Below are 243,793 nucleotides of genomic sequence, written 5' to 3' on the forward strand. Positions count from 1 at the left end.
GTATGTTATCTTGTTTTTAAACCAGTTTTAAAGCATCTGCACTGAAAATTAGAACTATAGAATAGTTTAACATTTTATTAACAAACCAAGAAAACAGCAATGCAAATTAAATAATATAAACATAGAAAAATATAAGAACAATGTCCCTTAACAGTGCAGTAAATGGGGGGAAAAAAAATCTAGCACCAAGATAATACAATCTTGCAATGCACCGTTTTTTTCAGTAAAAGAGAAGAACTGAACGATCGTTAGTTAAAGTGTGACAGTTTACAGCCCTGAGGATTTTTGTTGCTATAAATGATTAAAAAACTAAAGAAACCACCTGGGGATAATGAAGGTGCTTTAGAATGTAAACATAATTTTCAGCTTATGATGCTAAATATGCTGCTGCCATCATTAATGCTTGCATCAAATGTACAAAATTTAAATAATCTAGATTGGACAGATTAGACTTAAAATGTAACAGTACAAAAAATCCAATAATACAAAAAAAAAATAGACAAAAGTAATCGTTTTGCTCCTCTTAGAATGTTGCTCGTATGGTGCAGTGGCCTGAAAAGACGACACTGGCTGCGTTTACGTGCAGTCAATATTCGTGTTAAGATCAATACTCTGGTTTCTGAAACATTTGGAATAACCCCAGGGAGATCCCCATTCAGACCTCGGCCACAGGCGACGCCATGACTGCAGTTGCACTGCATGCCACTAGGGGTGCTGTTTGCATGTTCAACCTTATTTTACACAGACACCGCAGAGGAAGAACGGCGCCACAGCGCTGCAGGCTCTCTCTGTGTGTTATTAGAAGAGTGTTGGCAGCAAGACGTGGTGATATGTTCAATGATGCGATGCACCGTTTTTTCAGTGAAAGAGAAGAACTGAACTATCGTTAGTTAAACTGCATCACAAGTAGTTCCTGGATTCAAAAGACCAGATTCCTTGCGGATCGGTGTGCTAGCAGCGGTGCAGCGTGGAGCAGCCTTTCCTGTCAACAGCAGCCTCATCTTAAGAGGATAACGGAGGCATGGCTGACTTCATCTGCTTCACTGCCCTCGGCTCCACCTTCAGCTCCATCTCTGTTTACTTCTCGGACAACTTACAGGCGGAAGTTGAGCAGGAAAAAGTTGACTGTGATTGGCTGTGGTCACGCATATTTCTGCCATGTCTGATCGAGTAAATGTGCTCACAGCTGATCACCGTGATCGACTGGAAATTAATCGCGATCACCAATCACGATCATATAATCGCCCAGGCCTATGCTGACCCATCTCTGCGTCTTCTTGCAGGTCCCATTGCTCTTCTGTCTCACGGCATCGGCTACGGCAGCACCGTCACCACGCACCCCGGCGCCAAGGAGAAGATGATGGCAGGAGGTAGATAGATACTTCCTCCGTGGCTTTAATGCTCCCGCTGTGTTGTTTTAAAAGATTACCTGCTGCACTGTGTGAAGTGCATTTTCAGAAACTTTGACTGCTCCAGATTGCACAGAGGTGAGATCTGGTTCAGTGTACCTCTACAAATGCGTCACATGCCTCCAGGAAATACAAGAAGAAAACAAAGTACAATTTATGTATCGAAAAACAGACAAAACATTCACCATTCTGGGAATCAATTGATTCGGATTGTTTTGATGCAGCTGTAGTCACACTGTGCAGTGTAATGAGACTGCAGAGGCCACAGATTAGAGCAGTAGTGGCCTTCTGTGGCAGCAGGTGGCGCTGTTCTGGCTCTGTACAGAAGCGTGTTGGAATAAGAGCACTCAGAGGTGAACCTGGATGAAGGAATGTGACAGAAAACATTCAGAGCGGGTCATCAGAGGATGGATTATCTGTTTCATTTTCAGCAGTGAAGCTGATTAAAGGGAGTGTTGAGGGAATAAGTCCGGAGAGGACGGAAGCCATCATGTCCAATGTCAGACGTCGGACGCCTACTGCACACACACACACACACACTGAGTTACCACCTCCTGCCTTCAGTTTGTTCCACAGGTTTAATTAGAAAAAGACTCTGAATCACTATGCTTATATTGGATGTTAAATTGCAGCTGATACCTGGTTCACATCGGCTTAAAATACCTGTGAAAACCAGTAATTAACTGCTGAAAATTGGCTCACGGGCTTCAAAGTGTGTGTGTGTGTGTGTGTGTGTGTGATCCACGGACCGCAGTTTCCCATATCTGATCCGAAGTATTGTTCTCTTTGTTAGGGAAGCACGACTGCATTTAACTTCCCCTTTCTCATGAACAATGCTGATAATGAGGGTGAATTAAATTTTACAGCTCAGTCTCTGATTTCATCCAGTAGCGTACCTGACAGCACTGCTGTGTTTTGAACAAAAGGAACGTGTTTGGTTTAATTTATGACTCCAGTTCTCCAGTTCTGTTGGAGATAGAAGCTGAAGGGTTTCCACTTCCCTCAGAGGGAACTACAACAGTGTTTTTATTACAGTGTTCACTTTTACACATTTGTGGTTTTCCATCTTTAGACTGGTCAAGTTTAGATCCAGCAGCAATTCCACCCAGGTTAAAGAACATGTTGATGCTCGTACAATTTCAACCATTCTACCGCCATTATTTCAAACTTGAGCTCATTGCACTGTCATGTAAATCAGACCACTTTAACCACACGCGGTGCCTCAGTTGCCACGTCCCAGCATGCATTTTGTTTAAAACCAGTTGTCCTCGTGGGAAATCCTTGTGATAATCCGTGAAGTACAGTCGTCCACGTTCATGGCTCCTTTAGGTTCCTGCTCGAGGATCTCTTATGCACTCGTGCTTTTTTTTTTTTTTTTTTTACCAGGGACTTCTCTCAAACCAAACTGTGTGAAAACGTGTTGTAGATTTAGAGTCGTGATTGTTTTAGGACTGGTTCACACTGCGTTCCAGAAAATGTTCACAATGTTTTGAAAACGGTGTTCGTTGACATGAAAATCAGCTAAATGAAATCCATGTGGGCTCATAGTTTCCCGTCGTGCATCAAGTCTACGATGTCTGTGGCTCCAAGTGCTCTCATTGTTATTATCCTTATAGTGTTGCTCTTTGTCTTTTTTTAGACCACTATAAATATTCAGAGGCTCGAGTACAGAAGGATGGACATTACATCACCAGCCGTGGGCCAGGAACCAGCTTCGAGTTCGCCCTGACGATCGTAGAGGAACTGATGGGGGCTGAGGTTGCAGCTCAAGTCAAGGCTCCTCTGATTATGAAAGACTGACTGTAGTCATGTTCGCTTAAAATCCTGCAAGCAACGCTGCGCCCTGCACCGCTCTGGCATCACCGAGACGGCTAATCCAACCACGCTGGCACCGAGAGGCCGAGTCACTGGTGACAAATCCTTCTCCCCAGAGGACACAAGTCTGTTTCTGTCCTCACAGGTTATTGTCTTTCCTCAGTGGCCGGCAAAAGGCTCGCCGTGTGGTTTAACGCTGAAACAAAATAGGGATCGCCACTGAAGAAACTGGTTTCTGTTTGTAGTAATTTCAAACTTTCCGCCGTCCCGCTTCTCATTAAACCGTCAGTGTGATCAACCTCTTGTTTCTGTTTTAATGTGAAAAGGTTTAGTCCAGGGGTGTTAAACATGAGGCCTGTGGGCTCAAACTGGCCTGCAAGACGCTCCAGTCCGGCCTGCCAAGCCATCAAGGGCATAGAAATTTCAAAGTGGACACAACACTGAGACTCTTGGATCATTGTGAGTGAAACTACTTTGAGCCCCAAAGCCATTCCGTTCAGGCTGAGTTTATAAAAACACTCAAAATGCTGCAGCTTTTCAATTTTTTTTTTTTAACATTTCAATATATTTTACAGTATAAATCATTTTCAGTACTAATGTGCCACAAAGTTAAAATTTAAAGATCATTATCCTGATATGACATATGATATCCTGAATTAAAATTTCATTATTTACTGTGGAGTTAATGTTTCTAGATAAAATAATACATTTGCTTTTAATTGAGCATTTTCAGTCATTCATATTATCCACAAACAGAAGTCTTTGTATTTTCTTGTTTGATAGCTATTTCTGTCACTTTAGTCCAAAGCAAGTTTCACATTAGCTTGATGCTTTTTATTCCTCTGTTGTTTAAATATTAGATTTGGTACATTTGCATTTAATATCACTCATTTGAAATGTAGAATCAGCACAAACATGCTGCAGCTGCAATTGCTCAAGTAAAATCACATTTATGCACATTTAAGATGGCAGCGCAGCGGTCTGCAGGAAATCAACAGAGCAAAACTAAACCCTGCACATGTCTTCACATGCATGTGTGTTTGTGCACATCCACACACACTCCCGATAAAGTACACACAGAAATACAATTAAAAGTGGAGATTAAAACATGCCTGAAAAAGCTTGGATGAAGTAATTAAAAACTGGGTAAAAATAGCAAATGATTAATGGTAATTTAAAAGTAGCAGCATAATGAAACTCGGTGAGATGGAAGGTAAAGTTTTAGATGAATGTATTTAAATCGTACATACATAGAGGAAATGAGTAAAATATCACAGGTTAAATGGATTCAAATGTCTGATTTAATTGTAATAAAGCAGAAGTAAACCTATGTTTATCATCGTGAATGAATGGAAAAGTTAAAGTACAAAAATCACAATTGATCAGAAAATATTTCAGAAAAAAAAGGGATTGCAAAGATGTAGAAACCTAATAGTTTTATTATGTGTCATTGAGCTTATATTGCCCAGTGTGAAAGTGAGCCTACCTTTGGGTTTACTTCAGTGGTGTTCAGTGATTCGTCTTATGACAATTATTACTCAGCTTTTGTGATGGTATGGTAATATCATTTTTAGATAACCTTTAGTCGTGTCAGTATTCATAAAAGCAAAAAGTGTTGGAGGCGATTATTGAAGATGTTTGCAGTGATAATGTGTAAACTTAATAAATTATTTAATTATGTGTATTTTGAGGTGTTTGTGCATTATGTTCAGGTTACAGAGGGTCACCGCTCAAACACGTTTTGGACCTACCAGGAACATTTTTCCTCTTGAAAATGCAGGAAATCTGATCATTTCTTGGTTGTAAGTTCGCCTGGGGAAAGCTGAATCCGCCATCCTCCCAGCAAATCACAACCTGACTGTCTGTAGAAACACTTCTGATTGTTTGAAGCAACATAAACGGCGCTGAGTCACCCTGGGTCTCCATTTCCAGGTCTGAGACACTTGTTCCTCCGGAGGTGTCAGTAAACTGATCCGGTCTGGACGTATTTCACTGTGATCTCATGACACAGATGCTTTTTAATCCAAGCGACGGTTTATTCTGTGAAAATGTAAAATGTCTGCTGGAGCCTCTGTAAACAAAGCCAATTAAACAAACGGAGCCTGGAGTGTCGGCGGTGGGATTACGGGGGTTAAAAGTGGAGGTCAGTGTGACGCGTCTTCACATGCCTGCAGTGGCGGTTGACACCTAAATATATCCTGCATCATGTAATGGTGTCAAACTCGTTTTAGTTCACAGGACACATTCGGCACAGTTTGATGTGGAGCGAGTCTGAACAGTGAAACGACAGCAGGTTCACCTTCAGAAAGACGTCAAATCGACTCTCTGAGCTCATCTTGGCGCTTCTCCAGTCACATGATTTTCTCTTCCTTTTTACATGATCTCTTACAGTGAATCATTGCAGGCCATTCAGTGGTGCAGTGGTTAGCTCTCTTGCCTGACAGCAAAAAAGTTGTGGGTTTGATTTCCGCCCCACACAAGAACAGTTGGCCCACAGTTACCTATAAAGGTTATTTAAAGATGCTTTGTGACTATATGATATTGAAAGTGTGCAACCAGTGTACAGATAGAAAATAAATAAGGCGTACATCTCAACAATATTATTCAATTAAATGTTTTCTCTATAGTACCAAATGAAACACAGTGATTTCAAAACAATATAATATGTAATGTTTGTAATATGTAATGTTTTGGTACTTATTCTGTTTTTCCAAATAATAGTGCTTATTTTTCTCCACCCTCTAATGTGCACTAAATGTATCTGAGTTGTGTTTTTATTTATCTGTTTTTCCATCGAAGTGTGCCTGGGTCTATCATGGCATGGAAACTCTCTACAACGCCTTCTCGGTAAGGCAAATGTTTTTCTGTGGCTCCATTCAGACTCAAGGCGCTTCACAGTGCCATGCAGAGAACGAAAAAGGAAATACATTAAAAGAAGGTGATTAATCAAGGCATTGTAAAGAATATGACAAAAGTAAAAGTTTAAATCTGAGGTGGGTTTGACCCACTACATAAACCCGACGTAAAACTGTTGTTACCACTAATAAAAATTTGTTTTGTCATTTTAGCAGTCTGCAAGGTCATCCTGAAGCCCAGACTGCTCCCGCTGCCTGGCCGGGTTTGGCCCGCGGGCCTCATGTTTGACAGCCCTGATGTAATGTATTGTGAGCGCAGGACGCGGGAAGCAGAATCCAAAAGGATTGGCAGGGATTCCGACCAATCAGCGGCCCGGATCCATCTGCAGTCGGGCTGAGATCGACCAATCAGACCCCGCCTGGAGCCAGAGGGGCGGGGCTTAGCCGCGGCGCGTGGTGGCTGTGTCAGAATCCGGAGGGTCTTCTCTCAGTGAGGAAGGAAGAGGAGCAGTTCGCCCAAGGTAGGAGCATTTCAGGTCGTTTTAGCTGACAAAGAGTGGTCACTGGAGGGGGGCCGGTCTCGTGAGGACTGCTCCGTTGGTTTTAGCTGCGCTCGTGCCCGCCGTGGCGTGTTGACAGACGAGTTTTAAGCAGCCTTGATAAAGACGGTTGACCAGCTCTGTGCCAAAATGAAACAATTAGCGTCTGAAATTGGCCCGGTCGTATCAGAGAATATTAGTAAAGCTGATATTAGAAGCCCGCGGTGACGCTGATGCCCGGAGTTCAGTGATGCGCTCGGACTGCGGAGCGCGGAGGAGCGTCGTATCTTCACGGTGAAGCGATGTCTCTGCAGATGTGAGCCGACATGGAGCCGTCAGCCGCAGAAGCTCTCCGTCCCCGGCGCTGCAGAGGCCGGCTCCAGTCCTCCGTCAATCCAGCAGCAGTGCAGTCACATTAAATAAACATCTCATGCATGCGTTATAGCCAAAATGTGCACAGTTACATCATCCGGGGTCCGTATCGCTGCTTGATGCACATCTCGGCTCGCGTGCGAGCACAGCTGCTCTCTTCAAGTCAGGGTTTTTACTGAAACATGCCAATAAAAACTACATTGATCAGAACTCGTTGGTTTAGCAGGTGCAACCACGCCTCCAAAGGATGAGGTGGTAGAGACTGCTGCAGAGTCCAGCCAGTCATCCAGAACATTAAGACCAGCATGCACCGCACTGCACTGCACTGCACTGCAAAGCAAGGCACTCTGCTGCTCTTTACCTTTCTGTCTTAACCTGCTTTAACTTTCTGCAGCAGTTTGAGCTATCAGGCCAGCCTTTGTGCATCTGTCACACCTGCACAGCTCTTGGTTGAACATAAAGCTCAGGGCCTTGGCAAAGGGTGTGGGATCACCCCACGTTGTTGAAAAGAAACAAAGAGCTCTTTAACTCTCACTGCTGTTTCTGATTTATGTACTCCGGATCACACAGTTTCTTAAGACTAGTGGATGTTTGACGGTGCTGAGGTCCGTGACACAGCAGTGTCCTCATCGCCACTGAAGCCATACATGCAGTCAACCCATGCATGCTGAAGGAAGAAGGATGAAAACTGAGAAGACAGGTTTTCCCTAATATCAGCCAGAAGAAAAACCTGGCTGATAGAGTTTTTTATGCATGCTGCAAATAGAAAAAGAAGAAGAAGAAGAAGAAGAAGAAGCTGACAAGGGAGGACTTGCTTCGTGGAAATCAAACTGTAATTTTCATATGAAGGCCTGTGTAGAAATAATTGTGTTCATTTGTCTTAAGAGTGGCAACATTGTTGAAATGTTTGGGAAAATACATTTCACCTTTCTATAGTTGTCTCACGATTTCCACTAAAACAATGGAAAAAAAGTGGAACTCTTGTTAATTAATAACAATATTATGCATTTTTTCACTGCACTGTAATCCCTATTGTAGTAAATCATTTATTGGATTATGTACTATTTACTCAAAATGTGTTAGACAGTTTTGCTCTTCTCCGCTGTGAGATCAATATTTGCTCTAGTATGGAGCCTCCTGAAATAAAATGAGCATAATAGTCCCAAATAATGTTTTAGCTTTGTAGTTCAGAGCTGTGATTGGTTGTGGATGCTAGGGTTGCTCAATATTCTGCAAATTCATGTGTAATATGGATACTGCAATGTGAGCTGATTGGAGTAAATCCTGTTTTCCTGCACTGGGCATTGCTGCTCTGCATCTTCATGCATTTGGCCACTCAGATAATGAACCAGGTTTTGATAATGCATCATTTTACCTCGTTATTTCAATAGTATGTCATGTCTGTTGCCAAGAAGAGGCAGAAAAAGCAGTGAAAAGTGGCTACATGACTGAATCAGTGCGATCAACAAATGCAGCACAGTTGCATTTGGTGAAAAGAGAAAGAGCACTGCATGCTGGCGTCGCCTTCAGTGGTCATTGTTTCAAAGTCACAGACGTCGACTAAAATATCAATGAGTGTTTACACGTAAATAAACCAGCCGTGGCTGTTTCCATTTCTTATTCTGTTTCTGTTGATGTAATACAAATGGCTCGTCGTTTTTCTCGTTCTAATTTAAGGGTACTTACAGCAGTATTTTGTAACACTTCAAACTTTAAACTTAATCCGCGCTCATTGACAGGAGGCCCATCAGGATCGTGCTCTCATGTGCACTGGTGCACTTAAATCAGGAGGAAGCAGAGGTGTTATCGTCACCTCTTTCACTTCACAGAGACAGGAAACGCAGCACAAGGTCTCTTCTGGTAGACTGCATGTTCAATTGCGAGGAAACGGGCTCTTATGCCGTTTTCAGGCAGCAGCAGCCTTCCTCGGCCGAACCACAGCGCTGCAGTTTGAGGTCACCAAATTTAAGAGCGGCTAAAGAGCCCTTTTCATCCGCCATTGTGCGGCCAAACAAAAGTGAGCCAGAAAAGACTGAGGCTGTGTTCCCATTACAGGGCATCATGGGAGATTTGTTCACTGTTAAAGTCACATCGCATCAAAATCCAAATCATCCAAATCATGACTGTGCACCTGTGTGTGTGTGTGTGTGAGACAGTGACTTCTGGCTAAACTTTAAAAAGCTTCAGACTGTTAGTTTGCGTCCTGTCAGTGTGTGGGACTGGAGCCACGGCTGTACCTGTTAAGCCCGGGAGCATTAACGCATCGTGTGGCCGAGTTGATGCGGTTTATTCCACTTTTGGCCAAAAAATGAAAAAAAAAAAAAAAAAAGTATCTTCTTCTGTCCCTAGAAGACAAACATCGCTGCCTAAATATTGTCTTGGTGACGGCTCTAAAGCGGCCTCATTAATGCAGTGTTTTTCAGGCGGATATTTCTGGAACGTTAACATTTTGCACTGTTGCACATAACATGTTAGAATTATTCTGCTTGAGCAGCTGTACAGTAAAGAGCTGCAGGCCTGACTCCCTATTTCTGGATGGGGCAGAGGAGGGTGGGGTGGAGGGGGGGCTGATGCCGCTGTGACTGAGTCATTGGTTTAGCTAATGATGCAATTAGAGCGCTGCACTTTGCCTCTCCTGATTAGATCCCTGACTCGCTTTGGCCTGAAGACAATAAAGACTGGATTTACTCGCCTGAATGGTTTTTACTGATTTCACAACGTAATAACATGATTTTATCAAATCACCGTTCCCCCCCCCCCCCCCCCCCCCCCCCCCCCGTCATCAGCGATAAATGGATGGGTTTGACCCCGGTGCTTCACCTAACGGGGAAACTAAAGATCGTTAATGGGGTCTGAACGATACATCAGTGAGTCGATGATTTATGTTGATAAAGCCTGTTTGGTTTCTTATTTGTTTTGGTTTCACGTGTTCACGAGCGGGTGAGAAGCGTTACGGATATACAGTGGGTTTTTTTTTTAATATCAGAAATCACAGTTTTGCTCTGTGCCTTTCCAATTTGTTCCACATAACACAAGAAATAAACCTTTGTTAGCAAATCACATTTAAATCAAATGCTTCAGTGGCAAATACAGGAAGTAGTGTCACGATCGTCTTTAACCTTGAAGAGTTGTCTTCTACCAACGTGCGGCAGCGAAGCCCTGGTGGCAAAAGTAAAAATACAACCAGACTTCAGACCGAGACGTCGCCGTAACCAAAACAACCCCTGCAGTGCTGCTTTCTGCCATGTTTCCACTGACCCAAAACAAACACAGGCTGGATGCTGCGCTCCAGACATTATTTCCTACTGGGCTTCATGCTGGGGCAGCATATAGTGTGAGTTTTTTCAGAGCTTGGTATACACACACACACACACGCACACACACACACACACACACACACACACACACACACACACACACACACGCACGCAGCGTTTATGATTATACTCCGATAACCACACCAGCTAATAAATATGAAGTAGTTCATGTGAACATGTTAATAATAATGTTTTTGACTTTTTTTTTTGTAGAAATGTTGATAAATTAAACACTATAATGATTTTTGACCCAATTAAAGGACTCCGGGGAGTTTTGTTTTCCACTGACACGGTTTGAAATCTTACCCCGCTGCTATCTGGAAATGTAAAGCACGGATTGAACTTGTGTTCATTTATTTTTAGAAGAGAAAATGACAAGGTCACTGCGCAGACAGCCCAGACTTTTTATCTGGAACATTTTCAGAAGCAGAGGTTAATGAGAAATGCTGAACTTAGCAGGTCTGGAGTTGCACTTTTTCCTTTTTTTATAATTAGAGCTTTCTGAACAAATAAGGTTTCAAGGCCATGTGAGGACAAGTGTGCAAAACTCCAAATAACAGACGTTTTCAGATCTAATTCCTTTTATGTAAAATTCATTTGAGGCAGGAGAAGGTTGCTGTGGATGCTTCTTTCTGCAGGTCGTTCGCTGTTTAATAATGAAGATTATTACTTTACTAGCTTTGGAATGTTGTATTTTTTCTTCTGTTGGTTACTCAAGGTGATCAAATACACCAGAGTGATTTACCTCCACCTGTTGCTTCCAGCTGTTTCTCATCTAATAATCTATTAGATTATAGTGATATAATATAGTTATTAATCTAATCCCATCAGTCACTGTGTTGTTTGTCTGAAACACTAAATCACTGAGTCGCAACAGCAACCTAAAAAGAATCCAATCCACTGCAGAGTCTGGTGATATTTTTCTTAAAAGGGGATAACTGATACTTTTCCTGTTATGCTTCACGTTGAATGCAATCAGCCGTGCGCTTGTTCTCCTTCCTCGCCATCCACACGCCGTTGCTGGGGTGTTGTCGGGTTCAGACATCTGCACCGTATCTGCAGAAACTCGTCTCATGAACTGCTCGGCTTCTTTGTGTAACACAAAGCGATTGAAGCAGAATCCGTTCCTCCCCTTCACCGTGAGTCAGATATCAAGAGAGCTTCCGGACCTTTTCTCCAGGTTTGTTTCATCCCGAGGCTTATCGGTGGTGTAGCGGTTAAGAAGCATGTGTGGTGCTCTGATTTCCTCCCACAGTCTCAAAACGTGTGTTTCAGGCTGATTAGTGTTTCTGAAATTTGAAGGCACGTGTGTGTGTGTGTGTGTGTGTGTGTATCTGTGTTTCCGGGGTGTATCTTGTCCGTGTACATAGTAAGCTGAGATGGACTCAACCCGCCTCTCAGTTGCATAAATTGATTGACTGTCGATGCCATGCTTCCTGGAGATATCAGACAATAACTACAGCAAAAAGAAAGAAATTAGGGAAACCGCATGAAGAGTTGTTGATGAAAGTTAAAAGTTAATTTGTGAGACGTGAAAGCTGAACAATGCTGTGAACCCCTCAGTGGAAACTGTCTATAATCTGACTCGTTTTTTTACTTTTCATACCAGAGTATTAATTTTTTTACAGACTCATTTAAAGGCCCGGTTTGGAAGGTCCATTAACCGAGCCTGATTCCTCAGAGATGGTAATTTTGTTTACTAAAAGCTCGTCACTTGCTGTGTTTGTGTGTGGTAATCCCAGTGAGGCCGGGCAGAGACGGCTGCAGGACTGAAAGCCTAATGGCCTCCTCCTCGGCAATACCCGGCGGATCCTGGACTCAACTCAGTGAAGGGCTGAAAAAATAACCAAGTGCACTTCAACCGTTCTACTAAACGTTTTATATGTATTTATAGAAATAATAACTGGAATGGCTGTTCTGGCCTGGAGGGTGAAACTTTTTTGTGTAAGATTTTAACAGTAATTCAAATTTCATTCGACACAATGAAATTTGAATTACTGTTAAAATCTTCTTAAAAGTCTAATGAAGCACACCAAAAAATGTTAGAAGTAATCAAATATTGTGTTAGTTGACGAGCCATTGACCATGAAACTGAAGTTAAAACAGACAATAAGTTATTAAAAATGAAAACCCTCGATCGCCTCAGACAACAACTATATCATTACTCAAGAAAGATATAAAATCTGCATTTTCTGCAAGTCAAAGACAAGAACATCAGAAACAGTATGATAAAGTACTGTAAAAATGTTTTTTTTTTCACTCCAACTTTTGAAAGAGGTTCCTGTTTTGGAAAGTGCTCTGGAGAACATCTCTGCCTGTATACACCATGAAATTCTTTATCATTAGTCACAAGGGGAAAACTACACTTTCAAAGCCATATATGTGCATTTAAAAACAAAAATCTTTCAGCAAACTAATGCAAAGCATCATGGGGCGATTGATTTATTGATTCAGCCGCGCTGACTCATGCATGCTCAGACGTTGTATAATGTTTTTGGATTATGTAGAATTGCGTGACCTTGCATGCAGTCAGGAGTGTACCGGTCACAGAAAACACAGGATTATTTCATGGTAGGAATGTTGCCTTCTAAAACAGCTGGTGACCTGTCCAAGGTGTATGGGGATTGGCTTGATTGCTCCACGACCCTGAACAGGATAAAGCCGTATAACATATGGACAGCTGGTTGAAAAAAAAAGGGGCATTTTTTGAAAATAATGAAAATCCTTTTAAATTCACTTTCTCAGGCCTTTATATAGAAAGATAAAATCCTGTAAAGAGAGACGAGTTCCCATTCAGCCTGTCCTTGACAGTATTAGTGCTCATTTAGCCTCCTAGTACTTGCCTTTGTTTATGCAGAAGCTTTGAAAATCCACAGTATTTTACACTGTACAGTAAAAAATACCTGAGTTAATATCTGAGGAATTAGTTGCTGTACTTGCTTTGAATAATTGAAGTAGACTGGGATTTATCCTGAAGTGGATTTGGCCAAATTGGCCAATCATTCCATGCACCTAATCTACTAAACAGTTAAAACATGGAATGTTTGGTATCGTTTTGGCAGATTCACAGTTTAACGTGGGGGATGAAGCCTCCTCTCTCTCTCTCCTGCTGCCCAGAGGTGTACGTTAACGTGAACGGCCTGATGGTTCCTTAAACTGCCCAGCTGGTTGTAAGGAGGGCAAACGCTGAAGCACCTGGCAGGATGACAGAAGCTTCACCCCTCCCTCAGGCAGCTGTCTGGCGAAGATTTAGAGCATCGCATGTAGACCACATGCCGACTGCGCCAGACGAGCGCAGCGCAGACCCGGCTCTCCCGCCGCTCACCGCCGAGCTCACCGCTCAACCAGGACTTATGGGTGCATTGTGGAAATCCACGTTTGCAGCGGCTGGTGTGAGTCCTGTCGTCGAGTTCAAGGTCATCCTCACTTGCTTTGTGCCGCCTCGTTGCTCGCAGCAGGTTGTAATGGTCTGAGAGTTCTCGTAAGTTCTTGGTGCGAGCTGCAGCGCCTTGTATCTCCAGTGGAGAGCAGCTCGCCGACGTCTGGCTGGAAGCAGAAGCTGGAGATGCCGTGACTGGGCCTGGGCTCAGAGAAAAGGCCAAGGACATTGGTGCGCAACAGTGAAGCTGAAGCTGTCCCCTCAGGCTCACGGCAACACAAACACACACACATACACACATACACAAAAGACAGATCCATTAACACAAACATAAAAGAAGTTGGTCGAAGCTTCACACTGGAAAAGAATGTGGACAAATATGGAGCAAGGAGGGACTGAAAAGAACATCGTCCCTCCGTCTGTCCACTTTGTCCATCCCGCCTTCCTTTCTGCACTCTTGCATAATCCGTTCCCTGTTTTGAGTAAGAGTAGTATACCAATCTGTCAACCCCCCCTCCCTGCCTTGGTTTTATAGCACATTGATTTGCATGAGCAGTACTTGTATCAGCAAGGCGGGGTCCGTCCTCGGGAACTGCAGCTGTGCACACTGACTTTCACAAGTCACGCTGCGTTGAAGAGTGAAACAGCAAGCTTAATGCATGCTATGGTCAACTGGATGTGATGTGCAGGAGTACATATTATCACAGGTTATTGATCGTTGCAGCAGAGTAATCCTCTCACTTAACCCTTCCCTGTATGAGGGTGAGAGTTCACAGCGATGAGCGGCCGCTGGGTTCAAATCGGATTTGATGAGCGTTACAAGGTGACGCTTGATGTCTGGCTGCAGGGTTCTCTGCTTTGCATGTGTGTTGCCTTCTGGGTGAGGAAGATAGTGGGTTTTACGGGGGTTTATCTTCGGCTTGTAACCTCTTCCTCTCTGGGCTGAGTCAGCTCTCTGAGCAGCATGTTCTTAAGGTTCACCGGTTTAGATCCAAACAGCCTCTGCTGTGCTGCACATCTTGATGGTTTAGGCCGTTATTTACCTGAGATATGATTTTTTTCATTGAATGAGTGGTTTGTTCACAGTTTACAGCACAAGATGTGATATCATGCACAGCATGCCATGTTCGCAGATGGAAATGTGGATGCTACACATGTCAGTGTGTGTCTGCCAGGTTTGTTGTTTGATCGAAACCGTCAAAGACCAAATGCTGAAGACTTGAAGATGATTCCACATCAAGGAGAACACGCATTTCATCTAATGACTTAGGTGAAGCAACCACTGATTGTCTGCTGTTGCAATGTGATCACAAGACAGCCGGTCACTTCAGTTACATAAAAATCTGATGAAAAGTGAGAAGACTGTTCAGGTCGCGTTGATGATAAGATATCGGTAGCTGAAGATCAGATGTGTATTATCTCGTGAAATGAGAAAAAAAATCTCATTTGGACTGTTCAGAATGTCATAGGAAATCACTTATGGGCGAAAAAGTTGGGCTTGATCCATTTTTACCTGCTGATTGTAGCTTTATCAGGAGAAACATGTTCTGTTTTTGCTCAGTTTTTCTATAAAACCCACCTTCTTCTTCTTCTGCTTTACCATTTCCAGCCTTGTTTCACTGAATGCATGCTTACTCAATTGCTGACTGTGCAAAGGGAAGGTTTATGCTTGAGTGTGTGAGTGTGTGCATGTGCGCGCGCGTGTGTGTGTGGAGGATAGAGGGAGGGGCATTTCCTTTAACTCATCTGCTGTGCTCAGTGACTCCACGCTCACACATTTATTCAGCCTCCTCGTCTCTTTCCTTCTTTCCCTCAGTCTCTGTCTGCTGTCCTTGTTCCGTCTGTTTTCTGTCACTTTCCTTTTTTTTGTGTGTGTCTCATGTTCTCGTGTCAGACGTTCATGCTCATCTCACTCAGGCACATAATCTCGGTCACACAGGATCTCACATCCAGCACTCATTCCTCCTCCCTCTCCTCCGCTTCCCTGCTCAATCTCCTGGATTTTGGCTTCTTCTTCTACTCCACCGCAGCTTCTGCGTTTCGCTCTCCGGTTCTGCTCACTGCGTCAGGAGTCGGCAGCAGATCGAGGTGGGTGTTTTAAGAGCATCATCGCTCGGTTTGAGGCAGGCTACATGTCTTTGGCACCGCTCTCTCTCTCTCTCTTTCTCACTCCTCTGCTCTGCTCTCCTCGCCTTTCACTTTGTTCTGTCACTGAGAGTCAGGGCGATCACGCTCGCCTGTTCCTACGGGGGAACAAGTGCCGTACCATCTGCATGCAGCGGCGCTGAACGTTGTCTCTCACCACGCTAGCGAGGTAGCTTATCTTACCTTCGAGATGTGTGTCATAGCGGCTGATAGTGCAGCTGCTGCTGCATTGAAAACAGTCTTTGCATACCTTATTATCCTGTCATGTTTTTTCCTCCTCTTCTGTCTGTGCTCCATTACTCCCCTTTGTCTGAATGCCTGTCATGTTTTATGCATTGCCCTTTCCTTTAGAATTCATGCCAAAGACTTGGCCGTGCTCTAAGATTTATAAAGAACGACCCCGAAATAGTCGGGGTGGAAGACTTTGGCGCAGGCTTGCGCTAAAACACATAAACACACATGCGCATTCACGCAGGAGGTTCGATTCCTCTTCACCTCACCTGCCCTGCCTCTGCCGCCGCAGTTCCATCTGTTGCAGTCGCTACAGCGAGCGACACCCCGAAGCAGCGCCGTGGCTGTTCCTCGCGGGGTTGTGATGTGTGTTGCAGGGAGGGTGAGACAGTCATGTGTGCCCGGACGGACGCGTTACCGTGTGCTTCTGTCCGTACTGAGGCTGATTGTTGTGATCTGGTATCTCTGTGTGTGTGTGTGTGTGTGTGTATGTGCTCGTACGTGTCGGTGTGTTTGTGTGCACAGCGTGTGTGCTCGCCTGCCTGTGGGCTCCGGTCCAAGAAGAAAGCACAGGCAGGCTGCAGGGGTTCGGTTTGGTGCAGTAAGCTGTTGAATGCTCTGTAACGAGCAGAAAAAGACAGATTCATGCGCCGGTGTGTCCTTTCAGCCGGCTCAAATGTCTCTATTGCAGAAAAAGCATGTTTTCTTTTTACCTGCAGTCAGTTTGACCATGGCTGGAACAAGTGACCGAGCTGTTCATCCTGACAAATAACCTGTATAGTTTTAGTTTAGTCACCATTGTGTGACTGCAAAGCAGAAAAAAAGGTTTAACAATATACTGTGAATCACAACTTGGAGTAATTCAGACATGATCCCCCAATCTATCATATCCACTGATAGATTTCAATGAGATTGGTGTCGATTGGACACTTTAGGAACAGATCTCTGCTCCTCTGATGATGTTGTTATTCTGGATCTACAGCATGCTGACTTTCAGAGTGAAATAATGAGAACAGTGACTGCATAAAGAAGGACGTTGCACCACAGATCAGTCACTTTGTGTGAGTTCAGAATGTTTTAGTCATGTTTGTCCTCAGTCGGTACGTTCACATGTCCCTAAAAAACAAATATTAAAAACTTTCCCTTTCGGTCGAGTCACCCAGTGAAACTAGCATGCCCAGATGATGAGACTGAAGGCTGATCTACCCCTGAATGTATACAGAGAAATGGACAGGAACAGTCCAAGGTCTTCTGTCTAAATGTTGGAGCTCTGCAGCCCATCCTGACCTGGAGTCTGATCGAAAAGGCAAAGAGGATCTTAAACCAAAAGGAGACTGACTGACCGTAATGAACAGGGTGATAACTGGTGTAGTTTTTTTTTTTTTTTGTTGATGTAGACACCCTTGCTTATGTTTTATTGACCATCGACTTCTGTGCCATTGTACATTAACCAGAAATGACCCAACAGCAGAAAGAGTGTGTATTAACACTTATCGTTGGGGAGGCGGCTTGATCAGATAAGCTGATGAGCATGTAAACACACTGACTGAAGCAACCAAACCATAAATTCATGAGTCAGCACATTTCCAGCTAAAACACTCCCAACACTGTGTGTGGGGGAAAAGAGACTTTATTAGTTCGGCCGCCTGTCCGAACCGTCTGTACTCGACTCCTCTTCATCCACCACCCGACTGTATTCCGTTACCACTGTTCCCAGGGCAGCGTTATCTCGAACAGACTTTAACAAGAGACTTTAACAAAGCCACAATTTACACTGAACATTAGAAATCTCCTATCTGATGAGAGGCATCCCTCTTCCTCTGGTCTGACAACCACGCTGCTTTTTCTGCCCAGATGGATAGATTATAGCGCCCAGTGTTTTAGACGATGAGGAAAACGAGAAAATGAGAAAGGGAGTTGACATTATTTAGTGCTCTTTACTTGTAAATGGAGATGGACATTATTCACATTTTGATACTATTAAACCTTTCCCACTTTTTAGTATTTTACCACACATTGACGTGACTGTTGTGTTAGCCTATTCAAATGTCGCAGTTTCTTATTTACATAACGACGCATGAATGCAACACAGACGCAGCCTTAAGTGTGTGTACTGTGCTGCTGTGCATAACAACATCCTTTTGATGGTTATTAACACACTGTCCATGAAAATAACTGTGTCCTCAGTTTCCTCAATCAAACAAATGTCTCATATAAGTCTTCATGCTATGTGAAACGTTTCACTGTTTGACAATAAATATATTATAAAGCGTCTGTCGTGCAAAATAATGCAACTGCAGTTTATGAAGTGATAAGAAAGAGCCGTCTCCTCACCGCAGCCTTCACTCACAGGTGTGTGACTTGACCTGGATATGAAGCGACCGCAGAGCCAAGTAACACAACAGTGTAGTTCGGTGAACATGTAGGAGAATCGCTGCTCCATTCATGAGAATCGATGTGGGCTTACTGTTATGAGATATGCTCTGGAAATCAGAATTCAGCTTCCTTTTTGTGTGTTTCACTCTTCCAGTGCCAGATTGAACAGATCGAAGTCAATCAGAAAAAATAAAAAGAACTTGGAAAAACTGAAATTGACTAAAAATTCAACTGATTTCCCTCCCTTCCATGTACTTTATCAGAAGGAGACTAATGAGGACCATGTGTGAGATTGTAGAAGTTTTAACAGAGTTGGAAATGTGACTTTTCATTAAGCGTTTTCACTAATGCAGCTCTGTCACACACTCTGCCTGCTGAAGGCTCCTGGGTGTGTTTTCATAAACGGAGCACAGCAATCATTCAGCGGTTGAGATTTACCGGCCTGGTTGGCATCATTAGCCCTGTTTTGGCTCTCCCAAGGGTTGTCCTACTCGCACGGACACACACACACACACGCCCAAATGCACACACGCACAAAACACAGTACATTACTAAATTTATCACACAATTTGTGCAGCAGGCATTTCCTTTTTTGTGCTGTAGTTTATCTGAGGACAGGAGATCACTGAGGTTCCTGGTTGTATTAGTGCCTCTGTGGACTAAAGACCTTCAGATTCAAAAGAGCGTTTAGTAATTGGCTTCTTTTGTCCAAAAGTGTCTGATAAGGTTTTTGTGCGGTGCTGAAACAGCTGTGGTCATTTCAAAGACTCAGATCTGGGCTGTTTGGGCTGAATCTTCGTGACAGTGTGTGTGGCAGTGTTGACTCAGGGCTGGGGGAAAAAAAAAAAGGTTGTGAATCAAAAATGTGCTCATCTTACAACATTGGTGTGAAGCATCTGATGGAGCACATTCGATTTTAGTCACGTAGCGCGGGGGCGCTCGCTCTGTCGGGTTGCAGGCTGACTTCTTTTAAATTAAATAACACCACAACCTCGAATCAGGATGCTTTAGTACCTTTAAGAAATAGTTTCTTTTGTTTTTAAATTTCGCTGGAAGTCAAAATGATCAACCGTCATGATCAACAACCTGCGATGCTGAATGCTCCAAAACGCATCGGCTAATGCAGGAATCACGCAATGCAACAAATCCATTGATGAATTCGTACTGGCTGTTTTGTGCAAAAATGAGAGAATAGACACATTTTCCGAAAGGCACGCAATCTGCCTACAACTGCTTTGTGGTCTATTCTTAGACAGCGATCAATATGTTGAGCATCCCTGATGTGGTGAACATACTGGCAGCAGTATGGGTTTAAGATCAGAAAACTGATTCTTTCTCGTCAGTCTTTCATGAACAGACCATCCACTGCATTGCTGAAAGAGGAAAGTTTCAACTCACGGGTTTTCCACACAACGCTGGCTCGCGTGTGTTGATCGGCAAACAAAATTGCTGAATTTGGATCTTTAAGTGTGATTAGAGTAGTTGGACTGAAAACACTCACCAGCAGCACTTTCACACAAAGGTTCTGCTGTGTTTCACCACAACGCAGCAGAATGAGTTTCAGAGCTTGTCATCTGTCTTATTAACCATAAAAGAAACCTAATTCGATTATTCATCTTTGTGTCGTCGTACTCATGGAGCAGGGTGCACCGCTTCTTTAAAAACGTCTCCATTTGAACAACTTGTCACAGTCTGACATTTCAGTGTTTCTGAGGTTTATAACATTGTGTGACACTTGTACGAATGCTGGATTTCATTTGCATTTTGCTTTAAGAATCCAAGTATTTTTAGTATTTCAGAGCAGAAACGATAGAAGACCTGCGGTACTACACTCCACTGATGTGAAAGCCCAGAATGTTTTTTTTTTCTTCCCAGAATGCTGCCCGCTGTCTGACTTCTTCACTTAAAACTGCGGTTGAGCGGCGGTTTCACAATGGGTAGATCATTGACTGATTTAATGACTCAGCTAGAGATTTAAACTCTGTTTATATGACAGATTTTCAAGTGAAACACATCGTTTTGGCGTTTTCGGTTTCACGTTTGGCTGGCAACTTTTTGAAAAAAAAAAAAAAAAAGCATTCTGTTTTTCACAGAAATGCTGGAAACAATGTCGTTTTCATGTTGGGCCACTGTCTGGTGCTGGTTTTGCATATTCACCCAGAGAAAAGTTCCCTTTAAACAGTGAAGCTCCTTCAGCCTGTCTTTGTTGCTTTAGTCCACTCAGCGTTGTTCGTGACCCGGATGATGGTGCAGGAAATGCACACTTTATCGGAGCAGTCCTGTTCAATTCAAGGGTATAGCGCGGCATTACGGCTAGAAATGTTCCTGTTGACTCCTCCGTCTTGTGGAAATGAGTTAGTATGGTCAAACAGCACTGGAAGGATCACAGTGTCTCTGGTTAAGTTCACATTAGTGTAAGTGTGGCTTGGACTGATAACAGCAGCTGTTCCGTTCAGTTTAATATCCAAATGCATGTGTTCAATGTGTTCCTATGTTGCTCCATTTAAATAATTATTGTCCTTTGTCCACAGCCTACACATGACCTTGTTTTCATTTTTCTAGATTAAAGTATTGAGCAGAAGACGTTGAGTTATTCAGTTCATGCATCCCAAAACACTACAACTATTCTACACAATCAATGAAATGACTCTGTTATTGGAAATAAAATAGTGTAATTTTTTTAAAAAATGTATTCTCAAAAATAGTTTGAACAAGAACCACTTTCCTGATTTCTTACGTGTAATGTGACAAACCAGATGCTTATTTCTAAGTTAGATGCTTTTCAAGAATATTTTATTTGACGTTTTTTTGTTTTTTTGTTTTGACTGAATCACTTCCTTATGCTGGATAAAAACATGTTTTTGTTTGAGAGCATTGCAGAGGCTGAAATACTTTGGTTACACAATGCAAAACAAACATAGCATGTGTAGCAGTTACCATCAGCCTCTCCGTTGCTTTTGACTGATGGTGGGCTAAAAATAGCTCCACTCATCAAATGCATGCGATGTAAAATAGCACCTCTGCTCTTCTCGCCACATTTCTCTGCTTGGTCTGATTTTGGAGGAGGCTTGGAGGCTTGCCTTTGGTTTTTGAGTGGGAAAATCTTTTATGAGGCAGTAAAGACGTGACCTAGTATCTGCATGTCGCCGCTCTCTGTGCACAAACATGGCAGGCTAACTGTCCTGAATAGCTGGGTTCACAATTTCACACATCCAGGCTACTTTTAGATCTTTGTGGTCAGTGTTGGCGGAGAGTTTCTCCTCCTAGATGTTCCTCCTCTGATCCATGATGGCGTTATCTTTCCGTTTGCAGGAGTTTGGGTAATCTTTGTGTGCGGAAACCACCTGAACTCAATGCAGTGCAGTGCTGTGTACAGTCTCTCACTGCAGGCGTGAATGATGTCTTGGTGCTCACTGCCGTGTGTTTGCGTGAGCCGATGTGTGTGTGACTTATGCGACTCTGTTGTTTGTGATGACTGAGTTATTGGGGTCACGTCTGTATCCACAGCAAATACTTGAGATTGATTGGAGAGCCTGAGTCTAAAGCGAGTGGGATTTTTTTTGCGATGATCTTTGCCTGCTGCTGCCTTGGTAAACCTCATGCCCAGTGCTGCCTGCTCTGCATACTGATCACTGTTTCCTCTCATATTTGGCTGTCAGTTTATTCAAGGGCAACATGACTCTACATTCTTGTCATTTATGGTGAATTCAGGGTGATGCTTTTCACGAGAGTCAGCCTGAGGCCTGCAGTTGGACCGGCTCCTGACTGGAATCGGCAGCGGTCGGTCTCCATCGCCGAGCCTCCGGACAGATTAGCTGAACGTCCGGGGAAATGAGTTGGGAGGAATCTAAGGCGTTTTAATTTGGCTCATACATGACAAGAATGACAAGGCTGAGTGGGCACAAATCTTAACTAATACACTCAGGAACAAATTCGCTCCACGCAAGTTCACACAAGCACGAGATTTTCATCAATAACTAAAAATACTAAAATTAACGGACAGAGTTGCATCAGTCTGCTGTTGGTTTTTTTGGGGGCCTGTTGTGTGTCTGTTAGAGAGCACAGTGCTCAGATCTCACTCTAAAAGGTAAAAGTGACAACAGCATGATGAAAAGTGAATCCAGAGAAAAATAACATGGTGGTGAGAAAGGCCTGCTAGTCAGGGTTTTAGTGAGAAGAAAACCCCTCGAGTCCCAAAAGGGTGCCCAGTTGATGAGCATCTCTGATTTGAGCTAAGATAAATTTGAAAGTGATGTGAAACAGACAACAAAAATTATGTTTCTTTGTACCTTTCTGAATGAAAACTGGCAGAGAGAGAAGCATGCAGAAGCTTTTGGATCATCACTGAGCTGGTCTTGTTTTAAGATGAAATGCTGGAATCTAAAATCTGCGCACATTTTTGTTTTTGTCTCGTTTGAACAGCTTCAGTGACTGATCATTTTGAAACGTTCATTTTGCCATTTAAACTGTCTTTTTGCACCAGATTGGCCCGATCCAATTAAAATTCCGGTCGGAGCAGAGGAGGTGGTGTAACCCCAGTAATGAGCCGATCAGAAGCCATGCTCATGGCACGTTGTTGGAGTTCCTGCACCTTTTTCTGAATATCTGTAACATGATTCAACATGTGGCGCTTTGTGTTCTCTGCTCGTCTCTTTCGGATCAGACTTTGTGCTTGAGCGTCTGAAGAAATGTAACAAATTGAGATATGGACAGACTGAAAATTTCTCATCCAAACACAAATAAAATCTGCACAACTTGATTAAAAAACTCGGCTCTAATGAAATCCTCTCTGGACACCTGCACAGCTCAAACATTTTCCACAAAATGTGCAAATGTGCACCAAAAAATAGTTCTAAACTGACCGCTTGCTTATCAATCCTGAATCAGTTAATTAATGAATGAACTTCGTATTTCTTTGGGAAACACCAGTATTGTCAAGCAATGCTCCAGGTGTAAATTAGACTAAACTGTACATTTTTCACAGTGTCTTGTAGAAAGTGAATAAAAACATTTTTTCATCTCTTCAGTCACAGGTGTTCGACTCAAGCCTACTTCTGCCTTTTTGTCTCTTCTTCTGTGTTCTACTGTGTTCACCTGTCAAGACCACTCCCCTCTTATCCCGCTCGATGATAAAATACGGTCCGATGACCTTGGAGCACAGGATCCTCCTCTCTTTATGTTGGGTTTTGTAACGTTACATCAGTCATCATCAATAGATGCCAGGAAGCAGCCATAAAAGAGGCATTACTGTGTCTGACAGATGAGAGTTTAAGCTTTGGGTCTGCCGTCTTTCTCTGCACCTTTGTCTTTCCATCATTTTGATGGATTTGGCAGATTTTATTTATTTATTTTTTTGCCGCTCTTTGTATGTTTTTGTGAACTGAAACCAAATTCTTCCAGATTCTGACTGAGGAGTTTTTGACATGACATATTATGCAGTTGTAAGAATATTCAGAAACGCAGGAATTAACTGAAAAAGAAATGAAAAGGATGCTGAAGTTGTTCAGATGCCAAAATTCTCATTCCACCCTGATCGGTTTAAAGCTGGACCAGAAGTACTGCAGGAGTTGTCTTTGCTGGGGAGAAGTAGAGGAAGTCCGAGCTGCACACTTTCCCTTGAGGGTTTTTGCAGAAGTGGAGCCGCTTTCTAACAGGAATTCACTCAAAACTTGTGACAGTCAGCTCTCACAGTGACGACTCTTGTCCTCGCACTCATCTGCTGTGTGATAGTTTCGTAATGATGCCAACTCTAAGGTCAGGAAAATCTGAATCGAAGACTTTCCCTCCCACTTCCTTTTAACCTTAAACAGCCGCGGCGGCGGGCGTTCTTTCTGGTATACAGAGCAGCTTCATGTTGACCTTCGCAATAGTTTTAGGCTCTGAGTCATGAAGTTGTTGTCTGACTTGAACGTTGCTGCACATTTTACGGCTGGCACAATAATCGGCCTCATCCCGCCGCCGCCTGCTACTGCGGGAATGTGGGGAAGTTTGATATGAACTGGAACGATGATTTGTTTGGGAAAAACATTGTCCTGAGGTAAGAAGCCGAAGAGAGATGCACTCATTTAGCAATAATGTGCATGTAGGCAAAAGCATTCAGACGATGTTCGTTCAGTTTAAGTGGCCTGATGTAAGAATATTTTTCCGCTCTTTGTAGCAGCCTGAGCAGAAAGCTGCCGCTGTCAGATCATTAATATGTTTTATTACAACCTGGAAACTTCTAGAAAGGTTCAGGATTTTCTAACCTGAGCGTTGTCCTTAATAACTCCTACAGCCTGAATTTTAGTAATTTCATTTTATTTTTAACTTCATCTCCACACTTGATCTGATTAAAACAACCGTTAAAGTGAATGCAAACACTGAAGTGTAATAAAAGAATGTATTTATCCTTTAGGTTTTGCAGAAATGGTGCTCTTTCTGTTTTTCTTTTTTAAAGCAATTTATTCTCACCTACTGCACCTTCTATTAAAGATATATTAATATTGATCAGAACTGATTTGACCTCATGGCTCCACCTTCACTGTGGTCAGAATTTTTCAATAAGGCCACCTCAGAGAAATGAATTGGTCACCCCTGCTCGAGACCAGCGCTGCCCCTCGAGACCCAAACCGCCCAAAATCACAAAATCAAAAGTGTTTGACGAGCTTTACCTGCTTAATTGTTTTGAGACGGATGTCTTCGTCTTAGCAGCACTACATGTTTTCTTGGATCCTTCAGACTTGCCAGTAGCTTGAATGCATTTTGTTTTTTCTTTCATGTGGCATCAACAGAAGGTTCCCTTGCTAAGCATCCTCTTTGTGCCGGAGCATTATGTTGTGCCCATTGTTGTACAAATAGAAACACTGAAGTGCATTTGGCATGCTCATTCTGCGCCGTGCCTTTAGGAAACAACTCCTCAGCAGGAGAAAAGGTACACAGCGGAAGGTTTGTGTCAGCTGGAACGCAGATGTTTCTACACTTGCACAGATAGTCTTCATCCTGGCAGCAAGTTGTCCCCTTGCCATTTCCTTCTTTAAATAAATGTGTAAATCATCTTGGCCTGGCCTGTTTTAAATCGTGACAGAGCTTCCTCTGTTATTCTCACTCTTGATGTCACCGTCTTCACAGACCTAAGTTCAGCAGAGCTCAACACATAATCCAAGCTAAAATATGCTACTGTTCTCTCTGTGTTAACAAGTGCAAACCGTTACTCAGAACGTTTATTTGGGAGGTTTAAGGGCAGCTGGTATTGACAGATTTCTTTCAGCTCGACAATGAATCTCGTAAAGATGTTTAACAACATATCTTTATTTTAACTTGAATTATATATATATATATATATATATATATATATATATATATATATATATATATATATATATATATATATGTATATATATATATATATACATATATACATATATATATATATATATATATATATATATATATATATGTATGTATGTATAATTCAAGTTAAAATGTATGTGTATATATATATACATATATATACATATATTGACTTTAAACATGCTGTAAACAGTCATGTAACAACATCAACGGTGAAACAAAGTGAAAACTATTCAACTTCTACTTGCAGTATCTGCAGTACCAGAATTTCAAGAGCCTTTCGGTTTATCGACAAGTAAATATCCAACACAGAAGAAGGTTGATACACTCAAACAACACAATCAAGGAAATCTTCTTGTCCATTTTTTTGTCTATAGATTCCGATGTTGGGATTTAGGCGAGAATCAAAGGTGCTTGTGCAGAAAATGCTTTGTCGGTTCCCAGCGACGTGGCGGAGGTACAAGAAACGGGTCCTAAAAGCAGGTTGAGAGACAGATGGACAGCACTGTTGGAAGCAGAGCGGCAGTACTGTAAACACAGAAACAGAGATTCCGACGGGAAATGAAAGAAACACGAAACACAACATGTTCTCCTTTCCAACTCTTCCAGGATTACCGTCAAACTGAAGTAAACGAAAGCCAGGGGAGCTGAAGAATGACACGGCGCCGGCTCTCATTGTGTCCTTCAGGACTGTGTCAGATGGAGGGCCATGAATCCTCGCAAGAAAATATCTGTATTTTTAAGTTAAATGCATTGAATTAATACTTTGAGAAGTTAAATCATTGGATCAGTTGAGAAATGTTATTTTTCTCCAGCTTTACTGTATGTTTTAAATAGTTTCGTGCTATGTTTGTGTTCATGGTAAGTGAAGCAAGTGATGTTTCCTGCGCAGAAAAGACACTGAGCCGACGTCTTTCTAACCTCGTGGACTTGAGCAGCAGGGGACCGTTTAAGTAATTTAGTAGTGAATGGCCCATATCGACAGATTTCTAACTACATAAATGTTATAATTAAAGCGGCCATGCTCTGGACTCCCGGGCAGAAGGAACAATAGAAAAATAGTAACAGCTGACCCGAGGCAGATGCACACTCTCGCTGCCGCGAGGCTGCTGTTAGCATATTTCACATCTTCGTAGTAGCTGTTAGCCTCGCAGTTTACCAAGGTTAATGTAACAGTACAGATGGCACGTTGATTCACCGTCACACCTGGACACGGCGCTCTGACACATCGGATCAAAATAAGCCGAGTTATGCTAATGCGCCGAGAAGGAGGGCCTCTCCCGTTGGAGCGCGGCTGCCGCCGCCTCGGGGACGCCGCTCGCAAGCAAACAGTTGAACTCGTACAGTTATTGTCTGTGACACAGAGTGCGGGCAGGCCGACGGCATGTGCGCGGACCTGAATAAGCAGCGTGACGTTAACCCTTTATGCTTCAGGAGACCTGGTGATCATCCTCACGCTTGACCACACAAGCACTGAGGGTTTGTGTAGGTAGTCTGAGGCAGAGCCGCTGTGTTTGTGTATCTACAGAAAAAAAGGAAGCGGGAGATGGACGGTCGGTGTGGGTCTTCGTCTCTCATCCTATAGAAACCGTAGGTTTTATCATGCTCAGATGGATCCATACACTACCATACAGTCATTGTGTGGGCACTTGCATGCAGCCATTAAGTTTGTCCTACTTTCAGTGGAAGCCTCTGAGTATTTTATGTGCTTTCTGCACTGCGGCTCTTGTGTTGGTCACTCAGTTTGAAAGGAATTCTCTGCTTCTGAATCGCACAGGAGAAATATACCAGTAACCAGCTGTTTCAGCCATTTTGTGTCTAAAATAGGCCTATTTATTTATCCACGTTAATTAACTTTGTTTATCGGTCAGTCGCAGTCCTCTCTGGAGGAACAAAGCTACGTTCAGTGACCGATGTTTGTCTGGAGTCACTGTGAAGCAGCAGAGTGTTGTTTTTAAAGAAGAGCTTCTCAAACATCCTTAGGTGATGTGTGTGTCGGTGGGAAGAGCGACCCTGCCAAGTCATGCATGAGCGTGTCCGGTCTGCACGCGTGGACGTGATCAGAGAGCTGGAAGCCCGGGCTCTCAATGCTGCAATAGGTGAGCGCGCTATCTGAGGTCTGCATCTCATTCTGGGCTTTTTAGAGGGAACGGAGGGAGGACGTGACGCTGCAGACCGTCACTGTCTCACAGCTGATAACCACAGCACAGGCTGCAACCTTCCTCAGCTGGCATTTACAGTGAAGCCTGTTTGAATCACACACATTATGTCAGGCAGGCAGATTGTCTGTGTTCCACAAATCTTCTGGGTTTCATTCTATTTCAAAGACCCAGCATGGAGCCCAGCTGGACATGAATAGTATTAATCGTATGCGTCTGCCAACAGTGTTTTTTTTTTAATCCTCTGTGTTTCCTCTTTGTTGATATAACCATTCAAATATATCTCAGAATGGCAGAAATCCCACCCACCTTTAAAAGGGAGAACACTCTGACACAGGCTGTGTGTTGGCAGGTCATCGCAACACTAACACCACATACCCCGGGTCCTGTTGAATAACTATATTTGAAGGTCAGGTAGAGGTCATCAATTTCATTAATCTAAATTAGGAATTTTTACTCATTTATTTTTTGTCACTTGCTATTTTTTTGTTTACCTGTAAATCTAAATTATACATTGCATTGTGTCATTTTCCACTGACCAGTAAGTTGTTTGCTGCTAAGATCCGCTTAGTGCTTCCACAGTAATTCCTCATTCAAAAAGAGACCTGAAAGTCCTGCATTGCTTCAGAGACAAACAATATTCAGAGTAAATATCAGTGCAAAATTGACAATCCTAATTAGATAAAAGGCACTTAGTTGGTCTGGTGTCCAAAGGTTGGTTTTTTTTTATGCTGCTGACATTTTGCTGTTTCTTTGTGTTGTAGTGAAAACTCCATGGCAGGTCTCTCAGAGCATGTTAAGCTTTTTTTTTGTGAATGTTGACTCAAATTCAGAATAGTTACAATTTGATAGAGTATTTTGGTGCCTTATTTCTTTCTTGTATTTTTTGGTAAGACAGTCTAAATGAACACTGTCACATGTACAATGAACACATCTAAAAAATCCGACCTATGTCGTATACATTTCAGAATTTGTGGCTTCAGAAGTTCTTTAAATTGGATCAATTTGTCACTGGATTTCAGTAAAACACGTTGCCTCGTGTCACATCGTATATGCCGTTGAGTGTAGAGTCATTCCTCATTTCCATCCAGCTCAGCATCATAGAGGTCCCATGCTGTGTCCACCAGCCCCACATCTCCATTTGTCACTGTCATCCAGCGGTTTGGTCCAGATAACTCGCTCTCCAGTCGTTGATCTTGTCCATCCATAGTGTGACTGGCTCCTTCCTCGCTTGTCTTTGACTTTTTGTCGAAATATGTTGTTTTTTTTTCCAGGTCTTTGTGGAAGCTGAAATATCCAGACCAGATAAATTTTACCACGTCTCACTGTTGCTGATTGTGGCTCCTGCTTGAACATTTTGACTGTTGCAGGTTGTGCAACAAATGAATTGTCTTGCTGATGTTGAGGAGCTTCCAGCAGTTTAAATGTCTGGATGTGTCCTTCACTTCCAGTGTTGTGTCCAGCTCTTACGACCATACGAGAGGAAGCAACAGCGTTTTCTAAAGCTTGATCAGCAGGAAACTGATGCAACTTGCCAAATATGGTCACTTGACCAATAAAGATTATGAGCGTCGAAGTACAAATCTCAGTGCACAAAGACATTAACATATTATACGTTTTCATTATTTTGTGCAGCCTGTATTGAAACTTAAACTCTCCACTGTGCTGAATAGTCCCTACAATGACGGGAATGATCATTTTATCACTCCCAGTTGGGTTGTAATGTTAAATGTGCTTGAATGTGAATTGCTTGGAGCTTTGGATTCGATAAAGAATGAGATGTTCTGCCCTGCCGTCCCTTCACACAGCCGCTTTGCAAACTTTAAAGCACGACTTCCACCAGACATTATGACAGTGCCGCAGTGGTGCATTACCACCAGCACGCTGAATCGAGGTGGTGAATGAAGCATAGATGTTTCTTCTTAATGCGTTTCACATGAAAACTGAGCTCAAGCTACATGTCTGCTCTGCTCACTTTATTTTGTGCTCGTCATTGGCAAGCAGAACCACTGCTTGCCAACCACTGCCTAAAGTTGTTTTAAAGCTTTAATCACACTACGTATGGTAACATGTACTTGTCATTGTCATTTTTTTATGCTTCAGGAATTTTAAGTTGATTTCCTAGGTATTTAAGAGCATTAGCAATATGAGCCATTTTCAAAAATGCTGAGAAAATTATGATTCTATGCATCCTGTTTTTTTCTCTGCTGTTCTAAAAATAAATAAAAATCCATTACCTAATACACTGAGGCACGCGCCAAACGGTGACTTTTCTGCACCGTTACACCTTTAAATCCAAGGAGAGAGAAAAAAAACCCAACATGCATTTGCATTTAAATCCAGTCCAGCTCTGCTCGTTATGAATGGCCTCACTTGGTTGCATGTGCAGCATGGTGTGTGTGTGTGTGTGTGTGTGTGTGTGTGTGTGTGTGTGTGTGTGTGTGTGCGGGTTTTCGTATGGTCGTGGGGACAAAATGTCCCCACAACATCGGAAAACCAGGCAAAATGTCATTTGTGGGGACATTTCTTGGGTCCCCATGAGGGGAAACAGTGTTTTCTTGGCCATGTTGTTGTTACTGAAAAAAGTAAAGGTGCAAAAACATTTCTTTAGGGTTAGGCATTGTTTTGGTGTGGGTTAGGGTTAGGCATTAATTTTTGATGGTGAGGGTTAGGGTAAGGGGCTAGGAAATGCATTATGTCAATGAGTGTCCTCACAACATATAGCTGTACAAACGTGTGTGTGTGTGTGTGTGTGTGTGTGTGTGTGTGTGTGTGTGTGTGTGTGTGTGTGTGACTGATTGGACTGGTCATTCTTGTCAATATTACCACACTGAGTGGGCAAAGTAACATGGACTGTGTGAGTGTGGAGTGTGAGTGTGTGGGTGGCTGTGCTGTATGTGTAATTTGCCAGTTTGTCACAGAGCCTGTGTGCAGGACTGTGACACACTAACTACCAATGCTGAGGACACGCTGCTACAGATGAAGTTATGGGATCATGTAAGACAAACTTATACCTTTTCTCATCATGTTCGAGCTGTCGTCGTATCATGTCATATTGAAGTTGAGTATTCAAATTTGTTTTGCTGAGTTTGACCCTTTCAGTTTTCTATTGCTTTCATCCTGGCATAGAATCCGTCCACTGGACCAGTCCACAACCACAACAGCTCAGCTGTGTGGACATTAACCTGCGTGCTGCTGCTCGCAGTGCCAACGAGCCGTACTCAAGCCAACTTACAGTTTACGATCAGATGTTCCGGTCCTGGTCCAGTCCCGGTCGGCAGTGGCCAAATCAACCCTGGTTCCACTTAACTTTGTTGAAGTTACGCGTTTAAGACCAGTTAAAGGTGCATTAAGGAGTTTTACAACCTTAAAAATACTTATTTTCCACCATAAATATGTTACACATTTTTAATGATGTGTACAATGTGCCCTGACATATTCATTACAAGTACCTCTAACAGCGCTAAATTGTCACTTGAAAGTTGCAGTGCCGGTCCGGCACCAGCATTTTTTTGGGGGAGAATTCCGGCTCCGGCTGGTTAGGTTTCGTTTTGTCCGCCATTACTCCGCCAGATGCTTAGTGAGCAACAACTGAGCAGGATCTTCCAGAAAGTAAGAAAAGACTGGCTTCTAGCACTGCCACAGCTCCAGCACAGACTCCACCAGGTAAAAGAAACTTAAATTTTACTTGAGTGCTACTAAACGAGCGAGGAAGGAGTTCCTCTCTTCCGTGCACGCGAGCCACAGGCACGAGATTTTCACTAAGCTGCATTACGCCCAAGGCCTGCAGGGGGCGCTGTTTCACATAGAACGTGCAAACTCTCTTAATGCACCTTTAAGGGTTCTCATTGAGTGTTTCCTTAGTGTCTCCCTGTTTCAGGCTCGGTGGCTAATCTTTTTTTCCCGAACTTAAACTTAAAACTTAAACTTTTTCTCCAACCTAAAAGCTAAGAACGTAAAGAACCAATGGCTTTTGGGATATGTCTTTATGATATACAAGCCTTTTAGACTTTGCTCATTTGTTTATATTCCAGTGATGTCCTTTCCAGTTTTGCATGCTGCCCATTTCCTCCATTTTTCCCTCAGTTGTGCTTCTGAGTGTGACAGTGAGTGTTAGTTTTTCCATTAAGATGTTTTACATAATCGTTAGCCAACGATCGTTTGTTGGTGGTGCTTCCCCTTACAAAATGAAAGTATATTGCAGCATATTGGAAAATATCATGCAATGTATTCAGCAATATATTCCCATGTATGATATTTAAAATTTATATTTTGCAATGTATTGCAAAATATAGCATTTTAAATTGGTGAATATATTTTCCTTTTATAAGGATACTTATCCAACTTTCTTATGATCTTTCTTCCTTTACACGAACAGTATTTTCACCAGATTTTTTGTCATTCTCTGGGACAGTTTCTTCTGCTATCAGTTGCCTAATCTTAATGCAAATTTAGTTTTTTCAACAGAGAAAAATAGTTTCCAGAAACTTCCCAAAAATAATCATGTGTTACTGATTTCCGCTTCATTTCAGTGTAATGTTATTTGTATTGGGCCAAACACAACAGTCATTTCAAGGCACTTTTACAGAGAAAACCCAACGATTCCTCATGAGTAAGCATATGGATCGGTGGTTGCAGTTGTGTTGAGGTTTGGGGACTGCCCGATGCTGAGGACCTCTACGGTACCTTGAACAGATTTGCTCAACAGAACACGCCATAACACTGTTTTGCCTGGAACCTGTCGGCTCAGACATGCTCTGAATGTGCTCCGCTGAAAGAATAATGACCAGAAGCTGTTCTGCATCACAGTGAGGGGTCGTTCTTCCATCTATCATGTGCATCCAGCTCCTGAAGGTTGAAATGTTGCAGCTGGTGCAGAGTAATGCCGCAGAAGCGTTGCTTCACTCTTACCTCGCACTGGTTTGAAGGACTTACGGCGTAGTTGGAAAATGATGCCTCAATCCGCTGAAGCTGCAGCAGGACGCTGTGAGAGTCCATCGCGTTCAAGGGATGGACTGAGTGAACCCAGCAGAGTGATCTTTGCTCCAGTTTCTTCCATTACAACTTTTAAAACATCCCTGTTCAGTAGAACACTGATAGTTGCTTCTAATAACAGCAAATTAGAGCAAGATAGTCGCTCTTCTCCATGTTTTTTCATGTGTAAACACATTTTTGCTGCTTTGTTCTCTTTGTAGCACAACTCGAATGTAATTTGTAAATACGGCACTGAGAAGAAGGAGTGGGAATCTTGTGCAGTGTCACAGTATTCTGACTCTTGTCACAATTGAATTCAAAAATCAATACTCCATTCTGCACAGTGTATTGTGTCCTTGGTAGCACACAATGCAGGCAGCTCCTGCCTTTGCTCTGCTTTGTTTGAGGGAAGGAGACGCAGCTCTGTTTGTCTGCATAAAATCAAGTGTGACGGATGGAGCTGCCCAGTTTTTCGCCCCTGTGTTGCCGCCTCTGGGTCCGTTCGGCTCTTACTCACTGATGGGGGAAGTTACTTAAGAAATTTGTGAGGTAAAGTAGAGGATAATGTCAGGATGGCTGTGGAGCTGGGCGGTTCAGTCAGACACTAAACAATGGAGAAAAAGTGCCAAAGAGAGACGGAGAAGTTGGTTTGTGTAGTGGCCCAGTGAGAGTCGAGCCAGCAGAAATGCTGTGGCGTGACTTTCAGAGAGGCGCTCAGACAAATCTGGCCGAGCTGAAACAGTTGCAGAAAGAACTGTGGTCTGAAGCGGTGCTGGTGGAGTGTTCACTGTTCAGCAGCACCGGAAGTGCTAAAGGTCCAATAGTACAAATAGATATTCACACCGTTTGTTAACTAACATATAAGTCATCCAAACAGTCTCAAAATATCCACTTAGCCTTACATTGTGTATAAATGTTAAATGTTAATTCATCTGATTTCTGATCTCATTTGTTTTAATGACATGAGAGAGCCATAAAAAAAGGAGATGAAATCAGGCTAAATAATTTGCATGCAGACCAGATTGTGTTTATTTACACCTTGGACTTTGAGAAACTATAAATGTTTTATGGAGCTTTCAATGAATTTTATTTGCTACCAAGTTGGTGATCGGTTGAAGTATTTTTCTTTTATGTCGCGGGAATAAGCCATCAATATAAAAGACTGGCTGTCCTGCTATAAATTATGTTTCCATTCACTGGCAGTTCGTGCTCTGCGTGTTAACACATTTTACTGGTCAGAGTGAGATTGTCTTGAATTTAGAGAAAGCAGACCTGAGCAAAGGTGAAGCATCGTCTCCTAAATGGTTAAGTGTAGTTACCATTATGTAGTAGTTGCAGTACTCGGCAACATGATCACATATCACATGTTGACCTGATACTGTGCAGCTCTCACCAGCAGGACTTTGTGTTTTGGGAGTTTTTGCTGATGAACCTGAAGACGTGGAGCAGCCACAGGGAGAACGCGCTCACAATTGTTTCACATCACGTCGTGTCATGTAAGGTTTTTGTCATTTTCTGAAGATGGGTATAAACTTTTGTTGTTGTTCTGTTGATGATGAAGCCACCTCAGCAGGGCGGAGGGAGCAGTGAGGCGAAGGTCTGAAGTGAGTGGCGTGATCCATACTGCTGCTGATCTGCAGTTCTGGGCCAGCGCTGACTCAGCGTTTCCCCTCAACGTCTGCTCAGCTGCAGTTTCCTTCACTCCCCTCCTTCTTTTCTCACGTAGTTTTATATGAGGCCTTGTTTCCTTCTTTTCCTTGCTCCAGAAGGTGTGTGTCGTCGTGTGTGTGCTTGCATGGGACTGCAGGCTTCCTTCTCTTGGGGCCATTCAGAGTGTGTCCAGAGAGCCGCCAGCCGCTCGCTGCACTGGAGCCAGGTTTCACTTGGAGCTCTGGATCGTCCTGACTTCTGTTTTCCCTGTCAGTTAGAAAAAGCATCCGCCAGAGTGGCACGCTCGCACCCCGGGGGAGGAGGTTCACTCCTATGTGGCTGAAAAACGGGAAGCTAGAGGTATCAAGTGCTTGTGTTTGCGAAAATTTGTGGCGATGCATAAACATCTCACTGAATTTTTTAACGACCCATTTTAATGACTATTGGAATTGTATTAATGGAAAACCAACAAGTCGAAGTTTATCCGTCCCATCAGTCTTATCTGCTGCAGTGGCTCGTCTCCATCTGTACAGACTCCAAAGAAACTTCAGCCACCAGCTTAAATCCAGCTGATCGGTCAGTACTGCCTCGCTGGCTGCTGTCATGTCTGTTTGTGGCCATTGTTGCATTCAGCGAGTAATTTTTCCAAACAAACATGCTCCCCTTTTAGTTTAATCTGACTGTGACAAGGCTGTGATAGTTCAGGAAGTTCCATAAAAGCACTGGATATTTTTTTTCCCCTCTAGTTTCCATGCTCGCTTTGCCAGAACCCACAACTCAGTCCATTAGCTGTACAAACATTTAAACCTCTGCACTGCTCGAACAAGGCTGATGCAGTTTTTAGTAAAAATAATACAGATGCAGACCTCGGCTGCATCAGCGAAAAGCCCGGCCGGTACCGGAGCTGCATGCTGCTTGAAATCACTATTGTTTGGAATTAATCATCCAGTACTAATGTAGTTTTTTGTCATGGGCTGCTGACCACTTAGTCATCCCTAAAAACATTATGAAAGTGCAACTTTTGAGGCTTTGTGCTCGTTGTTCTAGATGTGTTTTTGTATCAACTTAATGCTCGCCGCTTCATGTTGAAAGTCCTCAGTGTGGCGTGCTCATGCTCATGTCCATGTGCGGCGGTGCAGAGATATGTCGCACTTGAACAAAGATTAAAGAAAAGAGCAGCCTTTATAGATGTGAGGATGTTAATGGAGTCTGTGGTTTAAAACGTTGAAAAGGCAGATTGTTTACTTGAGGAATTAGGCGAGTGGGCTTTGTGGTGACGGCTGCATTTCAGAGGACTGAGAACTCAGTTTGTTTTCTTATAACAGCAGTTTAAAGTGAATATTAGGTGTGATCTATGCAGACATCGCACACCGTAGTTCATTAGAAATGTAAACAAGGAAATTCTTTTTGAGTTACTTTGTGCCTCCCCACACAAAGAATTTAATTAACACTTGGCGAAGAGTCATTCTACGTTTATTTTATCTGATCATTAACTTTTTACGGCACAGCGTTCATGCCATCTTGTTTTAATCTACCAAATGAAAGTCGTGGAAAACCATGTTTCTTTTGTAAGAAAACATTTCCCAGGCTTTGCTGTGTGACGACTCTGTAGCGCCGACTAAAGGCAGGTGGCTGAATAACAGTTAAGCTGCGCTTTGCATAAAGGAAACACTAATTAAGTTGATCGACCGATATTTCGTGTGCCAATTAGTGAGTTTCGTTGTTCTGCTGACTAATCTTGGTGTCTCTAAAATGCAGAATATTTAAAACTGGAAACTAAAAGTGCCTCTGATTGGCGAATGATATTCCAGAAAGTTCCGAAACATTAGGCACATCTTGCTGGTGCCATTCTGGACCCGTTTTTACTCTCATGAACCACCTTGATTATTGGAGATGTAGATTCGCCGAGAGGCTGGAAGCATTACCCAGTGATTCGACTTGTTTCTGATCTGATAGGATTCTACGGTTCAGCTCATTTGTCCTCTGCTCATTCACGATGCGATCCTTCCTTTCCACTGTTAGAATTGCTGTTTTTGATTGAGATCAGGTGAGTTTGGAGGTTTTTGAAGCACAGTCACCTCACTGTCATGTAGGACGGCAGTTTGAGCTGATTTGACTATAATGTCATGTTGCCCCACTGGAGGAATCCATCAGGCTGCATTTCAGCCATGGAAATTAAAAATTAACTAAGTTTTTTATGTGATCAATCACACACACACACATACACCACAGAGAAATCCCTGTTCCTCTTTATTCTAAAGCAAAGATTGAACAGCAGCAAGTTGTCTATATACAGAAAGGCATTAGTTTAAGATCAGATATGTTCAATCAATATCTCCTGGCTCATAATTGCTCAGGTAGACTGTTGTCTCCTCCAGCACTCACATCTCCAGGTCGCTGAGGCGAGAACTGATGTGGGATTTTATCAAACCTTTCAATCCGGCGAATTATTAGTCCATCAAGCCGCCATGTAATAAGTGCAACTGTTATCGTGTGTTTGTGTGTGTGTGTAAGACAAAGTGCTGTAGTTTTGAGTTGCGGTCAGCAAATACTATCAAGTGTAAATCGAAGCGAAACGTATTGCAGTCAGATCCTGCAGACATTCTGTTTTCTGAATGTTTTCTCTGTTTAATGCAAAATGCAGGGAATCCAGGTCACCTGGAGGGTGGCTGTGGAATCTGACACACAGAAAACAAAAGTGCACACATTTTCTCACCAAAAGCCGTGAAGACTGATTTTGGAACAATCTGAAAACACTCATCACATGGCCTTGATGACCTCTTTTATTTTATTTTTCTTATCGGACTGTATGTCTTATAAATGTTGATGTTGTTGTGAAAACAACCAGACATAATGTCTGTGTGAAATACCATTAATATTCAGTTAGTAAATTTGAAACTTTTTTAGCCAAATTATGTAAATTCATTGTCCGTCTGAAAAAAGCTCTCGTTGGAAAGGACATTCTTGAAATCCCAGCAGAATGACGGTGTGTGTGCTGTACATCCTTGATTTGACCTTGTTATTTTTCAAGTCTGATGAATTGCTGATGACTCAAAACCGTGACGTTAACCCTCCCTGATTTAAAACCGTGATTCAGTCTGAATCGTGTGTTAAACTGCGATCAGAGTGTACAGAGCGTGTCGTACCATCAAACTCTGGTCGTTTAATTCTCTGAGCGGCGTCCTTGAGCGTGCACTTTATCACAATCGCTCCATCTGATTTAAGTTGTTTAGTATGTATTTTCAGAAGTGTGTCGCCTTGAATAAAAGCATTGGTTAAACGAAACACTAGAAACTGGGTTAACTCATTAAAGCTGGAGGCAACGCTTGCCTGTTTCCCTTTAATGATGGCTTGTAGTATTTGTGTTTCTCCCTTTAATGCGACGTGATTTCATCCAATCCAACATGCGTCTCCGCAGGTCAATCTGCCTTTTATCTCTCAATGAGCCTTCGCTTCGTCTAAGATGCCCTTGTGTCAGATCTGACTCCAGTCGGGGGATTGGATACGTACTGCGCTTGGCCGTAAAAGGGTTCACGGGGTGGAAAGGTCAGCCGGCGACGGTGAAGCATCGTATCGCTCGTCTGTGTCGGTGACTTTGCCGCGGACACTCGAACACGTGCGGGGAACAGCGATACAAAGGCGGCACGAGACAGAGGCGCTTCCCAAACCGGCACGTTTCTCTCCAGGCCCGCTTCTGTTTGTCTTCTCTGGTCTGTGGTTTGCGGAGGGAGGGAGAGGGAGTGAGCGGAGATGGACCCAGAACAAAGGAAAGATGGTTTCATATTTCTACTGCAGTGTGCCGCTCTCCGTGCTCCCGGTTCGCTGCAGCGTGTTCTTCCTCTCCCCGCAGTGCGAACAACACATGCTTCGCCTCAGCCTCACGAGTTGCACGTGCAGGCCCATCGCCGGCCACCTCCGTGGAATTCCGCTCCCGTCTTTTTATTGCAGACGATCCGCGTGAACCTCATTGTGCCGCCGGTGAATAGCTTTTCTGTGGGCGCCCGTGTAGCGCTGCGCGCCGATATTAGGGATTGCCTGTAAGTCAGCACAAGCGCATAAAGGAAATGTTGAGCCAGGACATACAGAGTGCTGATTCATCTTCATGCTGTCAGTGATACAGGCGACCTGGGACCATACATCTCCTTCTGTAATAATCAGGTTGTGGGAGATGCTCGCCGCTCAGTGGATTGTTAATGCACAGAGGCTGCATAATGCTCTGTCATGTTTCGTCCTGGGTTTAACATAATGGTGTGTGCGTTGCTAATTTATGTGCCTGCATGTAATTTATGTTGAACAGGGACTTCAAGGATGTAGATAAGGACTCAGAAATGCATGTAAATGAATGTATTTCCCTGAAAAAATGAGCCTGGATCTTACAGCGTGAGGCGTTCTGCGTCTGAACCATAATCTGTGTCGTCCGTGATGGACATGGCTTAAAGTTTGACCATTTTCTGTGTCAGGCCTCAGTGTGAACCACAGCCGCAGCTGTCCGAGGATTTAATGACTCCTGACAGCGGAGCTCTCAGTTGCGCTTTTAACTTCTTTTAACTTGGGGGAGGAGGATTTGTATCACAAGTTTGCTGTATAAAGTATAAATAGGCTGTTTATGCAAATCGCAGTCAGCTTTTTTTTTTTTTTTTTTTTTCTTTCTGTGAAGTTGGCAGCCAGTGACCTGCACTCCTTCTGGAATCAAGGGCCCTCCGCAGCTCGGCGGAGAGAGGAGAGGAGGCCATTTTTTAATTCACGCAGCGTCAGATGATGAGAGCAAACACGATCCTGCAACACGGGTTTTTAACGCAGCTTTGATTTTTGGTTGCTTTGACAAATTCCCGAAGACGGAGAAGGGGAGAATCCGTCTGATTTTTCCTCTGAAGGCCGACCAGAAACGAGGCTAGCTTCGCGTTCCTCTGTCTCCCTGCCTGACTGAGCTCCCATGCAGGATATCCCCGGCAGTTCTCGTCTGTTAGCCTGTCTCCCTCTTCCGCAGCCATCTGCTCGGGTCCGTGTGTGTTTTCTGCAGCTGCCAACATACTACACAACACGGCGTGTGCTTTCCAGGCCAGCCCGCCTGCCTCGCTCACGTAAGCCTCGTCTCAAGAGGGAATTCACTCAGGCTGGGTGTAGGTGGCTTCATGGAGGGAAGCAGCCTTTTGTGATTCACTTTTGCATTTTTCGAGCCTGAGATGAGTGAAAGAGAAGCTGTGAGGATGGATTCCTGTCATGAAGGGAAACGTCTCTTTCCTTTGTGTCGTGTAGCAATTCTGAAATATCTATGAACCGTATTTGGAAACTTCACAATTTCACCCAAACTAACAACATACAATGACATAATAACAAACTAAGATTAAATATTGTTATAAAACCAAGAAAAATATTCAGTCCTACTGCAAAATAGTTGACTGAGTGCACTGAGATAATGTAGTTGGTAGATTATGTAAATATGTTAGATAAATATGTGTAAATGTTATGTAGTGAAAGTGTCCTTTTCTATTAATGAACTCTGCCAAAAATCCCCCAAAAAACATTCCTCTCTGTTGAACATACCTGAGATTAAAAAAAAAAAATCTTCCAGATTCTGGAAAAAGAAAAACTCTTCAGAGTCATAGAAATCATATCTTGCTGTTGCAAATTAGACATTAAATTATTGGTCTCTGCTCCCAATTCAGAATTAATCGCACTTCTGGACAAATTAGTGGCTAATTTTAGAAGCACCCATCAGGTATATATTGTTGAAAATTTGGAACAAAGCATGTCTTACTATTAGCATTGCTGTAACCTGATAAGAAAGTAAGTCTTTTTTTTTTCTACTTTTAAAGAAGTGAATCGCAGCAGAAGTGTCTGAACTCTTTCTGTGGTCTGTTTGCTTCTCGCTTTGGGAATCTGTTCTGTTTTCGGTGTTGCGGAGTGGAAGTAATAAAAGATCCTTTAGGTCAGTGTTCTGATGTGGGCCGGCTTTCAGGACCCTGTGGTGCATTTTATTCTTCTTTCTTAACCTGAATGAAAAACTAATTTCTACTCTTTTGAGCGTAAAACAGCTAAAATAACAGCAGCAAGTGTTCCTACTGTTTTGTAGCTGAAACACTATAACAGTATTTCAAGTGAAATGATCTAATCTGAATCTGAATTCTTCTTCTTTCTATTGTTATTAGCAATAGTTTAGCCTCCAACTGTCAACCCCAAGATGCTGTTATTGAAATATTAGATTTTTATTTTATTATCACTGAAAAACATATTTCTGTTTCAGATTGTGAAGCCTGTTGTTATGTAGGGAAGCAAAGGTTTGGGAATTCTGTGGGCTGCATCGATCAGCCGTCACATTTTAACCCTCTGTCTAAAACTGTGCTGCAGAAGCAGCGCTGACCTTTCGAGGTGTGGACTTTACACCTTTCTGTCAAATCCAGCATGAACTTCTGCAGCACTTTGAGCTACAAGCCTTCCTGGACAGATCCAGGACGAATATCTAACTGCTGGCTTAAACCTAAAAGATTCAAAGGTAGATCTATTTTAGTGCCAGTGAAATAAATCCAAAATGCTTCCAACCTCGCCTGCACCTGAAAGTCTCCATCACAGGTCCATCTTCATGTGACTCATTTCCACGTGCACCACTGCTTTTGGATATTTCAGGGATCATGGTCCTTCTCTTTCAGTGTTTTGGTGAATAAGCGGAGCAGCTCATGCGCCTGTGTGCAGGCGATTTGAAATGACGTGCGTGCACAGCTCTGGGAAACATAACTCTGAGGCTTCGGGCCGTGTCGGGTTCAACAACAGCGGCGCCGCATCGAAACGCAGGAGGCTGCGTCGGTGTGGGTGTGTTGCTACTTGCTACAGGGTACCTGTGAAGAGAGAAAATGCAAACGAGGAAATCTAGTTTGAGCGTTCAGTGTGCACCGTGATGTTTCCTCCAGCCTATAAAGAAAGATGTGTGTAGAGGACACTGCGTGGTGGAATACATGTTACACCCCAAATCTACAAACTTCATCTTGTATGTTTTCTGTCAGCAGCTGGGATGGCTGTTCTCCAGCATCAACTACTTTTTCTCCTTGTTGGTGCTCTCTGCCTCTCTTTCTCTCTCTGTCTGCAGTTTTAATCTGCAAAGTGCACCTTGGCCCATTAGTGCAGTAAATCTGAGCCCTCTAACTTGAGCCAGGATGAGTCTGTAGTGTACCGCATTGCTGCAGTCAGCAGCAGCAGCAGCAGCAGCATCGTCTCCAACTGCAGCTCACTACAGGCGTCTCCGTCAGACTGCTGCAGTGAGCTCCAGTCAGATCAGATACCGCAGCAGCTTTTTATCCAACATCTGTCTGAAAAAACCAGCTACATCCTCCTGAATTAAACTGCAAGGAAGAAGAAAGATGTGTCTGCAGAGGGACGGCTCAGTCTGAAGTTTAGTCTTGGTGTCACGCTTTTCTTTTTTTTTTTGGATTATGTGGCGTCATGCTGCTGAGCACACGGTAAACTCTGAACACACACTGAATTTAACACTTTCAGCTCATATGTGAGGGTGAATTTGTAGGGTTGTCGTAGCCTTTATGTAGTTATTTTAAAAAAAACTTCCTGTTCGGTTCAAATATCTGATCATAGTGCTTTCATGGATGGAGGGAAGACGAATTCTAGGGGAAAAAAAAGCACATTTGCACAGGAAGAACATGCAAACTCTTCACAGAATCCCCCCAAAGCTCAGCCCTAATTCAAACTGTGAAGCTTCTTGCGACGAGGCGAGACTGCCAGCCACTCCATCGCTGGACCCAGTTAGTATCACGAGTGTTAATTATGTGCGGTGGAGATCAGATCTTACTGATGATAAACATCCGCCATGTTTCAGGACCCGTTTACTCAACAGCGCTATCAAGTGAACACCCGACAACTTTCATTTTATTTTGGGGTTTCGGTGCTCGGAGCCACTGAAATTCCCCGGGTGGAACTTGTCAAAAATGCTCAGTCTCCATCGAAACTCCTCCAACTCCTCCTTGAATACACCGTTTTTCGGGAGCGCTGGATGCAGACCGCAGTCGTAGTAAACGGTTCTTCTGCACGTGTCCATAGAGTGTGTACTTGTCATATGCATGTGTGTGTGTGTGGTTTCGTTACAGCACCAATATCCTAACTACTTCGTTGTCAGTGTTTCTACCGTTGTCGTGTAAATGGACGTCGTTTTGAAAATGGCGTAAAGGTGAAAGTTTTCTGAAACGAAAATGTAAAAAACGATCTCCATGTCCACCGACTGGATCCCGCTGGAGAAGGACGGATGTTTCCAGCTGTTGCTCGTCCCTCATGACTATCATACTGCTGCAGAGTCTGGATCCATCTGAATTTCCAGAGTCCCATAAAGAGCCGATGATGTGAAGAACATTTCCTTTTATTGCCTCCTGCCAGCCCAGTGTCCTCTGATCCAGCAGTGACAGACGATCCAGGAGGACTTTGCTGCGCTCTGTAGTAAATCGCCTGCCGTTCCTCCTGCCCATCAGGGTCACGCCACCGTCATCACCCATCGCCATCGCCATCATCATCATCCGATAGCAGGAGTGACCTGTGATCCATCGCGGCACGTATGAAACGAGCGGGCGGGGAGCGTTTAATGCGTCCTTGGGAACGCGGGACACATATCCGCTGCCTGGGAAAATTGATGGGAGGAGAAAGTCACCTTCAGCGTTATCATTAGGACGTCGGTTGCGAGCCGTGACTCACGTGAGCGCAGCGGCGTGGAGTTCTCCGCCAGGGTGACTCTGTGCGGAGTTCCTCCTTTTATCTCAGCCACAGAAGAAAACTGGGCTACAAGACGAGCAGCGCCGCTCCCCTCCCTCACCGTGTCTCCTCACATGTTCTCACGTGCTTGTTTTGTTTCTTCCTCTCCAGTTTAGTTAACGACATTTGTTCACTTCAGACCGTCCAACCCTCCAACATCTGCGGCTGCAGACCTCTGCACAGCGCCGGCCTGCTTCTAAGGCAGACACTTTTAATTATTCAGTGAGTGAAGTCTCTGTGAGCTTTGGATCTGCTCCGGTTTGCTGTAGTGAATGTTCAGACATACTGTACCCAGCAACCACCATGGCTGAAGAGAGAAGGAACAGTTCTTCTACCTTTGGAAACATGAGCGACTTCCATATTGATAGAGTCCTTGGTAATTCTCACGTCATAAAAATCCTTCACTTTTCTTTCATCCAGTTTCTCTTCACAGTCACAACACATGGTGACTGTAAACGATCTGTAGGAGTGTGTTTCTGAACCGACGGCCCGTCCAGCCGTCAGCTGGGACTGGGACTGCAGCTGCCATGAGTTGGATGAGGCGGTCCTGAAGATGGATGAATGGATGAATGAATGGATGGATAATGCATTCAGCTAAAGTCCACAGAATGAGGGCGTGGCTCCATCTAGTGGTGCAGTGAGGGAACTGTGTCAAGGGGGACAAAAAGTCCTCATGCAACCTTCACTCCCAAAGCAGAGATGGCAAAAGGACAAACGCCTCAGTTACGTAACTCAATGCTCTCTGAAGACAGAGTTGCTGCTCATTTTTTTCTTTTCTCAAGTCAAACTAAAAGGTTTTGAGATGTCAAAAGATGAAAAGTAGAGTGGTTCTCTGAAGGACATTTCTTGCAGCTGCTTCTGCTCTTTCAGTTGAATTTTTATTTTTTTTACATTTTCTTTAAAAAGGCCACGACTGAGGATTCCTTCCTGCCCTGAACCTGCTCCGTGGTCAAGGTTTCATTCAGGATTCAAACTCAGAGAGATGTGGAAGTTTTTCTTGTGGAGGCAAAGACAAAGTTAACTGTGACCAGAAGACTTCATAATGCCGAGTATGTACTGTATATCGTAGTATTAAACCAAGATGTGTCCCTATGGCTGCAGGGGAGCGTGTTAATGTTTCCTCAGAGGGGTCGTCTTGACATCTTTCAATCCAAAGCTGGGAATCTTCCTCCCCTTCTCCTGTCTCCTCATGTTTCGCTGCAAGTTGCACTTAAACCTTGATAGCCAGTTTAAATACAGATATTTATTTGTTTGGTTGCTTTTTTATGTAAAATGTTGAAGGTATTCTGACGGATCTTCTCTCTCTCTCTGCAGAGGCCCTGATCAGTGACGCTCGGTACCCTGAGGTCCCGGTGAAAGAGCACCACCCCCGGCAGGCTGGCCACACCCCCTCCCTCCTGCCTCCATGTATCCTGAATCTACCACAGACTCCCCCGCCCGCCTCTCCCTCCGACAGACTGGCTCCCCCGGCATGATCTACAAGTGAGACACTACACACACTCCTGTGTATTCACACACACTGTTGAAGAACACGACTTCCTGTTAAAGGCACTTTCATTGATGATCAATTAGGATGTTAGTGTGCAGAAATATTGTAGTGTTTCAAATCTTGATCATTTAGTAGGTAACTCTCATGTCAGATGTTAAGTTGATCCTGCAGGGTCACACCTTGCCAGTAGGTGGCGCCAAAGCTTCATCCCACTGATTCAGAAACAATCCTCACAAGTACAGAAAGAACAAAAGAAAGCGAGACACTGCTCCACCGCGCCACGAAATGATTCACCCAAGTCAATCCGTAGTAACTGAACCGAACTGAACTGAGGAAGACGAGGGTCATTACTCCTCACTTCATTGTTTGGACATGTCTTCTCATTTAAACGGTTTTATTTAATCTCGTCCTGATCGACAACAACAACACACCTCTGGAAACACACATTACGTAGAAAACACAACCATGTGAAACAAACCATAAAATACTTAAGAGTTTATATTTGTTTAAAGTATCTATCTTATGTTTTGATTACGGTTTTGTACACTTTCTAAATTTACAGCATGAGGTTTAAATAATTTGAAATGAAGAGGTGAGCCTTGTGAAGATTTACATCGAGAAACTTTCTTACCTTTCTGACGTGTTTGAGCGCCTCAGTCGTGGTGAACAAAGATGGGTTGGTGCAGTGAAAATATGTTTTGATTACTGTTAAAATACATTTTACTGTAGGAACAATTCAACTATTTCAAAGGGAAATAGGACCAAGTTTCCTCAAGTGAAAGTTGTGAAATGGAGCTTTCTCTTAAACCCGAATCTTTAAATGAGGAGTTATGTCCAAAATTAGACGCAACTGTGAGTTTTAAGCTCCTCTTACTGCCTTATTTTGATGAATTGTATCATGAAGTATTTGAATCACAATTTACATTTCATTAACTTAAAAAATTTTCATTTATCTCTACTCTTGTAACACAAGCAAAAATCAGAAGCAGTCAATCATTTTTTCAGTATTTATGCTTAAAATTAATTCATTATTTATGGGGTGCAACATTATTACAAAACTACATCTTTAGATTTAAACTTTTAATCTGAATTCAAGGGCTACTTTTCATTCATTGACTTGTATACGTCCCAGAGGCGGCATTAGACTTCACTGCTGTCATCTATAATCTGTCAGTCAAGACATTATGTGGAGCACAGTGGAGATATTTCATTATTGTCACACCTTCTCAAAGTCTTTTAGGATTAGCCTCGCTGTACGATAACTCCAAATTTGTATTTCACTTTATTGAAAAAGTGTTTTAAGGTGGCTTTCTCGAAAACGATGTGTTTTTGCCGTAGACGTTACTGTGTCAACGTGACCCCTGACTAATAGGTATAACCTCTCACTATCCTGTGAGGCAGACATTTCAATGCTCTGTGTGTCAGCGGCAGTCTCTCCTCTCACTTCTTCTCTTCCAGCTGTTTTTCTGACGTTGAGCACCCTGCGTCCTCTCTGTGCCTCTGCTCACTCCCTTCCTCTCTGTCCTGTGTTAACTGAAGCTTTTCTCTTTCCTCCTTTCCCTCGACGCCCTCAGCGCTCGTTATGGGAGCCCCAAACGGCAGCTGCAGTTCTACAGGTACCCGACTGTACGACACTCACTGTGTGCTTGCTGCTTCATCCAGCGGAAGCTGTGCATCAACGAGTCTGTTGTGTCTGTGTTGTGTTTTTCTCCATCCTAACCTTGGCATAAAGACTCTCTGTTCTGTCATCGGAAACCTTGCGTCCATCCTCGCGGTATAGATGACACTTGTCATCTACAGTTCAGCTGGCGGTGCACTATCCAGCCTCAACCTGATAGGGGGGAGGCTGGATTTTGTTGCAAGGTTGCTCACAAAACCCTTGAATCAACAATAACTGTGTGAGTTTGAATGTTCGGTCTTGGTTTGTGTATCTTTTGAGGCGTCGGCGTCACCGGAGACGCTCTCCGTTGCACGTGTCCCACTCGAACGTCTGATTAAGACGCTTTTTTTTCTTCCCAAATCTGCTTTTGAGACATTTTGCGGCACAGCTCAGCAGATAATCATTTCCTTTTGTCATCATTTCTCTCTCGAAGTGCACCTTTTAGACCTCTTGGGAGACGAGCCTGATGAGTGTTGTTGTCTCTGAGAGACTTTATGATCCGTCTTGGGAAGCAGTGGACGCTCGTGTGAAGCAGGGCGGCTGCCGCTCGCTCCTCCTGCGGTGAGCTTTCAGATGGTCAGTGTTTGGGCTGCTTTGGAGCGGGATCATATTTTATGGTCATATATCAGGCCTTCTTTTGCTGATCCGGTTATAAAAACCCCTGACTGTGGGGATGTGCTGGTAATGAGCTCACTATCGGATTTTTATCCCGGCGCCTCGCACATTTCTGTCCTTTTAAAGTGCAAAGCGTCCCGCGAGCCGCTCCCCTGGACTGCATGAGAGGGATCGATTAAAGCCCTTATCTCCGTATGTCTACCGCACTGACCAACAGGCCGCTGCTGGGAAGCCACGCTTCATTATTTTCATACGTCCCGACGTTTTGTAACCTTTAGAGCTGCAGCACTGGGGTGAAAACACATGGACGATACATTTTATCTCATTGGACTGAACCTGGATTAGAATAAGAAACTTACAACAAAACCCTTTTTTTTTTAAATAAAATCATTCAACTGCTTGAACTCTGATCCACACTGAACACATGTTGTATGCTGTCGGTTTTGTCCGCGGCAGAACGAGGAGCTGCTGACTGTCTTAACTGAACGACCCTCCCTGGAAGTGGTTGATCAGGCCACGTTCACTTGGGAATTTAGCACATTTCCACACGCACAGCCTGCGTTAGAGGTCTGAGTGTCCTCATCCGTAGACAGCAAGGTGCGGTGAGTTGCCCTCTGACCCCTGCCTCTCGGAAAAGCACTCGGCTGATGAGTCTTTCAGTTGCATCGCATCAGGAGCTGCTAAACTAAATCTCCTGTATGTGAGATTTAAATGATGTTGCTTGTGGGCTTCAGGTGGCAGTGCTGAGCCTCTGCAGCAGTCAGTTTGTCTTCGCTCCAGCTTTTATAAAGTTACTTTCTTTGGCTGGTGAAGAGCTCCAGCCTGTAATGGGTTTACAGCTCAATCTTATTTTTTTCTGTTCTACTTAGATGTTGCAGTCAGACGACTCCATTAATCCATCACTACACTCAGAGAGCAGAGCATTATCATGTGGGTCTCTTTTATTTGTGGATTTATTTGGGTTTTCGATTAAAAAAAGAACACACTTTGCATTGAAAGTGTCTTTTTATGGATTTATCAGTTAAAACTCTGATAATTGAAATGCTGTATTACTCTATTAATGATCAAATTTATACTCACCATGATTGAATTCTATTTTAATGACATTACAAAAAGATTTTTTGTATATTAATGTGACAAAAGCCTTTTTTTGAAAGTTATGGATTTGCCTTTGTTAAAAAAAAGAAGCATTTTTATCCTCATGTAATTGATTTTTTTTTTTTGCATTACATTTTTCAGCGTACGCTGAAAGCATGAAACGTTTGTCGTCTGTGGCATCACAACTCATGAACCTGTCGGAAACAGAGAGTCCATCAACAGTGGGACTCATTGTAACTGGTTCAAAGACACAATGCTTAAAAACATGAAGAATCAGAACCGATCGGTTCGGCCGGCTTGCTGCTGATGTCTGGATGTGTGTATTTACTATGACTGCTGCTTTTGATTGTGTTACTGTTTAGATCAGGGGTGTCCAGCTTATTGTCACCTTCTGACAATATTCATGTTTAATGCACTTTTTATTGAATCTGTTATGAATGATGAAGTGTTTCTGGTGGGGAAAAAACAACGAAAAAAAAAAAACCTTACTGGCTCTCAGGGAAAATGATTTGAGTGTTGGATAAATAGGAAGACAAGTGACTTTTATTAAAAGATTGATGTGAACGTTCTGGTGTCATCTCGGTCCAGTGTCAGTTCATGGTCCTAAATAGATCTTGTGCAGACCGGTTTCACACAGGACGATATGAATGGCACTTTAAATTCTGATATTCTGCAACAGACCATTGTTTTCCGCCAGAGTATCACAACCGATCACGACCAGATGAGTGCTACTTTACAATTTTAAACTAAAGAACATGATCATGTACGTCAGCATGAAATAAATTACAATCGAAACGGTGAAAATCATGTCAAATTATGTGGTTTATTAAATGTTTCTTTTTGTTTTCCATGAGATTTTTCCCCCTGTATGAATATGGAAAAGCAGCTGCACTGGTTTCAATCTCTTTACTGGATCTCTTTAGGCGTCTTTACAATGCGGCAGCATTTGATTTGTAGTCTAACCTCGTGTGTGTGTGTGTGTGTGTGTGTGTGTGTGTGTGTGTGTGTGTGTGTGTGTGTGTGTGTGTCAGGAGTGGTTTTCATAATGTCTCGGGTTGACAGGACTCAAGCATGTTTGTCGGTTGTTGTGTTTTCCTGTGACTTCACCGTACACATGGTGTGAGTTTTTGTGTGAGTGTGTGTGTGTGTGTGTGTGTGTGTGTGTGTGTGTGTGTGTGTGTCCGTGCACGTGCGTGCGTTCTCACGTGCACACAACACTCAGCTGCTCATTATTGTCCAGCTCTTAGGATTCTTTCCTGTGGAACAACAATCAGAGGCTTTTAGCACAAAAGCTTTGGTGAATAATTCAGGCCTGATATTATTTGCTGTGGTTAGCAGAAACAAGACGGGCCGCTAAACGACATAAATGGATTTCCTCCATGAGATCTCACAGGGAGGAGGAGGAGGAGGAGGCGGAGGAGGCGGAGAGGTGTTGGTTATAGTGATAGAGTATGGTTGAAGTGGTGAGGGGAGGGATGTGCTCTCTCATTCACTAATTGGTTTAGACGTTTTCTAGTAAGACACTCCCAGATTGGGTGGACCTGCTCCGTCCCGGTCTGCACTGTGTGTTTATAAAAGCAGTCTGGCACCCTGCGACCTCGCTCATGAGCCGACCTCCAAGAAACCGGGTGAGTTTGAGGGAACATTTCCTTCGGAACTGTCTGTTCAGTGCGTGCGAGGTCGGGATGGTGTGTGAACGAAGTGTGTGTGTGTGTGTTAGTGTGTGTGTGCATGCTGCCGAGCCTGAAGTCTCCTTCTGTCTTCATATCTTCTGCCTGCATGTCAGGAAACAATTGGAGGAACTTTGATCGGATTTATAGGTAATAGAGTTGGAGACTTGTGTCGAGGCATTTTATCCGCTGTCAGTTGGAAACTATAAATCCTAAGTTTGTATGATTTTATTTGGTGAAGAAATATTAATATAATATAATTAGGTATTTCACTTTTACTTGAAATTCTAGCTTAGACTCGGAAACATGCTGTTCTTTGTAGCTTCTGTGGTATGATTTGTGTAGATGTCAAGAAAAGTGCTGTGCCAGCATCGTATTTGTCAATAGTCTTTTAAAAGATCGATAAAGTCTGGAGCTTAAGTGAAATTTCACCTGCAGTGCAGCCGAACTTTCCCTCTGTAATTACCAGGAGACCACAACACTCCGACAAAGACCAAACCCACAATAATTCCTGTATGAGATAATAACAGAAATCACAATGTTATGTTGATAATTGTTATTTCAGTAAAATTAATTCAGACTGTGTTCAATGATTGGCGAATTGAAATACTTTAAAGTGTTTTTGACGGAGGGAAATTTGATTTATAAAGCTCATTTATAAAGAACTTGCAGAATTTGTTAAACTGCACTTCTTCTGACTCCGTCATTTTATTTTAATTGGTAGATAAATCTGCATCTTTCTCTGTTTTCAGGTTTTTGCATGAAGAGAATTTTAGTTTCCTCGTTAGGAAATCTGTTGAGATGTGTCTTGATGTGTACCGGTGCATCGCTTTTGAATGATTTTTAATGTTAGTGTAATATTGGGAGATTGCTGTCCTGTTGCGTTGCCTTTGGGCTGGATCCTTGGTGAAGATCCAGCAGCGGCGCCGGACCTGACGCAGTGCTGCCCTCTGTTGATCCACCTCAGCATGACGCTTATCTTAATCATGGAGGAATCAATTAACCCGAGAATGTATTTAAGGAGAAGATGATCCGGTTGTCAAATATGAATAAATAATAATGCAGTACTTTGTGGAGAAGGGAAACAAAGTTTTCTGAAGCTGAATTGAAGCCCAGTCTTACATTAAGGAGCTGAAATGCACACTGTGCACTTTCTTTTTTTTTTTTTTTTTTTAATTCTCATGGGTTTGTTGCGCCCGCCTGTGGGCCAAACTGGGATCCTGGGTCCTGAGGTTCACCTCTGCCCCCTGGTCGGCTGTGGAATCAGGAGTGAGGGCGGGAATGGGACCCCTCCTGCTGCCTGCTGCATGTTTGAATGCGTCCCCCGGTTTGCAGACAGCATGAGCCTCTCTGGTCCTGCTCCTTAATCACCTGAATGCTCCCTCTCAGTGTTACCCTGCCTTTGTGCACCTGTCAGGGGAGGGTGCTGCGACTCTGATTACAGGATGCATGGCTGTGTGCTGCCCCGACCAGGAGCGCTGTGTTTCTTTTTGTTTTTTTTGTTTTTTTTTACTAGAGCAGGTGCTATTTAAGGAGGCGACCGCGTCCTGCCGCCTCCTTGCTCACTTTGCTCCTCGTCACTGCACGGGCCGCCTCAGCATCTCCAGGAGGCTGAAGGCGGGCGGGGGGGGGGACATGTTTGCAGGGGGCTATGCCGGGGGGCCCCCGGTGGCTCCCGGCAGGCGCAAGTCCAGTTACTGTGTCCCTGAAAACCTGCAGATCCCCAAACCGACAGCGCCAGGCAGCGGCGTTCGGAAGAGCAGCAGCAGCGGCAGCGGCAAGATGCTGTCCATGACGTACAGCGAGAGCATCCGCAGCGGCATCAACCGCTACCACTCGGACCAGGGGCTGAATCAGCCGCCCGCCCGGCCCCCCGACCAGGCCGAGCTGCAGAGGCTCCGCGAGCAGAGGGTGGCCGCTCAGATTAAGAACATGGAGGACTTCCTGAAGATGAATGGCCTGGCTCTGGAGGAGTGTGTGTCCTATCAGACAGGCATGAAGTACAGGTAAGAGAGCGAGGCAGGGACTGAGAGGCGGCAGGTGAGAGCAGCTGGCAGAGGTCACACACTCCCGGGTCTTCTCAACCGGTCTGCATCTTCTTGGTTTTTCTGCCTCTCATGCTATGTTAGTTTGGCTCGGGTTTTATTTTCATCATCTAGGTCGGGGGCGTATTTGCCCAACTACCTGTGAAGGACAGATCGCTCCGTAAGGAGTTACCTGGCCTGACTTCTCATTATGTGGACGGATTCCTTCCTGTCCTAAAAAGGTTAATGGACTCCTCAGATGTCCTCACTGTAGCTGAGAGCTCCACGTGTGATCAGATATGATCCATATTTCTTTATTTTACTCTGGAGTTTGGGCTGCTTTTATATGCAAATGCAAGTTTATCCTGTCTGTGTCACTCTGTTTTGTGAGTTTTCATCTTAGTGGGCTGGTGATTGTTACTTCTGGAAAACTTCCCCTCGGACTTTAATTCTGTTTAAAAGGACGAAGGGTTTTCATACTGTTGCATGATGTTTTAACACCAAAGAAAAGTCCAGTGCAAAAATAACTGATGAACATCAAGGAAACTGAGGCAGTGGAGACATCATGTTGAATCTTCTGATATTTGTCTGTCGTTGTAGAGCTTGAATTAAAAGGAGTTTACTTTGTCCCCCTGGTATTTACCATGTATTCTAAAAAAAAATCGACCTGTATTCCTGTTTGTCCTTTGAATTCCCATGACTTAATGCAACAAACTGAACTAGAGAAAACCATCTGAGCCTCTTGTCCATTCACTCGGTGCTGAACCTGGCAGGAACCTTGCGGGTTGTTTTCTGTGGCGGCAGCAGGCCGAGCGGCCGGCGTGAGGCTGGTGCCGTTATCGTCACGGACATGGACGCCGTCGCCTCTCGCAGGCCTGGCTGCTGTTGTTTTTGACTCAGACCAGTGACTGCAGCGCGGGTATGGCTATCTGCTGTCGCCGCGGCCGGGGTGACCGACTTTCACGGCCGTCTGCGCGCAGTGTTGTGTGTCAGCCGCGCCTGTAGTTACCTCCGTCTTGTGTAAAGCTCAGCCACTGGCCCGTGACGGGCTCGGCTCGCCCAGCGTGTTTAGCAGGAGTTTAGGATTGCAGCGAGCATATGAGGTTCTTTATTTATTAAGAGAGTCGCCTACTGTCAGCTCAGAACATAAAGCTCATCATTGTTCCTTCAGTTGGCCTCATCACCTGACCCTTTGAAGTTTAACCTTTGACCCTGGGTAATTGTTTGTGCTGATCAGACCTAAGTTCAGTTTAGGTCATATTTGATTCAAGTCTTTGTTTTTAATATCTTAATTTTCTTGACCAAATGGACACTGTGGAAAATAAAATAAATATATGAGAGTTTTATTGCTTGGGAACCAATAAATATGCCTTCTTTACACTAAATGTTCTGATGATGAGGAGTAAAACTACACGACTTGTGTGAAACATATGACCCCAGGTAAAAACATACATATTACCAAACATATTAACTCTAAATCTTTAATAACAAAGTAACTGATGTTCCTAATTTATCCACTGCTGTTGGGTGATCTGTTCTGTGGCTTATTGTTTAGTACTTTCAGCTCACAATGAGAATACCTGCGATCGAAACAGCTAAAATCTTAAAATGCACAATTAGACATGTGGAGATGTATAAACACACACTCACTCACTACCGATGGCAAAGCGATCAGTATATTCCTTCATTGCAGTTGGATTGTGAGCTAGTTGCTAAATGAATAAACTAGTCTGAACCACCTGGGAGCCTACATGACATTAATTTCAGTTAATGTATATTATCAAACACATCCATGATGTTACTGTTCAGAATTATTGAGATTTATATTATTCAAATTAATCAGATTTTATTGCAATTTTAACTTTACCTTTACATAAACTACCTGTTTTGTTGCAGTAAAATAAAGTAAAACTTCTGAGTTGTTGTTATTTATCAGTTATTTTGTGATCTTTGACTCATCCCGGCCAGATTGAGCTGTGGGCCTGGATGATGTTGGGTTTCTTGCTGTTGTTGATTTATTATGCTGAGACATGTAAATGCATTATTATTTATATTCTGTTGGTATTTTCATCTTGTCTTTCAGTACACAATCTTTCAAAATGAGTAATTTATTGCATTTACAGACCTCTGAAATCATTTATCCTGCATCTGAAAGTTTTTTTGGTAACACTTTACTTGAAGCACCCGGTATAGCACATTATAAGTAGTTATAAACACTCATAAATGATCACAATGCTTGATAACTCACTTTACAGCAGAGGGTTAGGGTTAGGGTTAGGGTTAGGTCCTGGCATTGTGATCATCTATGAATGTTTATAACTATAGCTACACGCGTTATAGTGGCATTATAATGCTTTTTAAATGTACTTATAATGTGTTATACAGGGGGGCTTCAAATAAAGTGTTACCATTTTTTTTTTCCTTCCTGCTCCCAGTTTGTGAATCTAATCCTAAATCTAAAGTGTGATTAATGGCGTGTCGCTGCGGTGTTGTGTTTAGCCGTCGGTATTGGTTACAACAGGATCATTGGCTCGTCCACTGACAGAAATCCTGCCGGGACTGTTCTGCTGCTGCGATTGCCTGCATTTCTGTAATTAGGGCTGCAATTTGGGTCAGGAAGTAAACGCAACCTCTGACTCAGACTCATCATTATTTCACGTGTGTTCAGGAAGGCGGGCCCTCACGGCCGCTGAGTCGCCTCCGACTATTCTTAGTCCAGCATGGCCTTTTAAAACAAACGTCTTCAACACTGTTTTGGTGCTTATACAAAATATCTGCTGTATTGAAATATGTTGCAGTCGAAATGAAGGAGGAGGCCTTCGCTATATTCATCACGCTGACCTTGAAACCCAATCCGAGCACTCAGCAGGTCCATTTGGACACCGGAAGACTTCCCCCCAGTGTCTTCGCAGTGGCACTCAGAGAGGCCGGCGGTGGGCAGAGGAGCCTGGCAGAGCTCAGTGAGGCGAGACAGAAAGCCTCGTGGCTCCTCGGCTGTATGAAGGATGAGTGAGCGAGTATAGATTTCTGGAGTGACTCAACGCTAATGGACATGATAATGAGCTCCACTTGCGCGGCCGTGCATGGAAAGCTATATTTGACTGCAGCGACTCGTCCGCCCTCAGAAAACAGTTTCTGCTGATTGTGAAAAGCTCTTTTCTTTCATAGATCTGCAGCGAAATATCCTGAAATTGTCATGAAACAACGTTTTTGGTCGACTAAGGGACAGAAATAAACAGAACCAGCAGTCCAGTATGAATGTTTTATATCTGTAATCTTCTCCTCATCCACATGGGGGCGCAGTGGCTGCATAAAGAGCAAAGGAGTCCAGTCCTTGATTCCTTCTGAGGGGGGCACGAAAGCCCCCCCAGACCTCTGCAGATCCTGATCGGACGCCTGAGCCGCCTCACCTGGCTCCTCTTGGTGAGGAGGACTTCATGTTTCACTTTGGGAGGAATCTGGATTGATGAGCTGCTCACGTGAGCCTCTTCGATCCACAATCTCATTTTTTTATTACCTTCATCTAAAGTTCACGACCGCATCAAACTATTTTCTATTTAAAGATTCAGCATTCAGATCCATTTGTGCTTCGTCCCACCTGCTCCACACCGCTTCAATCCTCCTCGGTAGTTCTTGCTTGGATTGTTATACGACTAATTTAATATTTGACAGAAACTGTAAGTCAGACATAAAGAACTGTTGAATTGTTTGCAATAAACTGCCTGTTGAGTGTGAATGACAGGGAATATTAGAGAAAGTTGTTTTTATTATTTGAATTGTAAATTACCTGATTAAATTATTCCATTAAATAAGAAAAATACACTAAAGATTTCTTTAAAGAAGGCCTCAGCCTCAAAGCTGTGCCAACACAGCAGCTAAAGGAAAATGTTTCACTGTATTTTTCACCTGAAGGTGTCATTGAAGCTGGATTTACGTTAAGTTATAGTCTTTCTCTGTAATAATAGTTTAGTTTTTGTGAAAATCTCCACCTTTTGATCATGTATACTCTGTGCCGCGGCAAAGAAAAACTTTCTAGTTTATATTTAAAGGTAATTATAGCACGATTTTTACCAGTCCAGCCCACTGAGGCTGAAACCGGGCCATAGCCACTATAAATCAGTACACTTTTATTCAACATGTTCACTTCATATCCAGTAGTTGCACATTGTTTCACACCAACCAGCAACTTTTTCATGACTTCTAGATGACTTTGAAAGTTAAAATCATAGTGAGTTCCTGCAACCAGTGCGCCTGAAATGACTTTTCATTTCACTTTATTGCAATAATGACAATAATGTTTTCTCAAACTTGAAATCTGACAAGCTTGGTGTCTTATTAAACATATATTTATGTGTTTATAGTCTTGCAGCTTTTCCCACATAAGGATTTTACTTCATTGAAAGTGATGGACGACCCCCATCTTTCACTATTCCCTACACTCCAGGATAAATGGGCTTATTAAAGAAGCTAAATGGGTGATTAATCTTGGTCTGCTGGAGCTGCGGCCTCCACTCGGTGGCGCCGGCGCTCCACTCAGCCTTGCTGCCTCCCACTGCACTTCACGCCATAATGCAGTCAGTGAGCAGAGCGCGAGCTTCGCTCTCTGCACTCCTACACTGCTGAACAGTCTGTGCAGCGAGCGTGGATCACTTTCCTTTGAGGAGCGCTGCTCCCGAAACCTGAACAACAGATGACTAAAGTGATTTAAAATAGCATGTGGCCGTGTGGAGGAACGCTGCTTGTTTCCAGTTCTCTCGCTTCTGCTTCCAAACATCACTCCAACATGTATTCCAATCCTCGACCGTCCGGCCCTCTCTTTGCTAATTCCTCATTTTCTCTGCGACTGTGCCTCTCTGAACTCATTAATTTAGTCTGAGCTGCACTGCAGCGTGTGTGTCAGCCTGGGCAACTGTGACGTTTTTCTTCAGGCGATCCCCAACTCCAGAGCTAATTTTAGCAGCAGACTCGTATCCACAGCTGCAGCTGGATGCAGCTGAGAGAAGCTGCAGATTAACCTGTTCTTCCATGCTCTTTATCTCCTGCCCTCTGCCTTTCCTCCCTCCCCCCGCCCCCCCCCTGCTGCATTGCTGAGAGCTGCAGAAGTGGCCGTGTTTCATGTGTGTCACGGGACTCGGAGGTGATGTTTTGGTATTTGGAGTGATACAGATTTGGTTTCCAGTGGTGACCTCTCCAGCTCCTCCTTGAGCTATCCCTGGCTCGCCCAGTCTGACAGCCTGTCAAAATCTTCTAGTCAGAAATGGAGCGTGGGCACAAGAGGTGGGAATGCCAAGGATTACACAATTTGTTTTGGTTGTTGATGTTGTTGTTTTCCTACTTAACACTCATGTATTCCAGCTCAGCTGTGATTTTTTTTCATGTGCGATTTTACTGTGTGTATTCAAACCTCCTGTTTGGATGCCTTCGTGTTATGGATTTACAATTCCGCAGCTTTTCCAATATGGAAATCCTTTGTGTTCGGATGTATTCCTCCAGTTTCTTATTCTTTTTTCATCGTTAATACAGATTCTTCATATACAGGGGTCACTGTCACTATAGATGCAGCTGAATTTTATGCCCAGGATTCAAACCTCAGTTCCCCACAGTCTCAGTCATTGCTAAACTGTATTCGCCACCAAGCAGGAACCACATATAAGTGGAAAATTAAACATTTAAATGAATGTTCCTCCAGGAGAAGTAGTGGCACTAGCTTCCCATCAGTGTATTTGTCACATTTCAGGGATATAACACTGCGTATCTCTCATCCTTTATGAAACGTTTCCAAAGCAGCTTGATATTTTAAAACTCTGAAAACCCCCACCAAACATTAGATGTACGTTCTCTCACAATCACTTTCTGGTTTATGACCGAAGGTTATTCTAAAGTGTCGTGTGATTAAACCACAGCGCTCGCTGTCTGCTGGTGTGAACGGCATTATGAAGCAGATTTCATCCTTTTTGGACTGAAGCTCTGTGTATCACAATCTCTGCCATGCTGTTGACATTCCCCTCATCTCTGCGGTATTAACACCTAAATATCAAGTCTTCCTCATTATGCTGCGGAATTTTTAGCATTGTGAACGTGTTGTGGAAACCGATCACACTTCACACTTCAGTCTTCACATCAGTCCTCCTCCTACTCTGTGCAGAAAGTCTCCTCTCTCCCTGTGTGGAAGTGTGTGTGTGTGTGTTTAACACTGGAGGCTGCTGGGGATTACTTTTTGTATCGGCGAATGCTCGGCGGTGACAGGAGTAGGAGGCCGTCTCCTCCGTCCTCAGCCTTTTAGATGCTCCAGAACGGTGCCGCTGTCACTTCGCGTCTCGTAAAGGTCGGAACTCGGCGGCATTCAGCACATATTTCTCAAACTGTCTGGATAAAATGTGAAGTCGGGCTGGTTGAAAAGTTCTCCACGAGGTCACGACTTTTTCTTTCCTCTTTTGTTGGAGTGCCTCTCTTGGTGTTTTCATAATTGATTATCACAGCTCCTAATGTAAATGGGAACTGAATATTAAGCTCCAAATGTAAGATGAACCCACTGTTTCAGACTTATTTCCAGGAAAATTAGGCTGCCGGTATTTTCATTTGCACTAATGTTGAACAAAAAACACAATTCAAAGTGTCCCATAGGGGTATTTAAATTCAACACAGCATCACTCGTCTTTCTTAGAATTTGTCTTGTGACACTGGTGGTGTGTTCTTCTCAGATTTGAGGCCGTCTCGGTCGAGGCAGAAAGTTCACGGATGCTTTTAGTACATTTCACTGGGTTTTGTCGCTCCTGCAAATTTAATGCCGAGGGAAACTTTCTGTTTTACGGCTGACTGACTTTTCAGTCAGGCTGCGATATCGGGTTCTCGTTGCGACGTCAGCTCACTTCCTCTTTAATGAAATCTTAAAAAGCGCATTGCGTCTCATTGTCTCTCCGATCGCTTGCTCCTCGTCGGCCTTTCCTCACATTTTCTCCTCGGTTGAACGTCACCTGTTTTTGTTGTTGTGATGCTTTCAGGATTCATCCTTTGTATTCTCGTCTGACTGAATCCTCTTCTGAAAGTCTCATATCTCAATATGCCAATGAAATAACTGATTCGTCTGTCTTTCTGCTGGTGATGTGTCACACATGTTAGAATCTAATGAAATCACCTCGGATTACTCCTTGATATTGAAGAATTGTGTCCTTGGACTTGTTCTAACAGCTGTGGAATGAGCGCGGCTTTGTGCCTCGTACAGGATAAAGCTCAGCGTATTTGTGAGGATTTTTAGGACTCGAACAGACAGACGACAAAGATTCAGCCTTTCATAAAGTGAGGGATTTGCTTACAGCTGGCCGGTCAGTCTGTGCTCTGCAGGTAGAGATTGTTTAGGATAAGAGAATCAGCTGTTGAGAGCCAGACTTGGTTCATCCCTCTTCCGTACAGCACGTCTTTAGCAGGATAATAAAAAGCTTATGTTCAAATGGCTTTTGTAATCCGGTGATCGATCACTGTAAACACCTCAGCTGACCCTTGGAGCCACATGGAGCTGCTGCACATCCAGTCTGTGCTGAATGATTAGTTTGAGTCAAATTTCGAAAGCTTCTTCTCAGGAGGCCGAGAGCGAGCAGCCTCTGCAGTGAGAAACATTTCTGCCTAGCAACACGAATCCTTAGGTATGACAAATGCACACAGGCAGGCGGGAGCTTCTTCTATTGAACAGGACAGATTATTCTGCTGCTTCTACTCCCTCTCTCTCCCACTCTCTCTCTCTCTCTCTTTTGTCAGATTAGGTGGGCTGTGTAAATCAGTCGTGTTCGGTTTAAACACACCTTCTGACTCCAGGCATGATGCTGAAATCCCTACATGACTCTGCCTGCCACACTGTACCACTCACACACACACACACACACACACACACACACACACACACACACACACACACACACACACACATATTTAGAACATGATACGCGCTGTTCATGTACTGTCTGTACTGTAATTATCCGCACTGCGCCGCCTTAAAAAAAAAAAAAAAAAAAAAAGCAAATATCCGGTGCAATCCAGAAGTCAACGCTGAGATTTCAGATTACGTAAGCGAAGGGGTTTCCTGTCCCCTACTTTCCGATTGTCTCAGCTCTCCCTCTCAGTCAGATGTGTCAGCGGGGACAGCTGAAATGACAACTCCTCCTGAGCCCTGCTGTCTGCAGGGAATCGGTCGCGCTCGCTGGAGAATTAAGAATCGCAGCACTGGCTGCACACAGATGTGTCCTGCGTCCCTCTCACCTCCTCTCTCCTCCGGAATTCCCTGGATCACTGGCATTTCTCCGCTTCAGAGATCAGTAATTGGTGGAGTTGTTCGATCAAAGTAACTGAAGATGTTGTTGCTAAGACAACTCAAAACTAACAGCGTCGCAGCACCGGTTCCCCGATTCTTGAAACGCTCATTACGGTGATTAAACGGCGAGTCTTTGGAGATGTTTAGAGAGATGTGGCCCGGGGACGTTTTAAGCTGCTAGAAAAGCATTACCACATCTGTCGATCAACACCGTCAATCTGTCTGACCCCACATCTCTTTCCATTAACGCTGTTAAGCCTCTACACACACTCACACACACACTCACACTCCCATTTCAGAGGAAGCCTTATCTGTCGCAGTCCCTCAGAGGGCTGCAGGAAGCCGGTGCAGGCAGGCGCAGCTACCTGCGATGCCAGTCGATGTGCCAGTCCCGTCTCGACGGCGGTGACCGGTCCGACCCGAGAGAAAATGAATGGACTGACGATGAGACGCTCGCTCTCCGTCCTCGAATGTCCGTTTTCTGAGTCTTTGCAGCGCTTTGCAGCTGAGGGTCTGGGTGTTTATTTTAGAGTTTGCACCAAACTAAACCCAACTCAGCCGGAAAACTTTCTGACACTCGGCTGTTTGAAGCGGTCGTCTTCCTGCAGTGTGTGGGCTGCAGTCTGGGAGAGGTCAGATTTAAGGACACACTCCTGGGGCTTCATTATGGGATGGCATCATCGATGGCCTGAGCCTCTTTCTGACTGTGGACACACTGAACATAACCAATAACTCTGATTGTGTGCATGTGTGCGTGTGTGTGTGTGTGTGTGTGTGTGTGTGTGTGTGTGTGTGTGTGTGTGTGTGTGTGTGTTTCCTTTCTGCTGTTGACTCTACAGGATGTCAGTAAGTGTAAGTTTCGCAGTGTGCTCGGCTGTACGGTGAATTTAAATTTCGCCCTCTGGTTTTCCTTCATCTGCAGTCTCCTGCAAAAGAATGCTGTTGTTGGTTTTAGTCCATTCTACTCTACTGCAGTCGTGATCATTGAAACACACACACACGCACACACGTTCTGCTGTGAATCCTCAGCTTTTCTCTCCTCTTCCTCCCCCGCACATCCAGTGAAGTACAGGGCCGTATCAGTCCGCTGCATTCACTTGCAGTCATGGTGAAGATTTTCACAAGCCGGGTAGAATTTTGGATAACCACAAAGCAAACGGCTAATCAAGGCAGGCAGGTGAAGGCCGCGGCACCGGCGAGGACGTTGGGATAATGTGTAGAGTGGGAGGTGATTGTTCAGCCGTGCTATCTGACAACCAGCACGAACAATGGAAACTAATAGGATTTGCTTCTTGGGTATTGTTCACTTGTTTCCGCCTGCGTTAATACAATAATGACTTTTTTTTAATCGTAAGCGAACAGTTGTGTATCAGCTTTAGCCCATCGTGAGTCACGCTCACACTCCGAAACCTAAACACAATGTGGATAATTAACAATCTGACTGCAGCGTTCAGCGGCATCGCCTGAAGATCAGAGTTTCTCAGCTCAGTATCATTTACTGCTGATTTATCTCCTGACAAACAATGAATAGAAGTTCATTTTAAATGTCCTTCGCCACGCTGTGATGGATGAGCACAAAGCGGCTGGCGCTCCGGCCGGTATTCACTCGATAATAGCTCGGAAAAAAGAAACCGTGATTAAAAAGGTGTGCGTGGAACATGGATGAAAGAACAGAAGTGTAGAGGCATTCGTCCAGGCTGACAGACCAGGAGACTGGTCCAATTTAATCACAATGGATTAAACACAGTGGCGTTTCAGAATCTATTTACTTTTTAGCTGACTATTTCTGAGTACATAAAAAAAAAAAAACAAAAAAAAAACATGCACAGCGAAAACAACATATCAGGCCGGTGAGTCAGAGCAGTCCTTCTTTTAAACAAGACGTAAAAGATGAATGGAATGGATTTATACAGCACACATCTTCACACTCACACACCAATCATGACAGCTGGATCAGTGTCTTTCCCAATGACTCTTGACACATGAACAGGGTGAGCCGGGCAATCAAGCCGCCATCTTGGATTAGAGGACGCCTTATTCTACCAACTGGGCTGCAGTGGCTCCTGATGTGGTCATTCCAGGCCTTTTATGATGTATGTTTGTGTTAAACCGTGTCATTGTGGGTTTCTGAATAGTTGCTTTAGCTGTGTTTTACTGTGAGCTTCGTAGAAGCAGCTTATTATCCAGATTAAAGTTCACATATTGACGTTTGCAGTGCAGGCTATGGAACAAGGGAGAGCGTTCCACTGGGTACATCTACATCCACCAACACAGATAGGTATATTTGCATCAATATCCTTTTCTTTACCATATACTCAGTGTTACACTGAGGATCAGCAGTGTTTCCACTTCCTTTTTTTTAAATAGAATCAGTCGACTTATGTTTACAACAGAACAATCCAGACCGACGGAACTGAAAAGCACTGCCCAGTCGTAACATTCCTATCCATTCCTATTCCTATCATTGAATAAGTAAACAAAAAGTATACAGTTAGCTTTCAAAGCTAACACTTTAACATTAACTGTTTGTTTCAGATGATTGGAAAAGTCATCCTCGAGTCTGAATTTGTAAAAATGATTCATTCACCTGCCATTGTTTTCATCCAGTTTTTTTGGTTGAGTCTTTGAAGGTAGTTACTTGAAGAGCTGGACAATTCTACTAAATCAAATCCCGTCGTGTTTTTAACTAAACTTTGAGGCAAATTATTCGCAATTGGAACAATTTGTACTCTCACCAGGATTTCATTGACTTCCTGTCCTCTCGAGGCCTCTGTTAGAGTTAGAATGATGACAGCCTGATTTCAGCAGCTCTGAATATCAGAGTTTTGTAACACGCTGATTTTACCCATCACTCCAAAACCAAGTGCTTCAGTGTCAAATTCTGTATGATCAGACATTTGCATGTGGCGAATGTACGTACAAGTAGTGCACCAATAAACCCCATCCAAGAGTTTCACTGAATGGAACAGGATCCCACATTCACACAAGCTTTCACTCGATGGTTTCTTCACTACCTGTGATCACCCGTCCGCCATCTTTACTGATCTGCTCCCCTGGTTATCTTATTTTCAGGTCAGCCTAATTGTTATTACCATCAAGCACGTTTCTCTGTTCTGTTTTATTTCCAACACTCTTAAAGTAAAATGTTTCCCTGCAGTCTGCGTCTGGCTGTTATCTGGACAAAATGCGAGCAACGCATTTAAGACGGCTGCTCTATTGATCCCTTTCGCTGACGGATCACGCGCTTGTCAGATGATGCAAGCTTGTATTGACTAATATACCGTGCATCACACGCAAGTCGATAGATGTGTATATTGTCAGATGTGGATACATCAGCGGTCAACGGAGAACTTTTTCATTCCAGTAATGACAAGACATCACTGGTCCGTGGGTTTGGTGTTCATTAAAAGTCAAGCTAAACCTAAATTATATGCTTCAGGTCAAAGGTTATTTATGGGCTTGGTCTGCTCAAAGATTCATGAGGGGTCACCAAACTGTGCAGGGTGTGGTGGGGGTGGGGTTACCTATAGCTTTACAATGGGAAACATTGGGTTCCACTGCTTTAGCGCATCTGTAAAATGCCCCATCTTTTTCCAGTCCGACTACGTCATAAGCATCCTCCACTTCCATGACCTGAGCGCGTTAATGTGACAGTTTGTAGCTCCTGTCTCTGGCCTCGTCCACGTCTCGGTGCCTCGGGACAGGCTGCGTCTGCCGGTGGGGCCCCCGAAGCGCCGGCAGCATGAATTACGGCATCACGTTTCCCCAGCAGAGGTGGCGAGCCCGTGGATCTGTGCTAAGGACGCCAGGTCAGGCTTTCATACTCAGCTGCTTTGTCAAAACGGGCAGAGATGAAGGACGACCTCAAATGCGTCCCCCGTCACCCTGACCCCTGTGGAAGGGACGTGACCCAGTGAAGAAGCCATCGATCGTACTCTTATGTTGCCGCGGAGGCTGGAATCCAGACATACGTTGGGTATAATTGGTGCTTTGACACCGGGGCCTGGCTTTGTTCCTGGGAGGAGCATTCAGAAAGTCCTTTTGAGCCGCGGCTCGTCTGCTCTTTGCACACAGTGTGAAGCCCAAATCAAATTTCAGTTCAATTAAAGCACCTTTCCCCTCAGGGCTCTATTTAAGTCCAGGAGACCAAAAGGTCAGAGCTCCGAGAATAGGGCTGTCGGTTTAGCTGCAGCCTGTTTGCTGGATTCCTTTGATGGAGGTCTCTTCTTCGACGGCTTCACTATACATGCCCGGTCCTGATGGCATCTCTTTTAATTATCTCTCTGGCACGCTCGCCGGTCCATTTAGATAAGCTTCAGTATCATATTACTGGGAGTGTGTGTGTCATCCACTGTCTCTTCGGTCGACAGCCACCGCCGCACCGAGGTGTTTACTTTCATGCCACAACCATTATCATGTTTTTACCGTTCACTCTTGAGCCGAGCCAACTCACTTAGGAGGCACGATTATTGGTAATTAGATCAGCTTCTAATAAACCGTAATGATAGATGAAACCGGCAGGGAGCATCGCAGTGTGTTACTGGTCTCTGTCTCCCCATTTTTATCCATGATTTAGACACTACAGCCATGGAATATAGCCGTACAAACAACAACACTGAGTCTGTAATGTCTGTCACCGCCTGCCTGTGACTTTTATTGTCACTGATAAAGTTACATAATGAATATTTCATGGGCAGTTGACCAGACCCACGTGAGAGCCCCTTCTTCTGGGGCCATTGGCGAGTCCCGTCCGCTGAGCATCCATCCAGCACCCCCCCTCCTCCTCCTTCCTTTTTATCCAGACAGAATAAAGTGGAGTGGACCACACTGCAGGGCAACAGACGGACAAAGATGAGTGCAGGAAATGCACTTCCCTTTCTTCAGAGAAGCGGCGGCAGGCACGGCAAATTTCAATGCCTCGCACTCTCACGCTGCCGCGGCTCCCTGAATATTCCTCCTCATATCCCTCCCACCACATATCCTCCTCCCTCCCTCTCTCTCCCTCTCTCTCTCTCCCTCGCTCTCTCTCTCTCTCTCTCTCTCTCTCTCTCTCTCTCTCTCTCTCTCTCCTCCCATCCCCTGCCTGTGAGCGCCGCGCCGCTTCGTGCTGAGCACAAGACATACAGATGTAAGTTTAATCCGGCCGGCAGTCAGAGCCGCGGAGTGAGGGTTGCCCTTTTGCTCACACGCAGCAGTAGTTCCCAGAACGAGCAGCAGCCGGCACAACTGTGAGGAGGGCGGACCTGGAGGGGAAGATGAAAACCTCGCTGAAGAGTGCGCCGTGTCTTCTTCTCCTCTCCATCTCTTGGTGCGGAGCTATGCGCTTCCACTCTTAAAGCTTGGACTCTGGACTACTGGAAGCAATTTGAAGAGGAAATTGCAGGACGCTGCCCGTCAGCGTCTGCTGAGCCTCTGATTCTCAGATAAAAAGGCGAGGATACCTGAATGAATCAAAGACACAACTTACAGAGGGAGATCCTCTCAGCCTCTGGTTTTTAGATTATTCTGTTGGGTTCGCTGGATTGGACTAGATTGGCTTTTATTTTTTTATTTTTTTTTGTTCTTAATCTGCAGTGATTGCATGTTGTGTTCTTTCCTTTGTCGGCCAGAGGGGCTATAATGTCGTGCTTAGATTTGGACTCCCTTTGACAGGATTTTGTTTTCACCTCATCAGCCATCTCCTGTTTTGTTCCCCTTGCTGAACATTTTGAGGCTCGATTCGAACTGACCGCATCCTTCAGACTGACCCGATCTCCAGCTTCTGGAAGGATCCTCACACTTTTCCACCTCTGGGAGTTTTTTCCCCCTCCGTCCGGAGGTCGGTTCAATTCCAGTCTCTCGCCGGGACGGTCACCCTAAGCCAGGATGCAGGTTTCGTTAGTGTGCACCGACCACCGCGGCGGGGTGAGCCGCAACACGGAGGACCGGCTGAACCGACAGAACGCCAACAGCCCCAACACAGGCACCCGCAGCAAGTTCAGGGCCGTGGCCATGGTGGCTCGCAGCCTGGGCCAGCTCTCCGTCCAGAGCGTGCCCTCCTCCAGCGAGCAGAGTATGAAGACTGGCATGAAGTATAGGTACGGCACATGCTACTCTGTCTAACCTCGTCCCAGCAGAACCCTTCTTCTAATGCAAATGATGACTGATGGACACGGAACTGTCTGTCCGCTCGTCTCTGCTCTCAATCCTTGATCATTTTGACAGCACAGCTTATTAAGCATAGTTTTCACCAGTCTTTTAGATATAGACTTACATCTAGAGGTAGAAGAGGTGAATCCCACCCCTGCTCCAGCAGTCATGAATGACCAGCTTTGCTTTACGTATAAGCTATAGACGTCCTGTATTATGACTGTAAATGGTCACTCGGACTTCCACACACCTCTGTTTACCTACTGAGTGATAAGAAAAGAGGTCAGACCTCTAACTGTTTCTAATTTTATTCAAACTGAAATTCTGGGTCTGAGTGTTTGGTGTGTAATTTTAATTTGGGGGTCTTTGATGTCTAATCTGCTCCGTGCAGCAGTGACACAAACAGCCCTGCAAACAAACCGCAGAAAGCCCCATTTGTTCAGATTAGAAAGGAGAATTAAGTATGGTATTTTTCCCACCAGATTAATCCCTCCAGAGTACAAATATTCCACTATTTTTGTGTTTGTTTGTTTCACACTGATAGTATCTTATAATACTATTAAGCCAGAGTTTATTTTGAACCTAAAATACTCACATCAGCAGTTTTGATCAGTAAATCAAAAGCTATATAAAGACTGTGTTCTCCGTGTTTTTTCTCTGACAGGCTAATGACGGCAGACACTGACACTTAACATAATGATAGCTTTTGTCTGCGACTGTGTCTCTTGATATGATGCAACGTTGAATTTTCACAGCAACCCTCCAGTCAGCTGATCGCTGCTCTCTCGTCGTGTTCACCATCCTGTTGCTTTGCTTTTATTCTAATGTGATGGATAAAAAGGTTTTGTATTTCATTTAGGGGAACTTATTAAGTCTGGCCGTCTGCGGGAACCTCAAGGGAGCCGAAGTCTCATGACTGTTTTATCAAACCTCGCCCTTGCTTAGCCTTTATTCAGAGTTTGCTTGCAGAAATGTGTTTATATCTAAATGCAAATGCTTTCTATTTGTCTGGTGAATTATTCAAATGAGTCCAGCTTTTACACACTGAGGGAAAAAACGGAGTAGAGGAAGATGATTATGAAGTGGGGGATCTTTAAATGCATATTGAAGTGCTGGGGCTGGAGGAGGAGCGCCGAACAAAAAAAATCTGCATGAGCGAGTATCGGTGAGAAAATGAGCTCTCACTTTTCAGCATGATGAGGAAGAGTTCATTACGATCTGAAGCACGCTCCGCATGAGTGCAGAGTATCTGCTTTTTCAGATCACGCTCAGCTTCGCCAGGAGTGACCAAACACTAACAAGTGACGTTTCTCCTGCACTGTGGCCAAACTAATATTAAATTTAAACCGAATGAAAAGAAACAGTGCTCAAATCGTCTCGAGTAACGTTTCATCTGAGCAGAAACACTTCTCTGTGACAATATTGAGCAAAGCTGTGATCTTCTTCTTCCTCGTGTCTCATCTTGTTCGTGTGAGCAAGGTGTTACCAAAGTGTGTTTTCTGCTAATTATTGCGATGTGAAAATATAGTCCTTTTGAGTCCTTGTTTTGCACCGGAGTGCGACGTGAGCCATGATGCGCAGAGCTTTGTCTCAGCATTCGTCTCAGATCTGCTTGACAAGCCAATACAAAAAGGCTCTGCATTTTCCCTCATGAGTATGTGTGTATTTTTGTAATCATATTTAGAAAGTACAAAGTGTGGGATGTTTTCAGATCATAGAGTCATAAATACGGAGTCATACGCGTCACGCTCAAGTAAAAATGAATAAATGTGAAATTAGTATGTTGATGTGGTTGCATACATAGCAAATTGGATTAAATTAATGTTTTTTGCTATCAGCTGCATAGACTTACCGTTTCCTCTTTCAAAATAAAAGCATCTCACCAGAGCGTACCAGTAAATGTCACTTATCAGCAGTGGCAATGGTTTTTTTTTGAAAATACATGACATTTGTAATGTGTCATTCATCTTGAGTGTGAGTTTAAGTGATTTCACCTGGGCTACTTTTAGTGTTTCAAGTGAAAATGTATCCTATTTTCCACATTCACAGAAGTGTTGCTCTTACACGGCAACGTTTTGAAAATGTCGTAGTCAGCATGCTGAGCCACGAGGAGGCGCTAATGAAACCACACACACGTGAACAGAGATCAATACGTCATAAAAAACATCAATAGCAAGTATATAGACGTTGGTATGGAGGGACGATTAGTTGGAATTCTGTTATTTTTTATTTTTATTATAAATGTTTGTCTACTCACGCAAGGAGACGAAGTCAGAGCATTTTCGTGAAGTTCCACGGTGGGAGCAGATTTCAAAAAGTTGTGTTTTCAGTGGCTCCGTCATCGTTGTCCTGTAAACAGACACCAGAAAACCCAACGGAACTTTTCTCATCCTGACTTGAAAATGGAAACGGGGCTGTTTGGTTTATAGAGGACATTAAATGGATGCATTATGTTTAATCTGTTGGTGAAGAAGCTTTATTCGCTGATTATATGGTGCATTTATGCAAAAGGGTTTACTACAACATTGAAAATGCACTTTTCAAAACATTTCTTTTTCGTCTTCATCTTTTTACTTTTCAAATGTTTACCAAGAAATTAGCACTGAGGGTCAGAAACGGAGGAAACGCATGACCCGTCCCCCGCTCCCTTGTCTCAAGGCAAATCGCAGTCTTATGCATCCGACTCCTTTGCTAGCAGCGGCCTCGCCGCCTTGGCACACTGTCATTATTGAGGCTAATGATATTGAATGAGTAAAATGATTTTCAGCTCGGGGGGCCAGCGGCTGTTTGTGTTCTCTGCTTCCGCAGTCCGAAGTGCAGGATGGGCTCTGTGTTTGTGAAGCCGGCTTGTATCTGATGTAAACCGAAGGTAATGCGGCCCTAAATGCAGCATGAGGCTCAGCGATTCATGCACTGAGGCTACGGCGACGGAGTGTTTGCGGTTTTGTTCTGGAGAGAGAAAAGTGAAAGAGGGAGTGAAAGAAGCGAGGAGAGAGGATGGTTAAGGTTAATGCTGGTGCAGGCTCTATGCCCAAGAGGAAGTACAGTAGGCTGGAGTGATCTGCGCTCATGTCACTGTGGATCTTTCAAACACGCCTGTGGGAGTCGACGCTCGCGAGCCCTTTAACATGGCCACTTCTCTTTTCATCCTTCAGCTTTTCTTTCTCTCTTTCACTTTCTTTCTTTCTTCTTTTTTTTTTTTTTAATAAAAGAGACTTTGAATTTTTCATTTTGACATTTTGACAGCTGAAGAGGTTAGTGGTTTTATAACCGCAGCCCAAAAGAATACAGTCAAAGCTGTCTTATCCACCCAACAAAACTTTCCCCGATTATCCGCCCCGCAGAAAAGCCGTGTGAAATTCAGATCCGCCTCATTTGCATACAGTCCTCTCCGTTTCCCTGAGTGACGGCCTTGAATCAAAACAGTTTCCATCGCCGTGCAGAGGTGGACGGCTGGAAGTGACCTTTCCTCACAGGATCAAGGAAGCCATCAAACACCTTCCGCAGGTTGGGGGGGGGGGGGGTCGCGGCGGCTTTGTTGGGCCGCTCCCGCTTCTGTAAAGTGACTCTGCGTCGGCCTGATAGGAGGTTAACATCATCAAGCTCGACTGCGAGAGCCGCACCTCTTCCGTGATTAAATGCCTTCAGTCAGGACTGAATTAATGATGCACACAAAATGGCTCGTGATTATGTAAAGTACTTCTTCGCTGGGAGAGAATCTGTGAGGTTGAGAAGGAAGTGCAGGTGAGGAGTCGATCCAGTAAGACCCTCGCTGTAGAGAGGGCTGAAATCTGTTTAAATTCACTGAAAAGTTAACATCACATATATTACAGTGACAAAAAAGCTTTTAAGTGGTTGAATTCATAAATTCTTTCCCTCGTGATTCAACAGCTGTTCACAGAAGTAAATTGTGTCTTAAACTAAGCATCCATGGTCTCATAACTTAGACATTACCCTCACTACGCCTCTGACGGTGATATAATTCACCTTTATCTACGGCAAACCAGCACTTCTAACTCATACAGTACTGGAGGGAGTTGCTGTGGTTATATTCTCCTAACATGTTAGAGTATTTTTATATTACCAGTGAGATAAATCAAGATGTTCCTTCATTGGGAAAGTGACCAGCATCATCTATATTTCTCCCTGTTGGTTATACTGTACGAATGTAAATCAGTGCCAGAAATATATGACAAATTTAAAATTTAATTTCGAGTAATATGTGCCATGATGTTTCTAATAGTGAAATTGCTTGCTAAACCATAAAGTTTCTGTATGATTCTTCTCATCGTAACATTATAAACGCTGTTTTGTTTTGATTTGGAAAAGGGGGTTATCCTGTTGATATTTTCAACTTGAAGTGTGGCGAGAAAACGTGGCTCAATACATGAAGCAGTAGAGCTCATGCAAAAGACATAAAGTCTGTTTCAGTTGTATTTCTTTGCATGTTCAGAAAAATTTTCACATCTCCACTGCAGAAATGCTGAAAACTATTTGTACAATGAAACCAAAACACACATTTGCACAGAGAACGACACTTTATAAACATTAACAATGGCGAGTTCTCTGACATTCTTTGGATTGCTGTTCCTGTGACTTACTATAAAACTACAGTCTCAACAGAAAAAGCACTGGGAGTCATGATGCTCTGGAGGCCAGCGTTGTTGTTCTTGTCCATCAGCTTGCCCTTGTGCAGAGGAGTTTCCTTCGGCTGTGGTACATGTGTGCAGCGACAGTATAGACAGCCGTCTGTACGGAGAAGGAGCGATTTCAGAAAACTTAGACTACGGATTTCGAGCATTCTCGAAAAGTTAAACCTTGGGAACACCTTTCAAAAGGTTGCATTTTCAGTGGCTCTGAGCTTTGCTTGTCAATGTAAACAATGAAGATTTTGTGATTTCACTAGAAAATATGTAAACGGGGCTTCATGGTGTTGAGGCTCAGCAGTGACTCGCAGATAACTATAGCTTCCTACAAACACCACGGAAGCACATCATCAGTAGGGTAAAACTAACCTGTCTCACGACGGTCTAAACCCAGCTCACGTTCCCTATTAGTGGGTGAACAATCCAACGCTTGGTGAATTCTGCTTCACAATGATAGGAAGAGCCGACATCGAAGGATCAAAAAGCGACGTCGCTATGAACGCTTGGCCGCCACAAGCCAGTTATCCCTACACTGAAACATTTCAGAGTAGAAATATACATTTCCAAGTATTTCACTGAGTGCAGTGAAATAGTTTTATTGCACCAAGAAAATGGCCCAATCCAGTCAATGCATCAATCCCTTAATGCTTTGCTCTGATGTTGGCTGTCGGTGGCATGCGCCCATAATCCCACATCTAACATCACCCGCTAGTCAGGTAGATGGATTTGCAGCTGTGCTTTACTGCGTGCGAGACGTCACGAGTTGATGATGAAAAACACACAAACACACAAACTCCGACAATGGAAACGAGTCCTAAACTGTGATCTGACCCCCCCACCCCTACCCCCCACAGTCCAGCTTCAGTTCTTTTCCTCAGTCAGCCCAGCAGATCCAAAAAGTCAGAGTTTTATTTTCAGTAGAGAAGCAAATAAACGGCTGTGAAGTAATGCTGAGGTGAAGAACTTTGGGAATGTATCACTTTTCAGCTGGACTGCAACTTTTCATTTGATTTTCTCCTTTTTTTTCTGCTTTGTGCACAGAAACTGGAGGAATTCACCTCAAAGTGCTGTGGCTAACAATTGCGCTTCGGGGAGTTATATTTATAAATTCTCAAAGCGCAGTATTGTTCTTTGCCGCGGTCGGCATCAGCTACAAAACCCTGGGTGTGTGTTGCAGTCGGTGTCGTTTACTGCAGAGGCCATGTAAATCGGAGCTGACTCACCTCGTCCCCTGGTGTAAATCTACAAGTAACTGGCCCCGGCCCAGACTGTCAGTAGGATTCCTCACGTCTCCTGGGGTCCACTTTTGGTGGTGAGGTTGACAGTGAATCACCGCCACAGTAAATAGCTGCTGGCTGTGTTGTGTAAGCGGATGGCATTTAAATCCCACCATTGTGCTGTGTGAAGTTGTAACGTATCATAACCGCTGACACCGTGTACGAAGGAGCCCGTCCCCCCAGAGTCGCCTTTGCTTGGCGTACCTTGAAGTTAACTTTAAGTAACAGATGGCAGGAGAAAACAAAGAGAGGAGATGTGTGTGGAGAGTGTCAGAGATTTGAAAATGAGTTTTAAATATTGCTCCACATTAGGCTTTTACTGACTGTGGTCACTGCTCGGGGAATTTCTGAGAGTTACGAAGAAGCCAAGCCTCTCGCTTTTCCAATATTTTCTTACACGAAGCCGTGCATCGCTCTCACTCGGGTGACAAAAGCTGTGGGTGCGAGATTTAGGGCGTCGTGAGTGTGGGTGCATGCTGGGACGTTTTCCTGCCTTGTGAGGGCTCCGTTCGTCAGGGAGCCAGCTCCCCGCTGCCTGCACTCCCCCTTCCAGCATGAATCAGAAATAGACGCTGGTACTTCGAGCAGAACACGCATACGGCCGCACACTTTTGGCCACTGTAACGTAAATACTGAGGCTCATCCTGAGTGCAGATTCCAGGTCACAGCAGCCACTCCGGGTCCCTGTTCAGTGAGAGCCAGAACGGCGGCCTTCTGGTTGCTCTGAGTGTTCGAGGAGAAACCAAACGGTGGGACGGAGGTTTTGTCTGTGTTCATGTATAAGAGAGGAGGCTGGTGGTGGGGGTGTATGGGGGGTGGATGTTGTGGAATATTTTGCTTATGTGTCTATAAGTGTGTCTTCATGTGAGAGACACACTAGTGCTATGTTGAAGGAGAAAATGAAGACAGCTGTTCCTTCTTTGCCTCACTGATAGAGTTTAATTAGAGCCTCCGTGTGTGTGTGTGTGTGTGTGCGTGCGTGTGTGTGTGTGTGTGTCAGCACACTGCGTGTCATTTTCTTAAATGCTCTGGAAATAGCTCGGATTTATTAATTCCGACGCGCACCGCCAAGAAGAGGCAAGTGTTCAATATCTGCATTATAGTGGAGCAGCTTGTGTTTCATACTGTATGTGTGTGTTTTTGCAGGGATTTCATCCAACAGTTTGCACTGGATTGTATCTTCCTTCCTGAATGATCACGTTCGACTGTGAGGGTGGATGTAGCGCGGCGCGGAGGTATTGTGTTTGTACAGTGTGTTCACATGTTCCTTGCAAGGTTGCCGAGCGCTGCCACTCCGAGGTGAGGTGATGGGTCTGGATTTCTAAAAGAACCCTGAATCAACGCTGCGATTTGTGTTTGGCCTTGCGTTCTGCATGAGAGGCATTTGAACTGCGCGTTACATAATGCGGAAGGCAGTGATTGAAGGAGAAGCGCAGCACAAATGCGAGGCTATTCTGCAGCCTCAGGAGGCTCGGGCTTTAGCTTACACGGCATCATGCTTAGTCGTGTGTATTATGAATATTTAACCTCACCATTTTTTTTTTTTTTAATCGGGCAGATGGCACCAGTTTGCTCTGAAGTGACACGGCGCCACCCAGTCGATTCTCCTTCTTTCTTTGCTTCTTCCGAGCTTGTTAGTACACTGATGGTGGACCGACTGCAGGCAGTTCAGGGTTTCCCCCCGTGACTTACGGGCCCGTTCAGACTGCCAGGATTGTGTCGGCCTTGAGGGCAGCAGAGTGTACTGTAAATCTATCATGATCATGATATCATGGTTTGCAGTGGATGTACTGTATGTCTCAGCCGCAAAGCATTGATGCTCTGTATGTGATGGAGCGAAACTGCAGTCGACTGTGTTGACAACTGTTCTTATTTTACCTGGTGGCACAAGGTGGTGAGAATGACTGAAAACAACAAAATTCACAACTACTACGCCTCTGAAGCACTGTTGGTGGGAAGCGCAAACATTCAAGTGATATTAAACAAAAAAAAAAAAACTGTTGCATCTGTTTCAAATCAGGTCCAATGGGAGAAAAAAGGTAGTGTTCATGGAAAATATTAACAAGTCATCCTGAAGTGTTCATTTATCACAAATCGCATTGAGTTTATCTGTATCCCCATGAGCTGCAGCAGATACTGCTGCTAATCTTCTTGCAGTCCAACAAGTGAAATTGCAACATTATTGCACATTTAATGTTTATGTCGGGTTTTGCACAATGTTTATAAGTGAAAATGGAAAACTTTTGTTGTTTTTTGGCGTCTGTTTACTCCACTGCAGAGCTCCAAGTCACCGAAAATGCAACTTTATGGAAAAGGTTTTGAAAACTCCTCGACTCCATTTCCATGGCAACGGGGAAAACAGATTTTGTGTTCTATTCTATTCTAGAACAAACAGCACCCGCCAGTGGCCAAACATGAAAACTACACCGTTCTCTGCTATTTCTGCAGCTTCCGTACAAACAGTTTGAGTTAACGCTAAACTTTGCTGAAGTGAAAATGTAAAATCCATCCCGAAGCACAGCTTTCATATTGTGCACTTCAAATGGTGACTTTAGTGTTTGAAAAGGGTGTTAAAAAAAAAAAAAAAATGTACGCATAAATATTGAGAACATTTTTTTAGTAGATAATAGTTTGATTGATCTCCATCGGGAAAATATTCTTTTAAAGTTTAGTTACTGAGCTAATATTGTGAGTGCGGTCTGGCTTTCTCTGTTGCTGACTTCTTCTGGGAAAGTAACACCTGAAGAGCGCATTAGAAACACTGCCACCTATCGCCCAGACAAGGTATTTCTCTTTGATAGCAGCAGCAGATTTTTCAGAGCTTGTGCAGCCTGTGGTGCTGTTCAGTGGTAAATAATGTGGGTGTTGAGGGAGGGTGAAGCATAATCCCATGGTTTTTCATGACAGAGATTTTGGGGTAATATAATCCTCAGTTTGTGGTGAAAAAAGTCTCATTTCGGTTTCAGGGTCTTTCTCGCCAAAAGTTTCTATCGCCAAATAAACGGAGAAATTCAGTGCAGCAGTGTGAATCCTCGCTACTTTATTGCTTCCTAAATAACTTTAGTATCAAAACCCAACATCAGTAGTGCGTTCGTGAAAACAGCCACGAGAAAGGCAGCAGAAATTGTGTATTATGTGAAACGAGTGAGGAGAAACACTACCACACTCTGAGATCACGCTTCTTAAGGAAATCCAAAGTTGTTTGACTGAAAGGAAATAGAGTCTGATCCTTAAAATGCACCTTAAATGCATTGTCTAGTGAAATTTAAACACTGAAAGTGTCTGTATTTTTAAGTTGTATGTGGCATCTGAAGTAAATTGTGTTTGACAAACAGGATCTAGAAAGTTTTAAAATGATCAGAAAGTAGAGAGAAATAGCTTTGTGACCACATATTTATAATATGAGGTTCTCGGTCGCAAAAAGACAGAATGTTAAATTGCATCCGCAAATTGAAGGTTATCTTGAATAAATGAGCGGAATTACTTAGTCATTCCTACGTTTTCAACAATTCCACAGACAGTAAGTCAAAGTAAACCCATTCAGTCTAGACATAAAGGAGTCTCCATCACAATGTTTGCTCCTTTTAAATGCATCTACCTCCCTTTTCCTTTCAAGTAAAGATCCTGTCTGCAGGAGCTGTTAACTCTCGTAGCCGCTGCTTCCTTTGGCTATGATTTAAAGAACGGCGCAGTATTAGAGCACCGCTCTGTATGACATTAAAGATACTGTATGAGAATCCCCCACAGGTTTCGTGTAAGTTTATCACTCGTTCCTCTTCGCCGTATAGCGGAAGATTTTCCATCCCTGCAGGCGCTGACAGATTTATCCCCAGACAAGAGCCGCTGAAAATGCCCGAGTTTGAAGAAAAACAAATTCAGCCTAAGGAAAACCCTCTGAGCTGACAATCTGTTTATGCCCAAGTTGAAAAAAAAATAAATAAATAAAAAAAAATAAACTGCCATTGACAGCTGTCTTGAAGTGCTTCAGAGCCAGCGGCCCTGTGGATCTGGCTGTTGTATGTGTACAGTTATCTAAATGAAATAACATTTGACGTCTTCTCAGGCAGCTGCCAAATATGACACTGCGAGCGAAAAGCGGGATGCGGTGTGTGAGAGCGCGCACGCTGCTTAATGGTCGTGAAAGAAAGGCACAGCCAGAGAAGAAATGTCCAGAAGCTTCCTCGGGATGCAAAGTTAATTTCCTCAGCACTCAACAAAAGCTTGTGTAACTGCAGAACTTTAATGAAATATGTAGCTGCAAACGATTCACGCGGCGCTCGTCATCGGAACCAGCAGCTCGGCGTGAAAGCCGCGCCGCAGCCGCAGCCTCGCCTGCTGCCGCTGCAGCACTTCGCCTTCCTGAACACGTCGCAGCGCTTCTCAGTTTAGAGTGAAGCTGAACTGAGAACACACTGCTCTCTGGCTCGCTTTGTCTCGTCTAGTCTAGTACTGAATTTGACCAACTCTAGCGAGTCAGCAGTTGTGGATTTGAGTGTCAGCGGATCCTGATACTCTTCCAATCAGATACGTACATACATTTTACTGCTATATTGACGTGTGAAGCTGTTTTATATTATAGTCATGCTCTATGTGTATCCCCACATGGTTCATCATCTCATCGATGTTTCTCTTTCACGTCCTCTGTTTTATGAAACACAGCTGGATTTAACCAAAAGGCATCAGAATCAGTCCAGCATGAAGCTCAGCAGTGACCCGAGGCAAACATCAGAGCTGCAGATATCTGGAGTGAAACTACCAGGGACCTCTTCTTCTTCTAAATCATCTCAGATGTTCTCACATATGTTGTCGTACGGCTCCGGTGAGGCTGTGTCTGCAGGTCATACCGCAGATCCTAAAGCTTTAAAATCTTCACTTAAAATCTTCACCGGGCTACGAGATTCTTCTCAGCTCAAGCTTTGTGTGTGATTGCTCTGGCTTAGCTGCATTGCTCTGGGATAAATATTTCCATACTGCCGGTGATATATTATCCACTGTGTTGCTAATGCTGCTGTGTTGGAAACAGTTGTCAGCTTATAGCAGCTGTCATAGGAAATAACAATAATAATGATGATGCTGACGACTCACTAAATCCTCCCTGATCTCAAACGAGAGATCCGTTCAGGACAGTATTGGTAGAGGAACGGCTCACGGTTTGATGAAAAAGTAGAGCTGAAGACGGGAAGGTTTGGTTTGATGGAGGAGAGATGATAGAAACAGGAAGCTGAAGATGGAAGCTGCCAGACGAGATGAGCCGCTGAAGTCCAGTGAGAAAGGAAGATAAGGGGATGGAGAGAAGCTGAAGATTCTGAGAGATGAAGACGATAACGTGGAATAAGCAGTCAATGGAACGACTGGTCACTCATTTCCTGAAAGACGCAGATAGCAGCAATACCTGTCAGGCTGAAGCTGCAGGATTAGAAACACCTTTTAAGTCCATCGCGCCCAGCAATGTTGACTGAAGTTCATGATCCAGCAGCTGAGCAAACAGAGCAAACTCTTCATCAGCGGGCTGTGAGCAGGAGACCTTGATTAAACAGTGGAGCTCGCTGTTGGATGAAGGTTAATTCCAATGTGTTTTTTAAACCCCGCCGTTCATTAAATAGTTTCTCCCTACTTGTTTTTATCTTTATCAGGGTTTCTTTTCAAAAATGAAAATTAAAAAGTCATACCATTAACAGGCATCCTGGCCAAATTTCGTTTTTTTTCCAGCTAACAAGCTGATCGGTACATGTTGAGCGGACACAAAAGATATAAAATAGCTTGAACTTTGAATTCAGTTTCACCCGTTGACTTTTTTTCTCCTGTTTTTAATGCTCAGCACACATCAACACAAACACGTCTCTGAGTCTCTGCCTTTTCTCTGTAAAAAGAAGAGCTTGAAGGACAGAGCTCAGTGAAAAGAATTTAGAAAAGTTTGTCTTTGGGATGACTCATTCCTTTTAACCACACTTGATCACGGTGAAATGCGTTAGCAGCTTTCTAATTCCTGCTCTCCACCTGCGTATCGTCGGCCGGCTCGCCGTTCCCTCTGCGCCGAGCAGGTGCTGCATTAACCTGAGTGTCGTCTGAGGCCACCTGCAGCCAACACGAGCTCGCAGCCCTCACTCGCCCGGTGTGTTTCTGTGAAGTTAAAGCCCCAGCTGAGGCTGTATTAATAGTTCTGCTCAGTGAACATATCTCTCAACACATTCCCGTCTGCAGCCCGGTGACCTTGTTTCTTCATTCATCGCCCTGTCCCGTCCGCTGACTTCTCCCCTCTTCCCAGCACGTCCGACTCGCCGGGTCTATTCAGCACGCTCCGGCTTCGCTTAAAGCTTCAGTCAGGGAATAATGGATGGAGAGCTGCTCTAATTAGATTCCCTCTTAACTACACATTTGCAGTAGATTTGACATCATAAATGTTTGATGCTTTGTATGAATCATGACTTAACGGGCGCAGAAGCCGACTGAGATTATCTCTCGTGGAGGTTTCTGCTTCAGATTTGAACTGTAGAGTGAAAATGTTAATCGTCAGCCTTTGAGTCTGTAGTTTTTGTCATTTCATTCAACTAATTTATATTCATGCCTCCTTGGATATTCAACTTAGGAAAAATATTATCTGTGCAGTTTAATTTCAGGAATATGAAGATGACTGTTGGGTGAGATTATGTTTAAATGGTGACATTAGAAGCTGGAGAATCCTTCGTAAAAAGCTAGATGGTCTTTCAAACAGCATCAGACAACTGTTCATGTAATTACACTGTATGTTCTTGCAAAAATCTCAAGATGAATCATGTAGTTGAGTGTGTGGACCTGTGTAAATATTAGTTGTATGCTGATGATGGTGGGTGATTCATTTACCCATCATCTGTACTACATTTTGTAAATTACAGAAATGGACAAAAAATGCACTCAGACTCACACCTATGTACAATTTGGAGTCAACAATTTCCCTTAATTATGTTTTCCACAGAGGGGAAAAAAACCCTCAAACGCACAGGGAAGACACACAAACTCCCCCAAGCCTCGACTTCAGGTTATTATTGTTCTCAATAAGATTCAAGATTCTCCTCAGGCGGCGTTGATAATGTACCGATCAGATTAATCTGGATGATATGAAGCTGAATAATTAAGAACATTAACATGGTGGATGTGTTAGATACTGATATTTAATGACTCTGTTGTGGACTGAGATGAATTTCCTGTTCGCTCCCAGGTGGTCCGGACTAGTTCAGGCATTTGACAACCAGCTCAGGATTCGTGAAATTGCTGTCTGGGATGTCATTTGGTGAGCCTGTTGTGGTAAATCCGTTATAGTGCCATTTCTACTTGTGTGTAATTGGATTGTGATTGTTTTTGGACAAGGGAATTGTGTGGAAGCTGTGTGTGAACAATGATACATTTCAAGGACCGGTTTATCTCCGACAGGAAGTCAGTGTTTGCTTTTGTGGTCAAGGCGCTGAGTGTGGGACAAATGAGCAGGTGTAAACACCTGAGACACTCTGACAAAAGCCTCATTATTGCTGGGCAGACAGCCGGGTCGTGCTTTCTGTCAGCAGCGGTCAGAGGAAGGAAGGCAGGAAGCACAAACCAAGCCAGCGGGGCGTCAGAGGATGTTCCTGCGCCGAACCTGATCTGTGGGGGCTTTGGCTCTCAGCTTACAGGACTTATTGGTCTCACTGCTCACGGCTTGTTTGGTTGGCAGATAACACAGGGAAGGTTGAGAGGCTTCGGAGCTGCAGTCTGATGAGACGCTGTCAGAAATGACCGGGCAGCCTGAGGATTGTGTGTCCTGCTCAGTGTCTCCAGGCGCTCTGTCAGCTGATCCACGTTCCTGTACAACATGGAAACCTGTCCCGTGTGTCAGTCATGGATGCTGATATGTTAATGTCTTGATTGATGGGGAATGTTTAGTTATCTTCAGTTAATACAGTGGAAAGATGTTAGCTCCAATAATAAGTAAAGTAAGCGCAGTTTCCCTACTGTCAGTCAGATACTGGATTGTCCAGACACAGAGGCACCAGAAGCTCAATACCAGTCTTTGGCATTGCCACAACCTTTTTTGGAAATTTTTAAAAACACACTCAGCTCTGCTGCTCATCCCACAAACGCACGTGACGCCGTTTCACAAGAATATAAACACACTTTCCGCTTTTTTGTATTTATTGCCAAGAAACTTTGTTACAACAAAGAAAACAATCTGCCAAAGAACAATTTTTTGTCGTAGTTTATCTAGAAGACAAACACTGGCGGTCAGAGTGCTTTCATGGAGCGGCCGTGTGTCGCTCTGGTTTTACCTTTAGGACAGCTGTCATGCTGCCGATCAGGTAATTAAATCATCAATAATAAATGACTGGAAGAGACTCTTGAGTGCTCAGAACACCAGGGGGACTCCCGAACGGCTCTTGGCTTAAAGTTCATCTTGATGGAAAGAAACCCTGTAAACTGATTGTGGTGGGAACGATTCAAAGCGTTAAACTGCCTGTGAGTAAACAAACCTCAAACAGGCTCCTCTCCAGCAAACAAAACCCTTCGGAACTGAGCGCTCATGTGAGGGAGATCTGGACGGTGGTCACTGTGTCCTCCTGGCTTTGTCCTCCTGCCTGCGGTGATGTTACTGTCCTGTACTGTATCCGTCTCCTTCATTATTCAGGGGGGGGGTTGAGTCCCAGTTCATGTGTGCTGAGACTCAGCGGGAACCTGACCTCAGGTCTGCTTACGGGCCCCGGCGGAGGGTCGTGGCAACAACGCACAGAGCTGCATTCAAGGCCGGTCCGGTAAAATATTGACAAGAACAATGTGCTGACAAAGGGACAGCTTTGCTATGAGAACAATGGCAAGGGCATAACGGCCCGCTCTGATCTCCTGCCGCTTATTTTTAGGTGTGTGGAAGTGTTTGAATGCTCAGGTACCACATGTGCAGTTTCCATGTTTATGCAGCAGTTGCACCTTCCACCTACCTTTTTGACAAGCTTTAACGCAAGCCGATGAAAGTGGTGCAGCTGCGGAAGCGTGCAGCTTTAATATGCATTTAATTTTTTAATTCTTCTGACACGCTGTGAACTGTATCTCCTCCTCTCTCCTCCAAATGATGTTGGGGCTTTTGACAGGCTGTTGCTGTGAGTAAGAGACTTCTTTGAATGTTTTGCCTGGTTAAAAGAAGAAAAAAACTGTAAACATTAAATAACACAGATTTGTTTAAGCACATAAGGTGTTTAACCAACTGTAGATAGTGCAATCCTTGAGAGAGACTCTGATGAATAAACACTCAGTGTTTTTGAAACAAGCTGCAGCGTTTACAGCCTATTTAAAGAAAACTGCAGCCGGGCAAAATCTGCACAGAGCAAGATTTTTCTTTCACTGGACAAAAAAAGAAATCTCGGTACATCATTAAACATACTCCAGCAAACATGCTCCACTGATAAATTCGGTCAGTAAGCCGCTTTTGGGCGTGGTGATCACTGCCATGCAGTGCTGCAGCACCCTCAGGGAGGTATTGCACTCATGCAATTAAGATGCAGTTAATCGCCGATCGGCTCCAGTGGGCCGCCAGAGGGGACTGAACAGTATCAGGACATGCTGTCCCTCCACTCTTACTCTGTCTCCACACACACAGGGCGTCACGTGACCCTCAGACTCAAAGTGTGACATGTTTACGGACCTCACCGACTGAGGAACGAAAATCTTTTTAATGAGGGAATCTGTTCAACACAAGATGATGTACTGGAAAATAAACACTGAATATGTTTTTCAGTGTCAAACCTTTCATGAGTCACATAGTGCTTTTTCATACAGTGATGAAAAAAATGTTGGCTTTTCAGACGAGTGAACGTTTGACCTTCTGTTAAACTGTGCCTGTAAAGACGATGTCCTTCAACGCTTCTATGGGAAAAACTGATTTTCTGCAAAAAAGAAAGAAAAAATCAGCCTAGAATATCCGTAGATGACTCTCCGCACATCAACAGCTAATGTTTCTGCCCCTTTTAGCAGAGATACTTTGATGCAGAAGCTTCTGGGTGATTATCTATCAGTCTGCTGCTTTTCATGCAGAAATCCTTCACCTTCGGAATGTGTAAAGGTTTTTGTTCCTGTTCTGCCTGCTCTAAATCTGCTGGTAGCTTTTCAACAGCAGTAGATTGGATTCTCAATCTTATTTTCTCCTTAGTTCTTCAGTACCTCTCTGTGGTGGTTCGGTCGATGATCTTAAGACTCTCGCAGTTTCTGTGACAGTTTCTGTCACTTGCATAAGATTTTGGTGTGCCATTTTTTTTTTTTTTTTTTGTGGTGAATTTACATACGTACATGTGCTGGGTAGAAGGTTAGTGTGGAAGCATGTGGATGTACCGCCATTTTCTCCCTCATTGGGAATGCACAAACTATTGTTTGGACCTTTAAGTTCATCTGCATTTCCACTGATTGTTCGTATCAGCAGTACTGCGAGCCTGTCCGTCTGTCAGTCCTTCTTATTGTACGACTTAAGACCACACATTTTAAAGGCAGGGTAAAGTGTGGTAGTTTCCAGAAAACATCCGAGGAAACAAAGAGAGAAAACCAATCACAAGACTCTGAAGTTAGTTTTGAACCGTGAGAGGAACACTTTCCACAGGGAGAACATGGAAACTCCCCCAGGCCCAGATTCCAGTCCTGCATGTTCTCTCTCCTCTTGCTTTCATCATGCAGCTCCATCCAGGTCAGCTTTGTGTGCTCTCTGTCTGTCTGTCCTCACAACTATTTGCAGAATCTTGGATAAAACTTTGTTTTCTGGAGACTGTTGTGTGAATCTGCTCGTCTGTTCTTTGGCTAAATTTTCTGAGACAGTCGGTCGAGGGAGAAGACAGTCGGTGTCTGTCGCATCTCCACATAATTTTCCTCACATAAAATATTCCAAATTATTTAGGGATCTTTTTAAATCCCCTGCCAGACTCCAAGATACCTACAAACTTTATTTAGAAGGCCTGAAGGGGCTCAGTGGATCAGAACACGACGAGCGCAGACACTTCAGCAGCAAACAGAACCCAGATCTGAGCTTTAAGGAAGACATGCTCCACCTGCCACTTTGGAAACACTCACTCTAATTTTGATGCGTGATCGATGCATTCATGTTAATTGACCTTTATGAAGCGAGTGGCTGTGTGTAGTAACTTCCTGCTGAGTAGATAGTTTTGTTAAATAACAGGATGGATGCTGCTTGTGTCGAGGGATGGTCATTTGGATGACTTGTTCAGCTGCTCCATGGTGGCATGAGTGTGTGTGTGTGTGTGTGTGTGTGTGTGTGTGTGTGTGTGTGTGTGTGTGTGTGTGTGTGTGTGTGTTTTCTCCAGGTACCCTGCTTTAACTCTGAGTTGGTTAAGGTATCATAGTCGACTGGCTGATATAAATTTAAAGCATGTGCGTCAGTCATTCTGTCTTTATTCAATGTAAATTTTTAATTTAATGAGCAATTTGAAAGCATTGCATGGTTTTTGGAGCAGTTTACTGGATTAACTCCTCCAAAATAGGAAGTGCCACACTTGAAGTCTTTGATAGGTTGGTGTATTTTAGTGTTTTGTCGACTTCAGAGGGTTTTTACAGTGTGGCCGTTTGAAAGGCTTCAGCCTGTGTTTTTGGACTTTCTGTTCAGGCCACATTGAAGGAAGTGTTTTGTTAGTCACTGCGGCAATTCAACAATCTTATCATAGCTTCACAAAACACCCACACACACACACACACACACACTACACTCACTCACTCACTCACTCACACATGCAGTCATATAACACACACATCTGCAGGCATGCACACACCTCTGTCTCCCCCTCACTCCCATCCTGTTCTATACAGCTGGTCTTATAAAATATATTAGATATCCTCCCACATGCTCACTTTGACTCCTGCACATGTTACATCATCTCCGGCGCCGCGCTCCTTTTATGTTTTTTACACTGCCGGCTTATCTCGTGAAGGAGCTTGACCACAAGTAGCGTGCTTCGTATGGCTCGCTTAATCACTCCTCAGATCTGAAGGAGTGAAACTAATAACATCTCGAGGTTTCCCGCAGATCAGAGCCCCTCCTGAGACAATTTCAAACAGATTAGGCATTTCGGCGCTCCCGACAAATCCGCCACAATGTGGCGTTCCAGCGAGGAACCACAGGCACCCCGAAACTTTTTTGAAAGCTTACGCAGAAATCAAAGAGCCGACCGAAGCTGCGATTGTCAGCGGAGGGTCTGTCTGGACCGTGATAGGCTCAGAAACGCCAGCTTTAGGAGCGAGTAGTCAAGCTTCCACGTCGCTGTGGGGGGGATTTCCGTCAGATAGCAGCTGAAGGATCCTGGTGTGCTGCGAGAACATTTCCCTGGATGTCATGGCGGGCCTGCTTAAGACCCACTTCCTGTCTGGGATTTTCCCTGCGGCATTTTGCCGCAGACACACGTATCCGTATTGTCGGCTCACGTGTCGAAGTCCTTCCTCGCGCATTTCAATCCACACAAAGTGCCGTTACTCGTAGCTGGAAAACACAAGATTTATCAGACTTCCTAATCAGTCATTGTCGAATATGATGGATAACGTTGCAGATCACAGCAGAAACAAACCAGTGCCACCTCAGTGCTGCAGTCACGTTAATGCATTTCATTTCTGTTTTGACAGAAACCTCGGGAAGTCGGGCCTGCGGGTGTCCTGCCTCGGATTAGGTAAGATCAGCAGAGAAAGTGAGAAGTTTGCCACACTCAGAAGTCTTTGTATGACAGATTTGTGAGGGGGAACATGTCACCTTCCTTCTCTAAGAACAGGGAGAAAGTGTGTTATTACAGAGTGTGGAGACATGATTTCAAGCAGGCAGGGGTGGAGAATGTTGCTCTAGAATTCTACCACAATGTTTCACTGTCGCTTTCTTAACTTTAGTATTGACAGCATGACTAAAATATTAAAATATTAGCACGAGGGCAGATTTTAGGATTCAGTTTTTCAAATTTAAACACATTGTTTGTAACCCTTTAAGCTTGGTCCCATTAAAACAAACCCTGGTACATTTCTGGTATTAGTGGTGATAAATTATTAAGTGCAGTTTGAACAAGCAGACTGAACTTCTCTGAAACAGCATAATGCCGTTCAGTTGACACGTGAACCTTCCAAAGAGCTTGGAATCAGCAAAACATCTGAAACAACAAGCTTCAGGAGGCCTGTATTCCTGCACAATGGAGGAAACTGGACCATCTGATACCATCATGCAGTTTGAGACTGTTCTAAGCGACTATAAGCCGACGCACTAATCCAGCATGCATTGTGTTGCATTTAGCTCAACTGAAGATATGTTGCCACATATGCATCACATCTTTTGTCCACTGTGTAATGTTTACATCTTCCTCTCATGTTTCAATTGTTAGGATGAGGATGAAGAAATCTGGACTTGACTGTAAACTTTTCTCTCGTCTTGCTTTGTTTGCACCACGTGAGAACTGCAGGCAGTGTCTTATAATGTATTCAAGTCTATCAAAACTTACAGAATATATTAGCTTCACTTCACTCGCAGCAGTGTTTTGGCTGAGGCTTTGCTCTACACTTCTGTTTTCTTAAAAGACTCAAACCTAAAACTGATTAAAGTTTTCATACAGTTCTTCCATCATAACTTTCATCATTGTGCGCAGGAGTCAAAGCGACGACCCGGTACCTGAACGCCTCCGGCGTGTGAATGAAACCAACATGAAGCAGAGAGTTTTAGCAAAAGGAGATTTCCTGTAATAATATTTCAGATAATTTTTTTATTTTCAAATGAATGGTAGAATTATGGCAAATTTTATGGCAACTTTCATAGAGACTGAAAACTTTGAATAGAACTTTGAGGTCTGAAGCGGTTTAAATTTTGCTGTCTATAACCTGGAAACCGAAAACAGCAGTTACTAAATTTGAATTGAGCTTGTGTTTTAGTTGTAGCCGCAAACAGTCGTAGAGTTGCAGAGCTGCTGTCTCAATCCTGTTGTTAACATTTCAGCATTTCACTAAACTCTGATTGCAGAACTCACTTTTGAATTAGTGTTTGTGGACTGTAACTCTGACGCCGCCTTCCTGTCGTCCTCCGCAGGCACGTGGGTGACGTTCGGCGGACAGATAACGGATGAGGTGAGGGCAGATGGATTTTGTCATCTTCCATCACTCAGAGCGGAGGAATGGAAACCCTCCACATGATCTCTCAGATCCTGAGTTGCTCAACAAGCCTATTTTTACCTGTAGTCAGACCAAGCTGGCAGAGAGAGTCAGCAGCCAGGGAATAAAGGTTAAAGCCACCGCAGCCTTCTTCCTCCGTCCTTTTGAAGGCGGTTTTAATAATTGAAAAGTGCTAACACCCCACGTCAGTGGTCTCACCCTTTGCCGATCCCTCTCTGTTCCTCCCCCCCCCTGCTTTCTCAACAGATGGCGGAGCAGCTGATGACTCTGGCCTATGAAAATGGCATCAATCTGTTTGACACAGCGGAGGTCTACGCTGCTGGGAAGTGAGTTTATCCAGAGCCGCAGGTCACTTATCCGTGAACAACAACAGCAAACATCACCGGGCCGCCGATCAGGGATCCGCTACGAGCAGAGATTACGTCCTGACTGTTGACGCCAGGTGTTAGTCTGAGCCGCAGAGATGCAAAGTCACGTCTTTTAGGCATCAGACAGAGAATAAGTGCTCCGTCACTGCGTCCACACTTAATCCCCGGTAAAGAGAAACTGTTATTGTGCTGAGTTGATCTACGATACTGATCCATGATACGTCAACTATCCTCTAGAAAATGTATTGAGCTGCTTTAGGTTTGGAGTACACAGTTTCATTGATAGAGTTCCCATTAATAACAACATCATGGCAGTTTTTAGGTGAAATATGGTCGAAAAACCCACAAATTTCATGCGTTGAAGCTTTGGCGACAGGTTAAATGTTTAACTTCCAGACATCATGGTTCAAGCTTTCTGCTGCACTGGTGAGAAGAAAACATCAGAGAAAAGGATGAAGCAGAAACTCCACAGTCAGAATCCCAGAGAGCACAGAGGAAACGTTAAATCCAATGAAACTTCACGTGTTGATTATGAAGAATCCTTTTTTTGACACATCTACATCCTTGTATTTGTTCTCTGCATTTAAACTGTGCAGCATCTTGTGAGTGATTCTGGGTTCAGGGCCTTTTTGCCTGCGTTATTAAATCCATTAAATCCTCAGTATTAATTGCTCAAAATATTGCCTTAACCTGCTTTAATCAAGCACTGATTGAGTCTATAATTGTTCATATAGTAAGCCTGCTTCACCTCATCCATCACTCTCCCAATCAGCTTTAATGGACACCAGCAGAGTTCAGCAAGTAATAAGCTCGTTTCATATTCCTCTAATAGTTTAGGAAATAGATCCAGACGTCTGCTGTTGTAAGTTTCATTTGCAGCGTTTCCCATCGCTGTAAACCTGATTATTGCTTGCAGAGGTCTGTATCTCTCTGACAGGTTTCAGATAGTTTCATTTAAATACAGGAAAAGCTTTGGGGACTTGTGAAGTTGTGTGTAATTACTCCAGCAGTTCTAACCAGTCATCAGCCGTATTGGTTTGTGCTTTGATACACTAATCAATGTTCAAACTCTCACTAACTCTGCTGGATTTTGCTTTTCACAGATTTTTGCTGAGCGCAGCTCTTTAAATGCACATTTTCCGAACGTTTTCAAAAGCAAAAGCATGATTAGACAAGTTGCTGTTTGAAAAAAGGAGTCGCAGTGTAAATGAAACATGGCCTCAATATCCTGTGAAGCTTCACTGAATAGATGAAAAATTCACGACGACAATAGCAGCAGGTATGTTCTGAGCGACGACGAGCAGTTTTTATCAAATTAATACATGAAACAAACATAAATTAAACAGTCGAGATTTGACTGGCACTTGTAATTATCCGCTCTCGCTCCCTCATCCTCTTCAACAATGATTTGAAAGCATCCATCCGGAGAATTGGCTCCAGTCAGCGCTTATCTCGGCGAAGCCACTCGTCACGTTCACAGGTTTCCTGTGAATTTGTTTCTAGGAAGACACGAGGAAGAACCGGGAACAGGCGCGGGAGATTAATGACTTTCTCCTCGTGAATGCGGACCTGAACTCCCTGCCATCCCTTTCATCAGCATCATCATGCCACGGTCACATTTCTGAAGCCGGGGATGTTTCAGGGTCTAAATTTACACGGGTGAGGCAGCGTGGGTATTTTAACCCCACAGCAGCCCTGTGTGGCTTTATTACTGCATGTAGTGATGGTTTACATTCCAGTCTGGATTAATCTGGCTTTGTAGTAACTTGGATGGTTTGTAATAATCTACAGGATTATCCTCTGCAGACAGTATCTCTGATTAACAGCAATGAGTCTATTTTTTTTTTTTTTTTTTTGTTTAAATCCTTCCAAGAACAGTGGAGTTTTTACATTATGTTTAGGAGACGCTTCAAGATCCCTGCATCTCGTAGGGGACAATCAAATGAGAACAGAAACGAGGAGAAGGAAGCAGTAGGTCACAGCAGTTGTCCTAATTTCTCTGAAGCCGGAGCAGCTGTTGTCTGATGCACATGGCCGGCGTGTGTTTTATTCTTCCGGGGGAGTTTTCAACTTTGCGTTTGTCTCGGTTCACGTCGGACGGAGAGAAATAACGATCGACGCACACAGGCGTCAGCCTGCCCTGTGTTTGATCGGCGTTTAGCAGGAAGGAGGCTCCTCCACGTGCGTCACATGGCGCCGCATGCGCCGCTCAGGTGTTAATCCCGACAGCTTCCACTGCGGAGCAGCCGCCAGGAGCTTATGTGACACACGCACCAACAAATTGCACAGTTTGCACACAAAAGCTTTCATGTGGGGTCGCGCGCCGGAGCTCCCGGCTCTTTAATCAGTCCTGCTCGGAGGAAGAGGAGGAGGAGGAGGAGGCCGCTGGTGGCGGCCGTGAGCCTCACTGTCTGTCGCGAGCGCCGGCGAATAAACAAGGTTTGCAAACAGTTTGCTGTGGCTCGGGCCCATGAAAACAGCCTCAGAACAAAACATCCAAACACATGTGAGTATTTAAACACTGATCGGTCCGCTCGACTGGCGCCTGCATCCCAGCGAGCAGCCGGCTGTTCCTGCGAAATAAAAATAAATATTTCTAATTGTGTAAACATGTTCTGATTATCCTGTTATCAGCAAACACACATGGTGTTGGAGTGTATGACAGGGCTCTTGGTAAACTCATGAGAATATGGAAAACTAGTTGAAACGATCTGTTTCATAATTACTAAGAAATCCCAAAGTAGTCAAACATTATAAAGCCATGAATAATGCAGCAACATAAAGTGGCTTCCTCTTTAAGGCGGCGTCGATTCGCCGCTGGAATGAAGACTTAATTAATGAAAGGATGAAGGAAAGTCAACCTGCTCCAGGCGCACCGCACCTTATGTTTGCTCAATGTAATTATTCACCCTTCAGACGGGCTGCAGCCGCAGAGAGCGCTATATGCTGGCGCTAATGCACACAAACATGCATGTTATCACTCCCAGAGGAGCGCGCTCAGTCGGCACGCGTTAAAAAAAGATGTGGGTCCACTCGGCGGGGTCTGAAACCACCGACTGTCGCCAGAGCTGCTGCTTGAATCAACAGGACAGAAGACAAGGGCCATAAATATTTAATCATGTTTGTTTTAGATAAGCAGCAAACAAAACGAACACAGCGAATTAAGAAAGGGAAGAAAACAAACTGAGTACCTGAATTTAAACTGTTATTTATTTTAAACTCCATTGATCCAGTCCGGAAGACATGAAAGCATGAATGACCTTTTCTAAGACGGATCAGAAAATTGATCCGATTCTGTTTGTGTAAAGTACAGGATTGTTCATCCGGAGTGATCGAAGAAAAAAACTCCTTTTTAAACAGAAATAAATGTGCAGAATCAGGTTGAGAGGTAGATACTCTTCTGTTCTCGTTGAGGTTGAAAAGAAAGAAAAGTAGATTTACTGCTGAACGTCATGCAGGAAGAGAGAGAGAGATCACAAACAGGAGAGAGACTAAATATAACACTGCAAACTCACTGTAGCCCAGAATGTAGCCCAAAACTCACCAGAATGCCTCAAAAATGTGTTATGCTACGTTCACACCGAAAGCGTCGCGGGCGTCGTCGACGCTTGCGACGCCTCGAAGCTGACGCTTGTGACGCTTTAAACACGACGCTTGACACCGGGTGGTCACAAAGCTCGCGACGCTCGCGACGCTCTTGATGCACGTCAGTTAATTGGCGCGCTGGAGGCTGATTTCTGTTTCCAGCTATGGCGGATCGCATCAGGAGAGCGGCTCGGCTTTATTTGTTAAATAAAGCTAGGCCGCGTCGTTGTCGGAAAAGTCGCTATTGGCTGCTCTGCTCCTCTCTGCTCTGACTGCAGCGGGGAGCGCTGCTGACCGCAGACTGACCGCTTGTGAGCGCTTTGGGACGGGGGAGGGGCTCACGCAGCACCCGCTGCTCATGGACGACAGCAACGAGACGTCCTGTCACGTCTCCAGAGCACCGGAGAAAGTTGCTAGATTTGTCGCTAGTTGCTTTTGACAAAAAAACGTCGCCAAGAGGCTTTGGAAAGTCGCCAGATTTAGCGAGAAAGTCATCAAGTTAGCAACACTGGCCGGCCCGCATCGGTGCTCGGACCACTCGTAGTGACGTAGTACCGGAGGGATCGTCTCTGATTGGTTGACGCTCAGCGGCAGCGCGTCGAAAGTTCAGTTTTCCCAACTCTCAAAAAGCGACGCTCACGACGCTCCTGACGCCGGGGATGAGCGTCGTGGGCGTCGACGCTCGAAACGCTGGAAAAGCGACGCTCATGACGGTCCTGATGCGCCGCCCCGCCGCCCGCCGCTCCACGGCGCTCGTCCACCATAGACTTTGCATAGAAAAGCGCCGCTCACGACGCTTGCGACGCGTCCGGTGTGAATGCAGCATAAGAGGTCGTACTAAAACTTTTATCTCCTCATCATGTTACTGTGTCTCCAGTACACCTACAGTGTTCCCAGTTCCTAAAATGCTTGTTTTAATGAAGTAATGAACAGTAATGCCCCCTCGTCACTGTGAGAAGCAGAGCTAGAGGTCGACCGGTGAGTCTGTGCGTTCAGGCCTCCTCCCTCCGGAGGGAGCCTTCAGGCCTGGAAGACATTTCTTCACAGCTTTAACCGGCTGCAGAGAGAATCTGGCAGCAGCCCGACGCCTCCGTCCCGCTGTCGGTTAGTAGTTCAAGCACCTAATAATTTGCCCGGCGCTGCACCTCGGTGTGATTACCACATGTCAGACGACCGCTGTGCTCGGTGTGTGAAGCACACACACACACACACGGTCGGAAGCTGTAATGGGTTCTGTTACAGGTGAGGTGAATCACGGTCAGTGCAGTTTCTCAGCGTCCTTTTCAGGCTTAACTACAAAATGTTATTTATTTTGACAAATGGTTTCAATTACAGCAGCTGGCTGCATTTCTGGAGGATCCCAGGCTGCAGCCAAAACTCTCCACAGTTGCTTTTTATTTTGTGCCTGAATGCATCTTGTGGGAAACTGCCAGAAGGACGTGTCTCATTATTTGTCAGGGTGAGAGGACCGGAGAGACGTCCTACTGACAGGTCGGTGCTCGGCCCTAATGAGCCCCGTGTTGGACGTAATGTCAGTCATTAGCGCCCCCGCGGCTGCCAATGACAGGCAGACCGAGCCCTGCCGGCTCGGACCCGGCAGCCACTTCACACCCGCCAGTCCCAAACAGGTGCGCGTCCCCGTAAAAGCTTCCTTATGCATTATACAGTCCGCATGCAGCCAGAGACGGACGGCCCTTCTCATTCCAAATCCGATCCTCCAGCTGTAAACACTCTTATCGCTCCGGGACCGCCTTCATTTAATCATGCGTTTCTCTCCGTCTGCTTCGCAGGGCAGAGGTGGTGCTCGGAAACATCATAAAGAAGAAAGGATGGAGGTATGAGACACACTTTGATTGAGTTGGGTGTCTTTTAATTTCCGTCCCAGCCCGGCAGCCTGTCTAATCTGGTGCGATCTCGTACCGAGGAGGCTGCGTTTTGTGAACTGGAACGGTGAGGTTGGGGGATGAAAGATTAATGCCGGGCCCACACACTCCGCTGTCCCTCCTCAAAGACGCTGAATAATGGATGGACTTCTAGTGCCTCGCCTTCTACTTTGTTGGCGGCGGGACCGACGTTTGTATGGCTGCAGTTTTTATCAGATGGAGCTATACGCTTACAGCTCATTCACCTCCCCGACTCGCTTTGGCATCGTGGAACGTATCTTAGACTGAATGAGACGGAGACGTACAGTTTGTTTCCCCCGAGGACGAGGAGGAGTCCCATCTTACCATCACAGCTCTCATACATGTAATCCGATACAGTGATGAGGCCGGTGCACCGGCTGGACTCCACTGATCACTTTTAATTTATTTATTTCCTGTTGTACTTCACCTTGTTTGTTTGGCAGCTTTTCTAACAGATGTGCTTTCACTTTCCATTTTCAGACGTTCCAGTCTGGTGATAACAACCAAGATCTTTTGGGGTGGAAAGTAAGTTTCGGCCTCTCTGAATCAGCTCGTGTGTCCAAATGGAAAACTATCCTGCTGTGTAATTTTTCTCCACTCGTTTGATGCCGATGCTCCTTTTTAATGGGATCATATGTCATCCGAACGGATCTGCTGTCAGCTCTTGTTTCTGTCGAAGGGCAATTCTGCTCATACTTAGAAATAATTGTTGGTAATATAAGGTCATATTTCTTTCCCTCTCTTTTTTTTTCCTCTGCAGAGCGGAGACTGAAAGAGGTTTATCCCGAAAACACATTATAGAAGGTGAGCTGCAGCGACGTGTGTAACTGGATTAAAAGTAGACGGTATGACAATAAAAAATGCTTTTTAATTAGCTGCTCTGGGTCACAGGAAATCAAAGCTGCATTTTATTAATTTACTCTCTCCATCTGGAGGTTATTGGAGTCACCGAGAAACGTTTGGCTAATCAGAAGTGGAAAAACCAATTACAAAAAACTCAATATTACACCACTGCAATTTAAGTACAGTTAAAAGTTCCACTAAGTTCCCCTTAGTTTTAAACTTGTCATTATTATACAGCAACTCAGTGTAAGTTGCCAAAGCGGTATCGAACTGACACTGACAACAAAGCAACAAGATGCTTCATAATTAGCTGCTGGGGGTCAAAGGAAATCAAAGCTGCGTTTTTTAATTGGCGTCCTTCGTCTCTGGAGGTTATCAGAGTCGGTATCGGGTGGAATCGGGCCAGATGGGAACTTGAAAATATCATTTGTTAGAAAGTCTAACTTCCGAGTGGAGTTCATTCAAATCCATACGTCTTCTTTATCGATTTATCCAGCTCATGTTCGCAGGGTTTTTCACTTATCAGTATTCACATGTTAGCCGAACAGCAGACGCAGAATATCTGTTGTAGCATTAGAACACACACATTTCTTAATTCATTTAGTTTAATCTAAAGTAGTTTTGTTTTAATTATCAGTTAAATATTGCTTTTCTGTGGTGCTGTGGCAGCATTCTGCTGTCACACAGTGACATCTAGTGGTCACAGATGGTATTTCTTAGATATTTTTTACATTCAAGTCACTTTTTAATATTAGTAGCAACCAAAAGTGCCTCTGAAAGTCTGTAAAATATGATCAATAAGTAGAGTTGATGGATACATTAATTATTGATTTTTTTTACAGATAAAGAGAATCTTAAAAAAGTTTTAAAAAGTAACACCACTGAATGAGTCCTCCTGACATGGTGACAATGTGCTGCCTAAGGAAACTGAAGTCCGTTTTCAGACTTGTTTGCTCAGTTTTTGTGGTTCTTGCTCTCAGGTTTAAAGGCCTCTTTAGAGCGACTGCAGTTAGACTACGTGGACGTGGTTTTCGCAAACAGACCGGACCCGAACACGCCCATGGAAGGTAAGCGCTCGTGCATCCTGCCTGTGATTTATCACCTCTTCCTCATGGCTTGTCATCCTGCACCTCAAACAAAAGCCCGCTCGCTGTCTCTATGACTACCTCCAGGTGAAGACTGGGATATATGAACCTCCTGTAGCTGAAATTTCTATTTTAAATGCCGCGTGTTGTCCTGGCACTTCCCACCTCCACAGCCGGATACTGACGCGGTAGACCTTCAAATGGCGGCGTGCTCGCTGTGTGTGGGCTCAGCTGGTCGCACGCTGGAAGCCGCTCCCGGTTCAGAGTTCATCTGCGGGTTGCAGTGGGGTCAGAGGTCGTCGTGCCGGCCCCGGTGTAGCTGGTGCTGTTTGATGTGGAAGTCGAGACGATTCTTTTGCCCGTCTGCCCTTTAACGATCGGACACAGTTCACATGGATAACTTTGAGTAATATGTCTTGAAATCTACAGCCATCTGGTGTGTTTCAGCCCGGCAGTCGCTGTAGGGGTAAACAGGGTAAAGAGGAGGTGAACCTCAGAAGAAACGCTCTGCCGCCGCGCCGCGATGGGAAGCAGCCCGTCCGTCGGCCAGCAGATATACGAGGATGATTGAAGGCTGACGCGCCTCTGTTTTCATTACTGCTCCGTCCTCCCGCTCTCAGCCGGGACGCGCCGATCATTATCAAACCTGTTTGATGTTTCCGTGAGCGGCTAAATCAAGCGGATTGTCACTTTGACCAATGGCGGGACAGAAATTACAGCCGGCTGATGTCAGATTTCATTGGAGAGCGCCCACAGGATCAGATATGGCTCCAAATGAAATCTCCACCTGAAATATGCGCACGCCGACACAGTAACATGAGATTAATCATGAGTCGCTCGGTACGCTGAAGGAAAATAGGATGCGCCGGAAAAAACAAACTGCGGTCCACTGAGCGAGCTTTGTGTGCGATTAACGACTTATAGTGGTGCAAATATGGCTGTCAGATCACATTTATTTCACTGGATTTTCTTTTTTTGTTCCATGTCGAGGATCAGAAACAACACGTTCGTGTACGTTTTCACATTACTGTCATTCTAATGTGCCTGGTTCTGAATAGACGTCATCCCCATCAGAACGAATCACTCACTCCTCTGATTAACATAATCAGCTTTTCCGCTCCTCGGCGATTTGGATTGCAAATGATAACAAATATGTCTTTTATGAGGAAAAAGGAAAGCATCCCGGTACAGTAGACTCACGGGACGCCGGTCTTCACCCGGTCTCCTTCCCTCTTCCTCGTGTCTTGTGTTCGTCAGAAACGGTCCGAGCGATGACCCACGTCATCAACCAGGGCATGGCCATGTACTGGGGAACGTCCCGCTGGAGCCCCATGGAGATAATGGTGAGACTCGCTCCCTGCGTGCGCGCAGCCCGCTCACAGAATCCCCGTTTCCACAGAAATCTGCCGTATTATATAAGCCTAATTGTGTTTACTGCATGTTTTTCCTCCAGGAGGCGTACTCAGTGGCACGACAATTCAACCAGATTCCTCCCATCTGTGAGCAGGCAGAGTACCACATGTTCCAGAGAGAGAAAGTGGAGGTGCAGCTACCTGAGCTCTTCCATAAGATAGGTGGGCAGTCATGCATTTCACAGGCTCTGCAGAATTCACACGATATTTTATAGAGCAGCTTCGATGCTGCAACCCATCTTTTGTGTACGCTGTGTATTAATGTGGTAAGTCCTGTAAAAACAGGACTCTCCTCAATGTGACCCTCAGTGATTTTTATGAGTCTGGCGTTGTATCACTGCACAGATGCTCACGTGGCTTTTAAATGAGCTGGGGGAACTGCATTATGGGTAATTATACTCGCTTTACTAAACCTAAGGTAAAAGCACAGACACTCGGGTGATTTAGAGTCACCACTGCAGCTGACAAGCATGCGTTTGAAATGCTGGAGGAACCAGAGAATCTGGATAAAACCTCAGGAAGAAAATGCACAACCACAGCCAGCCCTCTTGTGGCCTGGTTTTGGCCCGCGGGCCTCATGTTTGACCCCCCTGGTGTGCAGTATTCATGTCCTCTCCTTCCAGCATTTATCAGCCATTTCGTTGTGAACATGCTTCAGAAGATGCATGTGATTTGATCATAAACCTTCCACAGAAGATTAATTGTCCTTTAATACTCTTTGATAAACGGAGCCCTCAGTGATCAGACCAGACTCCGTCCATGCGTTCCTCATTTCAAGACCCGATTTCACCCGTTCTGCTTCTCATGCTGTTTTTCTCCCGAACCTCGCATAAGAGGCCGCGAGCGTCTTGCTGCCTGTGCTGCTTCCGATCACACGGTGACACACGTCTGTTCTCAGGTGTGGGCGCCATGACGTGGTCTCCTCTGGCCTGCGGGATCATCTCAGGGAAATACGACGGGAGGGTTCCTCCCTACTCCCGGGCGTCTTTGAAGGTAGACGGACCTGGCTGTGTCCTGCGTGTCGATCCCACTCTGATCACGTGTGTGTCTGTGTGTCTGTGTGTGTGTCACCACTCTGTGCTTCCCCTCTGGTTGCTGGTTGTGTTGTTGACCTGGTGTGTTTGTGTCTTTCAGGTTCTGTAAGCTCTGTGCACACCTCCCGCTGCACACCCGTGTGTGTTCGGTGCCATGTTGACGCCATGCACCGTGCACCCCTTCACACTGTCTGTCAGCTGGTGTCAGCTTAATGCATTTTAGTGCACGCACATGAGCACACGCACACGATGTGTTTGCACAAAATTCACACACACACACACACACACACACACACACACACACACACACACACACACACAGAACAATAACAGCGAGGTCACGTGCTCACAAGCTGCTTTTCCTCATAGCTACAAGATGACGACCCTGAGAGGAGAAACCAAACGGTTAATCAGTCGATGAATCATTGAGTCTTTATCATCCAGGGTGTTTATTTGTACTTTTGAATTTCGCAGACACATAAAGATCATTCGAACTGAACATGGATGAACGATACAGGAGTTAATTCAGTGATATTTAACCACACATCGTCAAATATGTGAGGCAGGAATGAATCTGAGCAGTGAAAGATGATGGTTAAACGGTCAAGATGAACTCAGACAGCCCTACAAATACAGACTGTTTTCATTATTTGTTACTTCTGAGTTCATTCAATGAAATATTTGATCCTAAGCTTGTTAGAGAATGCTAAACATGCAGATGAGTGTTTCTCCAGTCCTGTAATGCAGCCCACACAACAGTCCACAACCGAAACAATGATTCATGACTTATTGAGGAAAAAGAAAACATATTTTTATTTATGAAGCTGCACTCAGAGCATTTCAGCATCAATTTGCAAAATGTTGTGATCAGTGCTGTCGTGGTGGATAAGCTCCCAGCAGTGTCCTGTCCTCTGTGGTAGATTGGCATGTCGTGTGTGTGTGTGGGTGTGTGTGTGTGTGTGTGTGTTCAGACCTCCTCTGGTTCACGAGGCCAGCTCTCATCTCGGTGTTGTTACGTGACTTTTGGTGACGTCTGTGGTTCGTGCCGCTTCCTGTATGGCTCCGTGTTGCCTGTGGATGTTTTGTGGTTTTCTGGCTGGGTGACCGTCGTGTTGCTAACAGCATCCTGGATATGATCCCGTTCTGGGCTCAGACGCCCCTCTTTCCATCCATGTGTACCTGGCCGACGTTGGTCTAACGCAGTGCCGACTGGGTGTGTGTGTGTGTGTGTGTGTGGCCGGCGCGGTCGGCGGCAGGAGACAGAGTCACGTGTTTAAAAACAGGCCCTGGTGACACAGCAGCTGCCGGCGCAGCGGTGTGAGCAGGGCTGTGTTTTTGAGCAGGTGTGCTGTGTTTTCGACAGGGCTACCAGTGGTTGAAGGACAAGATCTTGAGCGAGGAGGGCCGGCGTCAGCAGGCGAAGTTGAAAGAGCTGCAGGCAATCGCGGAGCGGCTGGGCTGCACTCTGCCCCAACTCGCCATCGGTACGCAGATACACTCTGCCGCTCTCTCTCTTTCTGTCTGTCTGTCCGTCCCTCTGCCTCGGACGGGCCGAGGTCAACGCCGCTCCGCCGGCCGTCTGTTCAGGCGTGTGTGTCCGTGTGTGTGTGTGTGTGTGTTTTAAGTCATGTTGTTCACAAACTGGTGATCCACGATCAAGGTTCAAATACATACTTTAAATTCTGCTCAAAACATTAAAAAAATCCATTATAATTTTGAGCACATATGAACCAAACATCGTCACCAAAGAGGAGTTCATTTTAAAGTTATTTGAGAAAAACTAATCAGATCCATCAATGTTTAAAATTAGAGACATGCTATTAGCCCTTGTTGGGTCTTTTTCTGATTTTGAATACTTTTCATCACCATAACTCCAAAACTCTTTCTGATATTTCTAAAATTCAAACTATAAGCCAGCTCAAAGCCTCTTCTTCTTCTTTCAAAGGAAGTGATGGGATTTAGTGTTTCTCATAACCATGACCTCCAGAGCTGCTATCCTGTAACGGCCCAGTCAAAGACAAGATTTACGTCACTGTGCAAAGCATCTTGGGATTGATCCACGGACTGAATGTAATGATAAATCTAAATGTGTTCCCTCTCAACCACAAAGAATTCAGTCTGACAAAAATGACTGAACAGTTATTGTGTAGAACTCACCATGACCAACCTGATCAAACAGTGTGATTATATCACATAATGTATCTTGTGAAGGTGCAGCAGCGTTTTCATTCTACAGTCTTCATATCTGATTGACTTTTGGTGACGTTTTGTCCTGACTGTCAGCAGTGAGATTCTTAGAAATATGATTTCTAGCATAACAGGACAAATGGGATCAGGAGACAGACGACTGGCCACTGAAACATGTTATTCGTTTTACATTATTTTTCTTTTAATGATTTTTGCGTTTATCTCTAGAGGGAGCTCATGAGGCTCTCGCCTGTGGTAAACTACAGGAAAGTGAATCCTTTAAAGAGGCTCTGACTGAGACCTGTGAAAACATGTTTCTGTGTAAACAGGAACATGTTTCCTGCTCTTTACATGTATGTACCAGTTTCCAGCGTCACCATCAAAAGAGCCGTAAATCCAGGCAGCCTCGGCGATCGATCCGGAGTCGGGCCGGGGAGAGACGCCATGAGGAACCCTGGAGTGACTCAGTCCTGCGAGCGCCGTGAAAGCTGCCGGCTGGCAGCAGGCAGAGCATAAATCTGCGTCTGGCTCCTGCATCTCGCTGCAGATCGCTGCAGATTTTTCACCCGCTCGGTAATAACGGTGTCATAGATTAGGTTTCACGGCCCATTAGTGGAAAACCTCAACTCTCCCAATTACCATAAATCCTTTCAGCACTCCTGAAGGCGGGCCGGGAGATTTATTAGCTCCTCGTCGTCCTCTGGATCAACACGGCCCGCCGGCATTGAATCAGAGCGATAGAACGCTGGCAGAGGCCCGAGGCCGATCTCCCGGAGCCGCCGGTACCTCCAGGGTTGATGGATCCGGATCTGAACGGCCAGAGGGAGACGAGCAGAGCAACACCTGCAACTCTCTCTGGACGTTTTCACCAACCGAGCACAGATTTATGTGCAATCATAATCCCAGCATTCCTGCTAGAACGTCGTCTGTTGTGTGAGGCTGTAATCTGCTTACAGCTGCAGGAACATGCTTGTATAAGAAGGCTGACTAACACAACACGACGAGTGGAGTTTTTCACTTTCTGTGTGTGATTTCTTCTCAGTGCTTCTCTGCATTTATGTAAACCTGCAGAGTTCTAACGTTCTGTTAATATCACTCCTGTTGAATCGATCTCACACAGCGAGCCGAGAACGACCATCAGGATTGATTCACAACAAATTGAACCAATGGACTGGATTTCTCTAGATTATTTAAAGATTGCTCAGTCAGACACAGTGAACCAAATCAAACTGAATCAGGTCAGAACAAAACATGGTTTTTATTATATTGGAAGGTGATTACCTGACATTTCAGTTCCTCCAAACAATAGAACAAGAGTCACGATCCAGAAATGCTTAACAGACACTGTGTCGTTACTTGACTGGATGTTTTTTCGGGAATGTACTGTTTTGAGGCTTTTTCAAGCTAGAAACGGTACAAACAAAATATCTGTTTTGTCCTTTTCAGCAGATACCATAGAATGACGTTTACCTCTCGATATATCCTTCCTTTATCTTTTAATGTATGTATTTTTAATTATTTTCTGAGTGAATCTGTGACCCGTTAAAGGTTAATCTTTAATGGAATTCTTTACTCCTTCCAGATGTGGGACATTTACAAAGCGCACAGCCTGAAGCTGAAATGTGTACCAGAGTAGAGTCAACACATCTAAACATGAACTGATATCACGTAACAAAACATCTACAACCATGAGACCACCGGCGTTGAGTTAATCCAGTATTTTCAATTACAAATACAAGTAAATTTTGGCTCCGTCGATCTCAAGAGATCATGGACAAGCCGGGGCGAACAAGTAAATATTCTGCTCCAAAGCAAACACACAGATTCTGCAGTTTTGGAAATGTGTCCGAAGGCGGCCATTTTCTGAACGCGCCTCATTGTTCTGGTCTTTAACCTTTAACCTCTTGGTCACAGAGAGTCTCCATTCAGAATTTGTCAATATTTTTGAAAAAAAAAAAAAAAATTAAAAAGTTCCAAAGCCTGCAGTTAGTTTGTTAGCTTTGAGTAGTTTGGTGAGTTTCAGCAGCCTCAACTGTCTTTCATCACATTATATTGAATATTACATAATATGAAATTCAATAAGTTATTAATTATTTTTGAATTTTTATCATTCATTAGGGTTACAGTTGCGATCTAATGGAATACTCTGTTTTGAGCTGAAAAATAATGTTCGAGTCAAAAATTAATTAAATTACTTTAGGTAGTATGAAATCAAAGGACAGGGAGAACATGCAAACTCCACACAGAAATCCCTCAAACATGGACTGAAGCTAGAGATAATCTTTCCATGAGATAAAAATCCCACCCTGTGAAGAATAAACCACAGATCACAGGTTTGAATATGAGTATAAACACAAAGAGCAGAAGTCCCTGAATAAAAACACACCGAGACGCCGGCGACTCTGCAGTGTGTTTCCAGATTAAACTAGAAATGACCTAAAAGTGATCAGATTTATTCCAGGAAGTCAAATGCAGCTGCTCGCATGTTCATTCATGAGCGACTCAGGTATAAAATATGATAAGAGGAGCAGACGCACGACGAGTGATGATCTCCATGTATTTTCAGCAGGACTGTGAAGGCAGGACTATGTGCTCTCGGTGGGGTGTGTGTGTGTCGTGTGTGTGTCGTGCTGTGTATGTATGAGTGCGGCGAGCGGCCGCTGTAACGTTGTCATGTCTCATCTGTAGCTCCGTTTGATCAGGATCCTGTAGCGGTGAGGCGGCCATCGCTTTGAATAAGGCTCAGACTGTGTTTTGTGCCGGAATCCGGAGTGTGTGTGAGTGTGTGTGTTCAGTGGTGTGGGTGTGTCATTGCTGTTTGCTGGTCTCCTGCAGCGTGGTGCCTACGGAACGAGGGCGTGAGCTCTGTCCTTTTAGGGGCGTCCAACACCGACCAGCTGATGGAGAACATCGGAGCGATACAGGTGAGGCCGCACACACTGCTGTGTGTGTGTGTGTGTGTGTGTGTGTGTGTGTGTGTGTGTGTGTGTGTGTGTGTGTGTGTGTGTGTGTGTGTGTGTGTGTGTGTGTGTGTTTGCTCGCGATGTTTTTTTTTTCCTGCAGAACAAATCAGAAGCTTTAATTTGTGAGAATGTGACCCGACCCCTGTCGTGGCGCCCGGCTCGGCCTCTCGCCGCTTCACGCTCGGCTGCTCTACTGTACCCAGTTAATAAGGTCAACCACGTGTGGCCTGCAGGGGGGTCGGGGGGGCGTCAAGGGGGGTTGAGACCGCCTCGCGGCCACTTCCTCCTTCCCCGTGAGACGCAGTGTGAGGCGGGCTCCGGCCTCCTCTCCTCACATTATGCGCGGCCCGCAGTAAAGAGCATCTTCCCCGTGCTGCTCCGGAGCTCGCCGCCCGCCGTACATCCCCTCCTGCCGCTCTGCGTTTGATATTTCACTTCTGAAATGCTAGGCTCACATTTCCCGAGGGCTCTCCAACTTCTCCTTTTGCCAGGATTTTACATCAGAGGCCTTGAAATAGACGCAGTCCCCCGTGTGAGCGAGAGCCTCTCTCCATGTAACAGTCGATAAGGCTTTAATTACACAGTCACCAAATCAGGTTTATAGTCTCTCCAGGAGAGGTTTTCATTTTCTGCAATTGTGGTGAGATGAAATTATTTCTTGTTTCAGTTTAATTTATAATGCTCCAACCACCATTCATGCGTCGAGTGGCTCTTTCACAGAGAACAGTCGAAAATCTGAGCTGTAGGAGAACACTACGTTTTAGCAGGACAGGAAGGAAGCAAAACCTGATGGTTGATGTGACTGGATCAGGAGAGAAAAGGACAAAAGGCAGAGAGAGAGAGAGAGATAAAAACATCTACTTCATCTACTCAGAGTGGGCAATAACTAAGGCGACGGCCTCCAGAGTGTCATGACTCTGTCCATATTCTCCTGAGACTGGCTAGTTTTAGTGTTAACAGTCACCTGGAGTAGCAATCAAACTTCATCCTTTTTCAATAAAAACACTCTTTCAGTGTCAGTCAAACTTCAATCAATCAAAATTTGTTTATAAGGCACTTTTCATATTAAAAAAAAAACAACTGCAAGTGTGTATCAGTATCACCATAATCACATGTACACACGTACACACACACAAATGCACTCACACACAAACACTCACATTCGCGCATTCGTCACTTATAGTATTTTTGGGAAGACCAGAGAGCAAGGCATTACAGTAATCTAACCGACAGGAGATAACAGCTGCATTAGCACCTCTGCACTGGCCTGAGAGAAACGGGCGACTCTGGCTAGATTCTTAAGATATATTTTATTTTTGTTATATTTTTAATATGTAAAATGAAATTCAGCTCAGAGTCAAAAATCACGACCAGGTTTTTAACCGATAGTGCTCATTTAAAATCTAGTAGTTTTGGTAGAAGTTTCTCTCTCTGGCCTTTGGGACCAATAACTTCACTGACATCCATGACTTGATGTCTGAAATACAGTTAAAAAGGGTTTCTATTGGCCCTGAGTCACCAGGAGACATGGCCATGTACAGCTGAGTATCATCAACATGACTATGCAAACTGATGTACAGCTGAGTATCATCAGCGTAGCTATGGAAACTGATGTACAGCTGAGTACCATCAGTGTAACTATGGAAACTAACGTACAGCTGAGTATCATCAGCGTAACTATGCAAACTGATGTACAGCTGAGTATCATCAGTGTAACTATGGAAACTGATGTACAGCTGAGTATCATCAGTGTAACTATGCAAACTGATGTACAGCTGAGTACCATCAGTGTAACTATGGAAACTAACGTACAGCTGAGTATCATCAGTGTAACTATGGAAACTGATGTACAGCTGAGTATCATCAGTGTAACTATGCAAACTGATGTACAGCTGAGTACCATCAGTGTAACTATGGAAACTAACGTACAGCTGAGTATCATCAGTGTAACTATGCAAACTGATGTACAGCTGAGTATCATCAGTGTAACTATGGAAACTGATGTACAGCTGAGTATCATCAGTGTAACTATGCAAACTAACGTACAGCTGAGTATCATCAGTGTAACTATGGAAACTGATGTACAGCTGAGTATCATCAGTGTAACTATGGAAACTGATCTACAGCTGATTATCATCAGTGTAACTATGCAAACTAATGTACAGCTGAGTATCATCAGTGTAACTATGGAAACTAACGTACAGCTGAGTATCATCAGTGTAACTATGCAAACTAACGTACAGCTGAGTATCATCAGTGTAACTATGCAAACTAACATACAGCTGAGTATCATCAGTGTAACTATGGAAACTGATGTACAGCTGAGTATCATCAGCGTAACTATGCAAACTGATGTACAGCTGAGTATCATCAGTGTAACTATGCAAACTGATGTACAGCTGAGTATCATCAGTGTAACTATGCAAACTAACATACAGCTGAGTATCATAAGCATAACTATGGAAACTGATGTACAGCTGAGTATCATCAGTGTAACTATGCAAACTGATGATACTCAGCTGTACATCAGTGTAACTATGCAAACTGATGTACAGCTGAGTATCATCAGTGTAACTATGCAAACTAACATACAGCTGAGTATCATCAGCGTAACTATGCAAACTGATGTACAGCTGAGTATCATCAGCGTAACTATGCAAACTGATGTACAGCTGAGTATCATCAGTGTAACTATGCAAACTAACATACAGCTGAGTATCATAAGCATAACTATGGAAACTGATGTACAGCTGAGTATCATCAGTGTAACTATGGAAACTGATGTACAGCTGAGTATCATCAGCGTAACTATGCAAACTGATGATACTCAGCTGTACATCAGTGTAACTATGCAAACTGATGTACAGCTGAGTATCATCAGTGTAACTATGCAAACTAACATACAGCTGAGTATCATCAGCATAACTATGGAAACTGATGTACAGCTGAGTATCATCAGCGTAACTATGCAAACTGATGTACAGCTGAGTATCATCAGCATAACTATGGAAACTGATCTACAGCTGAGTATCATCAGTGTAACGATAGGAACTGATGCCGTGTCTCCTGATGGCATCCCCAAGAAGAAGCATGTAAAGGTTAAAAAGAATGGGACCTGAAATTGAGCCTTGGGGAACCTCACATCTAATTTCATGGGTTCCAGAGGGACATGTATCCATACTTACATAAAAACATGGATCTGTGAGATAAGAACTGAACCAGTTAAGCTCTGCTTGTGTGTCTTGAACTTTTCCTTCTCTTTCTCTCCGTCCCGCCGCAGGTTCTTCCCAAGCTGTCGTCGTCCATCACACACGAGGTGGACAGCATCCTGGGGAACAAGCCATACAGTAAAAAGGACTACCGCTCCTAACGTGCGGCGTGGTGCGGCGTGGCCCCGCCCGGCAGGGCCGCCCCGGCCTGCAGCCGCAGAGCCCCCACCTTTGCCTGATCCTCTGTTTGCTTGAGCTTTTACTGAGTGAGACCCTGGCGCATGAGTCTGGCCACACCAAGGGCCACGCAGGGCACCTCATTTAGAGTTACAGGGACAAAAAGATGAGAGAAGGGGGAAAAAATATTCAGTCACCTCCGCGGAGATGAACGGATGGAGAGAGAGAGAGAGAGAGAGAGGAGGGAAAGACAGCTTAGGGAAACGCGCTCATACTTAAAATCAGTTACACATTCAATTCAGCTGAACGTATTTTAAGACCATAGAGAAAAATACCTTTATAAAAATAATAAGCACACGCTTGCTTGGCAGCCAGACTTCTCCTTTTCTTTTTCTTATGCTTTTTTTTTTTTTTTTTTTGTCCCTGAATGCACCGAAGAGGAAGAATCAGCTCCTGCTGTGTGAATCCCAGAGAGCTGCTGTACCATAGCCATGCCTCACACTCCACACCCCAGTGTGTGTGCCGTGCTGCTTCCTCTCACAGCCAGTTTGCGTTGTCCACATTACATGAGCCCCCCCTGTGGGTGGGGTGGGGTCAGGTGGGGGGGCTCGTCCAATCAGCACTTTAGAGAGGGGGGAGGACAGGTGTCACTGATCTCACAGCCATTGCACTAAAGATTCCTCTTCATCCTCCCTCTGCGTCTCCGCTGGCAGCCCCGAGGACGAAGGGGGGGACGAGGAAGGGGGGGGTGATGTGTCTGCCAGCTGAAGAGATGAGCTGTGATGGCCCCCCCCCCTCGCCCTCCCTTGACGGCACGAACCGCAATCAAAACGCTTCACTGTGTTCTCCGCTCCTCGAAACTTGGAGCTCTGTTCAAGTCTTTTGCCTTATTTACAGCCACATCGCATCACGCTGCGCTCGCTCTGGGCTTCATGGCGAGGACGGGCAGTCCCCCCCCACCCTCTGGTCACACGCCCCCCTCCCTCCCTGTTAAAAATATGTGTGTTTAGTGGTTTAGTGCGGAGCGGCAGCAGCTCAGGGAACGCAGCAGGTGGTCTGAGTGTCGGGGGCCAGGGGGCGTTGTTCGCCATCTCTCGGTGTGCCCGGGGGGGGGGGGGGGGGGGGGGGGGGGGGGGGGCTTGAGCCAAAGATCTTCTTCATCATCCTCATCACTAATTGACACACTCCTCTCAAAGCATGTGCTGCCCAGCTTGTTATCTATCTACGAAGTACGGACTTTACTCCAGAATATATCTTTACTCCACTGAGCTCTTCTACTAGTTAAGCAGTAAGTCGTCCGTATTCAGAATGTTAGTCCAGCTAAGAGCTGTAGGATCGCTGCGGCTGGTTTCAGACCACCTGGAACGCGCCACAGACATTTATTCACCCCCGACCCCTTCGGGTGCTCTCTCACTGTGACTCAAGCACAAGTGGAAAGCATGTGACGCCCCCCTCTAAGCATGGACCCTCCTCACCTGCGGGACGAGCAGGCGACGCTTCTCAGCTTAACTAAACACCTGTAGATAACAAATCTTTACTAACGGCTGAAAACCAGGCAGGTAAAAAAATAAAATAAATGAAATTACAACTGTGGAATGAGAGCGAGTGACTGAGTGAGAGGAGAAATAATGTGATCACAGTGATTTCTGACAACAGCCAAGTTGTTTCTACTGTATTGAAGGTGTGTGTGTGTGTGTGTGTGTGCGCGTGTGGGGGGGGGGGGGGCAACTAAAAGAATTCCCACGCTTTCAGCCTGCTGTATTAGTCGACCCCTGTAGAGGTTTGATTTGCTGTGTGTCGTCCGTCTGAGTAAATAAAAACTGGCACTGTTTCCTCATGAAAAGAAGAAAAAAAAACACTCGAGGATCAAAAAGCTCTTCGTCGATCCGTCTGTGGAGTTTCTGTGTCTTCATGTTTTCATCTGCAGGGAGCGCAGAGCAAGTCTGAAACTCCAAGGAAAACCGAACACTGAGCCAAACGGCTGCTTGAACTCTGACCTGAGGAAACGGAACCCGCCTGCCGGCTTCTCCGCTTCACACACACCACAGGAAAATTCATCCATTCATCGACTCGTCCGCCCTCTGCTGGGCGCAGCTGAAGGCTTCTCGTCACACAGACGAGAACTAATCCGATTAAATCTGAGCCATGTAAACACTGCTCTCAGATCAGACTGGCTTCGCTGGAGGTTCACCCTCCTCAGTTCACCACTTCATCCTTCCTTCCTGGGGTTCATTCCCAAACATCTGGACTGGGCTGCTCCACCTCTGTGTCTCCAGCTGTGCAGGTGGATGTCGGCGTTTCCTCAGATCAGACTCGTGGCCGTTTAGCTCGCCCAACCATTTCTCCCAGAGTTTCTCCTGCGACTTGCTTCGCTGTGCGTCTCATCCTCAGAACGATCCGGCCGCCGCCGTGTCGTCAAGCTGATGTGTGTATGTGTGTGTGAGACTGTGTGTGTGTGTGTGATGAGTTCTGGCTTTAAGAGGTCCTGTTTTCACCCACTTTTCTTTCTGTTTTCATTCTGGTTTGGAGAAGTTCAGACGTGAAACAGGCCCACAGGTGGACAAAGCTTATTTTACTGAAGGTCCTACAGAGAATATATTTTTTATGTTTTAGCCTTTAATGCAGTAGAGAGAAATTACAATATTTTTTTTTTTCAGTTGTTTCCATCATGCTGCATTTTTCCTATCAGTATTGTATTGATCGGAAGAAGACTGGAGGCTTTTTCTGTTGTGTGTGTGTTCTGGACTGAATTCACTCTGAAGATGACGTCTCCTGTACATACTCTGACCTTTGTATATATTTCTGGTTGTGATCACCTCTGCCTTTTTTCTCTCTCTTTTCATTTTTATTTTTTTTATTTTTATTTTTTTTTGCAGGCGTTGCTATCTGCACTGTGCTTGAATCTGAACTTTAGACAGGATGTACAGCTTCGATCTTCAATGAAAATGAAATAACGATAAAAATAAGAATGATAAACTCAACCTGAGTGTGTGTGTGTGTGTGGTTTCTGTTATTGTCGTTCACTGACTTGCTATTTGGGGGTTTGGCAGAAATGAAACTACATCACTTTAACCTTGCATTTCAAACAAAAATCACGTCAGATCGTAACAGCAGCAGTGGGCAACTTGGACCACTTTGGAATTATCTCCATTGATTTTAAAGTATCCAACAGATTCTTTTGAACATTTAGTTCACTTTATCAAAGATTATCTGTGTAACGTTTTACCTGCAGTTAAATGAAACATGACACCCAGCAGGAGGCAAACTGGCTCTCTGAAGCTGTCAATTCATCATATGTTATTAAAAAAAGAAAAAAAAACTGTCTTTCAAAGGGATTCTTTTCAGTTTAACGTGACAAATTTGGACTAAACATTTCTCCAGAAATATTGCTAAAATAATTACTTGCAAGCCTGCTTTAACTGTGTGTTCAATATGTGGAGAGAAATGTCAAAAGTTCTGTTGAAATCACTAAAACCACTTCAACAAAAAGCTAGAACAGCTTACAAAATGAGTCTTATGAAATGTGATGATTACAACATGGAAAAAAGGTGTGTGTTGGTCTAGAACTGTCATCCTCATTTTAAATGATAAACGTCGTGCAGCTCGTCTCTTGCATCAGCAAAAGTTGCAGATCTGAGGACACCTGAACACATCGTTGTCTTTCTTCTTTCAATCTGCTGCTGGAACAAAAACTGATTTCATACGATACACAGATGCGTGTAGACACATTGCTGCCACCAGCATTTTGCAGAGTGGCGGTACAGATGGTGAGAAGGTGGTTCTGCTCATGTATTTACTGTCGTCACATGTCAGACTTAAAGATCCACGTAATCGGAAACAGCCGAGCCTGCATGTTCCAAATGAGTCATTAGGTCCAAAACTGGATTTTCATCTTCAAATGATGAAAAGCAGCAGACAGAACTGATTGATTATTAATTGTGACCAGGTGTGTAACAATCTGGGATCGATTTGCTGAACTGGGTTCAGTTCAATAATCACCACTGAATCGATATCTCAGACCAGACAGTGAAAAAAATAAAAATAAAAACCCCACTGTGTGGCTCTGAAGAAGTTGTGTTATAATCAGTAATATTTTCTTTTAGAAAATTATTTTATAGACAGTACCATACATTACAAAAATATCAAACACACTGTGGAGAAAGTGCAGTGAGGCGGACGCTGCACTCTGGAGCTCGTTCCTCTGAAACCGTCCCGGAGGAACCGCGTGCGTCCGTGACGCCGCCTCGTCCGGCTCTGAGGACACGAGGACGACAGATCACGTCTCGTCCAGCTCGGCCTCCAGTGTGGAGCCGCGGCTCTCAGCAGAGTCTTTCTGGACCTTCAGTGTCTCTGCGGCTCTCCCGGTGCGGCCGAGCCGAGCCGCTATAATGAGTTGTTGTGCCGCGAGTCTCTGCTGCTCCCGGAGGTGAAGCCAGGAGGTCCACCTGAGGACACACACACACACACACACACACACACACACACACACACACACACACACACACACACACATACAGAGGGTCGGGCTCAGCAAACACACAACACTCCTGTTGGATCAGAGAAACGACAAAAAAGTGCAGCAGCTGCAGTTTTGCCCCACACACACTCTTCTGCCCCACTGTCAGCACTAACTCCGTTTCCTTGAGTCAGCGAACGTGTCACCGCTGCTCGGGCCGCAGGGGCACCTGACGTGTGTGTGTGTGTGTGTGTGTGTGTGTGTGTACTGTACCTTCCTGGCAGGACGGTCCGATCCAGCTGCTCCTGCATCTGCAGCGTCCGTTGTGGCGGTCACACTGCGCTCCGTTCTCACACTGACAGGTCTCCGTGCAGTCCGGCCCGAAACGGTTCACCCTGCAGTCTGACGGCACGAAAACACACTTCAGTTCGAACAGTCATTACACACACACATACACACACACACATACTGTGTGGGAGTTACAAAAAGATGATTGATGTAGGGCGAAGGGAGAATTTCCCAGCATGCCTTGTTCTCAAGGCCGTAAGAAGTGTGTGTGTGTGTGTGTGTGTGTGTGTGTGTAGGGGGGGGATGTCACACACAGCCCGTCAGATTAGATTAGATTTAGATTTATTATCATTCCATGTCATGAGGAAAGAAAAGCGCAGACTGTTTTCCATCCAGAACAGCTTGGAACATAAAACTGTTCATATCGAAGGTGAGATCTGAGAAATACCACCCCATCGCAATAATTACCAATTAATCAATTACAAAGGAAACTCTCTGGAAACACATGGAGCACAAAATCTTTTACGAGTGAAACTCTTAAACTAAACTAAATAGTCTGTTTCCACGGCTCTGTTTCTCCTTTGTAATTTTTGAGAGGAATCCATTGTAACTCATACACGATGAGCAGCTTTGGAACTCAGTTTGCAGTAAATTTTGACTGTGGATAGAAAATCAAGACGTCTTTAATGCTTCCTCTTATTTTAAAACTGTCCTGATGGTTATTTGCCCTGCCAAGGAGGATCCATGTCTTTACTTCTGTCTCTAAGAGATCATTACTTTGTCCTTGATGACAGTAGAAATGTCTTCATGAACCTCTGATGAGTGAAGTTTGTGTTTTGTGAAGGAGAGTGAAGTTTACCGATGTCACATCGGGGTCCGGTCTTCCCCGAGGGGCAGAGGCATCGGCCGCTCACGGGGTCGCACGGCGTCTCGTCCTCGCAGTCGCACGCCTTCAGGCAGCCGAGGCCGAAGCGGCCCTGTTCGCACACTGAGGGGGAGGAGGGGTGGGGGGGAGAGTCGCACGTTAGCATCGTCCCGCAGAGAGGCCCGGAGAGGCCGGGAGCCCCGCCATGTGCCGAGGGGACGCAGGTTTGGCTGACCTCGGTGGCAGCGGGCGCCGTGGAGCCCCGGCGGGCAGATGCAGACGCCCGACGCGGGGTGACAGGGGGCGCCGCTCATACAGTCGCACTGCAGCTGACACAGGGGGCCGTGCAGACCGGGGGGGCACACTGAGGACGGACGGACCGCAGAGCGGGGTGGAAAATCAACCTTCGAGGCTCGACACAATCGCATTTAATTAACCAACATGAAAACAGTTGGGGACAAACACCGGGAGACATTTCTCACACCAGCAGCGATCGTCAACATCCAGCAGACTGAAACACGCCGTCTCTATGTATCACGATGGGAATATTTAATAGAAACAAAGTCAAAAACATCTGACTCTTCTTCAGGATTATGTTGCTAAAACACAACTATTTAACAAAAACACACAATTACACTGAGTCACAGATAATCCTCACACATTCGCTCAGTATAAATCGTTTTCTCACAGTAAACAGAGGATTTGTGTTTTGTTCTCCATCATTAAACAATCAGTTTTCACTTCTGCAGGACGAACATCGAGATCAGATCGGCCCTGGAGAAGAGTGATGCTTCTGCAGAACAAACAATCACCCCGATTTTCACAAGTCATTAGATAATTATCTCATTCATTTTACTGAAAAAAACAATTTCCTTTTCCCCGGAAATCAATGAGCTGCGGTCGATCTGGACCAATATGGAGAGTTTGGATTGACTTATAAACACTGGCTGCACAAATTTAATGAGTTTTAAGAAGATTTAATACTTTGAATTTGACAAAAATAACAATAAATCTGCAGGAAAAGAAAGATGAAAGTAAACTTCTCCTCATTCTGCAAAACACCAGTCATTTTAAGAAAATTTTGATCAATCAAAAAGACTAAATTTGACATGTTTCCTCCAGCAGGCATCGAGTATGAACTTAATCTTCATCCTAATAATCCCCAAAGAGAAGGTCTCGGTCACTGGGATTGTACTTTATATTCACCTGTACATATTCTGATTTAACCAGTCAGCACACACTCTCTCACACACACACACACACACACACACACACACAGAACATGCGAACTGAACAGACGGGCCCTGTTTGTTCACGTGTAGAAGTGATTGATCGGTCTGTGTGTGAGCGTGCTGCTTTCTCACCATGTTCACACAGATTTCCGTAGGATCCGGCGCCGCACCGACACGTCCCCGTCACTCTGTCACACGTGCCGTTGTTTTGACACTTACATGTCAGCTGGCAGTTCGCTCCGAACCGGCCGGCAGGACACTCTGGGAGGAGAGGAAGGAAATCGGCTCCATGAGAGAACAGTCGGGTTCTGGACTCGTTTCTGTTCGGCGTGTTCGAGCGGATGAGCAGACGAGTGCGTGGCGGCGGCGTCACCTGTGTCGCAGTGTGTGCCGGTCCAGCCCAGGCCGCAGGTACAGCGGCCGGTGGCAGAGTCGCACACTCCTCCGTTGCTGCAGCGGCAGCGCTGAGCGCAGTCTGCTCCGAACCAGCCTGGAGGGCAGCCTGAGGCCAAACACACACTCATTAAACTGAGGAGCAGCATCCGGACGAGGCGCAGCCGGCAGGCGACAATAGTAATGACAGCTCTGGTTTTTCTTTTCTTGCACCAAACAAAATACATGTAGACAGACTTCAGGAAGAAAACGTCTCCTGTCATAATCTACTACCTGTCTGTGGAGGTCTGACATCAATACTTCACATCTCTGCATGACTATTGGTAATAAACTGTCCTTTGAGCACAAAGTTCATTCTTTATTTTAAAAAAAAATCATATTTTTAAAGAAATCGAATGATTTTTAATATTTGATATAAATAAACTATCACTGGATACTGAACGCTTTATGGACGGTTCTGTCCTTTAAGGAGAGAACTGTTGGATTCCTTTCATTCCTGAGACGTCTCAGTCTGACGTAGTGGACTCATCCATCACAGAGAGCGGAGTCTTCTGGACACTAATGGAACCTGCGGCGGCGTCTGGACTCTGAAACCGTCCCGGCGTCTATGATAAACCAGTGAGGCTTCAGATAAAATCTGCCTGCATCACGCCTAACGAGCGCTCACCCTGCCCGCAGGTCTCTCCCCTGCGTCCGGGCGAGCACACGCAGCTCCCGGTCACCGGGTCGTTCTGGGCGCCGTCTCCACACAGCGCCACCCGGGAGCAGTCGGCCCCGTACCGGCCGGCCGGACACGCTGAAACCACACACACACACATTACTGCACGCTGTCACACTGATGCGGTGCGGTTAGAGAGGATGGGGACGGGCTCACTGATGTTGCAGCGCGGTCCGATGAACCCCGGCGGACAGTCGCAGGCCCCGGTGGACGGAGCGCACGTCCCTCCGTTCTCACACCGACACTCCCGCTCACAGTCCGGACCGTAGCGCCCGGCTCCGCACGCTGTCCAGACAGACGGGCGGTCACGTGACTCCTGCGGCCCTGTTTCTCCGCGGACTCACTGCTGATGCTCACCTCTGTCACACTTGGGCCCCTGGAAACCCGGAGCGCAGTAGCAGGATCCGGACACCGGGTGGCAGAGCTGGTTCGCTTCAGAGCACTGGCAGACCTGATTACAGTTCTGGCCAAAAGTTCCTGGAAGACACACTGACGGAGGGAAAGGTTCACTCGCACAGCGAGCCGGAGATGCGTTTCTGCTCTCTGATACTCTGCAATTGTGTCTTTCATTAGCATGAATGAGTTCGCGATGAGGAGGAAGCTGAGGGTTTCTGAAGCGGCTTCGTGGATCTGGCAGACAGACGCTGGCAGTGTTCGACTCACTCTGCTCGCAGCCGTTTCCTGTGAATCCGGGAGGACATCCGCACTCTCCGGAGACGTGGTGGCAGGACGTGCCCTGTGCGCAGCTGCAGCGCTGGACGCAGCCCGGCCCATATGTACCCGGCAGACAGGCTGCAGGACAAACCAACGCCGTCAGACTCTCACTGCGGCACATTCCTCTTCATGCCTCACAGCTCAATGAAGCCACTCCGGACTTCAACTTTTCCACTTTGATCCTTCAACAACTACAAATGTGAAACTCCCTTCATGTGTTGAGGTATTTTCCTAACAGCTTTAGTGAAATGTGGTTTTATTGGACAAATGTAGGGCCCACTGCTGTCAGCCTGATGAGAGGAAATAAATTTATCAATTCAAAAAATTAAGAGAAAATAAAGCATACTAAGAGTGAAACAATAAATCATCATTCAGAAAAGAAATGAAAATATAGAATCGTGCAGGATTCAAGCAACTTTGTGCAATTTAATAATCTAATTTCTGCACTTGTCCCTGTGTGTTTTTACTATTCCTCCTGCTGCTACTTTGAGTGGCTCAATACACCATCTTGTGGTGTAAACATGTACTGCAAGGCTAACCGGGCCGCAGGAAGGTTGACTTGTTGATTTGATTCAGCAAATTGTCTTTGAGAAGGCATCAGGATTGATTTAACTTTAAACATATTGCATCTTGAAGCGTTGATACGTAGCTGTTCAGAGCATGAGTGCAGGAGAAAGGCATCTTTAAAATGATTAGAAAGCAAAAGAAGTTTAAATGAGATTTCAGATACAGCTACTTCATCAAGACTGTTTGGATTTTAGCACTTTGATACTTTTATATATTTGGCCTGTTGGTGGAAACCAGTGAAACTGCAGAGGATCCACTTCAAGGAGAACATGCAAACTCTGCACAGAAAGCACCAAAGTAACCACAACACCACCATGCAACGACAATCATCGTCGTAAATATAAAATATGATGCACACCCTATTGAACATTTCCTGTCCTGATTAAGGCTCAAAGACACTCAAATGTAAGCAGCTGCAGCTTTTATATCAGCTTAATTTGAATTTATGTATCATACGGTATTCTTTAAACCTAAATCTGTTGCTACCGCATATGTATAAAAGGCAGAGCATTACTTTGAAGAGGTAGGTTTCCTCTCGTATGTGGATTGACTAAAATTTTAAACGGTCACGCTGGACCCTGTGGGAGTGGAAGGTTTGTGTGTTTGTACCTCTGTCACAGAGCTTCCCTCTCCACCCCGGCGGACACAGACACTCTCCCGTGACGTGGTGACACGACGCTCCATGAGCACACCGACATCGCTCCTCACAGCCGGCGCCAAACAGGCCGGCGTCACACGCTGAGCACAGGAACGAGCACATCAGGTTATGACTGACAGGAACAACGGCGGTGGCGGCGGCAGCTCTCTGCCGGGGCCTCAGTGTTGGACTCCCCGTCTCACCTTTCTGGCAGCGCTCTCCCGTCCAGCCGGCGCTGCAGCTGCAGCGTCCGGTCTGCCGGTCACACTGGCCGCCGTTCTCGCAGTCACACTGCTGCTGGCAGTCGGCCCCGAATCGACCCGCGACACACTCTGTGTGAACAGAAACACAACCGGAGAGAGAAAACAGAGTTTGAGATGCGAACAACAGAACCTGGCTCTGCCGTATTTCTGCTGAGGACTGCAGTCTGGTTTCACTTTTATCCAACTATTCATCAGCGGGCTGAAGACGGAGCTGGCAGTCAGAGTCTGGAGGGTAAAGACATTTCAGGGCCTGGATTAGAGGTTTCCTGAGCTTGAGGAGGGGGCGGGGCCTGGCACGGCGCGCTGGGGAAAGGTTGTAACAGGCACAGAGGGAGGATACAGTGAGACGTGGATGAACCAGGTCGACCGACTCTTTTACAGAGCAGACCGGTCTGTGGTGCAGGAATGCAACGCCAGCAAAGAGCCACACTGCATAAAAAAACAGATGAGCTAAGACTGAAGTAAGACTGATACATTTCAGGGAAACGACCACAGGCCAGTGTTTCAAACGTTCACTTCAGGGTTCAGGTGTCATTATTTCTCCGTTTCTGTGCAGGCTGGCCAACATTTTCATGCTTTAACTGCATGTTTTTGCTGAATTCAGCACGACTGGATGACAGTTTGAAGTTAGTTTGAAAACTAAAAACAGCATCTTCCTTCCATCTTCTGAAACACTTCATCCAACCTCAAGTGGTGGGGCTCCGAGTTGATCCCACCTCAGGATGGCTGAAGGTCTGAGTCCTTAGAAAAACCCCATATGCACAGGTAGAACATACAAACTCCACACAGAAATTCCCACTATTACATGTGAGTGAGCAAAAAATTTCAAACAGCAGAATATCACAATAAGAATGCTTTAAAGCTGTTAGATTGGAAAAAAAAAAAACCCTTCCATTACAAAAGCCTCATCAAAGGCTGCTAGTTAGAGGTTTTTTCTTAGAGAGTGTAAAAACCAGGTATGTAAGTTATTGAGAGCGGGCCTCCAGACCACCGTACCCTCAGATCTATTTCTCGGTGCAGAGTACAGTCTCATTATGAGCACAAAGGAAGCACTGGATCTGTGGAGAATCAAAGCTTTTCTCGTCCGTCTCACGGCGGTTTGGTGGCAACAACCAGAGACTCTCACCCAGTTCACAGGCTGCGCCCGTCCAGCCGCTGGCGCACGTGCACTTCCCGTTGGTCTTGTTGCAGGCGGCTCCGTTCTGGCACAGGCAGCGCTGCTGACAGTCCGCTCCATAGAACCCGGCAGGGCATTCTGGGAGAAGAACCGACACCAGAGCCATCCTGTGACGTGAGCCCTCCTGTACCGGAGGACGGCCGCTCTCCGCTGAGTGAACTCACCCTCCGTACAGTTGGGTCCGGTCCAGCCCGACGTGCACACGCACTGCCCGCTGGCCGGGTGGCAGATGCCGCCGTGACGGCAGCCGCAGGTCTGGCTACATCCTTCCCCAAAGAAACCGGCCGGGCACGCTGCCAGGAGACAGACAGACAATATCGTCACCTCCCGATGAACCCTGCTGATCAAAAGTGGGAATTCCAGCGTCGGGGGTAAGCAATACGGGCTTCGGCATGGGGAGCGTCTGCTTGGGGCTTTCTCATGTGCGACCGGGCCGGGATTTCCCCGCACCGCTCTGAGAGCTGTTCTGCTGTCAGTCAGCGTCCTGGATGCAGAGTGTGAGCGTCCGATCCGCCCTGCCGCCGCCTGCCGGTCACCGGCGGGGCAGCCGACAGCCGACACTCACTCAGGTTGCAGAAGGAGCCGATCCACCCGGCGGGACAGGAGCACTCGCCGCTGACGTGGTCGCAGCTCCCGCCGTTCAGACACACACACTTCTCCTGGCAGTCCAGACCGTAGAAACCCTGAGGACACGCTGGAACACACACAGGCAGCAACCGTCTCACAGCGGCTCCTTTTAAACTCAAATCAATTTTATAGTGAGCAAAGTTGAAGGATCGTTTAAATTTTTACTCCTGGAATCATGGAGGAAGTGCTTCTCTTACGCTTTTCGCAGAAGGTTCCTGTCCATCCCACCTGGCAGGTACAGGCGCCGCTCACGTGGTCGCACAGCGCCTTGTTGTCACACTGACAGCGGTGACGGCAGCCGAGGCCGAACACACCGGCAGGGCACTCTGGGAGCAACACACACACACACACACACACACACACACACACACACACACACACACACACACACACACACACACACACACACACACACAGTGTCACTGACATAAGACCAGAAATATCACATCTCTTTATTTGACTTTGGCGCCTCCTGCTGGTAGAATTGTTAAACACTTTTATTTTGATGGAACAATCCAGCAACTCTCTCTGGGTTTCCTTTTGAAATCACAAAGCAAAAAATTTCTGCCATAGGTTTTCTTTTTCTTTATCAATATATATTTACTAAACATTAAATTTGCACATCTTACAAAAACAATGATTTGCTTACTCAACAGTAACCATGTTATTATTATATTTATGTTTGTTGTTAGCATCTCCTTCAATACTAAGAAAAAAATTTTGATAAAATATGTGCAATAAGATATATTGCATCTAATCTAATCTTTTTGTTCTTCCAAAGTTAAATTTTGTAAAAACAATAAACACTTGTTATTCAACTTTAAGCAATATAAATTGTAAACATGATACACCAGCACTTAAAAAAATGTAATCCGTTTTTAATTTGACCTGACATTTCCTCAAAAATTTCTCTGCACATCTATTCTTACAAATTCAGATTTTCTTTCTTTCTTTAAATTCCTATTTATGTTTCAGGCGAAAAAACAACAAGAAATATCTGTGCACACGACTGCCAAGAAATCCAAACAGAATCTTCATGTTTTGGTGTCATACTTTTACAGATGTATTTAAAAAGGTTATAGTTTTGGTATTTTCTTCTACAGAAACTAAAATGTTTCCAGGACTTTTATTGCAATAAATATGGAGAGAAAACATGTTAGACATTATAATCAATATATTTTGAGAGTAATTCTTTGTTTTTCATGACTTCTGAGCTGAAATCTTCGTTGTTGTCTGTATTTTCCACTGAGAGATTCTCCAGTGGATCGTCTTCCGATCCCCTCTGTCTCTAGTTTCCTTCCTCACACTGATCCCCTGCTGGTCCTCCCTCCCTCCCTCCCTCCCATCCTCCTCTCCTCTCTCTCATCTCGCTGACACACAAACCACTCTGCCATGGCTTTAACGTTCTGAGCGGCGTCACTCACTCTGGTGGCAGTGTTTCCCAGTAAACCCGGCCTCACAGTTGCACAGGCCCGTCGCCGCGTCGCAGCTGCCGTCTCCGTTTCTGCAGTCGCAGGTTTCCGCGCAGTCGGCTCCCCAGTGTCCGGCGTCGCAGGCTGGAAGAGTCGCAGGCGTGCTGAAACTACACATTTCGCCTAATGGGAAGGCTGGCGCTGGCCAGTTCTGTTACCTTTCCTGCAGTTGTGTCCGGTCCAGCCGGGGTCGCAGGTACACCGCCCGCTGACGGGGTCACAGCGGGCGTTGTTCTCACAAACACATCTCATGTGGCAGCCCTGGCCGAATCGTCCGCTCGGGCACGCTGAGCAACGGCGGGAAGAGAAGCGATCAAAGCATCAGGACTAATCTAGCATGGCCAGCTCCATCAGATTACAGCAGAAACACACCAAGTTCCCATGACGGCTTCTGCACAGCCGCTCCACCGGCCAGGCCGCGGCTTCAGGAGCCAGAGCTCGTTCCTCCCGGGCCAAACGCCTCTGAGAGCTAATGACCTGGGAGAAGAACGACTCCTCTGTCTTCTACACGCTGCTTTGGTTCACATCCAATCTGCATCGCTTCAATATTCCACAGCGCTGCCATCCGATTCACTCTTTAATGCTTGTTGTCATTAAAAAAATAAAAAAAGCCCATTGGAGTTACTCACAGTTTTGGCAGAGTTTTCCCATGAATCCCGGGGCACAGTTGCATGAGCCGTTGTGCTTATCACACACGCCGCCATTCTCGCAGGCGGGGCAGGTTTCTCTGCATCCCAGACCCCAGAAACCCTCCGGACACACTGTGAGGGAGTGATCAGGGAAATGTTTATTCTCATAGTGCAGCGAATATAAAAATATCTGAAGTCTAACATAAGGAGTCGAACTCTTTTATTTCAGGGGTCACATATAAACCCAATCTGGAGCAGCAAAGAGATGACTCATGAACAGATTTGAATGTAGTTTTAGTTCAAAAGTACAAGAACGCCAGGAAAATGTTCCAATTTAACTTCTATCAACCAGGCTCAAGCTTTGACTTGACTGTGGGCACTGATGCCATCTGCATTTCGAGTCCCTTCCCTCAGTGAAGAAATTACAAATAGGTTTTCCCTCTGTTTCAACATTCCACTCAATCTTATTTTGAAGTCTTCCGGCCTGTGGGCTGCTCTAAAGTCAGGAATAATCTACATTCTCTCTTCATTCTGTCGTCTTTAGACTCACGTTTCTCACAGCGAGTTCCTGATGTTCCCGCCGGACACCTGCACAGTCCCGTCACTTTGTCGCACGGGGCTCCGGTACAGTTACAGGGATGGATGCAGCCCGTTCCGAACCTTCCCTCTGGACAGTCTGACATGGACACACAGCAGGACTCTGTCTCAAACACTGTATCGAACTGTCGCAGTGCAGGTGAGGGGCGCTGCCCGTCAGCAGCCGGCCGTCCACCTTGGTCGCAGTTCTCGCCGTGACGTCCGGCGGGGCATTTCCTCTGGCATGCTCCGGTCACGTGGTCGCAGGACGCTCCCGGCTCGCAGGCGCACCTCCTCTCACAGCCGGCGCCGTAAGAACCCGGTGCGCACTCTGGAGAGGAGACGGATCAGACGGAAAGCGGAAAGACAACAACTGAACGTTTGACTCATTTTCTGTACAAGTTACTGACATTTCAGGACAGCGGTGGAGCCTGGCGGCAGCTTCACAGTCCTTCATCAGGACCGTCAGCTGGACGGCTGTGCAGCTTTTTGGAAATCCCCCCACCTTTCCCATGTCAGACTCACAGAGTCTTTTACACTTTCTGTAACTTCTCAGATCTGCTACAATCCAGCGCTCACACCCTCTTCACGCTGCAGTGAGCAGCCAGGTGTGCAGCGAGGGGGCGGCCAGGGGTTGGATCTCTCCATTTTTCATTCTCCAGACAACTTTTCATGTCAATGTGGCAACTCCGAGAATGCCACCCAGGAGAAACCGCCTGCTGAAGAGCAGCGTTATCCTCCGAATGACACGACGGCGAGCGCCCCCTCTCTCCGCCACGGCTTGCTTTTCACTCTGCACGTTCGGCCAACTGAAACAGCAGAAATGTTCCAATGTGGTCGGACGTTGTTTCAGTTCTTTCAAAGGCATTTATGTGACATTTCCAGTCCACTGAATGGACAATTTCAGCAGATGTGAATGTCTGCATTATCCAGAAAATATTGGTTTACAGAGAATATTTGTGCCTCTTCACAGGCCGTCAGTTATACTCTGTGTTGGCCCTGGTCTGCTTATTGTGCCAGGAAACCTTTAAAAACCTGCTTAAGTTACCGTAGCTGTTCTGGCTCTTCTCTCCAGCGGAGAAAGCCTTTTGGGCTGGATCAGTGTTTGGTTTGGGTTTGCTGTGCCACTTCAACTACTGACTCCTCAGATCACACACAGATAAATGAGATTGCTTCACTTTAAATGAAGAATTGAAGTCAACCTCAGCAATTTCACTTGGTTATAAGAGATAAGAAAAGCAAACCTTTAAAAACTGCAGCAGCTCTTCAAGCTGAAAACCTCAAACTCTCCTTTCAGATAATGCCATGAGCGGAAACCTGCTCATTTTCACAATGATCTAATTGAAGTCACATCATGCATCCATCCCTAAAGTCACATTCAACTGGTTTTTTACTAATTGTTTAATTTTACACTTGTGATCTTTTTTCCTTCTCTTCTTCAGGAATCATCTGGATAGCATATTTGTGTAGGATGTTGAGAGGAGAGAGTAAAAGTTGCTAAAGTACATATACTCGAATGGCCCGATGACCTTATTCTTCCCACCTCTGACACTCACCTTCTTTGCAGGTGTTGCCTTGGTAACCAGGTTTACACACACAGGTGCCGTGGCGGCGGTGGCACTCCAGAGAGTGCTGCTGGTTGCACTGACACTCCTCAGAACAGCCGGGGCCGAACGTCCACTTGGGACACGCTAAAAGGAAAAAAATAAATAAATAAATAAATAAGGTTCTAAGTATAATACACAAGTTTCTGAGTTTGTCAGATTTGTTTCCTAAATGGTGAAGAAGCCGGTTGATCAGCGGGACTCACGCAAGTGACAGAAGCGTCCGTACAGTCCCGGGTCGCAGAGACAGGCGCCGTAGGTCCGGTGACAGCGGCCATTATTGGCACAGTTACACTTTTTGTTGCACAGCTTCCCGTAGAAGCCTTTCGGACAGCCTGGACGCCAACAAAGCCAGACAGCAAACTTCAGGAAAACAGCAGATTATCACGCAGCGCCTCAGTACAGGACGTCTTAAGTGGAAAAGACGTGGGGGCGGGGAAAAAAAGAAGTGTTTTCTGTAACGGAGCGAGGCGACTCACCATCCTGGCACAAGTCTCCGCTGACACCAGGAGGGCAGCGGCAGCTCCCAGCGACGGGATCACAGCTGGCACCGTTCTTACACTTACAAGGGAAGGAGCAGTTTTTACCAAAATATCCCTCAGGGCACGCTGTCAGACAGGAAAATTAAAGAAGACATTGCTGCGGAAATCTCCAAAGTCATTCAACAGTTTGAGGCTGATGTACGGATCTGCAAGATTCTCTAAAGAAGCTTTCATCTCCTATAATTTACCATAAATGTCTGATTTCTATGCATTCCTCAAAGTGGCTCCTTACTACAGCAGATGATGAAAGGAGATGCAAGAAGAAGAACCACAGAAAAACACCAGCAGCGTAAATAAATAACTAGATGTGAAAATCTTGAGGGCCTTCAACTCGTAATTGTATTTTTATAACTTAACATGTCCAACTTGTTACACATTCAATTCTTCATCAAGCTTTACAGGTTTTCCTCATTACATGTATCATAACAGGATTCGCCATATCTATTCTTTCATAGTACTGAATGTATTTTTGATCTTGGTGTGTGTTGTTGTGTGTTGCTGTGTGTTTTGTCCGTCCTCACTCTGGTTGCAGACGACACCTGTCCATCCGTCGGGGCAGTCACAGCCGTTTTTCCAGCTGTTACACCTGCCTCCGTTCGAACAGTCGTCACACGTCAAACTGCAGTCGCTGCCGAAAGTGTCGTCCAAACACACTGAAAATAAACGGAGGAAGAAACACGGACCTCTCACACGGATTCAAGGTGTTTATTGTCACATGCAGAGCAGGCAAAGTCAATCAAGTGTTTATTTTGTCTCGTCTACCAGCATCAAACAATACGTAAGAGGAAACCTGTGACTGACCACAGCCTTAAAAACAGTGAAAATCAGCCCTTGCAGGTTGAAAATCAGAAACTGTACTCTTACTGTGCATTTAAAGGGAGAGTAGTTCACTTAAAGAGCAACTCTGAGCATCTAAAAACTCCAGCCTCAGTCTGCCCGTGTTTTTGTCAACCTTCATTGAAGTCAAGTTGCACGTTACACAACTGGCTGTTCTGCGTTCGGGGGACACAAAACAGAACCCTTTGACTTTCTGCTTCAGACCCTGACCTGCTGCCAGGCCTCATAAGCCTCTGCATTCCTGCCCCAGACGCTGCTGAGGCTTCTTTTTTTTTTTTTACTATGTACAAACAGTCTGAATGCATGAAGCGAAGCCATTAACTCGCACCATGCAGTCCGCTCCAGCTCCCGCTCATTAAGTGTGTGTGACAGCGTGACGGCGGCCAGGTAATCGGATACAGCCTTCCTGTCGGTGATAATGACTCATTAACGGTTTGGGGGAGAACTCACCGAACTTCTCTGCCAGGGTGCTCTCGGCCCTCAGCTCGCCCTCGTCGTCTTCGTAGTCGTCGTAGCGCTCCAGCGGCTGGCTGTAGTCGTGCAGCAAGGTGAGCTGGGGCCGGACGAGAGGCAGCTCGATGGCGCCTCCGCTGGAGAGGGCTTCAACTGCGTCCTCAAGAGCTGGACAGGCGAAGCGTTAATGAACACAGGTGTGCGAGGTCTGAGTGGAGTTTGCATTTTCTCCCTGTGCATGCTTAAGATTTTCTCCCTATATTCCAGTTTTCTCCCACAGTCCAAAAACAGATACTTCAGGTTGATGAGTGATTCTAAATTGCCTGTTTGAGTGAAGATCAGTGTGTGTGACCCTGTGATTTACTGCTCCCTGAGCAGAGTGAGCCGGGATCGGCTTAAATACTCTGCATACCACGGAGAGGTCATCAGATCAGCCCATCACACAGAGAAGGTCACACACACTCACACCTATCTGCAATTTAAAGTCATCTTTTCACCTCAGATACATGGTTTTTATGGAGTGTTGGAGGAAACCGGATCCAAAACTCAACAAAGAAAATCACCAAACTTCTACTGTGAGGCGAGAAAGATCACCACTGTCACAACAGGCAGACCTGCAATCATCCCAGCATTAAAGAAAAATATCTATCCGCTTCTTGGATTTATGTCATCCAACAGCAGAATGACTGAAATGCTGCTAATGTGGAAAAGAAAAATGCTTCTTTCTCCATTTGTATCATTTTTTTAAACCAAAATAACACGATCATGTCATTAGCTAAGTAAACCTCTTCATTTTCATGTGGCCCGGCACATCTTTTCTTAACGACTTGGTATACAGGATGCTTTTCGGAGCTTTACAGCAACTTTTCCAGGTTTTCCGCCGCTCCAGGTGTGAGTCTCGGCCGCCCCCCCCCCCCCCCCCCCCCCCCCTCTCTCTCCTTGATTGCGGATACTCACGGATGCAGGATTGCCGGTCCTCGTCCAGACGGAAACCCCGACGGCAGAAACACTGGAAGGAACCGGCGCTGTTCTGGCATGTGTGATCACAACCGCCGTTAGCGGCCAGACACTCGTCTACATCTGAACAACACACACACACACACACAATCAGATACGGGAAGATTCACTAAAGCCGCCGAGCAGTTCAGCAAAAACAAAGACGACACTGTGTCTGTCAGGCTGGAAGCTCTCCCAAATTCAGAAAGGAATTTGTGAATGCCAGCCGTAACTCAGCTAATTGTTAAACACACCGTCACAGCTGCATCCATCAGGGCTGAGTCTGTATCCCGCTGAGCAGTAGCACTCGTAACCCCCGGGGTAGTTGGTGCAGTCCTGCTCGCAACAGGAGCTCTGCTCTCGGCACTCGTCAACATCTGCCAAACAAAACAAGCAGCGAGACGAAAATAACCACCCGGCTCTGCTTTCATTTTCCCTGCACACACAGGAAACCCCGCAATGATATCATGTGTGTTATGAACGCTTAATAACCAGTCAAAGGCTGAAGTTACAACAAAAAGGAAAGAAGCTCTAAAATTACACATTTTCTTCTGTCTGAAACTTCGCTGACCCCACTTTTCTAAATGTCATCCTCCACCTCTTTGACCATAAAAAAGCCTTTTGGCATCAGCATCTCTGCACAAGGACTGAGTGCACAAGATTAAAAAAAACAAACATTTTTATACAGTTTGGAGCCTGCAAAGTATCTTTTGAAATTTTTCCTGTCTGACTGAGGGATAATTGACACTGGTGAAGCAAAATGCAGCAACATGAGTTTATTTGCAGTTTTATTTTAATGGTCATTTAATGTGTTTCAACTTCATCTGAGTTAAACTACTGTAATCTAACGCAACAATCCTGCAATACATCATGAGTTTTATGTTCAGTTGGGAAAAATATTCATTAAACTGCATAATTGTTTTCATGATGTAGCTTTTGGATCAGTTCTTTCTAAAGCATTTAAAACTAAAAAAGTCACACTATTACCTTTATTATGGTGGGTTTTATTGAAAGAGCAGTTTTCTGTATAACCCAGCTACAAAAATACTGGAATGGTGTGGAAAACTAAGCAAAAGCAGGCTGCGATTTAAAAACAGTGAGACGTGGGGAATATATCAGAAGGGAAGCATTTTACTCTGTCAGAAATAATATTGATTTGATGGAAGCAGCAAAACAGTCGGAGGAGATATTTTCAAACAATACAGTTCACTGGCAACAGGTCAGAGACTGACCCGGGTATTCGAAGAGTGTTTTAGAGAAGGCAGAGTCTCTGAAGTAACATGTTCATTAAATCGGCATTGATAAACTGCTGAAGGAGGACGGAGGGATTCATCTCTCGATCCCACATTTCTTGCTTGCTACTTGGAAATTGTAATCATAATTCATACAGGTGACACAATCAGTGTTCTACATTCGATAAGATCTGAGTTTAGGAAGTTTTCAATCTATTCCAACATTTTTGAACTTGTGGTGGTTTGTGCTCTGAGTAAACACGTTTGCTCTGCACCCATCAGTGGAATGAAAGCCCTGCATGAACAGTGTGAAAACCTCATCACTGCTGAACGGGCCTTGACGGTGTCTTACCAACACACGTCCTGAGGTCGTCGTCCAGCCTGTAACCATGGTTACAGGTGCACACGGGCCCGTTGGTGGAATGCTGGCAGTGGTGCGAGCATCCGCCGTTGTTGTTCTCGCAGCTGTTCACGATCTCCATCTCGATTCCTTCAGGTAGAAATGAGAGCGGTACAGGTGTGAGTGAAAGGAGGCTTGCGCGTCGACGTGCGTTTGGTTTCTCTGCAGGCGTCGCACACTGACTGTAACACTGCTTCCCGTCGGATCCCAGCTCGTAGGCCGTGGTGCAGACGCAGGCGTACGAGCCCAGAGTGTTGTGGCAGTCGTGAGCGCAGTTGGCCTCTCCTGTCTCACACTCATCAATATCTGGGGGGATGTGCATTAAAAAAAAAGAAGAAATGCATGTGGTTTCACGTTGCGTTTATGGTCACCATATGTGCTTCTCACAAAAGAAATACCTTACTGTGTGAAGAAACAGTTTGTGTTATAACTTTGATCCTGTTGGCTGACGCAGACACTGACAACACTGGCTTGCAAAATGTTGCATCTTCTTTTCATTTAGAAATTCATCCTTTCTCCCCCCTCAGAAGCGATGCCTCATTTTTATCATTTGCCACTACTTGTTGTTAGAGCTTGATCTACAAAAACTTAAGATGACAGACGGATTTTAGACCAGGCGCCATTAAGAAAACCTTCGCCTGCTTTCGATTGTATCTTACAAAATTTGTCAGCATTAATTCACAAATAAAACCTCCATAAATTCTCCCGTTCTGGTTCTAATCTTCAGTTCTGACAGCTGACAGGATAAACGGACTTCAATATGACACTGCTACAATCAAGTGGAGCATTTCTTGACTTTCAATTCACTGTGAGCATTTCAAATTAATGCTACTCGATGAAACTTTACCTTCGCAGCTTTTCCCGTCGTCTGCCAGCACGTAGCCGACTTTACAGTCGCAGTGAGCTTTGCCACCGTCGGCGCGGCACTCGTGCATGCAGCCGCCGTTCTGATCCGCACACGGGTTCTGCACTGCAGCCCGAAAGAAACACAGCCAAAGCACAATGGAGCAGAAAACTGAGACTGCTATACATCTTATATGCATAGTGTGTGTATTTAGCTTGTAGAAACCTGTCTGGTGTCTGGGACAAAAAAAATGAGAGGAAGCTGTTTGCGGCCAAAGATCACAGAGCCGAAGCATTTGAAAGCTGGTAATTCAGAATATACATATATGTATAATCTCCCACTTTATGAGGAACACATTCAAGCACAGAACTGGGTTTGATTAAGAGAAGACGGACATCAAAACATTAATTTTTGGAAGCAGAAACACAGAGTGCTGCTGTGATTCATTCCAGTTTTATGTCTCACCCCATGAATGACAGTGATTCATTTTGCAGCCCAGACATCCTGGAAGATAATTACACTGGCAGCAGGGAATGTGTTTTTAATGTCATGATCAAATCATCACACTCACACCTTCATAATGTTCCAGAGTACTCTATTACTGGCACGCTCTCCTCCGTCACTCATCCGTTTGCTCCTCCTGTGTGTGTTGCAGTGTGTTGGGTGCTTAACTTACACCACAGTTTGGAAACACGGACACTCACGTTTGCAGTGCTTGCCGTCCTCGGCCAGTACGTAATCTGGCTTGCAGCGGCAGCGGAAATGAGCGGCGGACTGCTGCACACAATAGTGTTCACACCCTCCGTTGCTGATGGAGCACGAATGGACAGCTGGGAAATAAAAGAGAGGGTGGGGTTATCCACGAGCAATTTCTGGTTTTGTGGGGACAAATCTGTTTGAACTGTCGGTTTATGCTCGTAAAAGTCCCTTTTATAGAGAACTTTCTCAGATAGGCTGAATTGTTATGCACTTATGTGTGTGTCTGGGTGTGTGTGCGTGTGTGTGTGTGAGCCAACAATCACAGATGGACATAAATGGCAGGACGCCTGCGATGGCCGGCGCTGATGAGGCCGAGGGCAGCCAGAGCTGAACCGTGTGTATTTCCTCTCTCATGATTCTGGACTTCCTTAAAAAAAAAAAAAAAAAAAAACAACAGGTAGAGGCCCAACTGCCAGATGTTCTCCGAGACTGAGGGATTTTTTTTTCTCTCTCTCTCTTTAAGGACACGGAAAGTGTAGTCAAGATTCATCCATCTCAAGTAGATGTCAGGCCACAGCGCCGCTTCCAGCTCAAACATTATGCGGCTACACGCTGAGTGTGTGGGATGCATCTGACCTCTGCTGGCGCGTCGAGAGCTGGAGGAGACGAGCGGAGCGAAACTCCATTGATTTGAAGGAATCTGCTCCTTTTTTTTTTTTTTGTGTTTTCCACCCTAATATGACTCAGTGCTGATTGGTTTGTGTGCTCCTTGATTCCATATGCTGTCATTTTGTTCCTGATGCAAGGCACAGGACTGAAATGCAGACACCTTCATCAACCGGAACGGACGGTGAGGTTTCATTTGTGGATTTTCCTCAGACCACGGACACATTTCGCTGTCTGGCTGATTTAAGCAGACGGATATGCGGGATCACAGATAAGCTTCACCTGGGAGTCAGTCCACATGTGTGCTGTGCAATCAGTCATCTCCTCATGCAACAGCTGTCACACAAAAGCCTCTCAGGGACAGACGGGTCCCGGCTAAGGTAACTGCTCTGCAAGACAATGAGGGAAACTTGCTTTAATAAGCCAAGAGACACATAATGATTTCCACTCTACATGTCACACAGGACGTTCTGTATACATTCCTGACTGCAGACACCGGCGCCAAGTTTTAAACTCTCTTTTTAATGCCATTCCTGAGAACCTCTTGGCGTTTGAGGAGAACAATGTCCAGGTAGAATAAACACCGCGGGGGTTGAATGAGAGGATGCCACACAGCGGGAGACGATGAGGTTTATGTGAGTGCTACAGCACTCCAGCAAGATTTAATTGAGGGAAAATCTGAATTCTTGGTTACTCAGAGTCAACAGAACCATTGTTTTTTTTTTAATGTGTTATCAAAATAACAGCGCAACATAATTGACTTGTCTGTGCTCACTGGATAAATAGGTGGTGAACCGCGGAGCGTGAGTCACGGTACCTGATTGCATCCTTGTCATAACATCAGCTCATGAAATCCAAGTATTCTAACTCATCACAGCGCTAATTTTTTGGACTGAGATACAAACTTTACTTCAGTTCTAGACAAAACAGTCTCGCCACAGAGCTGCTGCAGTGGTGCTGTCGATTCAATCGCACGCACGCACGCACGCACGCACGCACGCACGCACACACACACACACACACACACACACACACATACACACACACACACGCACACTTTCACTGCAGAGTTTACACAGTTGTGTTGAAACTGCAGACTCAATCATTTTTCTCTGGACTTTAAATAGAACCGAGTAGTTTTTTGTTAAAAATGAGAAATGCAGTTTGATAGTAGATACTGAGAGGGAAGCTGAAGCAGAGCCGTAACATCAACCCCCCCCCGTAACATGCGATGGTGTTACCAAAAGGCACCACAAGCTACTTGTGTTATCAGGCCACACGAGGCTGTATGAACAAAAATCCTGGAGGACGTTAAATTGAGCTTGTGTGTGATTATTTTCTCATTCATTTGATCCTTTAATTACAGGCTGTGCGTAAAAAAGTTGCACAGCCTCACTTTGCGGTTTGCACACATCTTTTTCCTTTAGCTTCCTTTGGTCACATGATCACACATTGAACTGGCATTTCAGGAAGTAATTTAATGTTTTGAAATAAAAAAGAAAATGTAAGTAAGTCGTAGAAGTCTTGAAGCACGTTTTAAAACAAAGGAAATGCTGTCTTGAATATATTTTCAATTCTAGATGTGTGACAGGGAAGTAATGTGAAAAGCACTATTCTCACTGTAAATAATGTCGTACAGCCGGCGTGTTGACTGGATAATAATGGCAGAACGGCCTTTTATTTATTATCACTCTGCATCAAACAGATTGTGTTGTCTCTGAATCACAGAGTTGATTGTTTGAACTCAGTCTTATCATGAACTGTTCAGAGCCAGACTTTGAACCTTAAGATGATTTAGAGCTCTTTAAAACCACGGCTGTAATACTGTAATGCCGTGCTTTCTGCTCTTCCACAGAAGAACAAATCACAGCTGCGACGGATCCAGGATGCAGCTGCAAACGTGCACGAGAGGGCCAGACGGAGAGCAGAGCTTTCAAAGTCCCCGCATTGGCTAAACTGTCTTATTAGCTTAGCGCGTTTATGAACTTATAAATCTTTCGATGGTCTTAGCCCTACCTTTTTGCTGGAACTACTTCAGTTTGTGATCTTTTAGTCATCTCTAATAGTTCGAACAAAAACCCACAGTGAGGCATCCTTCATCCACTGCTCCCTGAATGAAAAGCTGAGAAAAGCTCAGAAAACGGAGATGTTTAGAAGAAAACTTCACACCCAGGTGTTTTTTTAATTTTATTTCTCTTTGTGTTTCCGCACAGATTTAAGCATTCGTCCGACTCAACCTTCATACCTTCACTGATATTTAGTCAAAAATATTACTGTATTTCTTCATTCATTTATCCTGTTTCATTTATTTCAGTGCCTGGTGACGTGACGTTGTTTTTATCGTGCAAAGCGCATCTTGCTACATCATTCATTGTGTGAAAACTGGTTGATTGATAATGAAGTGGTGGTGAAATGTGCCACCTAAGTTCAGTTTACTTACTATTTTTTGGAATAGAACATCAGTGACCTTAGAAATGTGCATGTGAGCAGAATATTCGATGAACAGAAAAATAAACATGTCTGCACTTTAATCTTTAATTACAGTAATGTCGCGCTGCAGCCAGAGTAAAAACGCTCTGTTGGAGTTGGAATCGATTCACTCACAAGAAAAAAAAAAAAAGCTTTAAAAACCAAGTTGCTCGAGTTGAACCCCATTTCAATTCCCTTCGAAGGGAAAAGCTGCATTAACTGTACCGAATGTGGTTTGAAGGCAATTCTTAGTCGAACCATCGTCCAATTGAGCTTTTTGGTCGGAATCAAGGCTGCCTGAAAAATCATGGATGTGGTCGACATGATTAAGTGCGTCTGTCAAAAGCCACATGTGGCCGTTCTTCAGCAAAATAATGACTAAAAAATAATAGTCACAGAGCAGAGCTAAAGACCTTCCAGTAGCTGAGCTCCTCTTGGAAACAGAGCTTCATTGTTTATGTGAGAACCGAAGAAGTGAGCTTCATTACAAAGCGCCTCTGGAGGCCGATTTATTCACCTTCTAATCGGCTCCAGTGAGGACCGAAACCTCAAATGATCTCCATCGACAAGCTGTATTCAGATTTGTTACTTGATAATGTGCTTTTAAGTTGTGTGCGTGATCTTCTCGTTGTTTTAGGACGTGTAGTCTGACTGAAAACCGTTCTGCTCTCTCTCTTTTTAGCCGGTGTGCAGAACATAATCGCTCCCTTGAACCGGCATTACTCACCGAGGCAGGTGCGGCCGTCCACGTGAAGACGAGAGCCCGGGTGGCATTCGCAGTAGTAGGATCCCCTGGTGTTAATGCATCTGTGCTGGCAGCCTCCGTTATGGACCTGGCATTCATCAATATCTGTAGGGAACGAAGGGAAGAAGAGGAAAAGAGAGAGAGAGAGAAACAGAAGAAAAATGAGTGTAATTTGGGCTAAATCCTCTCATTATGAGAGTAAAATTGCTTATAGAATCAAATCCAGAAGAGCTGCCAAGCTGGGGAGGAACTTAATGCAGGTTTTAGGATAAAGATGTACCCCAGGAAGAAGGGAGATGATGGATGAGAAGGGAAAGTATTCTACAAGTGTGCTGCAGCTCAAACAAACAAATCCCCCCATGTGGTAACAACTACCCAACATTTAAAACCAAATTTAAATTCCTGTGCTTCTTGTCAAAGTCCCCTGGGTGAGCAAACATATGGAAGCTTAAATCAGAGGATGCAAAACATACGCATTCCCGCCATCGCAGCCGAGTGTGTGAACCGTAAACAAATACGCGGAGCGAGTTGTTGATCCGAGAAAGTCGTGGTGAGAGAAACATGAGCGGCTCCACAGTGGGACCAGAGCTCTAATGAAACAAACCCACTTCTTATTTCCAGGGTCAAAGACTAATAAATTGTTTTGTGCGTTCCAGGGAAGACCCCCCTGAGAGATCTGAGCTGATTTATGGAGCCCGGCTCTGTTTGGACGTCTGCTCACGGCCCGTTTCGGGAAAATTAGGACATTAGGCAAACCTTCACAGCTCCTGGCGGGAGACAGGTCGCCCGCCAGCTTCAAGGTGGCTAAAGTGATCAGAGCGGGGTGAGTGGAGGAGCGGCCGACGGCAGGAAAAGTGATGTGACATGTTAGAAACGTGACGGGGGAATGTCTTCTGGCTGCTGCTGAACGGCTGTAAAAACATCTAGCACATCATAAAACGCTCCGACTCTGAGCCCAGTCAAAGGTCTGGATCAGAAATGTGTTGTTCATGTTCGAGAAACTTGTTCATCTGGGAAAAAAGTTCAAGAATTCACAGGAAATTCACTCAAAATTCAATTTACGAAAAAGACTTTTTTTAGAACAAAGAAAAAAAATCTAAGGGAAAAATATTACTTCTTTTTTTTCAAACCACAGTTTTATAACTGATTTTGGGTGGTGACAAATGAAAACCATAAAATAAACTTTAGTGCAAAATCCTAACAGAGACAGTCGACCGTATGTCAAATTTAAAGCCCGTAATGAGTCCGAGAACAGCTTTTATTTTGATTGTCTGTGGATCTCAACAGCCGCCAACCATTAAACCTGACAAACATGAGGAAATCCTGCATTTAAAAATAAATCCCGATGAGACAGAACATGAATGAGAGTCAAGAACCAAGAACAAGTTTTTGGTCGGATGCCAAATTGTGTAATGTCAGTATTACTGTCAAACTCCATTACGCTACTTTGGTGTTATTGTTTGGTAGGATCTGTAATTCTGCAATAGTGAAAACTGTTACTCTCCAAGTTTGGCACCACTGTTTGTATTATCATTTTACTCAATCTCTATTTACATGTGAAATAAATTCTGAACTGAAAATCTGCTTATTGATAAAACAATGACTAGTTTTGTATAATCACGTTTCAAAAAAGAACCAGGCATCCTGGTGACCCCCAGATTTTCCCTGCTGCTGCTGTAAAAGCTGGCTGGCGTCCCCAAAGAGGAGTCCATCCTACACCGCTGGAGCAGATAATTAAAATGATTTTCAAAAAAACACAATGTTATTTTTGTCTTAACTTTCTGTTTTGTCAGTGTCTCACTATAGACCACACATTATGACTCTGTTGCAAACAAGACACTGAAGAGTTCACAGTAAAGTGGGTTAATCAAACACTTATCACTGTACCCTCTTCCTGGGCCTCCAAAAAACTAATATACAGCCTCATTTATTGGGCTGGAAGAACATTTTTCACATATATAGGCTCCTTTACACAGTGCAGCGTTTCCTCTCTGTGCAGAGACGCATTGGTTTGGTTGATCTGGACATAAACAAAAACATTAAATCTCCCATGTCTATGAGGAAACTGCATGATCGGCCAATAAACCACTCAGGATGGCTGGATGTGCATGTCAACTTTGCTTCTCAACTTTCGCCAATATAACTGAAAATTTGATCATGTCACACCAGTGCTTTGCCAATCACTCATTTGTTTTCTTCAAACTGATTAATTTCTGAATTGGCGTTTGTTTCACCAGAGCAGAGTGAACCCCTCCATCCATCCACAGTTAACTGTGCTCAGAAGGAAAGAGTTGGACTTTAAATCCAGTGTCAGTCGTTTGAAAAGACTCGTCACATTCACACATACGGCATCATGTTGTCACAAAACGTTCTGCCGTCGAGATCGTACAGTAGCCAAGCGGGAAAACAAAAGCTCTCTGTGTAACATGAAAAAAAAAAGAAAAAAAGCCAAACAAATGCAAGTAATGAACGTTGAGCAACTGAAGTTCTCTTTCTGATCTCTTGTCAAAGTTGCTCAAAACACCTGACACATACATCCTGCTGAATGTGTTTACTGTACTGAAGCTCAATCAGAGCAGACAGCAGAACGCTCTGTAAAACCCCACAGCATCATGATTTGAGGGAAAGCCGAGCTTCTGAACTTTCCTCTACTTGCTCCCCCTGCAGTCAGATTCAGCTTCTCTTCATCCAGGAAAGCTGGCACGAGCCGTCCCTCCATTTTTCCATCCTTGCTGCATGCCGTACTTAATTTTGGTTTTTGGTGAAACGGGACCGGCAGAGCCGCTGCGGCACACAGTCCAGCCCGGTTTCCACATCCAGAACAAGAACCAGCCGGATCTGGAGCCAAACCTCAGCCGTCACTGGCTCTCACTCCGACCGTGTCGCTTCTCGATAGCGTGGTGTCGTCTTCACGGAAACCTTTCCTCTGACTTTATGAAAGGTGATTTGTCTGCTGTCTGAGGACGATAAATCTCAGAAGTCTTGACTTATCTCCAAACATGACATCAAAACAACAAAGCACATCAGATGAGTGACCAGCAGGCCGGTATCAGTAAGCAAGAAGCATGTTTCTTGTAGTGGATTACCCTCAGAGCAGAGCACTCGTGCCAAACATGAAAATATTCAGTTCTAATAATCCTGACATAATCCGTTCAGAGAGTATCTGGTATCTTGCCTTGTTTGAGTCAGCGTTACAAGACGTCTCTCATGATTAATGCCTCATATTTTCATGCGGTAATCTGTGTTGATAAAAGCGATCCTCCCCTGCTCTGATCTGAGAGCGAGTCACCCGGGCAGTGCCAGACAGCTCGGACAGCAGACACACTATCAGTGAGATGGATTAAACCACTCCTGCTACTGTCAACTCGCCGCTTATCGGCCGACTCCTCACCAAAAACCCGGCGCTCACAAAGAAAGACATCCAGTGAAAAATGGACACGTGCTTCTAAGCTGTCATTTTTCAACTGAATAACGTAGATATTCTGGTCTGGTAGCAGCGCCAGGGTTACTGCTGCTGCTTCTGGTGGCTGTAAAATCACCACTCACCTGCAGCCTGGTAGGCGAGGTTGTAGCTGTGGTATCCATGGTAACAGTGCGGCCTGTAGCAGATCCGTCTGTAGTAACTGTGCGGATAGTTCGCAGCAGATGCCAGACATGCCATCGCTTCAAAGACCACCAGCAACAAAAAGCCCTTTCCCGACGACAGAGCCATGCCTGGACGGCCACCAGACGCTCACGGCTCAAGAAGCAAAGCAGAGAAAGGAAAAAAACCTCACAACTATGTTCTTCGTCTGAACAAATGGCTGAATTTTCAGTGAAGAGTCCGGTCTGAAATAACTACTTCTTTCTCACTCTGCCTCCTGAATCCTCTGCCTGCCTCCCTCCATCTCCCGCTCTCTGGTTCTCCCTCCCATCTACCAGAACCAAACGTCCATTACATTACCGTTCCTCCTCCCCCTCCTCGTTTTCTCTCCCACTTGTCCCCACTTTCCCCCTCGGCTCTGACCTAAACCCTCTGTCCCCCGTCCAGCGCCGCTTCACCTACAAATAAATAACTCCGAAATTTAAAAGGCACTCATAATTGATTTCTCTTCCTCTGTGATTCCCTTTATACCACCGCAGGGCCACTGTTGTTCTTCAGTGTTTCTTTAAAGAACATTATGTGATAAAAATGGAGGATTTATGAGGTCACATAACTGAGGTGTTAAAGTACGTCTACAGACTAAAGGATGTTCTGTCAATATTTTTCTGTGGTTTCAGTATTAAAAAAAGAAGAAAAAAAAAAGACACCTGAGAAACGCCAATTTTGACTGGTGCCAGAAACGAGTTTTCTTAATCCAAACATCTGAGAAAGGAATGAGCCTTGCAGTGTAATGGTCTGTTCAGGAGCCGAACACTCTGCCCTCTCATCCGGAGCCAAAACACACATGAGAACACAGCGGCAGGGCCGCAATCGCACTTTATCGAACTTCCAACCGCACAACACATGTTCATGTTCAGCATCCCCGAGGAGGAACGGCCTCTGCAGGATTCAGGGACTGAAGAGTTTTACTTTTATGGCCTTTCTTCCCACTGACGCAGCGTCCGAGGCGCTGTAACACACACCTGTGCAGTCGCACCACAGGCATCTGAGAAGCGCTCCAGCTCAGAGCAGCAGAAACAGACACAAACCGTTTCTGTGACTCCGCATCCCAACATGTTCACACACTTGAGATGTGTATTTTATGTCTGATTTTGACAGATTTCAAACTCATGTGCTCAGTGATACGAGGCAGGTGTGCAGCTAGAGAGACCGGCAGTGGGCTCCGAGCCACGACTGTAAATTAAGCCGCATAAAGAAATATGGATGAAACAACAGAGACACCGAGACACAAAGCTGAGAACACAACTTTCCTAAAAAAAAAAAAGTCTTCACAGGAAGTGCCCTGCTCCCGGGGTTAACGAGAGCATCTAATACCTGTTGATCTTGATTAGTCACTATTAGGACAGGTGCCAGGCTTCACGCCAAGCTTCGCACTGGAAATGTTCGGAGCTGTAAAGTTCATTTGGCGTGACACGGCTAAAATGTTGACACTGGTGTGCGGGACTCAGCGTGACGGCTGTTAGTCTTGGCCGCCGCCACTTTGATTGATGCCATTTGTATCAGTGCCGCGCAGTTCTTACAAATAAATGAAGGAAAATAAAACGGGACCCAAACACGGGAGGTCTGCAGTCAGATTACTTTTATAAATTAAGAGTTTGTTTCTTTCTATGGGATGGCAACACCCTGCAGCATCATTTTCCATTGAAAAATAAACTTAAATAAAAAAAATAAACTGTGATCGGTCCAGCTCACAGGGATTATTTGTTCTTAACAGTTGTGGATGCTGTCTGGACTCCAGTGCCCGCCGAGCTCCAGGCCACCATGTAAATTCGAGGCAGACTGGTTTCCGCAGACGCAGCGACGCACACGGAGCCGAAACTTAAACATCTTTAACGCCGAACGCTTCCAAGCCGGCTTCTTTTACCTCTGTTAATACTTCTGCCAATTACAGACAATTAGGACATTAATGCTGCGGGTAGCTGCTTTCCTCCAGCGTCCTCCGGTGGCAAAGGGCAGACGGCTATGAAAGCCAGCTGTGACAACGTCCACATCGGCTTCCCTAATAACCGTGACCGGGATCAGATCTCTCGCTGGTTCCTCCTGTGGACAAGCGCCGCAGACTCTCTCCTTCAGGCTTGGCTGCTGCTCAGAGGAATCATTACTCTGATTAAACCGGGCCCTCGCAGAAACTTTCTAATCATAAGAACCAAACCATGATGCAGCACAAAAAAAAAAAAAAAAAAAAATTCTCATGGGAAAATGTTAAGAAGAAGCCTGAGATTTGTTGAACTTTGATAAAGCATTCTGGGGTTAACCAGTAGTGCACATTTACAGAAATCACCTGATACTCCCATTTTCCTTATCCACATTATGTTCTTCTGACGTTAATAGAGTGAAAAATCTGCTTTAACTGAGATGCAAATAAATTAGCAACAAAAGAAAAAGACTTAATAAGAAGAAAAATATTTCATTTTGTTTGTTGCTGTCTTTTTTTAACACTCAAGGTCAAAACGATGCTCAATAAAGAAAGAAAAAACTGAAGTACAGAGAAATGTTGGTAATCCTAAACAGATGAATCTCAAACTTCAGCATTTTGTTGGTTATTTTCCAAGGAATAACTACTTAATGGAGGTAACAGTGAGATATTGGCGTCGATCTGCCAGCAGCCTTTGAGCAAGCCTCAGGCGGTCTCTACTCAGCCCAGAAGGGGTCGAATTATGACATGCCATGAATGAATGGAAATGAGTGGATATTATGTTTTGAAGGTAGTGTATGCGTCTTTATCCATCTTGATCATGTTGAAAAATGGCCTCTCATTCACCACCATTAGACAACAAAAATGCAATCATGTCACCAATGCAGAGCAACAGTAGCTTCTTAAAGCCATGCGACACGTTTATTTACCGTATAAGATCTGCTCAGTATGGAGCAGAACTGAGTAGACGTTATGTTTTTCACTGAGAACTCTTAAAAATGAACCGTTTAACAGCAGTTCAGGAGCTAATCTCTTCTTGAAACTACAGATGGAACTAATTAACAAACAGACACAAAACCTCCTGAACAAAGGATGAGAACTTTTTCCATCCGTCCTCCATCCTTTGACTCTGACTCAGGTTGAAGAGTGAGTTGATTATAAGGTCAGTGGTCTGATCCCTGTTGTGCGTGTGTGTGTGTGTGTGTGTGTTTGCATGTGTGCGTGAGGCCACTGCAATGAAATCCCACTGTACGGACCATATCTGGTAAACAGTCTGATCTCGCAAATCTCTATTTTTAACATGCAGAGAATTCTAACTCTTAAGCTCTAAGTATTTCCGTCTGGAGCAGCAGAACCTTCAGGATTCTGCACTTGAAAAATATCTGATAGTCAAACAGCGCAGGAGCTGGAGGGGAAGGATGACAGCTGCTGAATGTAAAGTCGATTAATATTTATTAACAGTCATGCTCACGTTTCAGTTATGTCAATGTGACAGAGGTGACAGCTCTGCTTTACTTTATCACATTACGTTCTGTTTTATCTCCAGCTGTAGAACATTATTTTCGCAGAAAAAGGATCTATAAAGCAGCGGAGCGATATAATGCAAATTGAACTCCATTCTGTTCTATTTTCCATAACACATATTTTAGCTTTTGGTGTATTTTCTGATTTTTTTTTAACTTTTTATCTTTCATCCAAATCCTTATTATGTGGAAAAATGTAAAATTTAAAGCAGGAATCCTCACAAATAGAGAAACACAGAGACTAAGAGCTAACACGCCACTGAACCGACCTTGACATGTTTTTCCATCTTCGTTGAGTTTCTGACCCGTAGGACACCTGCAGTAGAAACTTCCGATGGTGTTGCAGCAGAGAGCCTCACAGCCTCCGTTGGTCTCCTCACATTCGTTCACATCTGGCGGGGGAAAATAAAGACAAGAGTTAATCTGACAGTCTTCACAGCCCAAGTTACAAAACGTCAGCAAAGCATTGTTAAAAGAAAAAAAAAAACAGTTTGGCAGAAGCAAGCGAAGATTTAAGGTGGCTTCATTTTCTTTCTCGTTTTAGTCAACGAAGATTTAAATGTCTTCCATAAATACATTCGGATCGACCTCTTGACAATGTGGAAAGCACTCAGGATCCTCAAACTTCATGAAAATTACTGTGGGAAACTGTCTGAGCTGTTTCCATCCATTAATTCCTTTCCTTTGTGCCAAATTCAAGAAGAATGAAAAAGGAAAATCGAAAATGGAGGAAAAACACCATCAAATTGAGTGGGAGTAAAGGAAATACCACTTGTCATCCTCATTGCCTTTAACCTAAAAAGCGTTTGTCGATCACGCCGAACTACCTGAACACGTTCGAAGTCACAGATTTCCTTTTTGTTTCCAGGAGCTGAACATGCTGCCAAACCTGTCGTCGACTGCACCCGATAAAATCTTCCCGTCCAGTTACCAAACTACACATAATGAGAGGGGTCAGACGCAGGTGCTGACAGTCCGGCCGCGTATAATCGGAGGTGCACCGATCGTGCAGGAGATACGAAGACTCTGAGTGACAGGAGTAATACGCTGCGGATTATTCTGTTTAACATCAGTTTCCTGCATTAACATCACATCTTGTCATCCTGGGACTTCGGCAGGAGAGATTAAGATCAAGGTGTAGTTTTATCCTTGATGACATTGGGGTATTTTATTTGCCTTGCCAGCAGGAGGAATATTGGACCGAAAACTGAAAAGCCACAGAGCAAATTAAAGGGGAACTCTCACTTGGCACAAGTCGGTTTGTAAACTTTCTCTCTTTTTAAAAAACACGCGAGTTACTGCACCGAGAGCAGAGGATGAAGACAAATAAAACTGCTCCAGAGAAACATTTTTTCCACCTCTTGTAAATTTCAGTACATCGCGACCAGCCAATTAAACAATTTCCCTCTCAGTTTACAACATCTGGAAATGTTCACACTGAAAACACTGCGCTCTTTCTATCGCAGAGTGCTTAAGAGCAGCCAAAAAAAACCTAAATAACATCCAGGACCCGGTGACATCCCGCCTCAAACATCATGAACACGCTTATGAAAGGAGCAGAATGCGATTTCTCATCAATTAATTAATTAATGACAGCGATCTGCAGCTGTCGGCCCGACCTGGGGAAACTTTCTAATTATGTATGTGGGCAAAGCGTCATTTAATGAGTCTGGGTCTGGGGTGAGAGACAGGGCCCGCATTTCAATCCACTTGTGAAACGAAGACCGCCGTGATGACAGATTTACTGAAATCATGACGGGAAAACAACCAGACGAAAGCAGGAGAAACAGCGCCGGTCACCGAGCAGAATGCAGCCCGCGGGACGCCCGGGGGAGACGGTGAGTGTGTGTGTGTGTGTGTGGGGAGCCGGAGCGTCTTCCTCCCCGAGGCCACACACCTGTGCGGCAGCTCGGAGCAGGGGGTCTGACCCCCGGGGTCACGGCCACGCTCGTCTTTCTCAGACGCTTTCTGCCCAATGAGGAAGGAGGAATGTCGAACCGCCACGGGTCAGGAGGAGAAAACACACAGCAGCAGGAAAACTGAGCGTCTCCGCTGGATCAATGCGGTGCCACGTATTTCGGATTTTCTCTTTTTTTCTGGATTAGAAAGGAATTTGTCTTTCCTTCCCGTAAGGTATCCAGTTTAATGAGTCCAAGATCATGTTTAGAGGGCAGAGGAAAAAAAAGTAAACAGTCTGAGTATTCGTCATGTATTTTTAAGATGTTTGTGCTGCATAAATATTGAAGAGTGCATTGTATGTTTTTATCCTGCGATAAAGAAAACACTGGAGCAAAATAAATAATTCCAAACCTTGACATAAAGCAAACATGACAGATACCAGCAACATCTCTGTGTTCTGAACCTGTTTATACTGATTTAAGTTAATTTAAAAAACAAAACAAACCCAGTCCCCGACCATGCAAATAATCCTCTCTGAACGGTAAACCCAGTGCCCCGTGTTGGGAGTCTGCAGGTTGAGGGTTTACACCCGAAGGGGGGGGGGGGGGGGGGACACAACACTGAGATTTCTCCTTTTTTCTCTTTATTCAGTTCGCTATACATCACGCTCCTCAGACTGAGTCTGTTGCGGCGATACCTGACATGGAACTTGCTGGTTTTTTGTTTTTTTTTTAAAGTTAAAAAAGCTTTTAAAGATCAGCTTCATCCTGTGAGCTTCCGATCGCCACATGACCTGAGCCGTCAGGGGTGTGTGAGTGTGTATGTTTCCCAAAAAAGAGATCAGAATTCTTAGGATGTTTAGAACAACAACAACAACAACAACAACAACAACAACAACAACAACAACAACAGCAACAACAACAACAGCATCCACAATGGGAATAAATGAAGAGAGAAAGATAAAATAAGTATCCATCCTGTCATATTCAGAACTGCAGAATCCACTACGACAGTTTCTGAAATGTTTAAAGGAATTTTTTTGGAGGTGGATATATTTCTCCTAAACCAAAGTGAGCTCCTGGTTCCAGTGGTCTAAGTTCCTTTGATGGCTCCTAGAACTTGGGGAAAGCTCTTGCGGTCCAAATGCAGCTCAGGATACACAAGCGTCCTCCTTCCAAACCAACACACAGGAATGTCTAAACTAGTGACGCGCGAGCACTTCTTTGGCTCGGTGATCAAATGTCCACCTCTTTTTTAGTCGTCAATGGAAAGATTAGTCAGTTAAACCAATCAGTGTTGTATTCATGTTACAAGGCCCTTAACCACAAGCTGAGGCGCATTCAGACAGCAGCGCCAGTCCCCACAGCAGTGCTCCAATACACGGCTTTTTTACAACGCCACAGTGGGATGTTGTTGTGTCCGCTAGCATAACAGTCTGTCAGTGCTCTCCTCTACGCATCTAGTAAATAAAAACAAGATGGCATGGAGGCTGTGCAAGAAAAGAAAAGGGTATTCACCTGCACAGAACGATGGATACTGACATTAGTGGTCAACTATGCTAGTTTGATACTGCTGACTGAGGCACAAGATCTGCTTCCAATTAACTGTGGAGAAAGTTAAGGTGAGTTAATGGAGGGTATCAGACCACTTTATCATTTTGAACTTTTGAATTTCTTCTGATTTGTTGGCAGGAAATTTCCAGAAACACCCACAGTCTCATCGTCCAGAAATTGGAGGATCACATCAATTTGTAAATCTAAAAACATGATCAGAAAGCATCAAAGCGTTTGTGTGTGTGTTTAAACAATATCTGCATATCCATGTAAGTATCATACATTTTTAAAAGAATATCCACAAATATCATTCAACAGTTCTGTCAGTTCTATTTTTCAAGTATTAAGAAGTGAGAGGAGGATTTTGCAATTCTTGCTAAGAGAAAAATACAAAATGACACAGTTGCTAATTGTGGGACCTTTTATTTACTTCTTGTGGGAGAAAGATGTCTTTGGGAGTGTACGAGTATAAACAGCAGACATTCAATTCAGAAACTGCATCGTTAAATAACCAATAAAATACATTTATTGGATCCCCAACTCCCAACCGTCTACCGACTTAAGCAGTAATAGGATTATTTACAGTTTATGTTAACAATCAAACACTCCTGCCTTGGTGATTCACCCATTTTGAAGACTGTTAGTGGTTTCATGTTTTATTGCTCTGTTGAAGGGTTCCTGCAGTGTTTAATAGTAGAAGAGGACTTCCTCGCCTCAAACCAAGACCACCTTCTGTTTCAATATTAGGAAAAGTCTGTGAAGCTACTTAATCACTGAGCACTTACTGTGTGGTTAAGTTAAGGTCTTCATAAATAAACAGAGGGATAACAAGACACCAGAGCTGTAACGATGTGAATGGCTGAGTGAGTACTGACGGTGTTTGTCAGGCTCTGTCACAGTATCGTGTGTTTCAAAGGTGGAGTTTCTGAGCATTGCTCTGTGAAGACAAAAATTCAACTCCGTCATCAGGACAGACAAACTGCGGTGAGATGTCTTCTGGTAACTGGGATTCACAGAAATTGGGGGGCGATGTGTCTTTCAGTGTAACTCTGTACCAAAGTAACTGGATCAAGCATGAAAAACAACAGGAGCGTGGCAAAAACATCTCATTAGGTTTCTGCAAGTTCAGCTGCAGCCAGGCTTGGGGTTTGCATTCTTCTGCGGTATTGTGTGACTTCCTCTGATAAGGATGACCGGCGCTGCTCCCGGGAGGATGAGGCTAATGTCTCGGCAAAAGGCGAGAGGCTAACCGGGCCAAAGCAAACCAAGCAGACCTCTCTGATATTATCTTAGGGGGACATGGGCCGGAAAATTGCAGCATTCATCAAGGACCAGGAGAAAGAAGGGGGGGTTACGACACTGTGGACAACCTGCTTCCTTTTAGGGCCTGCTGGTGCAATAATGTGCTCTGCTAGTGTTCATTCCGGGTTGCATTCCCTGTGGTCTTCACAGCTGCTTTCATTTACCAGGTGCTATAAAGACGGGATTGGATCGAGACGTGATCGAGTCAGAGGCTTCGTTCAGACCAGACACGGGAGAGGATTCCTCACAGGTGGTACCGGGACAAACACACCGTGGACGGCATGCTGCTCAGCTGACACACTGACCCACCTCTGAACTGGAACTGATCATTTACTGCACACACTCATATGGGAAGCTCACTCTCACCGTCGACCTCCAGCATAACTGACCCCTGAGACCGTCACTGTAAAGAAACGTCTGACAGGAAACACCTCAGAACGTTTCTCTTTCAGGCTCAAGTGAAATATGCTCACAAACTGTACATTAAAGTGGTTTTATGAACTCTGCCTCTCCTTCTGGGTTTCACACGGACCACTCAAATATCATGGGAATTCTTAAGACACAGTCAAGAAATTTTTATTCCAGTATGACCTCTGGGTGTGAGCGAAATATGTTTCCCCTGCAAGGTTTCCTTCTTCTGCCTTCTTGCCAGACTGCTGTCTCTGTGCTGTGTAACATTTACAGGTAGCGTTCGAGCAAACAAAAGCAGCGCTGAGAGGCCAGTTCTCTGTCTATTGCCAAGCATAATCAGAAGAGGCAAGCTCTGACATTTTGATGTTTCGTTTTTTGCTGCAGGCCTCCATAAATAAGTAAATACAAGGCAGATGCATGGAAGCACAACATTTCAGGGACATTTTTAGCTCAGCATACACTGCTGCGGGAGGCGATTGGTTTCATATTAATGTGGTTGGGCTTGGGGGATTTTGTCATTTGGAGTTTGCATGTTCTTCTTGCACTGATTTGGGTTTTTTTTTTCTGCATACTCTGATTTCCTCCCACATTTCAAATAGCTTTATTGGTGTTTTTAAAGACCCAAAGGTGTGATTGTCCCTGTGTTCGTCCAGTGATGAATTGCCAACCGACGCAGGGTGTAACTCGCCTGGGTTCCAGCTCCTGCACCCTGAGATGATGAACTAGTTTTGAAGATGAATGAGTGGACAGAAGTGATCAGTCAGACATGCCGAGGAAGGTCGACTGAGACAAACACAGCTGCTTAAGAGCTTTAGAAACACTCCAAACTGCATGACATGATGACCCGCTGTCGTTTATGTAAAAACAGGCAAAATCCATGTCCATCTTTCTTTCTTTCCTTCCTCTCTGCAATGAAACAGGGCAGGTTCAACATCGCCCCCTGCTGTTAATCTTCTGATACATCAATAACAGCCCAGATGGGCAAAAGAATGTTTATCAAACTGACACCATCAGATTGTGTTGCTCTCATTCATCATGTAACTAAAACACAGCTGCGATAATCTAATAATTCACAGTCCTAGAGGACTACTGTTATGAGGACGCCTGTCTTGGTGAAGTGATCCTTTAGTCTGTTTTACAACACTGACTTACACCATAAAACTATGTATATGCATCCTCTAATTTTCACCCTGAGGTCCTATTTGTTGCCCCCTGAGTGCCAGTTTTGAGTGGGAGTTGCCTCTAATCGTGGCGGCTGTGGCAGCTGAGGCGTCGCTAAATGGCACAGTGACTTTCCTGGAATCAAAGATGTTGAAGAAAAGCTCCCATTTAATGAGAGGCTACCCACATAGACCATAATGTGCATCCGCTGATGTTTGAAAATGTCAGCAGCCTGATTCACAAAACTCTAACATCTTCATGAAGTCGTTCAGAATTTCTCTAAAGTTCTCTAAAATTCTCATCCGTCCTCTGTGCCACTCGACTCAACATGGATTCTGTTTTGCACGTGAAAAACCGGGGCAGGAAAACCTAAATATCAAGTATTTGAGTATGAAGCTCAGACAGACGTGTGACAGGTGATCAGTCCATCCATCCTCCGTCCGGTGGCAGGACGGAGGGAAAAGAAGCCCAAACAGCCTCGCAGCTCCCTTCAGCTCTTCTGTGAGGACTCCAGTTCGCTAACAGACAAAACCACAGATATAATTTCTCCAACCTGGTTTGACCTCGGGTCCTCCTCCTCGCTGACCAGGGTCAAAGGGCAAGCTACACCCTGAGCGATCACCACTTCATCACACTCACATTCACACCTACCGACAGCCCAGAGTGGATGCTGCTGGAGTCTAGAGCCCGGGTTTACAGTCAGCTTCACATGTTTTGTGTGAAGATGCAGAGGAACAGAATGTAAACTCCCAACTTATCTGCCTATTTACAAAGTTGTGTTTTGTTTTTATTTATCTCATCTTCCTCAGGCATGTGCTGACGATAAAACAGAGACAAGCAGCAGGCTGTCTAGCTGAGAAAAGCTCTGGCAGGCGCAGCAGTCTGTGATCACATTGTTCCCCTGAGTAGTGAACCTTGGCTTTTAATATTTGCGCACGCTTGATGGGGATTACCAGTGATATCGAAAACACTTAAATTAAGTGTTTAGGTTTGTTTAGTGAACACTGTGCTCCACTGAGTCCTGTAATCCCTGCTTTGATGATCCATCTCACTGCTCCGGGAGTCCAGCTCGCGCTCATGTTTGAGTGCAGGTACCAGTGTATGTTTATGTGCTGAAAGGAAAGCCCGTTTTCAGGCACCAGCTGCCTCTCCCTCCTTCAGCTTTCTCTTTTTTTTTTCTCTCTCTCTCTCTGGAGCTGAGATAAACTCTCACACCTCCCTCGTTCCCAGACGGAGGCAGCTCAAATCTCATCAGCGAGAGTCACAAGGCTCCGGTGGTCAGTCCCCTCCAACTGGAGATCTGAGTGTAGTGAGCTGGTAAAGACAACACCTACATTCCTTCACAGAGCTGTTTTGACTGCAATAATAAGATGGAGGCTGACAGTGCAATAAGTCTTTGATGAAATGTGTGTCTTCAAAAACCTGCGGTGAGAAAAAAAGGGGGGGGGTTTCTGACTTCTGTCGTTCAATTTTACAATCCAAAGAAGCTGCAGACAAACCTTCACATGCCTCCAGAAAACCATTTTATGATCTACAAAGATGAACAGCAGGAACAAGCCCCTCGTGGACCTCGGGGGATCGCCCCATGACCCTTTGCGTGTGCTCTTTTTCTGCCCTACCTGTTGGGGCTTGTTTTTCCCAACTTTGACCTGGGAGTTTCAAGCGCCTGCGACAACACACGGAGGAATCCAGAAAATTGCTTGTTGTGGTTTCCAGCCTGTCTACCTCTCGGCTGCATGCGTGAGATATGCCACAGAGGTATGTGTCCAACGCCGAGCAGGGGGAAAGCTGCCCAGAGACGTCTAGCTACGGGGCAGACGGTGGCAGATACATGACAGACCGTCATGCTGCAGGTAAACGGGAGCAATAAACACCGAGGTTCTGATTCATGCCTCACATGCACGACTGGGACATTACATGAATCCAGAGTTGTTCCAAGCTGAAAGGAACAGCAGTCAAACATATAAGCCCTCAGGTGTGTGTACATAAGACGGATTGGGCTGCTTCACAGCGTCGCTTCAGCGAGACACTATAAGTAAGGTGGAGTCCATGAGGCTGCTTTACAGGAGTCACACGGAAAGTTACTGCGACTTGTACGGTAGCGTTCACACCAAATCTTTTGAACTAAAGTCCCTCACGGTCAAGGTCAAGACATCACTCAGTGTGTGTGTGTTCGTACGTCTGTCAGTGTTGGTGTGGATGCCACACGCTAACTGCATTAAGGTTCAAATCTGGTATTGGCCATTCTGTGGGGAGTTTGCATGTTCTTTCTGTGCATGGGTTTTCTCTCCCACAGTCCAAATCATGCAGAGCTAATCGATACAGCTAAATAGCCTGTAAGTGTGAGTTTGTGACTGTCTGTGTTTGCCCTGTGAAGGCCCAGCGTCCCACAACCCTGAACTGAATAAAGCAACACTGAAAACATGTGGCAACAATACATAAAAGCTCATTATTAAGAAATTCCACCTACATGTACAAGCAAGTCAACAGGCAACAACTTCAAAGCTAGGGTCGGCGATCTTGGAAAACTAGCATGTATTCGAATGTAGCATCTCCCCAAGGCTCCGCCTAGCTCCGCCCAGCTCCCGCCCCATTGGAGGAGCTCCCGTCGCACCCGCTTACATGCACGGGGGGAAGGCATTGGACGCGGAAGCGCCGCACGCACGGAGTTTCTGATCGCCTCCAATGTTAACCTATTTGACTGCCCGCACACAAGGTGCATAGGAGCACAGTGCCCCCGCTCCGCTTCGTTCTATTTTTCACACGAGCCGAGAGCGCCTTGGCAATGCGCGCGCGCACTGAACCAGGGTCAGTGCACGCGCAGGGGGCTCGTAGAACGGCGAAGGGATTTGATTGGTTTCTTAAGAGCGGTCCACGCCTTACGATTGGTCGGAGTTTTTACTGTCCTTTGGCCGCTACAGTTGTCAGATTTTTTTCGCACCTTTTTCCGTACACATAATGTATTGACTTCTCCCAGGGGGCAAGGAGCATTTCACTCACAAAAAACTCATTTCACTGACAAAAAGTGCTTTTGGACAACATCGCCTACCCTAGCTTTAAGCTGCATTACAGAATCTTGACCAGAAGTTGATGATACATTTTCACAGATCCAAGTTTACTTTTACAATCAACAGCAGGTAGTGTGTTCAATGTCCTTGTTATAATATGTTTTTTAGAATAGATACAAACATTTAATTACAGATTTAAAGACAGAGATCATAATTCAAGCTGTATCATAGTTTAAAGTATAAATACCAGTATTACGGGTATTAAATTGGCTCGATTTTCTATAAAACACTGTGAGTGCAATGTAAAACTTTAAATCTAAACAGATTCTTGTGTCTAAAATAGAAATAAAAGTTGCTGTTTTTTTCCATTCAGCAATTATTGCTTCAGTGGAGTTGCTCCTAAATTTGTCAAATTCTGCAGCGCCACTGTAGATAACTGTGACTGTAAGCAGATTTCATTTTTTCACTGTAACTGAATCGACCTCTTGGTGGTTAGAAAGGGGAACAAGGCCGCCTTAAAGTACAAGCAAAAGTCACCAGAAAAACGCAGTAACAAAATACTGTCATCTCAAATAAACGTTTAAAAGGTTAAAATTTCTACAAATACAAGAAATATTTTTGCAACAGTGTAGCGATAATGACTTTTAGAACAATACTTTATATATTAATATATGTAAACATATATACCATCTTATAATGAAGTGATGAGTTCAAGCAGCTTAACAAACATCACCCTCTAATGAGTCATTTTTGAATTTTTTAGAGAATTATATTTATGCTCAAACTGTATTTATTAATGATGGATTGCTCTTGAACACAATTATCTTTGTGTCTCTCTTTTACAACCATATACTCTTTTCACGTTCTAAGTTTATCTTACCAAAAACGGGGTTCGACACGCTCGGGGAGGAAACCCTGTACCGACGGATGAGATAAAGAGCCCGACGACAGCAAAGAGAGATTCAAACTACCGTCGGAATGAAACAAACATCCTCAGCATGTGAAAAGGCTACTGACCTTGTCTAATTGCATCTCTCTCAGATAAGCATGTACTTTTCACACCTCAGGAAACATCGGCCGATCTGGCAGCGCGCTGAAGGAGGACGCTGCCGGGCGAAACGCTCCCCAAGGCTGAGCCGCTTCCATATGGAGATAATACACAACGGTGGAAGTAATGTTCTCCTCGGAGGAACAACAGAGATTAGAAGTGAAGCGATTGACTCACGAGGGGCTGATAAGGAGAACAAAGGAAGCGCAGGCACAGTGAGATGGAGATACGGACGTCTCTTTGAAAATAAAAGGTGGCACCGACGTGGAGAATCAGGGTGCCGGAGGCAGATGAAAGAATCGCTCCACGCCGATTATTCCTTCAACTGTATTTTGCAAACTCTTGTCACTTCTGATTTATGCAGGGCTCGGTGCCCTTTTCCCCCAGCGTGACCAGCGTCGACCTTTCATCAGGAATGTTGTAAAGAGCCTAATGAGCGGCCAGGGTGGGAGCCTGAACCCGCTACAATTACAGAAGATTAGGGTGTTGCACAGGATGCAGTGGCAAGTAGGTGTGCAGTGATGAAACCCCACCCTTCCCCTGCGACATGCTCCCTCTCATTAGCAGAGGCTTTCCTGACTTCACAGGCACAGATCTGCTCTCCCCCGTCGTTAAACCCTGATATCTCGCAGAGTTTCCGGGTGGCACATGCTTTTTAACACTGCATTGTGCAAAGTCTTAAGCGGTTCGTTTTGTGCGACTTTCCTCCATCGCCACCGTTTATGTGACTTGAGCAGCTATAAAATAATTGATTGAAATGGAAAATTCATCTTAAATGTCCCTAAAGGAGGCTGTGACGTACTGGCAAGCCCTCCAGAGTCTCTGGTAACGGGGTAGTACTGTCAGAAGGTTCTGAAACAATGGGGGCGGGTCCTGCAGCGCTAAATACATTTAATTGGATGATTGCTTGCTGGATTGCATTTCACCCACAATTAAACAGAACTTCACTGTGTGTGGGGTGTGTGAACAGTTTTCCTTCATTTGTTGCCCCTGAAAAGCAGAAAAGCACTACAGAAAAGTGAAGAAGTCGAGCCTCCTCCATGAATGCAGTCTGCTGAATCTGAATGATGGCCTCTACATCAGTTTAAATCGCATGAATCCTAGGACCTTTAGTTTAAAATGCTTTTAAAGCCAATTACCAAAGAGATGAGAGTACGATTCAAGAGAGAAGAAAAAAGTCTATTACTGACATAAAGAGGAGGCAGAACTGATATAGAGAAACAATTGGATTAGTTACAGATGCAGGAGACTCAGATTCATTCATATATAGGATGGATAAAGTGGGATAGAGAGTTGATGGATTCAATGTTTTTTTTTTTTATCTTTATATTCAGTATAACTCACCCAAATACAAAATTAACTGTAATTACTTGAAGCTTGACAACTATGCATTAAGTTTTTTATTCCCCCCAAAAGCTACTATGCTCAGTGTATCATACTGTACAGTTTGTCTGCACATGCATATTAGCTTGCAGTTCTTTTCAATGACGTTCTGGTCTATTATTTTTTGGCCTTAGTTTTGAAATTTTAATGATTTCTATTCTACTTTATTTGGTTTATCATCATTGTAATAACAGTTTCATGTAGTCTGGGATCACTGGGTTAGACAATGACACACAGAAAATATATCAGATAAAAAGGAAAATGAAAAAAATCCTCAAGTTTTTAATTCTCCAACTGAATAAGCAGTGATGGAGGGTAGAAAGAGGCTGAGAAAAAGCTGCTGATGACAGAGAAGTGAAGCCTGCTTGAGGAAACACTGATGCGGAGCTGCTGTTGCTCTCAGTGTCGCCACTTTCTGGGGAGAGTCTCGCTGCGCTGCCTGCTAACAATACTGAAAGAACGGGATTCAACCTTCGAATGGCAAAAACAAGGAGAACACATCAGTGGCTCTGAATGGCCCATTTAAAGTCAGATTTATGGCTGGGGGGGTTTACGCCGTAACAAAAAGGTCCTAAACATCAAAAGCAGTGAATTGTCACAAGCTGACCTTATTCGCCATTCCAAAACAAGATCTCATTAGCATTTTGTTTTTTTTCACCTTCTGTTTGCTTCTGCATTAACTCAGCATTTTTCAGTGTTCTGTAAGTAAAGTAAGAAAGCAGACTTCAACCTGTTCTCAGCCTTTTCAGCTGCAGCCTGTTAAACCCATCACAGAGAAAACAGGAAATCCTGAGAAACATTCAGGCGGCCAGAGATTTTCTTTACATTTACAATGTCAGTGTCAGCTATTAACCGTCTGTCTCAATAAAAAATAGAAGAAACCTTTGATCTAAATATGATGATGAGCATCAAAACCAATGTGGTAGTCATTATAAAGCCTTTATAGGGCTGAAAGCCCTGATGTCCGGCACCTTTGACCTCTCAGTGGAGGATGGACGCACCAGTCATGAGTGACAAACTGCTGCAGCTGGGCGTCTCACGGCTCTGCAGTCCCATGGCTTTATGGTCTGTCATGCTCCTGTTGATCAAAATGACAGGTAACCGAGTGACTTATGAGCCTCTGTTAAACATATTTCAACGCGACCAGCACTCTCTTTGTGAAAAGAGGTCGGCGTTAATGTTGGATGTAACTGTAATTGCGTCTGTGATGAAGCTGCCAGAGGTGGAACGGCACTTTTCTCCAGTCACTGCAAGCTTGTAATCAGATTCTGTTTTGAAAGCACATCCATTGTCAAAATTACAGTACTGTGCCTGACAGTCTGTGGAGCATCACTGTAAATCTCACATTCCTCCAGCATCTTCATGACACCAGCCTGCCTCTGGACGTCTTCCACCTCCATCAGCTCATAAAGCGTCCGCTGGCTCTGAACGGCAGAACCTCCATTCAGGCACAGAAAGCCCCATAAAATGATCAGTCAAGTCAAACAATGGACTCATGCACTAAATCAGAGCTGCGGCAGTGAAGCTGTCTTATCTGCAGACCACGGTCCACACGTGAATTTCATTTGGGGGCATTTCCTCTCTTAAGTGCTTAGCGAGCACAGCATGGAGGTTCTGCAAATGTTTTTCTTGATCCCAAGTAGAAACCATTTGATGGTAGTCAGAGTTCAGGGATTTATTTTTACAGCGGGGAGGGTCTCCGCGCTGGCAGCTCCCTCATAACATTCCTCAGTGGTCCTAAACTTTAAGGGAACAGTTACGCTGCAAATTAAGAAGAGGAACATTAAATTTCTTCCCTCGCTAATCTGCTGCAGGAAGTGTGAGATGGTTTTGCCATACGGAGGAAGGATCTTCCTCTTTACTGCATGACCCACGTGAACCTGCAGCCACTAAACGTGACGGATACCATCTGCGTCGCCGCTGCTCTCTCCCATCACTGTCAGCCTCCAGGAGGCTCCTGCACTGGAACGAACTCCGAGCTTTCAGAACGGAGCGGCGCCGTGCGACTCTCCCGCCGCCCGGTTCCCGTGAGTCCGGCCCACTCCGAGGAGTCACAGACCGAGATCACACAGCAGCTCGACCTTTGACCCCTCCACTCCCTCCTGATGGTCTGAAGACAAAGGGAGAGCGCCAAAGTCACTGCTGTCACCTGAATGACTTTAATTAGGCTTAATTGAGGACGCAGCCGTGCTAATGACAACTGTGATGGTTTGTGATCAGTCAGTTTGCAGGACTGGAAACAACAACAAATAAACACATTTAAAGCAAATAAACACACATAAAGTTAAAGACTGAAGCACAGACATGAAGGCCAGTCGTGATATCAACGGCAATAAATTAAACACTCGACTCTATGATGTTCATGTCTCTGTAGTTTTGGACTTTACGTCCAAATAACAGTGCTCTTTCTCTTCTTGGTTCAGTTTTAGACTTCTGTTTTTCATTTAGTGTATTTGCACTTCTTATTTGAAAAGAAAAGATATTCGTTGACCATCTTACAGGAATACAGGAATTTTCCCACCATTTCCCACCTGTTATGATGAATACTGAAGAGAAATACGACCCACTGTCAACACAGATTATTGCTGATAAGAGTAATCTGCGATATCTATACTGTCAATGTTGATCATGCAATAATGCTGAATTCCAATAAATCAGGTAGCCATTAAAAAAAAAAACAACAAAGCATAAAAAAAACATGTTTTAGTTCACTTTTTTTTTTACAGGCGTAACAATCAACAAAGCAGGAATAAACCTTAGCTGTATAACTGAGTGTGTTACAAATCAGAGACAGGAACATTATCTGCCCACAAAAATGCACATTTATCAAAAGTTCACACATGTAAAACTCCCCCCAAGACCGGCGTCAGGATAATCACCCATGTCTCCATTTGTTTGAGGTGAGAAGGGGAGTGGCAGGAGGGCAGGTTACAACAGGCTAATGTCGACCTTAAATAATTGCAGCGTCCAGCAGCTATTGGAGGAAGAACAAAGCTGCAGCGACGAGCAGCATCTGAACCGACCGTCGCCGACGACAGCAAAACACACAAACTTCACATCCATCCGAGGATAAACTGAAGCATTTAGATACGCCAAAGTTTACTGAAAGCTATGGAAGTCAGCAAATGAAGGCAGAGAAAACCAGCCAGAGGCAATAGAGAAAAAAACAACAACAAGTGAACCCCGTCAGATGTAAGCTTCACGGTGAACAGATGAAGATGTGAGATTTTCAAATTATTTGCAAGAGATTTCAGCTTTATGTTGAAAATCAAATCCTTTTAAAGAGGCATCGCACCACAGAAAACCCATGATTGACATTTCAATTAGCTCTTTGTGTTTTTACAGCTTTTTTTTTTTTGTTTTACTGCATCACATTGCAGGGCAACACTAATGACGTTTTCAATGTTAAGGGTGTTTGACCACATGACCCTTGTTTGAGTCTGTGTACATCAAAGGCTGCGTGCAACACAACAAGTGACCTTTAACAAGACAATAAATTCTCACAATAGCTCCAGGGTTTCTGTCCCGACCTTGAAACCACGCTAACAAGCATTTCACTTCACAGAGAAGTCAGAGCCAGATCAGTCAGACTCACAGAGAAAAGAAAACACAAACTGAATTCAATGAGGACTGCATTTTATCAGCTGTATGTGTTTAGAACTGATATGTGAGTAAATGTGGTGCATCAAATAAGTAAGGTAAGCAGTAAGAAGTGAACTGATGTAACCTTTTTTTTTTTTTTACTCTGGTAACTTGATTTTATCAGTGAAGGAATAATAAATTAATAATATTCTAATTGCAAGCTGCTGCATGCAAGCATGTTGACAAAATGTTATTTTACATGGTACACTGGATTCACTGTAAATTAAAAATAAAGGATATCTGTCTTTATCAGTGAAAACATCATTCATTATGCCTGCATAATAAATTTTACAGTGACTGTAAGCAAAAATAGTGTAAAAATTACCTTTTTCAGCCGAGAAAGCAACCTTTTCATGTTTCAGAAGATCATTTAAGCTACTTTATGTCCTGTAATGTCACAAACAGATGATACTGAATGGGTTGATTGTGTTAGAGAACTTTTTTTTCAAACCTGCAGTTGAAGTTTTTTTTCTAAAATGTTTCGCTATAAGCACAAAGGAGCATCGAATTACATTACTGTAAGTATCATAAACACCAAATTACGAAAAATGTATTTAAATACAGGATTTGAGTGAATTACTACAATCGGGGGGGTTTTTTTTCCAGCCCACTGTCATTATACAGTTGAGACCTGGGAAACTGTCTGACATTACATAACATTTTAATCAAAGGTTGAGAGAAGCAATAAGAAGAATCCTCAGACAGGTTGGAGAAGAAAAAACATTTAAGTCTGTCACATTGGCGGCTGTGAGTTCCCACTGAGCTTTTCCCTCAGCAGCGCGCCCACCAGACTGAGGAGAGCTCACGTCACGCACCGAGAGGCTTCACACCAACAACTGACCTCATTATTCACGGCTTTAGGAGCCAAACCAGAACCTTAAAGACAAAACACTCAAAGCTTTCTCTGCAATTCATGGATAAAAGTCTCAGGAAAATTAATACCTGCATATGTAGGACATGCACGCATGTGCAAAATGGTATGAGATGAGATGGAAAAGCTACTTTTAACTGCACCAGCAGTACCACCTTTAAATTAAAACATCAAATATCCAATAAAATATCAAGGGCAGTTCAGCTCTTTGATTCTAGCAAATGGGATCATAAATCACAGCGAGAATCTTTATCTGAGTAATTCCTAATCTGTGTGGATGAATGTAAGTAAGCTGGAATGATACGGTAACAAGTGCCATCTGGCCAGGAAGTCATAAAGAACAGTGATAATGCTGAGAGTCGTCGGGGTCTGTCTGGAGTGACGTCTCAAACAGGCTGGTCCTCCTGGCGTGGCAGCGACCGCAAACCGCGCCAACATATGAAGCTATGGCTCAGAAACATAAAAAATATAAGAGTTACTGTACAGTTACTGTAAGAGAGAAAGAGCTCTTTCAGCGTGACATGAACAAACACTGTTTAATCTCTGGGAAAGAAAAAAAAAAACACTTATCTGTACCTGTTTGGAGAGACTTTAACATCACTGTCTCCTCAATTCATGTTTATCAAAATTCCTTTGGCTTCAGTACATTAGTACTGTAATCCATCAACTTCATGTTTTTAGATAACTTGTGTTTTACCTTTCACCTCAGACCACGGCACAAGCAGGAGCTTTAAAAGATATTAAAGGCGCTTGAACTAAGGAGATAAAGTTTCATGTTACAAAAAAAAAAACAGGCAGCTGAAAGCCTTGCAGTCGCCTGTTGGTCCGTCTGTGTCTGTCTGCAGCTGAGCCCAGATGTCTCGCCGGTATGAAGACATCTGCCCTGCCAGAGGTCTGATCGCTCTGGGAGCTGCTGCTCTCTGAGGATACCACTTGTCTACCGATGACAGGCTGGATCCACAGCACTCCAGGCACCCAGCGACTGAAGATAAAGACCAGGCAGGACTCTGAGAACGGCTGCTGCCCCGCCGACTTTAAGAACAGTTTGTCACACATGTGCCACTTAAATTCCTATTAAATTAATATTGTCTATTCTAATATTGTCTATTCTAATACATCCAAATTAACTTTAAAAATAATGTCGAACTATAAAACAGCATCACAGGAACAAATACTGCCAGCAAAGGCAAAAACTAACTTTTCCAGCCACTTAACGGATGCACTGAGGCTGTTTATGCTACATATTATTTCAAAATGACAGGTAATTAGAGACTGTACAAGAGAATATTAACAAGTGCAAATAGTGCCAAATATCTCATGATTTCTATGACTTTTTGGTTTTTAAGCAGGAGGTGTCAGAAAAGTTCCCACAGGGATAAACTGGCTTGTGGTCGACAAATATTTACTGCAATAACGTTTTTTGACATAACCTGTGACATAAGCTTCAAGCACATATAACATCAAATACTGTGAAATACAGGTTAGGAAAGCGAGCTTGCTGATTTGAATGTCACTGCAGATGGGTCACCAGTAAGACTTCTGGAGCATAAACCTTAATATCAGTAAAGGGATCCTGCAGAAAACACACGATTCAGAGATCACCACACTCAGCATTATTCACGTACCTTTACATGTATGACATAGCCACAGAAGACTATCACTTTATCTGTTTTGTAAGTAGAACAGCTGGATTTTTTTGAGCTGTAGAGTTGTCAAAAAGAATGAGCGAGTGATTGTTTTTGGCAGTGATAAGAAGCTCAAGCTCTTGTCTATGATTGCTATAATGCAGAAGTCCTGTGCATGTATGAGCTCTGCTTCTGGCTTTCCGGAAATCAATATTTCCTTGTTACAATACACAGTTTGGGAGAAGTTTTGCAAGCCAAATCCTGTCAGAATGTGTTTTTAAGGTTTAAAGAAGGTGTTGTTGACAAACCCAGTCTCTACCCGTCATGTGAAGTTGTGTTAAATAGGATCGTCTGTCAAATTATCGTTGTTTGTGAGGCTAAAACAGGAAAAAAGGCATTAGAAAATGTGGTTTACTTTCTATGGCTCTGCGGACTCAAAGGGCTCTGTGGCATCAGCTCTGGCTTTACCACATAGTTAAACGTCAAAACAACAACAAAAAAACCACCAGTAATTATTGTCTTATACATCACGGAGGCACAATGCCACTAAAAAGCAAAACAGATGACGGCCTCAGACAACTATTGAAAGTAGGGGACTAATTGGCCCCTTTGAAAGACATAAACACCCTCCAGTTGCTATACACAAACACGGACGGACCACATGAAACGTGCTTGACGGGGGCGACACCGCATGCGAGAGCCGAGGAATGCTGCTCCGAACCATCTGCGGCGATTAAACGGTGATTGAGTCTTTGAGTGAAGTGTGGCAGCACATCCTCCACTGAGGCTTCATCTTCTATGTAAACACCGCCCGAGACAAAAGAAGTGCGGCCTGACGGTTTTCCTGATGCGTGTGGACCGCATGCAGACCGCCACATTAAAACAGCAGCTCGTGAGAGCGGCATGTGCGACCGCTGCGGTTATTTATCCAGCTCCAGAACGTGACAGAGTTACAGCAAAACAGTGTGCGTTCGACCACCACAGCGATCTTTGGAATGGCTAAACAATATATCAGACCCTGTCACTAAACGAGCAGCGTCATTCATTAGAGTGATGTTATTGCTCATTCTTAGAGGAGCCACTTTGTTCTCCGCCTGCCGCTCTTCCTTTTGCCCTCGAGCCTCTTGGCTCCGTCGTGACCTGCGTTTGGCACATGCGGGACCACAAAGAGCAGCAGCTGTGAGTGTATGCGTGCCTCTGTCCTGCTCCCCGTCATCTGCAGGGTCGCCCCTGGTCAGGAGTGACGGACGCACGGACAGCCCCGCTCCCGTCGGCCTGCCGCCCACTCAGTGCCGCTCACTGAGCAATAGAACCGCCGCCGGGTTTACGGACTGCTGGCTTCCAATGGAGGGAGGATCGGGGTGTGGCTATTGACGACGGCTATCATTCACCGTAAAGGACAATACTGGAGATTCTCCATGCCTGAGGGGGAGGTAATTGATAGCTGCACTGATGCCAAACAGTGTAAGCTGCACACAAATATCAATGGGCATTATCGTGAGTGAGTAAAAGCTCATGACTAAACGTAAAAATAAATACCCCGAGCTTACAGGATGAGTGTGTGTCACTACAGTGATGGATACACTGGAAAAACAATCTAAAACAAGACTAAGATAAATATGAAAAAGTTATAAATCCCCCAGAGACTCGTGAAAACTGAATACCCAAGTCTCAAACTGCCCTCCTAATCCAACATCTGTGCTTTATTTGGCATTTTAAAATGGCTACAAAAATAAATCATTTAAATTCTGTCCACAAAATTGGCAAAGCTGTTTGGATTTTGACCACAAAGTATATTTCTGAACTGGATTCTTCTTCGATTAGATTGAAACTGAAAACAGTACAACATTTCCACATTGTTTTTCTCATGCAATGTGATGTGAGAAACAGGACACAGGTCAGAGGTCATCTAATCGCCACCATGTTTTTACCTACACTGGACTACGGTGATTTGCTATTTATGAATGCTGCTGAAAAACATTTATAGAAACTGAACTGTGTGTATCACTGAGTTCTACAGTTCATCACTGGTTGTGGTCACACTGCTGCAAACCGTCCCTCCCTGTCTGTCCGTAGACAACCTGACTGGCAGCTCTTCGTTTATGAAACTATTCTCGGGCTGCTTCGTTCATATTTGACCACATACTTGATCAGGCCAAGAAATAACTTTGGACTGCGCTGCCAGGATTTCGTTAAAATGACCGTTCCCAGAGTCAGAACAGAAGTGGGTAAGACGGTCTTTAAATATGCTGCCCCATCTTCATGGAATACTCTTCAAATAGACTGAAGACTAACAGAACTGCTCACTATTGGGGAATTTAAATCTCTGCTAAAGGACTGTGAAAGAGATACTTTTGGTCACTGCGACTGTTTTACTTCCTCAGCGTCCATCATGCCGTTGTCTCCAGAGCCACTTGTTGTTTTTCCCCTTGTAATGTAATGTAATATGTATGAATGTACTGTATTTATTGAATGTTGTAACTGCCTGCTGCTGCCATGCCAGGTCGCTCTTGCAAAACAGACTTTGTTTCTCAATGAGGCTTTTACCTGGTTAAATAAAGGATATAACAATAATAAAGAGTGAAGGGCATCATTCCCCCCGTGTTGATTTATCCCCGCTTCACCACTCTGTGCCGTCATATTAGGCCTGTGACCGCGGCAGCAGAAACATGAGATACCCCTCCCGGAGGTAGAACCAAACACAACATAGTTTTTCCTCATCTCTAAGGCCCCCCACACATGAAATGGATTCTTGTATAAAAATATTTCAATGCAAAAGTGGTAAAATTGACCTATATTGTTATACACCCACAGACAAAAAATGAAGTCTGTTCGTCTGGAGATTGAAGCATATAAACCCATGTAGATTCACTATGGAAGCACCAGAAGGTCTTATAACTTGGCACAGTGAAAGCCAGGATATCCCTACACATTCTAGAAAAAACAAAATGTAAATATCTGAATTCAAATAGGAGAAATAGTCATTTTAACACATGCCTACAATAGGCGAGAATGGAAATCTATGTAGAATATTCTCTTTACTTTTTAGTGGCTTTCTAATGGAAAGTCATAACAACACATATGAGGGCTTGTTTGAAAGCTGCCATTCTACTGAATCCAGCAATACCAATTGTGTACTGGTATCTTGTGTACTCATCGAGTTATCTCACAAAAGGTGTGAGGTGTCCCAAAAGAATAAAATGCCAGAGAGACACAGAGACAAGGAAATGTCTTTTTAATTGAATTGTTTTATTCAAAATAAATGCTCCTATATCTAAACATAGCTAAAGCCAATATATGTGTGTGTGTGTGTGTGTGTGTGTGTGTGTGTGTGTGTGTGTGTGTGTGTGTGTGTGTGTGTGTGTGTGTGTGTGTGCGTCTTGTTTTTGTCTGTCTATTAAAGGTATAATACAGGATTTTGATTTCCGGGTGGATCACCTAAATAACTGGTGGGTCTGTTTGTCAATCATTCTGACGAGCTGGTTTTGTAAGGCGGTTCTACGTGCTTGCACCCAATAAGCTTCTCCCTTTTGCGCATTCACAGTGTTTATGAAGCCGTGAGCTTCTGAGCTAGTACTTACCAATGGCGAGTCTGACATAATGAAACTCTAACTGTTTCGGAAAACATGCTTCATGTATGAGCGAGGCGGATCGCAAAAACTGTAAACAGAGCCGTGCACACCTGGAGAAGAGGAGATGGCGCTCGCACGCTTCCACATTTCCTGGGAGAAGCAGGAGAGCCGGGCGGATGGTCTGGCACATGCGCGTTGTTCAAAAAGTGAGTAACAGATGTTTGGCTTCGTCTTTTTGAGAAAATCCTGTATTACACCTTTAAGGTGTCTCGGGTCAAGAGGGGAGGTAGGTTTGTGGGAGACATAAGCATCTGTATATCACTCATCCACATTATCGTCAAAAACAACATGGCTCATATTTGGGCAATCAGGGAAAGGGCAAGCGCAAAACTCTATGCAGGTCAAGCCTTGTTGGCTTCACATTATGTAAGGGGGCTCTCACAAGGTGGTTGATGATGAGGCATGAGACCACAGCATATGTGGATGCCATGCAAGACCTTTGTGATACTAATGCAAAAGGCTCTGCAGTACACAAAGGACATGGAGCTTCCAGAATGGACAGGGATGAACGAGACATACAGCAAATAGTGGAAACTGTGGAGCAGAAACAGAAGCCCTTTGATCTTGATACTATCCATGAAGAACTAATAAAGATTGCAAGTGGTCAGGTTGCATCTGAGAAAGTTGCTAAAGAGCTCTCAAGTTTCCTCCAAGATGGTGTTGAGCAGGCTGGCATCTTCATCAAACAACGCCTGTCAAAATCTAGAACAAAGAACGTCTGGGATCCTGAGAAACGGAAACAGTGTGCAATCTTCAAAGATATGAAAAAACTGATGGAGTCGGTACATCTAAACAGGCTCATATGGAGTCAGATGTGCTCTTTCGAAGATTACTTGACAGTGGCAGGTGGGGAGTTTGACTGGGGCGGTACACCTGTCAAACGGTAACGCAGGTGTCCTAAGGCGAGCTCAGGGAGGACAGAAACCTCCCGTAGAGCAGAAAGGCAAAAGCTCGCTTGATCTCGATTTTCAGTATGAGTACAGACCGTGAAAGCGGGGCCTCACCATCCTTCTGACTTTTTGGGTTTTAAGCAGGAGGTGTCAGAAAAGTTACCACAGGCTCGTGGCGGCCAAGCGTTCATAGTGACGTCACTTTTTGATCCTTCGATGTCGGCTCTTCCTATCATTGTGAAGCAGAATTCACCAAGCGTTGGATTGTTCACCCACTAATAGGGAACATGAGCTGGGATTAGACCGTCGTGAGACAGGTTAGTTTTACCCTACTGATGATGTGTTGTTGCAATAGTAACTGACCAGATTTGATCCTCCACACTCAATCAAAGACCTGGAAAGACAAAGAAGAGGCACCATCCAAGCAAGCAGATCAAGGTCAGTGGTAACAATGCTGCTCTATGCAGCTTTGTGAGCAACTACATAGTCAATACAGGGCCAGAGAGAAAATCCTCAGAGAAAAAAGTCATTTTGACAGGTGGCTTTGAAAATAGTGAGGAGGTCAAGGTGGTCAGCAACTCAGGTGTTGACAGGTTGACAGAACTGCATAGTGACCAGGAAGAGGTTGACACCAGATTGGTATTCCATGCAGTACGTGCAGCAGAGTCTCATTCTTGGGTCATCGTCAGATGTGATGATACAGACGTGCTGGTTTTGCTTGTGTATTATTCCAGTCAAGGAATATTTTGATCTTCAACGGTGTTCATGCACTCTGGACACGGTCCAAGGGAGAGGTTTGTCCCAGTCTGTGCAATTGCAAAGAATCTTGGTGCAGCATTTTGTGCATGTCTACCTGCACGCCACGCCTTCACAGGTTGTGATACCACAAGCAGCTTGTACAGAATTGGGAAGGCAACAGCTTTTAACAAACTGAAGACTCATCTGAGTGACTTCAAAAAGATGGACAATTTTGGACTTGCAGTAGGCTTGACCTGCATAGAGTTTTGCGCTTGCCCTTTCCCTGATTGCCCAAATATGAGCCATGTTGTTTTTGACGATAATGTGGATGAGTGATATACAGATGCTTATGTTTCCCACAGACCTACCTCCCCTCTTGACCCGAGACACCTTAATGGACGGACAAAAACAAGACACACACAAAGACAGACAGACACACACAAAGACACACACACACACACAAAGACACACACACACACACACACACACACACACACACATTGGCTTTAGCTATGTTTAGATATAGGAGCATTTATTTTGAATAAAACAATTCAATTAAAAAGACATTTCCTTGTCTCTGTGTCTCTCTGGCATTTTATTCTTTTGGGACACCTCACACCTTTTGTGAGATAACTCGATGAGTACACAAGATACCAGTACACAATTGGTATTGCTGGATTCAGTAGAATGGCAGCTTTCAAACAAGCCCTCATATGTGTTGTTATGACTTTCCATTAGAAAGCCACTAAAAAGTAAAGAGAATATTCTACATAGATTTCCATTCTCGCCTATTGTAGGCATGTGTTAAAATGACTATTTCTCCTATTTGAATTCAGATATTTACATTTTGTTTTTTCTAGAATGTGTAGGGATATCCTGGCTTTCACTGTGCCAAGTTATAGACCTTCTGGTGCTTCCATAGTGAATCTACATGGGTTTATATGCTTCAATCTCCAGACGAACAGACTTCATTTTTTGTCTGTGGGTGTATAACAATATAGGTCAATTTTACCACTTTTGCATTAAAATATTTTTATACAAGAATCCATTTCATATGTGGGGGGCCTTAGAGATGAGGAAAAACTATGTTGTGTTTGGTTCTACCTCCGGGAGGGGTATCTCAAAAACTAAAGCACTTTTGAGCCGTTGGTCACAGGCCTATATATCATTATGTGTCAGGGAAACATGCAGGACTGCTCTGATCAGGATGATGGATGAGCTTCTGGTAGAATTCATAGAGGGCAGGCATCCCTAGCATGTACAGGGCATAAAAGCAATCGCATACATCCACGTCGTCTTTTAGCGCCATCCTGTCATTCATCTGGAGTTCAGAGCGCCATGTCTTCACGCTGAAGTGATTCCACCTCTGACAGTGTTTAATACTCATTTTTAAGTGAATCTATGTGGTGTTTTCTACCATGGGCTCTGATCAGTAAGCATTATATGCAGCAGGTGGTTTCAATCTTCTCAAAAACCTCCCTTAAGCCCCTCAGAGCCAGTTTGTTGAGGCACTGGATGGTCTTAAGCTGCTCTGGGCAGCGCCTCGCCGGGCATTGATTAACTCTTTTATTCAAGCATGAAGTAATCATAAGTAAGCCAGCGCGGCTTAGCTGCACACAGAGCTCTGAACGTATAGAGAAACTGTCACTGCTGCATTTCCCAAGGTTTGATCAAGAGATGAGGAGGAAACGCGACGAGGGGTCATGAAACTACACATTGCACTGGAGAGTTCTGAAGGAAATCACGAGCTGGTCACAGCGTTGGTAGGCAGACAAATTCAAAAGGATGATGTTTGTAGGTCAGATCAAACAGGAGAACAGTGTGATTCTGTCCCCGATGCTTGAACTCCACTTATGCAACAAAGTCTGCATTGTCTGGCAGGTCCTACAGCGAGGGAGACGTGGATGACTCCACAAAAAAAAAGAAAAAAAAAATTGACACTTAAAAGGAATTTCCTGTCGTGTGGTGCTATCTGAAAAGCAACAGAATTCGCCACTGTTTTACTTCAACAGCTCAAATTCAACAATGGGGTTGCTGATAAAATATTTGAGCTTCTGGTGTGCGGGCAGGCCAACTGCTGATGTGGGGAGATTCTTATTCGCTCATACAGAGAGGCTATCGCTTAAACAGAGTGGAGCAGGCAGGTTTGGCGAGCCGCTCGTAATGGATCTGAACCGCCGGATCCAGAAGAGCCACAAAAAAAGAAGCACTTTTAATAAAATGGCAAGTTACCAATCAGTTCCAATGAAGAGTTTCAAAACTCAGTCTTTAACTGTTGTTGGTTATCAAACCACATAATACAATATTAGTAATTTAAAACCAACAATTTAAAGAACCCTGCAATAATGGCAAATCGCAGCAGTCGCATAAAAACAGGACACATTTTTTCATTCTCACCTTCGGAAGAAAAATGCACATAAAAATAGCAGGTGGCAAAGAGAGGGGTTTAGGGGTTGTGAGTACATTATTTTTTGCAGTGGCTTTGGGACCAAACATCAACCCTCACTGTGACCCAAATCAAGAAAAATTTTTTTGCTTTTCATATCATTCCAATCAGATAGAATGTAGTTTGGAACCGAGTTTGAACTTAAACAAGGAACATTCCAAGATGATCAGCAAAGGCTATGTGGAAATATTCCCTTTTCTCCTCAATCAGCTGCGTTTAAATTAAAAAACTATGGACTTCAATGGCTTCAACCTATTCTAACAGAGAGATATGAAACATAATTGATCTCCACTCACGAAAGTCCAGCTTCAGTTTTAATAGCTTCATCCTGTGACATGCCAACACATTACCACTGAAAACACACGTTCTTGATGCTCCATTAGTGGAAACAAACAGACTTTATTTGTCTTCTATAGTTTGAAACTGTGATTGATTTGTTATTTTACATGTAATATTGCCACCTCCTGATAAGACTGCACATAGACGACGCTACATTGATTTCTCTTTCAGTATTTTCTTTCCATTTTGCACAGACACATGCAGATCAGTGGCCCACCAGTTCAGAATAGCTGATTCATACAGTACTCATTTGGAAACTGAATTTTTGTTCCCCAAAGATGTTGCTGGAGCTACTTCAACACTCCTTTTTATTTCTTTGTGAATTGTTTGTGACTTACTAATTAAAGTATGATTAAATCTGTCTCATATATAAATGTAAAGAAAAAGAAATCATCATGAAAAACTTAAACCAGATTTACTTTAAAAAGTATGGCTTCAAGATTCTTTCGAAAAGGGTTAATTTAAAATTTTGTGTGATCTTGTTACATCCAGTTTCACACCTTTGAGTACTGTTGTCCTACATTATAATGCGGTGTAAGTGAAAACAAAACAAAAAAAAAAAAACACCTTCAATGTGATATACTGAATGAATTGGCCCAAACGAAAACTCATGCACGGTCATGTGCTTGAGTTTTATGTTTGCAGTAATCAAGCTTAATCTCATAATTTCTTTTGGATGCATCAGTCAGGTGCTCTGTGTGGGAGTGAGTAAGCTGAGTGCCATGACACCAGCATGAGGTATTTTAAGACGTAAAAAAGCAAAAGTGTTTTGGTTTTCCACAATTTTCTCAAGTTGTCAAAAACAGCATTTATCTTCAGGTTCGGCACTATTTTCCAATCCTTCTTAAAATCCGTCTTTATTTATAAAGCACTTACAACCATCGCAGGGACACAAAGTGCTATTTATGTGTTCAGTGACTGTCATCAAGTCAGGTTGGAAAAAACAAAAAAAGAAATGTTTGAGGTGCCAAATATGGTCACTTTTCCAACAGGAATGGTTCGAATTTGTACTCACCATACTGACAGCTGGGGCCGTTGAACCCTGGAGGACAGTCGCAAAGCTGAGTGGATCCTTCTCGACACTGACCGCCGTTGAAGCACACGCCATAACTACACACCGCTGCACGTGAGCACGCCAGGTTGCAAGAAAGAGGAGAGACAGAACAAATGGATGAGAGAAGCAAAGACACCTGGTTGTTGTCATGAGCTGTTGATGTGTGTGCTTTCAAACACTGGCCTCCTTCTATCAAAACTTATCATCAAGCCTGTTAACTCCTGTCTGAAGACGGCCTGTGATTCTCCTCCGTTCACACCAACCAATGAAAGAGGAATCCACCGCTGGCTTTGAGAGAACCGGCAGGCCTCAAGCCAACAGAAAGACACTTTAAAAAACCAGCTCAGAGTGTTAAATATGACTGGCAGCAACAGCCTGGATGACTTTTACTGGAAACTACAGTCTTGCCTCCTCACGACCGCCATCAAAGGTCGCCCGAAAACGGCCCAGATTGATGAACTGAACCTTCGGTCATTGTCATAAACTGTGATCGTACAGATGTGCCTCGGTGAGCCACAGGGCAGGTGTGTCTCATCCATCTCTCGGAAACCAGCGACCCTGTGCCCATAAATCTCTGCAAGCCAAACTGCGAGCGCTAGTTAAGACGTGAAATTCAAAGAATCCAGGACGCACAAACAGAGGGGAATCGCTACGTAGCTCTAAACATGTAAATCCAGCTAAAAAAAGGTCCGCCGTCACATTCCACAGAGTCGCACAACACTCACATTAATCACGACAGAACCTCAAACTCAAACTGTGTGAACACGCGGTACATGTGTCTCCATGCCTTTTTGTGTACCTGAACTGTGTTCAGGCTAATTTTCCTGAGCAGATGAGACACATCTGTTTGGGTCGGGCCTGTTGTCTGCACTCTGCTCAGCAGAGCACAGTGGTTACTGATGACAGCTCCACAGGATTGATGCCTATCACTGCTGTTCTGTCAACATGTGGACACAGATTTAAAAAGAACTGTCAAGAAAATACAAACACCACTCCAAGACGATTGTACAGTGTTTCTTCTGAAAGCCAAATGTCCTGCTAGATTTGCTTTTTGCTCCTATCTAATCCACCGACAGGCAGCATGATCAATCATCACAGCATTCGCTGCTGGTTCTACAGCCATCGATCCGCCATATATGGTTACTATGTAGGAATTCTACCCAATGCAGTAAAAATCATCACAAACATCAGTCTGAATTTGGTTTGTGACAGTGAAACTGAACTTTAAGAGAACAAGCACTTTCAGTTCTTTTTTTTAGAAAAATTCCGATGTAACAAGTCACTCATTCATTTGCTAGCTCAGCAGTTGAATAGACAATCCAATCAAAAACTTAGATCTCCACATGTTCGGAACGTCTCATGTAGAATTAAAAAGTAGCTGATCGACTTTGGAAATGTGAAAAGACTTCAGGGACAATGAATCTAAGATGAGTTGAGTATATCAGCCCTCAGCTGTGCCGTGTCAGCTCCACTGTGGAGAATAACGTAACATTTCCAGACAAAGAAGATGAATGGGACGAAGTGGTCTCTCTAATAATCACGGATGAGCCGTAGCAATTTCACGCATGTCTCTCGGCAAGTTCGAATGGCTCTGTGGAGACCAGCACTCAGACTAAACATCCGCCTGTCATCTGGCACCGTCCTCAGACACCTGCTCAACATTTGGACCATCCACAGTGTTTACACCAGGCAGACACACGCTCATGCACTCGGTTCGATAAGCCGCACAACCCTAAAAAAAAGACATCAAAACTTGTTTTTTTTTTTTTTTGCTTGCGTCCGTTCATCACATAAACACAGGAAAACACACGAGAAGCCCACTCAGCACTGTAAATACATTCACGTTGTGTTGAATAGACTGTAATTCTACATCGTGCTCAATGTGGGAAGCCAACGAAATTCTATTCCTACAGGAATACCAGCTAACCACTTCTATAATCTCCCCATGATGACTTCCAGGTCCTCCTGACTGACTGTCTGTACATGACATGATCCAGTAACATGTCTATCTCTGCTTCTGTCATTATATAATGGCAGGGAATGTTGATGTGGTGAAAGTGAGAGCTGACAGAAGAGCAGAAAAAAACAGTCCTGAGTGGTCAGATTTAATTACGCTGTTTCAACTAGACTTATTTTGTTCTGGGAAATGCCACGACCACCAGCTGTGAGAGATCAAATTAATGAGAAATTCCTAAATTCAGTTGCAAAAAAGCCTTAGATGAACAAAATCACCAGCAACAAAGTAAAAGGTCAGATGTCTCTGGGAGTCACTTCATTGTAGCATGACTAAGCGACAACAAGGGGAATGTACATTCCCTCATCAGAGACGTGAGACACAAAGCTGCTGGCAGCGAACCAAAGCATTTTCGGGCTGCCCCCTTCCTGAGCCCCTTACGCGGTTTAATCTTCCCTGAAATAATTTCTTAATGTGGCATGCAGCGTGGCATAAAACTCGCTGTCATCCGTTGCTGTGAAGCTCCCGCTCTGTTACAAAGACACCTTCTCTGAGAGGATTAGCGGCTTCCACGGAAAGAAGAGGCAGACGGAGCCGGGGTGAGCGACTCGCACGGACAAACTGAAAACCGGCGACCGGGCGTCCTCTGAGAGGGGACGACCACGTCAGCACGGAGGCACCCCGTGTTTGTTTAGGCTCCGTCGATCGGTTTGGCCCCCAGAGTGTGACCCGGGGGGGAGCCCACTCTGGGGCACTCCGCAGACACAAAGGCCAGCGCTCAGGACTCCGTCTGGGTGCCACAGCTGCGTAGCGAGAAGCCAAGCACTGTACTTTGAAGCAGCAAATCACGCTTTTGCTGTGCAGAGGAATGTGTCATTTCAAAAAGTGCTTGTGGAAAAAACCAGGAGCAGCCTTGTCACATCATGTTTGACAAGTTTCTTGGAAAAAGTCGACATGAGGTCTGAGCCTGACACAAGGTCAACTCAAAGTAGAAACAATAATACACTGCAAATAAAACCTGAAATATGTGGCTGTACATAGAATATCTGAAGCATTTGCAATGCTTCTAGATTCATTTTCTCAATGACCTGGAAGCCCACTCGTCCATGAAACCATCTCCCGCCCAGAGTTGGTACAAGGTCAGACTCTGAATTAAACAAACCACCACATGCTCCTGCTGAAGCATTTAACACTGTTTAACAAGTCTTGAAACCAACTCACTAAATTTGCCATGTTGAAACACTCACGTATTTTGAAAATGTTTACTTCATATCAAATCTAACTTTATTGTCATTCAGCTGCACATACAACTGTAGCGCAAGCCAAATGAGACGGTGTCTTTTGTTGGCTCACTGGACAAATGGGCCAATTGTTTCTCAGTCTTCACACACAAACAGCATTCAGTACACCTGGGGATGTTGAGATTGCTTTTTTGAATTTTGCTCACAGCTTAATTTCTGAGACAGTAACAAATAGTTGAACTCACTAACTTTGACTCGTGTAAATAAATCAATCAGAAAGACAGTTTGTAAAGGAAAGCTTGATTCCGATGACCCATAAAATCTACATGACAACATAGTTTGTAAAATAGTACACTGTGTCATGTCTAGTCTGTCTTTGGTCCATTTCTCGACGGAACAGTTGTTGCTTGTGCCACGGCGCACTCAAACACACTAAAAAGACCACCCATGGATGGACAGGGGACCATTTCCTTCTTCCTGGTTCCTGGGACTGTCGCACATGTAGCTACCTTCGCCAGTCTGATCACAAAAGGGGGCCAGTTCCTATTCAGCAGTTAACGAGGACGACAAACTGGAGAAGCCATTGTCCCTGCTCCTCGGGGCCTGTCCCGTAGGTTATTGTCGCCGTCAATCAACATAACTGCTCGTTTTCACTCCGGGCACAACCGCGTACATCCTCATGCATCCTGCGGCCGCTTGCTGAATGAAAAGGTTCAAACCTCTGATGGAGTGCTCCTCCAAACACTGAAGTGGTGGAAGTCGCCATCACAAAGTCAAAAGTCAAGAACTCTTTGGACGCAGAGGAACCAGATAGTCATTCAGCAAAAACGAGTCTTCTTAAAACACAAAAGTCACCTCAGTTGGACTTTGGAGACGCCATCTTTTTCAGACAACGCATTCCACCTCCACATCAGGGCTGACTTTACAAAGACATTTCATGGTATTGTAGAAATACCTGAAGCACTACATTCACATAATGGCATACCTGGGTAAAAGCTAAAAAAGAATTTAACAAAGCTTCAGTCCTTCAGACTGACTTTCTCTTCCGAGTGTTCTTTGTGTAATACTTTTGACAGCATCAGAACTTGGAAGCCCAAAATCAGACATTTAAAAACATCTAAAGAATTCTGAATAAATCCCATTTCATCAGTGAGAATGCATAAACCTTCATAAAGATATGATAATAGGTTGAAACAGAAAGATATAGAGAGAGATAGAGAGAGAGGAGCGAGAGAGGTAGGAAAAAAAGACGTGCAGAAGTTTAGTCTTTCTCAAATATGTGAATAATTACACAGGCAAAAGAATCCTGGAGTGCTCCGTTGAAATGTTAGATTTCAAAAATGCCCAACAGATGGAAACAACTGGAGACACAAAACACAGGTGAAGTGTGGCGAAAGGACAGCAAGGACCAACCGACACACTACTCGGCTTGTAGGTACAACACACGATTAGACCCTCAATTCCGCTCAACTACCTCACAATACCAAGAGGTCATTAGCCTAATTACCCTACACTGGCTGGATGATTTTATGATGGAACACACACATACAGACAGGGAGCAGAAAGAGCAACAACAGGGGACATAAAGCAAGCTCAAAAATACCAGACACTAAATCACTATCTCGGCACAAAGCATTCCATCTTCCCCTCATTTGGGGGTTTTCAGAGGATTTGCTAAAGCTGTACATTTTGCAGAGCTGATTTTCCCTTTTGGACGTTGGAGGTGCTGTTGAAAACAGCTACAGAGATTGCATTGTGCTGACTGAGGTGCAGTACAGATAGTGCATAGCAAAGTGTGCAGGAGTAGGAGGATTGTGGTGCGAGCTTCCTTTTATCCTGGTTCAATGGCTCAGTGAAAAGGGTGATTAGTTTGTCCCATCTCAAAGTGCTGCCACGTCTTTGGTTACAGAGATAAAAGCTGCGCCTCATGCGGAAGAGAGCAGTCATTGTCACGCGAAACAGAGAAACACAGCCGCCCTCCCTGTCTGGCGTTGGTGACGGTATAGTGGGCAGTCCTTTGAGGAATGTCTTTTTAAGACATTTCTGGGAGTGTTTAAAACAAACCAGACTTCGTCGTGGAGCAGATAGTGTAACGCTTCCTTCTATAATCTAATACTGTACTCATCTGCCTGAACACAAAGGGCTCTTTGAAGTGGACAGAAAGTCTTAATAAGACACTGATGACAGCGGCATCCAGGAGATCTTCTCCTGCTCCCGATCCCATCCACTTCCCATCACAGGGCTATCTCAGGGAGTAATTTGCCAATACTGAGTGTGAGGCCCGGGCATTAAGCACATGGATCAGTTCCAGGTGAGGAGGAAGGACAGGGAAGTGAGAACTTTGCTGTCAGTCTATGATCCGGGGACACACTGTTTACAGGAAGGCTTTGCCGGGGTCTGCCTATGGTATGCAGGCTATGCGATCTGGATCACTGGCTGTAAAATCCCATCAAAGCAGCTTCTTGGTCTCGGCGGTGTGATTCGAAGCTTATCCAGAAGGAGATGAGCTGCTGGCAGCGTCAGTGTGACCAACAGTACTACTTTTCCATACATGGAAGCCACGGGGAGATTCATTCTTGCTTTTCTTTGTTCTTCCAGTGGAAAACAGCAGGTGCTCTGTCCGTCATCAGTCGGTCCCGTTTGGAAGGCCTTGGCTGTCATTGGTCGGTGTCAATACTATACACGCTTTGTCTGTATTCTTACCCATAATGCAATCCTCTGACCTATAGCGCCACGTCACACCTCTGAATGAGGAAAGTGGCATGCCTATGTGGAAGTAGGCCAAATTGTGGGTCGCAGTGCGATCGTATGGAGGCCGACTACAGACTGCGGAGTGTGTTTCCAGCCAGGCAAAGGTTGATCACTGAAGCAGCTACGTATGGGAAACAGCAGGACGGCCGTAGAATCATCAGAAAGAAAATGTTTTCTGCTGAGTTTGAGTGTTTAACAAGATATTACGAAGTCAATCCAGTGTGAGGGCGAATGTCAACACTTAAACTCTTTCAGCACTTGAGAACATTCTCCAACATCCGACCATAGCTGAAGTGTTGTAACAACACAAGTGCTGCAGACATGGCACTGACTGATAACATCTGCTCAGGAGCGTGGATGGACAAACCCCTCTTGACCTTTCTGACCCCTCTCTCTGAAACCTTGTCATTTAGAGGCCTGTACCGGTGGTGCAGTGATGTCTGATACACATTTCGTTCTACTGAGTTTCCAGAGTGTGCACACACCTGTAAATCCCCTATTTTAGACACAGGTATTACAGTGATTTCAAAATAGTTTTGAAGACAAATGGGAGAAAATACTTACGGTATAGACAACCTGCCTCCCCATTCAGTTGAGACCATCCGCGGCAGCACTTGTACACAGTCTGATAGTCCTGTCTGTACACTTGCTTGTAAGTTGTGTAGTACGCCGTCCTGTCAACGAGACAAAAACCTGTCAGTCAATCAGACACGCTGACATTCTTTACTGACCCAGAAGTTGTTAAAGTGTGAAGGATGAGTCGCTCTTCACAGATTTGAACCACATTGTGCACCTTCAATGTCCTGATCTTTTTCACGTAATAAACAGCTTTGATGACAGCTTTTGGCATTTAAAAAATAAACAAACAAAAAAAACTAAAATAAATCATACTGGGAAATAGCATCTCCTTAAGACACAGATTTCTGGTGCTGCTGTGCCACTTAAAGATCTTTGACACCTCTTGGGGGAGTAGGACACCACATAAGGCAGAAATGCAGATCCTTATGCAATAACAAAAAACAAAATAAAAAAAATACTGATCCAACATCTTCACTGTGATACCAATAAGAGAGCAGGTGCTCTGAAATGAGTTCAACCATCCAGTTCTGTTCTTCCCGGTAAAAACAGTAAACATTACCCTTAAACAAGGCCTTGAGAAGAAATAAATGTGTTGCTGTTTTAAATAGGCTTCAGTGTCGATGTCCGTTATTGGTCTAGTATCACTAAAAATCTATTTTATGTTTTTTGCACATTTGTACAAAATGCTGAGGAACAAAAATTTGAATAGAGAATTAGATATATTGCTTTAAATCCTGAAAATTGGGCTAATTTGAAAAATACTGATAGTGAAATTCACATACAGTGCATGGCTTTGTGTTAGATTGTAAAACCTAATTGACAGACAAATAAATATTCAAATAAATTACAGAGAAGTACAGACAGTAACAATGTATTTAGCCTTTGCTGCTTTTCAACTGTAGAGATATGGTTAGATATTGACAAAGCAGCTCTTGCTTGTTTTTTCCATCCATCACTGTAATCCAGCAGAGTGTTTGCATGTGCAACATGTACACAAAGAGAAAGTGTTTTAGAATTAATGACAATAATCTGAAATGTTCCACGTAGAAACCATGCAATCTGGCCAAACACTTCTGAGTTTTGAGGCAGTGAGTCTCTCACTGTTCACTGATTCTTCTCAGGCTTCCAGGACACGGTGCTGAAGTGTGAGACTGTCAGACTCCACTTCACAGAACTGAGCCTCTCCCTGTACTTTGGGACCCCTCTCATTGCTTCCAAGTCCATTATACATTGTGGAAACATGTTTTGTTTACAACGAATAATTGTTGCCTTGGCTGCCTTCAAAGCAGCTTCTGACTCTGGAAATGCAGAGAAAGCAAGCGTGAGTGCTCGTCTCGCGCAGTGACAAACCCCAGCGATAGGCTCCCACAGACGGGCTAATGTGTTAGCATTAGGGCTGCTCTTCAAAAGAATGCAAGCCGCGGAGACGCCTGCGTGCTAAATGGCTGGTAACCCCAGTGAAGTCAGGCTACACCTTGCACTTAACTGTATGACAGGTTAAAAGCTGTGATTAGAGAACAAGAGCACGAAAGATGAAGAGGCAAGAGGAAGAGGGAGATCAGAAAGCAAGACCTCAGCCTGGGAAGACAGTGTTTGGAGATGGCGTTAAAGGACGAATCATGGCCTCTTGGAGAAATTCTTTGGCTGCATGAGTCACGGACACCACACAGAAACAGTAATTAATGCCTTGCTCCAGCCAGAGCTTAATCAGCAAAGCACTGCATCCCCTGCAGGTGAGCTTGGGAGTGTTTGGATAGCGGGGAGAGTCCGAACAGAGGAGGAGACGGAGACGGGAGCATTACTCACCTCCTTTCATAGCCCATGCACCATGACTGCCCCACACAGCCCTGCTTCCACACTTTAACCATGCGTGTGAAGGCCTGCACGCAGGGCTGCCTCTGGGCGACCAGCGTCACCTCCCTCTCCAGGCACACGTTGGGCCTAGAAGTGGAGAAAATACTGAACATGTCAAGCGTTCTCTGCTGTGTTACAGGTGTACAGATGGCAGCGTTGTAATTTATGAGCATTTATGACTAAAACAGCGGCGAAGATATGTACGCAAAACTCGCATGAGGCATTTTTTAGGTGTTACAGATTTAATGCCTGTGAGCGCATTACCATTCCAGATCTCTGGTTTGGGTATTTTTTTCAGACACTTAAGGGGAATTCCTTGTGCATCACCTTCCAGGGAAATGTATATGCCTTCAACTTAAACTCAATATCAATCTGAAACATGATAACTGAACATGTTTGGAAGGTATTTCAAAAGTAAATAAGAGAAATGAGAAATATCTACAAAAATAAAATTTAGATTGTTAAAATACGAGGGAAAATCTTTCCGGAATTTTTTTTACAAAAACTAAAACAAACAAAAAAAGTCAAACTTTTAGCAGAACTCATGTCCTCACTTGCAAGTGTCAGACTAAAGAGGAGCCTGCTCACGTTTTCCCTCAGGTAAAATAGGGGTAAGCCTTCAATTGTGATGTTTTGTCCTCTTTACATAGAGACTGTCTGGGTTAGCCATCAGACCTGTCTCCAAACCATTCACCGCACCACACCGGGAGTCCCAGCCAAAGAAGCAGCAGTGCAATGTGATCTTAGAGGCATTTGCGCTTTTGGTAACTCTCCAAGGACAGACAGAAAAACCTCTGCGTGTGGGGATGAACGGGAATCTCAAGACAACATCCAGCTGCTCATCTCATAAACAACAGTAATCACCATCACCTCCAGCTGTACACATAATAAGGTATGAAAGACCTATTGTTAGTGGCAGGTAACCACCAACAGTCTGCTCGCATTATTCAAGCTCCTTATTTATTATTGTGGGGTTAGAAATACCTACTATAACAGATCGAAGCTTCATTTTGAGGAATTTGAGACAAACAGCCCCTGACATGCTGCGCAGACAGACAGTCCACATGGAGCCAGTGCTCTAACCACCAGCATTCCCATAATGAAAACCATGGGGGGAGCCCACAGCAAAAATATGAAGCTGATTAATGTAATTGATAGAACAGAAGAAGTTTCGGGCCACTGTTCTCTGCTGGGGTTAGTCAAGATTTTTCAACATCTAAAATATGGTTCAAGTTAAAGGACATTTACAACAAGTCTGGCAAAATAGAAGTGAATCAAACAATGTGACAAAATGCTTGGATTGGAAACAGTTGACAACACTGCAAGTATTTTTTTCAATCAATCAATTTCAGAACATGGAAAGCTCATAGTGATACTGGCAAAGACATTCCAGTCACATAATTCACTGTTCTGGGAATCAAAACATCACTTTCTCTTAACTGAAGCTTCATATGAGATGCAACATCTGTATAGTCATGGAGATTACTTAAACGCTCTGCATGCATCTCATTGTAGATCATTGCAGATGTCCGCAGCAGTAAATAAGTCGATTGATTCATTCTCTGATTACAGCTGAGTTTATGAAAAAGATTCTAAAAGTGCAGGTGAACTTCATCTGTTTTATTGGAGATGAGGCTGTCAAATATCCAGTTCCTGTTTTATCTGTTCAACTAAAGACGAGAAAACTAATGTAGGCTAATTATTAATAATTAAGCCAAATAAATACTTACATATAAGGTTGAAGGTTGTTGGCGACATTATACCGTAAAGCGGGAACCTCTTTGATAAATAACAGCAAAAACGCAAAATTCACACTGTCCATTCTTCTTCTTAGTCAGCTATTTCAAAAAAAAAAAAAAAAAAGTGCACTCAAAAACTCATTCATTAGTTTACCTCAAATCAAAATGGAAGATTAAATACGAAAACAATACAGGTCCGAGTGGTCAACTTGAAGAAAGTTGAAACGCGCGCTGAAGATCTTCTGCGTAAAAGTTCCAAACTCCGTCCGACAGTGACGCAGCCATCACGCACGCTGAAGATCCGCACTCACTGCTCCTTGCGGGACTCTGCGGCTCACCTCACGCTGCAGATGTGTTTGGTGCTGACGGGCTGGGGGAGAAAAAAAAAAGGCTGGTGGAGGCTGAGCGCTTTCTTCCTCCTTCCATTGACTTGGTAATGATGGCAGGGCGCGGGGGTTAGGAGGAGGGGTGCAGAGAGAGCAGCCGGTGGTACAGTGCGCCCGCAGAGAGAAGAGCCATAAACTACTTTTACTCCTGTTGTCCGGAGCAAAAGACCACATTTCTCAGACAAAATAATCCTACTTGGTGGAAAACGCGCTTTTTATCAAATGTGTTTCGATTTTCATAGATGGTGTTATTTCATTAAAAAAAATAAAGCCCTTGTTTGTTTATTTTCTACAGAACATGATTCAGCAAAACGTTATAAAGCGGGAGAGAAGATGGATGAATGGCGCGTAAAAAATGCAGTAATTCCGTGCGTAAAACGCACTACGCGCAGATTTGTCTCGCGCGCAGGAAGCCCGGGAGACGTGCCTACCTGTGGCACAGGAAAGGATGTTTAGGGTTGTGGCAGTGGAGGGTTCGGGGGCAGCTCGTGGTCACTCTGCGGGGCAAACAGCTGACGCGCCGGTCAAAGGGTCAGCCGCCAGGACCGACCGCCGCTGCTCTCCAAACAAAGCTCTCATTGCACGCATGTGTGTTCATGACCCGAGAGAGTCTCGGGTCAGCGCGGTCCGTGCAGCCCCCGAGGGCGCTGGCTGCACCGCATGTTGGTTCAATTAGGTCCCAGACACATCTCATCTCATCTCATCTCAGAAGTGCCAACATGACGAGTTCTGACGTGCAGCGACCAGAAGCAGACTTACGACTTCTGCATGCATCTGTTTGTGTTTATTTCTGGCTCTGTTGCCCTCACGTGCACTCATGAAAGAACTTGTTTGGTGATATAATAGTGATATAATCACGTGCATCAGAACTCACTGCAGAGGAACAATTTAAAGATCCAAAGTTATATGAGTCAGCAATTACAATACTACACAACTCCATCATTTCCAGAACACAAGAGGCTGTCATGCATGAGTTGATTCAGTGTGTGTGAAGTGGTTTTCACTTTCCCCTCACAACGAAATGTCCCCAGTTCATGACCTGGGTTGAAGTTTGCATGTTCTCTCTGTCCTTGCAAGGATTTTCTCCAGCTTTCCCCCATAGTGTGTATCCTGCTCGTAGAAGATAAAGCAGTACAGCAGATGAAAGACTGGATGGAGACATAATTACGGTACATATCATGCCTGTTGTTTGCTTAAAGAATGAGATTCCTATTAGGTGAATTTGTTTCAATCAAACTGCTGACTTTAGTAAAACATTTTCAGTCCCACACATGCATTAACTGAGATCGTCCTGTGAATGTCGCTTTCCGTCCCCATGAAGAAAACCTCTGCAACATTCACACACTTTCTCCTCAGAGGTTGATGACGAGCAGATTTTAGGTAATAATACCATTTATGGTTAATAAAATATAATCAAGGGACAAGAGACTCACACTTCAGCCTGCCCCCAAATTAATGTAGAATTACTTATTCTTTCTACAGTATTAACTCAATCGTGTCTAAGCAAGAACAAACCATGAGATACTGTAATGTACCTCTAAAGGCCTTAGTTTCACCATAAAAGGAAGAGACTTGCACCGAAACAGCCACCAAATTGAAATGCTAATGTTTTCATTGTTATCTTATTAAAATCTGCATTGTTTTATTTTTATATATGTGCATTTTACACATCTTCTGGTAAGTTCTGAATACATTCATGCTGCAGATGTTTGTTAATCAGCTTCTTTAAAAGTTCAATCTGTATGTCAGTGTCAACATTTCATATCTATTTGGGATTATACAGAATATCTTTTTGAATATGCAGTTTGCCTCATTCTATTTGTGTTTCTGAAACCTTTCTACAATGTTCTTCCCTGTAGCTGGTGACGTGTCCACAGTATAATCAGGATGAACTCCAAACCCTGCAAAACAGACATGGAGAAGCCAAGAGAAGATGGAGGGATGTAAATGAAGCTTTGATTCATGTTCATTATTCCATATGCTCTATATACTGGAATATTGAACAGCAGACTACAGAATGTAAATAATAAACATGCAGGCCAGCTGTTGCAACACATACTTTGCAACATATTTCTGATATTTGCTGAACAATGCTGTGTGGAATTCTGTAAACCTGTGATTTCTATGGAGGTATTTTGCCAGCTTAGAGCACAACAAACACTTTATAACAGGAAGTCAAAATACAAGAATTTAACTTTTTGCACAAAAATCAACTGATAAGACAGACTGTGAAGACAGAAGAGTTCAGATGCCTGGTCTTTTAACACCTGTGCTGCACTCATACTCCAGTTTGAAAGCAAACTGAGACCTGCTGACTCAGTGTGCAACAGGATGCAGATGGCAGCCAGTCTGCTTTAAGAACAGGACAACACTGCCAGAGCAATCACATCAAAGATTGTTGTAATTTGGCCAAACCTTAGAACTTGTGAGCGCACGCCTGCTTCCTGGGCTCCGGGGGACTGTGCTCTGCAGGCCAGTTGTGTAACCCATCCATGCATGCAGGCTACTGTTCATCATTTGAACCGCATGTGATCAGTCAGCCTGGAGAGCATTCCGACTCTCTGCTGACACCTTGTGGTCAAGATCAAGAACTACACCCAGAGACAGTCCCTGCTAATGGGGCAAGAGGAGCTCTAAATAAATATTGACACGTATAGGAAGCGGTCACGAAACAGCGGGGAAAAAAGTGAACTTTGCACAGCCTTGACTGCAGATAAATACAAACCCAGACGACTCAGATCGCACATTTTGCGTTTTCAACCGGGAGCGATAACTTTGCCGCACTCCCTAAAGCACGACCTTTGACCTCCGCGCTGACTGAGCCTGCTGCAGCGCCGTAGCATGCATTGGGTGTCAAGAAGCGGACTGTGTCGCGCCGTTAAAGACGTGCTCACCCGGTCGCAGCGGTTTGCGGTTAGCAGAAGAACCATGTCGTCCTCCAAGGCCACGCGGCCGGTGTCCCTGCTGGGCAGCATGGCGTTCGGGGGGCGAGCGGACGCCGCCCAGAGTCTGGAGATGGTCACGGTGTTCCTGGACCGGGGCCACAAACACCTGGACACCGCCTTCATGTACACGGACGGGAGGGCGGAGGCGATCATTGGGGACATGAAACTCCCCAAAACAGGTGAGTAGAAGCAGATATGTCGGAGATAAAGCAGCGAGTTGTGTAAGAAGTTTTCTGAGGGTCTAAACTTTGGTAACATGTTGACGCACCTGCTGGACCCTCCGCTATGAATTGTGGGTGAACGGTGGCTAATTTAAATACATTGAATTTGTCTTTTCGCTGCTTAGCCTTATTTTAGTAACTAAGTTCGTAATTTGGTGTGTTTTTGGTTATATTTTAGAAAGACTGACCTAATTTTAAATGTCCATAGAAGTAAATAAATGTTTGTTTGTTTTTATCAACCTTCCAACAATTCTTGACTGGTTTTAACACTTGCCAGTTAATTTTCAATTCAGATAGCTATTTATAATCAGGTATTTGCAGCCTCTAGTTCATGCACACAATTTTCACAAATAATACTTGCACACTACACTTTCAGAGAACAGACGCACAGCATGGGAAGCTATATGTGGTCAGTCCTCTTGTTTCACAGCTGCAACAGTCCTAGTTTCAGTTCTGTATGTGCAGTTTGCATGTTCTCCTTTTGTGTTCATGGGATTCCTCAGTTTCCTTCCAAAGTATGCATTTTCTAAAGTTGCCTTTAGGTGTGAATGTGTCTCTCTATCTGTGTTTTCGATTGGATGGACTGGCGATGTGTCTATGGTCATATTCTGTCCTTGCTCATCCTTAGCTGGGATTGGCTCCAGTGCCCTGTTCCCCTCAGTAGGATATAAGCTGGATAGACATGAAGTGGTTCAAAGAAACTCTGAAAAAGAAACTTTTTCAAGTGAATTCACCACAAAGACCGTAGGATGAAAATTTAAATATCCAAACCATAAAATTGTATTCTTTTTCTGTAAGTACAGTGAGCATAGCTACGAAGGCCAACCCGTGGGATGGAAAGACGCTGAAGCCAGAGAGCGTGCGCTCTCAGCTGGAAACCTCCCTTCAGAGGCTGCAGACTGACAACGTGGACCTCTTCTATCTGCACGCCCCCGACCACCAAAACCCAATCCAAGACACTCTGAGAGCCTGCAACGAGCTCCACAAAGAGGTGAGGACACCGCTGTTTTTTTTACTTTTGACATATGTGTCTGAAACATTTCATCTTAACAATGCATCGAAATATTCCTTGCAGGGGAAATTCAAGGAGTTAGGCCTGTCCAACTACGCGTCTTGGGAAGTGGCTGAAATCGTGTGTATCTGCAGACATAACAACTGGATTGTTCCGACTGTGTATCAGGTATTATTTGGCTTCTTATCTAACATCGTAATGGTTTTATCATAATGGCTTTATTGTGTCATATTTAAATATTAAGGTAGAAAACAGTTACCACCTTCTACCACCCCTTTTTCTAAGAACATGCACAGTTTGGTTGTTAAAATTCTGATATCAAAAGGAAATTTAGCATTTGTTACTGCTTCTGTGGCGTTGCACACAGGGCAGCATCCGTTCTTAATCTGGTTTCAGAGCGCTGAAGCTTATTGCTGCTTGCATTGGTCAAAAGACAGAGGAAAATGTGGACAAATAACCATTGACTCAAAAGTAGGAGGCAGATTTAACCATGTCAAACTGACCCAACACCCACTGATTACATTACTGCAACGATAACAAAAAGAATAGATGATAACTCTTTAATTTTGCACCCTAAAGTACCGCAAGGTTTTCATACATGATCAAGCTTTATCTTCTTCTCCGGATAAATGTGTTACACTATTTGCATCACAGAATTTAATGCAAGACTGACCATAAAGGTTCTGGTTAGGCCACACAATACACACTCTGTATGCATGCTACCATTACGCTGCACAAATAAGTTGAAATTGGGAACTATATGCATTCATTTTGTTAGTGCAAAAACTATTTTGTAATATGTTACGTCCATTTAAAATTTGACCTTGGGCTGGGATTGGACTTTGGACATGCCTGCTCTAAACAGACAGAAATCATGAGCCATAAAACACCAACTAAATATGCAAATCTTTCAAAACTGCGGAGAAAAGCCATTGTAGGGAAGTAACTCACTGCCTCACCAAGATAATCATTAGTTTTTAGATGTTGTTCAGGGGTGAATTTACCTGAGTGTTCAGCTGTTTTTACCGGGAGTGATTGCATCTTGACTCTTCTAATCTTTCACAGGGAATGTACAACGCCACTACGAGACAGGTGGAAACCGAGCTGCTGCCGTGTCTGAGATACTTTGGACTGAGATTCTACGCGTACAATCCTCTCGCAGGTACGCCGTCTGCTGCGGTGGACTTTCACTCGCTCCCGAGACCACCTGGTTCAAACAGGTCAAGTAGAGGTGTGTGTTGTGTGTTATGGAGCTCAGGTCAGCTGTGGACTGTTCACAGATCCTAGTGTGAGCTGAGACCGAATGAACACTCCTTCAAATGAATCTGAACAATCATTTACCATCAATCCCTTCTGGTGTAAAAACTAGTCTTGTTTCTAGACTTACTGTTTCTGTGTCAGTCAGTTCTATTATACCTACATCCCCTTGAAACAGACACTGTCCTGACAGTATTGGTCTCCTGCCAGGTGGCCTTCTGACAGGAAAGTATCATTATGAAGATAAAGACGGCTCTCAGCCTCAAGGACGATTCTTTGGAAACAACTGGGCAGCAGCGTACAGAGACAGGTGAAGCAGCGGCACTCTTCTTTGAGCATTAACAAAACATGTCATTTCTTGTTTTAGGGTTGGGACAAGAGTTAAACAGAATATGACTGTTTTTCTCTTTTGTGCAAGATACTGGAAGCAGAGTCATTTCCAGGCCATAGATGGAGTTCTGAAGACCTTGGAGGAGGCTTACGGCTCGCAGAAACCCTCCATGACTTCTGCGGCGATGCGCTGGATGTACCACCACTCCCAGCTGAAGGTACGGCTGCTGTGACATTAGGCTACGTCCATACGTTTTCTGGATTAGATCAGAAATCTCTGTTGGTTGTGGTGAGCAGAGCCAATCCCAGCTCTGGACAGGTTGCCAGTTGGTCACAGGGAAAAGACAGAAATACTCGCATTTAATCAGTTTTCAGGGATCAGTTTTAATCAGTTAAAACTTGGATTTTTAGGAAAAGTGACCTCCCTGCCCAGAGGAAACAGACACATGAACAGGGAGAACATGCAAACTCCACATAGGCTTGTTCTCACTGTGAGGTTAAAGTGTTAACTTCAACTCCATTAGAACTTTCACATTCTTAAGGATTTTTTTTAATCATTTTTATGTTTATTTAAATGTTTCAGTGTCTCTTTTATAGGACACCATTTGGTTATTGTTTTGATCCATCCTGTATCTAATTAGGGCTCAGAGGGTTGTGAATCTAATCCCACCTCAGGACCAGGGATCACAGCTGGCTTGTTCATCCTAGGACACATTTGTTGTACTTCAAGAGATTTTTTCCCAAGAGGAGCAGATGCTTGGGAAACTTCTTCGGAAGATATATTCATCTGTATAAATCTTGTTTGTATATGTATTATATACATATATATGACCCCACTAATTGTGTGTTTTTGCTCCTTTCGCCTGTGTCCAGGGCGATCTTGGAGACGGAGTCATTATCGGCATGTCAAGCATGGAGCAACTTCAACAAAACCTGGCTGCTGCAGAGGAGGGTCCCCTGGACCAGAGGGTGGTCCAGGCCTTCGACCAAGCCTGGAACCTCGTGGCCCACGAGTGCCCCAACTACTTCAGATGAGCCCAGTGTTCCCAAATCTCCACAACTGGGTCAGACCCTCACTGAGAAATCAGCTGGACTTAATTACCTGCTTTTCTTTTTTCCTTGAAATCATGAAGATGAACTGGAGGCTTTTTTTCTTCTTCTTCAGAGCACTTAATTTCCTTTATAAGCCTAATATTTCCCAGGGAGAATCTCTTCATCACTTTCTCACGTGAACAAATTTAACGGCAGCAAAATAACGTGCGTGTGTGAGGAGTGAGCTTTGTTACTCATCAGAGATTCATCTGGGTTTTATTTGCCCTCGATGTGGGCCGGCAGGCTCACGCAACGTTCCTCCTCTGATCAATTTAACACTGCGAACTCCAACTTACAGACCAATAATCACTACAGGAGAGGATCAGGAAGTACTTGTAATAAGTCAGCAGTGTGAAAGACTCGTCTGAGGTGTATGTAAGAATCTGTGCGCACACACACCAAATATGAGTACTGAAACAAATACCTCTCCACACGTATGCACCGGTCATTAGGTTACCGTTATTCCCCACACAAATTGAATAATTTCTTCTTCAAGATAAGTTTCTTTATAACGAAAGACTGAATGGGGAAAAAAAAATAGCCATACACAAAAGTCACACGATCCTTTTTCATTTTGACAATTCATAGAATTACAAACCAGGATTGGCATGACTGCATGTACAAAACTGATGACTGTGACTCCAGGATCCAGTATACTTTACTCACCAGCAGGTCAGCCCCAAATCAAACTTCAAGACAGACACACATTTGTGTTACAAGTTATAAAAAATGCTGGGACAAACTGTTTCAGTGAAAACGTTCATCTGCTGAGGAAGGCAGAAAGAAAGTGGGTGTTCAGCTTTCACTCTGCATCGTCGTCCTCTTCCTCAACATCTTCACCCTGTACAGGCTCCTCCTCCTCCGCAAACATCTCAAACTCGCTCGTTTCCGAGTTCCACATACATTTAATCTGCACCTTGAACTCTGCCATCTCAATAGCGAAGAGTTTCTGTGTGAGAGGCAAAAAAAAAAAGGTCAAATGAAACTACAGTTCTTCTTGTTACAGTCAACACTTAGTTGAATCAACTGAAAGAAGAACTCACCAGAATACGGGCCTGCTCCGGCGTCAACACGTCTCCCTCCTTGCAGACTTGGTGGTCCTTCAGCAGAGTCACCACTCCTTCAGGAGCAGCGGACACAGAGCGTCAACGCAACGTCTCAGTCTGAGGTCAAATCAGCCGTCACTGTTCACTGCTTAGTTTGATCGATCACAGTAAAATTCACTTTGTATGGAGAATCAGCCAAATATAACTGTTACACACCAACATTTAATAAAAAGATTATTGCAATATCAGATTGTGTTTTTGACTTTGAAAGTGTGGACACTGTTGTTTTAACATTTGATCCCATACTCAGAACTGAAAAGTTTCCTAACAGCAGGATTTACTCCTGATTATGAAGGTGGTTCAATATTAAAGATTTGAAGGACTGGCGACTTTGATCATTATCACAAATTTACACAAAATTCTTCAATAGCAAACTGTGAGAACTTCTAACAAGAGATAAAGAGTTGTGCATATTAATGTGATAAAAATAAATTCTGTGCCTTTATATTTGATATATAACATCAAGTAGTTAAAATAACCATCCTGTCTTTAGAACCTGGAAGGCCACTTTTTTTTTGGGTTTGTCTTTAAAATTTGTCTGTTCAGCCACATGAAGGCTGAAGGGGATTAACTGATTGAAGCACACACAGAATAAACGTATGATGCTGTTTTCTTGAAACCTTTTTCCACAGAGAAAAATGAGCACTCCCAGTGCTTTCGCTTTATTCGTACCTTTCTTTAGCGCTGTGGGAAGCCCCAGCTGCCTCAGCTGAGGTTCCATCGAGTGAGGGAACTGCTCCAGAGGTCCCTCGTCCAGAGTTATATCCATCTGTGCCGGGTTGCCTGCCCGAGCATAATCCATCTCTTTGAACTGGGTGAAATACCTGTGGAGGAAGAACATACACTTAAGTCTTGTACTTTTAAAGAATCACAAAAGCTAACATTGGTGAGTTTACTGATGCACCACTTACTCTTGAACTTCATCTTTTGTTTTGTTGGTGAAGAGGATTCCGACTTCCCCTCGCAGATATCTGGTCACCTAAACACCGCCAAAGGAATTAATTAGTCTGCTGCGCAGGTTTAACAGGATGACCAGGTGTGAGGTGCTGCCCACCTTATGCAAATTATCTTTATATTCGTCCGTATCTCCTTTTCCCAAAGCAACAATCATGACTTTATTTTTGCCAAAGAAGAATCTGTGAAAAAGAGAGAATAGTCGTGTCACTGTTACTTCAATAGCATCAACAGACATTTACGTTCACTGCCTCAATGAAGATACTGGGGAGACACAGCTGACACGTTCTTGTCAAAGAATGACAACTAACTAGTCAGAACTGAGTGCTTCTGCAAGTATTTGTAAATGAAATGATAATTCTTAGAATTTAAAAAGATTTCTTTAAATTAGATTCTTTTCATTTTAAGACTACCTAATTTGCAATAATGAAACTTGGCACACACTCATCACTGAAGGATCAACACTGTCAAACTGCTGCTGAAATTCTAATTTTTACTCCGTTACCATCAAGTATAGATGAAGTTAAATACGATCTATTTGACCTGACTTACGACAATTCCAAATGATAGAGCTTTAAAGTAGGAAACCTTGGTGTTATTGGTGACTATGAATTGAGTGGAAAAATGAAGTGCACAGTATTAGATACATTGTGATTATCATTCAAGACAAACACTAGCATATTCATAAATGAGTATTTTATGATCGATACTGGGGAGGCTGTGGCTCAGGTGGTAGAGTTGTTTGTCTTGACCACCTCTGTGTAAAACAAATCACAGTTGACCCCAATGGAAGTCCAGCAGGTTGCATGGCAGCCGTCTCGACTGGCGAGTGCGTGTGGCAAACAGTATAGTGCGTTAAACTAAACAAGTCAAAAGCCATTTAACATACTCTCATATAAAGATTCCATATAAATAAATCAAAGACGACAGCAGCCTCAGACTCAAACTGAAGGAAGAATGTGAATGTAACTCACTACATAATCAGACAGACCCGTAACTTATCTGTTTTGGGTATTTTGATTCCTATGAAACTGCTGCAAACCAACATACGGTCATTTTATTTTATTTAATCGTGCAATTAGATGTATTGATGAGTAAAAAGATTATGAATCTCACTCTGCTCTTAACACTCCTCAGATCTCAGCACATTTGAACACAAAATTTCTAACTGATGTGTTGGCAAGCTCCACTGGTATCAATCAAAGCACTAAAAGAAAGAATATCTACTTTGAAGAGAATAATTATTGTATCAATAAACTCAAGAGACCCTTTGAAGAGAATAATTATTGTATCAATAAACTCAAGAGACCACGAGAATCAGGAGTAACTGGACAGATGGAGACATGCACATACCTGCTGTGTTTCCAGGCTGTTCTGATGTCTTTCAGTTTGTTATTCCTCATATTTTCCACAGAAAATATGAACAAATTTCTGTACGTGTCCACACATTTTCGTAGCTACAGAAAAACAGAAGGCGTACACGTTCACATTGGAAGTAGGGAGTCAATGCCTAAAACCTTTTTTTTTTTAATCTATATAAAACACCCACCTCTTCGATTAGTTTCTGCTTTGACTCAAGTCCCTTCTTGGCAGTTTTCGTTAATGAAACTGAAGGGAAAGAAACGGGATAGTGTCAGTACAGCAGCCATGCTGAGGAAAGCCAAGCTAACCTTAGCTTGATAGCAAGCTTTCGGGGCTTTCCGAAGTCAACAACTAGTTTGATCGACACAGGACAAAATTACACTTTCAAAAAAATGTGCACGATTGATCGTTTCAAGCCTTAAAATCTAATTTTCTTACTTTTCTTGTCCCTCTTTGACTTCGGCATGGCTCTGTCTCACGATGCACATGTGAAGAGAAAGGACCCCGGATGTTTCTGTTCGGCTGTTCGGTGAGGCTGCCCGTGAAGTGCCTGACGAAAAACAAATCCCGCATGACGACATCAGTTGTAGTATTAAGCTAGGGTTGGCGATCTGAATTAGATGCCTTTTTTTAAATACTGGTTAAAATTATCTTTATGACCCGATGGGAAGCAATTCATAGCGTATTCTTAAAGTAGAGCGGAACATATCCGCCATCTACAGCAGGAGTAAAACAGGAAAAACAGCAACCAATAGTCTTGCCGGGACACCTTGGTTGTAAACCAATCAAATCCCTTCGCCGTTCTACCTGCCCACTGCGCGTACATGTCAATGGCGTGCACTGGCCCCGGTTCAGTGCGCGCGTTGCCAAGCTGAGGAGGACGGAGCGTCGCTGCAGAATGGCGGAGAAGCTACCTATACCTCGATTGCCTGTTACCGCTCCTCCAGCTAAACAGAGCAAGAAAAGAAAGACGGTGTCAGAGAAAGCCGAAGGAAGAAGGAGTTATGAAAAAGTCAGGGGGAAAACTAAAATCAACATTGGGACGGCTTTTCAGCAATGGAGAGAACTCAAAGAGGCCAAGGGCTTGAAAACGGATGCTATGGTCGCTCATTTTCTGCTGGAAAGGTAAGTTTGGGTTCATTTCAGAGCTATTTTTTATCTTGATTAAATATTTAGCCGTGTTGCTAGTTATGTTGTCATGTTGGTCACGTTAGCCAGATGCTCCCGTTGGGAGCTCCTCCAATGGGGTGGGAGCAGGCGGGAGCTAGGCGGAGCCTTGGGGAGATGCTACATTCGAATACGTGCAAGTTTTCCAAGATCGCCAACCCTAGCCAATTACTGGACATACTTGAGAGGATAGGAGAGCTCCATCCGACAAATGAGATACTACAAAATTGCTGGGAGAGAGGAAGAAGAGGAAGACTCAGTTCTAGACAGGAGGGACAACTGTCAGAGGGCTGGGAGTGGAAGATCTGGAGTTCTGCTCACCGATGATCTGGCCTGTTCCTGTGTGGAAGATGGATACTAGGGTGGTGGACTTCAGACTGATGGAAATATCTGGAAAGAAGAAAGGTCAAGAGCTTGAATATGAATTTTATGCATATGTGGAGGAGAAGTATCATGATTACATCCACGTTTTCACTGATGGGTCAAAGGAGCAAGAGACGGGAGCGATGGGAGCGGCTGTAGTAGTGGCTGGTCACAGAGTGACGATGAACAGCAGAACATCAAACCAGCTTAGTGTGTTCTCTGAGGAGATGTATTTTGATGGCAATGAAGTGGGTTAGAGAGAGGACAAACAAAGCAATCATCTTCAGTGACTCAGTATCTGTACTAAATAGCATCCGGTCAGGTATTTCACGCAGTAGACCAGACTTAATTCATAATGCTGGAACACAAAGGAATTAAGGGGCAAGGGGTGGAAATTCTATTTATTTGGGTTCCTGCTCATGTAGGTGTTGGAGGAAATGAGAGAGCTGATAAGATGGCCAAAGAAGCAGTGAGGAAAGCACATGTTAATGCACCCATCAGGCTGTGCAGGTCAGAGGGGAAGTCCATACTGTGGAGAGAAATAACTGGCAGCTGCTTTGGGACAAAGAAAAAAGAGGAAGATGCCTTTACCGCATACAGAAGGAAGTGGAAAGTAAGAGGATGGGAGGAGGCAGCAGAAAAGAGGAGACAACATCCTACAGGTCTCTGTGATACATGTCCGGAGCCAGAAACAATGGAGCATGTGTTGGTAAACTGCAGGATATATTATCAGGAAAGAAGGAAAATGATGACAGGGTTAAGGCAAGAAGGAGTGGAAGGGGGGGGGGGGGGGGGGGGGGGGGGGGGGGGGGGGAGATATTGAAGAAGGGAAAAGGTGGAGGACATTTGAGTACATTCCTAAGAGAAATGGCAGTGATGGAGAGAACTAGAGAGGTAATGATCAGCAGATGGCGGTAGTGCAACCGATTGGGATGCAAGCTGCCATAAAACACGAAAGAAGAAGAAGATGAAACCCTCACTAGCGTAAGCAACACCAACCTAGATGCTCACGGATGGCAGAATCAAAAAGACAGAAAAAAACTTTGTCTGACGAGCAAACGAAAAGGAAACGGGAGTGGGACCGAGAGAGAGCTCACTCGCGAGTGAACCTCGGCAGAGCGTTCGCGGAATGGCAGGAGCTAAAAGAAAGAGAAGGATGCCAGACGCATGCAGACTTGGCAATATTGTTGTTGGAGAGGTGAGTAAACTTAGCTTTATGTCATCATGGATAACGCTGTGTCTAGTATTCGCCCTCAGACAGGTGTTATTTTATTATTTTTTTATCCAATAATGGTCCATCCATATATATGGCTGTAGGGCATAGCTGTTAGCTGCTAGATGGTCCAGTGTACCTTGAGTAATTTGCAGTGCAACTTTCGGCCAACCAGTGTGGTTAGGTCAAGAGACCAGAGAACATGGAAAATGTGTTCTATGATCCCCCTGTTATCATACACGATGCTGTATTGTCCACAGGCTAACGTCACGATAACTGCTAAAAACAAAAGAGAAAAGAGCCACAGGACATTTTTGATACTTTGAGTTACTTGCATATCCATGTAACGCACTGCAGTGTCCTTTGTTGTGGAAATTCTATTAATAAATGCACCAACGATGAGTTCCTTAATGATTCCTTTATTTCCAGTTGCAACAGGAGAGAAGTCACAGCTGCTCAGTGTGAGTTCTGAAGTTCTGAGATACAGGCTGATATTTATACCCTGTCCTGAACCCCTGTGGCCAGGGGCAGACATGTTAATGTCATTAACATGTCTTAGAGGCTGCCCTCAGATAGGAAGGGACACATATTTAACTTATGAAGTGACAAAGGAACAGAAACTCCAACCACCCAACCCACTTCAACCCCCCTGTGGCTGCTGATGCATCAGAGAAGAATGGCATACAGACCACAGACACCTCTCAGAGATTACGCCCGGTCAGGGGGAGACACATCTGCTCAAAATGCAACAGGACAAACAGGAAAGAAAACCCCCATTTGGGTTTGCTTGGTGTCAGGAGTCCAGGGGGCCGTCTGCCAAGGAAGTCTACTTAAACTTGATATCCATCAAATGCATCAAATACATAAAATTTCCATTACACCTTGCTTTCTTTTGCTTCTTCTAAAAGACTAATGGAGAATTTATAATGCAGTGCTGGATTTATGTTACAGGCTACATAGAGATGAAAATGGAATACTGTCTGTATACTTTATAAGTAATTCCGTTTTCAACTTTTTATTTTATTTATTTTTTTAGCTATAAACGTTGCAAATCATCTACCCCACGCAAGACACAATCAAGTCCTCCGGCTCTACCTGTCTCAAGCATAAAGGAGGAGTCTGATCATGACCAGTATGTATGATTTTTACATTTTGATAAGAAAGCTTGCTTGGACATTTTTGAAATGTGTTCCTTTTTATTTTTTTGATGTGCTGGCAATGATGATGTTGGTGTTGAGCCTTTACTGGCAGAGGAAGTCATAGCTTTGGAAACTAGGTATATTCGTGTGTGTGTGTATGTGTGTTTTTGCAGAAATAATCCATCTTATGCATAATGATGCCTATTTTTCTACAGCATACACTCCATGAGCATTAAGGAAGAGTCTCCTGATGAGGGCGAGGCTAGTCATTTGAGAATCACAGTGTAAGTCTTGAACATTTTACATGTAGTCCCACATCATAATCTTTACATGAACATATTCGATTTTTTTTTCCAACTTGTTTTTCAGTATTGACATGGATGATTCTTGGAATGATCCTGGAAATGTAAAAGTTGAAGATAGCTCTGATGAAGACTTTGTTCCTTCCTTACACTTGCGGTATATTTTTCACTGTTTCTTCTATTCAGTTATGATATGGATGCAACCCAGACTATTATGTAAATTTGATAGTATTTTCTTTATTTTCCCAGAACTGTTGGTGCCAAAATGGATAATCTAGAGGAACTAACTGTGGATGAGGCTGTGCTTGATTTTGACATGCCAGATCCTTCACCAGATTTAGATACTTTACCCGATGACCAGACAAGAGTTGAGACTGAAGATGACCTAATCGGCAAAAAAGCCAACATCACGTACAACGACAACCTCCTCTCCCTTGTCTCGTGCCTAAGACTGCCGGTCCAGAATTGCAAGTATGTGGACAAAGTTTCCGGTGCGTCTTGTCCAGGGGTTCAACCTTTCCGCGTTGACCTAAAGCCCCGGGGGACTGGAGTGGTATTGTATTGGGTAAGTTCAGCTGTCTAATGTCTTGAATGAAGCACCCCATCTTCTTTCACGCAACATTTTTGTTGTTTTTCTCTTACTGCAGTACTGCACTTATAATCATCTTGTGTGGAGCTGGAACTCGCAGCCGACGCTGAGGTTCAAGATGCAGGGTGGTGACTTCATGCTGTCCACAAATATACTGCTCTCTGGGAACGACTACAGGGAGGTGGCCCTGATGTTCAAGTTTATGGAAATGGGAATGGTGTCAGAGTCAACCTTCTTTCGAATTCAAGATTCATATTGTAAAGGACCAATCCTGAAATATTGGGAGAAAACCAGAGCAGAAGTCATCCAACGCTTGCGTCAGAAAGAGGGCGTGGTTCTTCTAAGTGAGTGAATTTTTATAATTTCTCATACGATTCTATATTAGATTCTTTTTGTGTAAAATTTTTAGGTTTCATACTGTAGCTGATGTATTTATTCTATACAATTTATCAAGCTTTTGTGTTGTGTTTTTTGTTGTTGTTTTTCAGGTGATGGAAGAATGGACTCTCCTGGTAATTTTGGTATCATAAGACATCATACTAGATTTTTTTTTTTTTTTTTTTTACTGATCAACTTCTTTTGTGTCATGTCACAGGTCACTGTGCAAATTTCTGCACTTATACCACCATCGAGCAGGAGTCAAGAGACATTGTTTATATCGACTCTATAGACAAGAGGATGTGTGGTGGGGATTCTGTTGTCATGGAAAGAGAGTGTTTCTGCCGCAGCATGGACGCTTTGCTCCCCGACCTGAAGATCAAAGAAATGGTCACTGATGACCATCCAGAGATCTCAGCTTTGCTCCGTAAGAATGACATGAATTTTAAAAAGAATTTGAATGCAGTGATGATGGACTAACGATGAATTGTATTTTACAGATCCCGAGCAAGGCAAATATAAGGGCATCCAACATTCCGTAGACATATGGCACGCAGCAAAAAGTCTGTCCAAAAAGATGCGACAGGTCAGTTCCACCATAACTGAAACACTTAATGAAACTACCCAGAATAAAAGATGGTAATCTGTCATTATTTCCGAATATGTCAGGGAAAAACGCATCATGCAAACATCAAAACTAATGTTTACATGTCATCAACAGGCTGGGACTGAAAAGAAGCAGAAGGAAATCCTGCTGTGGAGCCAGGATATACTCAACCATTTCTGGTACTGTAGCAAGCAGGCAAAAACAGAGGAGCATTTCAAGGTGTGGGAGTTTGAGTGTTTTGGTTCTTGTAACATGCTTTAGTTTCATGTGTTTATTTACCAATTTATTTTTTAAACTCTTTTCTGGGCAGATGATGTGGGCTGGTGTCATGCATCATGTCTGCAACAAACACTCATGGGATGCAGGAAGCTGTGAGCACGAGCCTCTCGCAGACGACAGTCAGGATAAGCCCTGGATGACTCCAGGTAGATTTCAAATCTACTGTGTGCTAATCATGAAGTGACAGCAATGTAGTAACATTATATTCTGCTGGTAGGCTCCGAAGCTCACCAGGTGCTGGCAGGAATTGTCTTGGAGAAACAGTGGCTTACTCAGGTGAAGAAGTTCATCAATTTCAGGTAATACCTTTGCATTACTACACTTACTTTTCAAAATTACATCCACTTGAGCAGTGTTTTCCAATCAGTAACACGGGCATTGCCACCAACTCTTAAGTCTTTATAAGGTGTAACCCACTGACTTTTCAGCATGTTTTATGAATAAAATCTTTATTGCCATAATTATTTAAAAAATGGTGTGCAGGTAGTTGGAGGTACAGATTGGCGGTCTTGCTTATTTTATTTCTTCTTACACTCAGGTCAACGTCAGACTTGGAAAGCTTCCAAAATCACGTCATGATGTACACAGCAAAGCGTATGTCATACACACTGGACATCTACAAAGCCCGCACCTGCCTTGCTGCCATCGATTACAACAAACATAACCGGCGGGGACCTGCACGCAACAAGGACGGACACAAAATGTAAGCTACTGCTATAAAGTTGCATGTAAGATATTTGAGAAGTTTTACTAATTGTGTCTGTCTTATTTAGGTACAGAAAGTCATACAACAAAAAAACAACAACGTGGAGTGTCTACACAATGAAGGAAAAGAAATCCTACTCCTACATCCCAGAGATCCAGAGAGCCATCCTTTCCATGCGACTACGAAGTGGCAAAGGTCTTCCCCGTCGGGCGACCACGAGCCCAGATGATCCAGAGCATCTGGGCCTCATTGCACCGGTGGAATCGTCCCCCACCTCTGAACTTGTGTGAGGACATGTTGCCTGGGGTGACGCTGGCGCCACAAACATTGGGGAAGATGAAAATATTTAGATCAATGTGTGCAAAAAGTGGTGGTGTATGTAGATTGATATATTTGATGTAAACATGCTTTATATATTTTTTTTATTTTGGTAAATAAATAACTCAAAACAAAATGAACATGCATTTTTGAACAATACACTAAACATTCTAAACAGTATTTGCATTGAAATTTACATCAGCTGTCGCACTCTGAAACCTGTGTACTGCCCATTAGGATCTGGAAAGTGGGTTCGTACTTTCCACACCACACAAGAGGGAGTCACCACACGGTTTCCCTCACCAAGACAGCCATGTCGATACAGAACGTACTGTCTGGAACTGACATGTCTCAGTTGGCGATTATCTTTGCCTGACTCTGAGTGGTCTTCAAGAGCAAATATGTCATTCCATGCTACTAATGCTAAACGCAAAACTCTCTCATCCAGTATATAATATTGCATGTGAGCCATGTTGCTGATGCAATTTTGTGGTGTCTGCCGGCAGCATTCTCTTTCAGTGTCAGTGTTCGTCTCACGACAGTTCCTGCAGAAGTACCAGTGCACAGCAGTTCCTGGAGGATTGGGAGGCGGGGAATCCCTGGTGTCCTTTGAAGAACTCTCTGCAGAACGATGTCTCGCTGTTCCCCAGTCAGAGATTGAACTCTTTCCTATATTGAAACACATAAAGCAAAACAATTATATGAACAATATATGCGTAAAAGAGATCCTAAATGGTATTAGTTATAAATGTAATAATTGTGAAGGACAGTGTGTGGTCATCATGACAGTTACATACCTGTAACTCATCCATGCGGCAGCCATGAAGTTCCTGCAGCCATCTCTGATCTTCTGAAGAGAAATTGTTTCCCTGCCACTTCAGCAGCCTCTTTCACGACCCCTTCCTCTGGGCCTTTTAGCCCCATGGCTTGAACAGCAAAGTCATAGATGAATTTGAGGAGGATTCCTGTAACAGACATATTAATTTATTTTTAAATGCACTATGCATATGGTAAATTACAAGCTGTTGATAAGATAACTAGTAAGTGATAAAATGTATTTCTATGATCATTGGAGAACAAATTAGGTTAGCCTATAACAAGGTAAAAATGTTCAAAAATCTGACTGCACAAATGTAATCCTAAGTTTCTACAATTCTACAATTTCATTTAGCAGACGCTTTTGTCCAAAGCGACATACAACACAAGCAAGAATTCAGACAAAAGAAAGTAAGCTTTAGTAAGTGCTTCAAGTGTGAATGGTCAAAGGAGTTTCGAAGAGAAAGAAAGTTTTACCAAATATACATAAACGTAACTTTTGTATCTACAGGCAAAATAACCAACTTTGTGTAATAGCACATATTTTCTTATACTTCACATTCTTGATTCTTGCATAGTTCTGCTCTACAGACCGGTGAATTTCAATCATTTTTTCAATAAAATTACTTTCTTGTTATGAGCCTAAATGTATTGATGTTTATTTGTTGTTGAAAAGCACTTTAAATGTCCTTGTTCTTGTAATATGCTGTACAAGGACATATAACTTTGTGCTTAAATCCCCATTTCATCCCCCATTCTTCAGTCCGCTGAACCCCTTCCTGGACCTGACGCACCACGTGTCCCACATTAATTCCTCTTTTCCACAGAGCCCCATCATCAGCAAAAAGCAATTTCCCTACACTGTAACAAAATGCTATAAGAATATGTTCAAATTCTGACAGTAGCATACCGTTTCCCCTTAAAACAGTAATATATTGTGTAATACAATGCATTCTGAGCAATATTTCTGGGCACTTTACTGCTTACCATAAAATACTGTAAGATACCATTAATAGCATTTCTTTCTGTGAGTGAAATTTGAATAAACGGTAAAAATACAGTATTTTTCAAGAGGTGCATGCTGGGAAGCCATTTCTGGACTCTTTTCTGTTGGATAGAATCCTCTATCACCTTATAATATGTAAGTTGAAATAGTTTTTATTTTTTCTGGTGATGTTTGCTTTCTAAATGGTAATTCTATTGCAATAAACTTAGAAATAAATAAACCTTAAGCTGAGTTATCCATAAGCTTGAAGGAAAGTATGGCAGTATTGTTTAGCAACTTGCTATCATCATTTTGTTGGTAAGGACAAATCTATGAACAGTTCAATTAAGTCAGCTATATTTTTTCTATTTTCTTTTTTGGTTGGTTAGCAGCTAGAACCATCATTGTGCTTCTATTTTGGGGATTTTTTGAGTGTTTCCTGTGTTTGTGTGCATCACATGAATGAATTACTTTAGTGGTAACAGTTAATAGCAGCCAACATTAAAAGACTAAATTTAGTAGAGCTAGTTTAAACTATAAAACTTGTGAATCATAAGTTAAAGAAGTATTGACATGTAGTGACCAACGTTTCTGTTACAAACTGTAAATTTATTAACATTTATTAGTAAATTGTGTTGCCTGTTTGATTTAATGTACTGATGAAAGCCAAGACAGAGACCTCACATCAGGGTTGTTTGTAATTCTTGGCTCATTTTGAGCTTCTCACAGACCTGAATGTGCTGCGTCTCCTGGAGCTTTCCATTGAAGAACGTGGGAGTGCAATCATAGAATACTTCCGAAGCAAACCTGCCAACAAAGATGTTAAGACTGTCCTGTCCCAGAGTGAGGATGCTGAGGTGGCACTCCATGTTGTCCAGCTGCTGATGGTCCACTTCAGAGAGACCACAGATGGACTCATCCTCCTTGCAAACTGAAGTTTATTTCTATTGCAAATTGTTGCCTTTTTAAAAATCATCTTTTGGAACAAATATGCTTATTACATTTATATTGTCTGTGCGTGCTCTACAGACATCTGCTACAGTGGCTGATGTTGAGACGACCCTCACCCTGCCCTCGACCCTCGGGCTTGCTGCTCTGTTTGCTACATACAACCTGCAGTACCAGAGGAGGCTGCCTGTACTCTTGATTTCATTCAAAGGTAAAGCTTTTGTTGACCAAAAGACCTTTTTCACAGCACTCATTTTGACATTAAATTGCAGGCTAAACCCAGCTGTTACTAATGACAGTAATGAAGGTTCCATCCCTTTTATAGATCGCAGCAGACCATGACCTCTAATCTCAGACTATTGTGTTTTTCAGGCGCTTCATCGGGATCAACCCGGGAGAAGCGACCAAGGCGAGCGAGGGCAAGGCTGTCTCCAAAAGCACAGGGAGAGTCGTTCAGAAGAAGTCCACCACTGTCAACTGCCATGAGTCCACTCGCAGCCAGACTGTCTTGGAAAATGCGGTTTATGATTATTATGTTCTATTCTTAGAGGACTTGGAGCCTTATTTTTATGTTTTAATAAATGATTAAAATGTTGATAAATGTTTCAAATGAATGTTATATTTTCAAGTCTCTTCTTTTCCATAGATTTTTTTTTACTGCTGCATTTAATTTAACTGACTGATTCAGTATTTTGTACAGAATAAAAATCAATACAAAAACAGTAGTGTGCTATAATTCATGTGCTGAATAACAGCACATTACTGTTGGTATTATTACAGTAATATACTGTAAAGTATATAACAGTAGGGCAACTGTAAAATTAACAGTAAAATGCTGGAACCACTGCTGCCAGTATTTTATACTGTTATTTTACAGGACATAGACCTCTAGGTATGCGAGTATTTACAAAAATATCATTAATCATTGCTGAAAAGAGTGTGGGACTGATGACACTTCCCTGTGGTATTCCATTCTCCACAAAATAACTGTTGGATAGTTCTGTGCCTGTTTTCACTTGGATGGTTCTTCCCCTCAAAAAGTCCAGGACCCAGGTAAACATTCTCCCTCCAAGTCCTACTTGGTGCAGCTTAATCATTAGACCTTCTCTCCACATCATATCGTAATCTTTCTCCACATCTAGAAAGACTGCTGCAACAACCTCCTTATTTACCTGTTCTTTCCTCATTTCATCTTCAAGACACAGGACTGGGTCCATCACACCCCTGAACCTTCTAAACCCGCTCTGATAGGAGGCCACTGGATTTCTTTTTTCCATATAGTGCCTTAGCCTTTCATTCACCATCCTCTCCATCACCTTGCAGATATCTGAAGTCAGGTCATGGGTCTGTAGTTTTCTGGTTCACTGTCATCCTTCCCAGGTTTCCTTATTTGAATTATTATTGCTTCTTTCCAGCTCTTTGGTATAATGCCTTCATCCCATACTTTACTGAATAACCCCAGTAGCTTCTTCAGGCCCACCTCTCCTAGATGTTTTAACATGGTGTAACACACACCATCTTTCCCTGGTGCGGTCCTCTTTGTCTTTCCCAAAACTCTAATTAGCTCCTCCATGCCAAAGAGAAAATTTCCATCATCCTCATCATTTCTTTTCCTTTGCAGAGCTGCTAGGTTCTCCTTCTTGGTTTCCTCCCAACCTTTTGTCCCTTCCTCGGACAAGTTATTTGAACTGTGCATTTTGACAAAGGTTAACCATGACTTCTGCTTTTTCCTTGTTGGTTACTGCAACTCCTTCACCATTCCTTAACACCGGATAGTTCCACTCTCTTCTATCTCCCCCCTGGAGGGAGGAGGGGAGGGGAGGGACCGGCGACCACCCTGCCAAGTCTTTGTTTACCCACAGTGATTCTGAAAAACATTTATTGAGGTAAAAATGTTACTTATAGTTCTGCTTTAAAGAATGTACAACAGTTAAATATCGCAGTGAAACATAACATGAGTAATTGTCTCTCTAGTCTGAAGGTGATAACTACATCAGATACAACTTGGGCCTTTGGGCAGCAACTTTCATTCAATCTTCCTAAAATGTTCTTTTGAGGCCCAATCATAATAATAACGTCTCCTAATTTCACTGTTTGACACTTATTGATGGTTAACGGTATTCATGACACTTATTCTCTGTTGTTTTATTATTATTATTTTTTCAAGACTTTTAATATCTTAAATGTTGTAAATTCTTATAAATATAATTTTTGTTGTTAAGATTAGTTACAGCCTGGTTTGTCAAACATTTTAAACAACCTTTTGTAATTATGTCTGTGATCTTTGCAGTAGTGTGTCTGTTTCAGTCGCTTTTCTTTTGTGAGCTTATTCATTTAAGCATTGCTGTGTGTGTTGTTTGTTGTTGTATTCTAACACAATTGATTCATCACAGTGTAACATTTATTAAACCATTTTTCTCACAATGTCTTTGTCTTTCAGTTTAGCAAATCCTTGTCTTATTTGTTCTTTTCGTGCTGATCAAAAATGACAATAACATGTTCTGTTTTGTTTTTAATCATATCTTGTATTTCTGTGAAGACCATGTGGAAGGATTCATCCATCTGAAGTGATTGAATACGTCCACTAGAGGGAGCCCTGAGTCAGTGCAAAGACATGCAAGCAGCCTGTGGAATTACATCAGTGAAGAATGAGGTACTTCCCATAAATGAGTGATTCCTTTAATAAAGAAAGAGCTACTGCATCCACACTGATGTCAGCTACTGAATAAAAGTGAGCCAATATAGAAGCAATACTGAAGACATAATACAACGCAAGCTCAGGCATGTCCAGACAAGAGTGTGCGACTGTCACCCTCACAAAACAAGTCCAAACAAGCCAGGAAATTATTCCAGGAAACCATATACTGTAAAATAGGACGGATTCGAGAAAACAATGACTTAGTGGACATGTTGGTGTAATAAGTTTCAGAATTTCTCATTTTGTATTTAAGAAGTTCACAGAGATTTCGTTTGTTTTCAACTATAATAGAACAGAAAAAAATAATTATAATATAATATAATATAATATAATATAATATAATATAATATAATATAATATGTTAAGACAAGTACGGACAAAGACCTGATCATAGCATATTATGTTATCATCCTACATAGATATATAAGAAAGATAGATTGATTTACTGATTGATAAAAAGATACCTAAAATGAAACGGTAATTCATACTTTCCATTATCACATTTTTAATATCATAATATAAGAGAACATAGTCTATATTGAGGGGTGTTTTTGAAGTGTTGAGTGTCTTTTTTTAAAAAATAAAGTTATTATCCCTTTATAGTGTTACTGAAAAGAAAACATTCAAGTTTACTCCAGAGCTGAATAACTCTGCCTCTTATTAGATCGGATTATGTTTATGCCCTCAGGTCACCTGTGATCCTCCAATCCCAGATGAGAGAGCGAGAGAGAGAGAGAGAGAGAGAGAGAGAGAGAGAGAGAGAGAGAGAGAGACAGAGACAGAGACAGAGAGAGAGAGAGAGACGGAGGAGGGGCTCTCATATACTGTAGCCGAGTTTAGCGCTGCTGTGCAACTTGATCCTGCCGGGCTCTGCGGCGCTGCGTCCTGCGTCCTGCCACGCCGCGCCATATGGGGAGCGGATAGATCCACAGCAGGTCCTCACCGCCGGGACATCCACAGGGGCATGATCAGGAGACAGGGTGCACCGCCTTCCTCCCTGGGCTGGACGCATGAGGCACGCCAGCAGCTCCTGACAAAGCAGAGTGGGACGGAGAGATGAGGGTGACGGGAAGCGCTGCCGGAGCTCACTGCGGTCTGCGTCAAACCTCCAGCAGATGATGATGAGGATGGTGAAGATGATGATGATGATGATGCCCTCTGTGGATCCGAGAGGACTTTTCGGGTGCATCCTGGCCGTGTGAACGCCCACTGCTGAGGGGAGTCCATGTTAGTATCTCGGGGTAAACACGCAGCGGGGGACAGCGGTGGTCATCCCGTCTCCAGCAGCATCTGCGTTGTGAGGAGGAAGTCGTCCTGTGGGAGCATGCAGACATAGGAAAACACTCCATCTGCCGTTTCTTCACTCAAACCACACACAGCCACATCCGGATCATTGGATTTTGTTGTTTCACACCCCCCCCAACATGAACTCGCTGTTTTTCTCAGAGGCGCCCCCGGGTCCCGCGACCAGCGCCCTGCGTAACGACCTGGGCTCCAACATCCACGTGCTGAAGACCCTCAACCTGCGCTTCCGATGCTTCCTGGCCAAAGTGCACGAGCTGGAGAGGAGGAACAAGCTGCTGGAGGGCCAGCTGCAGCAAGCCCTGCAGAAGACGCAGTACCGCCACCTGTACGCCCGGGAGGTGGCCGTGCAGACCGACGGCCCGGAGTCCCGGCTGCCCGGCACCATCTGGAGCTTCACGCACGTCCGGAGGCAAGGGGAGCGCGTGGAGACCGTGCACGGGCCCGGCGTGACGTGGACGCACCCGGACGGGGTCGGGGTGCAGATAGACACCATCACCCCAGAAGTGAGGGCTCTGTACAACGTCCTGGCCAAAGTGAAGAGGGAGAGGGACGAGTACCGGAGAAAGTGAGTCACATCCAACACTGCAACCACACATGGACCCCGAGAACTGCAAATATCTCAGTGTAGACGCTTATTTATCAATACGATCAGACCAGATCCTTCATGATCACTGTGGGTATGGTCAAGCAAACATCTTTCTTCCAAAACATCCACTTTTAAATTTATCGATCACTATAAACTGACTTTAAGTCTGAAAAATGTCCTGGGATGAACTGGTGACCCATCCTGCCTTCTTTCCTGTTTGAGGCTGATCAGTCACTATAAATTGGCCGTAAGTCTGAAAAATGCCCTGGAATGAACCGCCGACCCATCCTGCCTTCATTCGTAGTCTGCTGGAATCAGCCCTGGCGACCTCTGACCCTAACTTTGAAAAAGTGAAAATAGAGGATGTAGATGTCCTCAACCAACCCTCAGCTCACCCTCACTGTTCTCTGACTGTTACACGTAAAGATGTTGTGTAGTGATTTCTCATTAGGCCCACATTACAATCCACACTGCAGTCACTCAGCTCCCACAGGCTGGAGGTCCGTCTCTCGTCTCTCAATGGAGCAGACTATTCTCGGAGCAGTCGTCCTAATGTATTGCTTCATTAAATCTGGACACATAATCAATATTGCTCTTGAGACAGGCTCATGATTCTCATGTTAAATGGTTCACATTAGAGCTAAAAAAGAAAGAATGATTCAGAAACGTTTTTGAGTGAAATGGCTTCTGGGGTTTTTTGTGTCTTCCACCATGAAGCAGCCTGTTGGCCAACGCATAATTACATTTATCCCAAGTCAGTCTGAGATGTGACTTGTGAGTTAAAGACATTCCTCCGATCCCACCACATGTTCATCTCAGCGTCGTGAAGAGACGACAGACATCACACCTCAGCTAGTATTCCTCATATTGGATGTCAGAGGTGTTTTAGTCAGGCCTGTCCATCGAACCAATCCCGTCTTATCTCACACGTGAGGAAATTCCTTTGCGTGGGTCAGTGTCCAGGAATTTTACTCCTCCTCCCACACATATTAATCGCGCTTCCTTGAGAATTGACTGCGGCGGCGTTCCTGGCCGGCCTGTGTCACCGCTGGCCGGCTTGGCCGGCTACCGGCCGGAGACGTGCCAGACCGCCCGGTTTGCCGTCGTGATTCAGGCACAGAGGCATGTTAGCAGGCCTGCGCCGGCTTCCCCGCGAGCGCACTGACTCAGTCCCACAGAATGTGTGTGTGTGTGCGCTCCCACTCCTCTGGGAAGCTGGATATCCTGTCCAGTCATCTCTTCAAGCACCAGCATATCCTTTTTTGTTCATTTGTGCAGTGGAAGACGAGCAGCAGTGGCTGGGACAGAAGCCAGAGTAAAAGCTAATGCACTTCAAATCCAAATTCTGGCAAAAATAACAGTGTCTGACCTCGTGAGTTATTGAAACAGCAGGCTGAGTAGCTCTTCAGTCACTGTGTCTGAATCAGTTGAGTTCAACTCATCATGAGTTCCTTTCATTTCTACTCAATATGAATTAATCTTTTAACACTGTTTCAGAAAAGTGGCCATATTTGCTCAATTCTGCATTTATTCTATTAAACAAATTCTATTCTATATTAATTAAATATTCCTAAACACTGAGATAGTTTCTGCTTTTGCCCTTTCCTTTAATAAATTATACATGATAATGAATTGTATAAGACTGTTTCTCACTGGCATGTAGCCAATTTTTCAAGAGATTCAGTAAGAAATTTGTCCAGTTTAAGGAAATTTGTAATGTATTACACATTTTTGATTGATTTCAACAAATTTTGTCATCAGAAGTTATATACATGGCAAATGAGGATATTCCTGTACAGTTTAAAGTATGAAAATCTTAATATATCAAATATTGACATTGAAATTTTAAATGTTTAATGATCGCATTGAACGTCCATTAAAGAGTTATTAAAAACAGAAACATGGACGGTTTTGATAAGCTCTTCTTCTCCGTCAGACAAATTCTTCTTTTTGTCGTGTGTTTTTGTCTCATAATGAAGATTCAAGTTTAACTTAATAAAGTCTCAACATTACAAAAACATTTCAAAGTACAATTCACCCATTCACAAACCAGACTCATCTGTAAATAAGGACTGATTGCAGAGGGAATGAAAACATGATGGCTGGTTTATATGGAGAACAACTATCTGCAATGTTGAAAATATAAGCAAGGCGTGTTGTCAGCATCGTGCACACACATTTTCCTTTGGATCAGTCAATGGGCCTCGTGTCAGACAGGCTCAGAGCTCTAAAGAGAGGATATTTAGGGTTTTTCTATACTTCCTTTTAATGGCCATCAGCGGTGTTGAATGTGATGTTTAGATTCATTTTACATGTGGAAAACTGAGGAACAACAAGCATTCCTCCTGTGTTTTTATTGGCCAATAATCATGGTAATCAATCTCCCTCCCCGACTCTGTGTTTCCTTCCCCGCTCAGAGCTCAGTAATTGCATCACCGCTGAGCTCCCTGCCCGGTTTCTTCTTCTTCTGCTTCTCTCAGTCTCTCTCGGTCTAAATCCTCTTTACTAGAGTCACGTTCCAGCATTCAGTCCCCCGATCTCCGTCCTGCCACTCCGCCTCTGCTCTGTGCTCTTTTGTGTTCAGCCGTTCCTTCACTCCGGCGCCCCCCCCCCCCCCCCCCCCCCCCTGCGCTCCTCTCTGTGTCATACAGACTGCTTTGTAAGGCATCCTCACTCCCCATGGAGGCCCCCACCCCGAGCCCCCCCGCGCTCCCACACTGCCCTGGTGATTTATGAAAGCCTTACGAGTGAGGACACACACACACACACACACACACACACACACACACACACACACACACACACACACACACACACACACACACACACACACACACACACACACACACCGGGAAATATATAGTCGGCCGGGCCCTTTCTGATCCTGTCACTTGCGTGTGAGGAGCTGGGGTGTTTACGCCCTGTCAGTTCACGCCGCACCTCTTCTTGATGGGGACACGTGAGCCAAAGGTTAAGCGGTGGTGTTTGTAATCCATATGTTCTGAAAGTGAAATCTTGAACTTTAGTTCAGAGGCCGTGTGACAGCATGAAAACATTAGGCTTGAATTTGTGAACACAGTAACACTTAAAAGGTTTTTCAGTCTAAGGAACGTCGCCCTGCTGGCACATCGGGTTTGGTCTTAATCTTGAGTGTTTGTGACCTGGTTTGAATCCCATTTGTGACCAGGAGGGTATTTGGGGTAAAAACTAGTCTGCGGTGTAAATTGTGACGGCTTGCTGAGGCGACCTCTGGAATAAAGGATCAGCTGAAGAAACACTTCTGTTTGTGACTGAAAGAATTGCTTCACTTTATTTCACCCAGTGGCTGTCAAATCTCCACGTGGTGGCACAGCAGCAGCGGAAGTGTGGGGGATTGGACGATACGTACATTTTTGCTTTTAATTAAAAAAAAAAAACACAATTCAAACATTCACTCACTCATTCATCCTGTTCAGGGTCACAAGAATTCAGACATAAAATATTTATCTAAATACACATTTTGATCGCGGAATTTTTTGTTATAAGTGTAACTGAGACGGATTAAAATAAGTAAATAAATTAGCCTTTGTGCAAAACAACCACATCTCAAATTAATACTGTCTACAGCTGGGAGAGTGAATGGAAGCAATGTGGTTAAAGTGTGTGTGTGGCTCATAATCACTCACAATCTGATTAAACCTGACTGAAGCATAGTTAAGCAAAAATAAATAAAAAAGCACTCAAGTAGACTCACAAGTATTCATCATATTTAGACTGCATGTCAGTAGCAGCCCTTCAGTTATCTTTATTGAATTTACCCGTAGGAAATAATAAAAATGTTCAAAGCAGAACTCAGACAAAGTTCGTAATTTGCTTTATTATAATAATATCAGCATTTTGTGCCAGATACAGAAATGTAAATCAAAATATTTGGATTGAAATTTTAATTGTGCTGTATACATATAAATTACGTTTGGGTGAACTTTCATGCAAGTAAATGTCACTTTATCAATTAAAAAAAATGATCTGATTTAAATTTCAATTATGGTTGAATTGGGCAAATGTATGAGTTCAAGTCAATGACTGAACTGTGATAAATGAAGTTTCTGTGCATTCATGTAAATATCTGACCAATCAGATGAAACCCGCCAGCCCTGATCTCCCATCAGGTAGAGGGATCTGGTCACGGACAAGATCTGCTCACAGAAAGTGAAAGAGCGCTGTTAGAAAGAACAAATATGAAAGCACAAAAACATTAATATTTGTAGCATTTTCATCTAATATTACAGATCAGATGTTTACTTTTATTGCATTTGGATTTAGATTTTTTTTTAATAAAGTTCCTTCCATGGATTTTTTTGTAATTTTCTGAATCCAGATTGAATCAATAGTGATTAATCTTTGGATACAGACTGAGAAACTGAATCTGTTACAGAGCAGCAGGCATACGGACAAAGTTTATTCATGTCAAATTGCTTCTCTCAAAAGTGTAAAACACCTGTTCAAAGATCATTTGTCCCTGAAAAACTCTTGATCAGCTTGAATTAGTCATCAAATGATCCCTGTTGTCTTCACTGAGTCACTGGTGTGTGTTTTTGGACTGGGATAATCTCTGTGACTTATTATGGATTATATCTGCCTTTTCACTTTCAGCTCATCGTTGTGTTTGCTCAATGAAATACACACATCACACGGTTTTTATCTGAGGACAAACCTCATGAATCACACCAGCAGCTCATGCTAATATCCACTTAGTGCCCCAGTGTCTGGGCTGCAAGGTTACACACTGCTCGTCTCACATTAACAAATGACCGTGCAGCGGAAGATAGGTCAGGTCGACGGCGGCAGCCTGCGTTTTTCTTTTTTTCTTTTTCGCCGTCTTGCATCACTGTGAAATGTCTCACTTAGTGAGGGGGTCAGCGAGGCTCTAAAAGTAATTGCCACCAGCCTGCAATAGTACTTAAACGGCCATGAAGACAGCGGCTGACACTGATGAATCGATGTAACAGCCGACAACACGTCGCACGCAAACAGAAACGGTGGACGCCATGTCGGTCGGTCATTGTGCACATTTGTTTTAAATTTGCATGCAAACAGCTTCAGCTAATATGCAGGTTACTGCATTAGAAAGATATTATAAGGCAACGAGGTGCTGCGCAGTAGTGGCTGTTGCCTCGTGGCTATAATATCCCCAGCTGGAGGTCAGTTGGGTTTACCTGATGAAATATCTCCGGATGTTCAAAGCAAATCAACAGGGTACAAAAACTTAGGGAAATAATTTAAAATGTGGTGTTTATATTAAATTATTGAAAGACTTGAAAGTGCTAAAGGCAGCAGTTTTCTGTGATTTATCTCTAAGTACCCCATGGTCTTTCTGCTGTAGGTGAATTGACTTTAATTTGCCCGTCAGCATGAATGTGAGGGTGTGTGAGGTTTAGGGCCGTCGGATGTTTTACAAATTTATGATTCTCGTGCCACAAAAGACTGAACTGCATTGCTAATTTATTTCTATTTACCACCCATTCATGCATGAGGTAGACTGACTGACTCTCATTCTAATCTGTATATTTTATTGGGATGAAATAGGATGTAAAACAAGGACAAATCATAAATCACAAAGACAGAAACATCATCCACTGAAGTGTATTTTAGTCCTGGATTTGCAATTCTTGACAGATTTGACCCATATTGTACAGCAGTGGTGTGTTTGTCCTGTGTTGGACTGCTGATCTCTCCAGGCTCCCTGAGCCGGATAAGATGGACAGATTTGATAAAAGCCTTATAGTTTGCATAAATGCATTTATAATTTCGAGCTGATAGGATCGGAAGCAAGATATGCACTAAGCTGAGTCTTCTGCAGTGTTATCACCAGTGTATGTGCTTGCTGCAGCGTGTCAGACCCAGGAGCTCGTCTCCTGCTGGGGTTTGAGCCAGACAGCTCTGATCATCGCTCCGGCCGCTCCTCATTGGCTCATTGTTCCACCGGCGAGCGGGCCGTCCTGCTGGATGACAGTGGGCGATGGAGGAAGCGTCTCCAAGCCTCCTGGGCATGATCTTCCTGCATGAATAATTCAATCGCTGCTGGATTTAGATGTTCGAGGATCAATGGAACGAGAATTCGGTGAAGAGGCTTTTCCGAAGCTTTGATGTCGGTTTCTGTGGTTAAAAGAAGTGAAAGGCAGAGTTAAGCTTCTCTTTGGAAAGTGGGATTCAGACTCGCCCAATAAAGAAGAAGCTAATTGCAGGGCGAGGTGAACCATGAGTTCAAATATCATATTTCTCTTTAAAGAGCGACGGGCTGGGCTGATAAGCTCCTCAGACTGTCTCTGTGTGGCTTCGCCGCTGACCTGCCCTGCTTATAATCTAGGCCGTCTATTCAGGAGAGGGATTTTCTCTAAGCCGTCACCTAGCACCAACACTCCAACATCCAGCCAGCCCTGCGCCACATCCTGGCACGCAGCCGCCACTGTGAAGCAGGGCCTCTCCGAGTGGAAGACTTCCTGCTGCTGAGACACAGACAGAGAAAGAGAGCTTCAGTAAGACCACCGGGCTCCTCATCAGTCTGCATTGTTTCCCCCTTACAAAGTTCCTGATTTTGCTTTCTCTTCATTTACCAGCCTTCTCATCTCATCAGATTAAATATTCAGTTTGTTGGTATAAGCAGCTTTAGAGACGTGGATCACCCCCCGTAGGAGCATTAAAAGGACCAAAGCTGCTGATAGAGGTTGATTCTCTGTGCCACAGTCCTCCATTGTGGTTTAAACTTCAGTGATCAAAGGAAGCACTCGGCGACCTCTTAATGAAGACAAACGTGACCGTTTGCATGGCTTTATTAGGAGTGGATCCCTTGTTTTGTGCAGACCATAGATACAAAATCCTTAAAAATGATGCATAATTTAAAAAAACAGACTATTGCTTTCATTTTCCCACGAATAAAAACTGAAAAGGTAAAATTTCCCTGCAAGTTCAAAGACACGTGCAGCAAGTATTTCCATTTTTTTTTCTTTGGAAAAGGTCACGAAAGCTAACAAGCAGCTGAACACTGTGTTCACTTCTGTCTTGGAAACATTGTGAAGCAGTCCAGTCCTTTTCTGATGCAACGTATCACAATGTTAAACAAAGCATGATATCTTTTTGAAGAGCTACAACTGCTGTGTTCACTTTGGATTAATTTCTAAACTGTCCGTCCACGTTCTACACCACATTATGCCAGATCCCTTAAAAAGTTGTTTTCACAGACTGTTGCAAAAGCAAGGAAGCCACAGACAGCACTGGTTAAACATTGAGTGTTGATTCATGGAGTAACACAATGTCCATTTTCCAAACAGTTGAACCAGTTTTGATCCAAACTATTGTTAGGATGTGAATTGAGGTGAAACCAGCAGACGAAACGGAGTTTTTCCCTCCTCGCTGTCTTTGATCTGGCTGTGCCGTGCAGAGCTGCTGTGCTGTGCAGCTGTTGTTGATTATTCATGGGTATCGATACAGCTGAAAGCAGTGGCGCATTGCCATATTTAAAAGTGCAGGAATGCACCTGTCTGTGGCGAGCACCGTCTGCAAAAAGGAGAGCGGACGGAGTGTGCTGGAGGAGGTTCGCTTGTTTTGGAAAAGCTCAGTGAGGTCTTCCATTTACTGGACGAAAAGTGAAAGAGGACTTCTATACTGCAAATTTAGCATGTTATCAATATCTGCAATATACATTTTTCCAAAAACTGAGTGAACAGGGATAGGTTCTGTTCCAGTGTGGAAATTGAAGAAAGACAGAACAGCCTTCATTATTTCCTGGCCACAGGGCAGAAGCACAAAAGCACAAAGAAAAAGTACAAAAAGGTCAACAAGCTGCTCAGAACTGATCGTGTGAACTGAAGAAAACCTATGATCAGTCACAATCACAGCTGCTGCAAACATGGCAAGAGAAAGAGCACTGTTATGTGGAAAGAAAAAAACAAATCTCAAAGTAGAAAAACATTAATATTATTTATTTAAGTGTTTGTATTTATGTCATGTCTTTATGGCAATATTTCAGATCATTGTCTCATTCCATGCAGCCCTATGGGAGACATATAGGATACATTTCTAATGAACAAACCACGTCCCTTTCCACACTGAATAAATTAGAGTCTGTCTGTGCAGACTGAACTCCGGCTTCGCCTGGATTTGCTGACACAGCATGCAGACTTTAATAACCTCTGTATTTCAGAAGCTTGTTATTCTAAAGGAAAATGCTTCGCTGCCTTTAACCATCAACCTCAGTAAATAAATACACACAATCACAATCAGGGTTACGAGCGGCTGATCATGTCACACATGGCGTTAAATCTGAGACTGGACCTGAACATATATACCTCAAACCAGACGTGTGTGTTTCCTCTGAGCTCTCAGGAAATCTTAATGTAGTGAGAGATGAAGTGCTTTAACCTTCTGTGGCAGCATTTCCATTAAAACCCTCCACAGCAGGCACAATATATAGTTTGTAAAGGCAGTAAATGTGAATTTAAAAATACTACTCATTGGATTTGAGAGTGTAAGCAAGGAGAATAACAACATTTAACAGATAAATCTTTATTTTATAGGGTTGCCTGACGTCACCGCTGAGGCTCGCTGCTCAGTGGATTGATTCTGAAACCGTTCAGTTAAATTCATTTGGGTTTAAACAAACAGAGGATGTGAAAATGGATGATCCAGGACAATAGACACAGAACAAGCTCGTGCCATTTTGTGACCCATAAAGCCACTCTGAAGGTTATAGAAAGAAAATGTGATGTCAGCTCAGAAATGCACTGGATTGTCTGATCATCAATTAGAAAGCATCATGGGATCGAGACCCAGAGATTCTGATCTGGACGTCCTCATTTGCTGCTGCAGCTTCTCATGTTTCTGGCAGAGCTTTCCATTTCCAGTTAAAGGAAGTTAAAGAGTTACCACCGGAGGAAAGTTTGAGCTGAGAGCTGCTGCTGTTCACACATCCTCATGATAAACACAGCTGTTAGCCTGTCGCCTTACATAATAATAAGTTGTTATTAGTGGTTGTAAAGATGAAAGTGCTCCATAAATGGAGTCCATAAAACATTACATCACTCTCTCTTCAGACTTTGTCTACATGTAATTAATCCAAACAAAACTGGTGATTTTTTAAAAGCAGCTGCATTTTTTTTCTTCCTTTACTTCACTGCAGGTGTGTGTGCCGAGCAGCACAAAAGATATTTGTATGTATCACAGCTTTATTATGTGTCACAGGGCTTCACTGTACACACCCTGGACAGCAGGATTTGTGCCAGAAGGGAGCATCTTCATCTTCTTTTCTTCTTTTTAATGGGATGTCACTCCCATGTGCAGCTCCACCCAGACATGGCCGGGCTTGCAGGTTGTTGTTTGTACCCTTTTTCTCCCAAAGATTGTCAAGTCTGTGTCGTCTGTCAAGCGGAACGTTCAAATCAAAACCGCCTTCATTATGGGATTGTAATGGAAAGGTGGAACGTAACGGCTTCTGAACACATAAACATCGCTGTGCGTGTTGTGAGTGAATGATGGGAAGCTCGGAGCTGTTCTGTGGGCTTTATACAGTGAGCAGGAGTAAATCGAATCAGTGCTGTAACCGAACAGGAGCCTGCTTCGCAGAAACACGGGGTGGGGTCGGTTTGCAGCGTGGGATCTCTGCAGAGATAAGTGACTTTCTGTCACAGCACTTTGTCACTCGCTCTCCTGCATGCTGAATGACTTCAACACAGGAACAAGTGACTGATTCCCATTTTTCTCTGATGCTCTGATGAGTTCTAAAAAAATCCCTCCATCCATCTTCTCTACTAGATTCACCCCGGCTAAGACGCAGCAAACTGGAGAAAATCACTTCTTTACTGGAGGCCCTCGGAAATCTGAGCTTTTTGTGGAGTTGCAGTGTAGAAAAGTATTATATTCCCGGATTAGGAGGGTAAACTCTTCAGAGGCAGTTCAGTATCACTGAAAAAGGAACTTTTTCAAAATGCTCTGAGTCTGTAGATGGCAGAAATGTTGCCACTGTGCATGCGCAACACGACCGTTGTGAATAGTTTTGATCAACACAGACCTGCACAAGCATAGTGGTCCGCGGAAGGATACACCGGCGCACAGCTGCTGAGTCTACGGCTTCTACTGCTGTGCTCCGGTATATCCTTCTGCGGAGCACTGCACATGCGCAGGTCTGTGTTGATCAAAACTTTATTTTAATGGATTGAAAAGAAAACACGTCTTTTAGAATGTTTTATAACCATTCGGATTTACTTCACGTGCTAATACGCCATCCCCTGGACCACTGGAAGGAGTATTTTGTCCACTTTCTTCAGTCCGGCTCTGTCTCCTCTTCACCTCCAGCAGTTAAGCTAAGCTAACTACGATGCTAACAGCTGGGATCCAGCCACTGGACACACAGACACAAAAAGGTATTTATGCGCTTATCTCACTTTGTAAATGATAGGGCTAGGGTGTGGGTCCAAAATCTTCGGAGTATTCCTTTAAGTTCAAGCGCTTTCGAACTTTCTGTATTATTATATCTAAGTGTTTGTGCTGGTTCGTGTCCTTGCTGCTCATTTAACGATAATCACTGAACTCTTCTTGACAGACACTTTGACTTCTTGCCAGTTTCTTCCACAGAAGACATAAAACTGTCAACTCCTGCGAGCACAAAACAAACTATTAGGTGTGGATGTTCATGTCAGTTGAAGAATCGATGTCATCATAAACGGACAACTTTCCATTTTTGAAAACTTTCCAAGTAATTATTTTCAGGTGCTCTCGGGTTCGTTCTGATCAATCTCTGATGCTGATTGCTCGTGAACTCATGTGTTTGTCGCATCCCTGCAGGTTTTTTTGCAGATAATCTGACAGTGTCTTCCCTCGGGCGACGGGGGAAAAAAGGTTGACTATGACAGGTCTTGAGAGTTAGACAGTACACACACACACATACACACACACCCGCAAACGATTCTACAAAGGTCAGCGGCGAGATGTGAGCGCGGTGATGCAGTGGGACCTGATGAGGCTGGAGGGTTAAACGTGTTTGAACATCCATACGACGGGAGGATCCAGCCTTGTGGGGCCAAGCCCTCTATTCACACCCAGGCTTTGATCAGGGTCAATCAGCCGCCGTACCTGCGGCCCGCAGACGGGTTTACAGTCAGGTCGGCACCACTCCAAGTCGGCCCCGGCCAACTCGGCACCGCCCCGGGATACAGTCAACTCGGCATCAAGCCAAGTCGGCATCAAGCCAAGTCGGCATCTCGCCAAGTCGGCCTCACGGGCGGGGGGGCTCTCGAGTGGCCGAGTTGGTCGGTGCGGACTTGACTGTAAGCTGCTTACCAACTCGGCCAAAAGCGTCTTTCTTTTTTTTTTTTTAATCACGATGGTGGATAATGTACCTGGGAGCTTCATGTTTGACGTCCGAGTAGCTTAGCTACAAGCGCGCAGCGCTTAGCGGCTGTCTGGTCATGTGACCGGTCCCAAGGCATTCTGGGAATCGTAGTGCAGCGATGCCGGCTGCGCCGCGACGATTTGCAGTTTTTTTCGTGCCGGCAGCGCCGCTTCTCCTCACGTAGCAGGCAGGGGACTGGAGGACAAACTGTGTGGTTATGGTGACTGACAGGTTAGAGGTGGAGAATGGACCTGGAGCTTCATGGCTGACGTCCTGTTTGAACCGAGTAGCTTAGCTACGAGCGCACAGCGCGAGCGGCTGTCTGGTCATGTGACCAGATCATGTGACCAGCATGTGATCCGCGAACGCCGCCTGATCAAACCAGTCGCCTGTGCATTATAATGTTATTGTAATGTTCTCCACCCCTGAAGTTTGGTCAGCCAGTACAATTAATTTATTTTTACCCAATCAGTGGAAACCTAGAAAGACCGAAGCTGCATGACGAACTCGATCATACTTGTTGTATTTCATCCCAACCACAACATAATACCTGTATTGCATTATGCTTATGCTGATTTGTTCATTTCTGATCAACATTGTTAGTTTATCAGTCATTATTCTTTTCTTTAACAAACATTGTCATTTGCAAAAGCATGTATTTTGTTGTAAATGTTGTTTGCCCGCCATCTAGTGTGCGTCAACAGTAATAGCAACTGGGACTGTAATATCAAACGATTACCAGTCGTACATGTTAAGCTGTTCATATGGTTTCTTGGTGTTCATAAGCTCATAAACGTAGCCCTCCGGTAAAATATTATATACATTTCATTTCACTGAAATGACTGTCGTCATGTTTACATTTAAATCACGTGTCAAACTCCAGTCCTCAGGAGCGGTGACCCTACATGTTTTAGATCTAATTGTAAATCTAACTGTACTGGCTGACCAAACTTCAGGGGTGGAGAACATTACAATAAAATTATAATGCAGGCGACTGGTTTGATCATGCAGCGTCAGCGGATCACATGCCGGTCACATGATCTGGTCACATGACCAGACAGCCGCTCGCGCTGTGCGCTCGTAGCTAAGCTACTCGGTTCAAACAGGACGTCAGCCATGAAGCTCCAGGTCCATTCTCCACCTCTAACCTGTCAGTCACCATAACCACACAGTTTGTCCTCCAGTCCCCTGCCTGCTACGTGAGGAGAAGCGGCGCTGCCGGCACGAAAAAAACTGCAAATCGTCGCGGCGCAGCCGGCATCGCTGCACTACGATTCCCAGAATGCCTTGGGACCGGTCACATGACCAGACAGCCGCTAAGCGCTGCGCGCTTGTAGCTAAGCTACTCGGACGTCAAACATGAAGCTCCCAGGTACATTATCCACCATCGTGATTAAAAAAAAAAAAAAGAAAGACGCTTTTGGCCGAGTTGGTAAGCAGCTTACAGTCAAGTCCGCACCGACCAACTCGGCCACTCGAGAGCCCCCCCGCCCGTGAGGCCGACTTGGCGAGATGCCGACTTGGCTTGATGCCGACTTGGCTTGATGCCGAGTTGACTGTATCCCGGGGCGGTGCCGAGTTGGCCGGGGCCGACTTGGAGTGGTGCCGACCTGACTGTATCCCCCGCAGACGACGGCGCCGTCATGTGTGTCTTTCTTCCTGTTCTGTCTGGACCTGCTTCTCACAGCCACACCAGTGTTGACATTCACCTGAGCCAGGATTTACAGGAGATTATCTGGAAATCACGTGACGCTTAAGAGTGCCAATGAGTCACAACGATCCCTCAATAAATGCAGATCCTGCAGAGGGTTTAACTGTTTTTCATACGTTCAAACAGACCGCTTTTGTCAGAGCTTTAATAGCATGTCAGACGTCAGGTTGCAGACAGAAAACATCCATCAAACTTTCACATTACATCTCTCAGTGTCAACACCCTCTAAGCCTCGCTGCTCATGTTATTTAAATCAAACTCAAATCACATGTCAGGCTGCAGGTTTGGAGATTAATGTTCTCACCTGACAGGGAGAATATTCACGATTACCATTTCAACTACATATCAGCTGTGGGTTCACTCTGGGAGTGAAACAGTCCAGACTGGAGTTTCCCAGAATGAGACATGTGCTGCTTATCTTTGACATTTTAGGTCGTTTCCTCCCCGATCAAGCACAGTTCCAGGGATTTTCAGGATGCCAGGAATTGTTTAATTGACCCACGTTTTACTGGGGTTATGAAAGATTGGCTGTGAAGCATACTGTAGATTGTAAAACCCATCAGAGCGTTTTGTTGAAATCTTTTGGTTCAGTGATAAAATTCCTGAGTGCTAACCTCAATAAATAAGAACCACAATTCAACATTTTGTTATTCTTCCATGTTTCTTCTCAGTCCAGCCTGACAGATCTGAGATACGGTGTAGACACACCCAAAGTCTTGCTTTGCTTCTTTCTGCGGGCCTGTAGCACGCTCATAATCCTCAACGTAACTGAAGTTAACTGAGAAACATGGAGTTTATGTCCAGGTAACTTTACATTTTCTAATAGAAATCACAGCATAATGTATGTGAGCAGGTGCTCTGATAATATGAAGTTAAATGTGTTTTAGGCAGCAGCGGCCTAGGAATTAGAGGAGCACTCCTGGGGTGTTCACAGGTTCGATCCCCGCTGCGGACAGGTCACCACTGTGGGTCCCTGAGCTAAACTCTTGACCTCCAGCAGCTCCCTGCAGCGCCACAATGTGGCTGCAAACCGTGTCCTAAATATAGGAATTTCCCCAAGCAGATTAACAAAGTATGCTTTCTTCTTCTTCCCCGTGGCTCCAGACAATTTAAATTTTTAATTGGAAAGTGGATAAAATAACCTGCTCTTTTTGTCAAAAAGGTTGGAGACTCTGTTCTGACCTCGTGACTCACTGACAGGTGATTAACCTAAACTCCAGCCACGACTAATGAAGTGTTCGGTTCCGGCTCCCGGTCGGAGCTGTTAGGACCGCTGTGATGGTCAGTGACAGTGGTCACTGCGGTCACGTAGCAACACGGCCGTTCCTCCCCCGCCTGCGTCTCGTCTGACATGTGAGGAGGATGTTTAGGAGCCGCCGTCCGGGTGGAAAATAATGTTTACAGTTCACATGATTAAACGAGCCGGGAATTAATCTGCATCGGGTGCAGGCCGGTGGCTCGGTTTCCATGGGAATGAGACGGCTGGAGAAGATGGAATACGAGACGTGCAGGGGCGTGTGCAGCTGGGGGACGGATGTGCAGTGCAGGGGGGGTGGGGGCTGCTGGGAGACATGAAACGCGCCTCGACCTTGGCGGGTTGTCCTGTCAGCAGAGACCCCCGGGCGGCCAGACGGTGGGCTCCCGAGCAGCGTTACCTGCTGCTCCGATCCATTTCACATCCCTGCTTCATTAGCACAACACACGTGTCCCGGTGGAGTCTGACGGGGGGGGGGGGAAGCTATAGATTACCAGCATCATGACGTTCAATCGATGACCCATATAGTCGCAGACGGGGGGTTGGGGGGCTGCGCCGCACTCAGGATTTCACGTCTCTGGACCACAGACGGCTTTTACCAGCAAGCTCCTCCTTGAACAGGCTCCTGTCATCGAACAGGCACTGTATGGACGCCTATAGAGCTCCGTGTGGAGGGATCACGTGACCCGGTGGATTTATCAAAGCTGTCAGCAGCCTCATCTCACACCAGCTGCCCAGCTGAATGGAAGTGTTTGTCCTACATGTAGTCGGCTGGATCGATCCCTCCTCCTGAAGCCGTGCACCACTTCCTGCTTCAGTATCGCCCGACCTCATAAGGATTCGTTGTCTCTGAACCGTTAAAACCCCTCAGTGCTGTTCGGACTGTGTTTTTCCAGCGGAATTTTAGAAACAAGACTCAATGATTGATGTTGTTTATGGATAAAAATTAACAAAAGCTTCTGGTTCTTCTGTGTGAGTGGCAATCAATATTCAAGCGTCGACGTCTCAATTAGTCATTGTGTGAGCAGTCAGTGCCGTTGTGCCCCCTCCACTTTCCTCTGCCTCAGTTCAGTCTCCATTTTGGATTTATGAACAATTCCAAAGGAAAGTTGTAATTTCCTTTTATTGATTCCTCAACTCTTATTGATCCCCTGGAGAAGTGTTCATAAATATGGTGCAAACAAAGCCTTGGTTGGTCTCCATAAGCAAAACATAAATAAAGAATCAAAGCCAGTTTAGCCCCATGATTTTTGGCTCTGTAGCTAAACCCGACTCGATCGTGCCACGATCGTGTTGCGTTATGACCTCTCCTCCAGCGAAAGAGCGACTTCTAACAGACAAATCAGAAACATATTGGTGACCTGTTCAGGAGTTAAATTGCGTTCGCCCGTAGTCACCTGGAATCAGTGTCAGTATCACTGAATTTATTAAAACTGGATGAGATATGGATGAAAATAACAGCACATGAAGAAAACACCTACTGCTTTTACTATATGACCCCGTAAAACCCTGCAGTAGCTGCGATCTTGACATTTGACACCATATTTTCCATGTCTTGGCTGGCTCGGCCTTCATCTTACATGACATGACATTTAAATATATATAGGGGGAACTGGGTTAACTATCCAATCACAGGACTGAAATATCAGGACGGAAGGTCAAGTGTGACCAGAGACAACAAATTACTCATTATCGTCGTCACAGTCTCAGCGCAGAATTGAAGCTCTATCTTTCTGGGGTCTTGCATCCTGTTTAGGGACAAACAGATTTGCTTGTTAGCCGTAAATACTGCAGGCCTAATCCTGCCCGTCATCATTCCCTCCGCCTGTGGCATTAGTCCAAGCTTAAGACACATCCTCGCCTCCAAGCTGAATGGTTTTAATCTTCATTTTGTCCCTTCGGTCCCAACAATCGCTCATGATGTGAGTGTGTTTAGGGCGTAGGTATTCACTTGGGCTACTTGATATTAGCTAAACATGTGATTCGCAATAGTTTTGTTGAGGATTGCAGTAACTATGTGACTTGCAATAAATCAACTGTCATGCGATGCTTTGGGATTTCAGCTTCTTCCACATCATAACACTCTTTCTCTTTTGGGACCCGATTTTGACCATGTAGGACAGTCTGATGACGTGCAGCAAATCAGAAGCACAGCAGTTTGTTGACTTTGTTCCTTTCTTTAATTACTTCGCTTTCGTGTTTTAAACTTTTAACCTGTTTCTTCACATGTGATGTAATGTTGAAATAATGAAATGAAATACAATCTGTTGAAACATAATCTAGTGCAGTACGACTCCCTCCGAGACTCGCAGAGCATAAACGCACAGTGCATGGAAACATAATGCAGCGCAGTTCTGTCACTGTTTGGTGATATCTGTACGCTGATGAAGCCAATCTGTCATACAGCGGCTCTGCTCTGCTTTGACACTCGTGATGGTTTAATAAGCTCTGCGTTTCTTGTAGGAACATCCATGTTCTAACACTTTCCAGCACAGCGTGTAGCTCAGGCAGGGTGTTGTCTGGCTCAGGTTTTATTTGCCATGAGCTGATACGCAGCCACGCCTCGGAGTCATCTCCAAATTAGTCCCCAAGCTCACTTCGGTATTTGCTGGCTGTTGCAGGGTTAGCACCCTGGAAAATGTTTGGAATTCACCGTCATATAAACTCTTTATCTTTTAAATAATTTTAATAGTCCCCTTCAGTTCTGCCTTGGTTGTGGTGGAAATGAATGAAGGTGCAGCAGTGGGTTATGGGGAGGGCTGTAAAAGTTTCTCAGTGAGCTTTATCATCGGAGGGTTTGAGCCTGAGAACATCGGTGCGTCACACTCTGATGTTCAGACCATGTTAAGATTGCTCTGTGTCCTCAGGCGCAGTTCTGGGAACTCACGGAGACAGCTCGCGTGCAAACTTAACTCCCAGACACACCACACAAGGCGTGGAGTGTTAGCTGGCAGCCGCCACAGGAATGCTATTGTTCAACAGACACACACACACAAAAAAATAATAACCTAGGAGAAAATGTGTGTTTGATGTGAGACGACACATTTTTGTCTTGCAGGGCTGCTCTTCAGTATTTCTCACTCACAGATCATGAACATGGAATATTTTTCTTCTTATAATTCATATAAAGATAAACATGTAAGAGTGATAATGTGTCAATTTATTCTATTAGGGTTGAATATTAGTTTCATCCATCCATGTGTTGACTTCATCTAATTCAGGATTATTGGCTGAAAACTCAGAAAAGACTCTAAATAAAGAAAACAAAATGGATTCTCAAACTTTCACTGCTAGTTATCCTGCTTTATTTGCATGTTTGACATTTATATCGTCAATCAAACAATTACATAACTGAAATCTCTAAACATTGTTATAAAAGCAACATGCAGCTAAAACAGCTAAATACCTCTAAAAAAATAAATAAAATCAAACTGCTGTAACAGCTAAAGACTGAGAAGAGCTTGAGTTGTCTAACATCATGTGAAGGAAGCCAGAGACGCAGACAGTCACACTGACACAGGAAAACCTCAAATACATGTTTCTGGACTTTGCGTCTAAATAGAAACGCCTCAAACTCAAACTGCGGGTTATTTTATCGTGAGGCAGGACTGCTAACCGCAGCAGGCCGTGCCAGGTTCTTACTTAACATGTTGGAAAGTTTTCCAGTGAATCATAAAAATGTGATTCATGGTGGTTTTTTGGAAATCAAACCGACACTGATTTTTTTTTTTTTTTTTTTTTTTTTTTTAATTCAGGGGGAAGTAACACACGTGGAGCATGAGGGCTTTTTGATTTATGTGAGGCGGATTTTCAGTAAACAGATGTCTGTGAGTGGACACAGGCTGGAACCCTCCTGCTGTCTCTGTCCTTGTAAGGAGACTCCCGGCGTGTTGGTTTGGACTCTCGTGCCAAAGGTGCAGCGACACCAGGCCAGCGAAATACCGCCACTGTGCTCCGGCGTCGTCTCTGTTTGGACGAGACATTTCTGTGCGGACGGCTGAAAACCGTCGGTGGTTTTTCCATCGGGCCTTTACAGATTGCTGATTTGTAAACGATCCAAATAATGCGGTAGCAGCCGCTGCTCCAGTGACTCCATTACCTCTGATAGACGACATAAATAGCCCTGACATATTGTTGATAGAGCGGCTTCCCCTCCGTCAGCAGGTCGATGTTATCCCGTCGGACAGTTATCGCCTGCAGCCGCGGAGAAGAGGCGTTTAGGAAGTGACGAAACGCGGCTTTGTGTTTTTGCTGCGACGCAGTTGTGAACTCCGGTGACCTGAGCCGGAGTCCTGCGGCAGGCAGGGGGGCCGGGCCGGCCGGCTGTTGTGGACACGGCGAAGCGCCACTGCCAGCATCTTTTTTAGAAAGCAAGCTTCGATCACAGCGGGCCGAGCTGGCGCGTCCTGCCCAGGAATACTTCTGTCTAATTAGACAGCCTCATTCAGAGTGTCCAGAATGAGAACAAGGCTGCGTTTTGTTGGGAGACTGAATGTGTAGTGACTCATGTTGTGACTTCTTGTGTTTGTGTTTCTCCATGGTAAGAGCTGCAGATAAGCTCGCGCTCGCCGCTTCCCCCGGTGTGACTCTGTCTCCCTCACGCTGCGTCTCATTGTCACATGGACGTCTGACACTCTGCGCTGACTTCATATCCCTCAATGAGCTTCCTGTCCATTCTGAACCTCAAACGGTCTTTTGGGAAACGTCCGTGACTCAGCATGTCCGCTCGCTCTCATCATCCCTGAGCGCAGGATGAGTGTGTGTGTGTGTGTGTGTGTGTGTGTGTGTGTGTGTGTGTGTGTGTGTGTGTGTGTGTACGGAGGCTGCCGATCTGTGTGTGAAATTCATCTCACAATGCAATTAAAGCCGGCTCCTGATTTTGCTCGTACGTAGCCGAGATGGTGCAGGAGAGCGGCACGAGGGCAGGGAAGGAAATAAGGAAGCAGGAAGCGTACAGCCCCAATGGCAGATCAGAAAGTGCGGCTCTTTATTTTTAGCCTCCTCGGTGGTGTGACTCTGCACGGTCGTGTCAGATGGTGGCTCGAGCAGAGCAGCACTCGCATATAGTGATGGACATGAGTTACTGTACAGACAGTAATGGTCCCTCGGGGCGGGGGGGGCGGTTCGAGTCCCGTGACCATGAGGCTGACATTTGTGAATTTGAGTGACATGTTGCAACTGTTGGTTGGATTGAGTTCAGCGCACACCTACATGTCGACCTCAGCATGAAATGCCGAACACTTCATGCTCGCACACGCATCCATCCCACATTTGTTTTGGTTTATGTATAAATACCCATATGACTCTGGAAGTCACAGATATTCTTAAAGCAAAAACAGTAAAACTCTTAGAGATGATAATAAATGACATATTTAATGGCATGTAATGCCATATTGCAAAGTTTTTGAAACAAACCGATTGCAGACACATTTCCAGGAGGCAGGGGTTAAGGTACTAACAACACTTTTCATTTCACCACGTTGTATTATAACAGTAAATGTGCTGAAAAGAAATGTAACAGAACCAAATGTACTTGGTATTTATTTATAAGATTTGGCATGTGCTCTTGGTTTGTTGCTTGAAGTCTTTACTTTGAATGTGAGGAAAATTGGTTTGAATCCCCGGAAAAAGATCCATCATGAAAACTCGCCTCAATAATGAGTTGCAGAAAATACACTTTTCAGTCCGAGCAGGTAAATGAAACGGTTTTTATCGTAGAGCTTCGATTCAGGGTACAGAAAAACGTTTGATTTTCACTTGCAGCATGAGAATGCTCATGTTAGTGATGAACTGACTGTTGATGTTTCTAGGTTTCAAACTGTGTTGCATTCATGGTCCAGTACAATGTAGGAATTTCTCTAAGAGCTTCTCCGAGCTACTAAAAGTTGTTTTCTTGGCTTTTCTCACCGGACTGAAGCTCCGGTCACTGGGTAGATGCCCTCAGACCACTCAAAGGATTTTTTTTTTTTTTTTGGTGGCTCACCACCACTTGAATGGGCTCTATGCAGAACTTCCCCACTTCCTGAACTTCAGGAGGCTCCTTTGCTTCCTTCCTTTCATGATAGGACGAGCTGATTAATGCAGGTGTGTCTGACCATTACTGTTGTGGTTACAGAGGTCAGGGACACCTGGATTAATCAGCTCGTCCTATCACGAAAGACAGTAAACAGGGAGCCTCCTGAAGTTCAGGAAGTGGTGAAGTTGTGCAGAGAGTCCATGTGGTTGGTGTAAGTTTAAGTTGTGAACAAAGATGAACAAAGGCACCCTTTGAGTGAGGCCCTGTCTACACATTTCAAGTGAAAATGCTGAGATTTATCTGTTTAATGCCACGATTTTTCATTAGTCATTATAGAATTCAATAACCATGATCTGCTTCAAATCCACTGTATAGATATTTACTGTTTATGCTGATTACTCAAGTAGTTTTTATAACCCTCAGCCCTTCTTATCACTCTTTAGCCTTCAATCAATTTCAAAATGTGCTACATATTCGCATGTCGCTGCCAGCATACAGCAGTGTGTAAAGAATAAGACTGATAATTTCTCATTAAATATTTAGACTGTAATTTGTTTTCGGTGTCTTCATGTTTGATCATTTACGTGGCCTTTTTGCATGAATGTAACTGAAGCTTCAGCTTGCTGAATATAGGACACCTTGAAGGACAGAGCAACGGGGCTTTTCTTTGATGCTTCTCTTAAATCAGCTTCTTTGCTCAACCGATGACAATTTATTTATAAATAATTCATACGATTTCCCCTTCAGTCAATGAATGTCTTTGCGAGCTTTAAACCGGCTGCATATCCACGTCATTTCATCTTTATTCGAGGTGTTACCGAAGGTTTTTATTTGCTTTGAACTGTTGCGAGTGAGCAAAAGATTTCCGACCGCCGAGGATTCACATGAAGCGAACCATGAAGGAATTCCACAGATGCTCCACCCAAAGCTCAAAGGCTATTCATGAGCCACGGTTGTGGTGTTTGTCAAAGGACGGACCTCTGTTTTCTTTCCCGTTTTTTTATTGAGGCTGTGAAGATCACTGCACAAAGGAGGAAAGAGACAAAAAGGTCAGAAGTGAGGAGGGGGAAAAAGGGTGCGATTCCACATTGTCAAGGACAGTTTTGTAACCAGACACGGGAGTATTAGCCCCACAAAAGTACCATTACCCGGTCTGGCGGGCCTCGGGGGGCCGGCAGCAGCAGGAACTGACCCACCTCTGTGCTCTGTGTTGCAGATGGGAGGAAGAGCTGTCCAAACGAAAGCAGCTGGAGTCCACGGTGGAAACCCTGCAGCAGGTCAGCAAATCACACGAACCGACTGTCCTCGTGCGTTTGAAACCCTGCCAGAGGCGGCTCGCTGCATGCAGACACAAATCAGATTGTAATGTAGCTGTTAACGCATGCGTTGTATGGCACGTACATAAACATGCAGCTCTGGAAGCAGGTGGAGCCTGCATGATGTGCGTCCGATTAGAAAAACCACATTACGAAGCCATCAAGAGGAGGCTGCTGGCCCAGATATAGATATGGCCATCACACATCACCAACAGTCTGATGTTATTAGATTCCTGCTCTGAGCAGGGAAATAGAAGCAGAGGCGAAAAATGATTTAACCCTTACGTCCTGTTCGGGTCAGAATTGAGCCATTTTAACATCACACAGCAGTGAAAATACAGAAAATATAATTATTCCAGCTTGAGGGACTCAAAATATGAAAAGATGTTTAATATTAGTGCTTTGAAGAGGCTGTTCTCGGTCAGTATAGACTTATATCTGTTGAGATCCATGGATGTGTCTTATATTAGAGAAAGTGATGGTTCAACTGTGCCCAAATTTCACAAACAGCTGTCATTATTTGATGTCTTCTGTAAAGCATTATTGTGTGATAACATTCATGTTCTTCATCCAGTTTAAAGCTGATCTGGATCATACTGTGAAAGCGTTAGATAAGAGCAGGATTTAAAGGTTGAATATCACACATGAAGCAACAGCGGCTCGCACGCCATGCCAGCCTCCCTTCATCTGACTGGCATCCTTCCATTTCCTCTGCCTTTTGCTCCAATCGATCGGTGACAGGGTGCCTGATCGTCTTGGACTGTGGGTCAGCATAAACCTCCTCGGATAGAGCGGCGGAGGGCCGACGCCCCCCCACCCGCCCCTCCGGGGGGGCTTTAACCTTTCAGAGCAACACAGGCAGATGTCGCTGTGTGTGGAAGAGGCGGAAGTCTGCTCTCTGATAGTAAATTCAGTGCAAACAGCCGTTTGTTGTTGGCAGCCAGACGCCTGTTGCCGTGCTGACTCAGTGCAGGAGGAGAGAAAGTGGCGCTCTGAACACAGTTCGCCTCATTTCAGCCTTCTGCCACGTTTACTCACCAACCAGCACAGCCATCAATTTAGATTCAAATGATGTGCTGTCTGAAGGCGGTTTGTTTTTGAAGTCTGCACAGAAAGATGTAATAAAGAACAACGTAATGTCCCAAAACTGGAGGAAATCACGAGTCCAGACTTTAAAAGCGGGACTTCAATGAGTGCTGTGAAGCTTTGTTTTGGTGACGTGTCGATCTTGTTTCTTCAAACTGCTGAGTAAAGAGGATTTAAGAGGTTTGTTCAACACTTTGATGGGATCTTCCAGTTTTTCTATTTTTTCCTTCCAAGAGTTTCAGAGTAAAATATTCCAAAACAACCATCAGAAAGGGAAAAATGCATCTTTTTAGGGATGAGGAACAGGTAAAAGATGCAAACTTCACACAGAAAGTCCATCAAGGCCAGACTCAAACTGGTGACGTTCTCAGTGTGATGTGCGAGTACAAACCCCAGTCGTTTTGTCACACTGCACAAAAACTACGCAATAAAAACAAGACTGTTGGAAATGACATTCGAGTAAAATTAAAAAAAGCTTAAAGATACCTGAAGATTTACAACATTGCCCATTTCATTTTATGTTGTAACATTTTTATCAGTTTATAGGCATACGTGCACAAGTCGCATTCTGCAGATGTGCATGAGAAACTCAGGTAAACTAGGTGTTGGTGTGGTTGAACTCAGTCCTCAGCGTCTGCTGTGCGCCGTCCTTGCAGAGCGCCCAGGAGTCAGCGGAGATCCGAGGCGAGCTGAGCGAGAAGGTGGACAGACTGAAGGCCGAGCTGGTGGTCTTCAAGAGCCTGATGAGCGACGTGAGTATCTCCTCTCCTCTCTGCAGTCTGACTAAACCATCCTCTCATGCAGGAAGTGCAGCCTTAGGTCTTGTACCTCAAGCTGAGCGTTCCACACGCCGCGTTCACAGCATTGTTTTCTTTAAGCACGATTGTGATAGTGGCTGCCATTCATACCAGTCTGAAAAATGAGACTTGACACACCCTCCCTCCCTTCCTTCCTTCCTTCCTTCCTTCCTTCCTTCCGTCTTTTCTCATTTGAGTTCCCAGTAAATATTTGTAATGCTTTGAATAAAAGTTTTTATTGAAAACAGCTTTAACAGCAGCTGTAGATGAGAACTTCCTGTTCTGTGCAGATTGCATTGTTCCCTGCTGCTCTGTGAGCAAACTCACAATTAAATGCTGTTTTTATTGTTTAAAATAATCTGCTTATCTTCACTGTAGCATTTGCTCATTGTAAAGTTTTCACATTGTTTCCTTTGCTTGACTTTGTCCCTGATGTGTAAATGCAGAGACGGGTAAGTGACGTAGAAGCAGAAGACCTTGTAGGAGCTGTAGATGATTCCTTGTCCCGTAGTATCCAGACAGTCTGCATGTCGTGGCTCTGGACGGGTCTTTAAATGTACAGGATCTATAATAAATATCCAATTAAAGCATTGACCGTACTCCTGTCATCGGCCTTTGTGAACAATTTCATGACAGAATTCTTCATATTATGTGATTATTTTACCTTCCAGTTTATTAAATGTTAAGTTTCTACTTAACTGAGGCCAAACAGGCTGCAGGATCTGTGGCATGCAGACTTCAATTATTACGTTTCGTTAAAGGTTCAAAGAAAAACCAAATTATGAACATTTTGCCTGCAACACTTCAGTTTATTGTATTTATGCACATCTTTTAGTGAATTAATGACAAAGTTTGTAATAGTAATGCACCACGAACAGTAGAAAACACATTTCTTGTTGATAGTTAAACTCGAGTCCAGCCTCATATGTTAAAACCTCAGACACAGAAGTGGTGGATTCAGACGCGCCACATCAAGTATTTTACCAAGTCTTTTACTTTGCTCACAGTTTTACATATACAAATAATGAAACATGGTCAAAAATTGTCACAAGCTTGAAAAAACACGGAAACCTGACCGTTGTGTGACAAAACAAGACAAAAGCAGACGAAGACTTTTCATACATGCTGGAGGGGAGAGCAGGTGAAACCAATCAGGGGCCAGACAGACGATCACAGCAGCTGAAATTCACACAAAGGCAGGAAGTCAGGGTGTGAAACAGTACAAAATAAAACAGGAAGTGCATGACAAGATGAGACAAGAGTGACTTTACCTTAACATAGAATGAACATGACCTCAAAAGATTTAACACCTAAACTAAGGCATGACGTGAAACACGAAACACTAAAGGTAAACATGCTGAAACTGAGGTTCAGTGTCAGCCTCAAAGAAACTTCTACAGATCGAGATTGGGAATTGAACCCTCAGCCTTGCAATTTGGAATAAACCTGCTCAACTATATTAATCTCAATCTAATAATAACGTTTTGGAAAACAAGCATTCAAACAGAAATCATTACTTTATGTGAAACAAAACATTCATTATGAGAGTTATATGTTCAGATATGTAATAATCAAGATGAATAAACTAGCATAGAACGATAGAATAACTTGTGATGTTTATCAGATTTGTATTAAATGTACATCGAGGAGATCACTGAGTTCCACATGTCTCATGATTGTAGAAAACAACAGCTCCTGACACACGTTTTGGGATTATCTGACATTAAAATGACTATTATTATATTAAGGATTTGTTTTCTCCAGCAATTTCCCCCACTATTTTTAGGAACATTTTTGTGTGCTTTTTAAAAACAAACATACAGATGAAATACTGTAGTTACTTCCTGAATAATTGCTTGAAATCTATTAGATGTCAAAATTAACTAGTAATTGATTTCTAGCTGTTGTGCAAACCCTAAATTCTCCTCAGAAAGCTAAAATGCTTTCCTTCTCTGTGCAGCAAATGACGGACCTGGACTCCAAGATCCAGGAGAAAGCCAGACGGGTGGACATGGACATCTGCCGGCGCATCGACATCACGGCCAAACTGTGCGACGTGGCCCAGCAGCGCAACTCAGAGGACATGTCCAAGATGTTCAACGTCAGCCCGGTCAGATCGCTGTCAGAGAAGGCGAGTGTCGCCGCAACGCACCACGCCCGCGCTGCTTCCACTGTTTGTCAGAGGAGCTGACAGTAAATGCAGCAGAAATTATGAATTCTTGTGTGAAGGGACGCAGTCAGCAGGATGAAACCAGAGCCGCCCGGCCACTGTGTTGTTTTTCCTCCCAGACTGACGGTGCACCGAGTGACCCGCCTCTGCAGGCGTGACATGCCCGTCTCTTCATAGATGCACTCGCAAACATATAAACAGAGACATGCAAAACACTCCTGCATATGCACACGCACACACACGACACATGGGGAGGTGAAGCGCCGATGTGGCGACTCTGCAACGCAAACAAGGTTATCACATTGCGCCCACATTGCTGGACGAAGCCCAAGTATAAATTCACTGTGAATCGAGCCGGCGGCTTCTTCTGTGTCACATGTTAATATAATCTTCACCTCTCTGTGGAATCTGTCAATTTACATGATTTGTGAGTCGGTACGTATTGATCTGCGGATGGATTTATGACGCAGCTCTGGAGGAGTGTGTCAGTGTTAGGTGGGCTGTATATGCAACACACACATACTGGCACGTGCACATAGACAGTGTGTTAAACCTCTCTTTCATACGTGTGCACATTATGCATTTTGTATTATTTGAATTTTATGGGTTTTTTTCTATTTATATTGTTGTTGTAAACTTCTATCCATCCATATTCTATATTGCTTTACAATATAATACAAGTTTACATGAGGAAAATACAGTAAACTGTCACACACACACACACACACACACACACACACACACACACACACACACACACACACACACACACACACACCACCAATTAATCTGGCATCAATGCACCTTTTTAATTGTGGGAGGAAACTGGAGTACCTGCAAAAAGAACTCATTCATGCACATGGAGAACATGCAAATTCCACATATAAAAAAGCTCTAAAGTCTGCAGTCAGACTGGGGATGTTCTCATTGCTCGCCACTAGACACCCAGCAAACGTGTAAAAGAAAATGCTCAGCCTAAACAAACTTGACATCAAACCAACCAGTCATTGATTTTTTTTCATTTTACTGTAAACCTTGATGTCGACAGAAGACAAACATAATTCTTCACAAGTCAGCATTTATAATTCAGAAAGGAACGAACACAAATGACACAAAGCAGGAAAACAGCAAGACGTATGTGGTGCAGTGAAGATTACACTCTCACATAAATCAATATGAGAAATTAATTTTGCATGTTCTCCCTGGGTGTTGCTGTGATTTGTCTTGAGCTGCTTCCATGTATTTGAAGTTATTCAGTGACACTAAAACTGCTTGGATGAGCTGGAGGAGAGGATGTGAACTTCTCTATTGATACAAAACTCTCATCAGCGTCTGGTCGATCTGCTACAATAAGCAGATGTTTGTGTGGTAGCAGGTTATGTCAAACTGTTTCACGTTAATATCGTCTCATGGGTCTCTTCTCTATCATCCGGTACTGTTAGAAATCTGACGTGATCCAGTACTGCAGCTCCGTCAAACAGCCACACACACACACACACCAAACTCCCTGATGAGACGCTGTGTGTTGCTGGTCATTGAGTCAGCGTTAGTGTTTCTGGATATCGCTTTTTGGAGCTGATTCAGACTCTTTCAGTGTTGCAGACTTGTTTGTGTTTACTGTGGATGCAGATAAAGTCAAGTCACTGTAGCCTCCACTGTGAAGCTCAGATTCACTCAGAATGGTGAAGTTTCAATGTACAGAAGAAAAAAAAAAGAGTTTTAACAGACTCTAGATTCAGACTGACAGCTCAGCTCAATTTGATCTCAACATGAGACCAGTATAATGTTAAAGTGACGATTTATTAAAAAAAAAAAAACAGCTCCTGTTGTTTTAGTGCAAAGAGCTACAGTAAAGAAGAGTACGTTCTCTAGCTGTTCTCACTTAATGTGCTTTTTACAAGACGTGTTGTTTAAACTGTTGCAAAAGGCATCAGTGTTCTTTTATGTCTAATAATCCGACGAAAGCGTCACCAAAAAACGGAACAGCTGCCTTGACTGCACTGATTGTCTTTTGTGTCATTTTTAAAAGGTACAAAGTCTTCTCAGGGGACACATGAGGCCCTCTGTTGGCCCGAGCCCCCTATGTTTGACACCGTGTGTGTGTGTGTGTGTGTTTTCCAGGGGCCTGCACAGGGCGCTGTGGCCTGCTGCAGGAAGAAGGAGCGTAAAGTGGCGTCTGATGAGGAGAACTCAGAGATGGATGCTGAGACGAGTCTTTCAGAGGAGGAAGTCCCCGGATCGCTCAACATCACAGACGAGATGAAACGCATGCTCAACCAGCTGTAAGTGACACCTCGCTGTCACACACACACACACACACAGACACACACACACACACACACACACACACACACACACACACACACACACACACACACACACACACACACTCACACAGGCAGACATTCACAGATGTATATGCAGTATGCACAGCACAGGCGTAAGTATGCGCACGTACACACATATGCAAATATGTTTTCACAAACAAATGCACACGCACACATACACATACAGAAATATGTGTGTAGGCAGACACCCACACACACACACACACACACACAGAGGGAGGTGGTGGCTGTTTGACTGAAGCTGCAGTTCCCACCCAGCAGCAGCAGCAGCAGCAGCACAGTGGCTTCCTGATGCTTCTGCCTCTTTGCCCCCTCTGGTGTTTGTATGAAGTATTGCAGCGAACCAACAGCAGGCTCATCTTCCGTGATCAGCACTTTTCTTATCACACAATGTGTGACTGTGGCTTTTCTGGTTTTCCATTAACTCCTTTCCTGTCATCTTTTGGTCGACTCGTCTTTGCATGCGACCTTTTCTGAGTCCGGTTTCCGTCACACTCTCCCTGCTCTTCTCTCTTCTCCCCCCACTCTGTGTCCTTGTCCCTCGCAGACATTGTTCAGATAACCCCTTTGTTGCCAGGCGCGAGACGTTCGAAATCGACGACGACTGCGACAGCCTGACGTGGGAGGAGAACGAGGAGACGCTGCTGCTGTGGGAGGACTTCACCAACTACAACGTGCCGTTCAGCATCGCCGCCGCCTCCACCTGCGCGGCCGCCTGCCCCGCCGAGGCCAACGGCGAGGCCCAGGACCCGGTGAGTGCGGTCTGCATCACGATGCTCTGGCAGGAGATGGTCTCGTTGGTTTTTTTTTTTGAGTGTGGTTGCTGCTGTGCACGGCTCATGCATGATGGATGAGGCCTGTCTGTGCTCTCTAAGGACTCCCAGGATGGAAGTCTTGGCAGCCTCATCGATGAAACAGAGTCACTATTTAAGACCAGAGAGCAGGAGTACCAGGAGACCATCGGACAGATCGAGGTACACACAGTGTGTGTGTGTGTGTGTGTGTGTGTGTGTGTGTGTGTGTGTTTGGCAGTAATGAATGCCAATGAGATATTTGTAAAAATCATGTGGTATTCATGGATAAATATCTGGCATTTTAAGCCTTATGCACATAAATTAACCTGTAAACTAATGCCATGTTTTTGTTTGAGAGCCTAAACTTGCCATTTATTCATTTCAGCTATTCCCCAAGAATGTTTTCATGTTTAGTTTTTTAGTGAAAACCCTCCCACACCTGAGCAGTTTGTAGGTTCAGAACCAGCTCATGTATCCCAGCACAGCCCTCCTGACTGGACTCCTCACATGATTCCCTCCTTCCTCCGCCCTCAGATGGAGCTGGCCACGGCGAAGAGCGACATGAACCGCCACCTGCACGAGTACATGGAGATGTGCAGCATGAAGAGAGGCCTGGACGTGCAGATGGAGACCTGCCGCAGGATGATCAAGGGCGGCAGGAACTCCCCGTCCTTCAGCTCGGTGGCCAGCAGCGACTCAGGGAACACGGACGAGATCCAGGACGAGATCTCGGACAAAGAGGTCGAAGTCCCCGTCAGCTGATGGCCGCACGGCCGGGCCCCCGGCCCGCCTCCCCTCGTCCCCCTCCGGTCACCGCAGGGTTTCATTCCCTGCCTTTAGGAGAAAAAAAAAAAAAACAAACACAAAAAAAGGTGGACCAACTTCAAGCTGGGCCTGGTTGAGCTCATGCAGTGCTGTTGGGCCCAGAACCGGTGCTTTTATACACTTCCAGTTGTTTAGAAGGTGGAGGGAGGGCGTCTCTGCTTCACAAAGAGGAGGAAAAAAAAAAAAGAGGGCGAATAAGGAAACCAAGCTGTGCTCTGTTCCTCACTGCTGCCTCGCTGGATCCTCATCCAGAGCTTCACATCATTTTCTGAAGAAAAAGAAATATTTTAAATAGGCTGAGACGTATTTTCTACCCTATTGACATCCTTTTTCTAGCGGAATCGAACACGGGACTTATTGTGCTCCTCGTTTGGAGGATGGCTCAAAATTTTTAATGTTCATTTCAGATTGAAGCGGTTGATGTTGTTGTTGTTTTCGCCCTGGTTTGCTGAATGTTGTTGTTTTGTAGCATCAGGTGATCCATTTGCAATCCAAATTAAACACCGAGTGGGATTGAGGGTCTTCTGCCGAGGAGACAAAACCCGGTGGGGATAAATGGTGTTGGAGTTCTGGTGGTTTCTGAGGGAACTCTGCAGGGTTGCCAACGTTGAGGGAGGAAAGGAGCACAGCCCTTTTCGATGCGTCGGTGCACTTACTCAAGTTCTATGCAATTCAGCTGTCCTCACTTTTGGACCGGCTCTCACCCTTCCTTGTTTCTCCTCCGACCATTAGCCTTTGAAGCAAAGCAGGTGTTTTTTATCAATTCGTTTGTCTCCGGAACAATCGTCGCGCGGGAGATTTGTTTTTAACCATGAACACGAAGACACAGACAGAAAAAAAAAAACTGGAACCGTGCCCCCGTAATGTCTTAAATTGTGGCAATAAATGTCAGGATTTGCCCGAAACTTCTGCTGCTGAGGAAACATGGTTCTCATGGTCTTGTGCAGTCTGTTTGTGCACATGAAAAACTAAACTACACACAAGGAAATGTGTGTTTTGTGGATCGTTTCTTTGTTGCGTTGATGCTTCTTGAAAGCTTGAATATTTTACTTGTTAATTCGTGAGGAACATGCATCTGTGGGATGAGCAGCTGAGCTGGGTGAGGGAGTTTCAGCCATGTTCAGCTGGATGTTTCTTTGCTGCTGGGATTGACTCGCCTTCATGTTGTTTCTGATGATCGGAAATGATCAGGGAGTCAAAGGGTCATCGATGAAGAGCAGGGGTCAGAGGTCAGGGTTAATATTTACCAGTTATTCCACTTCATTCAATTCATCTGGAGCCACTTAACATGAGGGTAAAACACAGAACGCAGAGTTCACGTAGTTTCTCTAAACACACAAAAACTGTTTCCTCAGTTTGAGTTCAATTCGAAACATTTTTTTCAGTTTTAGCTGTTTTGTGTGTGATCTGTCGCTTCTGTTCCTTTTACCTGTGGTTTAAGATGTTTTAGCATCTTTAGCCATTTTTTTCAAGCAATTTAATCTCTTTTAGCTGTTTTGAGTGTTTTTAGCTGTTTTATTTTAAGCCTTTTTCACTCTCTTCGACATTTTGACCATTTTTTTCTTTTCCCCTTTTCTTGTGGTTTTAGCTATTTTCAGTCATTTTAGCTTTCTTATCTTTTAAGTCATTTCTATCTCTTTGAGCTATTTTAAGCAATATTTATTTTAGCTGATAAAAGCTGCTTGACTCATTTAAACATTTTGTCTGTTTTCTTCTTTTCATCTTTTCCCATGTTTATCCATTTTTAACTGTTACTGTTATATTTCTAATCAGTAGTTTGTGGAAAAGATGTGAATTGTCCAGTAAACTGTCATCAACAAAGAAAAGCCGTTTATCAGAAAAATGTGGCCAAACCAAAACCAAGATACTCAGCTGTGCTGTTCATCCCACAAATGCAGGCTCCTGATCAATGTGGCACCATAATCAAAATAATCAGGCTTTAAAACAGAATAATACTCACTGCAAAGAAGCATTATTATATAAAAGAAAACAAGAAAAGAGAAGATCTACCAAACACAAAGGTTCTTCATTTTTTGTGCAGTTTAGTTACAGCTCATTTGTTGAATAAAAGCAATCAAATAAATCATCAAAACCAAAGGATGCAGCGGCCATCAATGTGATCAATGCCAATAACCTGATAACTGCATGTCAGAATTTTGAACATTTTAAATGTAATAAACTGATAATGTTTGAATAACTTGCTATTAAGATATTATACTGTTGATATTATTGAATTAGCAATAAAGAATACTTTAAAAATCAATAACTGCAGCCAGTGAAGTAACAGCATTTCACTTTTACACCTTTTGTGTAGTTTTCTTGTCAAAAAAAATAAACATATATTGCAGCACTAACAACTATAGTTTACTGTTTCATTACATTAATTTCAAATCATCACACTGTCGACTTTATTACATTTAATGTGGCAAAATGTATTTGATTATTGGCTATCATAACATTATTGGTCGCTACATTCCCTCAAATCTCTCAAGCAAAACCAAAGGACGCATCTTAAAAAGCTTCTCTTCACTTTAACATGTTTTTATTTGATTTGATTTGATTTGATTTGAGTGTGAGTTGTTTCTGATTGATTTCCTGCTGAGTCAGAACGGGCTGCGAACTCTGCTTCGTTTCTTTTCTCCTGAATCTGGGCGAGAAGCGTCTGACTGTACATAGAGGGCTGTCGGCATGTGATCGTACACCCCAGAGGCCTTTTTTCTTTTGGTGTAGGATGCTCCATTTGGCTGTGTGTCCATTGAATGAGCTCAGAAAGAAGTGATGTTTTTTAGTCACCTCTTTGTATTATAACGTATGTTCGGTTTGCTGGATCAAAGATTAAGTGCTACTTCAGTCTTGGAGTTTTACAGATGCAGAATGTTTAAAATTCAAGCCTTTTGTTGTTTCAGCATGCTTGAGGGGAGAAAAAGGAGCCATGGGTCTTTTCTTTTCTTTTTATATATAAATATATATAACATAATTAGAGTTTTCCCTGAAAAGCTGCAATGCAGACTGCGCGCTATGTTTTCAATCAGAAACACTGTCTCTCCTAATGACTATTTATGACAGACAATGGCTTTTTTCACTGTTTTTAATCATTCTGTGTTCACCAAACACTGTGCTATTGTCACCATATTTCACTTTCATTACGTTTGCAGGATTATTTGACTTGTTTCAGGTCACTTTCTTGACCACACCATAACAAAACTAATGGATTATATCAGACGAGAGCGAGGAGCGGCTTCACTCACTCAGAAAATGTACTTTTATCTTTATGTTGATATAAAACCAGCTTGACTAGTAACAAAGAGCCATTATTTTATTAGTACTGTACTATTTATGGACTGCAACATCCAGGAGGAGCAAGTCCAGCAAGAAACCCGCAGTCTTTATCTGTCCGTCACACTAACCAGCCGACCAAAGCAAGTGTCAGGATCAGGGGTGTCAAACATGAAGTCCGGGGGCCAAAAACATTTGCGTTGGTAAATCACCATCATTAGTGTTAATAACATGAAAACTGCATTGTTTTTGTAATTTCTATGTACAGTGCATTGGAAATGCAAAATTTTCCTGAAACTAAAACACAAAAATGATGAGTTTTCACATGAAACGTCATGCAAATGGGGCCTTGTTACGTATTAATGTACACGTACATACCATCTGTGACCACCAGGCGTCACTGTATGACAACAGAAAGCTGCTACAGTGCCACAAAAACTTACTATACAACCGTATTTCACAAAGAAAGTAAGCAAATCACTGTCAAAAATAAAAACCAACAAAGAAGAATTTAAAATGCCAATTCTAGAATAAACATTAGAAAATAGAAACAGAATAGTGGAAAAGGGTCAGAGGATGTGAGGGGAAAAGCAGAGAAACTGATCATGTAGTGAATAAAACAGTGAAAGACATTCAGAGCTGGAGGAACTAATTCACAGACGTTTCAAGAACAGCAGTTACCGGAATTTTGGTTGAAGGTGCACTTAATAAAAGTGGCAGTGGAACTTATTAATGGTGTATTTTTTGGCAGATGCAACTCATTTATAGTGTGATTAATAGTTTGGAAAATATGCCAATCATAGGTTTTATTTAAAAAAACAAATATTTTTCCAGCTCTTAAACTAGAAGAAAAAAATGATCCACTATCAAGCTGTCATTTTACTGGTGTTGCCAAAACCCAGATGTTTCTGTAAGTGGCCCCTGAACTGGAGCGAGCTGGACACCCCTGGTCTACAGTAACGTGACAAAGATGTAAATCAAGCTATGAACCCTACTAACTCTGGACAGATGCAGTCTCTGTGGTTTGTTTTATTTTATTTTTTTTTTCCTTTTTTACCACACGTGTTAGTTTGCGGGTGGAGAAAAACAGTTGTTTTCCCAAGTCTGTCACTTGTGCAAACTGCTGGGTGTGTGTGTGTGTGTGTGTGTGTGTGTGTGTGTGTGTGTGTGTGTGTGTGTGTGAGAGAGTGTCTGTGTGTGTGTTTTCTCTCCACTCTCCCATCACTCGCTGCAGGTTAAAGTCCACCTACATCCTTCGCAACCCCTTCTTGTTGAATGTAGCTTGACTGGAAGCATCTTCTAAAGACCTTAAGAGTCGAATTGAAGAAAAATAAAGCTGAGCAAAAACAACAAAGACATGTAGCTGTTAAAAACCCAGGGATACATGGCGTGCTGTTACTTCATGGAGAACTTGGTATGTTTTGCTTTACTTCCACAGGTTCTGAACCTGAACAACTTCCAGATGTTATGAGACCTAAATGTATGTAAAAACAGGTCCTGGTGGATGTGAATTGAATGTTTCATACTGAAAAAACGGGGGTTTTATACGAGTGTTAAAGCGGTGGGATGATACATGCTGTTCTCTCTGTGATCACTTTTGCTTTTATAATCATGTTGGGGGATGAGAGGCGCAGCAATACTCCAATAAGCCGTATTCGGGTAAAGTCTGCAGATCTCGTATCTGATTCTGTTTAATTTGCTTCTTAAATAGCATCCTGTTGATTTTCAGGCAGATTCATCTGCTTTAACTTCATTTCTTTTCGTAGATTACTCTGTTTTCGAGTATTGATACAGTGTATTCATGTGGGTGGATTCTGTTTAAACTTTATGAATGTAATCAGTTGATATGGGGGTCGAATGAAATAAAAAAAGGTGGATTGGTTAAAAACAAATGTCATTCTGAGTCTTATTTTTTTTTTCAAAACTTTCACTCCAGAGTTTGCATGTTTTAACTGTGCTTGCATGGTTTATCTCCAGCAGCCCAAAAACATGGAGCTACTTCAGGTGAATTGGCAACACTGAAATTGTAAATGTGAGGATGGGATAGTTTAAGTTTTCTCCTGTGATGGATCATCTCCGTTATCCTGCAGCTCTAAATATTATTCTGCAGACTAATCTTAAATGTATAAAAACTTCTATTTTAGGCCTCAATTCATGATGTGTTTTACAACTTTCAGATTAAGTTGGTTTTTAATTTCACTATTCACATCTTCAAAGGCAGAAAATATTTGGTCACATGTAAATGGAACTGTAAAATATACTAGGTTAGTTCATATCATGACCAGAATAACTGTAGAACACCACATATTTCATACTAAACTGCGCCCCTGCTGGTCAGATTCATGTATTACAGTACATGGAATTTCTTACAACTAGCAACCTAAAAACTTCTTTAAACGACCGTTTGCACAGGAAAAATGTTCAGAGTGAGAACTTACCAAATAGACACTTGAGGATAGAAAATCTAATGTGTTCTGATTTTTGTACCATTTCCATTAAATAAGTGGAGTGTCCACATTTCTAGTGTTACATGTTCATAAAGTGATCAAAAAAAAAAAAAAAAACCCTCAAAACATGAAAACAAAAGTTTTATTCATATCAGGATTTTTTAAAAATCAAATGTACAATTTTATTTGGAAAATAATGTCATAAAACATTTAAAAACAATAAAAAAAAATCATAAACATCTTCCCTAGTTTATTTGAAATCTCTCATTAAGTGTTTATAACACACACACACACACACACACACACACACACACACACACACACACACACACACACACACACACACACACACACACACACACACACACACACACACACACACACACACACACACACACACACACACACACACACACACTGTGTTTCTCTTCATCTCTCCACCTCCAGAAACACGATTCTTTTGGCGACTTCTTCTTCTCCATATCTGCTCTGCAGCTCCTGGCGGCCGTCGGGGTTGGCCGAGAGCAGAGTGCTGTCGTCGGACCGGCTCCAGAAGGGTCCGGGGACCGAGGAGGGGTTCAGGAGCAGCTCCAGAGCAGCAGAGGAGTCTCCACTGGTCTTCAACAAGGCTTTAGTCACAGCAGCCAAATCCTGGCCGGGAGAGGAAATCAGACACGAATGACAAATGTCTTGAACGACTTCATCCGACTTCAAAATAAGAGGCAGTTACTGCACCTGCTCAGACTGAGTCATCAGCTCTCTGATCAGCCGCATGTCCTCCTCTAACTGGACCTGAGTCAGGGAAAGTGCAGCAGCGCCTCCTGCTGGTGGGGGGCAGGATGGAGCTGCTGCTGCAGACGGACTCTCCTCCTCCTGAGATTCACTCTCAAAGATGAACAGGTGGGCTTTGGATGCTGCAGGGTTCGAGCTGGAGGTCTGGAGCTTTGGTCTGATCTCCAGGAGGCTGGGTCCGGGTTCGGGTTCGGGTTCAGGCTCAGGCTCGGGCTCGGGCTCGGGTTCAGGCTCAGGTGACTCTCGGGATCCAGAATCTTCAGCTGGACCTGAAGATGGAGGAACTGATTCTGTGGGAGCAGCCGCTGCTTCGGCGGGTATCTGGAGATCTGGAGTTTCATCTTCACTCGACTGTGGAGCATCAAGAGAGCAGAGTTTAGAGCAGTGGCATCAAACTCAGTTCACTTCAGAAGCCACATGCAGCCCAGCGTGAAGTTCAAGGAGGCGGAACAGTAAAATCTTTAACATGAAATCCTCTCCAGACTAATGCTGGCATGAATTCTGAAGCTTTCATTAATAAGGATTTTATTTAAAGCTATTCTATGAGCAAAGAGGCAGTTAACTTTCACTGCCTCTGATCTGCAGCGTCTCAGTGGACAAATTTAGAATAGCAGGTAGTTTAAATGATCTTTAATTGCGATGCACCTAACCGATCACCCACGTATCTGTAAAAGTAAAAACCACCATGTAGACAAGTAGAAAGACTTTACAACAGGCTCATTCTGAAACACCTAAAACTAAAAACAAACTTGGATCTGTCCATGAATAAAGTCTTACTTCACTTTCAAACTCCTTTGCTGCCAGTTCAAGGATTCCCAGCGGCCTCTTCTCTTTCTTCTTCTGTGCTTTCTGCGGCTCTGCTTGAGACTCGTCTGACAAATCAAACAGAAGCTTCAGCTGTAACTCCACAGTTCATCTGCAGCTACTTCATGAAGAGCATGGACAGTTAAACAGGAGCCGGTACACACCGGCAGAAACTGAAACAGAAACTGGTCAAATCTGTCTGAGCTGTTTGTTAAAGCTCCCACCTGTGTGTGGTGTTTCGGGGATGTGAGCCTCTTCGCTCTCCTCCGACTGACTCTCTGCTTCAGGCCTCACACTCTTTGCTCGGGCCTTCTTCGGAGGCGGCTCCTCGGCGCTCCCGTCTCTCTGCTGAGCCGACTTCACTGCTGATTCGTCTCTCTGAGCGGTCTGAGGAGACGAGGGGGCACAAGACGGCCGGAGCCTTTTGCTGGACGGTTCAGGAGACGATGACACCTGCAGCTTGAGCTGCCTGCGAGTGACTCGGCGCTGTGGGGTCTCCAGGCTGGAGGGGGTCTCCATGTCGGAGGACGCCTCCTGCTCCGGTCTGCTGGGAGTCCTCAGCTGCGTCCCGGGCTCAGCTGGAGCACAGCTCTCTGCCTCACTCTGTGATTGAGGCTGATCTTCTGCTGGCTGCGCCGTCTCAGCTGCAGGGATCTGATCTTCTGTCTGTAGATCCACACGGGGCTCTTCGGCTGGAGGACAGTCAGATGTTTCAGCCGGCAGTTCATCTGCCTGCAGCTCCTCCTCTTCATCGTCTGATCTGCTTCCAGCTGGCTCAGGCTGTCGGCAGGAAACTGAATTATTCACTAAAATCCCAAACTCTGATTTCCTACCACCTGGAAGTGGAATAACAATACTTAAACCAAAGAAATAAACTGCACCTTTACTGCTGTGAGGTCTGTTTCAGCTGGAGGTTTCTGAGGAGAAGCAGCTTCTTCTTTCGGTTTCTGAACCTCTGAATCCTGAGGACACGATTCAAGCTTCACGTCATAAAATATAAGACTCTTAATTGTCTATAACCGATCATAAATCAACGGACCTCAGTCTTTTCCTCTGCTTCCTTCTCGTTGTTTTGCGTCGTTTCCGGGTCCTCGTCTCCCGTCTGTCTGTTGGCCAGTCGCAGTCGGTAGCGGTATTTCATGGACTGCCAGCTGTGAGTCGTCACGCGCTGCTTCGCCATCTCCTGCCAGAGGCGGTTGCCGCCGATCTCAGACTTGTGCATGCTGACATATTTCAAAATGGCTGCATCTTCTTCGGGTGTATAAGGAATTCTTCCTGTTTTAAGTGATCCAAAAAAAAAAAAAAACAACATGAGCAGATTCACATGTTACACACTTAATTCATCAGGGTTTCCCTCAGTGCTTTATAGGCCTGGCGGGCCGCCAGGCTTTACTTGCACCCCCCCCCCCCCCCCCCCCCCCCCCCCCCCCCGCCAGGCTAAGCGTCGGTGTTTTGTTTTTTTTGCTTGTTTTTTTTTTCGTAAATATGTTTTTTTTTTATGAGCCAAAAAAGCGACACCAAAGACGGTCTCTAGAGCTTTTAATGGCATCTGGTGATACGGTTGCAATGGCGACACCGTATGGTCGATGCGTGAACACATAGGGGGTCAGAGGTGAGGCGTGTTTTCATCAGAGAGCCGCTGCTCGTTGATGACGCAGAGCCGGTGCGAGCTAGCATGGATGTTAGCACGTCGTCAGAGCAGCCTTCTGTGAGCCGCGATGGTAAACATCGAACTAGCGAATTTAATCCAAAATGGTTCGTGTTCTATCCTCAGAATGATTCACTGTCCAAACGGTGGAACTGCGGTGCTTCTGTTTAATGAAGCAGAACATTCTTCTTCTACTGCTTCACACTGCACTATACATGTAACAGTAACAATGCGCCCTCTGCTGGACTGAAGGAGGTACTGCTGGACTTATGCACTGCTGTGAACTCCATATAAACAACAAATACTGAAAGAACATATAAATATTATTTACTGTAAGCAATCTAATCATTTTTCTTTAGTTTTTCATTCAAAAAGTAGACGTGGTCAGACAGTCCAGTAGATACTTCTTCAGCCCCTGAGTGCCCTGTTTTTACACCTTGATCATGTTTGCACTTTTTTATTTTTGTTAATTTATTTTACCTTTAAATGTGAACAGCAATGCCTTGTTTTAAGATTCATTAGGATTTAACTTAATTGAAAACAATTGATATTTATTTTAATTGTATTTTTGTGTTTGTTAAAACTTGATTTAAGATTATGCCTTTTTGTAAGACTCTGCATTTAAGTAATGTTAATAAATGCTTACAATAACACAAAACTTATTATTATTATTTTTTTTTTACATAAACACGGTGGGCTTCTCCAGCAGTCCAACCACCAGGGTTAGCAAGTTTTCTGGGGGAAACCCTGATGCATGAATATAAAAGCACGTTTTACATGTTTATCAGGATTACTGTCTAACTCGAAGTACCTCTCAGGAGTGCCGGGGAGCCCTCTCTGTTGCCGTTGAGTCGAGCAGACTGTCTTTGCACCAGTTTGGGGGTCAGCCTGTAGTTATCCAAATCCAGCTGTTCATTCTTCTCAATACAGTCGTGGATGTACTGCGTCGACACATACCTGAAGAATTTGACGGCAGGCAGCAGAGTTAAAACCTTTCTATTTTAGTTTGCAGTTAAAACATGTCATTAAGAAACAAAACAAACACACGTGTTGAAGATAAAAAAGAAAATCTTTCAAATTTGATTATTCAAATCAAACTCCCATATTGTTCTAAATGAAAGGCTTTTTCCCAGGAAATAGATCTAAAAAAGTGGGGTCATGGGGTCTGGGGTTTCATATTTTGCATGTTGGATGTGAAATGGTTGTCACTCGGTTATCAGAAGGAGATATCTCTCTCTCCTTATATCTGAAACAGCTATTTTCTCCTCAGTGGTCTGCTGTGAGCACAGAGGGAAGGGGGAGGAGTAATAAGTATTTAACAGGACTGCAGCTTCTTTGTTCTGGGGTTGTGTTCCTGGAGCAAAAGGCTGGACGTTCCACTGCTTCAGGGTCGGGCCCGCCACTGTCACCACCAGTCTGGCTCCCTGGCTGGTGTCAGTATTTGAGTGCTGTAAAAGCAGGAGTTGTCTTATAATTGGGCCAATAACCTATATTAAACCTGACACAGCAGAGAGGTCTGACAGGAATGTGTTGTGCTGCTTAGTTTTCAGTCTACTTAAATAAAACAGTCTTTAACAAATGAGTGTTGATCCCCCATATGAGCAACATCCGGGTTCGAGACCATGCAATCACATATTATTGAATAACTGATTACTTCAAAATGGAAACCCTTGTGAGTGACGGTTTAATTCAACACGCACCGGTGAGCAGCAGAGTCAGGGACGAAGCTTCTGTCCTCTGGATCGATCAGCAGGATTGCTTCTGGCTGCTGGACGTTGCACAGTGTCCCTCCTCCGGCAGTGATGAGCGGCTGAAGTTTGCGTTTTAAGGGACCCGGGCACAGATAGAACAACATGGGCTCACCTTCCACCGACACGAAGAGAACCGGGGAGACGGGAGGCCGGGCCACAGCGTCCTGTTTAGCAGGCATGGTCACAACATGAAGACTGATGGGAGAAATTCAATGAAGAGTTGTGTTAGGAAACACGCAAGGACGTGCACTTTCACAAGAAAATCCTGTAAATACAGGAAGATATAAATCTAAACAGGGCGTGGCTGCGGCTGCCAAACCCTTCCTACACTGACCGGTCAGTTTATTTCACAGACACGTGAATAATTTACTTGTTTATTTTTCTCTACATTTAAATAAACAGCTTTCACTTTAAAAGTTCCAAGAGATTCCAATGTGGAATAAACTAAGCAAAAAAAAAAAATGATCATGAGAAGTAGGACACGTAATACTGAGACTTATATTGGTCTCATAATGTTTTGGCATCACTGCTACTTCTGGCCAAAACGTACTGAAATCTGATTACTTAAAAAAAAAAGTTGGTATATTTTTAGGTACTTCATTCATATCCACAATGGGTTTTGACACTTCTTCTGGCTGTCTTACTTTAGAAATGTGTTTTTTTTTTCCAAGAAAAAGCATGACTGATGACCTTAGACAGATTAAAAATAATGTGTGCACCATCAACTTCCAACTAACTACTGTAGCAAAACTGAATGATGTGGCACAGCAGCACTACAACAATAGAACTGCATGCACATGTATGGGACATCCTAACTCAAGAGATCCACACTATTTCTAGCTTTAGGGACTACAGCATTTCTTTGGCAGTTGATCATATTTTGGTAATTTTTGCAATTTTGTTTTAAACTGACAAACGAAATGAAGCTATGAGAAGAAAATATGATAAAATTGTTGAAGTGTGTATTACAGTAACATAAACACCCGGTGTTGCAGCTGATTGAAACATTTATCTTGAAAATGTGGAAATAAAGCCACGTCTAGTATACTTTTTTTATTGCCATAATGGATTGTACTGCTTAGACAAGAACGCCTTAAGCCGCTACATATCAGCGCAGTCGAAAACACTGGGGACCAAACAAATAACCAATGGATTCAGAAAACATTTGTGGTGTTTGAAGTAAACTTACGAGCTCCAAATAGTCGTTAGCTTAGCTTAGTTAGCATATTTTACAACGACGCATTAACCGGAAACATTTCAGATTGTGTTGGGACCTGAGCTGTGATATTACAATGTTCCGACTGAATATTCACCTTCTTGGGGTTTAAATATCTCACACAACTCACCACAGAGAACGTAAAGACCACGCTGACTTTTCCCGCCCTGACAGCAAAACCAAAACAAACGAACTCTACTTCCGGTCCTTCTTCGGTAGTTTCCTGTTTGTAACCAAAACACTGCCCTCTGTTGGTCTGTTTCTGGATTGCACCACAATTTCTTTCTTTCCCTTTCTTGCTTTCTTTCAGAATGGAATAGAATAGAATAGAATAGAATAGAATAGAATAGAATAGAATAGAATAGAATAGAATAGAATAGAATAGAATCACTTTATTCCAGAGGGAAATTCTGCTCAACACAGAGACAAACACAGAGAATAAATTAACTAGAGGTTAAAATATCAACAAGACAGAGTAAAAACGAGTAATATTAAATATTAATATAACATTGCTTAACAGTGACTGGCATAGAAGAATGGCATAAACAGAAAAACACAGCAAACACTATTTACAAGAGGAGTCATGGCGTCTTATGGCCACGGGAATGAAGGATTGCCTCTGCTCTGTGCTGCACTTGGGTGACATGTTGATTGAATACCTTTAAAAGTTTCACGATAATACAAAGACACGGGCAATAATGAGTCTTGTGTTATTTCAGTATAGTTCTTATTTTGATTTGATCCCCTGCTGCAATTCGTTCACAAAAGCCAGTGTTTGGCAGTATTTCATCAGACTCACTTTAACTGTTAAACCACACAAACTGAAGTGCAGCTTTACTCATTCTCCCTCCAGTGAAGCCAGGAGGTCATGGGAAGGAATTGGGCGGCCTGTTTACTGCAGTACCTCTCTGACCTCGCCTCCCTCACCGTCCTGACAGCTACGCTATTGTTATTGGCCTCTGTCGTCGTCCTCCTCTTCTGCTGGACCAGCTGAAACAATACAGGAGCCGCTGAGCTGCGGCGCCTCCTCAAAATCAATGCATGTTTGTAGACTATCTGTAATAATTAGACAGAAGTGAAGACGCTCACTCCTTTTTCCCCGGCCCTGAACTGCTGGCCTGCAACAGTCCACTCATTCCTGAGTCACCGTCAAGCTGCAGGGCTGGTCTGTGTTGTTGACTCAAAGTGATTCCCCCCCCCCCCCCCCCCCCCTTAGAATCAGCAGATCAGAGAGAGGATGTGTGGTCAGGTCGTGACATTGTGACTCAGTGGTTTGGTTTGGGTTCGCTCTGCTGAAGGGGAATCAACCTGCTGCGATGCTCAGTGTTCGATTCCAGTCAGCAGAGGGAGGTGTTGCATCACAGCTGACATCCATCATCCATCCATCCCTCCCTCCATCCATCCATTCATTTCCATATCTCTTTATCCAGCTTCAGAGTCTCCAGCTGGGTGAAGGCTGGGCACATCCTTGAAGGGTCACAGAGCAAAGAACACATAACTTCAGAGTCACTGATCAAATCCTAATACATGTTTTTTAAATTGTGGGAATAAATCAGAGTATCGGACAAAATCCACGCATGCACAGTTTGGACGGTCAAAGTCTCTAGTCTGAAGAAATTTTTAACACGGTCAGAAATTGATCTCAGTCTCTGTGTAGTCACAAGACCCGTCTCACTGTAGGACAAAAGATTTGATCTCTCAATCAAAATATTGTCACGATTGT

The 243,793-nt window shown here is 44.1% G+C and overlaps 8 protein-coding genes across 14 annotated transcripts in view; 5 read left to right on the plus strand and 3 right to left on the minus strand.

The window, feature by feature from the left end:
- The window catches only part of park7 (parkinson protein 7), an 11,594-nt gene extending 6,694 nt beyond the window's left edge, over positions 1-4,900 (plus strand). Inside the window, exons 5-6 of the mRNA XM_030090678.1 lie at positions 1,284-1,370; positions 3,049-4,900. Coding sequence (XP_029946538.1) covers positions 1,284-1,370; positions 3,049-3,209 — 248 coding nt within the window. The 3' untranslated portion in view covers positions 3,210-4,900. The remainder of the gene's footprint in view (positions 1-1,283; positions 1,371-3,048) is intronic.
- Positions 4,901-15,414: 10,514 nt separating this feature from the next.
- Positions 15,415-106,170, plus strand: kcnab2a (potassium voltage-gated channel subfamily A regulatory beta subunit 2a). 4 transcript variants are annotated; one of them, XM_030090675.1, is made up of 16 exons: positions 15,415-15,774; positions 44,607-44,774; positions 46,356-46,397; positions 84,809-84,852; positions 86,241-86,278; positions 86,570-86,649; positions 92,067-92,111; positions 92,661-92,705; positions 92,941-92,984; positions 94,004-94,090; positions 95,366-95,451; positions 95,562-95,682; positions 96,419-96,513; positions 97,918-98,038; positions 101,577-101,665; positions 104,985-106,169. In XM_030090675.1, exons 2-16 carry the CDS (start codon positions 44,698-44,700, stop codon positions 105,072-105,074), a joined length of 1,104 nt encoding a protein of 367 aa, XP_029946535.1. In that variant the 5' UTR covers positions 15,415-15,774; positions 44,607-44,697; the 3' UTR covers positions 105,075-106,169. The 4 variants fall into 4 exon arrangements, with proteins under 4 accessions (XP_029946535.1, XP_029946536.1, XP_029946537.1 ...); XM_030090676.1 differs by lacking the exon at positions 46,356-46,397; XM_030090677.1 differs by lacking the exons at positions 15,415-15,774; positions 44,607-44,774; positions 46,356-46,397 and adding an exon at positions 51,523-51,830 and having other exon boundaries at positions 104,985-106,170.
- A 2,974-nt stretch (positions 106,171-109,144) lies between these two features.
- Positions 109,145-173,766, minus strand: megf6b (multiple EGF-like-domains 6b). The gene is made up of 37 exons (XM_030091135.1): positions 173,606-173,766; positions 171,785-171,894; positions 165,236-165,340; positions 138,542-138,664; positions 131,174-131,296; positions 127,317-127,442; positions 126,616-126,738; positions 125,952-126,074; positions 125,721-125,858; positions 124,391-124,513; positions 124,098-124,220; positions 123,138-123,308; positions 122,372-122,503; positions 121,788-121,916; positions 121,515-121,643; positions 121,261-121,395; positions 119,901-120,035; positions 119,679-119,804; positions 119,129-119,260; positions 118,658-118,786; positions 118,452-118,583; positions 117,225-117,353; positions 116,966-117,094; positions 116,565-116,693; positions 116,350-116,478; positions 115,164-115,292; positions 114,933-115,061; positions 113,706-113,834; positions 113,400-113,531; positions 113,199-113,327; positions 112,992-113,120; positions 112,305-112,433; positions 112,064-112,192; positions 110,935-111,063; positions 110,694-110,822; positions 109,820-109,948; positions 109,145-109,535 (listed from the first exon to the last, which is right to left on the minus strand). The coding sequence occupies exons 1-37, from the start codon at positions 173,764-173,766 to the stop codon at positions 109,474-109,476; spliced, it is 4,728 nt and encodes a 1,575-aa protein (XP_029946995.1). The 3' UTR covers positions 109,145-109,473.
- A 4,839-nt stretch (positions 173,767-178,605) lies between these two features.
- LOC115388989 (aflatoxin B1 aldehyde reductase member 4-like) lies at positions 178,606-183,589 on the plus strand. Its single transcript, XM_030092330.1, has 7 exons — positions 178,606-178,902; positions 179,748-179,935; positions 180,020-180,124; positions 181,022-181,118; positions 181,424-181,523; positions 181,632-181,761; positions 182,417-183,589. The coding sequence occupies exons 1-7, from the start codon at positions 178,620-178,622 to the stop codon at positions 182,576-182,578; spliced, it is 1,065 nt and encodes a 354-aa protein (XP_029948190.1). The 5' UTR covers positions 178,606-178,619; the 3' UTR covers positions 182,579-183,589.
- On the minus strand, positions 183,155-186,598 carry mrto4 (MRT4 homolog, ribosome maturation factor). The gene is made up of 8 exons (XM_030092331.1): positions 186,496-186,598; positions 186,245-186,303; positions 186,049-186,152; positions 184,796-184,877; positions 184,653-184,720; positions 184,414-184,565; positions 183,679-183,755; positions 183,155-183,584 (listed from the first exon to the last, which is right to left on the minus strand). Exons 1-8 carry the CDS (start codon positions 186,521-186,523, stop codon positions 183,438-183,440), a joined length of 717 nt encoding a protein of 238 aa, XP_029948191.1. The 5' UTR covers positions 186,524-186,598; the 3' UTR covers positions 183,155-183,437.
- Positions 186,599-187,062: 464 nt separating this feature from the next.
- LOC115388988 (uncharacterized) lies at positions 187,063-193,829 on the plus strand. Of its 3 annotated transcripts, none has more exons than XM_030092328.1 (15): positions 187,063-187,182; positions 189,837-189,932; positions 190,155-190,223; positions 190,309-190,398; positions 190,491-190,806; positions 190,889-191,174; positions 191,319-191,342; positions 191,426-191,635; positions 191,709-191,794; positions 191,930-192,034; positions 192,126-192,240; positions 192,312-192,393; positions 192,633-192,797; positions 192,868-193,086; positions 193,625-193,829. In XM_030092328.1, exons 1-15 carry the CDS (start codon positions 187,157-187,159, stop codon positions 193,794-193,796), a joined length of 2,061 nt encoding a protein of 686 aa, XP_029948188.1. In that variant the 5' UTR covers positions 187,063-187,156; the 3' UTR covers positions 193,797-193,829. The 3 variants fall into 3 exon arrangements, with proteins under 3 accessions (XP_029948188.1, XP_029948187.1, XP_029948189.1); XM_030092327.1 differs by lacking the exon at positions 187,063-187,182 and adding an exon at positions 188,580-188,785; XM_030092329.1 differs by lacking the exons at positions 187,063-187,182; positions 193,625-193,829 and adding an exon at positions 188,580-188,785 and having other exon boundaries at positions 192,868-193,202.
- Positions 193,830-199,403: 5,574 nt separating this feature from the next.
- On the plus strand, positions 199,404-234,898 carry iffo2b (intermediate filament family orphan 2b). Of its 2 annotated transcripts, none has more exons than XM_030092275.1 (8): positions 199,404-200,435; positions 222,017-222,077; positions 223,859-223,954; positions 225,960-226,130; positions 228,291-228,451; positions 229,065-229,269; positions 229,393-229,491; positions 229,846-234,898. In XM_030092275.1, the coding sequence occupies exons 1-8, from the start codon at positions 199,990-199,992 to the stop codon at positions 230,071-230,073; spliced, it is 1,467 nt and encodes a 488-aa protein (XP_029948135.1). In that variant the 5' UTR covers positions 199,404-199,989; the 3' UTR covers positions 230,074-234,898. The 2 variants fall into 2 exon arrangements, with proteins under 2 accessions (XP_029948135.1, XP_029948136.1); XM_030092276.1 differs by having other exon boundaries at positions 229,095-229,269.
- A 1,095-nt stretch (positions 234,899-235,993) lies between these two features.
- Positions 235,994-242,258, minus strand: terf2ip (telomeric repeat binding factor 2, interacting protein). The gene is made up of 9 exons (XM_030092061.1): positions 242,201-242,258; positions 240,804-241,049; positions 239,915-240,060; positions 238,495-238,730; positions 238,337-238,417; positions 237,680-238,235; positions 237,429-237,523; positions 236,595-237,002; positions 235,994-236,510 (listed from the first exon to the last, which is right to left on the minus strand). The coding sequence occupies exons 2-9, from the start codon at positions 241,031-241,033 to the stop codon at positions 236,289-236,291; spliced, it is 1,974 nt and encodes a 657-aa protein (XP_029947921.1). The 5' UTR covers positions 241,034-241,049; positions 242,201-242,258; the 3' UTR covers positions 235,994-236,288.
- Positions 242,259-243,793: the final 1,535 nt, after the last annotated feature.

The sequence above is a fragment of the Salarias fasciatus genome, chromosome 5 (assembly GCF_902148845.1).
Source record: "Salarias fasciatus chromosome 5, fSalaFa1.1, whole genome shotgun sequence".
Classification (NCBI taxonomy): domain Eukaryota; kingdom Metazoa; phylum Chordata; class Actinopteri; order Blenniiformes; family Blenniidae; genus Salarias; species Salarias fasciatus.

Excerpts from the sequence above, each read along its gene's own strand:
- megf6b (XM_030091135.1), bottom strand. The coding sequence starts at position 173,766 with ATGTTCAGTATTTTCTCCACTTCTAGGCCCAACGTGTGCCTGGAGAGG. Across the intron at positions 115,062-115,163 it reads GGGAGAGCGCTGCCAGAAAG|CGTGTGACGCCGGCCTGTTT; the intron begins GTGAGACGGGGA and ends TCCTGTGCTCAG. Across the intron at positions 111,064-112,063 it reads CGGAAATCTGTGTGAACATG|TGTGCCCCCCCGGTCTGCAC; the intron begins GTGAGAAAGCAG and ends GTCCGTCCTCAG.
- LOC115388988 (XM_030092327.1), top strand. The coding sequence starts at position 188,601 with ATGGCAGAATCAAAAAGACAGAAAAAAACTTTGTCTGACGAGCAAACG. Across the intron at positions 190,399-190,490 it reads GTTCCTTCCTTACACTTGCG|AACTGTTGGTGCCAAAATGG; the intron begins GTATATTTTTCA and ends TTATTTTCCCAG. Across the intron at positions 192,798-192,867 it reads AACAAGGACGGACACAAAAT|GTACAGAAAGTCATACAACA; the intron begins GTAAGCTACTGC and ends TGTCTTATTTAG.
- iffo2b (XM_030092275.1), top strand. The coding sequence starts at position 199,990 with ATGAACTCGCTGTTTTTCTCAGAGGCGCCCCCGGGTCCCGCGACCAGC. Across the intron at positions 200,436-222,016 it reads AGGGACGAGTACCGGAGAAA|ATGGGAGGAAGAGCTGTCCA; the intron begins GTGAGTCACATC and ends TCTGTGTTGCAG. Across the intron at positions 229,270-229,392 it reads ACGGCGAGGCCCAGGACCCG|GACTCCCAGGATGGAAGTCT; the intron begins GTGAGTGCGGTC and ends GTGCTCTCTAAG.
- terf2ip (XM_030092061.1), bottom strand. The coding sequence starts at position 241,033 with ATGCCTGCTAAACAGGACGCTGTGGCCCGGCCTCCCGTCTCCCCGGTT. Across the intron at positions 240,061-240,803 it reads CCTGACTCTGCTGCTCACCG|GTATGTGTCGACGCAGTACA; the intron begins GTGCGTGTTGAA and ends CAAATTCTTCAG. Across the intron at positions 236,511-236,594 it reads TGATGACTCAGTCTGAGCAG|GATTTGGCTGCTGTGACTAA; the intron begins GTGCAGTAACTG and ends TCTCCCGGCCAG.
- kcnab2a (XM_030090677.1), top strand. The coding sequence starts at position 51,607 with ATGCTGTCCATGACGTACAGCGAGAGCATCCGCAGCGGCATCAACCGC. Across the intron at positions 86,650-92,066 it reads GAGGTCTACGCTGCTGGGAA|GGCAGAGGTGGTGCTCGGAA; the intron begins GTGAGTTTATCC and ends TCTGCTTCGCAG. Across the intron at positions 92,706-92,940 it reads AAGATCTTTTGGGGTGGAAA|AGCGGAGACTGAAAGAGGTT; the intron begins GTAAGTTTCGGC and ends TTTCCTCTGCAG.
- LOC115388989 (XM_030092330.1), top strand. The coding sequence starts at position 178,620 with ATGCATTGGGTGTCAAGAAGCGGACTGTGTCGCGCCGTTAAAGACGTG. Across the intron at positions 178,903-179,747 it reads CATGAAACTCCCCAAAACAG|TGAGCATAGCTACGAAGGCC; the intron begins GTGAGTAGAAGC and ends CTGTAAGTACAG. Across the intron at positions 181,762-182,416 it reads ACCACCACTCCCAGCTGAAG|GGCGATCTTGGAGACGGAGT; the intron begins GTACGGCTGCTG and ends GCCTGTGTCCAG.
- mrto4 (XM_030092331.1), bottom strand. The coding sequence starts at position 186,523 with ATGCCGAAGTCAAAGAGGGACAAGAAAA. Across the intron at positions 184,878-186,048 it reads ACAGCCTGGAAACACAGCAG|ATTCTTCTTTGGCAAAAATA; the intron begins GTATGTGCATGT and ends TCTTTTTCACAG. Across the intron at positions 184,566-184,652 it reads ACAAAAGATGAAGTTCAAGA|GTATTTCACCCAGTTCAAAG; the intron begins GTAAGTGGTGCA and ends CTTCCTCCACAG.